At 51.7% G+C, this 288,358-nt stretch overlaps 1 protein-coding gene and 7 pseudogenes across 3 annotated transcripts; all 8 read right to left on the bottom strand.

Annotated features, from left to right (window-relative positions):
- Window positions 1–20,299: 20,299 nt before the first annotated feature.
- Window positions 20,300–125,898, bottom strand: LOC121289975 (ectonucleoside triphosphate diphosphohydrolase 4-like). 3 transcript variants are annotated; one of them, XR_005945687.1, is made up of 14 exons: window positions 120,966–121,138; window positions 120,655–120,827; window positions 112,782–112,961; window positions 91,012–91,217; window positions 83,304–83,454; window positions 81,228–81,331; window positions 75,091–75,150; window positions 70,818–70,972; window positions 61,646–61,812; window positions 55,618–55,942; window positions 50,585–50,670; window positions 35,251–35,412; window positions 33,804–34,132; window positions 20,300–20,435 (listed from the first exon to the last, which is right to left on the bottom strand). XR_005945687.1 is itself a non-coding variant. In XM_041210001.1 (13 exons), the coding sequence occupies exons 2-13, from the start codon at window positions 120,660–120,662 to the stop codon at window positions 33,925–33,927; spliced, it is 1,812 nt and encodes a 603-aa protein (XP_041065935.1). In that variant the 5' UTR covers window positions 120,663–120,827; window positions 125,832–125,898; the 3' UTR covers window positions 28,684–33,924. The 3 variants fall into 3 exon arrangements, 2 of the variants coding, with proteins under 2 accessions (XP_041065935.1, XP_041065934.1); XM_041210001.1 differs by lacking the exons at window positions 20,300–20,435; window positions 120,966–121,138 and adding an exon at window positions 125,832–125,898 and having other exon boundaries at window positions 28,684–34,132; XM_041210000.1 differs by lacking the exon at window positions 20,300–20,435 and having other exon boundaries at window positions 28,684–34,132.
- Window positions 125,899–177,693: 51,795 nt separating this feature from the next.
- On the bottom strand, window positions 177,694–177,812 carry LOC121290280 (annotated as a pseudogene).
- A 6,342-nt stretch (window positions 177,813–184,154) lies between these two features.
- Window positions 184,155–184,273, bottom strand: LOC121290241 (annotated as a pseudogene).
- A 4,410-nt stretch (window positions 184,274–188,683) lies between these two features.
- LOC121290242 lies at window positions 188,684–188,802 on the bottom strand (annotated as a pseudogene).
- Window positions 188,803–195,048: 6,246 nt separating this feature from the next.
- On the bottom strand, window positions 195,049–195,167 carry LOC121290243 (annotated as a pseudogene).
- A 13,934-nt stretch (window positions 195,168–209,101) lies between these two features.
- On the bottom strand, window positions 209,102–209,220 carry LOC121290244 (annotated as a pseudogene).
- Window positions 209,221–217,596: 8,376 nt separating this feature from the next.
- Window positions 217,597–217,715, bottom strand: LOC121290245 (annotated as a pseudogene).
- A 9,735-nt stretch (window positions 217,716–227,450) lies between these two features.
- Window positions 227,451–227,569, bottom strand: LOC121290246 (annotated as a pseudogene).
- Between the last annotated feature and the right edge of the window lie 60,789 nt (window positions 227,570–288,358).

Consider the following 288,358-nt stretch of genomic DNA (forward strand, 5'->3'; position numbering starts at 1 on the left):
TTCCAGCTTTTAAATCTTCCTCGTTACCGATAACACCCAAAGTGTTGACACAGCCTCTGCCCCACTGCGTTGTATATCCAGCAGCTAGGTTTTCCTGTTCAAGCTTTGTACATTTCTTTCTCTATAAGCTGGATTCCTCCACAGTCTCCAGGGATATGTGTACTTATTAGAATTCAATTCGATAATGGTATGTTCATGCCAATCATCCCCCCCTCCACCCCTCTAAACTCACGCTGTCTGTAGTGAGAGAAGGTAAGAGGGCTGCTGACTCTGCTGCTGTTCCCTGCTCCAAAGTTTCTACAGTGGATCAGTTTCCAACAACCAAGAGTCATTAGTACCTTCGCTTGAGTTCCTCCACTGGGTATGAAAAATATGAACTGGTAGGACTCCTCACTTGGAATCGATTACAGCGAAACAGTAGCCTTCTGCTGAGGCCTGGGACATCAGCGCAGGCCTTCACCCTGGTGGAACATACAGATTTCTAATTGTTTCATAACCAGCACCACCTCCACAATCTTTGCCAATTCTTTTATAACCCAGCCCAACCTCCAGCCTCCCCCATCATCAACTCTTCCCAATCCAGACCAAAGACTGAAGATGGGTCCAGATAATTCCACAACACTGAACAATTTCTGACTGAGCTTCAAAGTTTTTGGACGAAGATTACCGACGGTCTACTGTCAGCTAGAACATGGCCCTAGAACATCGTAAGTCAAAAGTTGTTAATTCGACCTCTCTTAAACCAAATTTCAACAAAGGCTCACTTCGGATGGTGATCGTGATCTGAGTTTTGGTAACCTGTTGGACATCAGAAGCTTGAAGTAATTCTTTCTGCATTAATGGAGAGCCTTGCGTTGAACTTTTGTTGCTTTATATGACTGTACAGACAACGGGATGATCGACCGATCTTCTGGATGTCTACGTTGATTTTGGCAAACTGTGAATGTCGAATATGCTGAAATTCCAGCTCTCCAGTTGAGAGCGATGCAAGGTTGAATTTGCTCATGTTCACCGACATCCCCTTATGACAAAATATGCTCCTGGAGGCCTGATGGAGGGATCAGCATGTTGATGTGCCAACTTCATTGTGCCAAGGGTGGGTACTAACAGAGACTTTTCCCATAACCAATTAGCTCAGGTTTGGGAGGCAAGTTTAGGCTAGAGAGTGGATGAAGGGGGAATTGGAAGCTGGGTCAACACCAACCCACTTTGTTGGATTTGATGCCCCTAACCCTGGTTTTAACCACAGCCTAAGAGCTGTTGGTCTGCCCAGGTTCTCAGTGAGCAATAATCCAGTGGTGGTATGGGGGAGGGGAGGAGATGGAGAGGGAGGACGAAAGCGACACACAATATTTTTGTTCACTTCTCATATGACCTGCCGCATTGATCAAGAAGCATGTATAGTTCATCCAGACATTCTTTGAGAGATGGTAACAGGAACCATTTGCAGACCTGAGCAGGTTGGCCATTTATTACTGAAAGCTGCTACACTGATCTTCGCTTGTTATGCAAGTGTCATATGTACATACAGAGGTCTTCTTTCTTGTCCCTGGCTAATAAGTACTGTAAACTACTTTGAATGTGCAGTAAATCTGTTGTCAAGAGTCTATATTTTAGTTGTTTGGATAAGCCTGGTCTGAATTTTCATCAGAAGGTTGAAGTTGTGTGTGTATATGTGTGCGTGTGTGTGTGTGTGTGTGTATACTACAAAACAAATCCTCATGAAAGTTTACTACACCTAGGCTTATTGAGTTGTGGCTCCCAGGTTTTTGTGCAAGCTATTGAAACATAGAGGTGACTCTAACTTTGTTAAGAAGAATTCTGAAGCCATTAGAACTCAGTTCCTGCTTTAATTTAGCAGGTCACATGCCACTGACTTTCCTTTTACTCTTCAAAAACTGTGCTGTGCATTCATTTTCAAGTTACGTACCTTCCACTCTCAGAATGTAAAAACATGGCTCCTAGCTTTTTCACCTGGGCCTTTTTATCAGATGATTTTTGTCCCCCTCCTCCCTTCAGATGCTGGTCACCGCCCCCCACCAATACCATCACCTCCACAGACCTTGACCCCAGTGTTCTTCATATGTGTGTTAAGCCACTGGGTTCTGACGAGATCTCCACTGGCTTAGGGAGTCATCGGCTGGCCTGGCTCAAGGTTAGTATTGGGCAGCAAGAACCCCTTTTTGTGAGCTGCTGTGGAGACCACTTGGAGCATGCCTAGTTGACATTCCAAGTGAGATCAGATAGCTTGGCATTGACTGCGAATGGAACCAGAAGCTCTTCTGGCCCGTGTGGTTCAATTACACACTCTTATCAACTGAGCTTTTCCATGTTATTAAGTTCCAGGATATAGACTATGGAATGCTTCTTAAGAGACAGGATATTTTATCCCTCAAAATCCATACTATGGTGGCATGTACTTTACTGTTTTCCATTGACCAGGTCAGAAGGACTCGATACTCTCCGGCTGGTCACCACATCTCCAGATCCACTCAGAACGAAACCTTTTGAGGATCAGTTCTTTCCAACTTGGTAAACACCAACCCCTGAGGCTGAACAGTCACACGCTTAGGCAATGGCCAACTCACAAGATGGCTGGCCCACCAACGACTGAGTTATCTTCAGCTCCATAAACTTGTTCAATGTTCCCTTTCTTAAAATAAATTGACGAAATACGACCTGCTATGGTACTTCATAGACTTATGGCCCATCCAGTACCAAACTCTTAACTCAGTATATTCCATTTATCACTTTCAGTGAGCAAGTCCCAAAGTGAACACGTGTGGTAATCACAAGACTTTGCACCAGAGTTTTGTTGAAACCAAACTGAGACGCGGGAAAGCCTAAGAAATTTGAAATCTTTTAGGGGTGTATGTGTATCTTCACTACCTATTTCATGTTCCAGAACATCACCTTGTCTGGTTTGCCACCCATCATGTTCTTTCTTCATGCACTGAATGCATTCTGTGTCCTAATTGCACGGTTGAATAAGGCGGTGCAAGTAGGCCAGAGGGAGAGGCCCAGATCCTGCTGCTCGCGAGATAAACATCTTCTCTCAGTCAGACTGCTCAGACCTGGTGATTCAGTAAGAGAGCTGTTTTAAATGACTGGCCTTCACAATAAGCAGCAGGTTTGTGTCTGCAAGCCGGCAATAGAAATTGGTTGGATCTAACGAAGAAACAAATGCATAGGATGAGCTGAAATTTAATTAGCAGCTCTACCCAGTAGGCCCAAAGCCTAGTTATTATTCATAGGCCTGGCTGAACCCCAAGAGTCTTTCCTGAACTAACACTGTGGAACTGGTTCAACCTTTTTTTTTTACTAAGTAGTATGACATCTGTCCTTTTTTTGTTTCAATAAGCCATGCATTGTCTACAGAAGAGAGAGGTGGGGAGATGAACAGCTGCTTTATTCTTGGGCATTCAGTCATGCCACTCAAGCTGGAGGAGGGCACCTTGGGCATGTCTCTGCCTCCAATATTTACCTGCTTTTTTGGGGAGCAACAGGACAGAGCTACCTTGCCTCCTGTCCCTGCTCTTCTCAACAGCAAAACAGATTTCAGTACCGTGGATGGGGAGAGAGCTGCTGAATCTGGATCTCACCCGCTGGAGCTCTGCTGCTCACCAAGAAGAGGTTTTCTCTGAACAAGCAAAAGAGAAACGTGACATTCTACATGCAAAGTATTTGGTCTCTACTCCGTATGTGCAAAGTTTGTCCTTTTGTAAACATGACAACCTTGCAGTTGTAAGGACTCCACAACTCTCTAAGCCTGGCTGTACTGACGCTGAGGAAGGGCAACTATAGTTGAAGATAAAAGCCCAGTTGTTTCAAGTTGCCTTGATCAATAAAGTTGATGGATCCAAATTGATGGGCAGCTTCTGATATTGGTGGTAAGATGCATTAAATTTACTGATTTGTAAAAGATGGTCACAAAGTAAGAATTCTAAGTGATGCGACATTTGTTAAGCAACCCATGTCTTGGGGAGGGTAGAATTACTGTCGAGGCAGAAACTAGACTTGGACAATATTGGGGATGGAATAAGCTTGCATGGAACCTGTCAACAAGTATGCTATGATTTTCATGAACTCCGCCCCAATGCTGATCCTATGCTGTTTCACCCTTGATATGTGTGGATATGTGGAATAATATTTGGTATCTGCAACTCTTTTTAAATGGGGACTTGCCCCAACCCTCCCATATTGTAAACAATCAAACCCTTATGGTGTAATTATTTGGAATTTGAGTGAAGGGAAATGATTAACAATGAAGATTCCCTTTCCCCACCTGTTACAGTTTCTGCCTTGGTTTAATTATTGTCCAAGTCTTTTTTTATTACCCCCCCTGATTTGTAGTTTCCACATTGTCAATACGTTTCACCTGTTGCTGTTTGGTAGATTCTTCTAACAGGTGATCTGGGAGAGTGATTGTATGGAGTTGGGACTGGGAGAGATGCAACTCCCAGGTGGTTCTGGATGGAGTTGGGGGTACACTTTCACATTCTAGACCCACTGAACACCGACCCATCAACCTGTCGGCAGCAACTGGTAGCCGATCTTTATTAAAGGTGATCCCTCCATACATGTTAAACTGGTTTCTGTGCCATTCATCTTCCCACTGAAGAAACACTTATCTTTACCTCTCTTCCTATCTTGTTTTCCTGTCTTGACTTTATCTATGGTGTGCACCTCACAATTATATACAGTTATACAGGTTGGTAAACGTTAACAATTAAAGAATAGATAGTGCTGTAAATATGTATTGTCTTTTCTTTATGCATCTTTCTCATCCATCTCCAAGGGATTTCATTGGGATATGAGCACAGATTTAATTGGTTTCTAGTTGAGGGGTGGGTTTTAATGAAGGGCTTTTACTGTAAAGCGCATTTAGTCTCTCCTCCCAGCAGTGATCATAAATCAGTCATAATTAATAAAACGGGCTAGCCGACAGTAAAACTATGGATCAAAGATGATTGGGACCCTAGGATCCCTGACCGTTAAATGTTCACCTATATTGTAAACTTTGAACTTGTTGGATTCCAATCATTTCCACGTTGAAAAAAAATTCATCTGGTGGTGTTATTTTTAAGATTTTATTTAAATGTCATAGTTCAAATCTTTTGAAGACCCAGCTACTCATTAGAGCTTATTAGGATTTTGCTATTTAAAGAACAAGTCATTATTTCTTGAAAGATGTGTAACTTTTTTTATTTTGTTTGAAACCATCAATAAAGATATTGATTTTCTTCATCTGTCACGTCGTTTTAGATTGCTTCCAACTCTGAATAATGTGGAAAAGAAAATACAGATTGTAAGATTGTTATTCAGGATGACACCCCTTCCTTTATTCTCCTTCCCCGTCCCCATCCTTTTTTCCATATTTCAGCTGTTGCCCCACGTTCCCCATTTCCACCCTTTCCTTAAGGCAGTCAGCACAGACCAGCATCTTGACCAAAAGATTATCCTTCATATGCAAGCCTACATCTTGAATGATGGTGGACATTTGCCAAGAAATAGCAATCTCCAACAAGAGCAAATCTAACTATCTTAGTCACCATTGCTGAATCCCCCACCATCATTATCTTGGGGGTTAACATTGGCCACAAACTGAACTGCACCAACCATATAAATACTGTGGCTACAAGAGCAGGTCAGAGATTGGGAATTCTGCAGATAGTAACTTACCTCCTGACTCCCCAAAGCCTGTCCACCATCTACAAGACGTAAGTCAGGAGTGTGATGGAATACTCCCCACTTGCCTGGATGAGTGCAGCTCCAACAACACTCAAGAAGCTCGGCACCATCCAAGACATAGCAGCCCGCTTGATTGGCACCCTGCCCACTAACATTCACTCCCACCACCACCAATGCACAGTAGCAGCAATGTGTACCATCTACAAGAAGCACTGTAGCGACTCATCAAGGTTCCTTCGACAGCACCTTCCAAACCCACGACCACTACCATCTAGCAGGACAAGGGCAGCAGATGCATGAGAACACCCCCAACTAGAAGTTCCCCTCCAAGTCGCTCACTCACCCTGACTCGGAAATATGTCAGCATTCTTTCACTGTCACTGGGTCAAAATCCTGGAACTCTCTCCCTAACAGCACTGTGGGTGTACCTACACCGCATGGACTGCAGTGGTTCAAGAAGGCAGCTCACCAACACCACAAGAGCAATGGTTTGCCTGGTGCAATGGATTCTGCCCACTTGTTTAGCAGAGACTCTAAGCTCCAAGAACCCATTGAAGCACATGCACTGTGGTGGTGCAGCACCTTACCCATCAGGGGCTGCCTGACTTAAAGTGGGCAATGGCTAACCAGTAGGACATGAAGGTATCTCCCACCATTGGAGATAGACCATAGCACCCATTATCTATGTGAATAAAGAAGGGCCTATCACTTGTAATTGCTGTCTCCTGTGTTGTGTTAACACTTTGCAGCAAAACTCGAGTGTCCTCTCCAATCCTGGGCAAAATTTATGGAGGTCCTGGGCTTCCCAAACATCAGGGGTCACTCTTGACCTCCCCGGTTAAGTCCAAAGGAATGCAAATCACCATGTTTGGCACCGGCTTGGTTGCCAGAAAGGTGATGAATTTAGACATCAGCCTGCCTTATAAGCGTATGAACAAGGAGCAAGAGTAGCCAAACGGTATGTTAGCCTTCATTGCGAGAGGACTTGAGTACAGGAGCGAGGATGTCTTACTGCAGCTGTACAGGGCCACACCTGGAATATCATGTGCAGTTTTGGTCTCCTTACCTAAGAAAGGATATACTTGGCATAGAGGCAGTGCAGCAAAGTTTCACCAGACTGATTACTGGGATGGTAGGATTGTCGTATGAGGAGAGATTAGGCCGACTAGGCCTGTGTTCACTGGAATTTAGAAGAATGAGAGAGGATCTCATTGAAACTTATAAAATTCTGACAGGGATGGACAGACTGGATGCAGGGATGATGTTTCCTCTGGCTGGGGGGTTTAGATCAAGGGGTCACAATCTCAGGATACAGGGTATGCCATTTAGGACTGAGATGGGGAGAAACATCTTCCTTCAGAGGGTGGTGAATCTGTGGAATTCCAAACCACAGAAGGCTTTGGAAGTCATCACTGAATATATTTAAGAAGGAAATAGATAGATTTCTGGATTCTAAAGGCCTCAAAGGGTATAAGGAGAGTGCAGGGGTATGGTTTTGAGATAGAAGATCAGCCATGATCATATTGAATGGCAGAGCAGGCTTGAAGGGCCTATTCTACTCTATTTTCTATGTTTCCTGTAAGGTAACCTCTTAAATCAATCAAATTATTTCTCATTGTTTGGGCCCGAGCACATTGTCCAAAGAATTACAGTTTTACAATAAATTCAAGCAACTGGTTTCCTGCAAACTCAACGTGATCAGACTTGGCTTCTATTGGTTGACCTTGTCCTGTCAGTTTAACCCAAATGCCTGTTTCTTTTTCTTATATAAATATACAAAATAGGAGTAGAATTAGGCCATTTGGCCCTTTCAGCCTGCTCTGCCATTCAATAAGAAATAGATCAGCCATGATGTGTTTTGAATTCCATAATCCCGTCTACCCCGATAACCTTTTGATTCCTTTGCCTAATAAGAATCTATCTACCTCCACCTTAAAAAATATTCAATGACCCCGCCTCCACCTCCTTCTAAGGCAGAGTTCCAAAGTCGCACAACCCTCTGAGTGAAAAAAATTCCCCTCATCTCTGCCCTAAAAGGGTGACCCCTAATTTTAAAACAATGCCCCCTAGTTCTGAACTCACCCACAACAGGAAACATCCTTCCCACATCCACCTTGTCAAGGCCGTTCAGGATCTTATATACTTCAATCAAATCACCCCTCACTCTTCTAAACTCCAGTGGAAACAAGCCCAGTCTGTCCAACCTTCCCTCATAAGACAACCCACTGTCTTCCCATTGTCCCCTCACATGATGCCCAGATGCACACTGAAGTGGGTTTTCTTCTGAGCAAAGTTCCAGACCTGGACATAATAACCATCTTGATACAGTAAAATCACAATAATTGGAATCCCAGGGCATCCGCCCACAAATTGGAGTTAAACTGAACTTTTGTGATAGCTAAAGAGGCCCCATTCCCACATGAATGTGTCTCTATGTAACCTGATATTCACACAAATGTGGTCAACAGATTTAAATGTTGAATGAAAATGCAGGAGACGTGTGAAAAAGTCTTTATTCAGCTTGTTCACACCTTGCGATGACCTGACCTTGCGATGACCTGACCTTGCAATGACCTGACTTTGCAAAAGGCCAGAGCTTCACATTGCAAAATGCTTCAGAAAAACTCCACAATCCTTGTCTGACTGACATGTTGCTTTTGGACATGTGAATTACAGTGTCCACCATGTTGTCAGTGCAGTCAAATGTGTTTTCATGCTGCAGTGCGAAATCCCAGGAAATCTCTACGACCCTTTTCTTACCCCACCCCCCCCACCCCCACTGCCCTCCAACGGGAAACGGCAGACAAGCGGATGTGAATTCATCAGGCTCCTCGGTTGAAGAACACATCATCTGTCAGCTCTGTCCTGCAGCATACAGCATTGTCCGCCTCCCTGTAAGTTTCCATGGTTGTCTCTGCTGGAATTTCCATGCCGGTCTCTGCAGCTTAGCGAAAAGTGCCCCGTCATTGAGCTGGTTGGCATCACCCTGCTCCCCCTCATTTTTGATGCTTTGTGCAGTCATAACCTGTTTGAACCCAGTGTGGTGGAAGCAGTTGGCAACTGTGGCTTCTGTCATCATCTTCCACACCTCCTTCATCATGAACATGGCCTCTGGAACAGTTGGATTGTATTCCTTCTTATTGATGGCCTTGATAACCTGAGACACCAGCTGCTGATGGTGGTGGGTTTTCAGGTTCAGATTCCTAACTGCCCTCTGATCCATTGGCTGGAACTTGGCTGTGGTGTTGGGAGGCAAGAACGTCAGCTTGAAGCTCTTGAGGTCAGCGATGTTGGGGGTTTGTGGGGCAGTTGTCTGTAATGATGACAATCTTCCTCTTCTTTTGTTCTGTTTTGTCCACTTTCTTGATCCACCCCTTAAAAATGCTGGCCATCATCCAGGTGGTTTTGTTAGCCTCGTACTGCGTGTTTAGTGGCTTGACATTCATGAAAAACATAGCTTCTTGGACTTTCCTATCACAAGAAGTGGCAGTTTTTTGGTGCCATCCATGTTGGCACAGAACATAACAATGATACGTTCCTTGCTCTGCTTTCCACTGTTATGTGTTTCACCTTTAAACATCAAAGACAAGAGATGGTAAAACAGTCCGGTTTCATCCATTACATTAAAAACATCTCTTGCTCCATACTCACTCAAGACGTGGGCGAGACCATTTTAGAGCCAATCATCTGTCATTGCTGTGTAACTGCTGCACCCTCACAGCTTACTGTGTGTAAGGTGATGCTGTGCCTTGTCTTGAATCGGTCCAGCTGTCCGTCATTGCATGTAGCCCAGCCCCTTTGACAGGGCGACTCCCCTTTCCTGCAGGATTGCACCGGAGATGGGCACAGTCTCTACTCGGACTGCTGTGAACCACGTTAGCAGAGCTTCTTCAATGTTAGAATAGGCAGCCGTACTCACCCTCTTCCTTGCTGGAGAGAATGCCTGCTTGCCGAACTTCCCAGACTGTTCCCTTGTGGTACGTAATGGTGGACAAACTCGATGATGGAATCTCCCACTCCTTTGCAATGCCCGCTTTGCGCTTTACGCTGTGGCTATCCACTTCCTTGCTGCTTCAGCTTCACCTTCTCTCCCATCGAAAACACCTTTAACTTTCTCACAGGTTTAGCCATCATCAGGTTTTGCACAGCCTTTCACAGGAAGATCTCGATGTCAAAGGTTGGCTTGCCCAACGATTTTATGGTCTAGCTCCATTCTGATTGGTCAGCATAGTCATGTAACAAGCTTAAACAAGTTAGTCTAATGCGGAGCTACCAGTGTGGAATTTCACTTTATCATGGGCATCGTTTCATGGGATTTGCTATTCTGCCAGCGGGAGTGGGTGACAACTTTGACATAACCTGGATCTTGCGCCAGCTGAGTTTGACTCATCGCTATTTGACTGTAATTTGATTCTTGATCCCGATGTTTCCAGTTTTGCGATACAAACAAACAGGAGATGCCCTGGGCATCCCAGATAGATAACGTGATATAGGAGCAGAAATGCTGCAAATACTCAATAGGTCAGACAGCATCTGTGGAGAGAAAGAGTTCATGTTTCAGATTGAGATAACCTTTCATCAGCACAGATAATGTGATGACTAGCTGGCTGGAAGTAAACTCCATTGTTCCAGCTAACCGCCAATGTTAATATATATTCTTATCTGATAATCACATTGAGATATGATTAGTTTTGATCGAACACAAAGCAAATTCTAACACCTCCTTCTCCTCCTCCTCCCTACCCTAATGACTGTGAAGTATTTTTGTTGACCTGACAAAGATAAACATCAGCCCAGACCAACAGTCTAGTCTCGGATCAGCCTAGTTCATGAGGCTGGGTGAGTGCGTCACATAGCGGGGACAGTGACTAGTTTTTAAATCTAGGTGTTAAATTTTTCTTTTTTGAATTATTTTTAACATGTAGAGACAAATTCTTAAAACAATGGGCTTTGAGTTTTCATCCTTTTAGGTGACCGAGCTTTGGTGACCGAGAATGAAGCCAAACTTAAAGAGCTTCCAAAGGCCCAGTTCTGTTATCTTTAGCACATTAGTCAAGTAGCAGAGTGGAGGCAGTTCAACAGTGTGACAAGGACCTGACCCAACTAGTCCAAGGGCCTTAAGTTAGTATCTTGGAAGAAATAACCACAAACCAGCCTGCCAACCTCCGCAGGTGTAAAACACTACGTGTCAGTTGATAGCACTCTTCACCTCTGAGTCAGAAGTTTGTGGGTTTGAGCACAATATCGAATTTGGCAATTTCATTGCGATACTGAGGAAATGCTGCACTGTCAGGGTATGGTCTTTCAGATAAAATGTTAAATTGAGGCAATCATCTGCCCTCTCAGGTGGACATGGCACTAAAAGATGTGCATGGCAATTTTTGATGGTGTCCTGGCCAATACTTATCCCACATCACTAAAACAGATTATCTATCTGGTCTTTATAAAACTGCAGCTTGTGGAAATTTGTTTTGCAAATAAGGCCATTGAATGTCGAGAGAAAATAGTTCAATCCTCTCTTGTTGGAGATGATCATTGCCTGGAACTTGTGTGGTGCGCGTGTTACTTGCCACTTATCAAACCAAGTCTGGATATTGTCGATGTCTTGCTGCTTATGGACACGTACTGTTTCAATTTCTGAGGGTTTGAAAATGGCACCAAACACTGTGCCATCATCATTGTATATCCCCACTTTTGACCTTAAGATGGAGGAAAGGTCATTATTGAGGCAGCTGAAGATGGTTTGGCCTAGGGCACTACCCTGAGGAACTCCCTGCAGTGATGTCCTGGAGCTGCAATGGTTGACCTCCAACAACCACAACCATTTTCCCCCAGTTCCCATTGACTCCAGTTTTGCTCGGGCACCTTGATGCCACACTCGGTCAAATGCGGCCTTGATGTCAAGGGCAGTCACTCTCACCTCACCTCTTGAGTTCAGTTCTTTTGTCCATGTTTGGACTAAGGCTGTAATGAGGTCAGGAGACGAGTGGCCCTGGCAGAATCAAGATGGAGCATCAGTGTGCAGGTTATTGCTGAGTAAGTATCACTTGATAGCACTGTTGATGACACCTTCATCACTTTGCTGATGATCAAGAGTAGACTGATGGGGCAGTAATTGGCCAGATTGGGTATGTCCTGCTTTTTGTGTACAGGACATACCTGGGCAATTTGCCACATTGCTGGATAGATGCCAATGTTGCAGCTATACTGGAGCAGCTTGGCTAGGGGTGCAGCAAGTTCTGGAGCACAAGGCTTCAATATTGCAACCAAGAGGTTGTTAGGGCCCACGGTCTTTGAGTATCCAGCCTTTTCTTGATATCACGTGGCATGATAACTGGCATCTGTGATGCAGGGGACCTCTGGAGATGGATTATCCACTTGACATTTCTGGCTGAAGATGTTTGCAAATGCTTCAGTCTTGCCTTCCCCACTGATGTGTTGAGCTTCCCTCTGTTCATTGCAGCTTGTGGGCTGGAAACACTCTCTCAAGATTCTGTTTCTAGCACAATTTGCTGCTGGAATACATATTGAATCATAGGCTTGGATCTGTTTTCCTCTGTTCACGGTACTAAGGTAAAACTCCAAATAGTCTGGGAGCATCTCATTTAAAGTTAAACTACAGTACAGATAAATTGGAATTCCAGAGGTGATGTGAGGGTGACTGCCCTTGACATCAAGGCATCATTTGATCATGTGTGGCGATAAGGAAGGTCATGTGGTGCAGTGGTACCTCTAGGCTAGAAGCTCTGGGTTCAAGTCCCATTTCTGGACTTGATGGTCATGGGAGGTGCGTTCATAACGTGACCAAATAGGTTGATTGTCAGCCATACTGCAGAAGGCAATAGCAAAACACTGCAGTACTTTATCAAGCATAAATATGGACCAATCCAAAGGACATTCATGGTTGCCAACTCCCTCCTTATGGCATAGTACCAGAGGGAGGAGACATCAAGGAGGCCTAGTAAAGTTGAGGTCAATGGGAAACGGAAGAGAACTCGCCACTAGTTGGAGTCCTATCTAGCACAAATGAAGATGGTTGTAATTGTTAGAGGCCATTTTTAAATAGGCCTCCACTGTATTTTCTATCTTTTGTGAGCCTCTCTGACATTCCTCTGTGTCATGCAGGCTGCTTTACCAGCCTCCCACTGCATGTACCAGGCTATCACTCTTTAACAGGGATTATTTATGAGGCAAACACCTAGCCTCTGACCTTTTGCATTTCAACCTTTCTTACCTATTTCTATTTTACAATATTGATTTCTAACACTCCTCTGAACTTCACCATCCCAAACCATCCTACGCACCCTCCCTCCTTGCTGCAGCTTTGGTTTGCTGAGATGAGGACACATTGTATTTTTATCTATTCAAGCCCATTCCTTTGTAACAGGCACTCCAAGCTGTGGAACTCTTCACTCTTTCAGTTTTCCCTCCTTCCAAAGATCTTCTGCCTTTCAAAACCCAAATTTAGTGTTGCCCAAGCCATCACTAATTGATTTAACTCATTCCCTCCTCCCCCACTTACACCCTCTCTCTCTCTCTCCTTTTCATCCCTAGCGCTGCGGGCTTGCACAATGATCTTCGGTTTCTGCTTGAATCATGGTTGCTTTACCAATTTATCAGGAAGACTGGTAGCGCAGTAGGTAGTGTCTCTGCCTTTGACTTGGAAGCTCCAGCCAAGGAAGATGTGTTCATAACCTGACCAAACAGGTTGTGTGTCAACCTCCAACACATGGCAGACAGTAAGAGTGGAAAAGATTCCTGAATGACCACATGAGGGAAAGAAAATTGAAGCCTCTGCCGTCATCTTTAAATGAGGTGCCCCCAGATTATTTTTTAGTTTGTCCTAGTGATGTGACCAGAAGAAAGCATTTGATCCAAGCCTGTGATACAATATTTAATTCTGTGTCTGCCTGGGGCATTGACTGTGAAATCCAATTGGGAAGTTGCAATTGTGCATTGTTTAGAACCTAACTACTGAGGGCTAGTTTTGTACGATTGCATTTGATCACTTTGAAGGAACTCTTCACCTGCAGAGCTCACCAGACCATTTTCTCTGTGGCTTGTTTCAAAGTTCGATATTTTAGCAACACATTCTGAAATTTCCAGAAAGTACTATCCACATCTCCTACTCTCCTGGCTGAATTCTCTTCACCCCTCCTGATACTGGTGCAGTGGTTAGTTCTGCTAAACTAAATGATGCAAACAATATTTGGCCAGGGGGCTAGAGTGTGAAGGAATAAGTGGGTGGTGCCAGTTTATGTGTGCTTGGATGTCATTGTTACATAGTAATTCAGGTCATTAGACTTTCTATTTCAGGGAATGAACTTTCTATCTCTCCCATTTTTTTCCATTCAGTAGCCTCTCAGACTAGCAATAGTTTCCTGCCATGGGCCCTTGGTCATTGGGACTTAGATTGAAGCATAAGAGCTTCAGAACAGATGGAAACATTCATCCCTTATTCTGGTGTGGATTTGGACCCAACTTCAATTGGTAAAAGGCCAAAACCTGTCTTATTGCACTAACCACCTTATCATTTCCCCCTCTCTTAATGTGATCATTGATGCACCAACTAACTCGCACACCTGCAAGTTGATGTGATGTGGCTTGTGAGCAGAGCTACTGCATCGGTCATGAGGTCTAGTAGAAACGTTTGAGCAAAGGTTGGCTGTTGGGAGGAAGAGTCAGAGTTCAGATAAAGCTCTAGGTAGCACCTGCTGGTCATTTCCAGAGAGGATGTGGGACAGGTTACGTGATTCTAGAGAAAACGGTACATGACACAAAGCCGCAGAATAGGGGCAGTGATGAGTGTTTAAGGAAACCGTTCCGTGAAGAACCTCTATCCGAAATTTACCTTTTAACTTTTTTCCAATTGACTCCACACTTCCTTCTCTCCTCTTCTCCCTGGAGACACTGAATCAGCCCGTAGGCAATGGCCCTGTGATCTTTTCCAAATGGCCGTCCTTGTGCATGTGACCAGACAATATTTTTTTTATTTGACCATGACAGTACGATAGTTATGTTGCTGGATTAGTAATGCAGAGGCCTGGACTAATGCTCGAGAGGGATGAGTTCAAATCCCACTCTGGCAGATGGGAAAATTAAATCAATTAATTAAATAATTCTGGAATATAAAGTTCATATCAGTAACGGTGACTGTGAAACTACTAGATTGTCGTAAAAACCCATCTGGTTCATTCGTGTCCTTTAGGGAAGGAAATCTGCTCTCTTAACCCAGTCTCACCCACATTTGACTCCAGACCCACAGCAACGCAACTGACTCTTAACTGCCCTCTGAAATGGCCTTGTTGGCCACATAGTTATCAAAGCTATGAAAAAGTCAAATAAGAATAAAGCTGGATGGATTACCAGGCCTCGACCATGGCATCAGATCCACACGTGACAAGGGTAAACCTTTCCCAGCTGACCCTGCTAAGACCCTCCTCAAAACATCAGAGGACTTGTACCAGAATTGGACAGCTACCCCACAGACAAGGCAAGCAACGTAGCCTGAAATAGTCATACAGATAATGCCCCAGATTCCACCATCATCATCCCTGGGTATGTCTTATCCCACCAGTAGGACAGACTCATGAGGGTTGGCAGCACCGTGGTATACAGTCAGGATAGATCACACTTGGAGTGCTGCATACAGTTCTACTTGTCACAACATGAAAGGATATTGAGGCATTGGAGAGGGTGCAGGAAAGATTTACAAGAATGATATCACCAGGGAAAGGATGAACAGGCTGGGTCTCTTTTCTCTTGAATGAGAGAGAGAATGTTTCCACTTATGTTGAAGAGGATTATCAACGTAAAATAGCCACCAAGAAATCAAATCCAAATTCAGAAGAAGCTTCTTTGCCAGAGAGTGGTGATAATGTGGAACTTGCTACCATAGGATGTATCAAGGCAAATAGTATGGATGCATTTAAGAGGAAGTTGGTTAAGCAGAAGAGAGAGATGGGATTAGACAGCTATGCTGATAGTTATATGAGGAAGGATGGGTGGAGGATAAATACTAGCATGGATTGGTCAGGCCGAATGGTCTATTTTCTGTGCTGCTTATTCTATATAAAAAGAAATGAGTGGAATAGAATACTCTCCACTTGCCTGCATGAGTGCAGCTCCAACAACACTCATGTAGCTCAGCCAGGACAAAGTGGTCCACTTGACTGGCAGCCCATCTACCACCTTAAACATTCACTCCCTCTACCAACCGATGCACAGTGGCAGCAGTGTGTACCATCTACAAGATGCACTGCACCAAGTCACCAAGGCTCCTTCGACAGCACCTTTCAAACCCGCAACCTTTGCCATCTAGAAGGACAAGGGCAACAGACACATGGGAACACCGTCATCAGCAAGTTTCCCTCTAAACCATGTCCCATCCTGACTTGGAAATATATCACCGTTCCTTCGCTGTCGCTGTGTCAAAATCCTGGAACTCCCTCTTTAACAGCACTGTGGGTGTACCTACACCACAGGGACTGCAGCGGTTCAACAAGACAGGTCACCACCACTATCTTCTTAAGGGAAATTGGTGAAGGACAACAAATGCTGTTCTTGTCAATGATGCTCAGACCCCTGAAAGAATTACAGATCTACGTGATCCTGGCCTTGCCTGGTTTTTGTACTTTTAGCCTGTTCTAACAAGGGGCTGGATTGTGATCGGGAGGGAGAATCTTCCCCACGGCCACCACATTCTGAGGCAATGCGTGGGAGGTACAATCCATTTTGGCATCTGTCTTTGGTCCTGAGCTGAGATCTGCTATCTCACTGCAGAGCAGGGATCAAACCCGGGTCTTTTCACAAAAGAATTATTCATTTAGTTCAGGTTTCAAATATTTGTATTGTAATCGCTCTTAAAGGCTGCATGGTGTGGTGTTGTTTATATTAATAAGATTGAAGTCTGATTGTTTGCAATCTAGTGGATAGGTTGCCGTGGAGACGTGCCCTAGGCAACATCAACAGCTGATGTGTGAGGATGTCACTAAAAGATAAAATTTGCGATGTAGTCATCATAAAATTATGAAGATTTAATCTGTATTCGAATACTAGCTAGGAAAACAATCCAATGTACTTCAGAAAAATGCCAATCCTTCATTTGCTTCTGTAACACGTTGGAAAATTGGACAATGATTCAAGTTTGAGTTTCTAATTTAAATATAAAATGGAACAACTCAGAGGTAATCTGCATCCTTAATGAAGTTGTTGAGAGGATATGTCCCACTGAGTCCTAAAGCATTATGTTTACAAAACTGACTCAATTATCTTCTAATGGCCCCTTGCGCGAGTTGATGGACCATATCCCAGTGTAAGTCAATACCTTCAGGAGAGGCGAGAAGTACATGGGATGGGGAATGGTGCCTGTGTGAGTAGTCCCACACTCCTGCTGTTTCCCTGTAGACCTGCAATGTTTTTCCCTTCAAGCCTTTACCTAATTCTAGTTTTTACTGATAAAAGCAAAATACTGTGGATGCTGGAAATCTGAAACAAAAACAGAAAATGCTGGAAAAAAGCAGCAGGTCTAACAGCATCTGTGGAGAAAAAAAACGTTAATGTTTCAGGTCCTTATGACTCTTCTTCAGAGCTAAAGAGAAGTAAAATGTAATGAAATTTATACTGTTTAAGGTGGCTGGAGCTTGTGGCACTGGATAGAAGGATGCTCTGTCCTGCTAGATGGAGGCAAAGGAGAGATTGCCAGAGATGTCATGGACAAAAGGATAAAGGGGTGTTAATGATAGTGATACTGGCTAAAGGAGGTGCTGATGGTGGCATTAAGGTTGGAGAGCAGAATGTGATAATGGGAGGATTGTTCTATCCCATTTTCAATGAATAAAAACAAATTTAAATAAAAATAGAAATAAAAATGAGTAGATAAAAAATAAAAAGTAAAAAGTGAAAAAATAAAAATTGAGATATGAGAATGGATATTGAAAAAAAGGGGGTGAGGATGGATCTGCTTTCACCACTCTTTCAGACAACGCATTCCAGATTAAAACAACTCATTATGTAAAGAGATTTCTCCTCACCTACCCCTCCCACTTGGCTTGTTTGACCATTATTTTAAATCCGTGTCATCTGGACCTTCCTGCCACTGGAAATTTTTCTTCCTATTTACTCTCGCAAAGCCCCTCATAGCTTTGGACACCTCTATTAAACCCCTCTTCAAACTTCTCTGCTCTCAGGAAGACCATCCCGGCTTCTCTAGTTGGGTCACGTAGCTATCAATCAGAATAATACTGTCTTTTCTCGAGGAGTGGAGCCAATTTATGAGCTCTGAACAAACACATGATGTGCCAATTTACATCACCTCACTACAGGGAGCACTTGAGTGCTGACCTTAAAGGGACAGGTTCTCAGCATGCACCAGGCCCCTCTCTACCCTGCGCCCAGCCCATGAGAAAATGCAACAGCCAATTCCGATCTCTCTTCGCCTCCATGTGTAGCACAATGTGAGATAAATGGGGTTCTGCAGATCACAGCCTCAGGAAATTCACCCCCTAATCCTACAACTCACCTTGGGCAATGCCATAGCAGACCCATTAGCATATTTACGAGCCCAAAATGGGGCTTAAGGTGTGAAAGCAACTGTTACCAGGTGACAAAACAAAAACAGAAACAGAAATACCTGGAAAAACTCAGCAGGTCTGGCAGCATCGGCGGAGAAGAGCACAGTTGACGTTTCGAGTCCTCATGACCGTTCTGTTGAAGGGTCATGAGGACTCAAAACGTCAACTGTGCTGTTCTCCGCCGATGCTGCCAGACCTGCTAATTTTTTCCAGGTATTTCTGTTTCTGTTTTTTTGGATTTCCAGCATCCGCAGTTCTTTGCTGTTACCAGGTGAATTTCAACTATTGGGATTCAATAGTTGTTTTGATGTAGAAGAGGTGAGAGTACATTAGCAGAAGTATGTGTTGATGTTACTTGAGAACTTTTTTTATGAAGGTATCTCAAAAAACAATAAAAGCAACCTCAGCAGGTTTGAATTGTTGGCAAGCTAAGATGTCACTGATTTATTTATGAGCAGTGTGTATCTATATATATCTATATGTCCATCTATATCTTCTTACTCCAAAGATATACTTTATTCATAATATTTGTAAATGTACATTACAGAACATCCCAAACTGGATATTACAGAAAGTGCAATAAAATCCAACTTATAGCATGTTCTACTCTGAGGTGCCTCAAAACAATTGCAATGCTCTTCATATATCTTCTAGTCCATTAAAAGGTCCTGGCCAGTCCCAAAGCAGGATGCATAAATGGACTTTTAAGTATCTTAATTGTTCCTGTCCTTTAAGATTGAACTTACTGCACTGGGGTGGGAAGCTGTATTGCCAGGAGGTGCCTCGCCTGATTTAGGATGGCATTGTCTTCGCTCCTAATGTGTCCAATTGATATTGGTGGCTGCCCTTTTCCATCAAAAAGAAGTTTGACATTATTCTTCTAAGGGTTTAGAAAGAGTAAATAAAGTGAAACTGTTTCCAATGGCTGAAGGGCCGATAACCTGGCAGCAACAGATTTAAAGTTATTTGCAAAAGAACCAGGGGTGACATGAGAAAATAGTTTTTTATGCAGCAAGTTAGGATTTGGAATGCACTGCCTGATAGGGCAGTGGATACAGATTCAATAGGAGCTTTCGAAAGAGAATTGGATAGAAAGTTGAGGAAGCAAAAATTGCACGGATAAAGGGAAAGAGCCAAATGGGACAAACTGGATTGCTCTTTGAAAGAGCCAGTGCCAAATGGCCTCATTCTGTAGTATATTAATCCATGATTCCATGATGATAATGACACCACCGCCTTCCAATTTTCTCTGTTCCTTCTCTTTCTCCTGAATAGAAAAACTGTTGCTCAGGTATTGTGACTTGGGTGCTGACTTACATTACCTTGTGAACGACAGTAATTTTTGTTCACGAGGTAATGGTGGGCAGCAGTATGTACCATCTACAAGATGCACTGCAGCAACTCACCAAGGCTCCTTCAACAGCACCTTCCAAACCCATGACCTCTACCACAAGGGCAGCAGACACACGGGAACACCACCATCTGCAAGTTCCCCTCCAGGCCACTCACCATTCTTGACTTGGAAATATATTGCCGTTCCTTCACTGTCACTGGGTCAAAGTCCTGGAACTCCCTTCCTAACAGTACGGTGGGTATACCTACATCACATGGACTGCAGAGATCCAAGGAAGCAACTCACACCACCTTTTCAAGGGCAATTAGGGATGGGCAATAAATGCTGGCCTAGCCAGCAATGCCCACATCCTGTGAAAGAATATTATAAAATGACCCCCCTTTCCCCAAGACCACTGGCACCAACTGTGCTGTGCCTCTTTCTACCCTTCCCACATCTCTTCCCCAAACTATAATTCGTTGCCACTTTTTCTTCCAAGACATCCTTCCCCTTTAATTGAAAGGTGGGGAATATTGGACTTATTTCAAGGTTGAAAACAATGTACTAATTTAATCTCTAGCTGCTTTGTGTGGGATTCTTGCCATTCTACCTAGTGTTCTTGTTGCTAGATGCTGCAGGCAATTTATAAACGACGACAGTCCTTTTAAATTCGATTTTCTACATGTACCTAAAATGAAGTTGCCCATCCTCAGCTCGACCTTGGCAGTCACAGCGACAAATTTGTTGATATCTTTGAATCCCAGTGTTCGTAATGTTGTGTACGCACGAGATGAGCTTACCCGTGTCTTCTGGCCTTCATTGGCCTCAGTGGTCCTGGGCTAGAGAGAGGGAAAATGCAGTCAGGGTTCCTGCTCTTAATAGGTATCCAGTGATTTTTGCTGAAACTGTATGGGCTGGATTTTAAGGTGTCCCCCCCCACTAGGTGTGTTTTCAGTGGGCAGGGTAGTGGGGGGGAGGGGTGGGGGGGGGGGGGGGGGGGGGGCACGTAAAATATGACAGGTGACTAGCCCACTGCCTGCCCGCCCCTCATTATACGGTAGATGGGCGGGTGCTGAAATCAGCAGCCCACCCACCATTTTATATATAAAAATATTAACAGGCAATTGAGCTTGTTGACAAGCCGATTGACCTGAATATTAAGCTGCCTGTGTTTGACCAGGTTCAGGTCCGAACCTTCCACAATTGAATGGCTCACAGCCCCCGAGCTGATGCATGAGGTAAGAACAACTTGGATGATTGATCGAGGAATCTGGCACCTTGTGAAACTGCGTCCCAGAAATAATCATCACCTCAAAGAGAGGAAGGTTCTGCTAAGACTTTCTTTATGAATTGCAGGTTAGGCCCCAGCAGGTGTAATGTGTTCAGTTTTGGGCACCAGAATTTATGCAAGATGTCAAGGCTTTGGAGAGAGTTCAGAAGAGATTTGCCAGAATGATACCACCAGGGCTGGTGCAAGGGTATTGGGTGCCCTAGGTGAACCTTCAACCTTGCTCCCCCACAACACCAACGCCCAAAAATTAATTTTCGAAAAGGAATGTTGTTACATAGTGTGAATAAAAATCTTACATTTATAATTACAGATTTATGTTACATGAAAAAGGAGAATATTATGATACCAATTGTACATTCTCATTATTCTACATTTTTCACAGGATGTGTACTGGAAGAAATGAACATTATAATGTGTAATATAGCTCGCATGATGTAATAGTATCTGTTCCTGCCGCAGTTACTAGATGATTTTTTTTCACAGTTTACACAATCAGTAATCATTGCTGTAGGGTGGGCTAGATTAAATTACATTCTTTGACATTATTTACCAGCTCACGGTTTGGAATAGTGATGTGGATGTACAAATTTGTAAAACTGTCACATAAACAGAATGAGGAATATAATATGACATTTTTGGGAAAGACTGCAATATAAATACATGGAAATCTATACGTATGTCAGTATATGTGGACGTACATCAATAGATCTAGACCTTTTAGTCCCACTGCTGAAGCCTGCTTGTATACTTAGTTCATTCAGTAATTCATTTCCTGCAACCCCTCCAAATGCTGGATACCAGGGAGAGACAGGAGATGCTGGCATTCTTCTCCTTTGAGTACAGAAGGTTAAGGGGAGATTTAATAAAAGTCTTCAAAATCATGAAGGCTTTTAACAGAGTAAGTAGAATAACTGCAATAGAATTTATACTCTGCTGCAATTCCATCTGACTTTGGGCATAACCTACGCAATACATCGTGTAGTTTTAAGCAAAAATTACATTGTGTTAATTGAATTTCTGTGACCTTTTGTCCTTGTTTAAAAATCCTAATACTGGAAGCTGGGCCCCACCCCAGGATGAATTAAAATAATTTTGGAGTTAAGCTGCTTCTTTGGGATGCAAGAACACTAATAGTAAGGCTTTAGCCTTTTTATGTAATTTCTTTTAATTTTCCAAGATTTTGATTACTTTGCCCCAATTTAGTGGCTGGAGAACGGTATTTTTCTGAGGATTTCATTGCTGAGGTTGTAGGATGTTCTAAACAATGTGTAACCCCTGCCACTGGAAGCATTATGGCATGCAGTGGAATTTACTTGGGAGAAATTGCAGAGGCATTTAAAATAGTACAGCTTTGTTTTTGTCAGTGTTCATACTTAATTACCAAATCGTACTGTTTTAGGGTAATTAAGTGACTTTTATTCATCGTCCTCTCAGCCTCCCTTCATGTCATGTACTCATTTCTGTTTGTGACCACCAGCAGGCACCCTGTCCCTGGACATCTTTGTATCACAATGCGTCTCTGTGATCTCGCCAAGTTCAGGGGCTCTTAGGACTTTGCAAACTCAAATGGCCTGTCATATTTATTTAAGCATATCAGCACCTAAAAGAATGAGTTCCATGTCCGGTTTTCCTGCTTAGTCAAACTCATCATATTTAAATATCAGACCTGCTCTGCCTTGGTGATCCTTTCTTGGTTTTTGTTAAAATGTTGTTCAAATATACTTGCTTGATGGATTATATCTGACACCCGAGATACACCAACTACACCAACAGCCTTCAACATTGAACAAGTCATGCTGTCAGAATTAAATCCAGATGTAAAATACATGCAAAAAGACTTTAGAATATCAAATAATTTATTATGGGGGATGGAGCTAGTTTCATTCCCCAGGTTTTAAGCAAATGAATCTTGGGTTTTTGAATAGGAATTGCACTTTTACAACAATGGGTGTTGAAGTTTTAATTTCCACCACAGAGACTGGAGCATAAACTCTAGGCTGAGACTCCCAGTGAGGGAATGCTATGCTGTCACAGGTGCTGCCTTTCAGATATGATGTCATACTGAGGTTCTGTCTGCTTCTTCAGTTGAATGTAAAAGATCCCATGACATTCACTGAAGAAGAGGAGGGGAGATGCCCTGGCCAATATTTTTCCCTCAACCAATACCACCAAAATAAAGTGGTCATTTATCTGATTCCTATCTCAGCACAAATTGACAGCCTTGTTTAATGAATTGCAAATGTAATTCATCGACTGTTAACTGCTCTGGGATGACATGACGGTGATGCTATATCAAAGCAATTTCTAAAATTACATACAAGATTAATAGCGAATAAAATATTTATTTTTAAGTTAGGAACAGAATGTGGAAAGATCCTCGCAGGCTCAGTTTGTAAGGAATAGGAAACATTCCAGATACAATACATGGGCCAGAATTTTCCCTTCGGTGACTTGGGGGCGGGGCCTGCTCGCCGGCGGGAAAATGATGCAGGATGACATCGAGAGGAACCCCCGACGTCATCCCGGTCCCTTTAAATTTTCAGGAAGGCGGGCGGACAGCGAAATCAGCTGTCCACCCACCGACCTGTCAATGGCTAATTGAGGCCACTGACAGGGTCATTAAGATCTCCAACCTTAAGGCTAGCGGGCAGCCCCAGCGGGCTTCTGATAATACATGAAACCTCATCCACTGGCGGGATGAGGTTTCATGTCCATTGTTAAAAACTTTAATAAAGTTTATGTCCTTTTTATTAACATGTCCCATCTCGTGTCACATTGTCACATGAGGCGGACATGTTAATAATTTTTACCTCAGTTTCGGTCTGTCTGCAAGCATGACCCAGACCTCCCTGTCACTTGCCATTTCAACACTCCACCCTGCTCTCCTGCCCACATGTCCGTCCTTGGCCTGCTGCATTGTTCCAGTGAAGCTCAACACAAACTGGAGGAACAGCACCTCATCTTTCGACTAGGCACTTTACAGCCTTCTGGACTGAATATTGAGCTCAACAATTTTAGATCATGAACTCTCTCCTCCATCCCCAACCCCTTTCCAATCCCCCTTTTTCCAATAATTTATATAGATTTTTCTTTTCCCACCTATTTCCATTATTTTTAAATGTATTTCCATCCATTGTTTTATCTCTACCTTTTAGCCTATTTCCATCCCTTCCCTTCACCCCACCCCACCCCTACTAGAGCTCTCTGTACCTTGCTCGCCCTGCTTTCTACCCTTAATGTCACCTATTAGTACATTCCTTAGATAATATCACCATTGTCAACACCTCTTTGTCCTTTTGTCTATGACATATTTTGGCTATCTCCACCTATCACTGGCCCTCTATCCAGCTCTACCTGTCCCACCCCCCTTAAACCAGCTTATATTTCACCTCTCTTCTATTTTTCCTTAGTTCTGATGAAGAGCCATGGACTCAAAACGTTAACTGTGTTCCTCTCCGCAGATGCTGTCAGAGCTGCTGAGTTTTTTCAGGTATTTTTATTTTTGTGTTGCTAATAATTTTTCTATTTTTAATGTTTTTTACACTGTCATTAATCTCCCTGAGACAGCATGCGTGAAAGAGGGCATTTTGACAGATGGGGAAGCCCTCCACCCCCTGCACAGGAAATGCATAGTGCTTCCTGTCAGGCAGGACACTGGGTGGGCCTTAATTGGCCCGCCCACTCAAAATGGCGGCAGGCCCTGTTTCAGCAGCGGAACTCGGCTGCCCACCCGCCAACTGAGGGCAAAATTCTGCCCATGGTCAAGGTTGAATTAGCTGATCTCTGCCAAGTCACCATTGGGTTATAGTTGTCCCCAATGCCTGGACTGGGGAGGGAGTTGGGGAATCAGCCTAGTTATTGCTCTTGATCACTATCATGTAATCCCCACTGGAAAGTCAATCACAAAGTATTTATAATCACAGAAGCATACCATTGGGCCCAAAAGGTCCAGGCCGGTATTTATATTCCACACCAGCCTCCTCATAGACTTCTTCTAACTCCAATCACATGGCATTCCAGTCCATTTTCCCACATGTGTTTAACTAACTTTCCTTTAAAGGCATCCATACTATTCACCATAACTACTCAATTTGGTGGTAAGTTCCACATTCTCACCAGTCTCTGCATAAATATTTTTCTCCTGAATTCCCCACTGAATTTATTATTGACTGTCTTGTATTTATTGATGTTTCGAGTCCTCATGACCCTTCGACAGAACTTGAGTTCGAGTCCAAGAAAGAGTTGAAATATAAGCTTATATTTCAACTCTTTCTTGGACTCGAACTCAAGTTCTGTCGAAGGGTCATGAGGACTCGAAACGTCAACTCTTTTCTTCTCCGCCGATGCTGCCAGACCTGCTGAGTTTTTCCAGGTAATTCTGTTTTTGTTTTTGTTTTGGATTTCCAGCATCCGCAGTTTTTTTGTTTTTATGTCTTGTATTTATTGTTGCTAGTTCTGGTTTCACTCTGCATTTGGAAACTTCTTCTCTACGTCTGCTCCATCAAGCCCTTTCACAATCTTGAGGTTACCCCTCAGTGGGAACTTTTCCAGAGAAAACTGCCCCAGCTCGTTCAATCCTTCCCAATAGGTACAGCCTTTCACTTCTGGTACCATTCTAGTAAATTTTTAATTGCATCTTCTCCAGTGTCTCAATATCCTTTAAATAATATGGAGGCTAGAACTGTGCACAGTACTCCCAGTGTGGTTCAACCCAGAGCCTATATAGGTGGAGATTAGTGAAGAACAGAAGTGAAGCCCCCTCAATGGAATATTCTGCTGATGTGCACTATCTAGGCCCATCAGTGAAGAATGGCCTCTCAGTTCCCTGCATCCTAACTTGTCCTAAGTCCCTCTTGCCTATCATCCTGGTGTTCAAGACCTACATTAGTTCCCAGCTCCCTCAGCACCTCAAATCTGGAATTCTTTTCTTGTGTTTAAACCCTTCTTAGGCCTCGCCCCATCCCCTCCTCCATTTCTATAACCTCCAGCCCTACAACTCTCTGAGAAGCCTATGGTCCAACAACTGGGCCCTCTGTTGCATTCTCAACTTTTTTCACCCATTATTGGTGGCCGTGCCTTCATTTGTTCAGGCCTTAAGTCCTGGAATTCCCTCCCTAATGCTGTCCACTTTTAAGACCCATAAATAATAAAATTCCTCTTGGACTAAGCTTTTAAACAGCCTTCCTAATATCTCCTACTTTGGCTTGGTGTTCATTTTTGTCTAATTCCACTTTGTGAAACATCTTGGGACATCTTTCTATGTTAAAGGCACTATATAAATGAAGTTGTTGATGGGGTACTAGAAAGTGGTTGTTGCTTTTGGAATTATATCCCGGAATGTAAGTACCTTCTAAAGACAGGTGTAGAAAACTGGAAGGGGAAAATAACAATCAACCCTTCATTTTTTAACGGCCACAGTCTATTCTCTGAAATTCAAGTTGCCAAATTCAATTTTTTAGTGTTGTGATTCCACTTTGATGTGTTATTTATGTTGGTTTATTGGCTAATAGAATATTTTAGTGTAATAAGGGACTTTGAATTATCTGTAGACTATACACGTTTGATAGAAATATCAACCAACAGGAGGGCTAAAAATTTGATCAGATAAAATTGCGTTTTAATGATCAGTGAGCGAACATTGCAGTTTTAGAGGAAGCTTTAAATGCAGAGCAGGCAGGATTTGCAAATGAAAAATGCATGAGATATTTGGCTTCCTTCTCTGGTGAGAATAATTCAATTCAGTGTATAACACCTAACTTAAATGGAAATTAAGTAGCTTCCGAACCAATAGCAGCAGTACTTATTTGAATCTGCTTAGTAATGACACAGTTCAGGAAGTAATATGAAATGCACAGGGAAAAATAGGCAGGCAAATTAGATTGAGCATTTGGTTTGTTACCCTTAAAGGTGTGTTGCCTTCTTTGTATGGTGTCTCGCAATGTTCTTTAACGCAGTTGTTAATGGATGATTTTTTGCACTACTTATTAATAGTCTCGGCCCCTAGAACAGGACCAAGACTCCTGCCAGTCCATCATGAGGGAGTGCTGCATTGCCAGGGATACTGCAGTGTGGTGGGATGTTAAACCAGGACTTCTTATTCCCCAGCATTATTTAAGGAAGAACGATAAATGTGGTTTAATTGTAAAGTGTTCCTTCAGATGATCGTCGATGAGGATTACAACAAGTTTAAAGGTGGTAAAGCTATTCACACTCAGATTCAATTGGAATGAGCTCATTATTTTCATGCTGTTGGATAGATTGGTTCCCTCACTGCAACTACAGCTTTCAAAACAACAGCTTGGCATCACCTAACCATCACTCATTATTAATCATTCCCCTTATTCACACCTTGCAGGTTTTGTTTCTTACAGTGATGCAAATCAACGGAAGCTATACAGCGGTATGGTCGGAGCCTGAAAGGTGATGAGCTCCTTGTAACCATGTATCCTGGTAATGAGTGAAAGGATCAAGAACGAGAGGGCACAGATTTAGAGTGATTTGCAAAAGAAGTAACTTTTTCACATTGAGTGGTTTGGGTCTGGAGTGCACTGCCTGGAAGTGTGGTGGAGGCAGGTTCAATCAAGGCATTCAAGAGGGCATTAGATGATTATTTGAATAGAAACAATGTGCAAAGGTATGGGGAAAAGGCGGGGCAATGGCACTAGGTCATAATGCTCATTTGGAGAGTTGGTGCAGACATGATGGGCCAAATGGACTCCTTCTGTTCCATTAAAATTCTACGATTCTGAATACCTCCTGACTGAAAGAATCATTTTAAGGCCAGATATGTGGCAGTCACAGTCAGTGATGATGGGGAATCTTTGCCATGGCTCAGTTGGTAATAGCCTTGTCTGTATCGTAAGGAGTGTCTGGGTCCCCGCTCCAGAGTCTTTCAGCACAAAAATCTGGGCTGGCACTCCAGTGCAGTACCGAGGCACCTTTAGAGGTGCTGCATTTCCAATTTGATATTAAACCGAAATCCCGAGGCACTACTCTGAAGGATAGTTGGGAAGTGCCCTGGCCATTAATTTTATCCCTCAATCAACATTGGTTAAAAAAAATTATCTGGCTATTTATCTCACTGCTGCTAATGGGAGCTTGCTGTGCAGAAAGTGGTTCCTACATTACAACAGTGACTACACTTCAAAAGTACTTCATTGGCTGTAAAGAACTTTTGGATATTTTGTTTTAGTTTTCTTTGAATATAAACTAAATGTGTTGCAATGTTCCCTTTTTGTATAACATAGTTTAGGTTAAAAATGGAACTCTGAAGTCGCATGCCTATTATATGGAGAGACTAGAGAACCTGGAATGTTCTGTTTAGAGCAGAGGAGCTCAGGGGGAGATTGAATAGCAGTATTCAAAATTACTAAGGGCTTTGACAGAGTAAATAAGAGAAAACTGTTTTCATTGGCCAGAGGATTGAAAACTAGGTTTAAGATAGTTAGTAAAGGAGCTAGTGGGAGAAGAGAAGAAATTTGCTTTTATGCAGTTAGTGTTATGATCCGGAATGCACACCTTGAAAGGATAGTGGAAGCTGATTTGTGGTAACTTTCAAGAGGGTATTGGATATATCCTTGAACAGGGGATATAAATGCAGGGCTATGGGGAAAGAGCAAGGGAGTGGGACTAATTGGAAACTCTTTCAAAGACACATGGGTAGAATGGGGTTGGACAGTGTTGGGTGTAGAACTCTTTCAGCTTAGGCATTTCTGTGGGGTTAATCTCTTCGTCTTGTTCTTTTTTCCAAAAGAGAACATGTTTACCGAATCAGAACCTGTTGCGATGGAATCAACAAATGTTAATCTGGAACTTTTATTTTGTCATTTTTCTTCTTCAAAATTCTATACAAATGTACATCATTAAATAGACTCTGCAGTAAATCAGGCCCGACCAAACAATCAATATGAAATGAAAAGGAATGATTTGAATATCAATGAACTGAATACAAACACTATCAGACTGTGGTTTAACAGATGGGAATTAACCAGACTGAAGACTCAACAGAGGTAGGACAATCATTCGGAAACTTTGGGCAATGAATGTTAAACACATAGCTTAAATTGCAGTTATCCAAATGATACAAAAAACACAGCGTGCACAGCTTTGACTGGAAATACTTTGTACTGCCTTGGCATTGGGTATCGATTAACGTGCAGCATGTTTACAAATGAAATGAGGTGCACTTTGAACCGAAGGTCAACCGGAAATATTTTAGGTATTCTGTGAATTTTGTTCCCTATTGGACTGCCACGACGAGGCTGTTATGAAGTGTTATAAGACTGTAGCCTTTGGTATCTTAACTGCTGCTGGGGGCAGGTCCTTAAGTCTTGGTTCTATCAACTAGGAGGACAGAAATTATCAGGCTGACACTGAGGAATGATGAGAGACTTGGGGGCAGGAATCCCAGTGCAAGAATTGAAGTTGTCAATTATGGGTGAGCAATAAATGCTGGCCTTGCCAGTGACACTCACATCCCATGAACGAATAAAAAAAAGTCAAGAAAATGCATTGTTTGCTTGATAAATATGTTACTTGACACTGCTTAGATGTAATATTAAAAACAATTCAAATTTTAAATATTTTCATTGCTCTCGGTTTGGAGTATGCACATATAATTCTTGCATAATTAAAGCACATCTGTTTGACCTCACATTGAGTCTCACTTACAAGATCGAAGGCAGCGTTGCATAATGCTGGGATACATGTAGGTGTGAGAGGCTGAGTTAGAATCTCAGTCATGTGACTGGACTCACCTGTATCCTGATATATACATTGAATGCACTGAGAAACATCAGAATTTGCAATTTGCACATATATTCAAGGGCTATTAGGTGGAGGTTTGCTCTCAGCAGGAGAGATAGTTCTAGCTTCTGTGGAGGTAGAAAATACCCAACGATGAACTGGGTTAAAAGGAGAAGCAAAGTGGTAGCCTGGCAGCATTTACAACATAGTTCACCATGGGCCATTCAGTCGGTCTTGTGCTAACTCCCACTGAGAAGCTCTTGAGTTTCAACTCCAAACTTGACCATCAACAATACTCAAAGGCTGGAACTGTTAGCTCATTCGAGGTGTTATGCAACACATTTAATGGTAGGAGAGGGATATACGCTACACAAAAGGAACATTAGACTTTGGAATCACACTTCAAGATTGCCTACTGTTGGTGAATTAAAGAGCCAACATGAGCAGTGGTCATGTCCATGGAGAAGCCTAGACCATCCAATCTATTAATGAGATGTGGTTCAGAGTGGGACTAACAGATTGAGTTCAATATTACTTTTTTAAACCCTCCCCCTCATTCCCCATTTTCTTTTCTGTCCTGCAAGCTGTGACTCTGTTGGGGCATGGATCCAACATTGCTGAATATCCTCACACAAATGGACATTCATGTGGGCAGCGGCCATTAACAGGTGCAGAACACTACAGCTGAGCAGAATCATGTCCTCCACGCTGTTTACTGCTCAGCAAGCAGGAACCGGGTCCATTTCCATTCCCCAGCCTGTACTCGGCTTTGCTTCAAGTCTAATTGTATTGCTCTCAAATGCTGCCACATCTGACACTGTAGATTGAACTTTCATGGCCTGTATGACTTAGTACTGCTCCTGGCACTCCATTTATCAACAGAACCATAAAGGAAGTCTCCAAATTGCCTGCAGTTGAAGACCAGCAGGTCTGTGGTTTTGAGATTCCAACTGGTTTCCAAAAACAAACACTACTGTACAATTTATCCCTCTAGTTTGCACAGGATGTGTCACAACGCTTTACAGCCTTTGAAGTACTTTCAAAATGTCGGGTGGAATTGTCCCAGATTTGCTCAAAGCGTTGTCACGGGCGGGAAAAAGTCACAATGGTATGTTTTTGTGCCTTATCGTCCCATTCCTGCCTCATCTTTTTTTAAAGTGATGGTGCTTGAGGGATAAATGTTGGCCAGGACTTCAGGGAGAACTCACCCACTCTTCTTCAAAAAGTGCCACTGGGATCTCTTAGGTCCACCTGAGAGTCTAGACTGGACCTCAGTTTAACATACTTTCCAAAAGATGGCAATTTTGACAGTGTAGCATTCCCTAAGTACTGCACTGCAGTGTCAGCCTGGATTATGTGCTCAAGTCACTGGACTGGGATTTGTATTCCTCAACCTTCTGACTCTTTGGCAATAGTGCAACCAACTGAGCACAGGCTGACATCCAATGTCAGCAGGTAGACCCCTGACTTAAAATCTGATGGCCTCTTGATGATTCCCTGTAAGGGAAGATGTAAAATGTGAGATATTCCGCTGTGGTGTTCCCGGAGTGCAACTGTCTGCTTGGAATTCTTCCGTGCAGTGTCCCATGTAGGGGGATCAACAGATAGAAATGGAAGAACCGTGACGGTATGTACATACAGAGTCTCTGCAAGGAGTGGCGTTGTTAATCTGAATGTTAGATTGCAGTTAGAAATGGGGAAATGATACATTGGCAACCCAGTCTGTGGAAGGAAGATAGTGAGGTCCAAGTCACATTTACTCTTCTAGAGAGAAGGGGGAGGTGGGATAAATTGGTGTTCACACAGCTAAGGATGGCTGTACTTTGGGATGGAACATTTTTCCAACAACAGTGCACATCAAACAGACCTATGCCATGTGGAGCAGGATTAGATGGAGAACAAAGAATGTGCTTCAATCCTAACATTAAAACATCACCCCTTTATTGCACCAGTACATCTTATAGCCTACACTCTAACAGTGACTACACTTCAATAGTACTTCATACTTCGGTGCAGTGGTTTGAGATGGTCTTGACCACTTGAAATATGCTAGTAATATGTTTCACCCTGTAGCTGAACTGTGAAGTTTCGTGCTGTGGAAATAACTAGTAACAGCAGGATTGCAACTGCCCCAAACTCACTTCACACAGGAGTCTTACAGAACATAGATCCTCATCCCATCTTCTTGGGCTGCATCCAGGAACATGAGTCCCCACACTAAAGGCTTAAATACAAAAATCTAATACACTAAATTCGCTACACTGTCAGAGGCGCTGACTTTCAGGTGTGATGTTGATTCGATGCCATGTCTCTCAGGCGGATATAATGGTCCTATACTGAAGAAGGGCAGGGGAGCAATCCCCACTGTGCTGGTCAATATTTGTCCCTCAATCAACATGATCAAAAACAGATTATCTGGTCAATATCACATTGCTGTTTGTTGGTCCTTGCTGAGCACAAATAGACAACTGTGTTGCCTACATTGCAGCGCTTCAAAAGGTATGTCAATGGCTGTAAAGCACAATGGGATATCCCAAGGTCACAAAAGCCGCATTAGAAATGCAAGTCTTTTTCATTCATTCAGACTCAGAGAATGTTCTGTACCATGCATGTTCACAAATTTAAAAAAAATTTAAAAAAAAAAAAAACACCAACTTTCAATCGTCACTGGGTTCGGGGTAACTTCTCAAGAAAAAAAAGTCCAATTCTTTGAAGAAAAATTACCCACAATTTAGCGGCAACAGCAATCTTAAGTGCGTAGTGTTATCTCAGATCACACACGCACCAGGGTTCAAATCAAAACAATGGAGTCCTGGATCTGCAAAGCTCTTCTCATTCCATCACAGGAAGTTTCAAAGTAACAAGAGCTTCTGTGATGTGACATCTTGAGCCTGAAGTAGGGAAATCATTTAACGATAAACAATGAACAACCATTCTGTCAGGCTGTGATAACCCCTCTGCAAGACTGTGCTTATGTGTGCCAGAATGATTTCCAAGAATGATATGGCAATAGTTTAAAAGGAATGCCCGGTGCTACATTTTTCAAATTTCAAACAGCTGGTAATAATTCATTCTGCAAATGTTTGTGACACTTGGGAGTTGTACCAAAGCAGTGAGGTCACGAGCCCAAATCCCACCCCCATCATCAGCCACCTCCTCCCAATGAGTTCCTCAATATCTCATCTGTTATCTTGGCAGTGACGGGAGCTGGCAGCTGAATCCTGGGCGTTTGAATTACGCTCCGCTCCCAAACCCAGGCGTTCTCAACTTTATTGCAGAAATGGAGCAAATGTAAGTGCCCATGAACAAGAGCAAGTTATCACAGTCTTAGCTCTGCATTCAGCCCGGGCACTGTTAATAATTGGTCCTAGTTTCTGAGGTTCCAGATTTAAATGTGAGGCGTTTTTATCAAAAGATCTATCATGGTCAACAAGAGCAGTGCATTGTGGGACTGTAGCCCAGATTCTGATTGATGCAGAGGTTTTCACCGGTACTTTGGGAATCATCTTCCACAATTCTTTAGTCCTTTAGTCCTCTTTGTGAAAATTACAAATCAGTAGCTTTATTGATTACCAATCCCAAACAATGGAAAACTTCAGTCCATTTCCCCAGCTTTATCCATGTCAAATGGCTTCCTCATTGTAGCTGCAGTGTGTTCACTCTTAGAACAGATGTGAGATAATTCTGGCAGTGTGACCTTGACCCAGTCAGTAGCACTAATCACCAAGTCAGAAGGTTAGGAGTTTAAACCCCACTCCAGAGACATGAACACATGATCTCAGCTGACACTTCAGTGCAGTATTGAAGGTGGGGTGGGGTGGGGGACAGGTCTTTAGGTTATAGTGGAAGGGAATACCAAAAGATCAGTATTTTAATGAAGATGGCCTTTCACCTCCCCTGTGGCATTATTGCAGGATATTACAGGCAAGACCAGGAATAAAGCCCCATTGATTAATACAAATCATCAGACCCTCAAATGTATAACTTAACACCCCAAATCACACAGTGCATGAAAATAAATATATATTATTGCATTTGCTACCAGCTCTGACTTCAAAAAGGAGACATCGGGTTAGAATAGGACCAAAACAGGTAAGTTATCCAATGGGAGGAGCAGACTCCAGATGAAATATAAATAACTGAGGTATCCAAAAGGCTTGTGTCCACCTACCAAAAAATACCTACGGTCCACGTGGGATTTGATCTGGAAAGTACCGAAGAGGATGGCAGACATTTTGTCAATGGATCTGTGAATCAGAGCACCATCTCTCCGCCTCTCGTTGTGTTACAAGTCAGGGTGCCTCAGTCGACAATTCGCCCTCCTCCAACCACAGTAGCTCCCACTGTGCCCTCCTGTGAATCCGCTGCAGTCGCAGGATGTACAAGGCAATGGCCAGCAAGACCACAAAGAAACAGGCAAAGAACAGGTAGTGGTTGTAGACGAAGGAGATGCGCAGCCAGCTGGAATGATTTGCTTTGCCAGATTCTCGCTGGAGATCCCTATCATTGTTCGGGTGTGGGGGGGGGGGGGGGGGCACAGAAGTGGAAGAAAATCGTAATTATTATTCCTTAGAGAATCTTGTTAAGCTTTTCAATTGTCCAGCAATACTCATTACAATAAAAGAGAGTGAAGGGAAGATGAGGAAAGAGGGAGAGAGGGAAGGGGGGAGTGGCAAGGAAGAAGGGAGAAGAACTGGGAAAGAGAGCAATAGGGTATGGGTGAGGGAAAGAGGGAGAATGAGAGAAAAGGGCATACAAATTTAGAGATTAATATTGGATAGGTTCTATGTCTGGCAGGAGCTTCACTCCACCAGTTTACTAACCAAAATTAAAATTATCCCAAGGATCCTCTGATGTATAATGGGCCTGATATTGCCACCAGCCATTCCTTACACTTGCAATTGCCACAGACTTTTTAATTGGCTTTTGCATTGTAAGTTCCGATCTGACAATTATCCATACAACACAGTGGCCTCTACAGTGCATCTGGAACCTCTGCTAACAGGGCAAGCAAACATGTAACTCCTTGATGAAGCAGACTGAAGAATTGTTAATGAGCAGTGCAGATTCTGAACCAGTCAGAAAACAAAATAAAGAGAGGGAAAGAAATATTGAATTAGAGAATGATATATAAAAGAGAGAGAATAAAAAAGTAAGTTTAAAAAAAATCTCCAACAATTATTAAAAATTTAAGGGAATGAAATTCCATGCTTGCAAAATTTAACTTTCAGCACCAGAGAGGCTGCTTGGCATTAAAAGGGTACTTACACTGGAATGGACAAGTCCTAACATTTGCTGGTGAGTTTAGTAGCAATATCTAAGGTTAAGTGCAGAAACATCACATTGTTCTATGTATTTCAATGGTGAATCTCATGCTGTTTTTTTTTAAGAAATGCAGGGTATCTCGGACAGAAACTTCCTGATTTCCACAGTTAACAGCACATGTACGGTCACCGGAAGTTGCTGTTCAATTTTCACGTGCAAAGCAATGAATGCTGTTAGCCCCAATGTTATTTCTACTGCAAAATCTGGCCCATAATGTCACAACATGCATACAATATAGCATTATCCTTCTCAAATTCAATCAGTTTTTTTATTGATGTAATGAGGCAACATACCTAAGAGGTAGAAAACGGGTTTTATAAAGAATTGCTCCCAGTGTCCATTGTACTTCCTTGTCGTAGACCAGCTGGGCTGTCTTTAGGTTGGAATAGTCGGCTGGAAAGTTAAAACCACTGTGCAATACCTCATGCATCCATGCAGACTTAAAACACTGATATCTGCAAGGTTAGAGAAGAAGGACAATGAAATGCCAAAAGAAGCCAGACACCCAGAAACAACAGTAATTTGCATTGATGCAGTGCCTTTAGTGCAGCATAACATCCCATAACTCATTAAGAAGATACATGATTGCATGCCTTGTTCACAGAAGTGTTATCAAACAGAATTTGACATGGAAAAATTGGGCACAGGTGACTAAAAGATTGGTCAAAGAGCTAGGTTTTAAGAAGCTTATTAATGGAGGTGAGAGGGGGTTATGGAGGGAATTCCTGAGCCTCAAGAAACAACAGAATAAAGGACTGAAATGCTCACAACTCTAGGTGTAACTAGCTGACAATTTTAGTTGTCTATTAATCTCCTCTCTTATAATTATTGAACTTTACAATCTATTGTAAGATTTGTTCATGAAACAACAGTGACCACACTGCACAATATGCTTCATTGGCTCTGAAGTGCTTTGGATCATCCAAAGGTTGCAGAGGGTGCAATATGAATGCAAATTCTTCCCTTAAAAAGAAGCTTGGTACCTACTACAATTTGGTTTACTTCATCTCCCCTCCATCTCTTTATAACCTTGGTTGGATCCTAACCATGGGGCCTTGATCCTTAATTTCTATTTTTAAAGATTTTTTAAACAAAAATCAGTACTCAAGATTCCTCTTGCAACTTGCTCTGTGCATACTTCAAACTATTCCACTCAATTATTAAGTGTTCTTTATTTCCTGCCATCTATCTGCTTGCATTAATAGAATAATCATGGAACAGAATGCTACAGTGCAAAAACAACCTCTGCACCAAATGTTGCTCTCCACATGAGTCATCGAGTTTAATCTTACTCTCTTGTGTAAATAGTTACTGCATAAAAGCAGAGCCTTCAGCCCATGTAGAGCCTTATCACTTGTTAAATCATTACAAGGTACTTCTACAATGTAGTGCAGTGACTTGTAATCTGGGGAGATGTGGCAGCAGTTCAGTGCGAGCAGCCATTAGATGACTCACCAATGCAGTGTGTACTGATGGAGAGCGGATGTTGGCTAGGACACTGAATGGAGTGCCTGGAGACCATCTAAGCTAAACAGGCAGACAAGACCTCAGTTTAAAGTCTCATCCAAATAATGGCTCCCGCGACATTGCAGAATTACAGCCATATCCTGGCTGAGGTCAGGAAATCAGTTTGAAGAATTTTGGATACAAAGCTTCACCTGAGGGTTAATTATCAATTCAAACCAGATTTGGTTGAAAAATACAAAGCGGTTTCATAAAAAAAAGCAGCAAATAAATAAAATCGGTCCTCTAAAACTCAAACAAAGCGCCAGTCTATTTAACAGCCACAGCATAGCCAAGACAGGAGCTGTACAAATATTCAGAAAACCACCTCCACCACCACATGGAACAAAAGGAAGGGGCCAGGACCTTCCCAGGAGACTAGTGCATGACCTTCTGCTGAGCCCACGAAAGCCTCTGTGTAGTTAGACTGTGTGCAGCTGAGGATTTTGTTATATTACAGTTGCTGCTGTCAGACTGTTTATTCTGTGCAGAATGCAATTCTCAAATGGTAGACCTGAGTTAAACTGATGACTACTCTTTGTTACAGATTCCACTCTTGATCTTAGCTGTAAATGCATTCTGGGACAGCAGGTGAGAAGCACTTCTCCTAGATGACTAACCTTTTGTATTAATAGAGAGCACAGGTGGAGGTTAGACTGCTAGCCTGATTCCTGTACCTAAAGTTCAGGTAGATTTTTCACCTGCAGTTGCTTTGTGTCAATCTGTAAACTGAAGCCTAATGCTTAAAAAAAAACAAGAGGCAGCTCTAAATTGCCAGTTCTGTCGAAGAGTCATGAGGACTCGAAACGTCAACTCTTTTCTTCTCCGCCGATGCTGCCAGACCTGCTGAGTTTTTCCAGGTAATTCTGTTTTTGTTCTAAACTGTCCCTCCCGTTTGGCATAAGTATTTATCCGTTCAAGATCAGCTAGTTAATGATGGCAGAGAGGCCAGAACTGAGAGGTAATGTCTATCAGGGAAGATTGAACAGGCTGGGGCTCTTACCTCCAGAAAAAAAGACTGAGGAGCAGCCTGATAGAGGTCTTCAAGATTATGAAAGGGTTTGATCATGTAGATGCAGAGATGATTGGGCAAGACCAGAACTAGACACCTAAATATATGATGATTCCTAATAAATCCCATAAGGAATTGAGGAGATGTTTCCTTATCGAGAAAGCAGTTAGAATGTGGAACTCGCTAACACAGGGGAAGAGTCGAGGAAAACAGCTTAAATTAATTTAAGGGGAAACTAAATAGGGAGAAAGGAAAAGAATGATACATTGATGGATTTAGATGATGAAGTTATGTGGGGCATAACCACCAGCACAGACGAGATGGGCTGAATGGCTCGATTCTGTATTGCAAGTGCTTTGTGATATAAAGCCACTGAGGTTGGAATCCAGCCCTAGGATGTAGTCTCACACAGCTTAGGCTACACATGCCACTGCATTGTTTGAGAAATTTACAATTTTTCTTTTCTTTTTAAGCACTAGCATATAGAATTGTGCAGAACAAGGTGCCACCTTAAAATTAGAACAAGGCCATTTAGTGGGTTATGTCAGGGGTACTTCCTCACACAAAGGGCAGTGGAAATCTGGAACTCTCCCCAAGAAATTGTTGAAGCGGGGGTCAATTGAAAATTTCAAAATGGAAATTGATAGGGTTGTTTGAGGCAGAGATATTAAGGGATATAGAACCAAGATATATAAATGGAGTTAAGGTATGGATTAACCAACATCTAATCGAATAGTGGAACAGCTTCAAGGGGGCTGAATAATTGAGTCCTGTTCCTGTGTTCTCTCCTGATATTGAAATTTAACTATTGTTTGAACACAATTTTCCTAGACACAGTTGCAGGACAGAGCTGCAGTTTATCTAGGGTTTGTCAGTCCCCACATTATGCTCAGAATGGATCGATTACCAGTGGTCTTGTAACTTGGCGAAATGTTAAATTTGGAAGGATATCACAGAGATAGGAGAGGAAGAGAGAGAAAGATATAGAAGGGTATGCTGATGGAGTTAGATACAGAGTGATTGGAACCTGTTGGACTGAATTGCCTGCTTCTAAATACAATGTAAATATTTTGTAATAGGAAGGGAGCAAGCCTGCTTCAGGACTCTGCCCTTATAAATCACTTGCAAGTGCGTGTCAACATTGTTATTTATGAACTTCACAATGTATAAACTCTATTGTGTAATGGACTCCACTTAGAACAAAGCCTAAATCAGCAATGCAAAAATATAACATTACAGGATTGTGTTAAAAAAGCAAATTTTTAAAAAATGCAGAGTTTTGGTGTCCTTATCTAAGGAGGGATAGACTTGCTTTGACATGGCACAATGAAGGTTCACTAGATTGTTTCCGGGGATGACAGGGTTGTCAAATAAGGGGAGATTGAGTAAGAAGAATGAGAAGTAATCTCATTGAAACATATGATAGTCTGAGAAGGGTCATGAGGACGCGAAACATCAACTCTTTTCTTCTCTGCCGATGCTGCCAGACCTGCTGAGTTTTTCCAGGTAATTCTGTTTTTGTTTTGTGATAGTCTGAGAAAGTTTGAAAGGGTAGATACTGAGAGGCTGTTTCCCCTGGCTGAGGAATCTAGACTGAGGGAACAATAGTCTCAGGATAAGGGGATGATCATTTAAGACTGAGACAAGGAGGAATTTCTTCACTATTAGCCCCAGAGGGCTGCGGATGCTCAGTCATTGAGTATATGCAAGGCTGAGATGGAACAATTTTTGGACTCTAGAAAATCAAGTGGTATGGGGATTGGGCAGGGAGGTGAAGTTGAGGTCAAGGATCAGTCATGACCTTATTCACTGGTTGAAGGAGGCTTGAGGGGCCAAATGGCCTATTCCTGCTCCAATTTCTTATATTATGCAGAAAACAGAGCCTCTCCAAGCACAAACAGGAGTAATTGTTAAATTTTGAAAGTGTTCAAATCTTTTAACATTTTAACTCAGCTTCAATATTTTGCACACAGTAAAATGATTTAAATTTATTAGAACAGTATCAACATGTTCTTGCTATCTGACCTTCATGCCACTATAAACACCTGCCTTAGTCTTGAACACTATCATTATCACTACTTTTGTCTTGTGACCATGATATCTTTGTCAAATCTCTCCTGAGCTCCCACCTATCCCTGACCTGCTCCATCCCCTCTCTTCAACGGTATAAAACCCATCAAATTTCTACATGTCTTAAGCTTAATATGCATCCTTTTACTTTTAACTGTTTTTTGGAAGAGGCAGTAAATTTAATCTGACAGTTCTAATGAATCACTGCTTGTCAAGAAGAGGGAAGGATGGAACTGCTGCCTGAAGAAGAGTTATAAGGACTCGAAACATTAGCTTTGTTTCTCTCTCCACAGATGCTGCCAGACCTGCTGAGTTTTCCAGCATTTTCTTTTCTTATTCCAAATTTCCAGCATCCGCAGTATTTTGCTTTTATCAACATGGTCTTGCTCTTGTAACTGCAGAAAGGATTTGCTGTCAAGACTTGTTGGATACTGGTTCTGGTCACAGGACTGCAGACATATTTGGGTACTACCAAATGTTGTTAAACAAATACTATTTAAGAGATGTTTTTTTTACAATAATTAAATGAGGCCTTACAACAGTGGACAACGTGAGGCAGTAGTTCCATCTTGGAGTCTTGATGACAAGCAGTGATTCATTATAACTGCCAGATTAAATTTACTGCCTCTTTCAAAAAAATTAAAAGTAAAAGGATGCATATTAAGGCCATTTCATTCAGTTTAATCAGGGTTATTTCACTAATCTGACTCCCACACAGCTCACAACTGTCACTTCAACCTGCAACCTGTAGGATTTTTGGAATCTTTATATTTCATTGGCAGAACTGATGCCCCCTGATCATTCCCACTCCTTGAACTGCTCAATTCTCTCACAGTGACAGTTTCAGGGGATGCCATCTATCCATCCAAAACCGATTCAGGGAAAGGCAGATGCACAAATGTAGGTGGGCCACGGAATTTACAAGAGGCAGTAATTCAGCCCACTGTTCTTGTGGTGCTGCTGGCTTCTCAACTAGCTCACTTACTTAAAAAGAAAGAACTTGCACTAATTCACCGCCTTTCATAACCTTAGGATGTTCCAAAGCACTTTACAGTCAAGTGTGCCTTGGAACAGCATTGGACTGTCAGCCTAAACCACTTGCTCAAGTCTCTGGAGTTGGCTCACAACTTGCTCACATCCTTTTTTTTCCTTTTCAAATACTAATGCAATTTTCTTTAAAATGTCAAATCTCTGCCTCAATAGGACCTTACAGTAAAGCATTCCATGTTCCAAAAATGTTTAACATGCAGTAAAATTCTTTTAACCTCCCCTTAATCTTCCTAATGATACTTCTCAGTTAATGAGCCTCGTTACTGATTTTCCAACCCGTCGACGGGTTTGACTGTGGGGGAGCACGCAAGGTCCCTTCACTTACCCGCCTGCCGTAGTCTCAGCCTTGGCCACCGCTCCTGGCTGGCGTTGCTGGGACCTGAGCTTCTAGGGCGGGACTTCCTCCAGACATAAGAGCGGAAGTCTTACCTTAAAGTAATTAGCACAGCTCCCAATGTTAAATTGCAGCAGGGCAGCCATCGGGATTTATGGGCAACCCAGCCCCATCCCTACACCTCGACTTTTTAGCCAGGAGTGGGGTGGTGGTGGAGCCACAGTGCCCTGTAAAATCCAACCCGGTCTTTCACCATTTACTGCCTACTTTCTCTCAAAATGTTTCATCATTTTGAAAATCCCAATTAAATTCTCCCTTACTCTCTTTCAGGAAAAAAAAGTCTCAATTTGTTTTAACTCTGCTTTCATACTGATATCTTCATGACTGATACAATTGTAGTGATCTTCATGGTACCCTTTCTGTGGCTTTAATGCTCTAATTATTGTCTAATCAATGACATGTACAAATTCAACATCACTTCCTTTTCTTCAATGTCCAATAGCTTCTTTGTATAAAACCTAGAATCTCATTTACCTTTATGATGATCTTTTCTACTTGCTTTTACAGTTCAGTTAATCTGAAGCCCTGGATGTAATCTCAAAGTTAGAATATATAACCTTTCGTGGTTCCTTTCCCTATAAACTATTTTTTTTCACTTTTCCTTGCACGGACCTGCATCTGCTGCCTGTCTAAGCATTCTACTAATGAGGCCATGTCCTTTGTAATCCCTCCCAATTTGTCATATCCTCTAAATTGGCATTGTCGGCAACTTCAGATATTATTACTCTTGTAAATTATGCCAAAATCATCAGTTTAAACAGAAAACAAAGGTGCAGCACAAATGCTTGGGGCATGCCAATACACAATTCTCAAAAACGCCAACTCCCCGCTGAGTGTGTACTCTCTGTCCCTTAGCCATCCGACTATTTTCCACTTCATACCACAAGTCTTCATTTTTGTTATGAATCTCTTCTGGGCACTTAATCAAAAACATTCTGAGTTGCTACAAATACAACATCCACTCCATTCCCTCTAATGGCGCACCGATTTTCTCAAAAAAATAATTGTTAGTCATGTACAACCTGTCCTGTACAAATCCATGCTGGCTGCTCCTGATCAGCCATGCCTCTGTAAGTGTTAATTAATGTCATTATATATTCTGGCTTCTAAAAGTCTATCTGCAATTGGGATCAGACCAACTACCCTATAATGTCCTGTATTGTCCCCTACTTGAACAGAGGTGCTGTCTTTCTAGTGCTTTGGCACAAATCTTGTTGCAAAGGTTGTTTTTACTATTTATTTTTTCACTGGATGTGCATGTAGCTAACTCGGCCAACATTTAATGCCCATCCCTAATTGCCCTTGAGAAATCTGAACACTAACTGTACATTTGGGATGATGTGAGGCTATATATAGCCTCCCTTAATATTCTGTGATGTATGCCATCTCGATTTAGTAACCAGATCTAACATTGCATCCATCCATGTGGGTTCGCAGCTTGAATTCTAATGTGTTCCTTTTGGTTGAAAATTCAATGAAACCCTTTGATTGAAGTAACAATGCCAGACCGCACTTACATTTGTAAAAGAAACTTGTATTTTAGAATGTGGGGTTTTGATGTCAGCTTTATAATTTACAAAATCACAGGAACATTATAGTGTGGAAGGAGGCCATTTGGCCCATTGAGTTAGGCCACAGCGAGAGTATTGCATGCAGTTCTGGAATCCGCATTATAGGAAGAATGTGATTGCACTAGAAAGAGTGCAAAGGAAATTTACCAGGATGTTGCCTGGGCTGGGGAGTTTTAGTTATGAGGAGAGATTGGATAGACTAGGGTGATTTTCCCTGGAGCAGAGGAGATTGGGAGGGAACATGATTGAGGTGTATAAAATTATGAGGGGCATAGATAGGGTAGACAGGAAGGAACTTTTCCCCTTGGTGGGGGGATCAATAACCAGCGGGCATAGATTTAAGGTAAGGGGCAGAAGGTTTAGAGGGGATGTGAGGAAGAATTTTTTTCACCCAGAGGGTGGTGGGAATCTGGAACTCACTGCCTGAAAGGATGGTAGAGGCAGAAATCCTCATAACATTTAAGAATTATTTGGATGTGAACTTGCGATGCCATGGCATACAAGGCCGTGGGCCTAGTGCTGGAAAAGCAGATTTGATGGGCCGAAGGGCCTTTTTCTCTGTTGTAGACTTCTATGACTCTATGAGTCTCCACTGGCTCTCTGAAAGAGTGTTCCATCTAGTCCCACTCCTCTGCCTTATCCCTGTATCCTTGCACATTCTCTCTCTTCAGTTAGCAATCTAATTCCATTTTGAATACCTCGATTGAACCTGCCTCTGCCATCACCTCAGGAAGTTCGTTCCAGATTCTGACCACCCTCTGGGTGAAAGAATTTTTCCTCACATCACACTTATTCCTTCTGCCAATTGTTTTGAATCTGTGTCTTCTAGCTCTTGACACTTTCTTGAATGGGAACGGTTTCTCACTATTTACCCTGCCCATACCCCTCAGGATCTTGAATACCTCTGTCAAGTCTCCTCTCAGCCTTCTCTTCTCCAAGGAAAATGGTCCCAATCTCTCCAATCAATCCTCATAGCTACAGTTCTTTATCCCTGGAATCATTCTTGTGAATCTCCTCTGTACTCACTCCAATGCCTCCAATTCCTTCCTCAAGTATGGCACCCAGAAATGGACACAGTACTCCAGATGAGGCCTAACTAGTGTCTTATAAAGTTCAATGTGACCTCCTTACCCTTGTACTTAATGCCTCTATTAATAAAGCCTAGGATACAATAAGCTTTATTAACTGCTCTCTCAATATGCCCTGTCATCTTCAATGACATTTGTACATATACAGAGGATCCTCTGTTGCTGCACCTCAGTTAGTGTTTCTCCCTTTATTTTATATTGTCCCCCCATATTCTTCCTGCCAAAATGAATCACCTCACATTTCTCTGTATTGAACCTTCATCTGTTTGAAGTTCAAGACTATCCTCATCACAGTTGACAACGTTTCCAATCTTCGTATCATTTGCAAATTTTGAAATTATGCCTTGAACAACACGGTCCAGGTTATTAATATATAGCAGGAAGAGCAAGGGTCCCAACATTGACCCCTGGGGAACTCCACTACAAACCTTCCTCCAATCTGAAAAACAACCAGTTATCACTACTCTGTTTCCTGTCACTCAGCCAATTTCTTATCCAAGTGCCTACTTTCCATTTTATTCCATGAGATAGAACTTTTTTCACATCTGTTGTGTGGCACTCTATTAAATGCCTTTTGAAGATCCATATGCACCACAACAACAGCGTTGCCCTTATCAACCTTCTCTGTTACTTCATCAAAATTCCAACAAGTTAGTTAAACAGGATTTTCCCTTAATGAATCCATGCTGGCTTTTTTCAATTATCCTGCACTTTTTCAAGTGACTAGTGATTTTGTCCCAAACTATAGTTTTCATAAGTTTCCCTACCACTAATGTCAAACTGACTGGTCTATAGTTGCTGGGTTTATCCTTGCATGCCTTTTTGAACAAAAGTGTAACATTTGCAATTCTCCAATCTTCTGGCACCACCCTTGTGTCTAAGGAAGACCGGAAGGTTATCATTAGTGCCTCTGCAATTTCCATTCTCACTTCCTTCAGTGCCCTTGGATGCATCTCATCCGGTCCGGGTGCCTTATCTATTTTAAGCAAAGATAGCCTTTCTAACACTTCCTTCTTCTCAATTGTAAATTCCTCGAGTGTACCAGTTACTTCATCTCTCTTCTCAGCATGGGTATGTTCCCTTGTAAAGACAGATGCAAAGTACTCGTTTAAAACCTCCTCTATTTCTCCTGCCTCCATGTTCAGGCCCCCTTTTTATCCCTAATTGGCCTTATTCTTTATTTTACTACCCTTTTATTATTTATATGCATATAGAAGACCGTGGGATTCTTTTTTTATGTTAGTTGTGAGTCTCTTTTCATGACCTCTCCTTGCTTTTCTTATTAGCTTTCTCACTTCCCCTCTGGTCCTTCTATATTCAGCCTGATTCTCCATTGTATTTTCTACCTGATCTGTCATACGTGCACTTCTTCCTTTTCATCTTCATCTCTAACCCTCTCATCATTCAGGGCACTCCTACCTTTCCCCTTTAAGGAAATATATCTTGATGTTGCCTGCAATACATTTTCTTTGAAGTTAGCCCATAGACACAGACTTTTACAGCACAGAAGGAGGCCATTCGGTCCATTGTGTCCACGCCAGCCAACAAAGATCTGACTACACTAATCCCATTTTCCAGCGCTTGGCCCATGACCCTGGAGGCTATGGCAACGCAAGTGAATATCTAAATGCTTCTTAGGTATTACGAGAGTTTCTGACTCAACCACCCTTTCAGGTAGTGAGTTCAAACTCCCACCACCCTCTGGGTGAAATAATTTCTCCCCAACTCCCCTCTTATCTTTCTACCTCTTACTTTAAATCTATGCCCCCTGGATATTGACCCCTCTACTAATGGAAAAAGTGCCTTCCTATCCACCCTATCTATGTCTCTCATAATCTTATACACCTCTATTAAGTCCCCTCTCAACCTTCGCTGCCCCAAGGAAAACAACCCCAGCCTATCCCATCTTTCCTCATATCTCAGACCCTCAGGCAGCATCCTGGTAAATCTCCTCTGCATCCTCTCCAGAGCAGTTACATCCTTCCTATAATGTGGTGACCAGAACTTCACACAGTACTCCAGTTGTGGCCTAACCAGCGTTTTATAGTTCCAGCATAACCTCCCTGGTCTTGAAATTCTATGCCTCAGCTAATAAAGGCAAGTATGCTATATGCTTTCTTAATAAGCGTATCTACCTATCCCACTACCTTCATCTGTGGACATGCACACCAAGGTCCCTCTGATCTTCAGTACTTTCCAGGGTCCTACCATTCATAGTGTAATCCCTTTCCTTGTTAGCATTCCTGAAGTGTATTACCTCACACTTTTCCGGGTTGAATTTCCATCTGCTCTGCCCACCTGACCAGTCTATTGATATCCTCCTGCAGTTTACAGCTATCCTCCTCACTATTTACCACCTTAACAATTTTCGTGTTATCTGAGAACTTCTTGATCATACCCCCTACATTTAAGTCCAAATCATTTAATGTATACCACAAACAGCAAGGACCCCAGCACCAAGCCCTGTGGAACCACTGGAAACAGAATTCTAGTCACAGAAACATCCCTCTACCATTACCCTCTGTTTCTTGCCTCTCAGCCAATTTTGGATCCAATGTGCCACTTTGCTTGGATCCCACAGGCTCTTACTTTCTTGATGAGTCTGCCATGAGGGGGCTTATCAAAAGCCTTGCTAAAGTCCATGTAGACCACATCAGATGCATTACTCCTGGCTGTTACCTCCTCAAAAAATTCGATCAAATTTGTCAAACACGACCTTCCCTTAACAAATCCATGCCGACTATCTCTGATTAATCTATGTCTCTCCAAGTGCAGATATACTCTGTCCCTCAGAATTCTTTCTAGTAACTTCCCCACCACCAAGGTTATATTGACTAGCCTGTAATTTCCTGGTCGATCCCTTCCTCCCTTTTTTAATAATGGGACAACATTAGCAGTCCTCCAGTCCTCTGGCACCTCACCTGTGGCCAGAGAGGATTTGAAAATTACTGCCATGGTCCCGATATCTCTTTTCTTGCCTCCCTCAACAGTCTGTGATATATCTCATCTGAGCTTGCGGATTTATCCACTTTTAAGGCCACTAAACCCGCTAATACTTCCTCTCTCTCTATGTTAATTTCCTCTAATATGTCACAGTCCTCCATCCTGATGTCTATACCTGTGTCGTCCTTTTCCATTGTGAAGACTGATGCAAAGTATTCATTGGGGGCTGAATCTATGTCTTCTGGGTACACACACAGATTACCACTATGGTCCCTAATTGGACCTACTCTTTCCCTAGTTATTCTCTTGCTCTTCATATATTTTTCAAAAACCCCTTCAGGTTTTCCTTTATTCTACCCACCAATGCTTTCTCATGCACTCTCAGCTTTCCTAATTTCATTTTTAAGTTCCCCCCTGTACTTTTTATACTCTGCCGGAATCTGCCATATTGAGCCCTTGGTATCTGCCATAAGCTTCTCTTTTCTTCTTAATCCTAACCTTTATGTCCCTTGACATGTGGGGTTCTCCAGACTTGGTCCCCCACTTTATCCTTACAGGATCATATTTGCCCTGTACTCTCACTATTACCTCCTTGAATGCCACTGCTGTGACACAGTTTTATCTGCAAGTAGCTGCTTCCAGTCTAATTGGGCCAAATCGTATCTCATCTTAGTAAAATTAGCCTTTCCCTAGTTTAGAACTTTTATTCCCGGCCCAAATTTATCCTTTTCCCTAACTATCCTAAATCTAACTGAGTTATGGTCACTATCTCCAAAATGCTCCCCTACTGATATGCCTTCCATCTGCTGGGCTCATTTCTGAATGGTCTAGAACTGCCCCCTCATATGTACTATGTACTGACTAAAAAAATTCTCCTGGATGCAAATTAAGAATTTTGCTCCGTCCCTACCTTACACACTAAAATTATCCCAGTTAATATTTGGATTGTTAAAATCCCCTACTATTACTGCCTTATTATTCTTACAGTTCTCTGAAATTTCATTACACATTTGATCCTCTATCTTTCCCTGACTTTTTGGGGCCTATAGTACACAGTGTGTTTGCCCCTTTTGTGTTTTTTACTTTTACCCATTTGGCCTCATTTGATGATCCTTCCAAGATATCATCCCTCCTCAGTGCTAGAATTGATTCCTTGATCAATATTGCGACCCCCACCCCTCTTCAACCCCCTTTCTATCTTGTCTGAATACCCTATAACCAGGAATGTTGAGCTGCCAATCCTGCCCTTCTTTTAGCTAAGTCTCGGTCATAGCTATGATATCATACTCCCACGTGCCTATCTGTACCCTCAGCTCAAACTCTTATTCCTCAGACTCCTTGCATTAAAATATATTCCATTTAGCCTTTTTAAACTCACTTCTTTCTTATCTAGCCTATGTTTCCTCTGCCTTCCAGACTCACTTATTAGCATTTTAACTTCTAATTCCATCTCAGCTTCTCTCCCCTTTGAACTACTTTTCAGGATCCCACCCCTCTGCCAATTTAGTTTAAATCCACCCCAACAGCATTAGCAAACCTCCCCACGAGAATGTTGGTCCTGTTCCTGTTCAGATGCAACCCGTCCAACTTTCACAGGTCCCACCTCCCCCACAAATAGTCCCAATCTAAATCCCTCCCTCCTGTACCATCTCTCCAGCCACGCATTAATCTGCTCTATCCTTCTGTTCCTATACTCACTACCATGTAGCACCAGGAGTAATCCGGAGATTACTACCTTTGAAGTCCCGCTTTTCAATTTCCTACCTAACTCCCTAAAGTCTGCTTGCAGGACCTTGTTTTTCTTTCTTCCTATGTCATTGGTCTCAATATGGATCACGACCTCTTGCTGTTCACCCTCCCCCTTTCAGAACACCTTGCAGCCGTTCCGTCACATCCTTGATCCTGACACCTGGGAGGCAACGTACCATCCTGGAGTCACGTCTATGGCCACAAGAGTGCCTGTCTACTCCCCTCACTAATGAAACCCCTACCACTATTGCTCTTCCACAATTCGTCCTTCCCCCCTGAGCAGCTGAACCACCCACAATGCCATGGCCTTGGCTCTGGTCGGCCTCCACTGAGGAACCGTCACTCTCACTGTTTTCCAAGGCTGAAAAACAGTTTGCGAGCGAGATGCACTCGAGGGATTCCCTCACTACCTGCCTGGTCCCATTCTTCTGTCTGGTGGTCACCCATTACCTCTCTGCTTGCACTTCCTTAAGCTGCGGGGTGACCACGTCCTGAAGCTGCGGGGTGACCACGTCCTGAAGCTGCGGGGTGACCACGTCCTGAAGCTGCGGGGTGACCACGTCCTGAAGCTGCGGGGTGACCACGTCCTGAAGCTGCGGGGTGACCACGTCCTGAAGCTGCGGGGTGACCACGTCCTGAAGCTGCGGGGTGACCACGTCCTGAAGCTGCGGGGTGACCACGTCCTGAAGCTGCGGGGTGACCACGTCCTGAAGCTGCGGGGTGACCACGTCCTGAAGCTGCGGTGTGACCACGTCCTGAAGCTGCGGGGTGACCACGTCCTGAAGCTGCGGGGTGACCACGTCCTGAAGCTGCGGGGTGACCACGTCCTGAAGCTGCGGGGTGACCATGTCCTGAAACGTATTATCCACGAACCTCTCAGCCTCAGGAAGGCACAGTAGTGCCCCCAGCTGCCACTCGAGCTGCAAAACCCGGAGCTTGGGTTGCTCCAGTTGGAGGCACCTCCTGCACACGTGGTCATCCACACCGCCAGGAGTGTCTAGGATTTCCCACATAGTACAGCATGTGCAAATCACGGGACTGAGGTCCCCATACATATCTTAACTAAATAGAATATGGACCCTTGGTTTTATTTTACCTTTACTCCTACTTGAGTCTTGCTGTTTTAACCTCTCTCTCCCAAAGTCTCGCTGTTTTAACTTCTCTCTCCTGAAGTTCCCACCGCTCTCCGCGCCCCTGTCAAACTGAAGTCTCTTCCGCTCTCCACGTCCTTTTCAAACTGAAGTCCCCGCCACTCTCCGTGCCCTTTGTTGCCCATTGCCCAGCCACTGTCGTTTCTGCCGACATTTGATTCCAACTCACTCGGCTCAGATACATTCTCATCCCATCGAAGTTGGCTTTCTCCCAATTAATTATCCCTGTCCTGGATTGTTCCCTGTCCTTTTCCATAACCAACCTAAACCTTATATACAATGGTCACTGTCCCCTAAATGCTCTCCTACTGATATTCGATCCATTTGGGTCAAGTCATTCCCCAGAACCAGGTCCAACAGTGCCTGACCTCTCTGGAGGTTGGACTGGAAACATATTGCTGCAGAAAATTATCTTAAGCATTCCAGGAATTCTCGGCCCTCTTGACCCTTTTCACTATTCCTATCCCAGTCTGTATTTGGATAGTTGAAGTCCCCCATTATAATTGTTCTACAAATCTTGCACTGGTCTATAATTTCTTTGTAAATTTGTTTCTCTACATCCCATTCACTAGTTGGCGGTCTACATACTACACCGATCAATGTTATTGCACCTTTTTCATTCCTTACCTCTAGCCAGAGAAATTCTGCCCTTGAACCCTCTGGAACATCCTGTCTCTCCAGTACTGTATTGCCATCTTGAATCAACACTGCCATTCCGCCACCTTTTCTGCCTCTCCTAAACACCTTGTACCCAGGAACACTCAGTCCTGCCCTTCTTTGAGCCAGATCTCTGTTATAGTAATAATATCATAATTCTATTTGCATTTATTGCCCATCCCTAACTGCCCTGTCAAGTTATGTCCTTCTCTACTCAACACTATCGCCAACCCTGAAGTATGGAATTACCTGATTGTGTTGGATGATTCACAGGACAATCCGTACACGGTGTCACATGAAATGCACTTTACGCAGCATCTCAGTTGGTATACTGGTGCGCACACACATCAATCACATCCTTGAAAGTTTACTTGGGCAGAGATTTAAGTGGTTCTGCTCAAGCTTCTGTGGCGTTAAGATAAGTCTTTGGCACACTTACTTCAATCTGTGAAGGTCAGCGTGGGATGAAAACAGATTGAGATCAAACCGTTCTTTTAACGTTGTCCATTTGGTAGCACAATAATCCTAAAAAAAATGTTGGGATGGAATAAAATTAATCTTAAAGGCATTCAGTTACCACAAAAACTTGTCTTGGAACCAACTCTCATCAGGTTTGCATAGATAATAATGCACAACTACACATTCAGTATAGTCTAGTCAATGTGTTTGCAGATGCAATGGCAAATTCTAATTGTTGCTTTACTGTTCACTGCTTTTCTCAAATGTGAAACTGGGTTCTGGTGATTTGGAACTGCAGAATTGTAAGTAACAGACTAACTGGTTCATCCTTGCCAGTTTCAGACTAATTCCCGACGTGTAGTTAAATGAATACCAAGTCACAGAAAATAAATGTCTTGCCAGTGTCACCCACATCCAGAGAAAGAAAAAAGGCAAGACCTCTGTCAGTGAGACTTGGTGAGGCTGTGTCCTATCTCCTATTTCTTGTGGTGCAAGCTTCATATTCACTCGCTGCCTTTTTCTTTGAACCTGACACTGTCTCTCTGATCGGCTGGCTTCCCGACAACTGTGCACACGCTGTCCCACTCCCATCACCGCAGGCTGGTCAGAGGTTTGGATCAAATGGAAAGGCGGTCAGGTGCAGAACAAGAAATTTGAGAAAACGCTGTCCTGAAGCAGGTGTTGAAGATTTTCTGCAGTTACCATCTATGTCCTTGGTCATCTTGAGTTTGACTGAAGTTTCTTACTTTCCCATTACTCCATGGTGCCTTTGTAAATCCTTCCAGAATACATTGCAATTCTATCATGTGTGGGAGAGACATCAGAAACTACTGGTGAAATCAGGGGAAAATCACCTGACTAAATTTATAAGATAATTTTAAAAAACAGTCAACTTTCCTTTCACACCTTATTGCTATTGCTATGTATGAGACAATGAAGATCCTATTCAGAAACCAACTAAGAGCAGCTAAAACTTTGAACTTGGGTTGCTGCAGTTACCTGTGATGCCAATGCGAGTATATGTGGAAGATGGATGATGTTGAAAGACTATGCAGTTTTAGACTAGACAATCACTGTGAAGTAGTGAACATCAAGGCAAATGGCACAGAGAACCCCAACACTAGCCAGGGAAGATATACTCAAACTGCTTTAGTCGGACCACTTCTCATGTACTGTGTCCAGTTCTAATCACCAAGATGCAAGATAGGCACTCAAGCCTTGAGGATAATCCATTAAAGACCTCTAGCGTCAGGAGATGTTGGCATCAAGAGGAAATGGGGCTTTCGGATTGAGAAAGAGGTGACTGTGAAGTCATCCTGGAGAGGTATAGAAGATGGTAAACTACCTATTCATTGGGAGAACTCTGGGTGTCTCCCAAAGTGCTGGCCAACATTAATCCCTTGGCCAACCACATCAAAAACAGATAGTCTGGTCATTCATTCATTTACTTTCTGTGTGATCATTCCATGTGCATCTTTTGCATCAGAAGGTATTCCAATGGTTAGAAAGTACATTGGGATATCACGAGAACTATTTAAATCATTTGTCCTTTAAATGGTGTAGCAAAGGTAGATCTGGAATATTGCCTCAAGCTAAACTGATGATAGCAATAAAAGGTGGCAATGATTTAAATTTATGAAAGGAAAATTTAGTACTGATATCACAGAAAAAGGGAACAGATTTCTAGATAGTGCCATACAGACAATAATGCTTGATACTGGATACCATGATGGCAGTGGGAGGGAAGAGACTGAGGGGAGTGAAGAAAAATAAATTGCAACATCGTTCTGGATAGATGAGTGAAAATGCCTCAAGCAACCTCTCCTATCTATGAAATATCACCCATTTCTGTTCAAGAGAATTAGTTAGGAATGTAGAGCTCTCCACACAAGGAGTGGTTGAGATGAACAGCATTGGTGCGATAAAGGGAAACCTAGTTAAGCACATTAGGGAAAAAAGAATATAAGGCTATGCTGATACAGTTCGATGAAGAGGGTGGGAGGATGCTCATATGGAGCATATACACTTGCATGGATCAATTGGGCTGAATGGATGATCCATCTCAGCCTCCTTTCGAGGTTCCCAGCATCACAGGTTCCAGTCTTCAGCCAATTCAATTCACTCCATTTAATATCAAGAAATGGCTGAAGGCATTGGATACTGTAAGGCAATGGGCCCCGAAAAATTTCAGGCAATAGTACTTAAGATTTATGCTCCAGAACTAGCTGCAATCCTAGCCAAGCTGTTCCAGTGCAGTTACAACACTGGCATCCAACTGGCAATGTGAAAAATTGCCCATTTATAACCTGTCCACAAGAAGTAGGGCAAATCCAATGCCATCGATTACTGCCCCATCACTATTGATCACCAGCAAAGTGATGGAAGGTGTCATTGCCAGTGCTACCATGTGGCACTTACTCAGCAATAACCGGCTCACTGACGCTCAGTTTGGGTTCCACCAGGACCACTCAACTCCTGACCTCTTTACAGAATTTGTCCAAATATGGACAAAAGTGCTGAACTCCAAAGGTGAAGTGAGAGTGACTGCCCTTGGCATCAAGACAGCATTTGACAAAGTGTGGCATCAAGAAGCCTTAGCATAACTGGAGTCAATGGGAATCGGGGGAAAACTCTCCACTGGTTGGAGTCATACCTAGCACAAAGGAAGATGTTGTGGTTGTTGTAAGCCAATCATCTCAGTCCCCCTACAGCACTGCAGGAGTTCCTCAGGGTAGTGTCCTAGGGCCAATCATCTTTAGCTACTTTACCAATGACTTTCTCTCCCATGAAAGATCAGGAGTGGGATTTTCGCTAATCATTGCACAATGTTCAGCACCATTTGTGACTCCTCAGATACTGAAGCTGTCCGTGTCCTTATGCAGCAAGACCTGAACAATATTCAGACTTGGGCAGATAAGTGGCAAATAATATTCACACCACACGAATGCCAGGCAATGACGATAGTCATAGTCATAGAGTTATACAGCACAGAAACAGAGCTTTGCTCCCAGCATGTCCGTGTCAGTCATCAAGCACCTATCTATTCTAATCCCATTTTCCAGCACTTGGTCCGTAGCCCTGTATGCTATGGTGTTTCAAGTGCTCATCTAAACACTTCTTACATACTGTGAGGGTTCCTGCATGTACCACCCCCTCAGGCAGTATGTTCCAGATTCCAACCACCCTCTGGGTGAAAACATTTTTCCTCTAAACCCCCTGCCCCTTACCTTAAATCTATACCCCTGGTTATTGACACCTCCGCTAAGGGGAAAAGCTTCTTCCTATCTACTCTATCTAGACCCCTCATAATTTTATATACCTCTATCAGTCCCCCCTCAGCCTTCTCTGCTCTAAGGAAAACAGCCTATCCTATCCAGTCTCCCTTCATAGCTGAAACGCTCCAGCCCAGGCAACATCCTGGTGAATCTCCTCTGCACCCTCTCCAGTGCAATCACATCCTTCTTATAGTGTGGCGACCAGAACTGTACACAGTACTCCAGCTGTGGCCTAACTAACATTTTATACAGCTCCAACATAACCTCCCTGCTCTTATATTCTATGCCTTGGCTAATAAAAGCAAATATCCCATATGCCTTCTTAAATACCTTATCTACCTGTGCTGCTTCCTTCAAGGATCTATGGACATGTACGCCAAGGTCCCTCAGATCCTCTGTACTTCCTAGGGTCCTACCATTCATTATGTATTCCCTTGCTGCGTTAGTCCTCCCAAAATGCATCACCTCACACTTCTCAAGATTAAATTCCATTTGCCACTGCTCCACCCATCTTATCAGCCCATCTATATCACCTTGTAATCTAAGGCGTTCCTCCTCACTATTTACGACACCACCAATTTTTGTGTCATCTGCGAACTTACTGATCATACTTCCTCTATTCATGTCTAAATCATTAATGTACACTACAAACAGCAAGGGTCCCAGCACTGATCCCTGCGATACGCCACTCATTACAGGCTTCCAATTGCAAAAACAACCTTTGACCATCACCCTCTGCTTTCCTGCCACTAAGCCAATTTTGGATCCAATTTGCCAAATTGCCCTGGATCCCATGGGCTCTTACCTTCTTGACCATTCTCCCGTGCGGGACCTTGTCAAAAGCTTTATTAAAGTCCATGTAGACTACATCAATTGCACCACCCTAATCTATACAATTAGTCACCTCCTCGAAAAATTCCATCAAATCTCCAACCGGAAGGAATCTAACCATCTCCATCAATGGCATTGTCGTCAACATCCTGAGGGTTAGCATTGACCAGAAACTGAACTGGGCCAGCCATACAAATACTCTAGCTACAAGAGCAGATCAGAGGCTGGGAACTATGAGATGAGTAACTCACCTTCTGACTTTCAAAAGACTGTCCACAAGTCAGGAGTGTAATGGAATACTCTCCACTTGCCTGGATGAGTGCAGCTCCAACAACACTCAAAAAGCTGGACACCATTCAGGACAAAGCAGACCACTTGATGGGCACCCCATCCACCACCTTAAACATTCACTCCCTCCACCGCCGATGAACAGTGGCAGCAGTGTGTACCATTGACAGGATGCAATGCAGTAACTCAACAACGTTCCTTCAACCACACATTCCAAACTCGCAGCCTCTACGATCTAGAAGGACAAGGGAAACAGACACATGGGAACACCACCATCTAGAAGTTCTCGTCCAAGCCACGCACTATTCTGACTTGGAACTATATCACCGTTCCTTCACTATCACTAGGTCAAAATCCTGGAACTCCCTTCCTAACAGCACTATTGGTGTACCTACACCACATGGACTGCAGCAGTTCAAGAAGGCAGCTCACCACCACCTTCTTAAGGGCAATTAGGGATGGGAAATAAACGCTGGCCTAGTTAGCAACATCCACATCCCATGAAAGAATAAAAAATAATGACCTCTGTGCTGTACATTCTATATGTTAACATTCTATATGTTGGATTTGATAAAAATGATTCTTATAAGCATGCAAGAGAGGCACTAGACTTCCATACCTGGGCTGCTTTTGTGTACTTAACACCAACATATTGACCTCCCATGCGCAACACGTCTTCAGTACAGTAATAAAACTCAGAGAATCCGTAGAATTCACTATTATAGAAGTCAATGGGTGACTGATAAACCCCATTGAGCGATGTGTTGGCCCCATTCCCTTTGTTTAGGAATGGTTTTATTTGCTTGCAACACTCGTCAAAGTTCCCTGTTCCTTTCAAGAGCAACGTCTGTTCATCCTTCTGAATGGTGTCGGTTGTTTCAACAGACAAGCAGGGATCGAGGTAGGGACTCTCCTCATTCACACCCATATGCTGGCCAAGTAATCTGCAATAAAAAGTAACTTCTTTATATTCCAAAATATATCTCCAGCGAATTAAACAGTCTTTCCTTTCTCTATCATTTGTTCCATTTGGACGCTGGGCGGAATTGTCCTGGATTCGCACTGAGTTCAGTAGAGGGTGAGAAAAACGACATCTTACCCGCCGGCCGCAATGCTGGCTTTTCACACTGCATTGTCCCAAACCCGCCACATTAATTATGAATTCCCAGGATACATGTTGTTTCCAATTCACCTGCCACCTCACCTCTTCATCATGCTAGGCACCACATTTAAAGTTCAGCTCTGCTCAGTCCTTCCAGCCCAGAACAGCAGCAAAGAACACACGGCTCCGAAAGGCAAGAAGACTACAGCCCTTGAGTGCCTTCTGGACATTGTGGAGGCTCGCTATGATGTCCTCTATCCCGCTCTGGCCGCAGGAGAGGCAGCTACATTACCACTCCGGCTTGGTAGGCGATGGCGGTGGTGATCGGTGCCAATGCTGCACAGAAGGGATTGGTCATCCAATGCAGCTAGAGGATGAATGATCTAATCCGTGCAGCCAGGGTAAGGCAACCATCCCATCACTCTAAACTCTCACGCTCAAGCCCATCACACATTGGGCGGAATTTTCTGACATGCTGGCGGTGGGTGTGATAGGTGGTGTGCGTGGAAAATATGGCGGGACCCGTTTCACGAGGGCGTGAAGGCAGGTCGCGATCTTCCGCTCAGCCCGCCAATGATGGGCTGCGTTTCCTGCCATTGGTCAGCGGGGAGCTAATTGTAATACATTAGCATATAATTAGAAGGCCATTCTGCCAAGACTCTCGGAACCCTGCCATAACATCTGCCCACGTCGGCGGGAAACCACACCGATGTGGTTCACAACCGCACGCAGGCGACGCGCATTTGGCAGCATCCACTTTGGGGGCTTGCCTGTTGACCAGGGGGAGTGGGTGGCCCGGGGGCAAGTGCTGGCCAGCCTCGGAGTTGACTGCTGAGGGTGGGGGGGGGGGGGGGGGGGGGGGGGGTGTCAAGTTCTGCCCTGATGCTGCATCCCGCGCACAGGCAATCTAGGAGGGGGGGGGGGGCAGGGTAAGTGAGGGGAGTGCCCACGCATTCGGGACACCTGTATAGACTGACCATGCCGCTGCAACTGAGGCAGATCAGGCGCAGCCAAATGATATGACTGGGGTCAGGCTCCTAGCCTGCTCGCCCATGCATTCAACACAGAGGCACCAAAGGGCCACAAGGCACTCCATACCTTACCCCACTTCCCCACCACAAACTTTGAGTCTGCCACCAATTTATTGGGCCGTGGAGCAGTTGGACTGCACATGTTGTACAATCTCCTCACCAACGCTGTCCATGTAGCATTGCTGGAGGCACTCATAGCCCTTTGCAATCTCAGCATCCAGTGTCCCCCACGTCGCAGGTTGACAGGGCAGCCATGCAGCGCACTCATTTCTAGCCATCCAGGGATTGGGACAGCCAGGATGCAAGGGCCACTGGATTTGTCCGGATCTCAGGACTCCCACAGTTGCAGGGTGCGACTGACTGCACTCATGTGGTGCTTAGGTCTCCATCGCTACACTCAGTGGACTTCATCAACCGCAAGGGCTTCCACTCACTGAATGTGCAGCTGGTATGCAACCACCAGAAACGTATCCTGCAGGTATGTGCACTGTTTCCAGGGAGTGTGAGGCTGGACCACCACTGTGGTCTGAAAGTTGTGGAGCACAGGGAAGAGGCCTTGGGCTGAGGCAGCTGCTTTTTATCTTGTGCAGAAAGGTTTCACATGTGAGTGACAAGGACACTATTCATCAGAACATGGAGCCACAGGCAGGGTGACATTCTTAGGAGTTTATTGACAAAGGTGAACTGTATGTACAAAATCATCAACACCTGTGTCCAGGCTGTGCAACTACTCTTACTTAACTTTCCTAACCCTGCCACTACGTCTGGGTGCTCCCCGGGCATCCACAGCAGAGGTGCAGACAGCCTGCTGACTGTGATGCCCGGTCTGTGATGACTTTGGCAGCGTCCTCTGGAGGGCCAAGACTTGGAGGGCTGCTTTCGGGGTCCTGCTGTGTGGCAGTGGCACCCTCCTCGGCCTGTGAAGCTGGATCTGCGGAAGTCACAGGAAGAGGGGATTCAGATGGGCCTGTCACTTCTACAGTCACCTGGGTGGATGGCCCCGGAGGTTGCACCTGCTGATCCTCCTCCCTGTGGGTGCTGGGGGGCCCTTGGCTGACTCTGTGAGCGGAAGGCGTAGCTGGAATGAGATCGAGCTGCCCAGCACCCCTCTTGCGTTCACATTGTTGGAGGCCAACTATAGATCAGCGATGGAGTTAAGCCCGTGCAGCAGTGCAAGAGTGACATTCTGGACCAAGGTCTCCATGGCGACCGTCATCCTGCCAGTGTTGACCTTGGTGCGTTGGCAATGCCGGCACTATCACCTCAGCCTGAAGACGGACGGACTCCTCCATTGTGCCCTGCAATCTGAGAAGTCCTGTTGTTCCCTAGCTTGCCTTTGCAGCTCCAGCAACTGTGACATGACCAAGTCCAGAGGCTCATCATCTGACTCAGCAACGTTCTGGCCTCCAGCAATCCTCCAAGTGCTGGGGACCTGGGAAGTCCCTGCCTCTGCCTGCTGTGGATCAGAAAGCGCGATGTGCTCACCAGATTGTGATCCCAAGGCTACTCTAAAGCTAGGTCCCACTGAGGTGTGTGTCTCTGCACTGGTGCAGGGTGTGGGTGAGCGCTGTGATGGGACTTCAGGGAGAAGACCTTCAGATTTCTCTTCAGAGATTTCTTCGAAGCTTGATTGGAGGCCCTGGGTCATGGACTCTGTTGACTGTTTGGCAGATGTTGCCTGCGAAAGCAAGTGGAGATAATTAGTGCATGGTAGTGGCCTGTGAAACAGGACACATCACTCACGGCATGGTTGTCTGATGGATGTTGCACTGCTGGATCCTCACTTGGTAGAGCAGCGCCGACCTCCCCGTCAGCACTGGACTGGTCTAGGTCACCGCCCACCAGCTGGATGGCTCTGTTTTGAAATTCTGTGAGAACTTTGATCTCTGGCATCCATCCACCTGTCTCAGGCCTTTCCCCCCACTGTTGGGAGCTAGTTTGTCCTGCATGGATACAGATGGGGAGAGTGTATCCTGCCAGGCCAGATGATAACTATGCCTGGCCTGTGTGGGTGGTGAATGGTCCCATGGATGGGATGAGGACAATGACAGTGTGTGTGAGAGAGTGAATGGTGATGTCCCTTGCACTGGCAGTGAGTGAGGGCCCTGTGGATGTGTGATGGGTTTGAGAGTGTGAGATTTGGGAGTGATGAAAAGAGCCTGGCAGAAAGGAGGAGATCATTCATCCTTTTGCGGCACTGGGTCGCTGTCCTCCTCCGCAGGGTGTTTGCACTGACCACCACTGCCATCACCTCCCAAGCCGGGTTGGTGACATTGCTGCCCACCCAGCGGCCAGAGCAAATCCTGTCGGGCCTCCATGGCATCCAGCAGTCGCTCAAGGGACCCGTCATTGAAGCGGGGGGGTTGCAGTCTTCTTTCCTTTGCTGGCCTTGTTTCCTGGACAGCGGCGGTGAGCTGGTGGCGATGAGTGTTTTGCTGGCAGCTGCCTTTTAAAGATGGTAGCCAGCGTGATGCAACAGTGAGGTGATAGCGAGCGGACGAATGAGAGCCCACCATGGAAACGGCGTGTTTCCCGAGGATGCATAAATAATGAGGTGGGCTGGGGAAGATACGGCGTGAAAACCCGTCATTTTCGTCAGGCGGTTAGGACTCCATTTTACCCACCCGCTACCGCACTTAGTGCAATTCTGGGAAAATTCCGCCCATTCACTGGCATCTCACTCACTGCCAGCTCAAGGGACATCACCACTCATTCTCACACTCATACCCTCACATGTCCATCTGGCCTCATTTCCGCTGGAGGCTGCCCCCTCAGCCCTCACCATCTTGAGGCCACTTGCACCGATCAACATGCGCTCCCACACAAACCCTGGAATACCCCCCTTCCCCAGTACAGCCACCTGGTCCTTTTCCTGAGGCCACTTCTCCCCCTCCCACAAGCAAACCCTTGGCCTGCAGCTGTGGAAAAGCCGGCCACATGTGGCTGATCTGGTAGGTAGAGACCTGCCCGTGAAACCCCCCTAAAAGTGATATGGTGCCGTCGGTGAAGCCTGGCATTGATGACTGCGAATGCTGACCAAAGCAAGGTAGGCAAACAAGCCTTGAAGTCGCACATGAAAAGTGCAGTCTGGGAAGTGCATACCTTATATAAGCTGTCGTGAAACACAGGCAGATGATCCAGCTCAGGGGGAGGGTGTCTGTGTGTGTGTGTGCGCTGGGGGTGGTGGCAGCGGTGAACAATTCTGCAAGGCTGGCCTAATAAATGATATGCAAATGTATTACAATGAGTTTCCCAACGTCTGATGGCGAGAAACGCAACTGGTTTCTCGCCGTCATGAAACCGATCTCGCCATATTGTCCGTTCACGCCAACAAACATGGATGAAGCCAGCAGACATGGAAAATCCCGGCCACTATCTCAAAAATATTACCCATCTAAATTCCGAAGTCACATTTATATACTGCTGTTTTGTTTTTGACTCGATTTTTGAAATCAGTTTTATATGTACTTAAGATTGTCTTGATGACATGTAGGTAACCAGTAGGTGTTTAAGGTGGTGGATGGGGTGTCAGTCAAGTGGGCTGTTTTGTCCTGAATGGTGTCCAGCTTCTTGAGCACAAGCTGCCTAAACTCTAATTACAGTACAGCTTTGCAATGAATTGCAGGTATCCAGTATTACATGCACACACCCAGGCGCTCGCAGCACACACGTGGATCTCAGCCTGTAAATCGGCCCAAATATCCATTGTTAATCTATATATAAACCCTCTGAGCCACTCGATGAATTCCCAGCCAGTAACCTGTTTCCTGTTATTCTACACATCATTTGCAGAGAAGAGAGTGAGAATTACTAACTTAGTGCACAATGTGGTGCCAATTTCAAAATATATAGTTTTACGATAAATAGTTGTACCGAAATAACAGAATTTTGCTGCTATTTTGGGGAAGTAGAAATCAAATTTAAATAATATCCGTTAACACAGTACAGGGTTATCCTAGGCATCTGTAAGTCAAAGCATATTCTCACATACAAATAGTGTCTTAGGACATCTTAAGTGTATGAAAGAAGCTGCCTAAATACAAAGGTTCTTTCTTTCCCCTTTAGTGATGTAAGGCAAAAATATCATTCTGCTTTTCAAGGGGGGTTTTTAACTGGTTGCTATGAAATCTGCCCATTCCCCCTACATTTTGTCCTCTTCCTCGATTTGTGCACCTTCATGATTGCTGATTGCCCTCTGCTACAACAGCCATCACGTGAGAGCAAGAAGAGCAGTTTAACTGCAAAGGACAGAGCCTGATCTCACCCATTGGCTATGCTCAGGCACTTAAAACAAGGAATGCTGGATAGGAGTCAGGAGCATGAACCCGATGGGATTCTCCACTTCCTAATTTGGGGCACTGAAACCATTCATAACATGCCAACCATTTCTCAGTTGATGTCAGATAACCCAGGCCTTCATCATCTGCATGTTGAGCCATTGCCATTCTCAGTAAGCTTGCTGTCCAATTTTGGGCTTCTGACAGTAAACTACAGTCCTACAACATGTAACGTACCTATTTGTAGTAGTGGTATTATTAAAAATTAGATCTTCATAGCGTTGCCTTGCATAATTCCCACCGAATCCCAGGAAGGTAGTTACATAGACCCTGTATACATGCTCAGTGTGATGCAAGTCACAGCCAAGGTTGAATTCAGCCAATAAACCTTTAGCAGCTTCTTCCTGCAATGATAAACCTGCAGCTTAGTCAGAATGAAATTTTTTACAAGTTAAATGAATGCATTGTTTCTCTATGCATCGTTCACAATCTCTTGAATACTTGTTCTCCTCCCTAAGTTATCAAAATAAACCCTCAAAAATAATCCCCTATCATTCTTTACAAAAAAGAAAATACCAAAAGAAATGAAAAACAAATAAATCCCATTTTATGTTTTGGATGAACTGTATTCTCAGAGGTGAAATCCATCAGTGCTGGGAATGGAATGATTTTTTCAATCCTTCCATCTAGCGTCAGCATCGATCACTGCCCAACTGAAGTTCAGAGTAAAGGTTGCCCCACATTGTGATGGGATCCTTACTCTTTTTAAAAGGGTCTCAAAGCTGATACTCTTTCTTTAAAAATTATGTTCAGTTTCTATAATATTAAAAATTCTACTCATAATTGTTGCCAACATTTCTGTGATAAATTTCCTGAAAAGTACCTATGTAAACTTGTTATGCATTGTGGTGCCTCCATTTTACATCTGCTAATCAGCTGTCTTCAGTCTGTACTGAGGACTCCTATGCTATTACCACTTCCACTGGTTGCATCCTTAGCTGCCACACATTTTGCTATTTAATTATAATATTACAACATTGACACTTCATTAGATGTAAAAGCACTTTGGTCCTTGGGTCATGAAAAGCACTATATAAATGCGAGCTCCATCAATCAAAACAAAATCAAAGAATGACAGAAGAATAAGGACAGAATGTATAACTTTAAAGCGAGGCTCGAGTTATGTCTCCATGCCCTAGGACATCTTTTAATCCTGTTTCATCTGGAGATTGCACTTGGTCTTGACTCCCTGTATGTAATGCCATAGGAATTTGACCACTTTTATATAAAGTGTCAGCTATGTGACCATATAACCTACATTACCAATGCTTCCCTCCCATGTTGTTCCCTTGTCAGTTAGAGCTTTGTGTTTTATACATTCAGCCAACAACTAAGTCTGACCCTGGTCAGAACCTTGAATTGGAATATTGCTATCTACAGACAGATAGTTCAAAACAACAGTGAAGGACCATGAGCTGCAACAGCTCAAGCAGCAGTTGTTATCACATCTGGCAAAAATCGAGAGCCATTACAAACAACATCCCTTTCACCCAACAGACTGCAAATTATGTTCTGCTGTAACTTGCCAAGAACAAATACGTACACAGCAACCCTTATAATTAAAGGGAAACTTAGTTCAAAGTGGCTGATTCTTCGTCAGACAGTTGCAAGGGAGAGGAATGAAGTTGTTGGCTAGGGAACTTGGTTGCAGCAGGAATTGAAGACAATGGCTTCAGTCTTCCAACATATTTAGGTGGAGGAAATTTCTGCTTGCCCACTACTGAATATCAGATAAGCAGTCTGACAATTTGGAAACAGTGTAAACATCAAAGGAAGTGGGGATGAGATAGAGCTGGGAGACATCTGCATACACTGCTTTTTTTGGATGATGTTGCCAAGGGACAGCTTGCAAATAGGAAATAAGGAGCCAAGGAGAGACCCTTGCGGGACACCAAAGGTAACGGTACGGGAGCAGGAAGAAAAGCCATTGTAGGTGATTCTCTGACCATGATTAGATAAATAAGAAAAGAAAAAGGCAATTACAGCCCAAATTAACTGGGCAGGAGGAGGCAAGGAGTGGATGAGAGACGGGAAGAGGAGGAGTGGGTGAGGAGGAGGAAAAGAGAGGTGAATGAGGAAGAGGAACAGGAGTAGAGGGGTGGGTGAGGAATGGAAGGAGGACGGGTGGGTGAGGAGGAGGAGGAAGAGGAGGAGACGGGTGGGTGAGCAGGAGAGGGAAAGATGAGGAGGAGAGGGATAGGTGAGGAACAGGAGGAGGAAGAGAGGGGTGGATGAGGAAGAGAAGCAGGAGGAGAGGGGTGAGTGAGGAGGAGGAGGGGTGGGTGAGTAATGGGATGAGCAGGGATCAGTGAGATGGAAGAGAGGGATGGGTGAGGAAGAGGAGGAGGGGAGAGTAGAAGGGTGGGTAAAGAAAAGGACGAAGAGATGAGTGGGTGAGGAGCAGGAGGAGAGGGATTTTTATATTCTTCCATGAGATATGGGTGTCGCTGGCAGGGCCCAGCATTTATTTCCCATCCCTAATTGCCCTTGAGAAGGTGGTGGCGAGTTGTCTTCTTGAACTGCTGCAGTCCATGTGGTGTCGGTACACCCATAATGCTTTTAGGGAGGGAGTTCAGGGATTTTGAATGGCAATATATTTCCAAGTCAGGATGGTGCTTGGCGGGGAACTTGCAGGTGGTGGTGTTTCCATGCATCTGCTGTCCTTGTCCTTCTAGGTGGTAGAGGATGCAGGTTTAGAAGGTGCTGTCAAAGGAGCCTTTGTGAGTTGCCGTGCAATGCATCTTGTAGATGGTACACATTGCTGCCACTGTGCATTTGTGGTGGAGGGAGTCGATGTTGAAAGTGGTAGAGGGGACTCTTTGTCCTGGATGGAGTCAAGCTTCTCGAGTGTTGTTGGAGCTGCACTCTTCCAGGCAAGTGGACAGTATTCCATCACCTTTCTGGCTTGTGGCTTGTAAATAGTGGACAGGTTTTGGGGAGTCAGGAGGTGAATTACTCTCTGCAGAATTCCCAGCCTCAGACCTGCACTTGTAGTCAGGGTATTTATATGGCTGGTCCAGTTCAGTTTCTGGTCAATGGTAACCCCCAGGATGTTGATAGTGTGAGATTCAGTGATGGTAATGCCACTGAATGTCAAGGGGAGACAGATTATCTCTTGTTGGAGATGGTATTGCCTGGCACTTGTGTGGTGTGAATGTTATTTGCCACTTAAGAGCCAAAGCCTGAATTTTGTTCAAGTCTTGCTGCATATGGACATGGACTGCTTCAGTAACTGAGGAGTTGTGAATAATGAACATTGTGAAATCTTCAAAGAACATCCCCACTTCTGACCTTATGATGGAAGGAAGGTCATTGATGAAGCAGCTGAAGATGGTTGGACCGAGGACACTACCTTGAGGAGCTCCTGCAATGATGTCCTGGACCTGAGATGATTGATCTCCAACAAACACAACCATCTTCCTTTGTGCTTGGTATGACTCCAACCAGTGAGGAGCTTTCCCCCTGATTTGCATTGACTCCAGTATTGCTAGGATTCCTAGATACCACACTCAGTCATATGCTGATGTCAAGGGCAGTCACTCTTACCTCACGGCTTCAGCTCTTTTGTCCATGTTCAGACTAAGGCTGTCATGAGGTCAGGAGCTGAGTGACCTGGCAGAACCCAAACTGAGCGTCAACTGAGGAGAGGCGTGGGTGAAGAACAGGAGGAGGAGAGGGGTGGTGAGGAATGAGTGGAAAAGAGGGGTAGGTTAGGATCAGGAGGAGTTGAGGAGTGGGTGAGTATTGGGAGGAGGAGAGAGATGGATGAGGAACGGGAGGAGAGGGTTGGTTGAGGAGGAGGAGAAGAGTGGATAAGGAATGGGAGGAGAAGAGAGGTGAGTGAGTGTTATGATCCCAGCTGATATTAATACTGGACAAGTCAGATCCCAGAATAAAACCTGGCTTGATGGATCCTAACTCATTTTTGGAAAGTAGAAAAAAGTTACTAGACAAATTCACAAGAGTCTGCTGTTGAACTTTTAATACAAAAAATAAAATATTTACTAAACGAGAAAAAATGAATGGGAGGAGGAGTGACTGAGGTACAGGAGGACAAGGGGTAGATGAGGAACAGGAGGAGGAGAGGGGTTCTCGAAGAGCAGGAAGAGAACAAGAATAAATCTGTCCCTCACCTGACATCAATACAAGGGTCACTGCATAGTGGCCACGTGTGGGTGCCTTGCTTTGTTTTCCTCCTCATAATTCAGGGAAGCTGGTGTGAATTGCTATGAACTGCACTCCATCTTCAAGTACTTACCTCATGCCATGCTCAGTGTAGCAGTGTAGTGCTGTTAATATTTATTGTTGGATGATATAAACTCTCCATTGCTGATTGGCCATCTGTTATACGCCCCACTTGAATTTTGTTTCTACTGATCTCATTGGAATCCACTCCATTAATTGTCTGACTGGATTTTAATCTTCACTACCTCCACTATTGAAACTACTTGTTTCCAGGAGTAACACATGCCGGGGGATTTGGCCTCATTGATGGCAACAATCGGAACTGGAGGGAAATCCTCTCACACCCACGTGGGACTGCGTGACTTGTGACTCAGGGGCTGCCAGCGCGGGGACCATTTCGAGTGAATTCTACCTGTGGTATTATGTGGGGCACAAGGGCAAGTTTGGCCACGAGTTTCTGGAGCTTGAGTTCAGGCCAGATGGTAAGAGTTGACCGGAATGTCTGGAGCTCACAGTGTGGCTGTGATTCTGGAGCCTGGGGAGGATACGAGGTAGAAGAGGGAAGGCTGGGCCCAGGGACAAGGGCCTCATGCTGCTGCTGCTGAATGTCTCTGAGTCAATGTTCAGAAGCAGCAACAGCTGTAACCCTCCTGCACAGCTCCCTGACTGTTAAAAAATACAGACCTTACAACTCCCTGCACACAGCTTTCTTATAAGCAGGCAATTCAGGGACTTTGAAGCTCAAGGTTCCTGGGATCTAAAGCAGCATCAATATCCCCAAACACCCTGCTTCGTTTGCCTATTGAACATTAATTCCTTGGCTGTGATGGCCTGAGGATGTGAAACACCTTAAAGTGTTTGTATTCCCTGCTGACAGCTTTACATGGAATTTACAGCACAGAAACAGACCATTTGGCCCACCTCATCTATGTTGGTGCTTATATTCCACACAAAGCTCCTCCTACCCTTCGTGATCACACTATCAGGGTAACCTTCAACTTCTTTCTTCCTCCTGTGTTTATCAAGTTCCTTGAATGTATCCACACTAAAATCATTGAATGGTTACAGCACAGGAGTGAATATTCACTGAATATGAATATTCAGCACAAAAACAAAAATATCTGGAAAAACTCAACAGGTCTGACAGCATCGGCGGAGAGGAATACAGTTGACGTTTCGAGTCCATATGACCCTTCATCAGAACTAAGGAAATAGAGAAATGAGGTGAAATATAAGCTGGTAGATGGGGGTGGGACAGGTAGACCTGGATAGGGGGCCAGGGATAGGTGGAGGCAAAGAAGAGATTGCCAAAGATGCCATAGACAAAAGGACAAAGGGGTGTTGACGGTGGTGATATTATCTAAGGAATGTGCTAATGGGGACATTAAGGGTATCAAGCAGGACAAGTTAGTGGCAGATGGCCCTAGTGGGGGTGGGGTGGGAGGAAGGGACCAAAATGGGCTAAAAGGTGGAGATAAAACAATAACCCGAAGATGTGGATGACCGCAAGCATGACCCAGACCTCCCTGCCGCTTGCCATTTCAAAACACCACCCTGCTCTCATGCCCACATGTCCGTCCTTGGCCTGCTGTAATGTTCCAGTGAAGCTCAACGCAAACTGGAGGAACAGCTCCTCATCTTCCGACTAGGCACTTTACAACCTTCCGGACTTAATATCGAGTTCAACAATTTCAGATCATGAACTCTCTCCTCCATCCCCACTCCCTTTCTCCAATAATTTATAATTTAAAAAAATATATAGTTTTCTTTTCCCACCTATTTTAACATGTATTTTGACTTATTGTTTTATCTCCACCTTTTAGCCCATTTCGATCCCTTCCCCCCACCCCACTCGGGCTACCTGTCACTAGCTTGTCCTGCTTGCTACCCTTAATGTCTCCATTAGCACATTCCTTAGGTATTATCACCACTGTCAACACCCCTTTGTCCTTTGGTCTATGACACCTTCGGCAATCTCTTCTTTGCCTCCACCTATCACTGGCCCCTTATCCAGCTCTACCTGTCCAACCCCTTTCTACCAGCTTATATTTCACCTCATTTCTCTATTTCCTTAGTTCTGATGAAGGGTCATACGGACTCGAAACGTCAACTGTATTCCTCTCCACAGATGCTGTTAGGCCTGCTGAGTTTTTCCAGGTGTTTTTGTTCTAGATTTCCAGCATCCGCAGTATTTTGCTTTTATCTTATGAATGTTCAGCACATTGTCTCTGTGTCAGTTCTCGGCAACAGCAACTCAGCTAGTCCCACCCCTCCACCTTTTCCCTGTAGCCCTGTAAATCTTTTCTCTTCAGATAATTATCCAGTTCCCTTCTGAAAGCCTCAATTGAATCTGTCTCCACTACACGCCCAGGCAGTGCATTCCAGATTCAAACTACTTGTTGCATAAAGAAGTTATTCCTCATGTCACCCCTGGTTCTTTTGTTAATCACCTCAGGGTTCTTGACTTTCTGCTGATGGGAAGTTTCTCCCCATTTACTCTATCCAGATCCCTCATGATTTTGAACACGTGTAACAAATCTCCTCTTAACCTTCTGTTCCCCAAGGTGAACAGCCCCAGCTTCTGCCAATCTATCCACAGAACTAAAGTCTCTGATCCGCGGAACCATTTTCGTAAATCGTTCCTGCATCCTTTCAAAAACCTTCACATTGAGGCTAAACCAATGTTTTATGAAGGTTCATAACTCACTTGCTTTTGCACTCTATGCCCCTATTTATAAAACCCAGGATTCAGAATAATTTATTAACTGCTTTCTCAACCTGCCCTGCTACCTTCAATGATTTATACACCCAGGTCCCTCTGCTCTGGCATTCCCTTTAGACTTGTACCCTTTACTTTATGTCACCTCTCTTCCTGTTTTTCTGACCAAAATGTATCACTTCACACTTCCCTCCATTAAATTTCATCTGCCACATGTCTGCCATTCCACCAACCTGTCTATATCCTCTGGAAGTCTATCACTATCCACCTCATATTTCAGAATACTTCCATTACCGAGGCTAGCTTTCACTTCCAGATTTATTAACTGAATTCAACTTCCACCAGCTGCCATGGTGAGATTTGAACCTATGTCCCCAGAGTATTAACCTGGGTCTCTGGATTACTAGTCCAGTGACATTACCACTATGTCACCATCCCCCCTGTCTTTAGCTGATTGCTGAATATTTCTGCAATAAATCAAGAGAAATCTGCATTGTTTGCCCCTTGCCAGTAAGTCGTTGGTGAATACCATGACAAGTCTCGAAGAGGGAGGTGAACCACACTGCTTAAATTAGGGGTGGATCTATTGGTGAGAGCCTGCCACAACAGCAGCAATTGAAAATTCAGTATTACTTTGGCGCAGAAAATTTAAATGACAGATTTGGATCCTATTGAGCCCCAAGCCAGGAAGAGCAGTAAGCCAATTGCATTAGTGGGCATCTAACTGGTTGCCAGTGTGTTTTATTTAACAGTTAGGGATCATTTACTTTTTAAAAAAAAACACTATCTGAAGTAGACTAGAGTGCTTTACACTGAACACAGTTGCTTGCTAAGGTATTGTTTCCCCATATTACGTCTTTTCTAATCAAAGAGCAACTTTTAAAAAATTTATTCTTTCACGAGATGTGCCACTGCTGGCTAGGCCAGCATTTGTTGCCCATTCCTAATTGCCCTCAAGGTGGTGGTGCACCACCTTCTTGCTATAGGGAGCAGTTACATTCACTATAAAGTACATTTTCATGTTTGATATGATTATTTAAAAACGAGAATTCCCCACACTGCAATCTGTAGATACTGCAATTAGAAGCTGCAAATGAGACCTCATAATAATAACAACTTTTGCTCATATAAGCATTGTTTAAGGTAATTAAACATGACAATACACTTCACAGGAGTGTTATCAGACAAAAAATTGACACTGAGACACATAAGGAGATATCAGGACAGGTGCCCAAACTCTTGGTCATTAAGGTAGGATTTAAGGGGCATTTCAAGGGACGTCAGGTAGCGAGTCTAGGAAGGGAATTCCAGAGCATAGGCCATAGAAAACTAGAGGCTCAGTCGCCAATTGAGGAAGGGGGCAAGAAAATTGAGGATGCATATAATGCCCGAGTTAGAGGAACGTAAGGTTTTCATAAGGTTGTAGAACTGGAGTTGGTTACAGGAAGGGGTGAGGCAATGGAGGGATTTGAACGAGGAAGAGATAAAAGCAAAACACTGCAAATGCTGGAAATCTGAAATAAAAACAGAAAGCGCTGGTCTGGCAACATCTGTGAAGAGCAAAACAGAGTTAATGAGTCGAATGTGACTTCTTCAGAACTGAAGGAGGATAGAAGTATGATAGGTTTTATGCTGTCGAAAGCAGGGGGCAGTGGGGAGGGGTAGGAAGAACAAAAGGGAAGGTCTGGGATAAGGTAGAGGAGGGGAGAGATTAAATGACAAAGATGTCATGAAACAAAGGGCAAAGGGAGCAGTAATAGTTGCAGTAAAGAAACAAAGCATTGGTTCAGAGTGAGGGTAAATGCCCAACTAATGAACAGCTCTGTCCAAAAACAAAAACATGGAAAACAAAATTCGGCACATGGCAAAAAAAAAATCATCAAAATGGGGGACAGAGTTCATAGCTAGAAATTGTTGAACTCAATGTTGAGTCCAGGAAGTTGTAAAGTACCTAATCGGAAGATGAGAAAGAGATAACTTAACTGACATCAATGAAACACAGGAGAGAAATGGCTATTGGTGGAAGTGGTAAATTTCTATCAATCTCCCTGCCAATGGTACTAACTCACAAAAAGACAGTTCAACATCTGGCAGTCACCTTCTTGGACCTCCCAACATGGCTATTCTTCAGGTGTGAACCCATGGCTATCCAACTGCATGGGAAAATCACAACTGAGCTCAATTCTGTCCTTACTGATGCCTACTGCTTAAATGCTTTCCAATGAGAATCTGTGGACAAGAGTTTAAATTGGGCTGTGAAAAAATATTGATTTTGGTTTATTTCCATGGATTAGAAAGTAGTTTCATGCATCAGTGAGTGAGGAGGCCAAGAAGGAGAGCCAGGGTGTCGCTGTAGTTCATTCCCTGCAACTATTGAGATAATCTGAAAGGAGCCATCCTGAGTAAGTACCTTTAATAATAATAAAAATAAAATTAGATACTGACCTGCTCTGGAGAGAGAAAAGTTACAGGGGTTATCACCTCATAAGCAATTTGAACAGAAGCTCCACCCATGTCCAGTATGCCAACCGTCCGCTTGCGAATCACAGGGCCTTGGTTGGGATTGCTGGACACAGTTACGGCAACACGCGTATCAGCATCTAAAAATAGGTAAGAACGAGAAAATAAAGAGGCCGTGATCAGATCAGCGATCTGTTAAAATCTGATAAACTTTTCAGTCCAGCATGAATGCAACTTAAAAAGGAAAAAATTTGTTCTTGGGACGTGGGTGTCACTGGCAAGGGCAGCATTTATTGCCCATTCCTAACTGCCCTTGAGAAGGTGGTGGTGAGCTGCCTTCTTGAGCCGCTACAGTCCATGTGATGTAGGTACACCCACAGTGCTGTTAGGGAGGGAGTTCCAGGATATTGACCCAGTGTCAGTGGAGGAACGGCGATATATTTCAAAGTCAGAATGGTGAGTGACCTGGAGGGGAACTTGCAGATGGTGGTGGGGCTTCCATTTGTCTGTTGCCTTTGCCCTTCTAGGTGGTAGAGGTTGTGGGGTTGGAAGGTGTTGTTGAAGGAGCCTTGGCAAGTTTTTTTTTTATACATTAGCAGGATGTGGGCTTCGCTGGCCGAGCCAGCATTTATTGCCCATCCCTAGTTGCCCTTGAGAAGGTGGTGGTGAGCTGCCTTCTTGAACCGCTGCAGTCCATGTGGTGTAGGTATACCTACAATGCTGTTAGGAAGGGAGTTCCAGCACTTTGACCCAGTAACAGTGAAGGATACATATTTCCAAGTCAGGATGGTGAATGACTTGGAGGGGGACTTCCAGGTGGTGCTGTTCCCATCTATTTGCTACCTTTGTCCTTCTAGATGATAGTGGTTGTGAGGTTGGAAGGTGCTGTTGAAGGAGCCTTGGTGAATTCCTGTAGTGCATCTTGTAGAAGGTACATAGTGCTGCAACTGTGCATCAGTGGTGGAGGGAGTGAATATTTGTGGATGTGGTGCCAGTCAAGCAGGCTGCTTTGTCCTGGATGGTGTCAAGCTTCTTGAGTGCTGTGGGAGCTGCACTCATCCAGGCAAGTGGGGAGCCATCACACTCCTGACTTGTCCCTTGTAGATGGTGGACAGACATTGGGAAGTCGGAGGTGAGTTACTCATTGCACAATTCCTAACCTATGGCCTGCTCTTGTAGCTACAGTATTTCTATGGCTAGTCCAGTTCAGTTTTTGGTCAATGGTAACCCCCCCAGGATGTTGATAGTGGGGGTTTCAGCGATGGCAATGCCATTGAACATCCAGGGGCAATGGCTGGATTCCCTCTTGTTGGAGATGGTCATCGCCTGACACTTGTGTGGCACGAATGTTACTTGCCACTTGTCAGCTCAAGCCTGGATATTGTCCAGGTCTCGCTACACTTGGACATGGGCTGCTTCAGTATCTGAGGAGTCATGAATGGTGCTGAACGTTGTGCAATCATCAGCGAACATCCCCACTTCTGACATTATGATGGAAGGAAGGCATTGATGAAGCAGCTGAAGATGATTAGGCCGAGGACACGACCCTGAGCAACTCCTGATGTCCTGGAGCTGAGATGACTGACCTCCAACAACCACAGCCATCTTCCTTTGTGCTGGGTGTGACTCCAACCAGCAGAGAGTTTTCTCCCTGATTCCCACCGACTCCAGTTTTGCTAGGGCTCCTTGATGCCACACTGGGAACACCGTGCATCTTGTAGACGGTACACGCTGCTGCCACTGTGCATCAGTGGTGGAGGGAGTAAATGTTTAAGGTGGTGGATGGGATGCCAATCGAGGGGGGCTGCTTTGTCCTGGATGGTGTTGAGCTTATTGAGTGTTGTTGAAGCTGCACTCATCCAGGCAACTGGAGATTATTCCATCACACTCCTAACTTGTGCCTTGTAGATGGTGGGCAGGCTTTGGGGAGTCAGGAGGTGTGTTACCCGCTGCAGGATTCCTAGCATCTGACCTGCTCTTGTAGCTATAGTAGTTATGTGGCTAGTCCAGTTCAGTTTGTGGTCAATGGTTTTTAGTATCTAACCGGTTTTGCTGATGGATGTAATTTATCCAGTAATTTAAGGTAATAAGGCGAACAGGTGTTGGGTATTGTTTAGTGAATCAGACTCAGGTGCTTATATAAAGAAGAGTCAGCCAGCATTAGGTGGTTAGTGTTAGAAAGGAAAAGTAAGCTCTATGGCAAGCAATAAATAGCCTCCACCAAAGCATCTTAGTCTCAATGTCTTCTTCACAACCAGGCTTGGGAATTGTACTGACATTTGGTAGCTGAGAATGAGTGCCTGAAAGTGAAGACTGGAGACTAAGATTTACTTCCAGACAGAAGGCTAGTATTGGAGTTCATTTTTTTTGAAAGAAGACTGTAATTGGAGACTCTTTGAAGAAAGATGACTGAAATCAGGTATAGGGTGGCAGGATATAATTTTCCATTACTGTTTTGTGAACCTTATGATCAATGGAAAAATGTATGGACGTGGATTATGACTGTACCGAAATGAAAACAAGACTTGGAACTCGGCGCTCAGGTACTAGACAATGAATAAGGTTTGGGCATTCTCTTGAGATTCATGGATAAAATTTACTTGCAAATGACTTGAGTGCCTATGAGGTGTGTTTGGACATTTGGCAGACCAAATTGGGAATTCCACTGGCAATGGTAACCCCAGGATGTTGATAGGGGCCATAAATAAATAAGGCCATTTGAGCCATCATTTTGCTGCTTCCAACAACCACCAATCCGCACCATCAATGATTCTCCCCTACTGAGCTGGGTTGAGGTGGGAAGCCGGGGTGTGGTGTGGGGAAGTGAAAACGCTCACAATAAAGTTCTCCATGTCGTCTGCGGCAAGTCAAAGAAAAATGCCAGGGTGTCGATCTACGTTTTGTTTGTTATTCAGCTCCGACAGCTGTGAGAGTTTCCTGTGACCCAGGACAATGGAAACCATAATGGTTATCTAAATCTGCCCTTGGAACGTTCAGTTCCTTTCTTAATCAGATATTTCTCAAGTTATTTTAAAGCCAGAATGCAACAAACTTAATGTTGCTCAAATTAACTTGAAATTCAGACTGTGCGCTGACTGAAGGCAGCTGCCATGTCGAGCATGGTTAGGGTTAGGACTTCAATCCAACCCAGACTAATGGAATGAAGCTGTCCTCTCTCACCAGAAAGGGCTCTGAAGGCTAAATTATGAGGAGGGGTTACATAAAATAGGCCTGAATTCCCTGGATTATAGAAGGTTAAGTAATTTGAGGATTTTTTTAGGATTTTGAAAGGCACTTATAGGGTTGGATAAAGAAAAACATTTTCTCCTGCTAATGGCAGAACAAGGAAACACGACCTTAAAATCAGGCACACCAACAAGGAGAGAAGTTAGCAAACACATCTTCTTACACTAGGTGGTAGAAGTGTAGAACAACCTCTTCCACAAACAGCAGTAGATGCTAGCTTGGTTTAGAACTTTAAATTTGAAATCCATTGATTTTTTTTCTACTTTGAGGGCTTTAATGGATTGAGAGCCAAAATGGGTAAATGCAGTTAGAATAAGGATCAGCCATGAACGATCTCATTGAAGGACCAAAGGCTAGAGGGGCTAAATCGCTAACTGCTCTCCGATGTTCTTGGATCTAGGCTTTGTTCATCCTTTTTGAGTGCGGAGTCCTAACAGGCTGGTCACAGTTACTTGTCTTTTAAAGATCTGAAGGATTTTATGTACTTTTCAAAACAGACACGTGTGAAATTAGGGGATTCTGAAAGGATGTTGGTGGTTGTGCAAACATTTCCTGCAAAAATAACTTTTTGGAGACTAAAATAAAGCAGTAAACATGAAACAGAAACTGGCCGAGCCAGAATGAGGAAGAAAAACAACTTGCTTTTAGGTAACACTTAGAGGAAAAACAAGCCAAAATACTTCATAGGGGAAGAAGAGGACAAATGGCAGAAAGTAGGAGAGAAGTCCTAGCATGTAGCACAGTTGAAGAAGTAGGTTTCAAAATGGTTTTAGAAAACAGTAAAGAAAATAACCAAACAGAGGTTTGGGAAGAAAACTCCAGAGGAAAAGGGGAATGAAGCTGAAATCTGCTGCTAGCGAAGCAAAGAGGAGGTACGGCAGAGAGATGGGTGACTGGTGTCAAGAATGGTGTTGGATGCAGACTAGAATAGATATCAGGGGTCAGGGTCGGGTTAGGGAGGTCTCCACCAACCCCATGGAGGAATTTGAAACTTATTAACAGGTGGACTTACCATCTTCAATATGGTCAAATCGTCCAAGAACAAAGTTGATTCCAATCCAGGCATAGACTCCTGTCAATATAATTCTACAAGTCAGCAACAAAATTAAATCAGTAAAATAATACATCAGAGTGCTTCAGAATACAACACTTAAGATTGGAGAAACAAGGGTTGTTCTCCTTGGAGTGAAGGAGATGGAGGGGGCATGGGGGGTAGATTTGATCAAGGTGTATAAGATTATGACAGGTTTAGATAAGGTAGACAAACAAATGCTGTTCCCATTAGCTGATGGTACAAGGACTAGGGGGACACAGATTTAAGGTTTTGGGCAAGAGATGCAGGAGGAATGTGAGGAAGACCTTTATGCAGAGAGTGGTAATGACCTTGCACACACTGCCCATGAGGACGGTGGAAGCAGAGACAATCATTGATCCCAATAGGAAATTGGATAGGCACATAAAGGAAACAAACTCGCAGGGTTGCAGTTTAGAGTAGGAGGACTGGGACTAACTGGATTGCTCCACAGAGAGCCAGTATAGACTTGATGGACTGAATGGCCTCCTTCTGAGACACAAATAACTCTATGACCTCAGTAATATAAAAGAGGATTGCAAGAGTTTTTTTTAGATATATAAAGGGTAAGAGAGAGGCAAAAGTGGACATTGGGCCGCTGGAAAATGATGCTGGAGAAGTAATAATGGGGAACAAAGAAATGGCGGAGGAACTGAATAGGTACTTTGTGTCAGTCTTCACTGAGGAAGACATGAGTAACATCCCCAAAATTCAAGAGAGTTGGGGGGCAGAGGTGAGTATGGTGGCCATTACCAAGGAGAAGGTGCTAGGAAAACTGAAAGGTCTGAAGGTGGATAAATCACCTGGACCAGATGGATTACACCTCAGAGTTCTGAACGAGATAGCTGAAGAGATAGTGGAGGCATTAGTGGTGATCTTTCAGGAATCACTGGAGTCAGGGAGGGTCCCAGAAGACTGGAAAATCGCTATTATAACCCCCCTGTTTAAGAAGGGAGTGAGCCAAAAGACGGGAAATTACAGGCCGATTAGCCTGACCTCAGTCATTGATAAGATTTTAGAATCCATTATTAAGGATGAGATTTCAGAATATTTGGAAGTGCATGGTAAAATAGGGCAAAGTCAGCACAGTTTCATCAAGGGGAGGTCATGCCTGACAAATCTGTTAGAACTCTTTGAGGAGGTAATGAGCAGGTTAGACAAAGGAGAGCCAATGGATGCTGTCTACTTGGACTTCCAGAAGGCCTTTGACAAGGTGCCGCACAGGAGGCTGCTCAGTAAGATAAGAGCCCATGGTGTTAGAGGCAAGGTACTAGCATGGATAGAAGATTAGCTGTCTGGCAGGAGGCAGAGAGTGGGGATAAGGGGGTCCTTCTCAGGATGGCGGCTGGTGACTGGTGGAGTTCCGTAGGGGTCAGTGTTGGGACCACAACTTTTCACTTTATACATTAATGATCTAGACGAAGGAACTGAGGGCATTCTGGCTAAGTTTGCAGATGATACAAAGATAGGTGGAGGGACAGGTAGTATTGAGGAGACAGGGAGGCTGCAGAGGGATTTAGACAGTTTAGGAGAATGGGCAAAGAAGTGGCAGATGGAATACAACGTGGGGAAGTGTGAGGTCATGTACTTTGATAGGAAGAATAGAGGCATTGACTATTTTCTAAATGGGGAGAGAATTCAGAAATCTGGAGTGCAAAAGGACTTAGGCATCCTAGTCCAGGATTCTCAAGGTTAACTTGCAGGTTGAGTTGGTAGTTAGGGAGGCAAATGCAATGTTGATATTTATTTCGAGAGGACTAGAATATAAAAGCAGGGATGTGCTGCAGAGGCTTTATAAGGTTCTGGTCAGACCATATTTAGAATATTGTGAGCAATTTTGGGCCCCGTATCTCAGGAAGGATGTGCTGGCCCAGGAGAGGGTCCAGAGGAGGTTCACGAGAGCGATCCCAGGAATGAAAGGCTTAACATATGAGGAACGTTTGAGGACTCTGAGTCTATACTCGATGGAGTTTAGAAGGATGAAAGGGGATCTGATTGAAACTTACAGAATACTGAAAGGCCTGGATAGAGTGGACGTAGGGAAAATGTTTCCATTAGTAGGAGAGACTAGGACCTGAGGGCACAGCCTCAGAGTAAAAGAAAGACCTTTTAGGTCAGAGATGAGGAGAAACTTCTTTAGCCAGAGATTGGTGAATCTATGGAATTCATTGCCACAGAAGGCTGTGGAGGCCAGGTCATTGTATGTATTTAAGACCGAGATAGATAGGTTCTTGATTGGTAAGGGGATCAAAGGTTACGGGGAAAACGCGGGAGAATGGGGTTGAGAAACTTATCAGCCATGATTGAATGGTGGAGCAGACTTGGTGGGCCAAATGGCCTAATTTCTGCTCCTATGTCTTATGGTCACTAGTCTCTCACACTGCACTGGATCCACAACTTGAGCCTTTTTTGAGAGAGGGAGGGAAAAATTAATTGCAGTAGAATTCCTTCCTTTTGTCATGTCTTAATTATCCCATGGTGTACACATCATGGACTCCGATAAGAAGGCTGAAAGGTGACTGTAAACAACAGAATGCTAATGTAAAGCTTTGCGTGGCTGACAGAAACCATTTGAACAACCCGCAAACATTTGCTGTTGAAGATATTAACAATGTAGGAAAGTTATCAGTGGACGGTTCAGGCCTATGAGATTGTACTCCAGCAAAGGGTTAGGACATTGGCAAGAGAAGGCAGCGAGGGAATTAGATCGGCAAAATAAAATGCAGCGTAGATTAAGCTGTTTAACAACTGTGCACTGCAGACGCAATGGTCCAAACGGTCTCCTGCACTGTAATGATTGTGGTTTGCAATAGCCTTGATTGCTACAGTTTAGCTGGGTCATGTGGTATTTGCAAAGAAAATAGTGAGCTTACACCTCCAGTCCCCTACAAGTCAAAAATCTCCACTTTATAGGAACATATACTAATGGTAGAACTTAACACACATGAAGAGACATTTTCAGTGATTCAGCCTGAGTAGTGAGACAACCTTAGCAATTACGATGAAAAGTCTGTTTCACTATAGGTTACAATGTTTATGTTTAACCATTGACTGCTTCCGTACGCATGGCCTGATATTCTGTCAGTTTCTACAAGACAAGTATCAGAACAGAAATCCAAAAGGTAATGGGAGGAACTTAAAGTATTGAGAAAAAACACTTTTAATTTAAAGAAAAAGTTTAATTTGGCCTATTCTGACTGTACTTTTCAACAGGAACACTGCACAATTTGAAGATGAGATGCTATCAAGTTTGTCTACAAGGGTGGTTAAATTACTGAGATGAGCAATCATTGCTCAATGATTACTGGAACCACATTTGGAAGGGGTGTGGGTTATTTAATAAAAAAAATGATTATATCTTTAAGGGGAAAAACAAAAGGAAAATCTGAAAGCTAATGGAATCCAAGATACCCTAATATAAAATAAAAACACAAAATACTGGAAAAACTAAGCAGGTCTGGCAGCATCTGTCGTGAGAGAAACAGAGTTAACGTTTTGAGTCCATATGATTCTTCAGAGCTCTGAAGAATGGTAATACGGATTCGAAGCATAAACTCTGTTTTTCTCTCTCCAAAGGTGCTGCCAGACCTGCTGAGTTCTTCCAGCATTTTCTGTGTTTTTATTTCAGATTTCCAGCATCTGCAGTATTCTGCTTTTACCCTAATATAGAGCACATTTTCACACATTTACCCAGCTTCAGAAGTAAACAGTGCTGGTGACCCAGATATCAACTGTATTAATGCTGAACTGTAATAGCACTCACATTCGTCGGGGTTATTTGGATCAGCACAGTGACAGGACCCATGTAGCTGCTGATTGTGATTCTCAGCTCACCAAAATATACGATTAACTTGCTAGGTATCACAAAATCACTGATTCAAATATTTTTGAAAAAAGAACATTACAATATGGGTGTTTTGCTGCAGCAAAGCTTAAGGGCTTTTACAACCACGTAAGGAAACTAAGCAAGCTGGATTGCTGCCAGACCATACTGACTGCTGCAAGCTTAAGTTTTGCAGAGTATTTCGGTTCATTGCCCCTATTCTCTCCCCAGCCATCCTGCTACTGTTGGTCCAAATGATTATTTCCTACGTAGGAACATGGATGAGTATTCGACTGGAGAAAGAAAGAACAAACTTGCACACCTACAGTGCCTTTCATGACCTCAGGACATTCCAAAGCGCTTTATGGCCAAAAAAAGTACTTTTTGAAGTGTAGTCACTTGTAATGTAGGAAATGCAGCAGCCAATATATGCACAGCAAGATTCCACAAACAGCAATGATGATCAGGTAACCTTTGTCTTAGAGGCCTTGGTGTCGGGCTAAATGTTGACCAAGATACTGGGGATTCTTCTCTGCCATGGGATTTTTTTTATGTACACTTGAGAGAACAGACAGGGCCTTGTTTTACCGTCTCAACTGATAGAGTAGCACTGGGAGTGTCAGCCCAGATTTTGTGTTCAAGACTCTGGAGTGGAGCTTGAACCCAGAACCTTCTGGCTGAGGGGTGAGAAAGCCACTGAGAGCCATGGCTGACACAAAGCTCAAGACTGAGCCCAATCTCATCCTCAGCTGATATCCAAATCTGCACTTTCATGGAGCAACCACCAGAAAAATAATCATGGGTAACAGGAATTGAGGGGCCTAGTGGCCTACTCTTGCTCATAATTTGTATGTTCTCAACAGCTCCCTATAGTGTGTCAACTGGATCACCTAACTACGTACAGATTGGGAGTCTCACTTGGGGCCCGTTTGTCTGCAGTGATTTGAGACTATGCCAGTGGTGCATGTGGCCTCTCTGCCTTTAGCGGGGTATTTGTAATTTTTAGCAAGAATTCAAAGCTTGCCTTGAGCTACCACTTCTTCATATTTCACTACGTGTTAATAGTCTTACCTACAGACCTGTGAACCGACACGTACGCTACTACAGTGTTGTGGTTCTGTACTCTAAAAATATAACAAGCATAAAATTTGCATTTTAAATTACAAAACATACATGAATTCAACCAGAGAACCTTGCAAACTGGTTAATTTACAACAACTAATTTAACAAATCAAAATCAAAACAAGCCTGGAACTCTAATTTCATGCCTGACTACTTTTGACCTTTGCTACTGAGCCACGTGAAATATTTACAAGGGTTCAATTATTCATGATTCAGATGCAGAATATCTGCAAATTTCCTGATCCTTCAGTGTGTCCAATGTGAAGTGTAACTATCACAGCGACTCTATGTGGGAAAAGCATTAAATTCAGTCATGTCAGAATTAAATGCACTTTATAAAGTAGTCCAGGATTAGATTCGAGTCAATGCCCTAGGAACTGGAGTAGGTCATTCAGTGCCTTGAGCCTGTTCCACCATTCAACTAGAATGTGGTAGATCTGTAATCTTGATTCCTTAACCCTCAACATGCTGATCTAACGAAACACAACCATCTGAGTTCTGAAAGTTTCAACTGAACCTCCAATAGCTTATCCGAGGGAAAGGGAATTGCAGGTTTCCATCGACAGGAATATCTGCAAAAGGTAAAAAAGAACTGCTGATATATCTAGAACTTCTCTCTACTGATGCTTACTCTACGTTTGGTATTTCCAGCATTTTCTTTTATTGTTTCAGATTTCCAACATTACTAGTTCTTTTTGACCTTTTGTTTATATTTCTGACACTGGGCACCTGAGATGTATTTGGTTTGTTTTTGATTGCACTGGTATCCAGACACAACTGGAAAGCCGACACCCTGTTTATATTCCCCACACAGAAATCCATAGAAGTAGCTTCAATTCCTCCAGGACAGAGTGTACACGTTCTCTCTCTAAATAATCCACTTGCCTAAGGCCAAAGAAATTAGAAACAGGTTAGCAAGACCCAGGGATCATGCGTTAACTGGCTAAAACAGTGCAGAGCATTGGTGAGTAATTTGGTGCTTACCCAATGAGGGTGGCCCTACATGCCACTTGTCCAATGAAGACCACCATCTTTTGTTTGGTGTTGGTAGTGGGGGATTGGAATATAAAATGTTGCTGACAAGAAGCCAATTTTAAGTTGCAATGCTGATTAGATGAACCACAATACACACCTTCTTGTTTACCGGAAATCACCTCTGCGTGGGATTCAGAAAACAGGAAGTCAAATTCGACTGGCACATCAGTGTAAAGGTCCTCAAGAATGGCACCCTGTTGGCTGGAGAGGTGCAACACATTTAAATTCAGATAACTTTCCTCATAACATTATTTTATTTTTAGGATTAATTAATTAAGTGCTTATAGGCCTGAATAGCTACAATCCTTCTAGTGTACTCCCACTGGAACTTCAGTAGCAGTGGCCTTGATATTCTCAGTCCAAGCCTTCAGACAGGCTTTCCAATTGGGGGGGCAGCAACTTGCTCTAGCAGGAGGCTCCACTTACCCTAGCAGCAGACTCAAAGCAGGCATACCCCATCAATGAATGAAAGGCAGATGTGGGACCCATTTGAGGGCAATGTTGTGATTTTACAGGTAAATGTTTTAAAACATTTTAAAAGATAGGGGAAGGGGGACTTGGGTTGAGGTAAAAAAAATCAATTTGCACCCCCCACACCCCACTTTCTCTTAAACTGGGCATTCTGGCCTTGTTGATACAGGCGGAGCTCCAGATTCCACATCCCTGTCTCTCCCCCACCCCACCAACACCCCTTCCGTGCATAGACACCCATTATTGGACAGCAAGGTGGAGAATCTCCCTCTGACAATGGAAAATCTCCAGCAGAGGTCCTCAGCGAACACAGATTGGTACTTGTGATGAGCTGTACCCGATCATGGATTTGCAGAGCCTGTGTTACGTTCTTAACTACATGTTGTGTTTGATTCCACATCTGAAGATTGAAAGGCAGCTAGCACCAAAAAAAAGCTGAACCACTGATCACAAATATATATCTGGAAGACAGCACAGCAGAGGGAAGGGTTTTTATTTAAACAGGAGTGCGGGTCTAGGGGAAGGGTGCGGTGGGGGGGGGGGGGTGGCGGGGGAGAAAGATTTTTCTTGCTCAAATATGCTTTGTCAGCTCATATTGTAGTCTCACAATCCAGATATCTCCAATGTGGCCCTCAGCCCAGTCTGCAGTTAAGGGTTGTCTGTGTTTGCATTGGGGCTGTCCCACAATCAAAATTACCAAAAAAGGTCCAACAGGGACCAGACTTAAAGGATCTTCAAGTCAGTGACTAAAATTGATGTTTTAAACAAAATGTCAAAGGAATCCCTGGTAAAGACATTTAGTCTCTTCTATAGTACAGGGAAGTATTTCAAACAAAAATCTAAAACCCCTGGCCTTCTCTTCCTCTTTAAGACTGAATTTAGAGCCGACTTGAGGGCATAGTTGGAAAACCTAGTGAAAATGTTCCGTATATACTAGGGAGTTCTGTACACACCAGGGAGTTCCCTGGTTCAGTCCCTGGTCTTTGAAAAATAAATATGCTGAGTTAGCTGATCTCAGTCAAGGGGGCAGTAGTGGACTGTGGCCCCTAACAGAGATGGGTGTACAGAGGTAATGTCATTGGGCTAGTAATCTAGAGTGTCCTGGGAACACAGATTCAACTCCCACCACAGTAACCAGTGGAATTTAAATTTAAATCTAGTCTCAGTATCTATCATCAATTGTTGTAAAAAAAAACAATGCCCTTTAGGGAAGGAAATCTTCCATCCTTTCTTGGTCTGGCCTGCATGTGACTCCAGACCCTCCTCCCAGCAATGTGATTCTTAACTGCCCTCTGAAATGGCCTAGCAAGCCACTCAGTTCAAGGGCAATTAGGGATGGGCAACAAATGTTGGCCTTGCCAGTGATGCCCACATTCCACTAGGTGAGGAATAATTCCAGCTCCAGATTACCAGACAGAGATTAATACTGAGCTACTGTGCATGTATGACTATGACACTGACCGCCTTGCAGACACTCACTGGAATGTGACCTTGGAGGAAAGTTACACCTGTCGACCTCCATACTAACAAGCATCACCTTCACGAGAAGAGGGATTTTTTTAATGCAGATAAGCCTAACAATGGTCTCATTACAAGCAAAGCACATCTTATGAACAGTAATTTCAAAGTATTTTTAAACATAGTCAATAATTTAATTTACTGAGAAGTGCCAGTGAAATTCTTCTGGCTGCAATTGCAATACCTTTCTGGTAGCAGTCTCATTCCAGCAGTGCACAGGATGTACAACGGTGTCTCTTTGTGCTTTGCAACAGGAACATGTCCAGCGGCAAACCTCAGCAGAGGACGGAGATAATCCGTGGCTTTCTCTGGAGAGGAGGCCAGTGTCGAGATGCCTGGAACAGCAGTGCAATGAACGCTTATTAAAATATTAAGTTTTGTGACAACACTTGTGAGATCTCAATCGTGCAAGGCAAGCACACACTCATTGATGTTCAATGTCTTTGTCACAGTTTCACAGGAAAGGTGAAGTTCTCCAGTGTTACCCAATGCAGCTTATCCACATGCTACCTCCTGCTGGTCCACAATCGCTGTTCCAGCCTTCAACACACCTTATTCTGAATCTCTGGAACCTCCCCGCCCAAACCACTTTTCACCTCTCTGTTTTCTTTAAAACCTTGTAATCTTTTCAACTGTGCTTTTAGTCACCCCTTGCCATTACACCTGAAAGTCCATTTCTCCTCTGTGAACAGTCTTGACAGGTTTCTCTACAATGAAGGCCATATAGATGTAGGTTACAGGTATGCAATATTCTTGAGTTGCTTCTGATTTGTTCCCTTCATTGCTGTCAAATTTCTTGTAGTAAACCATAATATTCTCAGTGTGCAATACAATAAGCAAAACAAATATTCAGGAATAAGAAGACCCTTTGATTGGGACAAGTTTATTATAATGAGCACAGGTCCATGCAGACCCAGTTCGACTTATGTTCTGTGCTGAATTAGTTGATCCCAACTGGTGTGACACAAAGGTTTAGCAGTTAGCCTCAGTGCCTGAGTTTTGGAGGAAATGACCAATCTAGATCACTATACCAGCAGCCCTGCTGATTTCTGAAGAGGCTGTTGCCAGCAAAAGATTTCTTTCTCCCTCAGGTCCTAACTGCTCATTTCCAGTTGTTTTAATTTTACACCAGGATTACACTCATTGCACTCCAGTTATTTAAAAAAAAACCAGCCTCACACATAGTCAATAGCTGCTGTTTATAACAATCTCAGTTAATGCATTGATATAATGAACCTGATATACGTAAAAGCAAAAAAACTGCGGATGCTGGAAATCCAAAACAAAAACAAAAATACCTGGAAAAACTCAGCAGGTCTGGCAGCATCTGTGGAGAGGGACACAGTTAATGTTTCGAGTCCATATGACTCTTCAACAGAACTAAGGAAAAATAGAAAAGAGGTGAAATATAAGCTGGTTTAAGAGGTGGGAGGTGGAGGTGGGGGTGGGGGTGGGGGTGGGGGTGGGGGGGGGGGGGGGGGGGGGGGTGGGGACAAGTAGAGCTGGATAGAGGGCCAGTGAAAGGTGGAGATAACCAAAAGATGTCATAGATAAAAGGACAAAGAGGTGTTGAAGGTGGTGATATTATCTAAGGAATGGGCTAATAGGTAACATTAAGGGTAGAAAGTAGGAGGAGCAAGGTACAGATGGTCCTGGTGAGGGTGGGGTGGGGGGGAAGGGATCAAAATATGTTCACAGGGCCCTCAACCGTGTCCGGCCCATCTCTTGCGCAACCGTCCTCACACCTTCCTCTCCCTCCCAGAAACATGATAGGGTCCCCCTTGTCCTCACTTATCAGCCCACCAGCCTCCGCATTCAAAGGATCATTTTCCACCAACTCCAGCATGATGCCACCACCAAACACATCTTCCCTTCACCCACCCTGATGGCATTCCGCAGGGATTGTACCCTCCGGGACACCCTGGTCCACTCCTCCATCACCCCCTACACCTCAACCCCCTCCCACAGCACCTTCCCATGCAACTGCAGATGTCGCAACACCTGCCCCTTCCCCTATCATCACGGTCCAAGGGCCCAAACACTCCTTTCAAGTGAAGCAGCATTTCACTTGCACTTTCCTCAATTTAGTCTATTGCATTCGCTGCTCCCAAATGAGGTTTCCTCTACATTGGAGAGACCAAACGCAGACTGGGTGACCGCTTTGCAGAACACCTTCAGTCTGTCCGCAAGCATGACCCAGACATTCCTGTTGCTTGCCATTTCAACACTCCACCCTGCTCCTATGCTACATGTCCGTCCTTGGCCTGCTGCATTGTTCCAGTGAAGCTCAACGCAAACTGGAGGAACAGCACCTCATCTTCCGACTAGGCACTTTACAGTCTTCCGGACTGAATGTTAAGTTCAACAATTTTAGATCATGAACTCTCTCCTCCATGCCCACCCACTTTCCGATCCCCCTTTTTTCCAATAATTTATATAGATTTTTCTTTTCCCACCTATTTCCATTATTTTTAAATGTATTTCCATCCATTGTTTTATCTCTACCTTTTAGCCTTTTTCGATCCCTTCCCCTCACCCCACCCCCACTTGGGCTATCTGTACCTTGCTCGTCCTGCTTTCTATCATTGTCACCTATTAGCACATTCCTTAGATAATACCACCACCTTCAACACCTCTTTGTCCTTTTGTCTATGACATCTTTTGGCTATCTCCACCTATCACTGGCCCTCTATCCAGCTCTACTTGTCCCCCCCCCCACTCCACTTTAAACCAGCTTATATTTCACCTCTTTTAAATTTTTCTTTAGTTCTGTTGAACAGTCATAAGGACTCGAAACGTTAACTGTGTTCCTCTCCGCAGATGCTGTCAGACCTGCTGAGTTTTTCCAGGTATTTCTGATATATGTAAATATAGACTTTTGAACTGATTTCATTGCCAGTGTCCATAATATGTGTGACCACAAGCAGCATTGTGTGTGAGGATATGCAATGCATATACCATATATTATAGACAGGATGTCCCTTCACCTACTGATTCACCTTAAAAAGTAAAATAGTTGAGTTAAAATAAAAACTATGCTCTGGATTTTTTTCCAAATTATATTTTTAAGGATAAGCCTGGACTCAGTGGTGGCGTGGAGTCTTATGGTCATGTATCAAGTTCCATATCAGAGGCTTGAGCACATCTTTCCAGGCTGGTGCATCAGTGCAGTGCTAACTGAGTGCTGCACTGTTGGAGGTGCCATTTTTGAGGTGACGTTAAACTGAAGCTTCGTCTGCCATCTCAGGTAAACCGGAAAGATTCCAGGACATTATTTTGAAGATGAGCAGGAGGGTTCTCCCTGGTGTCCTGACCAATATTTATCCCTCAACTAACATCACTAAAACATATTGTTTGGTTATTTCTCTCACTGCAGTTTGTGGGAGCTTGCTGTGTGTAAATTAGCTGCCACATTTCTTCACATTGCATCATTGACTCCACTGTAAAAGTATTGCATTGATTATAAAACACTTTGGCATGTCCTGAAAGGAAGAAGGACTGATTCCTACAGCAAACTTCATGAACTCAGGATGTTCCAAAGTGCTTTACAGCCAATGAAGTTTTGTTTTTGAGGTGTAGTCACTGTTGCAATGTAGGAAATGTGGCAGCCAATTTGCACACAGCAAGCTCCCACAAACCATAATGTGATACTGACCATATGAACGTAGGACTTAGGAGCAGGGGCAGGTCATTTGGCCCTTCGAGCCTGCTCTACCATTTGGCCTCTTATTCTTAAACTGTGTCCCCTACTTCTCATCTCCCCCACAAGAGAAAATATCCTCCCGGTGTGCACTCTATCCAATTCCCTCAGGATCATATTTGTTTCAATAAGATCACCTCTCAGTCTTCTAAACTCCAATGGGTGTAGGCCCATCCTGTACAACCTTTCCTCATAAGCTAAGGTCCTCATTCCAGAATGAGCCAACCAGACAATCTGTTTTTAGCAATGTTGATTGAGGGATAAATATTGTCCAGGAAACCAGGGATAACTCCCCACTATTCCCCTTCGAAATAGTGGCTGTGGGATATTTTGCATCCACCTGAGAAGAGGACAGTCTCAGTTTAACTTCCAATCGAAATGATATCCTGAGTTTGTGAAAGGAGCTATTCTCCCAAGTTAGCTCATTGGAGAAAGGAGCCACCTGTCACAATATGAAGTCACAGTTTCTCAAATCAATGCTGAGTTAGCTACTGTCAGCTGTTGCTGTGGTTTGAGAGGGAGGAGGGGTTGATTTCAAGAGGCATCCACGGCTGTCCTCAGGAATTCTTCAATCTCACGAACTCCTTTCAAATCTCTTCTCTCACTCCCTCGCCCATCCAAGCCCTCCGGCTTGGTGTCATTCTTTCTGCCCTCGTTGGGCTGAGCTGTCTTTCTGCACATGAGTAGTGCTGTAGAGATACAAAATGTTGTGGTTTGATCCCCAGTCCAGGGAGGGGAAATGTTTTGAAAAGAGAATCAAGGCCCCCTGCTATTGAATGACAACCAGTGCCCCTGCTCGGAACTGAGCGTGTTAATGAAAGCAGGGATACCCTCCAGGGAAGAAGAACCACCATCAAATTTGAATTTATATATGAATGCATGACCCTGAAAAGTTAATTTATTATTAGCTCCAGCAGACTTGAAACAGGCAGCATAAGACCAGGTTAAGCGTGATTGATGGACCTGGTAGAATCAGACACGGCTGCATTGTATTACACAAATCCTACAATGTATGCATTTCAGCTTCACAACCAGAGGGAGGCAGCAGAGCTCTACAGATAAAGTTAGTGCAGGTCAGTGACAGTACCCTTGAAATCAAGTGCGTAATGAAAAAGAAACTAACATTTAAACGGTGCCTCATCACATATCTTGGCCAATTCACTTGATGAATTATTCAGTCGGTGAAATGTACACAGATAGGCTGCATTCAGCCTCATTCCAACAGCTTGCCACGGGATGAAGAACCAATTTATTTCTCTTCTTTTTCTGGGTGGTGATGTCTGAGAGAGTGTCGCTGATGAGGATACTGGGAGAACTCCCTGGACTGCAAATCGTGCCATTGCCTCTTTAAAGTCCAGCAGAACCATCAAAAGAGCTAAACTTTAAAGAGTCATTTGAAAGACAGCATCTCAAAGCGGCAGCAGTGGAGTGCCAGCCTAGATTTTGTGAAGCGTCCGGGACTTAAACCCACAAATCATTGATTCTGAGACAAGAGTGCCACCCACTGAGCCAGGACTAACACGTAACTCACAAAGTCATTTCCATTTTATTACCTAAAAGCATCAGCTGTTAAAGGTTTCTGCTCAGTTCATTTGGTAGCGCTCTTGCTGCCCAGTCAGAAGATTGTGGTTTCGAGCCACGGACGAGGAGTTTGAGCTCATAATTTATGCCAGCACTACAGTGCAGTGCTGCAGTAGAAAGGCACTGTTCATAGTTGGTCTGCAAATGTTAAACAGATTTGCCTATTTGAGGATGTTAAGGCACACAACTCATAGAAATCAGATATGCTCCTACACACTTCTTCACACAAAGGTTAGTAGGAATCTGGAATTGTCCCCTCACCCCAAGAGACTACAGATGCTAAGTGACAACTGGAGCTTTCAAAACTGGGACTGATATGATTTTTGATGGGTAAGGGTTTTGAAGGATATGGGGCAAAGGCAGGTAAATGAAGCTGAGGTAAAGGCCAATTGTGACCTCATTGAATGGCAGAGCAGAGTTGAGGCATTGAATGACCTACTCCTATTCCTACATTGCCAGCATAGACATGACTGACCAAATGGTCCGCTTCTGTGCTTGTAACCATTCAATATTTCTATGTTCTAGCCACCATTGATCTCTCAACCATTATGCATTTCAGTGTTGCCTGTGGGGTCTTGCTGTGCATTTGACAGGGATCTTGCTGTGCATTTGACCAGGGAACAATCACATTAACGCACATATATTGTGAGGTCTTAGCCCCTTTACATAGTAAGAAGCCGATGGATAAATTCAAGACTTTTCCTTGGCAGAACATAGGAGCTGTAGGTTTTATCCTTGCTACTTCAGGACCATGCAGTCCAATGGACACAGGCCAAAAGATTTGCAATCAGTCAGAAATAAAAAAGTTGTGTTCATATCACAAACATTTACAGGCTCAGTTCTGGCTATCAGAATAACTGCACGGGGATCTTGTTGATCCCTGACCTTGGAGGAAATGGTTCTTCAAGAAGCCAAGATGAATGGGCAAAGCCCAAACTGCAGGACACCACCAAGAGTGGCGACTGGATGACGCCAAGTTTCAATTTTAAATACCTATAGAATACAGGCAGCGGTAAGGAGTCCCATATTTTTGCCATCCAAGGAAAGAATTAAGAGTCGATGCAGTGCAATGGTTGATTGTTTCAGAAATGTGAGGGTGCAAGAAAAGCAAGTGGAATCTGAAGAAACAAAAGAAGCAATGGTCATAGCAAAACTGAAAAAAAGGTGATATAAGGGTTGTGTCAGAGGACTGGAGAATTATGCCTGGTACACCCGTGTTCAAAAAAGGTGTAAAGATAAGCCCTGCAATGACAGGCCAATCAGTTTAACCTCGGTGGTGGGGAAGCTTCCAGAAACAATAATTCAGGATAAAGTTAATGTGGGCAAATGTGGATTAATTAAAGAAATCCAGCATGGATTTGTTGAGGGCAAATCGTGTTTAACTAACTTGCTTGGAGTGTTTTGATGAGGTGACAGAGGGGGTTGATGAGGGAAATGTTGCTGATGTGGTGCACATGGACTTCCAAAAGGCATTTGATAAAGTACTGCACAATAGACTGGTGAGCAAGGTTGGAGCTCATCGAATAAAAGGGACAGCAGCAACAAAACTGACAGAAAACAGAGAGTAGTGGTTAATGAATGTTTTTTGGACTGGAGGAAGGTTTATAGTGGTGTTCCCCAGGGGTCCCTGTTCTGCTTGATATATAAAAATGACCTTAACTTTGTATAGGGCAGTTTTAAAATTTGCAGATGGCTCAAAATTTGGAAGTATTATGAACTGTGAGCAGGATAGTGTTAAACTTCAAGAGGACTTGGACAGGTTGGAATGGGCAAAAAAATTTTTTATTCGTTCACAGGATTTGGACATCACTGGCTATGACAGCATTTATTGTCCATCCCTAATTGCGCTTGGGAAGGTGGTGGTGAGCTGCCTTCTTGAACCGCTGCAGTCCCTGTGGTGTAGGTACACCCACAGTGCTGTTAGGGAGAGAGTTCCAGGGTTTTGAAACAGCGACAGTGAAGGAATGTCGATGTAGTTCCAAGTCAGGATGGGGTGTGTGACTTGGAAGGGACCAGAAAGTTCTTATGAAAGGTTATCTCGACCTGAAACGTTAACTTTGTTTCTTTCCACAGACGCTGTCTGACCTCCTGAGTGTTTCCAACATATGTTTTAGTTCAACATTCCACTGTCTTTGCAGATTGTTGCTCTCTGCTGGCTCGACACATCGAGTGTCAAGTCAAATATGACTTCTTAGTCTCTTCCAGTTTAATACTTTAATTTAGTTTAACAGCCTGAATGAAGAACAATACCCCTGATAATGCAGTGTTCCCTTAGTGCTGCCTGACAGCGTCTACATAGATTGTGTCCAAGTCTCTGACATGGGACCTGAACCCACAATCTTCTGACTCACAAGGTTAACAAACGGAATCAAGCTGCCATACAGAACATGATGAATGTTTGTAAAAGAAATGGACGCTGGAAGCCAGTTGTGTGTATATCAGAAAGTGCTGGAATGAAATGAATAACTTCTTAGCTGTCCAGAGAACTCCTTCACCATGGAAATACTCCATTTGACTCTTAAACTACTGTCGTGACATACATGCTAAGTTTGATCATTGACACTAACAAAGCCTCTTCCTGTTCTGTGCGGTACCCTTGCCCTATGATTACCTGGTTTGATTTTCTTAACCACTGGCTTCCTGTTTTTGTCCTTCATCTGCCTGATATCGAGCAGGTCGTGAGGGTTCCCATTGTGCCGTGGCCAAAAGTACACAAACACTCTGGATCCACTACTTCCACAGTCTATCACCACGCCATAGTTTAACTCCTCATCATTGGTATCTGTTGCTTCCATGTCTTCAATTCTGGCCAAATACCTACAAAAAGAGAGAGACTTTTTTTAAAAAAACACACAACTTATTAACTTAAACGTGCAAGACGTCCCAGTGACAGCAGTATACTATATGGATAAGTTCACGTGGTTTCATCATTATTTGTCAGTCACACACCAAAGCAAATAGCATGTTTCCTCATCAATAAAATGAATCAATTTGATATATTGCTACCAGTTCAGTACAGGTTGCAGGTTCGCAATATTTCCCTTGGCAGAAGGGGACACCTGGATAAAAGCTGAGGACAAGTCCAACATTGTTAACTGGCTCTTGCAAACTGACGGAGCACTGACAGTAACAGAGGCCTGGAAGCAGGCAATCTGACTTGCTTCTCAAGCAATGCTCACAAGGCCCAGAAAGACCTGTACATAAACACAAACAGGGAGAGAGGAGGATAGAGCTTCATTTATGACGATGCAAATTTGTCCAAACATTTCTTTTTAAAGTTACAATTATTTTTGCCTAGGTCATGCTGAAATTTTATCTCAGAGTTCCTTCCCTGCATAATTTTGGTGGAAATTCTGTTCGTTCATTTTGGCACCACACAACAAAAGGAGATTTACTGGGTAAAGCATCAACAAATTCTACTGCTCTCACTACTTGCGAAACCACAGCCTTGCAATCTCTTTTCCAATCAGCACTCCAGGGCAAAGCCTGCACTTGACTGATAGAGGTGACTTCAAAAACACGACTTCCTGCATTAATATAGCACCTGTAATCTAATACCGCAAAAAATGCTGCAAAGCATTTCAGAATATGTGAAAGAAAGGTGGGTGAGGGGGACAGACCCAAGCAGGAACACAAAGGAATTAGGGTGCTAGTTGAAAAGGTGCCTGTCATCCTGTTATTGTTGTCTCTGGTCTGGTGTGTGGTGGTTGTGGTCATGGACTTATTGATGAGAATGGAGGCAATACTGTTAACAAACTCTTTTATTTAACATTATGCTATTTAGAAGGTAGTCTCTACACGAAGCTCTGTAATCATGTGATCTTACATCACTGATGATATAGACTATATATTTACATGATTAACATTAACCCTTTATACTACATTCATGAGGTTTTTAAATGTTGTGGGGGAGACGTTGAAAGTCATAAGGGTTCAGGGAGAAAGTTCTACACTGCCTAACCATGCAAAAAGAGAAAGACCTGCATTCGTGACTACCAGACATCTCAAAGAGCTTTACAGCCAATGAAGTACTTTTGAAGTGTTGTCGCTCTTGTAGGAAACGTGGCAGCCAATTTACAAATAGCAATATAATAATTACCAGCTAATCTGTTTCTGTGATGTTAATTGAGGGATAAATATTGGCCATGACAGCAGGAGTAACTCGCTGGATCTTCTTTGAAACAGTACCATGGGATCTTGAGGAGGCAGGTGGGGCCTCAGTTTACCATCTCATCTGAAAGATGGCATTTCTGTCAGTGTGACACTCTGTCAGTACTGCTCTGAAGTGTCAGCCTTGAATTTTGTGCTTAAACCCTGGAGTGGGACTTGAACCTGGAACCTTGTGATGTGAGAGGTGAGAGCACTACCAACTGAGTCACAGCTGACCTAACTACAAGATGCCACAGTACAAATTCCAAACAATAGAAGGATTGCAGATACCTTGTAACCTCAATTTGCTCCACTTACAATTATTTCGCAAGATGTTTCACCAGTGTCAGGGTTTAGTTTTCACATAAACCAGCTAAAATGCAACTTAAGTGATTAAAATGGCCTTATCCAGCAGGATTAGTTGTTATATGGATCGACAGTCCTAGGCAGGGTTTACCTTCCATGGAGATTGGTTATTTAGTTTCAGGTTGGGAGACAGCACAGGTGAGGATGACAGCCTGCTCCCTCAACCTTCTGCTCCGCCTGCCCAACACCACTGCCCCCTACCCCATCTCACCATTATTTAAAAGTTCACAATGGAAAAACATGGGTTTATTTTGTCTGTATTAATAACTTAATTTAATTTAATATATTTAGAGCAATCAAGACTCTAAACGCTCACCGGCAGCCTAAGTATAAAAAGGACAAGATCCAACTTCCAGTAACCTTGAGAATGAGGGCGGAGAGTTCATGGGAACGATGTGGTTAAGAAGCTTCAGAAATAACATAACTAAAAATGAAACAGGTACCTAAGGCAGTCTCAAGATAAAGGGCAGCACTGGGAAACACTGCCAGGACTGGTCTGGATTTCTGGTGAAAGCACCAAACCCTTGAAAAAGATTTGTATGGCTGCGGAGAAAGAGCAGGGGAGTGGAACTAATTGGATAGCGCTTTCAAAGAGCCAATTCAATCTGACAAGCTAACCAAACTTCCTCAGTAAAGCTTGGCTATTGGCAGTCATCCAGAGGTTGCTGTAACTTGTGGCCGAAGCACTAGCAGCCAGTTAATGCCAAACTGTTGTAGGCTACCGTATTCCACAAGTGAAGGTGGCCAAAATCAGAATTCTGAATTTGTATATCCTTGTTGATGTTTACATCAGGACTCAGGACTCAACGTCCTTTATCCCCATTCTACATTGTTAGGACTTCATCCTCCTCTTAAGGCTTCCCTTGACCTCCCTTTTTATAACACTTTCTCCTTGTCCATTAGGTTCCGACCCACTCGTCAGCCAATAGCGTGATCTGCTGTTTGGGCTTCCATCAGCACAGATGTGTGCCCAGAAATCAGGAGATGTACGAGTTAGTGCCCTAGACAACTTGTGATCCTTTATCCTCCCTCTGTAACCCCTGTCCTCTTACTGCTGTGGGAGTGAACACAATATGTATCCACTGAGGATACAATCCATGTTTGAAAACAATGTCTCTCTTACTAGTGGCACAGTTGGGTAAACTTGCTGCATTTTATGGTACTGTGTACAGAAAGAAAATCCTAATTCAATCTGTGCTCTGGCAGGCAGGGGTAAAATAATGAGTGGCCAGTATTCATGTCTCTGATTGATCTTAACCAAGTCCCTCTTGTTATACCAACTATCAATGGAGGTCGGAGTCAAAGCTAACTGGAACAGTCTCTGTTATCAATGAACGCATCAACACTTATTGTTTAGGCTTGTGTGAGGAATGGCCAACACTGACCATCCAATCAGACTCCACATAAGTTGTTACCCTTAAACAAAGGGTAAAAGATGAGGAAAAAATACATTGCAGAATACTAAACATACAAAGAAACAAAGAGCTATTGCTGATATCATTTGTCAATAAGAATGGTGCAACAGATCAACAGCCAAACCTTAACTTCGCCTCTGTCGCATCTGTTCTGGTGATGCTACCTTCAAAAACAGTTCCTCTGACATGTCCTCCTTCTTCCTTAACCGAGGTTTTCCACCCACAGTCATTGACAGGGCCCTCAACCGTGTCCGGCCCATCTCCCGTGCATCCGCCCTCACGCCTTCTCCTCCCTCCCAGAAACATGATAGATTCCCCCTTGTCCTCACTTATCACCCCACCAGCCTCCGCATTCAAAGGATCATCCTCCGCCATTTCCGCCAACTCCAGCATGATGCCACCACCAAACACATCTTCCCTTCATCCCCCCTGTCGGCATTTCGTAGGGATCGTTCCCTCTGGGACACCATGGTCCACTCCTCCATCACCCCCTAATCCTCAACCCCCACCCATGGCACCTCCCCATGCATACACAAAAGATGCAACACCTGCCCCTTTACTTCCTCTCTCCTCACCGTCCAGGGCCCAAACACTCCTTTCAAGTGAAGCAGCCTTTCACTTGCATTTCCCCCAACTTAGTCTACTGCATTCGTTGCTCCCAATGCGGTCTCCTCTACATTGGAGAGACCAAACGCAAACTGGGCGACCGCTTTGCAGAACACCTGCGGTCTGTCCGCAAGAATGACCCAAACCTCCCTGTTGCTTGCCATTTTAATACTCCACCCTGCTCTCTTGCCCACATGTCTGACCTTGGTTTGCTGCATGGTTCCAGTGAAGCTCAACGCAAACTGGAGGAACAGCACCTCATCTTCTGACTAGGCACCTTACAGCCTTCCAGACTGAATATTGAATTCAACAACTTTAGATCTTGAACTCCCTCCTCCATCCCCACCCCCCTTCCGTTTCTTTCCCCTCCCTTTTGTTTTTTCCAATAATTTATATAGATTTTTCTTTTCCCACCTATTTCCATTATTTTTAAATCTATACCTTTTATGCCCTGTTAGTCTTATTCCACCCCACTCCCACTAGAGCTGTACCTTGTGTGTCCTGCCATCCATTCTTAATTAGCACATTTGTTTAGATAATATCACCACTTTCAACAACTCTTTGTTCTTTTGTCTGTGACATCTTTTGATTATCTGCTCCTTTCACTGCTTGCTTGTCCGTACAACCACACAACCCCCCACCCCACTTCTCTCTCTCCACAATCACGCCCCCCCCCACCTTAAACCAGCTTATATTTCACCCCTCTCCTAATTTTACTCAGTTCTGTTGAAGGGTCATGAGGACTCGAAACGTCAACTTTTTTCTTCTCCTCTGATGCTGCCAGACCTGCTGAGTTTTTCCAGGTAATTCTGCTTTTGTTTTGGATTTCCAGCATCCGCAGTTTTTTGTTTTTAAACATTAATTCTAGTGTGGCAAATTGCCTTTAAAATTAAGAGATAACACCGGCTAGGTGGCATATTAATAGGAGCACACTCAATCAGAACTAGATGCCAGCTCTCGAATGGGCTAAAGTTAACAGCAGGAAATAAAACGTCGGCATGCAAGCCTCTGTTCCAATACATAGTGGATCCTGTGGGAAACTGCACAGTGCTGAGTGAGAATAAGGTCAGGCTTACAGTGATCACAGAATCTTTTGTGCAGAAGGAGGCCGTTTGGCCCATCGAGTCTGCACTGACTCCCTGAAAGAGCGTTCTACCTAGTCCCACTCCCCTGCCTTATCCCTGTAACCTTGCACATTCTCTCTTTTCAGATAGCAATCCAATTCCATTGTGAATACCTCGAGAAAACCTGCCTCCACCAACCTCCCAGGGAGATTGTTCCAGACTCCAACCACCCTCTAGGTGAAAAATATTTCCCTCACATCACTTTTACTCCTTTTGCCAATTATTTTGCATCGGTGCCCTCTAATTCTTGATATCCTCTTGAGGGGGAACAGTTTCTCACTATTTACCCTGTCCACACCCCTCAGGATCTTGAGGACCTCTCAGTCTTCTTTTCTCCAAGGAAAACGGTCCCAACCTCTCCAATCTATCCTCTTAGCTATAGTTACTACATTTCTTTATCCCTGGAATCATTCTTGTGAACCTCCTCTGCACTCTCGCCAATGCCTTCTCATCCTTCCTCAAGAATGGCACCCAGAACTGGATGCAGTACTCCAGATGAGGCCTAACTAGTGTCTTATACAAGTCCAACATGGCCTCCTTGCTCTTGTATTCAATGCCCCTATTAATAAAGCCTAAGATACTATAAGCTTTATTAACTGCTCTCTCAACATGCCCTGCCATCTTCAATGACTTATGTACATAAACACAGAGGTCCCTCTGTTCCTGCACCTCAATTAAGTTTTTCCCTTTATTTTTTACTGTCCCTCCATATTTGTTCTACCAACATGAATCACTTCACAACTCTCTGCATTGAACTTCATTTGCCACTTGTTTGCCTAATCCACTAACATGTCCTTTTGAAGTTCAAGGCTATCCTCATTACAGTTGACAGTGTTTCCAAACTTCGTCTCATCTGCAAATTTTGAAATCATGCCTTGAACACCACAGTCTAGGTCATTAATATATATCAGGAAGAGCAATGGTCCCAACACTGACCCCTGGGGAACTCCACTAAAAACCTTCCTCCAATTTGAAAAACAACCATTTATCACTACTCTGTTTCCTGTTGCTCAGCCAATTTCTGATCCAAGTGCCTACTTTCCCGTTTATTCCACGAGCTAGAATTTTGCTCAAGTCTGCTGTGTGGCACTATATCAATGCCTTTTGAAAATCCATATGTACCACATCAACAGCATTGCACTTACCAACCTTCTCTGTTACCTCCTCCTCAAATAACTCCAGCATGTTAGTTAACCATGATTTTTCCTTAATGAATCCATGCTGGCTTACCTTAATTCTCCTGAACTTATCTAAATAATTAGCTAGCATATGAAGAGTACTCACTTGTGTGAGTTGTCAGAGGACTTGCAGTCAGCCTGCAGACACCTGTAGATGGTATCCTTAGGAGAGTTGTAGTGAAATTGGGATTTGTTGGGTCGGGGGTGGCAGAATGGTGAGAATGAGGTGCAGAAGGATCAGATACCTGGAAAATTTGAAAACTGACAGCTTAAAGAACAACGTGCCAAGGATTTTAAGCTCTTGTACTGGAAGTACAGCTCCTCTTGAGGAACATGTTGGCGCACAGATTTTGATAAAGCAGTAAATATAGGAGCCTCTATTGAAACTCCCATCATGATAACAGCATCTGAAGGGCTTGTATTAACTAGAAGAAAATTGATATTGAATATTGCTTATGGCGTAATAAGTTTAAATCTCCAAAGATTGCCAGCTTTCACATTAGTAAAGTGGTGTCAAAAGGTGACTAGGCCCTCTGCCATAGAACTAAATTACTGCATTACCTGTATTAAATTTCAACCAAAGACAATCTTGCCCTTCCAAGTTGTTGGTTCAACATCACGTCAATTAGTATCTGCTGCCGACAGACTGCAAAATGAGTGGGAATTACTTCCGATTGCTCCCTTTAGATCATTAGAAATCGAGTGTGTGTTCACTGGTAACACTGTTTATGCCCAACATAATTTGTGTCTGTAAGCAAAAAATTTCACTTTGCTGTTGCTACATGAGAAATTCTATACTCCTTGGTCATAAGATGTTGTGCAGTGTTGAAGTAAATCATATTAAGTGCATGGAGATTGACCTTATCTGCACATTTTCCTTCAATTTGGCCAAATTATTGCACATGAGAACTGAAGGAGAGCTTCACTACAAAGTGCGTAGCTCATCATCCTTAAGGAGCAAAGTACTGTTAAGTATGGTGTGCATTAGCAAGCAACCAACAATAATCAATTCAACTGGTCATTTGGCTTCCGGATTCAAATTGTTGAAGGAGCAATATGGGATGAAATAAGACAATCCTGGTAGCAAAGCAAAATCTCTTCAAAAATGCAGAGACTGGTAAGAGATACCTTTTTGTTCTTAATTCCATCAAAATGTTAAATTGTAAATATAGTTTGTTGGATTTTCCTTCCAAGACTGCATTATCAACATTTTCCTTTCTTGCCCCTTCCATGCTCAAAATACACTCTCTTGCTCTAATTTACAATTAAGAATCTTCAGTCACCTCAGTCTTAAGTCAAACCTACCTGACTCAGATCTTCATGCACCCAGGCTTGGTGGCCATCTAATCTCAATCTCATTTTCTCTCTCACTCTTTACAACCTTGATGTTTGTTCTCCATTAAGAGCCCACACCCCAAGGCTGCACAACTGAAAATAAATCATGGAGCAAGTGGTCTTAAGAAGTTGGTGATTACATCTGTCCATTGCAGTTGGTCAAAATTCTTACTCTGACTGCAGCCTGTCTAACCTTGAATACTTTGAACACTTGCCTATGACTGGGTCTATTTCCAATCATGACACAATCAAAACCTCACAGACTTACTAGTGTACATGAGCAAGCTCAGCAAGAATGACTAATGAAAACGACTTAACATAAAATTGTACACAGTTAGCAAATTATGAGTAGAAGTATGAATTGGACATTCAACAAATGACACTTCCAAGAAATGAATGCTAAGCTTTGAGGAGATTATTAAATTTTAAAAATCAAACAAAAAGATTTGAAAATTGTCAGGTTTGCAACTATTGGCTCAGTGACAAATTTCATGCAGCACAGATGTACAATAAAAGCAGCTAAAGATTTAGTAAAAGTCTATTTTAAGATGGCTGCAGTACTGCAGAGCTGCATGAAAAAGAAATCACTATGTCAACCCCTGTGTAAAAGTATTTGCATACGTCACAGTTTCAATTGCAAAATGTTCAGAAGAAAACACTTTAGCAGAAGAATCCACTGCCAGGAATCTAATGTGGCTCGTGCAGACGGTGAACATGGCACCATCTGAGCCGATGGCACTAAAAGATAAGAGAAACCCTCCCTCAAATTAGCCACAGTGCTGCTTCTATTCCAGGCTTAATACAGTCTTAAACAAACAAAAACAAAAATACCTGGAAAAACTCAACAGGTCTGGCAGCATCTGCAGAGAGGAGCACAGTTAACGTTTCCAGTCCATATGACCCTTCAACAGAACTAAGTAAAAATAGAAAAGAGGTGAAATATAAGCTCTTTTCTATTTTTACTTAGTTCTGTTGAAGGGTCATTCAGACTCGAAATGTTAACTGTGTTCCTCTCTGCAGATGCCGCCAGACCTGCTGAGTTTTTCCAGGTGTTTTTGTTTTGGATTTCCAGCATCCGCAGTTTTTTGCTTTTATCTTAATACAGTCTTAGCTGGAAATATGCACCAACACGCAGCTAATTGCTTTGTGTATTGCAAGACACATTTCATACAGCTGACCAATTCTACTGGTGGGAAAAGTCAGGTCAACCACCAGAATCCAATGCTTTCACAGGCAGTGAAATACTTTTGTGACTCATGTTGCCCCTATTTTCCATCATTTTTGAACGTCACAGAACTGGTCATCAGTACAAAAATACTTGGTATTTCAAACATACAATTTGTGACTCGCTTTTGTTGATCAATAGCCTAGTACACACTCAGCTGGAAAATGTAACCGAGAATGGCAAAATATTAATCTTTCTTCAACAGACTTCCAAGATGGTGTGCCTCCTTGTTGGTTCAGTTTATAAGCTTGTTGTGTAGTGTGGAACGATTGTAGAGGGGATGGGGAGGAGAGGAGAGGGGAGGGGTCCCAGGTTTGTTCCTCCAGTTCATGCAGGAGAGTTAGCTGATCTCAACCAGGCTAGAGAAAAGGACTCACTTTTCCCCAGCACTACAGGGTCAGGGAGAATTGAGGTGAAAAAAAGTTACTAATGGGGACAAATAATATTCAGTAAATGAGGCATCACAGTCCACAATGGAATGTTCTGTTGAAGTGGGATTGATACATGCTGGGGAGGGGGAGGGGCGGGGAGAATGTTCTATAACGTGCAGCATTTGGGGGAGGGAGGGTGAAAGAGCTTAAAATAGAAAAACGAAGGATAAAGAAAAAACAGGGGATTTTTATTGAAACAGCTGGACATCAATCATTGCTGGAAACATGCACTTGAGACCGAATTGGTACTTTCCTACGCTGATACCCTGGGTACAGGGTTGCCTTCAATAGGAGGAAGCCATTTCCATCAAAACACAGCAAGAAGGTCACTGTCAGATGGAGCAATAAATTGAGATTTTACATAAACTGTCACAACTGGGAAAGACGATGAACGGCAAAGCACAATGTGCGCCGATGGGTCTAGATTAAGCGAGGAAACGTTCTCTGGGACACAAATTTCAGATGTCCAAAAATAAGCCATAGTTTTTGCAAGAGCAGAGGAGCTAATAATACTTAATCCTTAATCTTGCAAAGCCTCTCTGTACTTACCTCTCAACCATCAGGAGAACCTAAAACGACACAGTATGCAATTCTCTGAAGAGGTCAGGGATGACTTCCTTCATACTTCGAGGGTAGGAATAAGTGGGAATGGTTTTAACGCCAGCTTATAATTTCAGCTTGGTATCACTCCATCATATAGTGTATCCACTGCATCAGTGTGAACAAGTTGGAGATATTCATTTCTAAGAAGGCAGTTGCATAAAATACAAGCTGATGTACTGGATTAATGAGAAACAGGTAAAAGCAAAATACTACAGATGCTGGAAACCTGAAATAAAAACAGAAAATGCTGGAAAAACTCAGCAGGTCTGGCAGCATCTGTGGAGGTGGGAGCTAAGGAGAAATTTGACAAAGATGTCATGGACGCAGGACAAGGGAGTGTTAATGGTAGTGTTAAAGACTAAAGGAGGTGCTGGTAGTGGCATAAAGGTAAGAATATTTTAATAGCAGAACAAGGGTCAGTGAAGTAACAGGTGGCCATGTGTGGGTTTGTGTGGGTTGATGGTGGGGGTTGGGGAGAAGGATAGAAAAATACATTAAAAAAAAATAAGTCAATTAAAAATTTAAAAAGTGGATAAAAATGGAGGAGAGGGTTCATGGTCTGAAGTTGCTGAACTCGATGTTAAGTCTGGAAGGCTGTAAAGTGCCTAATTGGAAGATGAGGTGTTGTTCCTTCAGTTTGCATAGGGCTTCTCTGGAACATTGCAGCAGGTCAAGGACGGACATGTGGGCATAAAGCAAGATGGTGTGTTGAAATGGTAAGTGACAGAGGGGTCTGGGTCATGGTTACAGACTCAGCGAAGGTGTTCCACTCCATCTTTTGCTCCACCCTCTCTTAAACAGTAGAAAATCCATCACATTTCTACTTCTCTTTAGCTCTGAAGAGTCATACAGACCTGAAACATTAACTCTGTTTCTCTCTCCACAGATGCTACCAGAGCTTCTGAGATTTTCCAGCATTTTCTGATTTTATTTATTATTAATGAGAAACAGGGTTGAGTTTATGGAGATTTTTAGCGTAACAATTTTTTCCATATGGGAAATTAGGTGAAAGCCTGTTTTAATCCACAAACATGCAAGATTCTGAAGGGTTTTGACAGGGTAGACACAGAGGTTACCTCTTCTGGCTGGAGAATCTAGAACATGGGGACATAGCCACAAGATAAGGGGTTGATCATTTAGAGCTGATACGAGGAGACATTTCTTCACTCAGAAGGTTGTGAATCGTTGAAACTGTTTACCCGAGAGGATTGTGGATGCTCTATCATTGAGTATATTTAAGGTTGAGATCAATAGTTTTTTTTTATCTCTCAGGGAATCAAGAGATATGGCGAGTGGGAAGGAAAGTGAATTTGAGGTGGATCAGCCATTATCATATTGAATAGCAGAGCAGACTCAAGGGGCCGAATGGTCTGCTATTTCTTCTGTTCTTATCTAAACACCGTGCAAATTGTGCATTCGGCTCACACAAGGTGGATTACTGCAAAGCTTCCTAAAATGTGCGCCAAAGTTTTAAATCAATTAAAGCCTACCTCAAAGAATGTTACCAAAAGTAAACAGCCAACAAAGGCCTAACTGTTTTAATCCTTTCTCAAAACAGAATGACATAGGTGACAGCATAAAAGAAGGTAAAGTATTGATATTAAGGAGTATTTTTCATCGATGGGTCAAAATCCTGGAACACTCTACCCTACATCACCGTGGGGACTGCAGTGGCTGGAGAAGGAAGTTTAACAGAAGGGCAATTAGGGAGGGGCATTAAATGCTGGTCTTGCCAGAGATCCCCACATTTCAAGAATAAACAGGAAAAAGGAATCCACAATCAACTTTATGTTCGTGAATGAAGCAGCAAAGTTATAAAACTCATCCTCGCGCTGTAGTATCCATCATTGCTTCTGTTCTTCTGTGACAACAGAAGTGGAGACCAGTGGTCCCCTAAAGGCTCAGATGTAAAGCTTTTGCCTGTCAGCTGTACACTTCAGTGAGGCCCGGGGATCAACTGCTCCCTGAGGAACTGCACTGCAACAACATAGTCAAATAGCTTCAGGAGAAGAGTGAAGGGAGAAACATTATAGAGCAAAAACAGTGATCAAAAATTCTGAAACTTCGGTTATTTTGAAGAGTAAGGCTTGGGTGGTAGTCATTTTTCACATGTCAAGATCCCACCAGCAACAATGAGATGAATGACCAGTTTCTCTGTTTTTGGTGCTGTTGGTTGAGGGATAAATGTTGGCCAGTACAACCAGGAGAATTTCCTAATTGCCTTCACATAGTGCCATGGAATCTTTAACATCCAACCTGAAAGACTAAAACAAGTAGACAGGACTTTGGTTTAATGTATGATGCAGGCGATGGCACCTCTGACAATACAGCACCTCCTCAGTGCTGCATCAGAAAGTCAACCTAGATCCACTCCTGGATAAGGACAAGGTCAGGCTCAGGTGGTTCACTAAGTATGTCAATACTGCCTAGATTCGCAAATGAAGAACATTGGGCGAGATGCCAGAAAGTTTCTGGCCATGTAGAATTTTAATGAATACAAATCTTCGTCCTCAGGAAGACAATTGTGAGGTTTCTGATCAATAAAAATTTCTTCTGGATTAACTTGAGACAAAAATGATCACCTCAGAACGTCTCCTAAATTCTTCCTTGTGCATAAAGCCTGTGAGAACAGACCACATCAGAGAAATATCCTAATTGGATTGATAGGTGGACTGGCTGGCCTTCCTCCTACCCTATTTTTAAACAAAATTAGCCTTCAGAGGTTTTATTTCTATTTTACTCCTTCCCCAAGGTTAAGCTCAATCATATTTTCCAGTCAATGTAAAGCTGACAATTTTGATGGCCTTCAGCTCCTGCCCTGCCCCCACAATTGATGACCCAAAGAAATGTGCATTGCAAGCACAATACAGCATATCATCCAAACCCTTTACTGCTTTTCACGAGGAGCTGAATTAAATAGAATTTGCAGCACTGAAACAGACGATTCAGTTTAACTGGTCCAAGCCGCTGTTTATACTCCACATGAGCCTCCTCCCACGCCTATTTACCTAACCTCAGCAACATAACCTTATTTTCCTTTCTCGTTTATTGTTTATCTAGCTTCTTCTTAAATGCATACAATCAAAATAGATCACATTTGATACCAATTGGGTCTAATAGTTTCTAGGGTTTATAGAATTTGGGCCAGATTACAAGTAAAATAAAGGCTGTGTGTCATGATGTTTAGGAATTTTTGGGATGGGGGATGGGGGGTGGGGGGGGAGAAAGAATGCACTTTGTTCCTGGAACAGTCTATGCTCCAACTCTGTCACAATGGCCCCACAAAAATTTGTCCTCCTCAAAATAGATTCCAACATTAATTTTGATGCCCAACATGTCACTACATTTTAGTCTCTAATATTTTCATAGTTTTCAACAACTATGTGCAATTTATACAATGCCTTTAACATACTAAAACAATTATCAAACAAAATTGACACAGAGCCACATAAGGACATATTAGTGTCCGTGACCAATAGCTTATAGAATCATAGAAAATTTACAGCTTGGTCAGAGAGGTAGCTTTTAAGAAGCATCTTAAAGGGAAAGAGAGAGGTAAAGAGGTGGGGACACTTAGGGAGGTAACTACAGAGCTTAGGGCTTAAGCAGCAGAAGGTACAGACACCAATGACGGATTGGTGTAATTAAAATTGGGAAAATGCACAAGAGCCAGAACTGAAGATAAACAGAGATCTCAGAGGATTGTAAATAGGGTTGCCAACTGCGATTGAATATGTTCCTGGAAGTTTTGTCACATGACTCGCCCCCACGCTCCAGCCATTAGTTGGACAACACAACCATCCTTGTGATGTACTGCTTTCCTACGTCAATGGAAAGCAAAAAGTCTCATTATCCAACTGGATAATGATTGACTGTCAGCCAAACAGTCTTTTTCCCATTTTCAATATTTTTATATCTAGTAAAGAGAAACGTTCAAAGAAAATTACAAAAAAAACCCCCAATTTTTTTCATCTCCCAATGACTTTTCTCGAGGATTGCACACAGTAGTGTCCTGGAGATTGATCTTTAATTCCTGGAGACTTCAGGCCAATCCAGGAGGGTTGGCAACCCGAGTTGTAACGTTGCAGGAGGATACAGAGATTAGGGAGAAGTGAGGCCATGGAGAGATTTGAAAACAAGGGCAAGGATTTTAAAACTGAAGCATTGCCAGACTGACAGCTAATGAAGATCAGTAAGCTTAGAGAGTGAACAGGATTTGGTACAAGTAAGGACATGGGCTGCAGAATTTTGGATCAGGTCAGGTTTATGGCTCATCAGAACTCAGATATAGATAGAACCTGTCCTTCAACTGAAAATACTAGAGAAAATAAATATTCAGTCACACCTGAGCAAGCTGCTAAATGACTGAATGGCAGCTTGCCATGCCTGATTTGTGCAGTTCAATTATCCAAATCATATTATTCTGTTTCAAAGGCCAGGATTTTGTGTTTCACTGGGGTTCCCACCCCAGGTGAAAAAGTCGATGGAGAGCCCACCTTAGCTCCAGCGAATTGCCCCACACCTATTTAATGCTCGGAGGCATACTAATTGGCTTGGGCGAGACTTCCGCCCCAATCTGGGAAATCCCATCTCAGAGAGATGCCGGCCAATCACACAGCCAACTGCTCTTGGTCCCAGCAGTGTCACCTAGATCAGTGACCACTACTGGGACTGTAGCCAGTCCCCAACGGTGATATCACTGGAGCCAGAATAGGAGGTAAGACATGCAAAAGAGGGAGAAAGGAGTCAAGGGTGATGCTGATAGATTTAGATGAGGAAATGACTGGTTGAGTCCCGTTCAGGTTTTCAAAAAATCCCTTTTTTCACATCATTAAGTCTGTTAATTATCTCCCTGTCACAGGGTTGTCCTCTTTTCTCTCTCCTCCATTTTATTTTGTTCCGTCCTTATACGGGACTCAACATCTTCCAGTTAGGAAGGCAGAAATGTGAACCTCTCTCTAAATGCTGACTGACCTGTGTATTTGCAGCATTTCCTGTTTATAATACCACAGTGTAAAGATCAAATGACAGGGATTATCATCTACTAAATGGTCTTGTGCCTGAAATCGGAACCACGTTTTAGGGTATTCAGTGGGGCCAAGTCAGGGTGAACAGGCTGGGGGGAGGGAATTCCCTCCCCACCGCTACCCGCCAACTTCCCCCCGATTAAATGGTCCCCGCAATCAAATACACCACATGGAGGGCACAAAATTTCAACCGTTAACTCTGTTTCATTTTCCACAGAGAATGCCAGACTAGCTGAATATTTCCAGCATTTCTGTTTTTATTCCAGATTTCCAGACCTGCTTGAGATTCAAGCAAACTGGTTCTGATTTTAGGCACAAGACCATCTAATAGATGATAATCCCTGTCATTGGGTCTTTACACTGTGGTATTATAAGCAGGAAATGCTGCAAACACACAGGTCAGCATTTAGAGAGAGGGGAGAGAGGTTCACACTTCAGGTACAGAGCCTTCACCATAACTGGAAGATTTTGAGTCCCTCATCAGGATAGAACAAAACAAAGTGGAGGGGAGAGAAGAGAGGACAACCCTGTGAGAGGGAGATAATTAATAGGCTTAATTACCTGAAAGTAGGGATTTTTTTAAAAACTGAAAATGAGATGGGCAATATACAAAAAGCTCAACAAGGCAACAAAAAGGCATTTAGGGCTATCTGTAAGTTTTACATGGAATATATAGCACATAAATAGACTATCTGACCGAGCCAGTCCATTCCTCATCTAAATCTATCAGCATTAACCTCGACTCCTTTCTCCCTCTTTTGCATGGCTAGCATCCCCTTAACCATATCTATACCATTCACTTAAACCACTCCCTGTTACAGCGAGTTCCGCATTTTCACCACTCCTTTGGTAATGAAGCTTCTTCTGAATTCCCTACTGGATTTCTTGGTGACTGTCTTATATTAATGGCCTCTAGTTACACTTTTACCCACAAGAGAGAACATTTTTTCCTTATTCACTCCATCAGAACCTTACATAATTTTGAAGACCTCTATTAGGTCACTCCTCAGCCTTCGTTTTTCAAGAGAAAAGAAACCAACCTGTTCATCTTTGCCTAATATTTATATCCACACATTTCTGCTATTATCCTTGTAAATCAGCGAGTGGACAGCTGAACTGTACAAGGCAAAAGAATCGCAGGTTCAATTCTCGGTCTGTGGCATTAGCTGATCACAACAGGGATGGAGGTAATAGGCACAACAATTGGCCTCAACCCTGCAGGGTTAAAAAGGCTACTCACTCCCACTCTGAATTTCTATCTAGTGTATATGTGATCGCACATCTTTGTATGGAAACTGGGCGAGGATAAGATTGGGCTTCACTACGATGTGACCTCTGTTTGAAAGACCTCCCAACACTCAGTCCACACAATATTTAGGGACACTTGAGGTGAAGTAGTGGAAGTCAACCTGCATCCCGAGAACTAAGCCTCAGAAAGAATCAACTCCTCAGGGAGCAAATTGGGAGAGAAAGGGGGATGAAGGGAACTTAAAAATATTCAGTAGTGCGAGCATTTTTAAAAAAAATGATAATCATATTACCAATGACAAAAGGACATACACAATTTACAAATGATACAATGGCCTCAGTTATAAACAGGTCTGGAGATGGAGTCAGATCTGGACAGGGACCTTTTATATATCAGGCGCATTCTTGCCTCACATATGAAGCAGTAATACATACAGCAGTTACTGCTAATCATGCCAAAAGGAAACTAAGCTTGTAAAAGATTTGAAAAAATTTAGACACAGAAAGTTGAAATATGGCTTTGGCTCGCCCAATTATGGGGAGTGTTACAGGAAAAGGGAATAATACCAGCGACTTTTGATAGGGATCGCTGATTGAATCTTCTTTGATCGGATGGTTGATCCTTGTGGTGAATAATAAATAAGCTTGATTGAGTTCCTGCAAAGTGGGAAACTATGATGGGAACAGAAGGCTAACAATGACTGCAAGGCATGGCAGAAGCCTGTCTCTGAGCTGTAGATAGAGCAGGATAGTTACAAATCTTCTATGACAGGTTATGGGCAGAGAGCCTGAGTTATGGCAGTGATATTTAACTCCCACTATACAATGCAAAAAAAAAACCTTCTTTCCTATTCAATACAATACATAGATTCAAATCAATCCAAATTCCTGCTGTAATGACTTTTGTCACACTTCTTGTGTCAATTTCTTTCTCCTTTCTCAATATAAATTACGATGCCCACATTTATAATGGAAAACAATGTAAAGTCATCAGTCCCAATACACAATCTGGCCATCAGATCCCTACAATTCTCTTAAAAGTGCTCTCTAAAATTTATTTCATTCACAACTTTTTTCCTCAGAAATTGAAATTTCTAATGTCCAAAATAAAAGTTTAACCAAAATAAATATACTTTTTTTAAATTCAAAAGACGGTGATTTATCCATTGAATTGTCTTTTCTGTCTTCATTAAAATTAGGATTAAGGCCTTAGACTTTGCAGAAAGCCTGAGGTTGTAGTGGGTATTTTTGTCCAGAGCTGTGGCACTGTGGGTCTGTGCATATGTAGTATAACCCATTTCTCAAGCTGCTGTTCAGTCAGCCATGCTAATTATTTTTTCTTTAGTATCCAGCAGTTTCTGTTCAAAGGTTTTTCAAAATGATTTGGAGCAGTTAATGACAACTATCAAAAGCTTAATTGAGGTCTTTCTTAAAGTGTGTTGCACACGGGTTAGACAGTAAATGGCTGAGATAGAAATAGAAAGTCTTTCTTTATATCATGTTACTTCAATTTTCAAAAAGAAAGTTGAATTCTACAGGCAGTTAATTTGCTCACCTGTTTTCAGGGTGACAAATAAGGTCAAAGTCAAGGATTAAACCTGGTGACAGAGGGGATAGAGTGAGAGGAAGACAGAGAGAAGAAACAAAGAGAGAAAGGCAAACAGGCGTTTCTTTCCTAATTCTAATTTTTTAAAAATTGAATTTTGAAAGCAAATAAAGTGTCAAAGAGAAACAGAAGATACTGTTGAAAGGTGGAAGGAAAAAGCTCAAGGGTGAAAAGGCCTCTGGTTTCACACCATTTGCAATTTGGGGTAACAAGTTCGAGTGGAGGAGGTAGATGCAGCATTATGAGTATCGTATGTGGTAGCAAGGGGAGAAGGTGGGGGTATAGGTGGCAATTCAAAAAGTGAAGATATTGGATAGTGATGGAAGTGAAAGTGTGCTGAGAAAGAGTATGGACACAACAGAAGAAAGCTCAAGTAATCTGTGGTTGTGGGGAGATAGAAAGAGTCCAACTGGGGCCACATTTCCCCTTACAGAACCTACCCCAAATACAGCCAGAAATTGTTGGTGGCTCCTTTCCCCATCCCACGCCATGCTCATACCACCTCCCAAGCAAACAGAAAGAACAGAGAGAGTAGCAAAATAAAGAATTAAGGATGAAAGTAAAAGAGACAGGTCCAGATACAGAGAGAAATGGTAATACAAAGACAGTGGAGACTAGGAACAGAGAGACAATATGTTTATAGTATGCAGTGTCATGGGATAATGACAAGTAAAGTTCAAAATCTAATGTCTGTACACACCACATGATAACCTTTTTAATTATAAATTTCTATGTCCATATTTATAATGGAAACTGCCTATGATGCAGATGTTGTAATTGTAATGATGGTAAATATGTCAGCGTTCACTGTTATTACTCTAAAACTGAAAGCAACTTCTGGAGTGCAGATATGTGCAGTTAAACACGGAAATCTAGAAATTGTTGTCAGTGACTCTGTTTCTCCAGAGGACATGTTGTTAATGATCCCACAGACTACAATCAGTTAGAAATCACTATTCTTTTACACTATTAGTCTCATTGTAAAATAACACTGAAAAGGTTACACCTTGCTGAAAGAGATGCAACTGAATTTTAAGCAGCATACAAAGTTCACAATTACAGCTGAAAAACACACTAACCTGGGAAATTTAATTTTACATTTTTAGAATGTCAAATGATTCCATTATGATAAAAAAATCCAATTTTTTTCATGTTCATGACATTTCAGCTTCTACCTTAATCCTCAATGTCCGATTAGTTATTTTGCTTTGTCAGTGCATTTTACATCCTAATTTGCTGTCTGTGAGAATGCTTCAATACAATTAGTTGATTTCCCTTTTTGATGATATCATTGTTTCTGGATGCCTAGAGACCCCCTGGCTTGGTGCCAGGTTCAAACAAACTTCGGGAAAGTGGAAATCCATGTTGTAGAGGTCACCAGCAAGTGCCATCACTTTGCTGCCTACCATAAAATCTGGACCATAAACTGGACATGCTGTAATTACACCCTCCCCCAGTCGAAATGCTGCCCAATTACTATTGACAAGAGGGTACAATTACAGCATGACAACCATACAAAGGCAATTTCCATTTCAAATGTGGACACAACATTTTATAATAGAAAAATAAGGACAGGATGTGTGAGTGAATTACATCCATATGCTCTCTAACCCAGCCTCACCTGAAAACTACACATTGTCTTGAATCCTTATGCACACCCTATCAACTAATATTCTTTATATCTGTATTGATATAAATGCTACTTAACCCATTATTCACATCTCTCTATGAAAGTAGTTAGTTTTTATCTATACTCTTAACCTCCTCCATTTCTTCTTTCTACTTTGGTCTATCCTGTAAAAAAGACTCTGTTATTTGACTGTGCCAGTCTGATGAAGGTTACTTTCCCTTCCAATGACTGGCTGATCTGTTGTGCAGTTCCAGCTACGTTTTGTATAGTTAAGTATTTCAGCAATCACAATTGTTTATCATTATAGTAGGTAGTTATCAAATCAAAATCTATAGTGTGCACTAAACACCCTGTGTCATGTTGTCAGAACTCAGAATCACAGAATCAGAATCACAGAATCACACAGTGCAGAAGAGGCCCTTCGGCCCATCGAGTCTGCATCGACACCTGAGAAACATCTGACCTACCTACCTAATCCTATTTACCAGCACTTGGCCCATAGCCTTGAATGTTATGATGTGCCAAGTGCTCATCCAGATACTTTTTAAAGGATGTGAGGCAACCCGCCTCCACCACCCTCCCAGGCAGTGCATTCCAGACCGTCACCACCCTCTGGGTAAAAAAGTTTTTCCTCACATCTCCCCTAAACCTCCTGCCCCTTGAACTTATGTCCCCTTGTGACTGACCCATCAACCAAGGGGAACAGCTGCTCCCTATCCACCCTGTCCATGTCCCTCATAATCTTGTACACCTCGATCAGATTGCCCCTCAGTCTTTTCTGCTCCAACGAAAACAACCCAAGTCTATCCAACCTCTCTTCATAACTTAAATGTTTCATCCCAGGCAACATCCTGGTTAATCTCCTCTGCACCCCCTCCAGTGCAATCACATCCTTCCTATAATGTGGCAACCAGAACTGCACACAGTACTCCAGCTGTGGCCTCACTAAGGTTCTATACAACTCCAACATGACCTCCCTACTTTTGTAATCTATGTCTCGATTGATAAAGGCTAGTGTCCCATATGCCTTTTTCACCACCCCATTAACATGCCCTTCTGCCTTCAGAGATCTATGGACACACACGCCAAGGTCCCTTTGTTCCTCAGAACTTCCTAGTGTCATGCCGTTCATTGAATATTTCCTTGTCAAGTTACTCCTTTCAAAGTGTATCACCTCACACTTTTCAGGGTTAAATTCCATCTGTCACTTATCTGCCCATTTGAAAAAAACACCATGAGGGAACAACTGCTCTTGAGCCAATACACTTCATCATTATATAATTCAGCTTTTTAGATTGATCCCATTACTTGCTACAGATCTGTAGTTATCAGTACAGCTCTCTGGTGTTTGAGAACTTAAAATGCTCAAACGATCCATATCAGTAAGGTCCAATCAGTAAACTGTACAGCTGCCTATTTCTCACAAGGCCAATGTTATGTTTTACTAAAATAAGAGTAATAGCATTGCTTTGGCACTGTTAACAAGTTTTGCCCATGCAAACACACAAAAAGAAGGGGGGCGCGGATAAAGACCAATGGGCTCACATCGATCGGCTCCTGGGATGAGAGGGCTGTTTTAAAATGAGAGGCTGAGTAAATTTGGCCTACATTCTCTGGAGTTTAGAAGAATGAGAGGTGATCTTATTGAAACATACAAGATTTGAAGGGGCAAGACAGAGTAGACACAAGGAGGTTGCTTTCTCTGACTGGGGAATTTAGAACAAGGGGGGGCCACAGTCTCAGGATGAGAGGTCGATCATTTAGGACTGAGGTGAGGAGAATAGAGGATTATACATCTTGAATTCTCTGTCCCAGAGGGTTTGGATGTTCCATCATTGAATAAATACAAAGTTGAGGTGGATGGATTTTTGGTCTTTTAGCTAATAATCAAGAGGTATGGTGGTAGGCGGGAAAGTGGAGTTTTTAAAAATTCTTTCATAGAATGTGGGCATCCTTGGCTAGGCCAGCATTTATTGCCCTTGAGATGGTGGTGGTGAGTTGCCTTCATGAACTACTACGGTCTATCGGGTCAGTTGAGGCAGAAGATGAGTTATGATCACATTGAATGGCAGAGAAGGCTTGAGAGGACAAATGTCCTACTCCTGGCCTGTATTTCACATATTCTTATTGTCCCTAGACAGCGTAATCTTATGTGCAGCACCCCCAACCTTTACAAATACTAACTCCTGAGGCAGGCAAATGAAGTCCAAACATTCAATAGGCCAGAAGGTGTTGCTGGCAATGAAAGCAGGCACAAGATTTAGCACACATATACAACATTTCATCACTGATCATCTTAAGAGAACCATTCACAAATAGGTTAAAGCCTCTGCTAAATAAAATTGGGTAGGGGAGTGTCAAACAAAGGTGTTAAGTATTTTCCTGCTATAGTCAAGGGTAATTTCTAGCCTTATAGTCTTACTATAGTTTCTACTTACTTTTCCAGCTCCTTGTCCCTAAATGGTGGCCTCCAATGCTGGTATTCCATAAAAATAAGAAGGAACAGTAGACAGAATGTGAAGAGGATGCCTACAAACACCACTTTCTGCCGGGCTGTGGTGTTTATGGGGGACAGACTGAAGTGCCACGATGCAGGAAACAAACAGGAAAAACAAACTCTGAAAGAAAATTAAAAGATAACATTTTAATCATTTAAAAAGGAAGCAAGAAATATAATGGTAACTATTGTATGCCATGGAAAAATGAAAAAGAAAAGACGTGGATTTATGTGGCATCTTTCACAACCTCAAGACTTGCAACCAATTAAGTACCTTTGAAGTTGTAATGTAGGGAGCATAGGACCATAAGACATAGGAGCAGAAGTAGGCCATTCGACCCATCAAGTCTGCTCCTCCGTTCAATGAGATCATGGCTGATCTGCTAATCCTCAACTCTGTTTTCCTGCCTTTCCTCCCTTGATTCCCTTACTGATTAAAATCAACTTTTTCAATTTATATCAATGACTTAGGTGAGGGAGTGAAGGCATGATAGCTAAATTTACAGATGAGACAAAGATAGGTAGGAAAGTATGTTATGAAGAGGACATAAGGAGGTTGTAGATGGATATATATAAGTTGAGTGAGTGGGCAAAAATCTGGCAGATGGAGCATAATGTGGGAAAATGTGAAGTTATTAATTTTGGCAGGAAGAATAAAAAAGCAGAGTATTACTTAAATGGGGAATGGCTGCAGAATTCCAAACTGCAGAGAGATCTAGGTGTTCTAGTGCACGAGTCAAAAAAAGTTAGTATGCAGGTACAGCATGTAATTAAGGAGGCTAATGGAATGCTATCCTTTATCATGAGAGAAATTGAACATTAAAGTAAGCTGTTATGCTTCAGTTATACAGGGCATTGGTGAGACCACATCTCAAATATTGCATGCAGTTTTTGTCTCCTTATTTAAGGAAGGATGTAAATGCATTGGAGGCGGTTCAGAGGAGGTTTACTAGATTGATATCTGGAATGAGCAGATTGTCTTTTGAGCATAGGTTGGACAGGCTAGGCTTATTTCCAGTGGAATTTAGGAGAGTGAGGGGTGACTAGATTGAAACATATAAGATCATGAGCGATGTTGACAAGGAGGACGTGGATGGAATGTTTGTTTTTGTTGGTGAGTTCAGAATTAGGGGCACTGTTAATTATGGTTTGCCCTTTTAGGACAGAGCTGAGGAGATTTTTTTTCTTTCAGAGGGTCATGCAACTTTGGAAGTCTCTGCCTCAGAAGGTAGTGGGGGCAGGGTCATTGAATACTCTTAAGGCAAAGGTAGATAGATTATTGTTAGGCAAGGTAATTAAAAGTTATCAGGAGTAGATGGGAATGTGGAATTCAAAACAAACAGATCAGCCATGATTGTTATGACACAGCAGTTGGTAAAGGCTGTTTAAATCCCAGAGGGAAACTTGAACAACTGTCATAACCTATATTTTCAATTGGTACATTTGAGATGCAGCTCTGAATTCAGGAGTAAAACCGCCAAACCTCAAGAGGGTTTTCTATAAAACTAAATTAAACATTTATTAAGTTAACAAATTAAACACATATATGTCTACAAATTACTACCATAATAATTTTTAAACAAATCCCCAAATTAATCACTCACAGGTAAATCTTCACCAAGGCAACCATAACTCAATAGACTTTAAACAGGCACCAGGCAAAACACATTTGACCTTACGAATTTAAAATGAGGTCCCTTGCAATTTGGTTCCTTTGCAGACAGTTGTTGGCTTACAGGCTAGTTAGATCTTAGATGCCTCTGACACACACACACACAAACTCCTCTCGGTTTATACCTCATTCCACTAATTTTATTAGTAATATAAACACATTGCTTGGTGTCTTCTAGCTAGGTGCAAGATTTTACCCATTCTTCTGAACGGTTTATTCAACAAATGCAAATATACTCTTTACCTTCTACCTTACATTTGTCTAATTAACATCTCAAACTATTATACATCAAAGCACCCAGACTAGCTGGCTTTAATCCAATTAAGCCACACACACAGACATACGCATTGGCACGCACAGGCCCTACTGCAAGTCCAATTTAAAAATAATTTCCAATAACATTATACACATTATTATCGTTTCATGACATCCCCTCCCTATTGAAAAATGAACCATCATAATTTTAAAAGATGGCTTCATTTTTTTTTTTAATAACCCATCTCACACTATCTCCTATACTTATTACACTAGTACTTTACCAGATGCATGCACATGCATTCACACAAGTCCTTGGTATCAGCAGAAATCATTCCAGTTCAGTATCTAGGTTTTTAAAAAATGTCCAATCTTCCCTTTAAGCTTCAAACTCTTGATAACGCATCTGCAAACATATTTTCTCTACCAGCAACATAGCCAATTTGTGCACAGCAAGCTCCCACAAACAACAATGAAATAAATGACCTGATCATCTGTTTTAGATGTTAGTTGAGGGATAAATACTGGTCAGGACACTGGGAGCTGGATTTTTTACCCATCCCCAGCACCGGCAGTTTTGAAGGTGAGCAGGCGACATAAAATTCAGCGGATGGCCTTTCCGTTACCTACTCATCTGCCCAGGCCTGTCAAATTTTATGGGGTTTGGGCAAGTGTCATACAGCTACCTACTCTTGGGACTACTGAGGCCCTTAAGTGGCTAATTAATGGCCATTTAAACACTTCAATCTGCCCACACTGGTATTTTACCCGCGGTGGGGTGGAGGCCCATGCCAAACAGGAAACCTGGCAGCTTTGACTGCACAGGCTGGTGTTGGGCAACGGTGCGGGAGGAACCTTCGTTGGGGGCCCCCTTAGCCCATCGGAGGTACCACCCCACCCGAGGTCACCCCTCCCCTTAACCCTCCCCCCGGCCTCTTGAACCCTGCACCCACACCCCCTGCTCACCCCACTGGTCCTCATTCACCTCCCTTCCTGTGACCCCCAACCCTGGACTTATTTGTCTGGGTTCCTCAGCACTGGGGGTTGCCTGTAGACACAGCAGTGGCAACTGGTAACACCGCCCGAGAAAGGGCCGGAAGCCTTGCCTTCAAGCAATTAACACTGCTCCCAGCATTAAATTGTTGCAGGGCAGCCATCGGCATCATAGATGAGTTCCTTACCCATGACTTTTTAACCAGGGGTGGGTAGGGAACACAGCATCCCATAAAATCCAGCCCCGAGAAACTCCCCTGCTCTTCTTTGAAATAGTGCCATAGGGTCTTTAACATATACTTGAGAAGGCAGATGGGGACCTCAGTTTAAGATCTCATTGAAAGACTGCACTTCTAACAGTGCAATGCTTCCTCTGTACTGTGCTGAAGTGCCAGCCCAGATAATCTAGAATGGGACTTGAACCCATGGTCTTCTGATTCAGAGGGAATGTGCTATGCACTGGGCTACAGCATTAGTAAACCATGGCTGTCATTTGCCACGATAATTTTTCTTGGGTACATTCTTAATATTGAATACTACAGAATTTTATCATATTTATTAATGGAAGGCACTCATGGTAGGTTGCAAGCATGTCAGCTCAATGCGTACCTCACAATTTGGAGCACGCAAGAGTGTCAAGACTCTGCTTCTTAAGCAGTCAACAGCCTATGGGAAACTGCAACGTCTGTGCTGCAGGGAATGTGGGAATATCATCCCTGGAACCCATCTGGTCAGGGTTGAGTAAAGTTGGCAGTACTGTTAGATTGATAGCCTGACGTTTTGCTAGATTATGTTGGAGGGAAATTCCACCATGCTTGACCTTTTTTACCTGTGGTTAGTCACCTCCTTCAGGAGCTTGTCCTACACTCACTTGCTCCTTGTTGCCCATTATTCTCACTCCTATCTCCCTTCAACTGCCATTCCAATTCTAAGATGCCCTGGGCCCCAGCTGAGACCCTCTATTATTCTTTTCAGCTTTAGTGCAAATCGCTTTTTTTTTCTTGTCCTGACTTGCAGTGCCATAAATCCCCAGAAATCCAAGTTGCGCTTACATCTCTGCAAAACACAGGCACAAGAGAAGCAGCAGCCAAGACCAGAAGATAGTCTTTTTTTAGCCAGGCTGCTGGAGGATGCATAGCATGGCAAGTCAGAATAAGGGGAAAAAAATCGATAGAGGAAGAAGAGAAATTCCAGATGCTGAAAAAAAAACAGTTCACTCGTAATAATTTGCTCCTTTGAATTTTCATTCATTGCATTTTCAGTTGGCAGTTTACGCAGAGTTTCAGTAGACATGATCTCAGTTACCCATGCTTCTGTTACAAATACAAAGTTTATAGGATTGTTTTGGGATTGTGTCTTTAATTTAGGGTAAAATGGAAGAATGAAGGGGTCATGCGACCTTCTCTGAACCCTGGACTCAGTTGTTTAGTGGGGTGAAGGTACATGATATTCACACCTGTAACAATGACCTGAGCAGCTGTGCTGATAGCGGATAGACTGTTAGTCTCCAAGTACCAGGGACATGCTAGGATTGACAGGTTGTGTAAATGGTTATACTTCAAACTGACTATTTAATTCCAAGATAGAATGAAGTTGGGGTCTAGAGGATAGCTAATTAGCATTTCTACCTGGATATAAGGCCCATGTGATTCACAATGACATGGAGATGGGGTTTGAGAGGGGAAGAGTCCTTGAGAAGCCATTGTAGGATTAGAACAAAGAACAAAGATAAGTACAGCACAGGAACAGTCCCTTCGGCCCTCCAAGGCTGCGCCGATCATATTGCCCATCAACTAAAACATTTTGCACTTCCAGGGTCCGTATCCCTCTATTCCCATCCTATTCATGTATTTGTCAAGCTGCCTCTTAAACACCACGATCGTACCTGCTTCCACCACCTCCTCTGACAGTGAATTCCACACACTCACTACCCTCTGTGTAAAAAAACTTGCCCCGCACATCATCTTTATAGTTTTCTCCTCTCACCTTAAATCTATGTCCCCTAGTAATTGACTCTTCCACCCTGGGAAAAAGCTTCGGACTATCTACTCTGTCCATGTCACTCATAATTTTGTAAACTTCTATCAAGTCGCCCCTCAATCTCCATCGCTCTAGTGAGAACAATCCGAGTTTCTCCAACTTCTCCTCTTGGCTAATAACCACCAGACCAGGCAGCATCCTGGTAAACCTCCTCTGCACCCTCTCCAACGCCTCCATATCCTTCTGGTAATGTGGTGACCAGAATTGCACGCAATATTCCAAGTGTGGCCTAACCAAGGTTCTAGACAGCTGCAGCATGACTTCCCAGCTTTTATACTCAATACCCCTGCCAATGAAGGCAAGCATGCCATAATGCCTTCCTGACTACCTTATCCACCTGCGTTGCCACTTTCAGTGACCTGTGGACTTGTACACCCAGATACCTCTGCCCTTCGATGCACTTAAGGGTTCTGCCATTTACTGTGTAATTAGGTTGCAGGTTTTCCTAAAAATATCACTGAATCTCACAGATAGGGTCCGTTTGCAAGAATCTAAGAGAGAAAGAGAAAGCAGAGAGATAGAGGCAGCTAGTCTCTATTGTTCACCACAGGATGCAGGTGGGTGCTCACACACAGATTGAAGAGGCCAGATTTGTGAAGGTTTAAACAAAGTTAGATGATTTGCCTAGCTTTGGGTAGAGTGAAGGATTCCAATTTGTCCCTTACCATGAAAGTCAGATTGGGGAATAGAAATTATCCAGCTGGGAAAGGGAAAAGGAGTTGAGAGTAGCTTTAAACTGGTTCCTGGAGAATGAAGCATCCACTTAAGGGACAGAGTAAAGTGTAACTGTGGCAGACGGATTTTCAGTCATTGTAAAAGTTAAATGCAGGATCTTTCCTGTAGTGTAGAGTATAGGTTACCTACTGAAATAGTGTTTAGTCAATGTTGCTGATAGCTTGTTTATATGTTACAGTAAAAGTCTTAAAACTTGAGATCTTGACATTTCAGTCATTCGCTGGAAGTTTGAATTTGTTTTCAAAAGTTATTGGTCTCTACAGGGATCGTAACACTTTCAACATTCATTGAGTTAGGTCAAGAGAGCATTGGTAAATTCTGCTCTTTACTCAAAATAACCCCTGGTATTTATGACATCTTAACTGTTTCATAATTGCAATCCAAATACAGCAATGCCAAAAAAGGTCAAATAATTGCTGTCTGTGGGATCTTGCTGACAAAAATATGGCTGCCACATTTGCCTACAGAAGTGGTTGACTCTAAACTGTGCTCTGGAGAAGCTTAGAAAGCCAATTAACTGTATCAAACTGTATTAAGCATTGCTTCCCAAACTTTTTTCCATTGTGACCCCATTTTATTGCTTCGGAATTCATGTGAGCCTGGGGTGAAAATTACGAGAGTTGTTGAGTGGAGCAGATGCACAGCAGGCTTATACTTTATTCTGCATACAGTTATACTTTACTCTGGGTCCCTTAAGTGGGCACTTCATTCTCCAGGAACCAGTTCAAAGCTATTCTCAACACCTTTTCCTTTTCCAGCCAGATAATTTATACTCCCCAAACTGGCTTTCACAGTAAGGGACGAATTGGAGTCCTTCCCTCTACCCAAAAGCTAGGCATGTCATCCAGCCTTGTTGATCGGGGGGAGAGGAGTTGAGCATGCCCCCCTCATCTTCCTTTGCCTCCCCCATCTGCCCCTCCTTCACTTCCCCCAGCTCTTTCACACCCATCTCCCCCTTCTTCACTTATCCCATCACCACACCCCCATCTCCCTCATGGTGAAAGTTGATGAAGAGGCAGGGTTTCTCAAAAAAAGCAAACACATGCCTGTTCATTGCCTTTTTTTGCAGCAGCAATCAGGCCTCAGAGTGCAGTCCATTAGGCCACAACCACCATCAAAACCTGCAAGGATTTAAAGGGGCCTCCCGGCTCTCAGAAATCAGTCCAAGATTCACGGCAGCCATTACTGCCTCACAGCACGCGACCCCACTGGGGATCCCGACCCATAGTTTAGGAAGCCCTGGCGTAGAGAAATTAATTGGGGATGGGCAATAAATATCGGCTTGCAATGATGCCCAAGGGTGAATAATTTGTTGTACACAAAGCACTTGGGAGTTGTTTCTTAGACAATAGGACACTATGTAAATTTGAGTTCTTGCATTTCTTTTAAAAATTGAAGCAAGGTGCTTTGGTCAGCACAGTAGTTGTGTGCTGAAAACATTCAGGAAAGCCCTGCATTGTACAGCGAGTTCTCAACGATGCTAAAATAAGCAGGCAATTGTGGTTGGCACAGTGCCGTCCCATTATCCCATGGAACTTCCTGAGAGCATGGGAAATTCAAATTTAAAAAGCCACAGAGCCACATAGAGTAAAACAAAATTTAGTCTTATGACCCAAATTAATTAAATATAATTGGGTTTGTTAGGATCCTGTATAGAGATGCCAGCAGGCATTTGGGGCGGACCTGTGAGAGACTGTAATTGAGAGGTTCCACTGTTGTTAGCTGGCCATGGGGTGTACCGTATTGGTAAGCTGTAGTATTCATCACTATGCTGCTTGGTCCATTGCACCTGTGAGAATTTAAACTATCTACCCATTTTCATTATCTTTCGAGATGGTCCTGAACCCCACTCTTCACTATGTCAGATAATCAAAATTCTAGTAGATTACTGATCCTGCACTGGCACCATCAATTAGAGAATATTGCTCTTTGAATCACAAATAGTTTCATCATTCTCAGACTTGCACAAGGCCATGATGTAAAATAAGCCTCTTTGGACTGAGGAAAAAAGGCAGAGTAATCCTTAATTGTCAAACCTAATTTGTTAACTCATTAAGAAAAATGTAATACAAAAATATTTAGCATGTCATAAGACTTTTAAAGGAGTTAAACAGCTCACCTAGCCATATGGTAAAGGCACAGCGTGTAGGAGGAAAGGACCTTGACCACACAGCTTCTATATTCAGTTTCTTTCTGGTGAATGTCACCTCAACATCTCGAGTTGATAGGTACACGCTGCTGACAGCGTGGCTCAGACCTGCCTCCTTTTGATATGCACAGCTCAAAGGTTAACTGAAAAACACATTGAGAGAGAGAGAGGGAGACCGAGGGAAAGTTAGAACATACAGCAGATAATGAGCAATAAAACACATCAATGAAGATTTAAGCACTGAAAAGATTCACGCAATTTCTCCATTTATTTTCTCCTACCCGCAATTCTGCAAGCCTGGTGCAGGCAATCGGAGTGACCCATCACTAAGCCGTTGACGTTTACAAGGTTCCACTTGCCATTTTCTGCAGCAGGAGGATGGCTGAGCTGTGGCACTTTCTGCACCATTGCAGTACCTCACCTAATTCAACCCTTTTAGTAAATTAGACTGGAGGATTTGGGGTGGCTGCTTTATGGGAAAAAAAAAATTCTCGCTCCATTTTCGATTCTTTTTCTTCAATCTGTCTGTGAACTTTATGTTCAGTACCAATACATCGATCACTAAAAAGTGTGCCACAGGTTAGCAAGGATATATATAAAAAAAGCAAACCAAGCAAAGGTGGGTTTTATTTCTAGAGGGATAGAATTGAAAAGGAAGGGTGGGCAAGTTATGGTAAACCTGTATCAAAGCTTGGTTGGATCAGATTTAGAGTACTGCATGCAGTTCTGTAAGACGTAGGAGCAGAAGTAGGCCATTCAGCCCATCGAGTTTGCTCTGCCATTCAATGAGATCATTGCTGCTCAGCTAATCCTCAACTTCACTTACCTGCCTTTTCCCCATAACCCTTGATTCCCTTACTGATTAAAAATCTGTCTATCTCATCCTTGAATATATTTAACAACCCAGCCTCTACAGCCCTTTCTGGTAAAGAATTCCACAGGTTAACAACCCTCTGAAAGAAGGAATTCCTCCTTATCTCTGTCTTAAATAGTCTGGTCGTCATATTATAGAAAAGGATATAGAAGCACTAGAGAGTGTGCATAAAGATTTACAAGGATGATATCAGAAATGCATGTGTATAAATATCAGTGAAGGATTGACAGGCTGAGTCACTTCTTTCCTGAAAAAAGGCTGAGGGGTGATCTAATAGAGGTCTTTAAAATATGAAAGGTTTTGATAGAATGGATACGGAGAAAATGATTTGAGGAAGAGCATAACTAGAGGCCATCAATAAAAGATAGTCACCAAGAAATTCAACAGGGGATTCAGAAGAAGCTTTCCCAAAGAATGGTGAGAACATGGAACTCACTACCACACGAAGTGATTGAAGTGATTAGTATTGAGGCATTTAAGGGAAAATTAGACAAGCATATGAGGGAGAAGGGAATAGATTGTTAGGATGGTAGATTTAGATGAACAAAGATGAGAGGAGGCTTGATTGGAGCATAAATACCAACGTGGACTGGTTGGGTCAAATGGCCTGTTTCTGTGCTGTATATCCTATGTAGTATAAAGGACATTGGTGCTGTGGAATGCAAGTCTTTCCATTTTAAACCACTCAGTAGAAGCCTCAAACATAGTGATAAGTAAAATTGCCTCTACTGTAGTTCATCATTGTGCCTCAGTCTCAAATGTCCCTCTACAGAATGGCCTTTGGCTGCACCCGCACTCAAGACAGGCAGGAAGGGCTCGTAGGCCTGCCTGAAGTACTGACACACCAGCCTCCTGCTGAGTTTCCACCTCCAGGCACTTGAACTACCACTCCCTCTCCACCCGACTGCATTGGAAAACTGGAGGCCAACTTAAAAATCCTGGCCGACCTCCTTTACCTACTGCTAACAAGCCTAATAGGCTGCCTACCTAGGCGGAGCCCTGACAGGTCCTGAATCAACCTCTACCAGAATGGCCGACGGTGGGAAACTGGAATGCTGGGCAGCACTATGTTTGGACCTTGTCTGCCTCCGTATCAGACGCTGGTGGGGTCCAAAAATCCTGCCCTGGTCTCTTGAGGTGAGTAAACCACTGCACCACACAGGTCCTCATTGGGTTTCCTTCACTGGGCAGTAGATGCAACAGCAGATGCCAAAATTCATTACAGGCCCTTGCAACTGATGTGCACAATATTGTGACATGATCACCGCAGGCTTATTGAACTAGAGTCAGCAGTTCTAATCAGGAAATAAAACCCAGTGTACAGTACACACTGCATTATCAATAGATTGGACTGCAAAGGTTAATGAAAACTGCATCATTCATAACCTCCTTTACACTGTCCTAATCTAATCTCAAGCATGAACCACAACTTGACAACTCTGACATCAAATTTGAACATGACTACTATACATTCTGAAATGGGGGGCTGGGGTTAAAGTGACACAGAAACTACCAGTACTGATTCAAACCAGGTTTGATAACCACTGAATAAAAAAATCATTATTTACATTTAAATACATCATGTGGGTTGTTTGGATATAATTGAAAAAGAATTTGAATATTGCTGAAAAGAGAGGCATGTTGCTGAAGCTTTTCATCCTGCATTCATCAGGAAGGATTTTCTCCTGCAGTGTAAATTGTTGTGATCATTTGAAATTTGGCATTCTTGTGTTTGTCCTGATGAGTGCAAGATGAAAAGCTTCAGCATGAAAAGAATCATGCTAAGCTGCTCCCCAATCTTCTCTCTCCTGCAACTTTGGTTACATCTTTCCTTGCCATTCATTCCTCATCTCTACATACCCCCCCCTTCTCTCCCTTGTTGCTTTCTACATCCTTCCATTGTTTCCTGACTTGATTCCACCCTCCAATCCAACCCCTTCCCACTACCCAACCCGTCCAATCTTCCCTCAGCCAATTCCCCTTGCCTTTCTCCTCTCTATCATCTCTCCCTCATCACTTTAAAGCCCATGCACATCTCATGCATATCTCTCCCTTATCCCGTCATCACCCCCCGACTGCCTCCCCGTGACATCTCCTCCCCTGACCATCGCCCCTGCAGTGTTCCTTTACCCCTACATCACTAGCCACACCCACATGATCACCCTCTCTCCTTCCCCCATTGGTTACCACCCCAGTGACCATCTCCCCCACTGCCCCCCATCACCTACCACTGACCCTCAGCCCCTCCCCAATCACCCACCACTGACCCTCAGCCCCTCCACCTATCACCCACCACTGACCCTCTCCCCTACTGACCATCAGCCCCTCCCCAATCACCCAGCACTGACCCTCAGCCCCTCCCCCAATCACCCACCACTGACCCTCAGTCCCTCCACCAATCACCTCACCACTGAACCTCAGCCCCTCCACCAATCACCCACCACTTACCCTCTCCCCCAATGACCCTCAGCCCCTCCCCCAATCACCCACCACTGACCCTCAGCCCCTCCACCAATCACCCACCACTGACCCTCTCCCCTACTGACCATCAGCCCCTCCCCAATCACCCACCACTGACCCTCAGCCCCTCCCCAATCACCCACCACTGACCCTCAGTCCCTCCCCCAATCACCCACCACTTACCCTCAGCCCCTCCCCCAATCACTCACCAAAGACCCTCAGCCCCTCCCCCAATCACTCACCACTGACCCTCAGCCCCTCCACCAATCACCTACCACTGACCCTCTCCCCTACTGACCCTCAGCCCCTCCCCCAATCACCCACCACTGACCTTCTCCCCCACTGACCATGAGCCCCTCCCCAATCACCCACCACTGACCCTCAGCCCCTCCACCAATCACCCACCACTTACCCTCTCCCCCAATCACCCACCACTGACCCTCTCCCCTACTGACCATGAGCCCCTCCCCAATCACCCACCACTGACCCTCAGCCCCTCCACCAATCACCCACCACTGACCCTCAGTCCCTCCCCCAATCACCCACCACTTACCCTCAGTCCCTCCCCCAATCACCCACCACTTACCTTCAGCCTCTCCCCCAATCACCCACCACTGACCTTCTCCCCCACTGACCATGAGCCCCTCCTCAATCACCCACCACTGACCCTCAGCCCCTCCACCAATCACCCACCACTGACCCTCAGTCCCTCCCCCAATCACCCACCACTGACCCTCAGCCCCTCCACCAATCACCCACCACTGACCCTCAGTCCCTCCCCCAATCACCCACCACAGACCCTCTCCCCTACTGACCATGAGCCCCTCCCCAATCACCCACCACTGACCCTCAGCCCCTCCACCAATCACCCACCACTTACCCTCTCCCCCAATCACCCACCACTGACCCTCTCCCCTACTGACCATGAGCCCCTCCCCAATCACCCACCACTGACCCTCAGCCCCTCCACCAATCACCCACCACTGACCCTCAGTCCCTCCCCCAATCGCCCACCACTGACCCTCAGTCCCTCCCCCAATCACCCACCACTGACCCTCAGCCCCTCCACCAATCACCCACCAATGACCCTCAGCCCCTCCACCAATCACCCACCACTGACCCTCAGTCCCTCCCCAATCACCCACCACTGACCCTCAGTCCCTCCCCCAATCACCCACCACTGACCCTCAGTCCCTCCCCCAATCACCCACCACTGACCCTCAGTCCCTCCACCAATCACCCACCACTGACCCTCAGTCCCTCCCCCAATCACCCACCACTGACCCTCAGTCCCTCCACCAATCACCCACCACTGACCCTCAGCCCCTCCACCAATCACCCACCACTTACCCTCAGTCCCTCCCCCAATCACCCACCACAGACCCTCTCCCCTACTGACCCTCAGTCCCTCCCCCAATCACCCACCACTGACCCTCAGTCCCTCCCCCAATCACCCACCACAGACCCTCAGTCCCTCCCCCAATCACCCACCACAGACCCTCTCCCCTACTGACCCTCAGCCCCTCCACCAATCACCCACCACTGACCCTCAGCCCCTCCACCAATCACCCACCACTTACCCTCAGTCCCTCCCCCAATCACCCACCACAGACCCTCTCCCCTACTGACCCTCAGTCCCTCCCCCAATCACTCACCACTGACCTTCTTCCCCAGTGACCATTCCTCCCATGACACCCCCTCCTCTAACCTCCCTTCCCCATTAATCACCCCATCACCATCCTTATGATCCCCTCCCCCTGACCCTCTCTCTCGCGCCCCGATTCACCCCTCCCCAACCCCTGGGGTCACTAACCGGGAGTCACGCTCCATCCACCAATCAGCATGGAGAGCCCCAGGAACCGGGGGGAGGTGGGGGGGGGGGGGGGGGGGGGGGGGGGGGGGGCAGCCCGCGGGCCGCCGGTGACGTCACTGGGCCTCCGCCAATCCCCGGCGGTGACTCGGCTCCCTCCGCCCGTTGCCAAGGCACCGGCTCGCGCTCCGGCCAAACCGCTGCCCAGAAACCACGGCCGGAAAACGGCAGCCACGTAACCAGGGTGACAGCTCCACCCGGCGGGGGGTGACGCAAAACGTCGTGCACTAACCATGGATCTGCTTTCCGGCAGGAGGGTTGCTGTGGGCTGCTGTAGTTCAGAGGCAGGGCTGAGGAGAGGGAGGAGCTATAGCTCCTGTCAATCAAATGTAATGATCAAATGATGGTTTGGCTGCATGTTTTGGTGCATCTGAGGTGCGGCTGTTTTTTTGTGATGGTTTTTACAACCTGCCCCACGCAATTGGAACTGTTGAGCCACAGATTACATTGATGTAGCGCCTTTAGCATAGTGAAAGAACCCAAGACATGAGTGGCCACGAAGCAGGTGTGAAGACAAGTGAGCGAGGCGACCCAAAACCTGGTCACAGAGGTGGATTTGAAGGAGCGTCTCAAAAGGAGGAAGGGCACAAGGTTTAGGGAGGGAATTCCAGAGCCGAAGGCGCAAGAACATAATAAGCCATAAGAGCAGGCGTCGACCTTAGGGCCCGTGGAGCCTGCTCCGCCATTCAGGACGATCACGGCTGATTTTGGGCTTAAGCTCCATTTTTCCACCTCCCCCCCCCCCCCCCCCCCCCCATGTCCCTTGATTCCCTGAGAAACCAAAAATCCGTCTATCCCAGCCTTAAATGTATTCATTGGTGGAACATCCACAGCCCTCTGGGGTAGGGAATTCCAAAGGTTCACAACCTGTTGGTTGAAGAAATTGCCCCTCATCTCAGACCTAAATGATCGGCCCTTTATCCTGAGACTGTACCCGCCCCCCTCCACGTTTTTTGATTCTCCGGCCCAGTGGAAACCATCTAACGTTGTCCACCCTATCAAGCTTCTTCAAATCTTGTATATTTCAATGAGGTCGTTTCTCATTGTTCTAAAACTCCATAGAATATAGACCCAGTTTGCTCAGTTTATCATCGTAGGACAACCGTCTCGTCTCAGGCACAACCATCAATGGTTGGATTCATCATCGGAGGTCCCTCGGATTCGAGTTTGATTGCCATCAGGTGAGACTTCGTTGACCGAGGAGCCGAATTCTGTATCCACATGTTCTTCCGCAGTGGGGGCACGTTGTTGCTCAGGGAACTGGGAATCGCAGCCCCGAGTTGGCTTTCTCCTTCCATTTGCTGCTGTTCCGCCTCGCTGTCGAGTCACTGTGCCTCAAAGTGGCTTGTGCCATGATGGACCAGGTAGTGCCATGCTAAGCAATCGGCAGCATTCTCCTCCCAGTTAATGCCTCTGTGCTTTAGAGTGACCTTGAGCCTATCCTTATCCCTTTTCCTTTGGCTGCCCTTTGAGCGTTAGCCAATGGAGAGCATTTACAGCGAGAGAGTGTGAGAGAAACAGCATGGTCATTTACAGTGAGAATGTGAAAGAAACAGCGGGGCCATTTACAGTGAGAGAGTGTAAGAGAAACAGCGGGGCCATTTACAGTGAGACAGAGAGAGAAAAACAGCGGGGCCATTTACAGCAAGAGAGAGAGAAACAGCGGGGCCATTTACAGCAAGAGAGAGAGAAACAGCGGAGCCATTTACAGCGAGCGAGTGTGAGAGAAACAGCGGGGCCATTTACAGCGAGAGAGAGAGAGAAAAACAGCGGGGCCATTTACAGTGAGAGAGAGAGAAACAACGGGGCCATTTACAGTGAGAGAGTGTGAGAGAAACAGCATGGTCATTTACAGTGAGAGAGTGTGAGAGAAACAGCGTGGCCTTTTACAGCAAGAGAGTGTGAGAGAAACGGCGTGGTCATTTACAGTGAGAGAGTGTAAGAGAAACAGCGTGGTCATTTACAGCGAGAGAGTGTGAGAAAAACAGCAGAGCCATTTACAGGATGAGAGTGTGAGAGAAACAACGTGGTTGTTTACAGTGAGAGAGTATGAGAGAAGCAGCGTGGTCATTTACAGGGACTGAGTACGAGAGGTGTGGGGCTTTTAGGTGAGAGAAACAGTGTGGTCATTTACAGCGAGAGAGTGTGAGAAGAGTGAGGCCTTTAACAGTGAGAGAAGAATGTGAGACCATTAAAGAGCGCGAGAGGGAAATGAGTGCAGAGAGCAGCTGATTGGTGAATAGGGTTAGTGAGTATTTCTAATCTTTAAAGTAAAGTAAGGTCTTTAGTTTGTGTTTAGATCACTAGTCTTTTTTTTCTCTTTTTCTTAAAGATGGCTTGTTAAGTATAAGATCGACACTGGTGTGTATAAAAAATAATTATAATAAAGTGTAAAGGGCGGGGATACTAGAGTAATTAATTAATAAATTGAATAAAATACGATCGCGATGGCAGGATGGGTGATGTGTTGTTGCTGCAGCATGTGGGAGCTGCTGGACTCCAAGGTGATCCAGAGCGAACACATCTGTACCAAGTGTTTGCAGGTCAAGGAACTTCAGATTCAAGTTAAGGAGCTGGAATCTGAGCTGCAGACATTGCGCCACATCAGGGAGGAGGAAAGTTACCTGGACACTTTGCTCCAGGAGACGGTCACACTCCTCAGAATAGGTAATTCACATTTGGTCTGTGATCAGGGACAGGAGGGTGAAGCAGGTTTGGGGACCTAGGAGGTAACGGTCAAGGAGCCTCGGCCCCTGCAACTGCCCAAAAGTTACAAGGTTCTTGCAAGCTGTGTGGACGAGAGTGGGGACTGCAGGGACAATGAGCTAACTGACCACGGCACCGTAGTACAGAGAGCCATTTAAGTTGGGGGAGGAAATGGGAACATAGTAGTGGTAGGGGACAGTATAATTAGGGGGATAGATACTGTTCTCTGCACCCGTGAGTGTGAGTCCCGAAGGCTGTGTTGCCTCCCCGGTGCCAGGGTTAAGGACATCTCCTCAGGGCTGGAGAGAAAATTGGATTGGGAGGGGAGGGATCCAGTTATTGTCGTCCATGTTGCTACCAACGACATTGATTGGACTAGAAAGGAGGTTCTGCTGAAAGAATTTGAACAGTTAGGAGCTATATTAAAAAGCAGAACCTCCAAAGTAATAATCTCAGGATTGCTACCTGAGCCACAGGCAAACTGGCATAGGGTAAATAAAGTCAAGGAGTTAAATACGTGGCTCAGAGATTGGTGTGAGAAGAAAAAAGCAAAAAACTGCGGATGCTGGAAATCCAAAACAAAAACAAAAATACTTGGAAAAACTCAGCAAGTCTGGCAGCATCTGTGGAGAGGAGCACAGTTAATGTTTCAAGTCCGATTGACTCTTCAACAGAACTAAATAAAAATAGAAGAGAGGTGAAATATAAGCTGCTTTAAGGGTGGGGTGGGACAAGTAGAGCCAGTGATAGGTGGAGATAACCAAAAGATGTCACAGACAAAAGGATAAAAAGGTGTTGAAGGTGGTGATATTATCTAAAGAATGTGCTAATTAAGGGTAGAAAGCAGGGCAAGCAAAGTACAGATAGCCCTAGTGGGGGTGGGGTGGGGTGAAGGAATTGTAAAAGGCTAAAAGGTAGAGATGAAATAATGGATGGAAATACATTTAAAAATAATGGAAATAGGTGGGAAAAGAAAAATCTATATAAATTATTGGAAAAAAAGGGGGGGATTGGAAAGGGGGTGGGAATGGAGGAGAGAGTTCATGATCTAAAATTGTTGAACTTAATATTCAGTCCGGAAGGCTGTAAAGCGCCTAGTCGGAAGATGAGGTGCTGTTCCTCCAGTTTGCGTTGAGCTTCACTGGAACAATGCAGCAGGCCAAGGACGGACATGTGGGCATGAGAGCAGGGTGGAGTGTTAAAATGGCAAGCGACAGGGAGGTCTGAGTAATGCTTGCGGACAGACTGAAGTTGTTCTGCAAAGTGGTCACACAGTCTGTTTGGTCTCTCCAATGTAGAGGAAACCGCATTGGGAGCAACGAATGCAGTAGACTAAATTGAGGGAAGTGCAAGTGAAATGCTGCTTCACTTGAAAGGAGTGTTTGGGCCCTTGGACAGTGATGAGAGGGGAAGTGAAGGGGCAGGTGTTGCACCTTCTGCGATTGCATGGTAAGGTGCCGTGGGAGGGGGTTGAGGTGTAGGGGGTAATGGAGGAGTGGATCAGGGTGTCCTGGAGGGAATGATCCCTGTGGAATGCCGCCGGGGGGGGTGAAGGGAAGATGTGTTTGGTGGTGGCATCATGCTGGAGTTGATGGAAATGGCGGAGGATGATCCTTTGAATGCGGAGGCTGGTGGGGTAATAAGTGAGGACAAGGGGGACCCTATCATGTTTCTGGGAGGGAGATGAAGGTGTGAGGGTGGATGTGTGGGAGATGGGCCGGACACGGTCAAGGCCCCTGTCAACCACCATGGGTGGAAAACCTCGGTTAAGGAAGAAGTAAGACATGTCAGAGGAACTGTTTTTGAAAGTGGCATCATCAGAACAGATGCGACGGAGGCGAAGGAACTGAGAGAATGGGATGGAGTCCTTACAGGAAGCGGGGTGTGAGGAGCTTTGGTCGAGGTGGCTGTGGGGGTCGGTAGGCTTGTAATGAATATTGATGGACAGTCTATCACCAGAAATTGAGACAGAGAGGTCAAGGAGGGGAAGAGAAGTGACAGAGATGGACCATGTGAAAATGATGTAGGGGTGGAAATTGGAAGCAAAATTAATAAATTTTTCCAGGTCCAGATGAGAGCATGAAGCAGCACCGAACTAATCATTGATGTACCGGAGAAAGAGTTGTGGGAGGTTGTGCGACAGTTCCCTGTCGCTTGTCATTTCAACACTCCACCCTGCTCTCACGCCCACATGTCCGTCCTTGGCCTGCTGCATTGTTCCAGTGAAGCTCAACGCAAACTGGAGGAACAGCACCTCATCTTCCGACTAGGCACTTTATAGCCTTCCGGACTGAATATTGAGTTCAACCATTTTAGCTCATGAACTCTCTCCTCCATCCCCACCTCCTTTCCAAACCCCCCCTTTTTTCCCAATAATTTATATAGATTTTTCTTTTCCCACCTATTTCCATTATTTTTAAATGTATTTCCATCCATTATTTTATCTCTACCTTTTAGCCTTTTACAATTCCTTCACCCCACCCCACCCCCACTAGGGCTATCTGTACCTTGCTTGTCCTGCTTTCTACCCTTAATTAGCACATTCCTTAGATAATATCACCACCTTCAACACCTTTTTGTCCTTTTGTCTGTGACATCTTTTGGTTATCTCCACCTATCACTGGCTCTACTTGTCCCACCCTACCTTAAACCAGCTTATATTTCACCTCTCTTCTATTTTTATTTAGTTCTGTTGAAGGGTCACTTGGACTCGAAAGGTTAACTGTGTTCCTCTCCGCAGATGCTGCCAGACTTGGTGTGGGAGGAATGGGTTTCAGTTCTTGGGGCTTTGGCACCAGTACTAGGGTAGAAGGGAGCTGTTCCAGTGGGACTAATGCTTCACTTGAACCATGCTGAGACCAGTGTCCTGGCGAACCAAATAACTAGGGCTGTAGAGAGGGCTTTAAACTAAATAGAAGGGACGAAGGTTCTGGAAAGGGGATATGTAGGCCTACAAAGCAAACCAACTTAGCAGCCTTGCAGGGCAGCTTTTTAGGTAATGATACTCAGAGTGTGACAGGAAGGGACAGAATGTACAAACATAAAAAAAAGCAGCAAGTAGTGTCAAAAGGGGAAAAAATGGTAAAAATGCAAAATTAATAGCACTTTACCTAAATGCACATAGTAGTTGGAACAAAATAAATGAATTAACGGCACAAATAGAGGTTAATGGGTATGATCTTATGGCTATTACGGAGACGTGGTTACAAGGAGATCAAAGCTGGAAACTAAATATTCAGGGGTATGTGACTTTTCTGAAGGACAGGCAAGAAGGAAAGAGTGATGGGGTAGCTTTCTTAGTACCAGATGAAATAAGTATGATAGCAAGAAAGAATCTTGGATTGGAAGATGTAGAATCCATATGGGTGGAGGTAAGAAATAACAGGAAAAGAAGACACTGGTGGGAATTGTCTGTAGGCCCTCTGACAGTAGCTATACTGTAGGACAGAGAATAAATCAGGAGATAATGAGGGCATGTAAAAAGGCAGTACATTAATCGTGGGTGACTTTAATCTTCATGTAGATTGGGAAAATCAAATTGGCAGAGCTAGACATGAGCAAGAATTCGTTGAGTGTATTCAGGTCAGTTTCTTAGAACAATATGTTGTGAATCCAACCAGGGATCAGGCTATTTTGGATCTGGTAATGTGTTATGAGGCAGGTTTAATAAATGATCTCAGAGTAAAGGATCCCCAAGGAAACAGTGACCATAATATGGTAGAATTTAGCATTCAGTTTGAGAGTGAGAAACATGGGTTGGAAACAACTATGCTAAACTTAAGTAAGGATAATTACAATGGAATGAGGGCAGAGTTGGCTGGAGTGGACTGGGAAAGGAGTTTAGCAGAAAAGACGGTCGATGAACAATGGCAGATGTTTAAGAAAATAGTTCATGACTTTCAACAAAGATATATCCCAGTGAGGAAGAAGGATTCTAGGAAGGGGATAAACCAACCATGGTTAACCAAGGAAGTTAAGGACAGCATTAAATTGAAAGAAAAAACATATAATGTGTCAAAGATTAGTGGTAAGCCAGAGGATTGGGAAAGTTTTAAAAACCAACAAAGGATGATCAAAAAAAATAAAGAGGGAGAAAATAAACTTTGAGGGTAAACTAGCAAGTAATATAAAAATGGACAGTAAGAGCTTCTTTAAATATATAAAAGGGAAGAGAGAGGCCAAAGTGAACATAAGACCCTTACAGAATGAGGCTGGGGAAATAATAATGGAGAACCAGGAAATAGCAGAGGAGTTGAATAAATGCTTTGCTTCAGTCTTCACAGTAGAAGATACTAAAAGCATTCCAAAAGTACTAAATAATCAAGGGGGAATGAAATAAAAGAGAGGGGAATGAAATAAATACAATAACTATCACTAGAGAAAATGGCCTAGGGAAACTAATGGAGCTAAAGGCCTATAAGTTCCCTTGACCTGATGGGTTGCATCCTAGGATATTAAAGGAAGTAGTTACAGAGATAGTGGATACACTGGTAGTAATCTTCCAAGAATCCTTAGATTCTGGAAAAGTCTCAGAGGATTGGAGAACAGCTAATGTAACACCCTTATTCAAGAAGGGAGGGAGACAAAAAACAGGTACCTGTAGGCCAGTTAGCTTAACATCTGTCATTGGGAAAATGTTGGAGTCTATTATAAAGGATGTAATAACAGAGCATTTAGCAATACATAATATAATCAAGAAGAGTCAGCCTGGCTTCATGAAGGGGAAATCATGCCTAACAAATTTGTTAGAATTCTTTGAGTGAACCAATTCTTTAAGTGGAACCAGTCGACATAATATATTTGGATTTCCAAAAGGCGTTTGATAAGGTACCATGCATAAGGCTACTTAATAAGATAAGAGCCCATGGTGTTGGTGTAGTATATTAGCATGGATAGAGGATTGGCTAACTAATAGAAGACAGAGAGTTGGGATAAGGGGGGCATTTTTGGGATGGCAACCTGTAACTAGTGGAGTTTCACAGGGATCAGTGCTGGGGCCTTAATTATTTACAATATATATTAATGAATTAGATGAGGGAAGTGAATGTACTATTGCCAAATTGGTGGAAGACACAAAAATAGGTGGGAAGGCAAGTGGTGAAGATGACACAAAGAGTCTACTGAGGGATATAGACAGGTTAAGTGAGTGGGCAAAAACTTGGCAGATGGAATATAACGTGCGAAAATGTGAGGTTATGCACTTTGGCAGGAAGAATAGAGGAGCTGAATATTATTTGAATAGAGGAAGACTGCAGAAGGCTGCAGTACAGAGGGATTTGGGAGTCCTTGTGCATGAATCCCAAAAAGTTAATATACAAGTTCAACAGGTAACAGGGAAGGCAAATGGAATGTTTGCCTTTATTTCAAAGGGAATTGAATATAAAAATAAGGAAGTCTTGCTAAATCTATACAAGGCACTAGTTAGACCATGACTAGAATACTGTGAACAATTTTGGTCCCCTTATCTAAGGAAAGATATACTGGCATTAGAGGCAGTCCAGAGAAGGTTCACCAGGTTGATCCTGGGTATGGAGAAATTTTCTTATGAGGGGAGGTTGAGTAGATTGGTAATGACCACGTTGTGGGAGCTTGCTGTGCGCAAATTGGCTGCTGTGTTCCTACATTACAGCAATGACTGCATTTAAAAAATACTTAATTGGCTGTAAAGCACCCTTGACACATGGTAGTCGTGAAAGACGCAATATAGATGCAATTTTTTTCATCTCAGTCCTAAATAGCCGACTGTGGCCCCTAGTTCTAGCCTCTCCTACCAGGGTAAACATTCTCCCAGCACCTAGCCTGTCATGCCCTTTAAGGGATTTATATGTTACAACGAGCTCCCTTTTCATTTTTCTAAATTCTACGAAATATAGGCTTAGTGTATCCCTCTTATCCCTGGAATCAATCTAATGAACCTTCATGTATGAGTCTAAAGAGTGAGTGCAGTTCGCTATAAGGAACCACATGTTTCGTCAGTGTAATAGGAAATAAGGTGACCTCTACATTTATTGGTGAATAGCAGCCCCTTTGTATATACCATATATTGTGATTAGCAAACTCTGAAGGTTTGAGAGTGAATAGCAGCCCCTTGTGCATATTATAGGGAATAGCAGCTCTTATATAATTATAGTGAGCAGGAAGGAGCACTGTGTATTATGAATAGCTGTCCCTTTATACATAATACTGAATGGTAGCTCTGTACTGCTTATGTAGAATTAAGAAATGTTGCAGCACAGAAATAGGCCATTTGGCCCCATCCAGTCTGTTACTGTTTTGTCAAATGATCCACCTAATCTAATCTTATTCTCTTGCTTGCAACTATACATTTGATTGTTCCATACTTTCAGGCAACTAATACTAAGATTTTGAAAGTATTTGTGATCTCTGATTTAACAGTGGTAGCAGAGGATTCCACATTCTAACCCCGTTATATGCAAGGACAATTTTCAACCGACATGTCAAATTGCTTTGTGATATTCTTAAGATTGGTATCCTTTTATTCCCAGATCACCAACCAGTGTAAGCAATCTATCTCTAATTATCTGATCACCTTTTCTAATCTTGAAGACCTTCATCAGTTTAATTCTTCATCCCCAGCTTTAACGAAAATGCTCTAAATTCTCAAGCCTCTCTGTACAGCTGAAAAGGACATCACCGCTCCAGGATGTCACTGCAGGAGTTCCTTAGGGTACTGTCCTCGGCTCAACCATCTTCAGCTTCTTCACCAATGACCTTCCTTCCATCGTAAGGCCAGAAGCGGGGATATTCGCTGGTGATTGCACAATGTTCAACACCATTTGCGACTCCTCAGATACTGAAGCAGTCCATGTCCAAATGCAGCAGAGACCTGGACAATATCCAGGCTTCGGCTGACAAGTGCCAAGTAACATTCGCGCTACACAAGTGCCATCTCCGACAAGAGAGAAACCAACCATCGCATCTTGATGTTCAATGGCATTACCATCACTGAAACCCCCACTATCCTGGGGATTACCATTGACCAGAAACTGAACTGGACTAGCAATATAAATACTGTGTGGCTACAAGAGCAGGTCAGAGGCTAGGAATCGTGTGATGAGTAACTCACCTCCTGACTTCCCAAACCCTGTCCAACATCTGCAAGGCACAAGTCAGGAGTGTGATGGAATACTCCCCACTTGCCTCGATGAGTGCAGCTCCCACAACACTCAAGAAGCTTGACACCGTCCAAGACAAAGCAGCCTGCTGGATTGGCACCACATCCACAAACATTCACTCCCTCCACCACTGACGCACAGTAGCAGCATTGTGTACCATTTACAAGATACACTGCAGGAATTCACCAAGGCTCCTTTGAGAACACCTTCCAAACCCATGACCACTACCATCTAGAAGGACAAAGGCAGCAGATAGATGGGAACGCCACCACGTGGAAGTTCCCTTCCAAGTCACTCACCATCCTGACTTGGAAATATATCGCCGTTCCTTCACTGTCACTGGGGCAAAATCCTGGAACTCCCTCCCTAACAGCACTGTGGGTGTTCCTACACCACATTGACTGCAGCGGTTCAAGTAGGCAGCTCACCACCACCTTCTCAAGGGCAACTAGGGATGGGCAATGAATGCTGACCCAGCCAGCAAAGCCCACATCCCGTGAATGAGTTTTAAAAAAACCTCTCATCCCCAGTAATATCAAATGATTGTACGCTGCAAAATTTTAGTGTCTTTTAGGGAAGGAAACCTGCTGTGCTTACCAGCATGGTTGGCTCTTAACGGGCCTCTGAATTCGTCAGCTGTATCAAGCTAGGGATGGACAATAAATGTCGGCCTAGCCACTGAAGTACGCATCTGAAGAATTTTTTTATAATTAATTTTCTCATGGGATCTTGGCATCAATTGCAAGGCCAGCATTTGTTTCCCATCTCTAATTGCCCTTGAACTGAGTGGCTTGCTAGGTCATTTCAGAGGGCTGTTTAGAATCCGCCACATTTCTGTGGGTCTGGGGTCACATGTAGGTCAGACCGGGTAAGGATGGCAGATTTCCCTCCCTAAAGGGCATTAGAATTAATTTATTAAAAAATCTTCTCATTATTTTTATTTTCCTCCAGTAGCTCAAACCTGCGCACAAAATTTCAACCACATCCTAAGCCTTTGCACACACTTATCATTAACTTCTTGATTTTGTTTTCTGCTCCCACAAATGCAAAATCAGGGATTTTTTAAAATGTCTTTATCTAATTATACTGCCATCTTCCATGAGCTTCTGCACATCAAAGCATCTCTGCTCTCCTAATATTTTTAGAATTTATCATTCTTTCTTATTTAGTTGTGTTCATTTACACTTTGAATTCTATCTGCCCAGCTGCATTGCCCTGCAGTTTTTCACAATTCAGTTATATAAAGTGATAAAAATCAAGAGACACATATCTCCTAATGTGTAGTAGACTTTTGTGTTTGTTATGGTGGATATCATCCATAATATCTATTATCAACAATAGCAGACTCTGAGTGTATTGTGGATATTAGTGGGCCCTCTCTCTATTATAAAGAGCATCAGGTCTCTAACTGCAATGGGAAATAAGACAGAGGGCCAGATTTTCCTCGAGGAGGCAGGAAAGTTGAATTTGGAAACTTCCTGACCTGACCGACCTGTCTCCTTTAAAAGCTTCCCTGCCTGCTATTTTTTCATTCCAAGGAAGCAGAGCCGAGGCAACAATGGAGGCAGGTGGATGGCCAGGCCAGCTGACTAGAATTTCCACCTCCGTTTATGTCAGCCCTGTTTCAATGATGAATGTAAGGCCCTCAAACCTTCACCCCCCCCACCAAGCCCCACCCGTCTCACATGCCTCCTCCAAGCCCCGATACTTCCTTGCCACCTCCACGCCCCCCATTTATCCACCATATCCTCTAATATCCACTATGGGCAGACCTCAGGATATCTTTGAAATGGATGTTAAAAAAGTAAACTTCTAACAATCTAATAGAGCTGTCATATTCAAAGACACTGAAAAAAATTTCATCCATAGAACCCATTCAAAAACGTAAATCCCCACAAGTAATCAATCTTATAAAAACAAACACTTATCCACTTACAACATCAAAGCCAGAAGATCCTTTAGTAACCTCTTAAAATTGTCATTCAAAAGGGAGAGAATTTCAGAGTGTGGGGCTGAGGTGGTTGTAGGCATGGCTGCCCAGGGGTGAGATGAAGATGGGCATAAGCACAAGATAAAAATGGAAAATGCTGGAAACACTCAGCAGACCAAGCAGCATCTGTGGAGCGAAGGATAGAGTTAATGCTTCAGGTTGATAACTTTTCATCAGAAGGCAAGAGAAGACACCATGCGAGGCTAGTTTCAGAGGAGCAGTGAGTGGGAGAGAGGCTGTAATGATGGAAGAGATGAGGAGAATCTTTAGCGCAAGGATATGAATTTTAGAAGGCATCAAGAGCCAAAATGTGCTGGTGAGGAATGGGTGGGGGGTGGTGCGATGGGCAAGTGAGATAGAATACAGGCAGCAGAGATTAATATGATGATGGGACTGATTTAGACAGTAGCTGCTCATTGTGGCTGACATAAATATTCCAGAAATGTTGTAAAACCTCCTCCGTTTTTGGATGAAAGATTCAATCTGTCAGACTGCACTGGTCATTCCAGCTCTTCTCTAGATGAGATTGTCAGCTAATCAGGCAGGAAATGTCAGTGCACCAACTTCAGAGATAAACTGCAGACAGGGCTCCCATGCCAAAAGGTCCATTAGGGCCTGGGACAGTGAATCTATCCAGGATCCCTACTTTAACATGATCAAGCTTTTTCTCTTGTCTGTGTGGGTTTGGACACTGACATGAGCACATCTGTGAGCGTATCGCATTAAAAGCGTGGAGGAGGGATGGGAATCCCGAACTGACCAATATTAGAAAGCTTTACTTAATAAGAGGCTGAGATCCCTGGTTGAGGAATAAAGATAACATCCAGTGTAATAAAGGAAGAACTTGCATTTATATATAACCTTTCACATCCAAAAGCACTTTTCAGCTAATGAAGTACTTTTGAAGTGTAGTTACTGTTGTAATATAGGAAACATCGGAGCTAATTAACGCACAGCCAGGTGATAATGACCAGATAAGCTGTTTCACTGATGTTGATTGAGGGGTGAATAGTGGTCAGGACACCAGTGAGAACTCCCCTGCTCTTCTTTGACATAGTGCTGTAGGACCTTTTATATTTACCAAAGTGGGGACACAGGACCTTGATTTTACCTCTCATCTGAAAGGTGGCAACACAGACCTCTAGAGAACAGAATAGCTACAGTTCTCTTGTAACTGTGCCACGTATTTTTTGTTTGTTCTTCCATGTGGATGTCGCTGACAAGGCCAATGTGTGTTGCCCATTCCTATTTGCTCATGAACTGAGTGGCTTGTTAGGCCATTTCCAAGAACAGTTAAAAGCCAACCACATTGCTGTGGGGTCTGGAGTCACACACAGGCCAGATCAGGTAAGGATGGCAGATTTCCTTCCTTAAAGGGCATTAGTGAACCAGATGGGCTTATACAACAATCCGTGATAGTTTCGTAGTTCACCCTGACTGGGGCTAGCTTTCAGTTCCAGATTTTTTAAATTGAGTTTAAATCCCATCAGCTGCTGTGGTGGGATTTGAACCCATGTCCCCAGAGCTTTTGTTTAGGTCACTATTACCAGTGATATTACCACTACACCATCATCTCCCATTGTTGATAGGTTGGGATCCAGCTGGGAAAAAGTGGAATAGTGAAGTTGAGAAGGCTAAGAGGCGGCCAATCAGCGTCAAGGAGACTATGATACTGATATCTCACTGCATCAACAGTCAGCCTGGTCATAATGATGAAGAGCCTGCAGTCCGACTGACCACGAAGGGATGCTTAAGCAGAGTGCGAATGTGCAGTCTCAGTAATTAGAGCAACTGGTAGCTTAAACCCAGTGGCAGATTTGTAGACACAAATGCTCATTGGTAGATGATGCTGTCAGTTCCAGAGCTATTTGCCTGTTCATGTCCAGGGACGAAACTGATGGAGAGAGAATTGTGTGTTCCTAAACAAAAACAGAATTACCTGGAAAAACTCAGCAGGTCTGGCAGCATCGGTGGAGAAGAAGAGTTGACGTTTCGAGTCCTCATGACTCTTCAACAAAACTGGGGGTGAATCCAAATTGTGTGTTCCTGTTGGCTGGACTCCGCTAATGTAAAAACACCATCAGACACCAACAACAGAGACAGCAGTTAGTGTATTTTTCTGTCCCCTTTGCTAATTTCTGTCTCTTCCTATGGTTGACTGTGGCAGTGGTTCTCAAATGTTTTGGGTTGAAATGGATTAGTAATCATGATCACTTCCCCATCTAAATTATAATACTATATAATAATCATAATATGAAAGTGCTCATGTAGAGTGTTCAATAATGCTTTTAAGAAAACAGGTATTTTTGCTGACAGATATTTACTTACGGATTGTTAACGGATACAACGATTTCTATGCCGCTCTCAGTGTTCCTCCATATTTTAATTCACTCAATTCATTTTATTGACCATATGGAAATTTGTTTCGGGTACATTCGTCATTCATTAAAATAGTATTTATAATTGAATAATAACAATAGAAGAAAAAAAAATTACCCAGTCACAAAAATCTAACTTTAATTAAATATATACTTAAAACTATTCCAATGCATTAAAATAATCAGTCAGAAAGTCCCATCCTGAATGCATATCATTATCCGTACACTGAACTCCTGTTAACAGTTCTTATTGAGATGAGCACAAATGAGTTCAGGAACTGATTTGTCCTGCGCCTGAGGGATTGTAGCCTTTTTCCTGAACACATCCAACAGTAATACTTAGACAGAGAATGATTCTCATTGTTCATGACACTCTAGCTTGTATGCACTTCCTTCTGAGATGAGACAGCCAGCCCACTCTGCATTGCACATGTGGCGGCTGTACTCAGATCCCACCTCTTGGCTTCCACCGGACCCATATCTGGCCACCCACTTTGTCCATCAGTAAGGTCGGCCCTGCTCGTTGAGCACATGCACTTTACTTCACAGTACCCTGGAAAGTGTCTATGGATCCCCATGGGTCCATGGACCCCAATTTGAGAAACATTTGCCTACTGCATTGTCCCTTACTGTCTGCATGGGTATTTTCTGTCTGCTCTATATCTGTCTCTTTATAAAATTCCTCGTTAATGGTATACATGGACCTTTACACAACTCTATGGTAACAGTTACACTACAACACTTTCTCCAAATCAGACGAAGGGTCCAAAATAACTTCCAGTAATAATAAAAACAGTGATGAGATAGATCCTGCAATTTCTTTTCCTGGTTTCCAGGAAGGTAAAATCAAAATGGGGCAGATTTTTAACTTGGTGCCCAGGTTTAAAACTGGTAAAGAGGATCGACTGGTCGTTTATAGAAATCTCCAATTTTATTCTCATTAATTTCATCAGCCAGTTTTCATATTATGTGGTCAATCCACAACAAGACTTACACACAAATAATTAGAGGATTTGATAGGCAAAATAGAGAGAAACTATTTCCTCTAGTAGTGGGAGCTCAGATCAAGGGGTAATAACCATAAAATGAGAGCTAGGTTATTCAGGGGTGAGGTCAGGAAGCACTTCTTCCTGCGGAGGGTTGTAAGATCTGGAACTCTCTTCCCTGAAAAGTTGAGGCTTGAGGGAGGTGGGGTGGGGTGGTGGATGTGGCAGGGTATCAGTTGAAAATTTCAATAATGTGATCTTTGTTAAGCAGGGTATTAAGGGTTACAGACCATGACAGGCAGATAGACTTAAAGTACAGATCAGCCATGATCTAATTGAAAGCAAAACAGTTTCGATGGGATGAATGGCCTCCTTTCTGTTACTCCGTTCAAATGCACTCAATTGCGCTATGATGAATGGGCCATCTGACAATGTTAATACAACATTTCATTTTTTTGATTCTGGCAGGATTGCTGTGTATTTACTCCCTCCTAGAATAAAATGCACATCAGATAATTAAACCATGACATTAAATCTAATTTATGTGCATGTCAGAGAGAGATCTGGCTCTTGGTTTCAGTAAGTGCCAAGATTCCAACAATCATACGGGCAGTCTTAAAATCCTAGGTGCAGGTGCTTGACAATGTGTCGAGTAACGGGCTTATCAAATCGTTTCTAAGTGCAATTAAGTTGATACGCATCTTTATGTGACCCCTGAACAGCACCTTTAATGGCAAGACTACTTTATTTAAATAAAAGTGCTTTATAATTCTCTCATGTGTTTCAAACTTGGTTTGTTTTTTTCTTTGATTACCTGGAATATAAAAGAAAGAAGCTTTCAAAGACATTACAGTTGTCCTGTCTGTCAACTTCAAAGGCCCAACTCATTGCTAGATGTCTGAATGGACATGTAATAGCTGAAAAAATAATACATTCAAGATTGGACTTAGGTTTATAAATAACATAGCTAACAGCAGTAATATAACACATCATGAAGCTTTCTGGCACCAAATAGTATTTTTATATCTCTATGCTAGTTTTTTCCCCATATGTCCTGTTTTCCAGGGATCATAAAACACATCTAGAAAATGACATCCCATTGCAGTTCAAAGACACCCCACAGGAGGATAGAAGTATGAGTTAATTATTGTATATTTGCAACCAACAAAAGTGTGCAAAATACACCAAACATACAAGAAAGAAGGTGCAGCCTTGCTGGGTCAAGTGGCCTTTTCAGAGTCACAGAGGAGGCCATTTGGCCCATAGTGCTATGTCAGCTCTTTGAAAGGGCTATCTAATTAGTCCTACCCCCATGCACTCTCTACTCAGCCCTGAAAATATTTCCTTTACAACTATTTATCCAATTCTTTTTTGAAAATTACCAGTAAATCTAGTTCCACCACCCTTTCAAACAGCATTTTCCAGATTCTCAACAACTCATTGCATCGTTAGGCAGAGGTGGTGGCATAGTGATATTGTCACTGGACTAGTGTTCCAGAGATCCAGGGTAATGCTCTGGGGACTGGGGTTCAAATCCCACTACAGCAGATGGTGAGGTTTGAATTCAGTAAAAATCTGGAATTAAAAGTCTAATGATGACCCTGAAACCATTGCCAATTATTGTAAAAAGCCCATCTGGTTCACTAATGCCCTTTAGGGAAGGAAATCTGCTGTCCTTGTCTGGTCTACATGTGACTCCAGACCCACAACAATGTGGTTGATTCTTAACTGCCCCCTGAACATGGGTAATTAGGGCTGGGCAATAAATGCTGGCCTAGCCAGTGATGTCCACATCCTGTGAACGAATAGAGTTTTTTTAGCCAATAATTTAAAGTAGTGTCTTCTGGTTACTGACCCTCCTGCCACTTTCTCCATAGAGCTGAAACCTCCAGTAACATTCCAGTAAACCTCTCCTTTTCTCATTCCTGCCAAACTCTTTTATTTCTCGTTATTTATTCTCAAGACAATTCTTGCATCCATGGCAAGCCTGGTATTTATCATCCGTCTCTACAGGAAAAATTTAGGTGGCAAGTGCTAACCTCTGGCTTGATATTCTGGTAGCACTCTCAGGCTACACAATGCTGTACTAGGAATACTCGTTTGCTTAAACCCAACCTAATATTTGAAACATTTGGCCTCTGCCTGTGCACTCCACCCTGCTCTGTTTTAACAAGGATAAAGGAAGGTGGTCCAAGGACAGCATCCTCTTCTAAGTCAACTAGCTGAACATTGAGGTGCTAATCACTCAAAACTAGCTCTGCTGGGTGGGACATGTCATTCATATGCCTGACACCAGACTGTTGAAGTAACTGTTCTGCTTGGAACTCGGTCACAGCAGGACACTCCCAGGAGTATAGCAGAAAGGCCTTAGGGATGTTTTCCGGGTGCCCCTGAAGAGGTTAACCATACCTGTCAATTCATGGGAGACCCTTGCTTGTGACTGACCAAAATGGAGAAGGCTCATCTAGTCAGACACCGACACATCGAGAGACTTTGTCAGGAATGTGCAGAGGCGAAGACGAGGCATCAGAGGAGGAGCACAAACCTCCAAACAACCCATCTACCCAACTCTTCAAGCACCAGCTGCCCCATGTGGGCAGAGTGCAGGTCGTGCAGTGAGCTTATCAGCCATCTCAGAAGCCAGCAGACCGGAGTGGAAGTAAGTCAGCCACCATCCCAAGGGACTGCCGAAGCAAGAATGTGAAAGGAGACTTCCAAAGCCTGGTTTAGGATCCACACCTTAACTGAGCAGCCATCTGTCGTCTCATAAATGCTGACTGATCTGCTGTACATTTTACCAATTTGATTTCACATTTCCAGCACTCACAGGTTTATTTAATCCTCTCTGAGATTGTCCATTCTTCTATCGCTGCTGTTTCATTCTCAGGTGGTAGCAGATTCATGCAGTCTCATTAATCAGTGGCCCTATTGTCACTTCTCTTTTCCTGAAGACACCTACCCATGGTCCGACAGCCTTTCAGTACCTCACTCTGAGCGGCCATCCCTCATGTGGTAACCTGGACAGTGCGTGCCGGCAGACTATTTAATTATAAACAAAAATAATTTGCATTTATATAGTGCCTTGGGATGTCACAAAGTGCTTTACAGTCAATGAAGTATTTTTGATGTGCAGTCACTTTTAATGTAGGAGATGCAGCAGTCAATTTCTGCACAGCAAGCTTCCACAAGCAGCAAGGTGATAATGACCAGATAATCCATTTTTAGTGATGTGCTTTGAGGGATTGGCCAGGACGCAGAGGAGAAACGCTCCTCCTCTCATTCGAAATAGTGCACTGGGATCTTCCCTGAGAGCTGATGGGGCCTCTGTTTAACGTATCATCTGAAAGATGGCACCTTCAACAATGCCAGCCTAGAGTTTATGTGCTCAAGTGTCTGGAGTGGGGCTTGAACCCACAACTTTGGTAGGATTATCATATCCAGGTCTCATCCTATTGCCATCCAATGCATCCCTTCCAGCAGAAGTCACTGGATAGCGATCAGGAATGGGAACTCTGACAGTTTATGCTCTCACCACATGCTAACCCTGAGATCCTGAGGAAGTATATCACCGATCCTTCACTATCGCTGGATCAAAATCCTGGAACTCCCTTACAGCGCTGTGGGTGTATTACGCCACATGGACTTCAGCACTTCAAGGAGGCAGCTCACTCCCACCTTCTCAAGGGCAATAAATATTGGCCTAGCCAGTGATGCCCGCATCCCATGAATGAATTTTAAAAATGGCTGATTGTAGCCCCCAGGTCTTGTTCAGCTCTCTGGAAATGGACTTTATTTTTTCTTGGGATGTTGGCGTCACTGGCAAGGTCAGTGTTTATTGCCCTTCTCTAATTGCCCTTGATCTGAATGGCTTGGTAATCCACTTCAGAGGGCAGTTAAGAGTCAACCACATTGCTGTGGTTCTGAAGTTACATGTAGGCCAGACTAGGTAAGGATAGCCAATTTCCTTCCCTCAAGGACCTTAGTGAATCAGTGAATGACACTGATAGCTCAGTGTTTATAATCTCAGTGCTTATAAAGGTTATGTGTTGCACATTTCTCTGTAAATGAATCATCGTCCACTAGTACAATCTGTCCAAAACATCTGCTTACTGCTTAAACCACACTGTGCTTAGCTTGTAGCTTTTTGTGGCAGGAGGAGGAGACCTTCCCATGGCGCATAATATATTTCTCCAAACTTTCAATAATGCTTATACCAATCTGTAGAATCATCTGGTGATGACTATAGACACTGCTCAGTACTATACCGGGCTCTGCCTATTTCTCATTGTATAAATATTCCCATTGAAGGGGATGGTGTTTATTTCCTATCCTTATTTTAGGAGATATATTGGTTCAAGGAACTCGAGTATAAAGAGGTAGAAGTAATCTTACAGCTGCACAAAGCCCCCCCCACTCCTCATACCTGAGGTAACTGAGTTTAGTTTTTGGCCGTCTTCAGATCAACCATGTTCTTATTGAATGGCAGAACAGGCTCGAGGGGGTGAGTGGCCTCCTCCTACTCTTATTTCTTTCTTCACTGCAGCCCAGGAAGGGTATATTGGCCTTGGAGGAGGTGCAGGTTCACCAGAATTATACCAGGGCTAAAAGGGTTAAATTATGAGGAAAGGCTGTAATACCTGGTGTGTATTCCCTTGAGACTAAGTTAGTAATGATGACTAATGGAGTGAATAGGGTAGATAGAGAAACTATTTGGTTTGCAGAAGTCCAGAACAAGGGGGCATAACTTAAATTAGAACTGGGATGATGTCAAGAAGCAGTCCATCACACAAAGGTTAATGCAAATCTTGACCTCTCCCCCCTCCAAAAAGCTGCTGAGACTAGCATATCACTTGAAAATGCCAAAACTGAGCTAGGTAGCTTTTTGTCAGACAAGATAATAAGGGTTATGTAACTAAGGCAGTTTGAGGGGGTTCAAATACAGATGAGCCATGATCTAACTGAAAGGTGCAACATGCTTGAGGGGCTGAATGGTCTCCTCCTGTTCCTGTGTCCCTAATTTGAGACTGTTTCAGATTGTGTCAATATTTTCAGGCCGGCTTTAATGCACAGGAAGCACCCTCGTGGGTGCTCCGTTTTGAGGCCCTTATTGGAATAAACCTTTGAGTCATTTTTTTTGGATTACCTAATCCCAAAGTTACTCAGAAGCCGAAAATAGATTCAATAAAAAGTAACCAATAAGATCATAACCTGCAGTTATTTGACTCATATGTTCACATGTGAAGCTGGTATCTGCATTCCTCAAGGGACAACTAAGAAATACCTCAATTTACTCTTCTGATCCACAGCCAGATAGCAATAAAATACAACATAGCTTAGTGCAAACAGGCGCGACTAAACAATGGTCTGGAGAATCTCAAGCATTGCTGGAGATCGGAGGAGTTTCTGTTTCAAATCATCCCAGTTGTTTTGGGAGAGATCAGGATAGGCCAAGCAACCTCATCTGTCAGTTCATCTACTCTTCCAGCTTAACACCATCAAACCTGATCTCAGTTGTAATATGTGGGGCTGAAATGATTGGGTCTCCTCCAAAAGGGGTTTTGGAATGAGGAGAGCTGGCTTCCAGCTTGTTATCTGTTCATCTGGAGCCACTTTAAAGAGAGAGTGCCGTCAAACAGATCTCACTTAAAGACGGGTTCTCACTAACAGCACCTCATTTAAAGAGAGAGTCTCACAGCGGGACCCCATTTTAGAGTGCAGACACTATCTGAGTGTCGGATAAACCAAATCCCTGTCAGGTAGATGTTAAAGCTCTCACTGCACTATTTTGAAGAAGAGCAGCGGAATTCTCCCTGGTCTGCTGGCCAACCTACCATCGCTAAACATATTATCTGGCCGTTATCACAATGCTACTTCTGTGATCTTCCTATGCCTAACTTGGCTGTCATGTTTGCTACATCACAACAGTGACTACACTTCACAAGTTCTGCATGGGCATGAAAGGCATGATAGAAATGCAAGTCTTTTTTTTTAAAGATAAAATACCACCATTAGAATGCATCCTACATGCCTGACAAAATGTTCACCGGAGTGACCTGACCTGCTGAGTACCTCCAGCATTTTCTGTTTTTATTTGTAGGTTGTGTTGCTGAGACCAGTGGATGATCAGGCACCAGATTGATCGGTAGGGATATGATAATGAAAATAATAGCACATGCTGTCAATTCATACACTAATGCATGGTTTGGGAGTCATACAAGCCCTCTTCACAAGCGGGGACAGCAGTTGGATATTAAACTCGTTCAAAACGAGTAAGTCAAATGAACGATCTTTAAACAAAAAAAAACGGTTAATGCAAGAGCAAAATGCTGCAGATGCTGGAAATCTGTGATAAATGCTGGAAACACGCAGTAGGTCAGTCAGCATCTGTGGGGGGGGAGAAACAGTTCATGTTTTAGGTCCTTGAGTTCTGATGAAAGGTCACATCTGAAATGTTAATTCTGTTTCTCTCTCCACAGGTGCTGCCAGACCTGGTGCTTACACTTTTATCCATTTATATAACAGAGGCTTCAGGTTCGAGGAGTAAAACTGGAGTTAACCAAGCTCCTTTATAACAACAACCACTTGCACTTTTATAGCACCATTAACGTAATAAAACTTCTTAAGGTGCTTCAACAGAGCAATTGTCAAATAAAATTTGACACTGAGCCACATAAGGAGATATTAGGCTCGGTAGAGGTAGGCTTTAAAGAAGGAGAGAGATAGATAGAAAGGCAGAGAGGTTTAGGGAGGGAATTCCAGAACCTTGGGCCTCAGTAGCTGAAGGCATGGCCACCAATGGTGGAGCATTGGAAATTGGGGATGGACAAGAGACAAGAGGAATGTAGATAATTTGATGGATTGTAGGGCTGGAGGAGGTGAGTAAATAAACTGGGTTGGAAATAACGTAAAATTTAAAAGGCGTATTTTGACATTAGTCACAAATTGACACAATGAATAGGTTTAATAGTCCTCAAAATAGACAATTAAAAAATACTAAAAAAGGTGAAAAGATGCTGGACAATATAAAAATGATCACCTCTCTGCTTTTGACTAGCAGTTGCAAGGATGGCAGCTAATGTTAACCTAACCTAACCTGGTCTGGCAGGAAACTGACGTTCCACTGACTAAATTCAGCAGGAGGGGAAATAGGTTGGCCATTCAATCCCTAGTTTCCCAAAAGGGTGGGTTAAGTTAAATAAACCCAGAGGATTTTAAATGTGCATGGTAAATGCTGTTCATACCAGCAGTGGCCACCAGAGGGTGGTATCATACTGCTAATCAGTGGCATTCTCTTCCTCCTCATTGCACAATGATATCATTAAACAGAAAGTTGAATGGGTTGCATGGTTTATAGCCTGGCTGCTTCTTGAGAAACAGCGCAATTGAAACCTTAGAATCCAGCAATATCCACATCACCATCGCGAGATTTATGACTTTTTACAAGCTATCCTCAGTAACTTCTCCTTGTATAAGAAAGAACTGTAGTGGAAGTTCAAAATACAGTTTAAAATATGTCTAACATTTCAGAAGGAGGCAGCCAATAGTTTCAGAAGTGAAAATCTTGTAGAAAGAGTAGGGTGTAACAGAGAGAGTGTTATAACTGAGAGCCTTACAGTGAGGATAGGGTGTAACAGAGAGAGTGTTATAACTGAGAGCCTTACAGTGAGGATAGGGTGTAACAGAGAGAGTGTTATAACTGAGAGCCTTACAGTGAGGATAGGGTGTAACAGAGAGAGTGTTATAACTGAGAGCCTTACAGTGAGGATAGGGTGTAACAGAGAGAGTGTTATAACTGAGAGCCTTACAGTGAGGATAGGGTGTAACAGAGAGAGTGTTATAACTGAGAGCCTTACAGTGAGGATAGGGTGTAACAGAGAGAGTGTTATAACTGAGAGCCTTACAGTGAGGATAGGGTGTAATAGAGTGAGTGTTATAACTGAGAGCCTTACAGTGAGGATAGGGTGTAACAGAGAGAGTGTTATAACTGAGAGCCTTACAGTGAGGATAGGGTGCAACAGAGAGAGTGTTATAACTGAGAGCCTTACAGTGAGGATAGGATGTAACAGAGAGAGTGTTATAACTAAGAGCCTTACAGTGAGGAAAGGGTGTAACAGAGAGAGTGTTATAACTGAGAGCCTTACAGTGAGGATAGGGTGTCACAGAGAGAGTGTTATAACTAAGAGCCTTACAGTGAGGATAGGGTGTAACAGAGAGAGTACTATAACTGAGAGCCTTACAGTGAGGATAGGGTGTAACAGAGAGAGTGTTATAACTGAGAGCCTTACAGTGAGGATAGGGTGTAACAGAGAGAGTGTTATAACTAAGAGCCTTACAGTGAGGATAGGGTGTAACAGAGAGAGTATTATAACTGAGAGCCTTACAGTGAGGATAGGGTGTAACAGAGAGAGTGTTATAACTGAGAGCCTTACAGTGAGGATAGGGTGTAACAGAGAGAGTGTTATAACTGAGAGCCTCACAGTGAGGATAGGGTGTAACAGAGAGAGTATTATAACTGAGAGCCTTACAGTGAGGATAGGGTGTAACAGAGAGAGTGTTATAACTGAGAGCCTTACAGTGAGGATAGGGTGTAACAGAGAGAGTGTTATAACTGAGAGCCTTACAGTGAGGATAGGGTGTAACAGAGAGAGTGTTATAACTGAGAGCCTTACAGTGAGGATAGGGTGTAACAGAGAGAGTGTTATAACTGAGAGCCTTACAGTGAGGATAGGGTGTAACAGAGAGAGTGTTATAACTGAGAGCCTTACAGTGAGGATAGGGTGTAACAGAGAGAGTGTTATAACTGAGAGCCTTACAGTGAGGATAGGGTGTAACAGAGAGAGTGTTATAACTGAGAGCCTTACAGTGAGGATAGGGTGTAACAGAGAGAGTGTTATAACTGAGAGCCTTACAGTGAGGATAGGGTGTAACAGAGAGAGTGTTATAACTGAGAGCCTTACAGTGAGGATAGGGTGTAACAGAGAGAGTGTTATAACTGAGAGCCTTACAGTGAGGATAGGGTGTAACAGAGAGAGTGTTATAACTGAGAGCCTTACAGTGAGGATAGGGTGTAACAGAGAGAGTGTTATAACTGAGAGCCTTACAGTGAGGATAGGGTGTAACAGAGAGAGTGTTATAACTGAGAGCCTTACAGTGAGGATAGGGTGTAACAGAGAGAGTGTTATAACTGAGAGCCTTACAGTGAGGATAGGGTGTAACAGAGAGAGTACTATAACTAAGAGCCTTACAGTGAGGATAGGGTGTAACAGAGAGAGTGTTATAACTGAGAGCCTTACAGTGAGGATAGGGTGTAACAGAGAGAGTGTTATAACTAAGAGCCTTACAATGAGGATAGGGTGTAACAGAGAGAGTGTTATAACTGAGAGCCTTACAGTGAGGATAGGGTGTAACAGAGGGAGTGTTATAACTGAGAGCCTTACATTGAGGATAGGGTGTAACAGAGAGAGTGTTATAACTGAGAGCCTTACAGTGAGGATAGGGTGTAACAGAGAGAGTGTTATAACTGAGAGCCTTACAGTGAGGATAGGGTGTAACAGAGAGAGTGTTATAACTGAGAGCCTTACAATGAGGATAGGGTGTAACAGAGAGAGTGTTATAACTGAGAGCCTTACAGTGAGGATAGGGTGTAACAGAGAGAGTGTTATAACTGAGAGCCTTACAATGAGGATAGGGTGTAACAGAGAGAGTACTATAACTGAGAGCCTTACAGTGAGGATAGGGTGTAACAGAGAGAGTACTATAACTAAGAGCCTTACAGTGAGGATAGGGTGTAACAGAGAGAGTGTTATAACTGAGAGCCTTACAATGAGGATAGAGAGAGTGATTACAAGTGATTACCTGAGGTGGACTTTGCCATATATTTCAATGTCATGTCAAAGGGACAGTGAGTCATCTCTGCCTAGGTAATGCTTTACCATGCAGCTTGTAGGACAGAGGTCTAATTAAATGATTCTTTATCCGATTAGAATCATGCCCTGAGTAAGGCCCCACATTTGGTCTTGTCCTGGTTGGCTGGAAACCAGCTTTCTGGTTTTATATCCAGCTGTGATTAACAGCTGGATCTGCTTATGAAAGATACTTCATTTTAATATTCCCTTGTGTCCCTTTGAATTTTAAAGTGGAGAATGTTCATGAGTTTGCTTGTGTCTGGCATCTTGAGAGAATCCATGATGAACATATAAACCAGGCTGACACTTCCAGTGCCATACTGAGGGAGTGCTGCACTGCTGGAGGTGCTGTTTTATGGGTGAGATATTAAACTGAGGCCTGCCTGCACTCTCAGGTGGATGTGGAATATCCCACAGCATTATTTCAAAGAAGAGCAGGGGAGTAAGAGCAGGGCCAATATTTATCCCGCAATCAACATCATTCAAAAAACTAAGTAGTCATTATCACATTGTTGTTTGTGGGAGCTTGCTGTGCGCAAATTGGCTGCTGCGTTTGCTACTTTACAACAGTGACTATATTTCAAAAGCACTTAATTAGCTGCAAAGCCTTTTCTGACATCTTGAAGCTGTGGGTGGCCGTTTTCTGGGGCACTGGATGTGTCATCAAGAACTTTTTGCAAAGGAAAAGGGGGAAGAAAATCAGTCCGAAGGCCCTTGAGAGGACTAGTGTCAAGGAATGGATTCCCAGTTGGACACAACACCTCTAGCACAGGATGAGAGGGAAAAAAATGGCCAGATTACTCAGAGGGTGGTGAGGGCTGTGGAAGCTCAATCATTGAACATGTTCAAGAGAGAAATTGACAGATTTCTGGATCCTAACGACATCAAGGGATATGGGGATACTGGTGAAAAGTGGCACTGAGGTAGAAGATCGGAAATGATGTGTTTGAATGATAGAGCAGGCTCAATGGCCTACTGCTCCTATTTTCCTATCAATGTAGGAGCAAGAGAAGGCCAGTCAGCCCCTCGAGCCTGTTCCACATTCGATTAGATCATGGTTTGCCTTCATCTCAACTCCGTTGGCTTCACACCCCTTAATATCTTTGCCTAACAATAATCCTATCAACCTCAGGTCTGAGATTTTCAAGTGGCCTCCTCAGCCTCAGCAGCTCTTTGGGGGGAATGAATTCCAGATTTTCACGACCCTTTTTGTGAAGAAGTGCTTCCCCCTCATTACCTCTGAACAACCTAGCTCTAATTTTAAGGTTATGCTGCCTTGAGCGCTCCTCCATGTGTAGACATGGCCTCCAACAACCTTAACCCCAGCATCACCTGGTCCGTTTAAAATAAAATAAATGAGCAGCCAAAAAGAAAAAATGACCTTTAATTATTCACAACAATATAAAACCTCAGAATAAAAGAACTTTCTGGCACAAAATTCGAATAATTTTCTGCCCATCTTCTTGATGTTTTGAACTGAGGTCTCAGTCTGGAGAATTTTCTAGAAGCGTTCTGGCTCAGGCCACCTGCGAAGGATGAGCTAACAGCCCGGCAGAGACTGGCATTGTTAATACAGAATTGTGTCAGGAAAGCTTATCCCGCCAACAGAGCGATGAGAAAGACTTCACCAAGATCCGGGGAGTCAGAGGCTAGTTTGGCACCTTGGAAACACAAGCTGCTTCCTTTAGTTCTCACCTCAGGTCCACGTACTGATCCCTTAAACTTAGCCCTTCTGTCTCCACTCCCAACGCTTTTCTCCTCTACCCCGGCACCACCTTCTTTCAGTCCAACAAATGAGCTCACCCAGCCTCTCCCGCTGGGCTGCGTAGTGCTTTTCTAGGTGGGAATGAGTATGAATCCTTTCTGTTTGTTCGCACTAGTAGATTACAATTGCAGTTTTAGGGAGACACCGGCTAGGGGAGCATGCCAGCCATCAAGCATTGGACAACTCCTGGTGCACACCTGAACCTACTTATAGGACGGCAGAGCTGAAGCAGGTTAACCCCTTCAGTGCTGGAGACCCGTACCTTTCAGCAAAGTGGCTGTTGGCTGGTATGAGCCTAGACTGCTGCAGCGAGAAGGTTTTTTTTGTAATGCAACGGTGGAGAATATTAGTGTTTGGGAAACTGGGTGATGTAATGCGCTAGACTCTGGGCGTTTTCATTCTTGGAGCTCAGCTGGTGATATAAGCCAGGATATTGGAAGCAAGGGCCCTACATGAAATATGTTTGGATATTCTCAGTCTAAAAACAAACATAGAATTTAGAGAACAACACAGGCTGTTACTCATTCAGAGAAAAAGCAAAGAACAATGCCTCTTGTTACAGAAACAACCCAGAGACAAGACACGTCTGTTACAGACTTGTGAATATAAATATCTGGAGAACCTCAGTGGATGTGAGGCAAGACAATTGGAGTCAAATGGCTCGCTCTGTACAGAGAGGCGAAGAAGAAAGGGGTTCCTTTAGGTGTTATGGGGCACAGATTCGAACTAACCATTGGTAACAACAACCTGCATTTATAAAGCATCCCAAGGTGCTTCACCGGAGTGATATCAATCAAAATTTTAAGCTGAGTCACGTGAGATATTAGGGCAGGTGACCAGAAGCTTGGTCAAAGAGGGGCATTTTGGAAAGCACCTCAAAGGCAAAAAGAAGGAAGAAAGAGGAGAGAGAGGCAGAGAGGGAATTCCAGAGCTTAGGGTCTTGGCAGCTGAACCAAGGTTGATGTGATTAAATCAGGGATGTGTGAGAGGGGCCATAATTGGAGGAGCATCGTAGTAGGCTGGAGGAGATTACAGAAGAGGTTACAGAGATAGGGATGAGTTGGGGTATGAGGAGAAGGAGGTCATGGAGGAGTTTGAAAACCAGGATGAAAATTTTCAAACCAAGTCTTTTCCTGATCGGGTGCCAATGTAGGTCAGGAAGCACAGGAGGTACAAAAAGAAAGACTTGCATTTATATAGCGTTTTTCATGACCATTGGACATATCGAAGCACTTTACAGTCAATGAAGTATATTTTGAAGTGTAGTCACTGTTGTAATGTACGAAATGTGGCAGCCAATTTGCACACAGCAAACCCCACAATAGCGATAATGACCAGATAACCGGCTATTGTGACGTTCATTGAGGGATAAATATTGATCAGGACACTGGGAATAACTCTCCTACTCTTCTTTGAGAGAACGGCATGAGATCTTTCACTTCCATCCAAGCAGGTAGATGAGGCCTTGGTTTAATGAATCATCCAAAAGATGGCATCGCTGGCAGTGTAGCCCTTCCACAGTACTGCACTGGAGTGTCAGTTTTAACTTTAGTGCTCAAACCCCTGGGGTGGGACTTGAACCCAGAACCTTATTCCACAGACGCCTGAGTGCTACCAACTGAGCCACAGCTATGCAATGAAGTGGGTATTAAGGGATCTGGAGAACAAGTGTGCAATTGGGATAAAACCAGAAAATGCTGGAAATATTCAGCAGATCTGGCAGCACCTATGAAGAGAGAAACAGAATTAATGTTTTGAGCCAAATATGACTCTTCTTTGGAAGTCTGCAATTGGAATTGTCTAACAAAATGGCAGAGGAGATTCAGTGGACTAAGTGACCTGCTCCTGTTGCTATGAGTAACAAAAAAGGTTTTGCTGAGCTACTTGGCTGTGCAGTCGGGGGGGCCTTTGAAAGCAGGTGCTCGTTGACGTATAAAGTTCTTCCCCAGGGGATTATACAATGTGGAATGTCTCTGCAGATCACTATGTTCTCAGTCACTCTGCCTTACTGAGGGAGATGAAGCAAACTCTGGGGAAATCTAGGAACAAGGCCAGACATGGACAAGGCACAGCAGGATTGTGAGGCCAGTTTTGCCAAACATTGGAAGTCTGGATGTGATGTACCTTATTTTGTGGAATACAAGTACTGTTTTGAAGGCCTGAGTGTATTTTAAGAGTTGGATTGGGAAACGTTACTTAAAGGGATGATGGTGGATAGGCAATGGCAAACATTCAAAAAGCGCATGAGTGAACTGCAACAATTGTTTATTCCTGTCTGGCACAAAAGTAAAACAGGAAAGTTGGCCAAACCATGGCTTACAAGGGAAATTAGAGATAGTATTAGATCCAAGGAAGAGGCATACAAATTGGCCAGAAAAAACAACAGACTGAGGATTGGGAGCACTTTAGAATTCAGCAAAGGAGGACTAAGGGATTGATTAAGAAGGGGAAAATATAGTACAAAAGTAAGCTTGCGGGGAACATAAAAACTGACTGTAAAAGTTTCTATAGGTGTGTGAAGAGAAAAAGATTGGTGAAGACAAATGTAGGTCCCTTACAGTCAGAAACGGGACTTTATAATGGGGAACAAAGAAATAGGCTGACCAACTAAATACATACTTTGGTTCTGTCTTCACAAAGGAGGGCACAAATAACATACCAGAAATGTTGGGGAACACAGGGTTTAGTGAGAGGGAGGAACTGAAAGAAATCAGTATTAGTAGGAAAATGGTGTTGGAGAAATTGATGGGATTGTAGGCCGATAAATCCCCAGGGCCAGATAATCTACATCCCAGAGTACTTAAGGAAGTGGCCCTAGAAATAGTGAATGCATTAGTGGTCATCTTCTGAGATTCTATATACTCTGGAACTGTTCCTACAGATTGGAGGGTAGCTAATGTAACCCCACTATTTAAAAAGGGAGGCAGAGAGAAAACAGGGAATTATAGACCAGTCAGCCTGACGTCGGTAGTGGGGAAAATTCTAGAGTCCTTTATAAAAGATTTAATAGCTAAGCACTTGGAAAACAGTGGCAGAATCGGACAGAGTCAGCATGGATTTACGAAAGGGAAATCATGCTTGATAACTCTACTGGAATTTTTCGAGGATGTAACTAGTAGAGTTGATGAGGGGGAGCCAGTGGATGTGGTTTAGTTGGACCTTCAGAAGGCTTTCGACAAAGTCCCACATAAAAAATTAGTATGTAAAATTAAAGCGCATGGGATTGAGGGTAGTGTATTGAGATGGATAGAAAACTGGTTGGCAGACAGGAAACAAAGAGTAGGAATAAACAAGTATTTTTCCGAATGGCAGACAGTGACTAGTGGGTACTGCAGGGATCGGTGCTGGGACCCCAGCTATTCACAATATATTTTAATGATTTAGATGAGGCAACTAAATGTAATATCTACAAATTTGCAGATGACACAAAGCTGGGTAGGAGGGTGAGCTGTGAGGAGGATGCAGGGATGCTTCAGTGTGATTTGGACAAGCTGAGTGAGTGGTCAAATGCATGGCAGATGCAGTATAATGTGGATAAATGTGAGGTTATCCACTTTGGTAGCAAAAACAGAAAGGCAGATTATTATCTGAATGGCTATAAATTGAGAGAGGGGAATGTGCAACGAGACCTGGGTGTCCTTATACTCCAGTCACTGAAGGTAAGCATGCAGGTGCAGCAGGTGGTAAAGAAGGCAAATGGTATGTTGGCCTTCATAGCGAGAGGATTCGAGTACAGGAGCAGGGATGTCTTGCTGCAATTGTACAGGGCCTTGGTGAGACCACACCTGGAATATTGTGTGCAGTTTTGGTCTCCTTATCTGAGGAAGGATGTTCTTGCTATAGAGGGAGTGCAGCGAAGGTTTACCAGACTGATTCCTGGGATGGCGGGACTGACATATGAGGAGAGATTGAGTTGGTTAGGATTATATTCGCTGGAGTTCAGAAGAATGAGGGGGGATCTCAGAGACACCTATAAAATTCTAATGGGACTAGACAGGGTAGATACAGGAAGGATGTTCCTGATGGAGGGGGGTGGGGGGGGGGGGGGTGGTCGAGAACCAAGTGTCACAGCCTGAGGATTCAGGGTAGACCATTTAGGACTGAGATAAGAAATTTCTTCACCCAGAGAGTGGTGAGCCTGTGGAATTCACTATCACAGAAAGTAGTTGAGGCCAAAACGTTGTATGTTTTCAAGAAGGAGTTAGATATAGCCCTTGGGGTGAAAGGGATCAAAGGATATGGGGAGAAAGCTATTGAGTTGGCTGATCAGCCATCATCATCATGAATAGTGGAGCAGGCTCCAAGGGCCAAATGGCCTACTCCTGCTCCTAGTTTCTATGTTTCTATGTTAATGTTATAAAACTCCACCTCTCTAACACCATAGCCCGACTGGTAGGGTGGCCACTGCCGGAGGCCAAGAATACTAGACACCATTACTGACAGCAATGCGGCGCAGGGGAAAAGATGTCACTGCGCACAGAGATGACATCATCACAAACTTCCCATCCACAACTTAGATGCTTCCAAAATCTAATGACACATGAGGCAAAGTCCTTGTTTATGTCTGTTTCTATAGCTAGTTTTTCTTGGAACAGGGTGCCGGAGGCTATAGCTTGAGGGACGCCACTCCCTACCAAGTATGGCTGACCACCAGAGACTTCCCACTCTTACTGCCTAGGTTTATTGGAAGGATTTGCAGGTTGATAATCAACCTGTTTGGCCACATTTACTCTGTATCTAACCCTGTGCTGTACCTGTCCTGGGAGTGTTTGATGGGGACAGTGTAAAGGGGGCTTTACTCTGTATCTAACCCCGTGCTGTACCTGTCCTGGGAGTGTTTGATGGGGACAGTGTAGAGGGGGCTTTACTCTGTATCTAACCCCATGCTGTACCTGTCCTGGGAGCGTTTAATGAGTACAGTGGAGAGGGGGCTTTAATCTGTACCTAAACTTGTGCTGTACCTGCCCTGTAAGTGTTTAATGGAACAGTGTAGAAGGTGTTTTACTCTGTATCTAACCCCGTGCTGTACCTGTCCTGGGAGTGTTTGTTGGGGACAGTGTAGAGGGAGCTTTACTCTGTATCTACCCCCGTGCTGTACCTGTTCTCCGAGTGTTTGATGGGACAGTGTAGAAGGAGTTTTACTCTGTAGCTAACCCCGTGCTGTACCTGTCCTGGGAGTGTTTGATAGGGATAGTGTAGAGGGAGCTTTACTCTGATTCTAACCCTATGCTGTATCTGTCCTGGGAGTGTTTGATGGGACAGTGTGGAGGGAGCTTTACTCTGTATCTAATCAGGTACGAAGAGTAATAGAGCTATAATTTAGCAAATCTCATCCTCTGTCCATTATTAAGCCTCAGATGTCTCACCTCAGGTCTTTAAGAAGGGCTCACAGTCGACATGAGATAATCTGAAAGATCCCTGAATGGTTAAAGTGTTGTCCTTGACCTCTCCCTGAAACCCAATCTACTTCTCAATCCAATCTGTCATTTCCCATGGTGCTGATGGACTCAACAGCAAAGGAGACCAGAGAGTCACAGGAGGAAAGCCACAGACAAACCATGTGGAAATGAAATGATGTGGCTTCCCTTCCACACTTGATAAATCAACTTCATGGGACAGTTACACAGTGAAGGTCTGACCTTTTCACCCGGTAGTGAGCTTTTCCAATTAGACCCACAGTTGTTTAACCTGTAATCAACCGGCTATGGAGTACTTTAATTACCTCATGGCTCAAATTCTCTAAAGGCTTCCTAACCAGTCACCTTCCTCGACACCTCATTCAGGAAACCACGAGCCACACCCTCACAGCATCTACCACTTTGACCATTTTGAATTGCCCAATCTTCTGTCTGTGAGGAACGAAAGAAAAGTGTTTGTTTTTCTATTGCTGGATTCATTCATATTTATTTTGCAAATTCAAACTGGGTGTATCTTTGAACCAGTGCAGCAATGCACCTACTGGCTCCCTAAGTATACATTATAGGATAAACTAAAGCCCACTTGTTAGTTGGCAAAGGATGGCTTCAACCCTTCCCTATCTCTGTAATCTCCACCAGCCCTACAATCCTCTGAGATCAATCAATCCCTGCGCTCCAATCCTGGCCTCTTGTTATACTGCAGGCTGCCTGCTGAGGGCGCCATTGTAGCTGCTTGAGCCTAAAACAGTTTGTGTATAAAAGCAGACAACACAATGTTGGATTAAATATACACCCTGAATCCAAATGGTCTGCTTCTGTGTCACAGGGTGAAGGACTCGAACTCTGCTATAGGCAAGCCGTGGTGAGCACAGGCTGGAACATGATCTCGAAATATTAGGTTGATTCATGTCTGGACCATTGGTTTAACACTTCAAAAGTATTTAATTGGCTGTAAAGCACTTTGGCGCCTCCTGAGATTGGAACATAAGAGCAGGAATCGGCCATTTAGCCTCTAGAGCCTGCTCTGCCATTTAACTATATCATGACTGACCTTCTACCTCAATGCCATCTTCCCGCACTATCCCCATATGCCTTGATGCCTTTAGTATCTAGGAATCTAACAACCTCTGCTTTGAACATACTCAGTGACTGAGCCTACACATCCCACTGGGGTAGAGAATTCCAAAGATTCACCACCCTCTGAGTGAAGAAATTCCTCCTCATCTCAGTCCTAAATGACCTACCCCTCATTCTGAGACTGTGTCCCTTGGTTCTAGACACCCCAGCCAGGGGAAAGATCCTTCTGCATCTACCCTGTTGAGCCAGAGAACTGTAGAACTATAGAAAAGTTTCAGCACAGAAGGAGGCCATTCGGCCCATCTTGTTCACGCCAGCTCGAGGACACCCAGGTGCCCTTTCTAATCCCCACCTTCCTGCACCCGGCCCATAGCCCTGCAGCTTACAGCACTTAAGGTGCAGATCCAGGTACTTTTTAAAAGAGTTTAGAGTTTCTGCCTCTACCACCAACTCGGGCAGCGAATTCCAGACACCCACTACCCTCTGCGTGAAAAAGTTCTTCCTCATGTCCCCCCTACACCTTCTGCCACTTATCTTGAATCTATGTCCCCTGGTTCTAGAATTCTCCATCAAGGGAAACAATTTTATCCTGTCCACTCTATTTATTCACCTCATAATTTTGTACACCTCAATCAAGTCACCTCTCAGCCTTCTTTGTTCTAAGGAAAATAACCCCAACCTATCCAATTTCTTCTCAAGTTACACTTTTCTAACCCTGGCAACATTCTTGTAAACCTCCTCTGCACTCTCTCCAGAGCTATTACGTTCTTCCTGTAATGTGGTGACCAGAACTGCACACAATACTCCAGTTGTGACCTCACCAGTGTTTTATACAATTCCAACAATATATCCTTAATTTTATATTCTATACCTCTGTCAATGAAGGAAAGCATTCCATATGCCTTCTTTACAACCTTGTCTACTTGAACTGCTGCCTTCAGGGACCTGTGTACTTGTACGCCAAGATCTCTCACTTCATCTACCCCTCTTAATATATTCCCATTTATTGCATAACACCTGTAACTGTTTGACCTCCCTAAATGTATGACCTCATACTTCTGTATGTTAAAATCCATCTGTCACTTTACCGCCCACTCCACCAACCCATCTATATAATTTTGGAGATTATGACTATCCTCTACATTATCCACTACTCGGCCAATCTTTGTGTCATCTGCAAATTTCCCAATCATGCCCTGCACGTTCATGTCCAAATCGTTAATATATAACACAAACAGCAAGGGTCCCACCACCGAGCCTTGTGGAACACCACTTGAGACAACTTTCCATTCGCAAAGGCATCCATCGACCATTACCCTTTGTTTCCTGTTCCAAAGCCAACCTTTTATCCGGTTTGCTACATTACCCTGAATCCGATGGGCTTTTACTTTCCTGACCAATCTGCCATGTGGGACTTTGTCAAATGCCTTGCTAAAATCCATGTACACAACATCCACTGCACTACCTTCATCAACCCTTCTTGTCACTTCCACAAAGAATTTTGTACACTTCAATGAGATCACCTCTCTTCTAAACTCTAGAGCATACAGGCCCTATGTCCTCAATCTTGTCTCATAGGACAAGCCCACCATCCCCGGGATGAGTCTGGTGAACCTTCATTGCACTCCCTCTATGTCCAGATCATGATTGGTACTACATAAATGCAAGATCTTTAGAAACTATTATAAAAAACAAGTGTATGAATAGCAACTGATAGCCCACAGTTGCATTCATAATGTTAGCAATGACTCCCATTGCCCGTTACCCTCCTGAGCCTACCCTTGGCATCAGGATCTGCCTCCTTTTCAGGGGTGATATTCTGCCTCTCTGTCAGAAAGGTTGGGTTTGAGCTCCACTCCAGCCTCCGAATACTGGATTTACATGTACCGGGGTGCTTGTGCCCAATGGTTTTAAGTGGCCCCTTCCCCAACATATCTGGTCCATCTATGGGAAGGTGTCAGATGTGAGTATGCTCATCCCTGAGCCAGAAGGTTGTGGTTTTTAACTCTCAACCCAAAAACCTGAGTGCACTATTTAGGCTGACACTCCAGTACAGTACTGAAGGAATGCCGCTCGATTGGAGGTGTTGTCTTTCGAATGAGACATTAAACCAAGATCCCATCTCCCCTCTTGGGAGAACATAAACAGGACCATTTTAAAGAAGAGCAGGGGAGTTCTCCCTGGTGTCTCAGCCAACATTTATCCCTCAACCATCATCACTAATCGACAACAACAATTTGTAATTATATAGCACCTTGAAATACTAAAATGCTCCAAGATGCTTCACAGGAGCATGATCAAACGAACCATGGGATGTCTAAAGGTTGGTGGGAGCGTGGAATCTGGAGACTTGCCTTCAGTAGAATCCATTGTGCACCCAGCTTGTTGAAAGCAGTCTGCAGGGTTGCCCCTATCTCAGTGACGATCTTAGCAACAACTTTCAATTGACGTCAAAACTGTCCACAGGAGCATTGTGGAAGTGAGGTGGATTTCAGATCCTGGGCAGGAATTGGGAGAATAGTTTGGGAAAATGATAAGTAAGTGATTTTAAATAAGTGTTTGACAATGCGACCTTTACCATACCTGGATGAGACCAAATTATAATGTCTGTGCCCACTTGACTCATTTTAGGGGAGCTGGTGGCATAGTGATATTAACACTGGACTGGTAATCCAGAATCCCGGGCTAATGTTTTGGGGACCCGGGTTTGAATCCCACAATAGCAGACGGTAGAATTTGAATTCAATATATCTGGAATTAAAAGTCTAATGGTGACCATGAAACCATTGTTGATTGTCAAAAAAAACCCATCTGGTTCACTAATGTCCTTTAGGGAAGGAAATCTGCTGTCCTTACCTGGTCTGGCCTACATGTGACTTCAGACTCAAGAAATGTGGTTGACTTTCAAATGCCATCTGAACAAGGGCAATTAGGGATGCGCAATAAATGCTGGCCTAGCCAGTGATGCCCACATTCCACAAACAAATAAAAAAGTGTTTTCTCCATTCTGAAGTCTAAAAGCTCATTCATTTCAATGAGAGATACATTCTCCATTCACTGATGTGCCAACCTGTACAAGCACACCTCCACATTCTGGTGAGAATCCTATTGATGCACTGGTACTGAAACCAGTAAAACAAAAATGTGCCAAGGGAACCCTCCCACCTGAAACCTGAATGAAGACCCTACGGGAACATTTTTCACCCAGCAACGAATGTCTCAGAAGAACCTGTTGATGGGGTGAGATGAAGTAGAGTGGGAGGAGGCTGGTGTGGAATGTACTTGGGTCAAATGGCTGTAAACTCTATGCATTTCTATGACTAATTTATTGGCATATTTTATTTTTTGCCAGTGGACTGCTTATGTTGAGTTTGGTGTTCCTAAGAAAATGTGGCTTGGAATCCTCTGTGAAGCTCTGCCAATTGCTCAGTTAATGGAAGCACAGGCCACCATGGGAATGGCTTGTACAGGAAGTTCAAGACATGATCCTTGGCCAGTGTGGATCTTGACTGAGCTGCTTCATTGCTGTCTGGGCTAGGGAGGGTGGGTGGGTTGGAGTAAAACATCTAGGGTTTCCCAACCCTGATTGGCATCCATTGATTGTTGCTGTAAAGTAAATGTGTGCAAATGTAAGTTGAAAACAGCATTGGACCATGCTCTGATATCTCCTCTATTTGCCCCAACCCTGCCCCCAACCACCCACCATGAAGATGGTCAAAGACAAATGGGTGATCATCAGTGCCTTTGTAATTGTGTCCCTGTGTGCATCAGGATCCTTGTTGGGGTGGGGGGTGGATGTGCAGGGCAGAGGGAGGTACAACCCTTATTTTCTGCAATGATTAAATCTTTGGGCAAACTTGTCTGAGCAGCTGACAGAGAAACGTACACTGATTGTTCATTGTGTGCGGGTAAACTGGTCGAATGCTCAGAAGGAATTTAATTGTTGCACTCATACACCCCACTCCCCCACCAAAGGCAGGAAACCGGTCAGCCTGAAATCATTCTGACCCACTTTCCAACCACTGCTTTGCCCGACAAACCCACCTCAATGACCACTTAACTGAAAGTAAAATCCAGACAGCAGTGTGTAATACTGGCATTTCCAGCAGTGTTAGTCACAGGAGCACAAAGGGACAATTTGGCTACTGGAGATTTAGATGAAAAGGATCATTCCGGCCTGCCTGGGCTGGAAAGGATTAAGCAAATGAACCGTGGAAATATTAATCTTCAACCTTGTATGTAAACATTGAATGGAACACTTCTGATGGGTTTATTACAGATTAAAGGGGACAAGTTTCTGTGTGCTTTCCAGTTAACAGGATTGAATACAGGAAGTATAGATGGGAAACTGCGATTAGTGCCTGTGACCGGTAAAAGAAGATTGCCAAATATCCTTGTACGAGATCTTGATTGAGATCTCATTTAGAAAACTCTGTCCAATCTGATCCCTTCACTGATACTGAAATTTTGGAAAATGTTCAGAGGATTGATTCCCAGTTTAAAACATCTTAGCTGTTAGTAGGAAACAAGCCGGTTGGTGAAGCAGAAACCAAGCCAGAGTTTTCCTTTATTGAGAGAGTTTATTGACTTGTTCAGTCTCATAGCTCTCCTCCCACACAACTCAGTGCCCCAACTATCCCTTATTTATATATGCTCAAAGACAATTAATACCCATCATCTGTTTCTCTTAACCTTAACAATGTAACTGACATTAACAAAGCTTAACAATGCAATTGATAAGACTTTGACATTACCCAGCTGGGTTTAAGGTACTAAAAGTACACTGATTGTTCATTGTGTGCGGGTAAACTGGTCTATATACTTTAGAGAAGCGTAGACTAGGTTGGGGAGGGCTATGTGTCATGAGTATAAATTATGCAAGGAAAGAAATAGGCTGGATGTTAAAGCAACCCTTCTTATTCCAGAGAATAATAGACTCATGGAGGAGGCTGTTGGCTCGAGCAGTGAATGTTGATATACTGTGTACCTTAGAGAGAGAGCTGACCAGAGTGGAGATCACAAAAAAGGGATAGGTCACAATTAGTACAAGTCACAGTCAATGTGGTATTCCAGACTAGTCTCGCATGGGCAAATGGGAGAGGAATTCTTTAGATTTATTTTATTTTGGGATTTTGATCAGGATTTTTAGCATCGGTCAGCAGTCTGCATAGCACTTAGTCCAAAAGGAACCTCTCAGCCAGTTCTATAAGACATCACAATTCCTATCAGGCAGGTTAGTAGACTAGCTAGTCTTTTCTTGCTACATTTTTGTGTGTTATTGTAAACCTATTATAGCTGACCCACCTCTTTTTAGTTATTTGCTAAATGAATCGAGAGAATTCTGTTGTTGATAATGAAGTGGCTTGAGCAATGTAAAAATGTAATCAGTATGTTTGAGTGCACCTCCCTGTTCAAACAGGCCATAGCTTGTAATTGATAAGTAACTGAAATTTGTAAGCCACTTTGATGGGGACCATTGCCTGTAAAGGATTGGTAAGATATGCCAAGAAATCTAATAGCAAGCAAATGTTGCACCAGAAGATAGAGAGAAGAGGCTCTCTACCAGAGTGGACAAAGATGATTGGATACATAAAACAAATCAACTTAAACAAGTATGGATGGAGATGACTGAATGCCTGGAGTCAGATGATTGGGTGATCAATACTTTGGGACATAAAAAAAGGATTGTGAACAGCCAGATGCAGAAGTAGAGAGGACTTGTGTGGGTGGATGTGAGTGCTGGCTGGAGCCTAACACTTGTCTAGCTAAAAGAATGGGAGCCTACCAGAAGATTGCATGCTATTCTGCCCAGTGACTGAGCGGGACTGTAAACAGCTGCCATGATCATGGTGTTGATCTCAATTGTGTATCTAATAAAGGTCTTTCATCACAAATTGGTAACGGGTCGAATCCTTAAGCAAAAATCTTACATTATATGTAAATTAAGCCTGATAGGTTCCACATCATTTTTCTCCCCCTCTAACCTGTTCAGAGGGCTCTTTCCTGGGTGAATGGATGCCTGGTGGGTAACTGAGTATTAGAGATCAGTAGGAACAGGCTTCCAACCAGGCTGAACTATCAGATCTCCCCCAAGGTAGTTGGCTTTTCAACAGGCATCAGAATCTCTGGACCAGTGAGGGGTGGGGTAAAGAACAGGCCAGATCCCCGCTCTTTATCACTGTCCTGTGGGTTTCATCTAAAGCTGGGGTCTTGCTCATGTTGCTTCTCCCAAACAGCCTGCCAACTCATGGAAAATCGGTAGCTTGGTAAAGCAATTGGACAACAGCCTGCACCTGTAGATTAGAGGGTGAAATTAGCCTTCGCCGATTACTGGGAACGTGTTCCTCGTGAATCAGCGGCTGGTTTTTACAATGATGTCAATCAGATGCAATGCAAATGGGGGTTTCTGATTCTTGCCAAGCTTGTTTTGCCAGGAAGGGATTTGAAAGGAATTCTAAAAATTGAAATGTTGCTTTACTGGAAACCAATCACTGAGCACAGGGTTGATGAGTGAACGTGACTTGGTGCGAGTAAGGACATGTGCATCCGTTTTGGACGGCTTCAAGTTTACAGAAGGTAGAACCTTGCAAGAACGGCCAGGGGTATGTTGGAATAGCCAAGCCTCGAGGCTACCAAAGGTTGGATGAGGGTTTTAGCAGTAGATGAGCTGAGACAGGGATGGAGTCAGGTGATATTACAGAGGTGGAAACATTACTGAGGCATGTCTGAATAGCTGGAGATTGGCAGTATAAATCTGAACACGGTTTTGCAGCACCTGTAACCTTGTTTTTTGCCCATAGAGTACAATCCTATTTTACTCAAAGGAGTCATCAAACGTGGCTAAGGCTTTGCTGTTTCAATACAGGCATTTGTTTTATAATCTTTTCTACAATGCCTTTCTTCTGCACATTCAGTTGGCGCAGTGGCTTTTAACCCATGGTATCTGAATCCGGATTGAGATGAATGTCTTCCTCTGCCGACTGCCTTCCGAGAGCGTTGTGTGAAATGAGTTCGCCAGTCTCAGAACAGTTCCTGTTGGGAAAGGGTCCACGGGACCGAGGGCTTCATATTTGGAGAGATTATGGGTCGGTTGATATGGATGATGTCGTCGTGTTGCAGTAGGAGGCGTTTTTCTGAGGTTAGGACCCAGGCACATTGTTATGTCAGGATGGAGGGAGCTTGACTCTAACGGTACCCAGCTTGCGTCTGCCTGAGTTTGGCACTGGGAAGCCGGGGAAGTCACTCATTTCCCAGCATGAACACCTCTCATCCCCATGAGCAGAACATTGAGATGCCAAAGAAACCAAATCACCACAAAAAAAAAAGCAGCCGTTTAAAAGGGCACTTTTAACAGAAACAATCCATTAAAAGAAAGTTGAAATGAAGGAAATCTAGACCGGTAAAAAGCAAATTGATGATTCCGGGAGAAATCAGGCAGTGTTCATTCAGTCTACTGTGAAATGAAGCAGAAATAATTGGGGGATCTTATTCTAACACTCAGATCAAGATGATACTACTTAGTGTAATATTTGGATGAGAGATCCATTTGGGGTGAAAAGGAAATGAAGTGTTTGCTGCAATAATATAATTAAATCAAAATTATTGTGTGGAGTTTAAAGTCAACACTGTCATCAAATCTCCAACATATTTTTTTCTCACTACCTTATATTTACTTCTATTGACCGACTACTTTCAGCTCTTCGTTCCAAGTAAGGTTGCTCATTCTTTTTCCGTCACTTATCTCACTAGTTCCACTTTTGGAGTGCCCGGCTCCTTGCTCAGACACTGGTCAGAGTGAGTCTCACGGTTCAGTGTCGTTCATTCTGGCACGTACCCACTTGTGGAGAGTTTTGCAAGCGCTGCTGCCAGGCTCACTTATATGGGCTTCTCAATCACAGCATTAGGAGGCCTCCCATCTCCATGGACATGCAAGGGGGAGGGAGGGAGAGAGCAAGAAAGAGAGAGTGAACTAACACTCTCTTGTCCCATTGCTCCTGTTGAAGATTGTTATAGAAAGAAAACCGTGCCACTAGTTCACCCTTCTCTGCCACCACCCCCACCCCCAAACCCGGATTATCTCATCTTTCCAGCTGGCATTGAGCCTAACATGTCCTGGAAAAAAATAGTTGAAGGGTTTAAGAACTGAAAGACCTTTTCAGTTTTCCAAATACTGTTGATCTTTCTTTACTTCTTGTAGCAAACGGTAAAGCTGATGGTCTGCAAATCTATCAAGGTAAATGTGAAAGCGGAGCACGCTGATGCTGCAGCAGGATGAGGGTGCAGAGTGCCAGCGGTGGAGCAGGCTGAGGGTGGAGCAGAATGAGGGTGGAGCAGGCTGAGGGTGGAGCACAATGAGGGTGGAGCAGGCTGAGGGTAGAGCAAGCTGACGGAACAGCACGCTGACGGAGCAGCACGCTGACGGTGGAGCAAGCTGACGGTGGAGCACGCTGACGGAGCAGCAAGCTGATGGTGGAGCACGCTGATGGTGGAGCACGCTGACGGAGAAGCACGCTGACGGTGGAGCACGTTGAAGGACAGCACGCTGACGGAGCAGCAAGCTGACGGTGGAGCACATTGAAGGAGCAGCACGCTGACGGTGGAGCACGCTGACGGTGGAGCACGCTGACAGAGCAGCACGCTGACGGTGGAGCACGCTGACGGAGCAGCACGCTGACGGTGGAACACGCTGACAGTGGGACACGCTGACGGAGCAGCACACTGACGGTGGAACACGCTGACGGTGGAGCATGCTGAAGGTGGAGCACGTTGACAGAACAGCACACTGACGGTGGAAAACGCTGACGGTGGAACACGCTGATGGTGGAGCACGCTGATGGAACAGCACACTGACGGAGCAGCACGCTGACGATGGAGCACGTTGACAGAGCAGCACACTGACGGTGGAACACGCTGACGGTGGAACGTGCTGATGGTGGAGCACGCTGACGGTCTAGCACGCTGATGGAGCAGCACGCTGACGGTGGAGCACGCTGACGGAGCAGCACGCTGGCAGTGGAGCACGCTGATGGTGGAGCACGCTGACGGAGCAGCACGCTGACGGTGGAGAACGCTGACGGAGCAGCACACTGATGGAGCAGCACGCTGGCGGTGGAGCACGCTGATGGTGGAGCACGCTGTTGGAGCAGCACCCTGACGGTGGAACATGCTGACGGTGGAGCACGCTGACAGTGGATGCACACTGACAGTGTAGCACGCTGACGGTGGAACATGCTGACGGTGGAGCACGCTGACGGTGGAGCACGCTGACGGAGCAGCACGCTGACGGTGGAGCACGCTGATGGAGCAGAACGCTGCCGGTGCAGCAGGCTGACGGTGGAGCACGCTGACGGTGGAGCACGCTGACGGAGCAGCACGCTGACGGTGGAGCACGCTGATGGAGCAGAACGCTGCCGGTGCAGCAGGCTGACGGTGGAGCACGCTGATGGTGGAACACACTGACAATGGAGCACACTGACGGAGCAGCACGCTGACGGTGGAGCACGCTGACGGAGCAGAACCCTGCCGGAGCAGCAGGCTGACGGTGGAGCACGCTGATGGTGGAACACACTGACAATGGAGCACACTGACGGAGCAGCACGCTGATGGTGGAGCACGCTGACGGTGGAGCACGCTGACGGAGCAGCTCGCTGACGGTGGAGCACGCTGACGGTGGAGCACGCTGACGTAGCAGAACACTGACGGAGCAGCACGATGAGGGTGGAGCACGCTGACGGTGGAACATGCAGACAGTGGAGCACACTGACGGAACAGCACGCTGACGGTGGAGCATGCTGACGCTGGAGTACGTTGACGGTGGAGCACGCTGACGGTGCAGCACGCTGACGGTGGAGCATGCTGACGGTGGAACACGCTGACGGTGGAACACGCTGACGGAGCAGCACGCTGACGGAGCAGCACACTGATGGAGCAGCACGCTGGCGGTGGAGCACGCTGATGGTGGAGCACGCTGACGGAGCAGCACCCTGACGGTGGAACATGCTGACGGTGGAGCACGCTGACAGTGGATGCACACTGACAGTGTAGCACGCTGACGGTGGAACATGCTGACGGTGGAGCACGCTGACGGAGGAGCACGCTGACGGAGCAGCACGCTGACGGTGGAGCACGCTGACGGAGCAGAACGCTGCCGGAGCAGCAGGCTGACGGTGGAGCACGCTGATGGTGGAACACACTGACAATGGAGCACACTGACGGAGCAGCACGCTGACGGTGGAGCACGTTGACGGTGGAGCACGTTGATGGAGCAGCCGCTGACGGTGGAGCACGCTGACGGTGGAGCACGCTGACAGTGCAGCACGATGACGGAGCAGCACGCTGACGGTGGAGCACACTGACGGTGGAGCATGCCAAAAGTGGAGCACGCTGACGGTGTAGCAAACAGACGGTGGAGCACGCTGACAGTGGAGCACACTGACGATGGAGCATACTGATGGAGCAGCACGCTGACGGAGAGACACGCTGATGGTGGAGCACGCTGACGGTGGAGCACACTGACGGTGGAGCACGCTGACGGTGCAAAACGCTGTTGGAGCAGCACGCTGACGGTGGAAAACACCGAAGGATCAGCACGCTAACAGTGGAGCACGCTGACGGTGGAAAACACTGACAGTGGAGCATGCTGATGGTGGAAAACGCTGACGGAGCAGCACGCTGACGGTGGAAAACGCTGACGGTAGAGCACGCTGACGGTGGAGCACGCTGACAATGGAGCATGCTGACGGAGCAGCATGCTGATGGTCGAGCACGCTGATGGTGCAGCACGCTGACGGTGGAGCACGCTGATGGTGGAGCACGTTAACGGTGCAGCACGCTGAGAGTGGAGCACGCTGACATTGGAGCAAGCTGACGGAGCAGCACGCTGACGGAGCAGCACGCTGACGGTGGAGCACGTTGACAGTGGAACGCGCTAACGGTGAAGCATGTTGACGGAGCAGCACGCTGACGGTGGAGCACACTGACGGTGGAGCACGCAGACAGCGGAACACGCTGACGGTACAGCACGTTGAGGGAGCAGCACGCTGAGGGTGGAGCATGCTGAAGGTGGAGCAGGCTGACGGTGGAACACGCTGACGGTGGAACACGCTGACGGTGTAGCACGCTGACGGTGGAGCAAGTTGACGGAACAGCACGCTGCTGGTGGAGCACACTGACAGTGGAGCACGCTGACGGAGCAGCACAGTGACGGTGGAGCACGCTGATGGAGCGGCACACTGACGGTGGGGCACACTGACGGTGGAGCACGCTGACGCTGGAGCACGCTGACGGAGTAGGATGCTGACGGTGCATCACGTTGACGGAGCAGCACGCTGACAGTGGAGCACGCTGACGGTGGAGCACGCTGACGGTAGAGCACGTTGACGGAGCAGCACGCTGATGGTGGAGCACGCTGACGGTGCAGCACGCTGATGGTGGAGCACGTTGATGGAGCAGCACGCTGACAGTGCAGCATGCTGACGGTGGAACACGCTGACAGTGGAGCACGCTGACGGTGGAGCATGCTGACGGTAGAGCACGTTGACGGAGCAGCACGCTGACGGTGGAGCACGCTGACGGTGCAGCACGCTGACGGTGGAGCACGCTGACGGTGAAGCACGTTGACGGAGCAGCACGCTGACAGTGCAGCACGCTGACGGTGCAGCACGCTAACGGTGGAGCACGCTGACGGTGCAGCACGTTGACGGAAAGGCACGCTGACGGTGCAGCACGCTGACGGTGGAGCACGCTGATGGTGGAGCACGCTGACGGTAGAGCACGTTGACGGAGCAGCACGCTGACGGTGGAGCACGCTGACGGTGCAGCACGCTGACGGTGGAGCACGCTGACGGTGGAGCACGTTGACGGAGCAGCACGCTGACAGTGCAGCACGCTGACGGTGGAGCACGCTGACTGTGGAACACGCTGACTGTGGAGCACACTGACGGAGAGGCATGCTGATGGTGGAGCACGCTGACGGTAGAGCACGTTGACGGTGGAGCATGCTGACGGTGCAGCACGCTGATGGTGGACCACGCTGACGGAGCAGCACGCTGACAGCGGAGAACGCTGACAGATCAGCACGCTGACTGTGGAGCACACTGACGGAGAGACACGCTGACGGTGGAGCACGCTGATGGAGCAGCATGCTGACGGTGGAGCACGTTGACAGAGCAGCACGCTGACGGTGGAACACGCTGACGGTGGAACACGCTGATGGTGGAGCACGCTGACGGTCCAGCACGCTGACGGTGCAGCACGCTGACGGTGGAGCACGCTGATGGAGCAGCATGCTGACGGTGGAGCACGCTGACGGTGGAGCACGCTGACGGAGCAGCACGCTGGCAGTGGAGCACGCTGACGGTGGAGCACGCTGAAAGTGGAACACGCTGACGGTGAAGCACGCTGACGGAGCAGCACGCTGACGTTGGGGAATGCTGACGGAGCAGCACGCTGACGGTGGAGCATGCTGACGGTGGAGCACGCTGACGGTGGAGCACGCTGACGGTGGAGCACATTGACGGAGCAGCACGCTGACGGTGGAGCACGCTGGCAGTGGAGCTCGCTGACGGAGCAGCACCCTGACTGTGGAGCACGCTGACAGTGGAGCACGCTGAAGGATCAGCACGCTGACGGTGGAGCAAGCTGACGGAGCAGCACGCTGACGGTGGAGCATGCTGACGGTGGAGCACGCTGGCGGTGGAGCACGCTGACGGTGGAGCACATTGACGGAGCAGCACGCTGAAGGTGGAGCACGCTGATGGTGGAGCACGCTTACGGAGCAGCACGCTTACGGTGCAGCACGCTGATGGTGGAGCATGCTGACGGTGGAGCACGCTGACGGTGGAGCAAGTTGACGGAACAGCACGCTGCTGGTGGAGCACACTGACAGTGGAGCACGCTGACGGAGCAGCACGGTGACGGTGGAGCACGCTGATGGAGCGGCACACTGACGGTGGGGCACACTGACGGTGGAGCACGCTGACGCTGGAGCACGCTGACGGAGTAGGACGCTGACGGTGCATCACGTTGACGGAGCAGCACGCTGACGGTGGAGCACGCTGACGGTGGAGCACGCTGACGGTAGAGCACGTTGACGGAGCAGCACGCTGATGGTGGAGCACGCTGACGGTGCAGCACGCTGATGGTGGAGCACGTTGATGGAGCAGCACGCTGACAGTGCAGCATGCTGACGGTGGAACACGCTGACAGTGGAGCACGGTGACGGTGGAGCACGCTGACAGTAGAGCACGTTGACGGAGCAGCATGCTGACGGTGGAGCACGCTGACGGTGCAGCACGCTGACGGTGGAGCACGCTGACGGTGAAGCACGTTGACGGAGCAGCACGCTGACGGTGCAGCACGCTGACGGTGAGCACGCTGACGGTGCAGCACGCTAACGGTGGAGCACGCTGACGGTGGAGCACGTTGACGGAGCAGCATGCTGACGGTGCAGCACGCTGACGGTGGAGCACGCTGATGGTGGAGCACGCTGACGGTAGAGCACGTTGACAGAGCAGCACGCTGATGGTGGAGCACGCTGACGGTGCAGCACGCTGACGGTGGAGCACGCTGACGGTGGAGCACGTTGACGGAGCAGCACGCTGACAGTGCAGCACGCTGATGGTGGAGCACGCTGACTGTGGAACATGCTGACTGTGGAGCACACTGACGGAGAGGCACGCTGATGGTGGAGCACGCTGACGGTAGAGCACGTTGACGGTGGAGCATGCTGACGGTGCAGCACGCTGATGGTGGACCACGCTGACGGAGCAGCACGCTGACAGCGGAGAACGCTGACGGATCAGCACGCTGACTGTGGAGCACACTGACGGAGAGACACGCTGACGGTGGAGCACGCTGACGGTAGAGCACGTTGATGGTGGAGCATGCTGATGGTGGAGCACGCTGGCAGTGGAGCTCGCTGAAGGTGGAGCACGCTGACGGAGCAGAACGCTGCCGGTGCAGCACGCTGACGGTGGAGCACGCTGACTGTGGAACATGCTGACTGTGGAGCACACTGACGGAGAGGCACGCTGACGGTGGAGCACGCTAACAGTAGAGCACGTTGACGGTGGAGCATGCTGACGGTGGAGCACGCTGACGGAGCAGCACGCTGGCAGTGGAGCACGCTGACGGTGGAGCACGCTGAAAGTGGAACACGCTGACGGTGGAGCACGCTGACGGAGCAGCACGCTGACGGTGGGGAATGCTGACGGAGCAGCACACTGACGGTGGAGCATGGTGATGAAGCAGCACCCTGGCAGTGGAGCAGGCGGAAGGAGCAGCACGCTGATGGTGCAGCACGCTGACGGTCGAGCACGCTGACGGTGGAGCACGCTGATGGAGCAGCATGCTGACGGTGGGGCACGTTGACAGAGCAGCACGCTGACGGTGGAACACGCTGACAGTGGAACACGCTGATGGTGGAGCACGCTGACGGTCCAGCACGCTGACGGTGCAGCACGCTGACGGTGGAGCACGCTGACGGTGGAGCACATTGACGGAGCAGCACGCTGACGGTGGAGCACGCTGGCGGTGGAGCTCGCTGACGGAGCAGCACGCTGACTGTGGAGCATGCTGACAGTGGAGCACGCTGAAGGATCAGCACGCTGACGGTGGAGCAAGCTGACGGAGCAGCACGCTGACGGTGGAGCATGCTGACGGTGGAGCACGCTGGCGGTGGAGCACGCTGACGGTGGAGCACAATGACGGAGCAGCACGCTGAAGGTGGAGCACGCTGATGGTGGAGCACGCTTACGGAGCAGCACGCTTACGGTGCAGCACGCTGATGGTGGAGCATGCTGACGGTGGAGCACGCTGACGGTGGAGCACGATGACGGAGCAGCACGCTTACGGTGCAGCACACTGATGGTGGAGCATGCTGACGGTGGAGCACGCTGACGGAGCAGCACGCTGATGGTGGAGCACGCTGACAGTGGAGCACACTGACGGTGGAGCACGCAGACAGCGGAACACGCTGACGGTACAGCACGTTGAGGGAGCAGCACGCTGAGGGTGGAGCACGCTGACGGTGGAGCAGGCTGACGGTGGAACACGCTGACGGTGGAACACGCTGACGGTGGAGCACGCTGACGGTGGAGCAAGTTGACGGAACAGCACGCTGCTGGTGGAGCACACTGACAGTGGAGCACGCTGACGGAGCAGCACGGTGACGGTGGAGCACGCTGATGGAGCGGCACACTGACGGTGGGGCACACTGATGGTGGAGCACGCTGACGCTGGAGCACGCTGACGGAGTAGGACGCTGACGGTGCATCACGTTGACGGAGCAGCACGCTGACGGTGGAGCACGCTGACGGTGGAGCACGCTGACGGTAGAGCACGTTGACGGAGCAGCACGCTGATGGTGGAGCACGCTGACGGTGCAGCACGCTGATGGTGGAGCACGTTGATGGAGCAGCACGCTGACAGTGCAGCATGCTGACGGTGGAACACGCTGACAGTGGAGCACGGTGACGGTGGAGCACGCTGACGGTAGAGCACGTTGACGGAGCAGCACGCTGACGGTGGAGCACGCTGACGGTGCAGCACGCTGACGGTGGAGCACACTGACGGTGGAGCACATTGACGGAGCAGCACCCTGAAGGTGGAGCACGCTGATGGTGGAGCACGCTGACGGAGCAGCACGCTTACGGTGCAGCACGCTGATGGTGGAGCATGCTGACGGTGGAGAACGCTGACGGTGGGGCACGCTGACGGAGCAGCACGCTTACGGTGCAGCACACTGATGGTGGAGCATGCTGACGGTGGAGCACGCTGACGGTGGAGCACACTGACGGAGCAGCATGCTGATGGTGGACCACGCTGACGGTGGAGCATGCAGACAGTGCAGCATGCTGACAGTGCAACATGCTGACGGTGGAGCACGCTGACGGTAGAGCACGTTGATGGTGGAGCATGCTGATGGTGGAGCACGCTGGCAGTGGAGCTCGCTGAAGGTGGAGCACGCTGACGGAGCAGAACGCTGCCGGTGCAGCACGCTGACGGTGGAGCACGCTGACTGTGGAACATGCTGACTGTGGAGCACACTGACGGAGAGGCACGCTGACGGTGGAGCACGCTAACAGTAGAGCACGTTGACGGTGGAGCATGCTGACGGTGGAGCACGCTGACGGAGCAGCACGCTGGCAGTGGAGCACGCTGACGGTGGAGCACGCTGAAAGTGGAACACGCTGACGGTGGAGCACGCTGACGGAGCAGCACGCTGACGGTGGGGAATGCTGACGGAGCAGCACACTGACGGTGGAGCATGGTGATGAAGCAGCACCCTGGCAGTGGAGCAGGCGGAAGGAGCAGCACGCTGATGGTGGAGCACGCTGATGGAGCAGCATGCTGACGGTGGGGCACGTTGACAGAGCAGCACGCTGACGGTGGAACACGCTGACAGTGGAACACGCTGATGGTGGAGCACGCTGACGGTCCAGCACGCTGACGGTGCAGCACGCTGACGGTGGAGCACGCTGACGGTGGAGCACATTGACGGAGCAGCACGCTGACGGTGGAGCACGCTGGCGGTGGAGCTCGCTGACGGAGCAGCACGCTGACTGTGGAGCACGCTGACAGTGGAGCACGCTGAAGGATCAGCACGCTGACGGTGGAGCAAGCTGACGGAGCAGCACGCTGACGGTGGAGCATGCTGACGGTGGAGCACGCTGGCGGTGGAGCACGCTGACGGTGGAGCACAATGACGGAGCAGCACGCTGAAGGTGGAGCACGCTGATGGTGGAGCACGCTTACGGAGCAGCACGCTTACGGTGCAGCACGCTGATGGTGGAGCATGCTGACGGTGGAGCACGCTGACGGTGGAGCACGATGACGGAGCAGCACGCTTACGGTGCAGCACACTGATGGTGGAGCGTGCTGACGGTGGAGCACGCTGACGGTGAAGCACGTTGACGGAGCAGCACGCTGACAGTGCAGCACGCTGACGGTGAGCACGCTAACGGTGCAGCACGCTAACGGTGGAGCACGCTGACGGTGGAGCACGTTGACGGAGCAGCACGCTGACGGTGCAGCACGCTGACGGTGGAGCACGCTGATGGTGGAGCACGCTGACGGTAGAGCACGTTGACGGAGCAACACGCTGACGGTGGAGCACGCTGACGGTGCAGCACGCTGACGGTGGAGCACGCTGACGGTGGAGCACGTTGACGGAGCAGCACGCTGACAGTGCAGCACGCTGACAGTGGAGCACGCTGACTGTGGAACACGCTGACTGTGGAGCACACTGACAGAGAGGCACGCTGATGGTGGAGCACGCTGACGGTAGAGCACGTTGACGGTGGAGCACGCTGGCGGTGGAGCTTGCTGACGGAGCAGCACGCTGATGGTGGAGCACGCTGACGGTGGATCACGCTGAAGGATCAGCACGCTGACTGTGGAGCAAGCTGACGGAGCAGCACGCTGACGGTGGAGCATGCTGACGGTGGAGCACGCTGACGGTGGAGCACACTGACGGTGGAGCACACTGACGGAGCAGCATGCTGATGGTGGACCACGCTGACGGTGGAGCATGCAGACAGTGCAGCATGCTGACAGTGCAACATGCTGACGGTGGAGCACACTGACGGAGCAGCACGCTGATGGTGGAGCACGCTGACGGTGGAGCACGTTGACGGTGCAGCACGCTGACGGTGGAGAACGCTGATGGTGGAGCACGCTGACGGTGGAACACGCTGACGGTGCAGCACGCTGACGGTGGAGCACGCTGACGGTGGAACACGCTGACAGTGGGACACGCTGACGGAGCAGCACACTGACGGTGGAGCACGCTGACGGTGGAGCACGTTGACGGAACAGCACGCTGACGGTGGAGCATGGTGACGAAGCAGCACCCTGGCAGTGGAGCAGGCGGAAGGAGCAGCACGCTGATGGTGCAGCACGCTGGCGGTGGAGCACGCTGACGGGGGAGCAAGCTGACACAGCAGCACCCTGATGGTGGAACACGCTGACGGTGGAGCACGCTGATGGTGGAACATGTTGACGGTGGAGCACGCTGACGGTGGAGCACGCTGACGGAGCAGAACGCTACCGGAGCAGCACTCTGACGGTGGAGCACGCTGACGGAGCAGCACGCTGACGGTCGAGCACGCTGACGGTGGAGCACGCTGATGGAGCAGCATGCTGACGGTGGAGCACGTTGACAGAGCAGCACGCTGACGGTGGAACACGCTGACGGTGGAACACGCTGATGGTGGAGCACGCTGACGGTCCAGCATGCTGATGGTGCAGCACGCTGACGGTGGAGCACGCTGATACTCTTTTGAGTAAACCTGTTTCCATCTGTTTCAGATGAAGTTACATTGTTTCATAGTTTGCCATTGTGAGATTTGAACTCTTGATACTCTTTTGAGTAAACCTGTTTCCATCTGTTTCAGATGAAGTTACATTGTTTCATAGTTTGCCATTGTGAGATTTGAACTCTTAAAGCCTACTGCACCTGGTATTCCCAGGCAGTCTCCCATCCAAGTACTAACCGGGACTGAGTCTGCTTAGCTTCCGAGATCAGACGAGATCAGGCGTTTTCAGACTAGTATGGCCGATGGAGCAGCATGCTGACGGTGGAGCACGCTGACGGTGGAGCACGCTGACGGAGCAGCACGCTGGCAGTGGAACACGCTGACTGTGGAGCACACTGACGGAGAGGCACGCTGACGGTAGAGCACGTTGACGGTGGAGCATGCTGATGGTGCAGCACGCTGATGGTGGACCACGCTGACGGAGCAGCACGCTGACGGTGGAGCACGCTGACGGTAGAGCATGCTGACGGTGGAAAACGCTGACGGTGGAGCACGCTGAAGGTGGAGCACGTTGATGGTGGAGGACGTTGACGGAGCAGCACGCTGCTGGTGGAGCACACTGACAGTGGAGCACGCTGACGGAGCAGCACGGTGACGGTGGAGCACGCTGATGGAGCGGCACACTGACGGTGGGGCACACTGACGGTGGAGCACGCTGACGCTGGAGCACGCTGACAGAGTAGGACGCTGACGGTGCATCACGTTGACGGAGCAGCACGCTGACGGTGGAGCACGCTGACGGTGGAGCACGCTGACGGTAGAGCACGTTGACGGAGCAGCACGCTGATGGTGGAGCACGCTGACGGTGCAGCACGCTGATGGTGGAGCACGTTGATGGAGCAGCACGCTGACAGTGCAGCATGCTGACGGTGGAACACGCTGACAGTGGAGCACGCTGACGGTGGAGCACGCTGACGGTAGAGCACGTTGACGGAGCAGCACGCTGACGGTGGAGCACGCTGACGGTGCAGCACGCTGACGGTGGAGCACGCTGACGGTGAAGCACGTTGACGGAGCAGCACGCTGACAGTGCAGCACGCTGACGGTGAGCACGCTAACGGTGCAGCACGCTAACGGTGGAGCACGCTGACGGTGGAGCACGTTGACGGAGCAGCACGCTGACGGTGCAGCACGCTGACGGTGAGCACGCTGATGGTGGAGCACGCTGACGGTAGAGCACGTTGACGGTGCAGCATGCTGACGGTGGAGCACGCTGATGGTGCAGCACGCTGACGGTGGAGCACGCTGACGGTGGAGCACGTTGACGGAGCAGCACGCTGACGGTGGAGCACGCTGGCGGTGGAGCTCGCTGACGGAGCAGCACGCTGATGGTGGAGCACGCTGACGGTGGAGCACGCTGAAGGATCAGCACGCTGACGGTGGAGCAAGCTGACGGAGCAGCACGCTGACGGTGGAGCATGCTGACGGTGGAGCACGCTGACGGTGGAGCACGCTGACGGTGGAGCACATTGACGGAGCAGCACCCTGAAGGTGGAGCACGCTGATGGTGGAGCATGCTGACGGTGGAGCACGCTGACGGTGGAGCACACTGACGGAGCAGCATGCTGATGGTGGAGCACGCTGACGGTGGAGCACGCAGACAGTGCAGCACGCTGACAGTGCAACATGCTGACGGTGGAGCACACTGACGGAGCAGCACGCTGATGGTGGAGCACGCTGACGGTGGAGCACGTTGACAGTGCAGCACGCTGACGGTGGAGCACGCTGACGGTGGAACACGCTGACAGTGGGACACGCTGACGGAGCAGCACACTGACGGTGGAGCACGCTGACGGTGGAGCACGTTGACGGAACAGCACGCTGACGGAGCAGCATGCTGACGGTGGAGCATGCTGACGGTGGAGCACGCTGACGGAGCAGCACGCTGATGGTGGAGCACGCTGACGGTGGAACACGCTGACGGTGCAGCACGCTGACGGTGGAGCACGCTGACGGTGGAACACGCTGACAGTGGGACACGCTGACGGAGCAGCACACTGACGGTGGAGCACGCTGACGGTGGAGCACGTTGACGGAACAGCACGCTGACGGAGCAGCATGCTGACGGTGGAGCATGCTGACGGTGGAGCACGCTGACGGAGCAGCACGCTGACGGTGCAGCACGTTGACAGAGCAGCACGCTGACGGTGGAACACGCTGACGGTGGAACACGCTGATGGTGGAGCACACTGACGGTCCAGCACGCTGACGGTGCAGCACGCTGACGGTGGAGCACGCTGATGGAGCAGCATGCTGACGGTGGAGCACGCTGACGGTGGAGCATGCTGACGGAGCAGCACGCTGGCAGTGGAGCACGCTGACGGTGGAGCACGCTGAAAGTGGAACACGCTGACGGTGGAGCACGCTGACGGAGCAGCACGCTGACGGTGGGGAATGCTGACAGAGCAGCACCCTGACGGTGGAGCATGGTGATGAAGCAGCACCCTGGCAGTGGAGCAGGCGGAAGGAGCAGCACGCTGATGGTGCAGCACGCTGGCGGTGGAGCACGCTGACGGGGGAGCAAGCTGACAGAGCAGCACCCTGATGGTGGAACACGCTGACGGTGGAGCACGCTGACAGTAGAGCACGCTGACAGTGTAGCACGCTGATGGTGGAACATGTTGACGGTGGAGCACGCTGACGGTGGAGCACACTGACGGAGCAGAACGCTACCGGAGCAGCACGCTGACGGTGGAGCACGCTGATGGTGGAACACGCTGACGGTGGAGCACGCTGACGGTGGGGCACGCTGACGGAGCAGCACGCTTACAGTGCAGCACACTGACGGTGGAGCACGCTGACGGTGGAGCACGCTGACGGAGCAGCACGCTGGCAGTGGAACACGCTGACTGTGGAGCACACTGACGGAGAGGCACGCTGACGGTGGAGCACGCTGACGGTGGAACACGCTGACGGAGCAGAACGCTACCGGAGCAGCACGCTGACGGTGGAGCACGCTGACGGTGGAACACGCTGACAGTGGAGCACACTGACGGAACAGCACGCTGACGGTCGAGCACGCTGACGGTGGAGCACCCTGATGGAGCAGCATGCTGACGGTGGAGCACGTTGACAGAGCAGCACGCTGATGGTGGAGCACGCTGACGGTCCAGCACGCTGATGGTGCAGCACGCTGACGGTGGAGCACGCTGATGGAGCAGCACGCTGACGGAGCAGCACGCTGACGGTGGGGAACGCTGACGGAGCAGCACGCTGACGGTGGAGCATGGTGACGAAGCAGCACCCTGGCAGTGGAGCAGGCGGAAGGAGCAGCACGCTGATGGTGCAGCACGCTGGCGGTGGAGCACGCTGACGGGGGAGCAAGCTGACACAGCAGCACCCTGATGGTGGAACACGCTGACGGTGGAGCACGCTGACAGTGGATCACGCTGACAGTGGGACACGCTGACGGAGCAGCACACTGACGGTGGAGCACGCTGACGGTGGAGCACGTTGACGGAACAGCACGCTGACGGAGCAGCATGCTGACGGTGGAGCATGCTGACGGTGGAGCACGCTGACGGAGCAGCACGCTGACGGTGCAGCACGTTGACAGAGCAGCACGCTGACGGTGGAACACGCTGACGGTGGAACACGCTGATGGTGGAGCACACTGACGGTCCAGCACGCTGACGGTGCAGCACGCTGACGGTGGAGCACGCTGATGGAGCAGCATGCTGACGGTGGAGCACGCTGACGGTGGAGCATGCTGACGGAGCAGCACGCTGGCAGTGGAGCACGCTGACGGTGGAGCACGCTGAAAGTGGAACACGCTGACGGTGGAGCACGCTGACGGAGCAGCACGCTGACGGTGGGGAATGCTGACGGAGCAGCACCCTGACGGTGGAGCATGGTGATGAAGCAGCACCCTGGCAGTGGAGCAGGCGGAAGGAGCAGCACGCTGATGGTGCAGCACGCTGGCGGTGGAGCACGCTGACGGGGGAGCAAGCTGACAGAGCAGCACCCTGATGGTGGAACACGCTGACGGTGGAGCATGCTGACAGTGGAGCACGCTGACAGTGTAGCACGCTGATGGTGGAACATGTTGACGGTGGAGCACGCTGACGGTGGAGCACACTGACGGAGCAGAACGCTACCGGAGCAGCACGCTGACGGTGGAGCATGCTGATGGTGGAACACGCTGACGGTGGAGCACGCTGACGGTGGGGCACGCTGACGGAGCAGCACGCTTACAGTGCAGCACACTGACGGTGGAGCACGCTGACGGTGGAGCACGCTGACGGAGCAGCACGCTGGCAGTGGAACACGCTGACTGTGGAGCACACTGACGGAGAGGCACGCTGACGGTGGAGCACGCTGACGGTGGAACACGCTGACGGAGCAGAACGCTACCGGAGCAGCACGCTGACGGTGGAGCACGCTGACGGTGGAACACGCTGACAGTGGAGCACACTGACGGAACAGCACGCTGACGGTCGAGCACGCTGACGGTGGAGCACCCTGATGGAGCAGCATGCTGACGGTGGAGCACGTTGACAGAGCAGCACGCTGATGGTGGAGCACGCTGACGGTCCAGCACGCTGATGGTGCAGCACGCTGACGGTGGAGCACGCTGATGGAGCAGCACGCTGATGGAGCAGCACGCTGACGGTGGGGAACGCTGACGGAGCAGCACGCTGACGGTGGAGCATGGTGACGAAGCAGCACCCTGGCAGTGGAGCAGGCGGAAGGAGCAGCACGCTGATGGTGCAGCACGCTGGCGGTGGAGCACGCTGACGGGGGAGCAAGCTGACACAGCAGCACCCTGATGGTGGAACACGCTGACGGTGGAGCACGCTGACAGTGGAGCACGCTGACGGTGGAGCACGCTGATGGTGGAACATTTTGACGGTGGAGCACGCTGACGGTGGAGCACGCTGACGGAGCAGAACGCTACCGGAGCAGCACGCTGACGGTGGAACACGCTGACGTAGCAGAACGCTGATGGAGCAACACGCTGAGGGTGGAGCACACTGACGGTGGAACACGCTGACGCTGGAGTACGTTGACGGTGGAGCACGCTGACGGTGGAACACATTGACGGTGGACCACGTTGAAGGAGCAGCACGCTGACGGTGGAACATGCTGATGGTGGAGCACGCTAATGGTGCAGCACACTGATGGTTGAGCACGCTGACGGTGCATTACGCTGACGGTGGAGCACGCTGACGGTGGAACACGCTGACGGAGCAGCACGCTGACGGTGGAGCACGCTGACGGTGCAGCCCGCTGACTGACCAGCACGCTGACGGTGCAGCACGCTGACAGTGGAGCATGCTGACGTTGCAGCACGCTGACGTTGGAGCACGCTGACGGTGGAGTACGCTGACGGAGAGGCACGCTGACAGTGAAGCACGTTGACGGAGCAGCACGCTGATGGGGGAAAACGCTGACGGTGGAGCACGTTGACGGAGCAGCACGCTTACGGTGCAGCACACTGATGGTGGAGCATGCTGACGGTGGAGCACGCTGACGGTGGAGCACACTGACGGAGCAGCATGCTGATGGTGGACCACGCTGACGGTGGAGCATGCAGACAGTGCAGCATGCTGACAGTGCAACATGCTGACGGTGGAGCACACTGACGGAGCAGCACGCTGATGGTGGAGCACGCTGACGGTGGAGCACGTTGACGGTGCAGCACGCTGACGGTGGAGAACGCTGATGGTGGAGCACGCTGACGGTGGAACACGCTGACGGTGCAGCACGCTGACGGTGGAGCACGCTGACGGTGGAACACGCTGACAGTGGGACACGCTGACGGAGCAGCACACTGACGGTGGAGCACGCTGACGGTGGAGCACGTTGACGGAACAGCACGCTGACGGTGGAGCATGGTGACGAAGCAGCACCCTGGCAGTGGAGCAGGCGGAAGGAGCAGCACGCTGATGGTGCAGCACGCTGGCGGTGGAGCACGCTGACGGGGGAGCAAGCTGACACAGCAGCACCCTGATGGTGGAACACGCTGACGGTGGAGCACGCTGATGGTGGAACATGTTGACGGTGGAGCACGCTGACGGTGGAGCACGCTGACGGAGCAGAACGCTACCGGAGCAGCACTCTGACGGTGGAGCACGCTGACGGTGGAACACGCTGACAGTGGAGCACACTGACGGAGCAGCACGCTGACGGTCGAGCACGCTGACGGTGGAGAACGCTGATGGAGCAGCATGCTGACGGTGGAGCACGTTGACAGAGCAGCACGCTGACGGTGGAACACGCTGACGGTGGAACACGCTGATGGTGGAGCACGCTGACGGTCCAGCACGCTGATGGAGCAGCATGCTGACGGTGGAGCACGTTGACAGAGCAGCACGCTGACGGTGGAACACGCTGACGGTGGAACACGCTGATGGTGGAGCACGCTGACGGTCCAGCATGCTGATGGTGCAGCACGCTGACGGTGGAGCACGCTGATACTCTTTTGAGTAAACCTGTTTCCATCTGTTTCAGATGAAGTTACATTGTTTCATAGTTTGCCATTGTGAGATTTGAACTCTTGATACTCTTTTGAGTAAACCTGTTTCCATCTGTTTCAGATGAAGTTACATTGTTTCATAGTTTGCCATTGTGAGATTTGAACTCTTAAAGCCTACTGCACCTGGTATTCCCAGGCAGTCTCCCATCCAAGTACTAACCGGGACTGAGTCTGCTTAGCTTCCGAGATCAGACGAGATCAGGCGTTTTCAGACTAGTATGGCCGATGGAGCAGCATGCTGACGGTGGAGCACGCTGATGGTGGAGCACGCTGACGGAGCAGCACGCTGGCAGTGGAACACGCTGACTGTGGAGCACACTGACGGAGAGGCACGCTGACGGTAGAGCACGTTGACGGTGGAGCATGCTGATGGTGCAGCACGCTGATGGTGGACCACGCTGACGGAGCAGCACGCTGACGGTGGAGCACGCTGACGGTAGAGCATGCTGACGGTGGAAAACGCTGACGGTGGAGCACGCTGAAGGTGGAGCACGTTGATGGTGGAGGACGTTGACGGAGCAGCACGCTGCTGGTGGAGCACACTGACAGTGGAGCACGCTGACGGAGCAGCACGGTGACGGTGGAGCACGCTGATGGAGCGGCACACTGACGGTGGGGCACACTGACGGTGGAGCACGCTGACGCTGGAGCACGCTGACAGAGTAGGACGCTGACGGTGCATCACGTTGACGGAGCAGCACGCTGACGGTGGAGCACGCTGACGGTGGAGCACGCTGACGGTAGAGCACGTTGACGGAGCAGCACGCTGATGGTGGAGCACGCTGACGGTGCAGCACGCTGATGGTGGAGCACGTTGATGGAGCAGCACGCTGACAGTGCAGCATGCTGACGGTGGAACACGCTGACAGTGGAGCACGCTGACGGTGGAGCACGCTGACGGTAGAGCACGTTGACGGAGCAGCACGCTGACGGTGGAGCACGCTGACGGTGCAGCACGCTGACGGTGGAGCACGCTGACGGTGAAGCACGTTGACGGAGCAGCACGCTGACAGTGCAGCACGCTGACGGTGAGCACGCTAACGGTGCAGCACGCTAACGGTGGAGCACGCTGACGGTGGAGCACGTTGACGGAGCAGCACGCTGACGGTGCAGCACGCTGACGGTGGAGCACGCTGATGGTGGAGCACGCTGACGGTAGAGCACGTTGACGGAGCAACACGCTGACGGTGGAGCACGCTGACGGTGCAGCACGCTGACGGTGGAGCACGCTGATGGTGGAGCACGTTGACGGAGCAGCACGCTGACGTTGACAGAGTAGGACGCTGACGGTGCATCACGTTGACGGAGCAGCACGCTGACGGTGGAGCACGCTGACGGTGGAGCACGCTGACGGTAGAGCACGTTGACGGAGCAGCACGCTGATGGTGGAGCACGCTGACGGTGCAGCACGCTGATGGTGGAGCACGTTGATGGAGCAGCACGCTGACAGTGCAGCATGCTGACGGTGGAACACGCTGACAGTGGAGCACGCTGACGGTGGAGCACGCTGACGGTGAAGCACGTTGACGGAGCAGCACGCTGACAGTGCAGCACGCTGACGGTGAGCACGCTAACGGTGCAGCACGCTAACGGTGGAGCACGCTGACGGTGGAGCACGTTGACGGAGCAGCACGCTGACGGTGCAGCACGCTGACAGTGAGCACGCTGATGGTGGAGCACGCTGACGGTAGAGCACGTTGACGGTGCAGCACGCTGACGGTGGAGCACGCTGACGGTGCAGCACGCTGACGGTGGAGCACGCTGACGGTGGAGCACGTTGACGGAGCAGCACGCTGACAGTGCAGCACGCTGACGGTGGAGCACGCTGACTGTGGAACACGCTGACTGTGGAGCACACTGACAGAGAGGCACGCTGATGGTGGAGCACGCTGACGGTGCAGCACGCTGACGGTGGAGCACGCTGACGGTGGAGCACGCTGACGGAGCAGCACGCTGACGGTGGAGCACGCTGACGGAGCAGCACGCTGACGGTGGAACACGCTGACGGTGGAGCACGTTGACGGTGACGCATGCTGACACTGGAGCACGCTGCCAGTGGAGCACGCTGCCGGTGGAGCACGCTGACGGTTGAGCACGCTGACGGAGCAGCACACTGACGGTGGAGCACGCTGACGGTGGAGCACGCTGACAGTGGAGCATGCTGACGTTGCAGCGCGCTGTCGTTGGAGCACGCTGACGGTGGAGCACACTGACGGAGCAGCACGCTGATGGTGGAGCACGCTGACAGTGGAGCACACTGACGGTGGAGGACGCAGACAGCGGAACACGCTGACGGTACAGCACGTTGAGGGAGCAGCACGCTGAGGGTGGAGCACGCTGACGGTGGAGCAGGCTGACGGTGGAACACGCTGACGGTGGAACACGCTGACGGTGGAGCACGCTGACGGTGGAGCAAGTTGATGGAACAGCACGCTGCTGGTGGAGCACACTGACAGTGGAGCACGCTGACGGAGCAGCACGGTGACGGTGGAGCACGCTGATGGAGCGGCACACTGACGGTGGGGCACACTGACGGTGGAGCACGCTGACGCTGGAGCACGCTGACGGAGTAGGACGCTGACGGTGCATCACGTTGACGGAGCAGCACGCTGACGGTGGAGCACGCTGACGGTGGAGCACGCTGACGGTAGAGCACGTTGACGGAGCAGCACGCTGATGGTGGAGCACGCTGACGGTGCAGCACGCTGATGGTGGAGCACGTTGATGGAGCAGCACGCTGACAGTGCAGCATGCTGACGGTGGAACACGCTGACAGTGGAGCACGCTGACGGTGGAGCACGCTGACGGTAGAGCACGTTGACGGAGCAGCACGCTGACGGTGGAGCACGCTGACGGTGCAGCACGCTGACGGTGGAGCACGCTGACGGTGAAGCACGTTGACGGAGCAGCACGCTGACAGTGCAGCATGCTGACGGTGAGCACGCTAACGGTGCAGCACGCTAACGGTGGAGCACGCTGACGGTGGAGCACGTTGACGGAGCAGCACGCTGACGGTGCAGCACGCTGACGGTGGAGCACGCTGATGGTGGAGCACGCTGACGGTAGAGCACGTTGACGGAGCAACACGCTGACGGTGGAGCACGCTGACGGTGCAGCACGCTGACGGTGGAGCACGCTGACGGTGGATCACGATGACGGAGCAGCACGCTGACAGTGCAGCACGCTGACAGTGGAGCACGCTGACTGTGGAACACGCTGACTGTGGAGCACACTGACAGAGAGGCACGCTGATGGTGGAGCACGCTGACGGTAGAGCACGTTGACGGTGGAGCACGCTGGCGGTGGAGCTCGCTGACGGAGCAGCACGCTGATGGTGGAGCACGCTGACGGTGGAGCACACTGAAGGATCAGCACGCTGACGGTGGAGCAAGCTGACGGAGCAGCACGCTGACGGTGGAGCATGCTGACGGTGGAGCACGCTGACGGTGGAGCACACTGACGGTGGAGCACATTGACGGAGCAGCACCCTGAAGGTGGAGCACGCTGATGGTGGAGCACGCTGACGGAGCAGCACGCTTACGGTGCAGCACGCTGATGGTGGAGCATGCTGACGGTGGAGCACGCTGACGGTGGGGCACGCTGACGGAGCAGCACGCTTACGGTGCAGCACACTGATGGTGGAGCATGCTGACGGTGGAGCACGCTGACGGTGGAGCACACTGACGGAGCAGCATGCTGATGGTGGACCACGCTGACGGTGGAGCATGCAGACAGTGCAGCATGCTGACAGTGCAACATGCTGACGGTGGAGCACACTGACGGAGCAGCACGCTGATGGTGGAGCACGCTGACGGTGGAGCACGTTGACGGTGCAGCACGCTGACGGTGGAGAACGCTGATGGTGGAGCACGCTGACGGTGGAACACGCTGACGGTGCAGCACGCTGACGGTGGAGCACGCTGACGGTGGAACACGCTGACAGTGGGACACGCTGACGGAGCAGCACACTGACGGTGGAGCACGCTGACGGTGGAGCACGTTGACGGAACAGCACGCTGACGGTGGAGCATGGTGACGAAGCAGCACCCTGGCAGTGGAGCAGGCGGAAGGAGCAGCACGCTGATGGTGCAGCACGCTGGCGGTGGAGCACGCTGACGGGGGAGCAAGCTGACACAGCAGCACCCTGATGGTGGAACACGCTGACGGTGGAGCACGCTGATGGTGGAACATGTTGACGGTGGAGCACGCTGACGGTGGAGCACGCTGACGGAGCAGAACGCTACCGGAGCAGCACTCTGACGGTGGAGCACGCTGACGGAGCAGCACGCTGACGGTCGAGCACGCTGACGGTGGAGCACGCTGATGGAGCAGCATGCTGACGGTGGAGCACGTTGACAGAGCAGCACGCTGACGGTGGAACACGCTGACGGTGGAACACGCTGATGGTGGAGCACGCTGACGGTCCAGCATGCTGATGGTGCAGCACGCTGACGGTGGAGCACGCTGATACTCTTTTGAGTAAACCTGTTTCCATCTGTTTCAGATGAAGTTACATTGTTTCATAGTTTGCCATTGTGAGATTTGAACTCTTGATACTCTTTTGAGTAAACCTGTTTCCATCTGTTTCAGATGAAGTTACATTGTTTCATAGTTTGCCATTGTGAGATTTGAACTCTTAAAGCCTACTGCACCTGGTATTCCCAGGCAGTCTCCCATCCAAGTACTAACCGGGACTGAGTCTGCTTAGCTTCCGAGATCAGACGAGATCAGGCGTTTTCAGACTAGTATGGCCGATGGAGCAGCATGCTGACGGTGGAGCACGCTGACGGTGGAGCACGCTGACGGAGCAGCACGCTGGCAGTGGAACACGCTGACTGTGGAGCACACTGACGGAGAGGCACGCTGACGGTAGAGCACGTTGACGGTGGAGCATGCTGATGGTGCAGCACGCTGATGGTGGACCACGCTGACGGAGCAGCACGCTGACGGTGGAGCACGCTGACGGTAGAGCATGCTGACGGTGGAAAACGCTGACGGTGGAGCACGCTGAAGGTGGAGCACGTTGATGGTGGAGGACGTTGACGGAGCAGCACGCTGCTGGTGGAGCACACTGACAGTGGAGCACGCTGACGGAGCAGCACGGTGACGGTGGAGCACGCTGATGGAGCGGCACACTGACGGTGGGGCACACTGACGGTGGAGCACGCTGACGCTGGAGCACGCTGACAGAGTAGGACGCTGACGGTGCATCACGTTGACGGAGCAGCACGCTGACGGTGGAGCACGCTGACGGTGGAGCACGCTGACGGTAGAGCACGTTGACGGAGCAGCACGCTGATGGTGGAGCACGCTGACGGTGCAGCACGCTGATGGTGGAGCACGTTGATGGAGCAGCACGCTGACAGTGCAGCATGCTGACGGTGGAACACGCTGACAGTGGAGCACGCTGACGGTGGAGCACGCTGACGGTAGAGCACGTTGACGGAGCAGCACGCTGACGGTGGAGCACGCTGACGGTGCAGCACGCTGACGGTGGAGCACGCTGACGGTGAAGCACGTTGACGGAGCAGCACGCTGACAGTGCAGCACGCTGACGGTGAGCACGCTAACGGTGCAGCACGCTAACGGTGGAGCACGCTGACGGTGGAGCACGTTGACGGAGCAGCACGCTGACGGTGCAGCACGCTGACGGTGAGCACGCTGATGGTGGAGCACGCTGACGGTAGAGCACGTTGACGGTGCAGCATGCTGACGGTGGAGCACGCTGATGGTGCAGCACGCTGACGGTGGAGCACGCTGACGGTGGAGCACGTTGACGGAGCAGCACGCTGACGGTGGAGCACGCTGGCGGTGGAGCTCGCTGACGGATCAGCACGCTGATGGTGGAGCACGCTGACGGTGGAGCACGCTGAAGGATCAGCACGCTGACGGTGGAGCAAGCTGACGGAGCAGCACGCTGACGGTGGAGCATGCTGACGGTGGAGCACGCTGACGGTGGAGCACGCTGACGGTGGAGCACAATGACGGAGCAGCACCCTGAAGGTGGAGCACGCTGATGGTGGAGCATGCTGACGGTGGAGCACGCTGACGGTGGAGCACACTGACGGAGCAGCATGCTGATGGTGGAGCACGCTGACGGTGGAGCACGCAGACAGTGCAGCACGCTGACAGTGGAGCACGCTGACGGTGGAACACGCTGACAGTGGGACACGCTGACGGAGCAGCACACTGACGGTGGAGCACGCTGACGGTGGAGCACGTTGACGGAACAGCACGCTGACGGAGCAGCATGCTGACGGTGGAGCATGCTGACGGTGGAGCACGCTGACGGAGCAGCACGCTGATGGTGGAGCACGCTGACGGTGGAACACGCTGACGGTGCAGCACGCTGACGGTGGAGCACGCTGACGGTGGAACACGCTGACAGTGGGACACGCTGACGGAGCAGCACACTGACGGTGGAGCACGCTGACGGTGGAGCACGTTGACGGAACAGCACGCTGACGGAGCAGCATGCTGACGGTGGAGCATGCTGACGGTGGAGCACGCTGACGGAGCAGCACGCTGACGGTGCAGCACGTTGACAGAGCAGCACGCTGACGGTGGAACACGCTGACGGTGGAACACGCTGATGGTGGAGCACACTGACGGTCCAGCACGCTGACGGTGCAGCACGCTGACGGTGGAGCACGCTGATGGAGCAGCATGCTGACGGTGGAGCACGCTGACGGTGGAGCATGCTGACGGAGCAGCACGCTGGCAGTGGAGCACGCTGACGGTGGAGCACGCTGAAAGTGGAACACGCTGACGGTGGAGCACGCTGACGGAGCAGCACGCTGACGGTGGGGAATGCTGACAGAGCAGCACCCTGACGGTGGAGCATGGTGATGAAGCAGCACCCTGGCAGTGGAGCAGGCGGAAGGAGCAGCACGCTGATGGTGCAGCACGCTGGCGGTGGAGCACGCTGACGGGGGAGCAAGCTGACAGAGCAGCACCCTGATGGTGGAACACGCTGACGGTGGAGCACGCTGACAGTAGAGCACGCTGACAGTGTAGCACGCTGATGGTGGAACATGTTGACGGTGGAGCACGCTGACGGTGGAGCACACTGACGGAGCAGAACGCTACCGGAGCAGCACGCTGACGGTGGAGCACGCTGATGGTGGAACACGCTGACGGTGGAGCACGCTGACGGTGGGGCACGCTGACGGAGCAGCACGCTTACAGTGCAGCACACTGACGGTGGAGCACGCTGACGGTGGAGCACGCTGACGGAGCAGCACGCTGGCAGTGGAACACGCTGACTGTGGAGCACACTGACGGAGAGGCACGCTGACGGTGGAGCACGCTGACGGTGGAACACGCTGACGGAGCAGAACGCTACCGGAGCAGCACGCTGACGGTGGAGCACGCTGACGGTGGAACACGCTGACAGTGGAGCACACTGACGGAACAGCACGCTGACGGTCGAGCACGCTGACGGTGGAGCACCCTGATGGAGCAGCATGCTGACGGTGGAGCACGTTGACAGAGCAGCACGCTGATGGTGGAGCACGCTGACGGTCCAGCACGCTGATGGTGCAGCACGCTGACGGTGGAGCACGCTGATGGAGCAGCACGCTGACGGAGCAGCACGCTGACGGTGGGGAACGCTGACGGAGCAGCACGCTGACGGTGGAGCATGGTGACGAAGCAGCACCCTGGCAGTGGAGCAGGCGGAAGGAGCAGCACGCTGATGGTGCAGCACGCTGGCGGTGGAGCACGCTGACGGGGGAGCAAGCTGACACAGCAGCACCCTGATGGTGGAACACGCTGACGGTGGAGCACGCTGACAGTGGAACACGCTGACAGTGGGACACGCTGACGGAGCAGCACACTGACGGTGGAGCACGCTGACGGTGGAGCACGTTGACGGAACAGCACGCTGACGGAGCAGCATGCTGACGGTGGAGCATGCTGACGGTGGAGCACGCTGACGGAGCAGCACGCTGACGGTGCAGCACGTTGACAGAGCAGCACGCTGACGGTGGAACACGCTGACGGTGGAACACGCTGATGGTGGAGCACACTGACGGTCCAGCACGCTGACGGTGCAGCACGCTGACGGTGGAGCACGCTGATGGAGCAGCATGCTGACGGTGGAGCACGCTGACGGTGGAGCATGCTGACGGAGCAGCACGCTGGCAGTGGAGCACGCTGACGGTGGAGCACGCTGAAAGTGGAACACGCTGACGGTGGAGCACGCTGACGGAGCAGCACGCTGACGGTGGGGAATGCTGACGGAGCAGCACCCTGACGGTGGAGCATGGTGATGAAGCAGCACCCTGGCAGTGGAGCAGGCGGAAGGAGCAGCACGCTGATGGTGCAGCACGCTGGCGGTGGAGCACGCTGACGGGGGAGCAAGCTGACAGAGCAGCACCCTGATGGTGGAACACGCTGACGGTGGAGCATGCTGACAGTGGAGCACGCTGACAGTGTAGCACGCTGATGGTGGAACATGTTGACGGTGGAGCACGCTGACGGTGGAGCACACTGACGGAGCAGAACGCTACCGGAGCAGCACGCTGACGGTGGAGCATGCTGATGGTGGAACACGCTGACGGTGGAGCACGCTGACGGTGGGGCACGCTGACGGAGCAGCACGCTTACAGTGCAGCACACTGACGGTGGAGCACGCTGACGGTGGAGCACGCTGACGGAGCAGCACGCTGGCAGTGGAACACGCTGACTGTGGAGCACACTGACGGAGAGGCACGCTGACGGTGGAGCACGCTGACGGTGGAACACGCTGACGGAGCAGAACGCTACCGGAGCAGCACGCTGACGGTGGAGCACGCTGACGGTGGAACACGCTGACAGTGGAGCACACTGACGGAACAGCACGCTGACGGTCGAGCACGCTGACGGTGGAGCACCCTGATGGAGCAGCATGCTGACGGTGGAGCACGTTGACAGAGCAGCACGCTGATGGTGGAGCACGCTGACGGTCCAGCACGCTGATGGTGCAGCACGCTGACGGTGGAGCACGCTGATGGAGCAGCACGCTGATGGAGCAGCACGCTGACGGTGGGGAACGCTGACGGAGCAGCACGCTGACGGTGGAGCATGGTGACGAAGCAGCACCCTGGCAGTGGAGCAGGCGGAAGGAGCAGCACGCTGATGGTGCAGCACGCTGGCGGTGGAGCACGCTGACGGGGGAGCAAGCTGACACAGCAGCACCCTGATGGTGGAACACGCTGACGGTGGAGCACGCTGACAGTGGAGCACGCTGACGGTGGAGCACGCTGATGGTGGAACATTTTGACGGTGGAGCACGCTGACGGTGGAGCACGCTGACGGAGCAGAACGCTACCGGAGCAGCACGCTGACGGTGGAACACGCTGACGTAGCAGAACGCTGATGGAGCAACACGCTGAGGGTGGAGCACACTGACGGTGGAACACGCTGACGCTGGAGTACGTTGACGGTGGAGCACGCTGACGGTGGAACACATTGACGGTGGACCACGTTGAAGGAGCAGCACGCTGACGGTGGAACATGCTGATGGTGGAGCACGCTAATGGTGCAGCACACTGATGGTTGAGCACGCTGACGGTGCATTACGCTGACGGTGGAGCACGCTGACGGTGGAACACGCTGACGGAGCAGCACGCTGACGGTGGAGCACGCTGACGGTGCAGCCCGCTGACTGACCAGCACGCTGACGGTGCAGCACGCTGACAGTGGAGCATGCTGACGTTGCAGCACGCTGACGTTGGAGCACGCTGACGGTGGAGTACGCTGACGGAGAGGCACGCTGACAGTGAAGCACGTTGACGGAGCAGCACGCTGATGGGGGAAAACGCTGACGGTGGAGCACGTTGACGGAGCAGCACGCTTACGGTGCAGCACACTGATGGTGGAGCATGCTGACGGTGGAGCACGCTGACGGTGGAGCACACTGACGGAGCAGCATGCTGATGGTGGACCACGCTGACGGTGGAGCATGCAGACAGTGCAGCATGCTGACAGTGCAACATGCTGACGGTGGAGCACACTGACGGAGAAGCACGCTGATGGTGGAGCACGCTGACGGTGGAGCACGTTGACGGTGCAGCACGCTGACGGTGGAGAACGCTGATGGTGGAGCACGCTGACGGTGGAACACGCTGACGGTGCAGCACGCTGACGGTGGAGCACGCTGACGGTGGAACACGCTGACAGTGGGACACGCTGACGGAGCAGCACACTGACGGTGGAGCACGCTGACGGTGGAGCACGTTGACGGAACAGCACGCTGACGGTGGAGCATGGTGACGAAGCAGCACCCTGGCAGTGGAGCAGGCGGAAGGAGCAGCACGCTGATGGTGCAGCACGCTGGCGGTGGAGCACGCTGACGGGGGAGCAAGCTGACACAGCAGCACCCTGATGGTGGAACACGCTGACGGTGGAGCACGCTGATGGTGGAACATGTTGACGGTGGAGCACGCTGACGGTGGAGCACGCTGACGGAGCAGAACGCTACCGGAGCAGCACTCTGACGGTGGAGCACGCTGACGGTGGAACACGCTGACAGTGGAGCACACTGACGGAGCAGCACGCTGACGGTCGAGCACGCTGACGGTGGAGAACGCTGATGGAGCAGCATGCTGACGGTGGAGCACGTTGACAGAGCAGCACGCTGACGGTGGAACACGCTGACGGTGGAACACGCTGATGGTGGAGCACGCTGACGGTCCAGCACGCTGATGGAGCAGCATGCTGACGGTGGAGCACGTTGACAGAGCAGCACGCTGACGGTGGAACACGCTGACGGTGGAACACGCTGATGGTGGAGCACGCTGACGGTCCAGCATGCTGATGGTGCAGCACGCTGACGGTGGAGCACGCTGATACTCTTTTGAGTAAACCTGTTTCCATCTGTTTCAGATGAAGTTACATTGTTTCATAGTTTGCCATTGTGAGATTTGAACTCTTGATACTCTTTTGAGTAAACCTGTTTCCATCTGTTTCAGATGAAGTTACATTGTTTCATAGTTTGCCATTGTGAGATTTGAACTCTTAAAGCCTACTGCACCTGGTATTCCCAGGCAGTCTCCCATCCAAGTACTAACCGGGACTGAGTCTGCTTAGCTTCCGAGATCAGACGAGATCAGGCGTTTTCAGACTAGTATGGCCGATGGAGCAGCATGCTGACGGTGGAGCACGCTGATGGTGGAGCACGCTGACGGAGCAGCACGCTGGCAGTGGAACACGCTGACTGTGGAGCACACTGACGGAGAGGCACGCTGACGGTAGAGCACGTTGACGGTGGAGCATGCTGATGGTGCAGCACGCTGATGGTGGACCACGCTGACGGAGCAGCACGCTGACGGTGGAGCACGCTGACGGTAGAGCATGCTGACGGTGGAAAACGCTGACGGTGGAGCACGCTGAAGGTGGAGCACGTTGATGGTGGAGGACGTTGACGGAGCAGCACGCTGCTGGTGGAGCACACTGACAGTGGAGCACGCTGACGGAGCAGCACGGTGACGGTGGAGCACGCTGATGGAGCGGCACACTGACGGTGGGGCACACTGACGGTGGAGCACGCTGACGCTGGAGCACGCTGACAGAGTAGGACGCTGACGGTGCATCACGTTGACGGAGCAGCACGCTGACGGTGGAGCACGCTGACGGTGGAGCACGCTGACGGTAGAGCACGTTGACGGAGCAGCACGCTGATGGTGGAGCACGCTGACGGTGCAGCACGCTGATGGTGGAGCACGTTGATGGAGCAGCACGCTGACAGTGCAGCATGCTGACGGTGGAACACGCTGACAGTGGAGCACGCTGACGGTGGAGCACGCTGACGGTAGAGCACGTTGACGGAGCAGCACGCTGACGGTGGAGCACGCTGACGGTGCAGCACGCTGACGGTGGAGCACGCTGACGGTGAAGCACGTTGACGGAGCAGCACGCTGACAGTGCAGCACGCTGACGGTGAGCACGCTAACGGTGCAGCACGCTAACGGTGGAGCACGCTGACGGTGGAGCACGTTGACGGAGCAGCACGCTGACGGTGCAGCACGCTGACGGTGGAGCACGCTGATGGTGGAGCACGCTGACGGTAGAGCACGTTGACGGAGCAACACGCTGACGGTGGAGCACGCTGACGGTGCAGCACGCTGACGGTGGAGCACGCTGATGGTGGAGCACGTTGACGGAGCAGCACGCTGACGTTGACAGAGTAGGACGCTGACGGTGCATCACGTTGACGGAGCAGCACGCTGACGGTGGAGCACGCTGACGGTGGAGCATGCTGACGGTAGAGCACGTTGACGGAGCAGCACGCTGATGGTGGAGCACGCTGACGGTGCAGCACGCTGATGGTGGAGCACGTTGATGGAGCAGCACGCTGACAGTGCAGCATGCTGACGGTGGAACACGCTGACAGTGGAGCACGCTGACGGTGGAGCACGCTGACGGTGAAGCACGTTGACGGAGCAGCACGCTGACAGTGCAGCACGCTGACGGTGAGCACGCTAACGGTGCAGCACGCTAACGGTGGAGCACGCTGACGGTGGAGCACGTTGACGGAGCAGCACGCTGACGGTGCAGCACGCTGACAGTGAGCACGCTGATGGTGGAGCACGCTGACGGTAGAGCACGTTGACGGTGCAGCACGCTGACGGTGGAGCACGCTGACGGTGCAGCACGCTGACGGTGGAGCACGCTGACGGTGGAGCACGTTGACGGAGCAGCACGCTGACAGTGCAGCACGCTGACGGTGGAGCACGCTGACTGTGGAACACGCTGACTGTGGAGCACACTGACAGAGAGGCACGCTGATGGTGGAGCACGCTGACGGTGCAGCACGCTGACGGTGGAGCACGCTGACGGTGGAGCACGCTGACGGAGCAGCACGCTGACGGTGGAGCACGCTGACGGAGCAGCACGCTGACGGTGGAACACGCTGACGGTGGAGCACGTTGACGGTGACGCATGCTGACACTGGAGCACGCTGCCAGTGGAGCACGCTGCCGGTGGAGCACGCTGACGGTTGAGCACGCTGACGGAGCAGCACACTGACGGTGGAGCACGCTGACGGTGGAGCACGCTGACAGTGGAGCATGCTGACGTTGCAGCGCGCTGTCGTTGGAGCACGCTGACGGTGGAGCACACTGACGGAGCAGCACGCTGATGGTGGAGCACGCTGACAGTGGAGCACACTGACGGTGGAGGACGCAGACAGCGGAACACGCTGACGGTACAGCACGTTGAGGGAGCAGCACGCTGAGGGTGGAGCACGCTGACGGTGGAGCAGGCTGACGGTGGAACACGCTGACGGTGGAACACGCTGACGGTGGAGCACGCTGACGGTGGAGCAAGTTGATGGAACAGCACGCTGCTGGTGGAGCACACTGACAGTGGAGCACGCTGACGGAGCAGCACGGTGACGGTGGAGCACGCTGATGGAGCGGCACACTGACGGTGGGGCACACTGACGGTGGAGCACGCTGACGCTGGAGCACGCTGACGGAGTAGGACGCTGACGGTGCATCACGTTGACGGAGCAGCACGCTGACGGTGGAGCACGCTGACGGTGGAGCACGCTGACGGTAGAGCACGTTGACGGAGCAGCACGCTGATGGTGGAGCACGCTGACGGTGCAGCACGCTGATGGTGGAGCACGTTGATGGAGCAGCACGCTGACAGTGCAGCATGCTGACGGTGGAACACGCTGACAGTGGAGCACGCTGACGGTGGAGCACGCTGACGGTAGAGCACGTTGACGGAGCAGCACGCTGACGGTGGAGCACGCTGACGGTGCAGCACGCTGACGGTGGAGCACGCTGACGGTGAAGCACGTTGACGGAGCAGCACGCTGACAGTGCAGCATGCTGACGGTGAGCACGCTAACGGTGCAGCACGCTAACGGTGGAGCACGCTGACGGTGGAGCACGTTGACGGAGCAGCACGCTGACGGTGCAGCACGCTGACGGTGGAGCACGCTGATGGTGGAGCACGCTGACGGTAGAGCACGTTGACGGAGCAACACGCTGACGGTGGAGCACGCTGACGGTGCAGCACGCTGACGGTGGAGCACGCTGACGGTGGATCACGATGACGGAGCAGCACGCTGACAGTGCAGCACGCTGACAGTGGAGCACGCTGACTGTGGAACACGCTGACTGTGGAGCACACTGACAGAGAGGCACGCTGATGGTGGAGCACGCTGACGGTAGAGCACGTTGACGGAGGAGCACGCTGGCGGTGGAGCTCGCTGACGGAGCAGCACGCTGATGGTGGAGCACGCTGACGGTGGAGCACACTGAAGGATCAGCACGCTGACGGTGGAGCAAGCTGACGGAGCAGCACGCTGACGGTGGAGCATGCTGACGGTGGAGCACGCTGACGGTGGAGCACACTGACGGTGGAGCACGTTGACGGAGCAGCACGCTGACGTTGACAGAGTAGGACGCTGACGGTGCATCACGTTGACGGAGCAGCACGCTGACGGTGGAGCACGCTGACGGTGGAGCACGCTGACGGTAGAGCACGTTGACGGAGCAGCACGCTGATGGTGGAGCACGCTGACGGTGCAGCACGCTGATGGTGGAGCACGTTGATGGAGCAGCACGCTGACAGTGCAGCATGCTGACGGTGGAACACGCTGACTGTGGAGCACGCTGACGGTGGAGCACGCTGACGGTAGAGCACGTTGACGGAGCAGCACGCTGACGGTGGAGCACGCTGACGGTGCAGCACGCTGACGGTGGAGCACGCTGACGGTGAAGCACGTTGACGGAGCAGCACGCTGACAGTGCAGCACGCTGACGGTGAGCACGCTAACGGTGCAGCACGCTAACGGTGGAGCACGCTGACGGTGGAGCACGTTGACGGAGCAGCACGCTGACGGTGCAGCACGCTGACGGTGAGCACGCTGATGGTGGAGCACGCTGACGGTAGAGCATGTTGACGGTGCAGCACGCTGACGGTGGAGCACGCTGACGGTGCAGCACGCTGACGGTGGAGCACGCTGACGGTGGAGCACGTTGACGGAGCAGCACGCTGACAGTGCAGCACGCTGACGGTGGAGCACGCTGACTGTGGAACACGCTGACTGTGGAGCACACTGACAGAGAGGCACGCTGATGGTGGAGCACGCTGACGGTAGAGCACGTTGACGGTGGAGCACGCTGGCGGTGGAGCTCGCTGACGGAGCAGCACGCTGATGGTGGAGCACGCTGACGGTGGAGCACGCTGAAGGATCAGCACGCTGACGGTGGAGCAAGCTGACGGAGCAGCACGCTGACGGTGGAGCATGCTGACGGTGGAGCACGCTGACGGTGGAGCACATTGACGGAGCAGCACCCTGAAGGTGGAGCACGCTGATGGTGGAGAACGCTGACGGAGCAGCACGCTTACGGTGCAGCACGCTGATGGTGGAGCATGCTGACGGTGGAGTACGCTGACGGTGGGGCACGCTGACGGAGCAGCACGCTTACGGTGCAGCACACTGATGGTGGAGCATGCTGACGGTGGAGCACGCTGACAGTGGAGCACACTGACGGAGCAGCATGCTGATGTTGGAGCACGCTGACGGTGGAGCACGCAGACAGTGCAGCACGCTGACAGTGCAACATGCTGACGGTGGAGCACACTGACGGAGCAGCACGCTGATGGTGGAGCACGCTGACGGTGGAGCACGTTGACAGTGCAGCACGCTGACGGTGGAGCACGCTGACGGTGGAACACGCTGACAGTGGGACACGCTGACGGAGCAGCACACTGACGGTGGAGCACGCTGACGGTGGAGCACGTTGACGGAACAGCACGCTGACGGAGCAGCATGCTGACGGTGGAGCATGCTGACGGTGGAGCACGCTGACGGAGCAGCACGCTGATGGTGGAGCACGCTGACGGTGGAACACGCTGACGGTGCAGCACGCTGACGGTGGAGCACGCTGACGGTGGAACACGCTGACAGTGGGACACGCTGACGGAGCAGCACACTGACGGTGGAGCACGCTGACGGTGGAGCACGTTGACGGAACAGCACGCTGACGGAGCAGCATGCTGACGGTGGAGCATGCTGACGGTGGAGCACGCTGACGGAGCAGCACGCTGACGGTGCAGCACGTTGACAGAGCAGCACGCTGACGGTGGAACACGCTGACGGTGGAACACGCTGATGGTGGAGCACACTGACGGTCCAGCACGCTGACAGTGCAGCACGCTGACGGTGGAGCACGCTGATGGAGCAGCATGCTGACGGTGGAGCACGCTGACGGTGGAGCATGCTGACGGAGCAGCACGCTGGCAGTGGAGCACGCTGACGGTGGAGCACGCTGAAAGTGGAACACGCTGACGGTGGAGCACGCTGACGGAGCAGCACGCTGACGGTGGGGAATGCTGACGGAGCAGCACCCTGACGGTGGAGCATGGTGATGAAGCAGCACCCTGGCAGTGGAGCAGGCGGAAGGAGCAGCACGCTGATGGTGCAGCACGCTGGCGGTGGAGCACGCTGACGGGGGAGCAAGCTGACAGAGCAGCACCCTGATGGTGGAACACGCTGACGGTGGAGCACGCTGACAGTGGAGCACGCTGACAGTGTAGCACGCTGATGGTGGAACATGTTGACGGTGGAGCACGCTGACGGTGGAGCACACTGACGGAGCAGAACGCTACCGGAGCAGCACGCTGACGGTGGAGCACGCTGATGGTGGAACACGCTGACGGTGGAGCACGCTGACGGTGGGGCACGCTGACGGAGCAGCACGCTTACGGTGCAGCACACTGACGGTGGAGCACGCTGACGGTGGAGCACGCTGACGGAGCAGCACGCTGGCAGTGGAACACGCTGACTGTGGAGCACACTGACGGAGAGGCACGCTGACGGTGGAGCACGCTGACGGTGGAACACGCTGACGGAGCAGAACGCTACCGGAGCAGCACGCTGACGGTGGAGCACGCTGACGGTGGAACACGCTGACAGTGGAGCACACTGACGGAACAGCACGCTGACGGTCGAGCACGCTGACGGTGGAGCACCCTGATGGAGCAGCATGCTGACGGTGGAGCACGTTGACAGAGCAGCACGCTGATGGTGGAGCACGCTGACGGTCCAGCACGCTGATGGTGCAGCACCCTGACGGTGGAGCACGCTGATGGAGCAGCACGCTGACGGAGCAGCACGCTGACGGTGGGGAACGCTGACGGAGCAGCACGCTGACGGTGGAGCATGTTGACGAAGCAGCATCCTGGCAGTGGAGCAGGCGGAAGGAGCAGCACGCTGATGGTGCAGCACGCTGGCGGTGGAGCACGCTGACGGGGGAGCAAGCTGACACAGCAGCACCCTGATGGTGGAACACGCTGACGGTGGAGCACGCTGATGGTGGAACATTTTGACGGTGGAGCACGCTGACGGTGGAGCACGCTGACGGAGCAGAACGCTACCGGAGCAGCACGCTGACGGTGGAACACGCTGACGTAGCAGAACGCTGATGGAGCAACACGCTGAGGGTGGAGCACACTGACGGTGGAACACGCTGACGCTGGAGTACGTTGACGGTGGAGCACGCTGACGGTGGAGCACGCTAATGGTGCAGCACACTGATGGTTGAGCACGCTGACGGTGCATTACGCTGACGGTGGAGCACGCTGACGGTGGAACACGCTGACGGAGCAGCACGCTGACGGTGGAGCACGCTGACGGTGCAGCCCGCTGACTGACCAGCACGCTGACGGTGCAGCACGCTGACAGTGGAGCATGCTGACGTTGCAGCACGCTGACGTTGGAGCATGCTGACGGTGGAGTACGCTGACGGAGAGGCACGCTGACAGTGAAGCACGTTGACGGAGCAGCACGCTGATGGGGGAAAACGCTGACGGTGGAGCACGTTGACGGAGCAGCACGCTGACGGTGGAACACGCTGACGGAGCAGCACGCTGATGGTGGAGCACGCTGATGGAGCAGCACGATGACGGTGGAGCACGCTGGCAGTGGAGCACGCTCACGGAGCAGCACGCTGACGGTGGAGCAGGCTGATGGTGGAACACGCTGACGGTGGAGCACGCTGACGGTGGAGCATGCTGACAGTGGAGCACGCTGCCAGTGGAGCACGCTGACGGTGGAGCACGCTGACGGTGGAGCACGCTGACGGAGCAGCACGCTGACGGTGGAACACGCTGACGGTGGAGCACGTTGACGGTGACGCATGCTGACACTGGAGCACGCTGCCAGTGGAGCACGCTGCCGGTGGAGCACGCTGACGGTTGAGCACGCTGACGGAGCAGCACACTGACGGTGGAGCACGCTGACGGTGGAGCACGCTGACAGTGGAGCATGCTGACGTTGCAGCACGCTGACGTTGGAGCACGCTGACGGTGGAGCACGCTGACGGAGAAGCACGCTGACAGTGAAGCACGTTGACGGAGCAGCACGCTGATGGGGGAAAACGCTGACGGTGGAGCACGTTGACGGAGCAGCACGCTGACGGTGGAGTACGCTGACAGTGGAGCACACTGACGGAGCAGCACGCTGACGGTCGAGCACGCTGACGCTGGAGCACTTTGACTGTGGAGCACGCTGACGGTGGAGCACGCTGACGGTGGAGCACGCTGACGGAGCAGCACGCTGACGGTGGGGAACGCTGACGGAGCAGCACACTGACGGTGGAGCATGGTGACGAAGCAGCACCCTGGCAGTGGAGCAGGCGGAAGGAGCAGCGCGCTGATGGTGCAGCACGCTGGCGGTGGAGCACGCTGACGGGGGAGCAAGCTGACAGAGCAGCACCCTGATGGTGGAACACGCTGACGGTGGAGCACGCTGACAGTGGAGCACGCTGACAGTGTAGCACGCTGATGGTGGAACATGTTGACGGTGGAGCACGCTGACGGTGGAGCACGCTGACGGAGCAGAACGCTACCGGAGCAGCACGCTGATGGTGGAGCACGCTGACGGTGGAACACGCTGACAGTGGAGCAAACTGACGGAGCAGCACGCTGACGGTCGAGCACGCTGACGGTAGAGCACGCTGATGGAGCAGCATGCTGACGGTGGAGCACGTTGACAGAGCAGCACGCTGACGGTGGAACACGCTGACGGTGGAAAACGCTGATGGTGGAGCACGCTGACGGTCCAGCACGCTGACGGTGCAGCACGCTGACGGTGGAGCACGCTGATGGAGCAGCATGCTGACGGTGGAGCACGCTGACGGAGCAGCACGCTGGCAGTGGAGCACGCTGACGGTGGAGCACGCTGAAAGTGGAACACGCTGATGGTGGAGCACGCTGACGGAGCAGCACGCTGACGGTGGGGAACGCTGACGGAGCAGCACGCTGATGGTGGAGCATGGTGACGAAGCAGCACGCTGGCAGTGGAGCAGGCGGAAGGAGCAGCACGCTGATGGTGCAGCACGCTGGCGGTGGAGCACGCTGACGGGGGAGCAAGCTGACACAGCAGCACCCTGATGTTGGAACACGCTGACGGTGGAACACGCTGATGGTGGAGCACGCTGACGGTCCAGCACGCTGACGGTGCAGCACGCTGACGGTGGAGCACGCTGATGGAGCAGCATGCTGACGGTGGAGCACGCTGACGGAGCAGCACGCTGGCAGTGGAGCACGCTGACGGTGGAGCACGCTGAAAGTGGAACATGCTGACGGTGGAGCACGCTAACGGTCGAACACGCTGACCGTAGCAGAACGCTGATGGAGCAACACGCTGAGGGTGGAGCACACTGACGGTGGAACATGCTGACGCTGGAGTACGTTGACGGTGGAGCACGCTGAAGGTGGAGCACATTGACGGTGGACCACGTTGAAGGAGCAGCACGCTGACGGTGGAACACGCTGATGGTGGAGCACGCTAATGGTGCAGCACACTGACGGTGGAGCACGCTGACGGTGGAGCACGCTGATGGAGCAGCACGCTTACGGTGGAGCACGCTGACGGTGCAGCCCGCTGACTGACCAGCACGCTGACGGTGCAGCACGCTGACAGTGGAGCATGCTGACGTTGCAGCACGCTGACGTTGGAGCACGCTGACGGTGGAGCACTCTGACGGAGAAGCACGCTGACAGTGAAGCACGTTGACGGAGCAGCACGCTGATGGGGGAAAACGCTGACGGTGGAGCACGTTGACGGAGCAGCACGCTGACGGTGGAGTACGCTGACGCTGGAGCACTTTGACTGTGAAGCACGCTGACGGTGGAGCACGCTGACGATGGAGCACGCTGACGGAGCAGCACGCTGACGGTGGGGAACGCTGACGGAGCAGAACGCTACCGGAGCAGCACGCTGACGGTGGAGCACGCTGACGGTGGAACACGCTGACAGTGGAGCACACTGACGGAGCAGCACGCTGACGGTCGAGCACGCTGACGGTAGAGCACGCTGATGGAGCAGCATGCTGACGGTGGAGCACGTTGACAGAGCAGCACGCTGACGGTGGAACACGCTGACGGTGGAACACGCTGATGGTGGAGCACGCTGACGGTCCAGCACGCTGACGGTGCAGCACGCTGACGGTGGAGCACGCTGATGGAGCAGCATGCTGACGGTGGAGCACGCTGACGGAGCAGCACGCTGGCAGTGGAACACGCTGACGGTGGAGCACGCTGACGGAGCAGCACGCTGACGGTGGGGAACGCTGACGGAGCAGCACGCTGATGGTGGAGCATGGTGACGAAGCAGCACGCTGGCAGTGGAGCAGGCGGAAGGAGCAGCACGCTGATGGTGCAGCACGCTGGCGGTGGAGCACGCTGACGGGGGAGCAAGCTGACACAGCAGCACCCTGATGGTGGAACACGCTGACGGTGGAACACGCTGATGGTGGAGCATGCTGACGGTCCAGCACGCTGACGGTGCAGCACGCTGACGGTGGAGCACGCTGATGGAGCAGCATGCTGACGGTGGAGCACGCTGACGGAGCAGCACGCTGGCAGTGGAGCACGCTGATGGTGGAGCACGCTGAAAGTGGAACACGCTGACGGTGGAGCACGCTGACGGAGCAGCACGCTGACGGTGGGGAACGCTGACGGAGCAGCACGCTGATGGTGGAGCATGGTGACGAAGCAGCACCCTGGCAGTGGAGCAGGCGGAAGGAGCAGCACGCTGATGGTGCAGCACGCTGGCGGTGGAGCACGCTGACGGGGGAGCAAGCTGACACAGCAGCACCCTGATGGTGGAACACGCTGACGGTGGAGCACGCTGACAGTGGAGCACGCTGACAGTGTAGCACGCTGATGGTGGAAAATGTTGACGGTGGAGCACGCTGACGTTGGAGCACGCTGACGGAGCAGAACGCTACCGGAGCAGCACGCTGACGGTAGAGCACGCTGACGGTGGAACACGCTGACAGTGGAGCACACTGACGGAGCAGCACGCTGACCGTCGAGCACGCTGACGCTGGAGCACGTTGACTGTGGAGCACGCTGACGGTGGAGCACGCTGACGGTGGAGCATGCTGAAGGTGGAGCACGCTGACGGTGGAGCACGCTGACGGAGCAGCACGCTGACGGTGGAGCACGCCGACGGTGGAACACGCTGACGTAGCAGAATGCTGATGGAGCAACACGCTGAGGGTGGAGCACACTGACGGTGGAACACGCTGACGCTGGAGTACGTTGACGGTGGAGCACGCTGACGGTGGAGCACATTGACGGTGGACCACGTTGAAGGAGCAGCACGCTGACGGTGGAACACGCTGATGGTGGAGCACGCTAATGGTGCAGCACTCTGATGGTTGAGCACGCTGACGGTGCATTACGCTGACGGTGGAGCACGCTGACGGTGGAACACGCTGACGGAGCAGCACGCTGACGGTGGAGCACGCTGACGGTGCAGCCCGCTGACTGACCAGCACGCTGACGGTGCAGCACGCTTACAGTGGAGCATGCTGACGTTGCAGCACGCTGACGTTGGAGCACGCTGACGGTGGAGTACGCTGACGGAGAAGCACGCTCACAGTGAAGCACGTTGACGGAGCAGCACGCTGATGGGGGAAAACGCTGACGGTGGAGCACGTTGACGGAGCAGCACGCTGACGGTGGAACACGCTGACGGAGCAGCACGCTGATGGTGGAGCACGCTGACGGAGCAGCACGCTGACGGTGGAACACGCTGGCGGTGGAGCACACTGACGGAGCAGCACGCTGATGGTGGAGCACGCTGATGGAGCAGCATGATGACGGTGGAGCACGCTGGCAGTGGAGCACGCTCACGGAGAAGCACGCTGACGATGGAGCAGGCTGATGGTGGAACACGCTGACGGTGGAACACCCTGACGGTGGAGCAAGTTGACGGAACAGCACGCTGATGGTGGAACACGCTGACGGTGGAGCACGCTGACGGTGGAGCATGCTGACAGTGGAGCACGCTGCCAGTGGAGCACGCTGACGGTGGAGCACGCTGACGGTGGAGCACGCTGACGGAGCAGCACGCTGACGGTGGAGCACGCTGACGGAGCAGCACGCTGACGGTGGAACACGCTGACGGTGGAGCACGTTGACGGTGACGCATGCTGACACTGGAGCACGCTGCCAGTGGAGCACGCTGCCGGTGGAGCACGCTGACGGTTGAGCACGCTGACGGAGCAGCACACTGACGGTGGAGCACGCTGACGGTGGAGCACGCTGACAGTGGAGCATGCTGACGTTGCAGCGCGCTGTCGTTGGAGCACGCTGACGGTGGAGCACACTGACGGAGCAGCACGCTGATGGTGGAGCACGCTGACAGTGGAGCACACTGACGGTGGAGGACGCAGACAGCGGAACACGCTGACGGTACAGCACGTTGAGGGAGCAGCACGCTGAGGGTGGAGCACGCTGACGGTGGAGCAGGCTGACGGTGGAACACGCTGACGGTGGAACACGCTGACGGTGGAGCACGCTGACGGTGGAGCAAGTTGACGGAACAGCACGCTGCTGGTGGAGCACACTGACAGTGGAGCACGCTGACGGAGCAGCACGGTGACGGTGGAGCACGCTGATGGAGCGGCACACTGACGGTGGGGCACACTGACGGTGGAGCACGCTGACGCTGGAGCACGCTGACGGAGTAGGACGCTGACGGTGCATCACGTTGACGGAGCAGCACGCTGACGGTGGAGCACGCTGACGGTGGAGCACGCTGACGGTAGAGCACGTTGACGGAGCAGCACGCTGATGGTGGAGCACGCTGACGGTGCAGCACGCTGATGGTGGAGCACGTTGATGGAGCAGCACGCTGACAGTGCAGCATGCTGACGGTGGAACACGCTGACAGTGGAGCACGCTGACGGTGGAGCACGCTGACGGTAGAGCACGTTGACGGAGCAGCACGCTGACGGTGGAGCACGCTGACGGTGCAGCACGCTGACGGTGGAGCACGCTGACGGTGAAGCACGTTGACGGAGCAGCACGCTGACAGTGCAGCACGCTGACGGTGAGCACGCTAACGGTGCAGCACGCTAACGGTGGAGCACGCTGACGGTGGAGCACGTTGACGGAGCAGCACGCTGACGGTGCAGCACGCTGACGGTGGAGCACGCTGATGGTGGAGCACGCTGACGGTAGAGCACGTTGACGGAGCAACACGCTGACGGTGGAGCACGCTGACGGTGCAGCACGCTGACGGTGGAGCACGCTGACGGTGGATCACGATGACGGAGCAGCACGCTGACAGTGCAGCACGCTGACAGTGGAGCACGCTGACTGTGGAACACGCTGACTGTGGAGCACACTGACAGAGAGGCACGCTGATGGTGGAGCACGCTGACGGTAGAGCACGTTGACGGTGGAGCACGCTGGCGGTGGAGCTCGCTGACGGAGCAGCACGCTGATGGTGGAGCACGCTGACGGTGGAGCACGCTGAAGGATCAGCACGCTGACGGTGGAGCAAGCTGACGGAGCAGCACGCTGACGGTGGAGCATGCTGACGGTGGAGCACGCTGACGGTGGAGCACACTGACGGTGGAGCACATTGACGGAGCAGCACCCTGAAGGTGGAGCACGCTGATGGTGGAGCACGCTGACGGAGCAGCACGCTTACGGTGCAGCACGCTGATGGTGGAGCATGCTGACGGTGGAGCACGCTGACGGTGGGGCACGCTGACGGAGCAGCACGCTTACGGTGCAGCACACTGATGGTGGAGCATGCTGACGGTGGAGCACGCTGACGGTGGAGCACACTGACGGAGCAGCATGCTGATGGTGGACCACGCTGACGGTGGAGCATGCAGACAGTGCAGCATGCTGACAGTGCAACATGCTGACGGTGGAGCACACTGACGGAGCAGCACGCTGATGGTGGAGCACGCTGACGGTGGAGCACGTTGACGGTGCAGCACGCTGACGGTGGAGAACGCTGATGGTGGAGCACGCTGACGGTGGAACACGCTGACGGTGCAGCACGCTGACGGTGGAGCACGCTGACGGTGGAACACGCTGACAGTGGGACACGCTGACGGAGCAGCACACTGACGGTGGAGCACGCTGACGGTGGAGCACGTTGACGGAACAGCACGCTGACGGTGGAGCATGGTGACGAAGCAGCACCCTGGCAGTGGAGCAGGCGGAAGGAGCAGCACGCTGATGGTGCAGCACGCTGGCGGTGGAGCACGCTGACGGGGGAGCAAGCTGACACAGCAGCACCCTGATGGTGGAACACGCTGACGGTGGAGCACGCTGATGGTGGAACATGTTGACGGTGGAGCACGCTGACGGTGGAGCACGCTGACGGAGCAGAACGCTACCGGAGCAGCACTCTGACGGTGGAGCACGCTGACGGAGCAGCACGCTGACGGTCGAGCACGCTGACGGTGGAGCACGCTGATGGAGCAGCATGCTGACGGTGGAGCACGTTGACAGAGCAGCACGCTGACGGTGGAACACGCTGACGGTGGAACACGCTGATGGTGGAGCACGCTGACGGTCCAGCATGCTGATGGTGCAGCACGCTGACGGTGGAGCACGCTGATACTCTTTTGAGTAAACCTGTTTCCATCTGTTTCAGATGAAGTTACATTGTTTCATAGTTTGCCATTGTGAGATTTGAACTCTTGATACTCTTTTGAGTAAACCTGTTTCCATCTGTTTCAGATGAAGTTACATTGTTTCATAGTTTGCCATTGTGAGATTTGAACTCTTAAAGCCTACTGCACCTGGTATTCCCAGGCAGTCTCCCATCCAAGTACTAACCGGGACTGAGTCTGCTTAGCTTCCGAGATCAGACGAGATCAGGCGTTTTCAGACTAGTATGGCCGATGGAGCAGCATGCTGACGGTGGAGCACGCTGACGGAGCAGCACGCTGGCAGTGGAACACGCTGACTGTGGAGCACACTGACGGAGAGGCACGCTGACGGTGGAGCACGCTGACGGTGGAACACGCTGACGGAGCAGAACGCTACCGGAGCAGCACGCTGACGGTGGAGCACGCTGACGGTGGAACACGCTGACAGTGGAGCACACTGACGGAACAGCACGCTGACGGTCGAGCACGCTGACGGTGGAGCACCCTGATGGAGCAGCATGCTGACGGTGGAGCACGTTGACAGAGCAGCACGCTGATGGTGGAGCACGCTGACGGTCCAGCACGCTGATGGTGCAGCACGCTGACGGTGGAGCACGCTGATGGAGCAGCACGCTGACGGAGCAGCACGCTGACGGTGGGGAACGCTGACGGAGCAGCACGCTGACGGTGGAGCATGTTGACGAAGCAGCATCCTGGCAGTGGAGCAGGCGGAAGGAGCAGCACGCTGATGGTGCAGCACGCTGGCGGTGGAGCACGCTGACGGGGGAGCAAGCTGACACAGCAGCACCCTGATGGTGGAACACGCTGACGGTGGAGCACGCTGATGGTGGAACATTTTGACGGTGGAGCACGCTGACGGTGGAGCACGCTGACGGAGCAGAACGCTACCGGAGCAGCACGCTGACGGTGGAACACGCTGACGTAGCAGAACGCTGATGGAGCAACACGCTGAGGGTGGAGCACACTGACGGTGGAACACGCTGACGCTGGAGTACGTTGACGGTGGAGCACGCTGACGGTGGAACACATTGACGGTGGACCACGTTGAAGGAGCAGCACGCTGACGGTGGAACACGCTGATGGTGGAGCACGCTAATGGTGCAGCACACTGATGGTTGAGCACGCTGACGGTGCATTACGCTGACGGTGGAGCACGCTGACGGTGGAACACGCTGACAGTGGGACACGCTGACGGAGCAGCACACTGACGGTGGAGCACGCTGACGGTGGAGCACGTTGACGGAACAGCACGCTGACGGAGCAGCATGCTGACTGTGGAGCATGCTGACGGTGGAGCACGCTGACGGAGCAGCACGCTGACGGTGCAGCACGTTGACAGAGCAGCACACTGACGGTGGAACACGCTGACGGTGGAACACGCTGATGGTGGAGCACACTGACGGTCCAGCACGCTGACGGTGCAGCACGCTGACGGTGGAGCACGCTGATGGAGCAGCATGCTGACGGTGGAGCACGCTGACGGTGGAGCATGCTGACGGAGCAGCACGCTGGCAGTGGAGCACGCTGACGGTGGAGCACGCTGAAAGTGGAACACGCTGACGGTGGAGCACGCTGACGGAGCAGCACGCTGACGGTGGGGAATGCTGACGGAGCAGCACCCTGACGGTGGAGCATGGTGATGAAGCAGCACCCTGGCAGTGGAGCAGGCGGAAGGAGCAGCACGCTGATGGTGCAGCACGCTGGCGGTGGAGCACGCTGACGGGGGAGCAAGCTGACAGAGCAGCACCCTGATGGTGGAACACGCTGACGGTGGAGCACGCTGACAGTGGAGCACGCTGACAGTGTAGCACGCTGATGGTGGAACATGTTGACGGTGGAGCACGCTGACGGTGGAGCACGCTGACGGTGGAGCACGCTGACGGAGAAGCACGCTGACAGTGAAGCACGTTGACGGAGCAGCACGCTGATGGGGGAAAACGCTGACGGTGGAGCACGTTGACGGAGCAGCACGCTGACGGTGGAGTACGCTGACAGTGGAGCACACTGACGGAGCAGCACGCTGACGGTCGAGCACGCTGACGCTGGAGCACTTTGACTGTGGAGCACGCTGACGGTGGAGCACGCTGACGGTGGAGCACGCTGACGGAGCAGCACGCTGACGGTGGGGAACGCTGACGGAGCAGCACACTGACGGTGGAGCATGGTGACGAAGCAGCACCCTGGCAGTGGAGCAGGCGGAAGGAGCAGCGCGCTGATGGTGCAGCACGCTGGCGGTGGAGCACGCTGACGGGGGAGCAAGCTGACAGAGCAGCACCCTGATGGTGGAACACGCTGACGGTGGAGCACGCTGACAGTGGAGCACGCTGACAGTGTAGCACGCTGATGGTGGAACATGTTGACGGTGGAGCACGCTGACGGTGGAGCACGCTGACGGAGCAGAACGCTACCGGAGCAGCACGCTGATGGTGGAGCACGCTGACGGTGGAACACGCTGACAGTGGAGCAAACTGACGGAGCAGCACGCTGACGGTCGAGCACGCTGACGGTAGAGCACGCTGATGGAGCAGCATGCTGACGGTGGAGCACGTTGACAGAGCAGCACGCTGACGGTGGAACACGCTGACGGTGGAAAACGCTGATGGTGGAGCACGCTGACGGTCCAGCACGCTGACGGTGCAGCACGCTGACGGTGGAGCACGCTGATGGAGCAGCATGCTGACGGTGGAGCACGCTGACGGAGCAGCACGCTGGCAGTGGAGCACGCTGACGGTGGAGCACGCTGAAAGTGGAACACGCTGATGGTGGAGCACGCTGACGGAGCAGCACGCTGACGGTGGGGAACGCTGACGGAGCAGCACGCTGATGGTGGAGCATGGTGACGAAGCAGCACGCTGGCAGTGGAGCAGGCGGAAGGAGCAGCACGCTGATGGTGCAGCACGCTGGCGGTGGAGCACGCTGACGGGGGAGCAAGCTGACACAGCAGCACCCTGATGTTGGAACACGCTGACGGTGGAACACGCTGATGGTGGAGCACGCTGACGGTCCAGCACGCTGACGGTGCAGCACGCTGACGGTGGAGCACGCTGATGGAGCAGCATGCTGACGGTGGAGCACGCTGACGGAGCAGCACGCTGGCAGTGGAGCACGCTGACGGTGGAGCACGCTGAAAGTGGAACATGCTGACGGTGGAGCACGCTAACGGTCGAACACGCTGACCGTAGCAGAACGCTGATGGAGCAACACGCTGAGGGTGGAGCACACTGACGGTGGAACATGCTGACGCTGGAGTACGTTGACGGTGGAGCACGCTGAAGGTGGAGCACATTGACGGTGGACCACGTTGAAGGAGCAGCACGCTGACGGTGGAACACGCTGATGGTGGAGCACGCTAATGGTGCAGCACACTGACGGTGGAGCACGCTGACGGTGGAGCACGCTGATGGAGCAGCACGCTTACGGTGGAGCACGCTGACGGTGCAGCCCGCTGACTGACCAGCACGCTGACGGTGCAGCACGCTGACAGTGGAGCATGCTGACGTTGCAGCACGCTGACGTTGGAGCACGCTGACGGTGGAGCACTCTGACGGAGAAGCACGCTGACAGTGAAGCACGTTGACGGAGCAGCACGCTGATGGGGGAAAACGCTGACGGTGGAGCACGTTGACGGAGCAGCACGCTGACGGTGGAGTACGCTGACGCTGGAGCACTTTGACTGTGAAGCACGCTGACGGTGGAGCACGCTGACGATGGAGCACGCTGACGGAGCAGCACGCTGACGGTGGGGAACGCTGACGGAGCAGAACGCTACCGGAGCAGCACGCTGACGGTGGAGCACGCTGACGGTGGAACACGCTGACAGTGGAGCACACTGACGGAGCAGCACGCTGACGGTCGAGCACGCTGACGGTAGAGCACGCTGATGGAGCAGCATGCTGACGGTGGAGCACGTTGACAGAGCAGCACGCTGACGGTGGAACACGCTGACGGTGGAACACGCTGATGGTGGAGCACGCTGACGGTCCAGCACGCTGACGGTGCAGCACGCTGACGGTGGAGCACGCTGATGGAGCAGCATGCTGACGGTGGAGCACGCTGACGGAGCAGCACGCTGGCAGTGGAACACGCTGACGGTGGAGCACGCTGACGGAGCAGCACGCTGACGGTGGGGAACGCTGACGGAGCAGCACGCTGATGGTGGAGCATGGTGACGAAGCAGCACGCTGGCAGTGGAGCAGGCGGAAGGAGCAGCACGCTGATGGTGCAGCACGCTGGCGGTGGAGCACGCTGACGGGGGAGCAAGCTGACACAGCAGCACCCTGATGGTGGAACACGCTGACGGTGGAACACGCTGATGGTGGAGCATGCTGACGGTCCAGCACGCTGACGGTGCAGCACGCTGACGGTGGAGCACGCTGATGGAGCAGCATGCTGACGGTGGAGCACGCTGACGGAGCAGCACGCTGGCAGTGGAGCACGCTGATGGTGGAGCACGCTGAAAGTGGAACACGCTGACGGTGGAGCACGCTGACGGAGCAGCACGCTGACGGTGGGGAACGCTGACGGAGCAGCACGCTGATGGTGGAGCATGGTGACGAAGCAGCACCCTGGCAGTGGAGCAGGCGGAAGGAGCAGCACGCTGATGGTGCAGCACGCTGGCGGTGGAGCACGCTGACGGGGGAGCAAGCTGACACAGCAGCACCCTGATGGTGGAACACGCTGACGGTGGAGCACGCTGACAGTGGAGCACGCTGACAGTGTAGCACGCTGATGGTGGAAAATGTTGACGGTGGAGCACGCTGACGTTGGAGCACGCTGACGGAGCAGAACGCTACCGGAGCAGCACGCTGACGGTAGAGCACGCTGACGGTGGAACACGCTGACAGTGGAGCACACTGACGGAGCAGCACGCTGACCGTCGAGCACGCTGACGCTGGAGCACGTTGACTGTGGAGCACGCTGACGGTGGAGCACGCTGACGGTGGAGCATGCTGAAGGTGGAGCACGCTGACGGTGGAGCACGCTGACGGAGCAGCACGCTGACGGTGGAGCACGCCGACGGTGGAACACGCTGACGTAGCAGAATGCTGATGGAGCAACACGCTGAGGGTGGAGCACACTGACGGTGGAACACGCTGACGCTGGAGTACGTTGACGGTGGAGCACGCTGACGGTGGAGCACATTGACGGTGGACCACGTTGAAGGAGCAGCACGCTGACGGTGGAACACGCTGATGGTGGAGCACGCTAATGGTGCAGCACTCTGATGGTTGAGCACGCTGACGGTGCATTACGCTGACGGTGGAGCACGCTGACGGTGGAACACGCTGACGGAGCAGCACGCTGACGGTGGAGCACGCTGACGGTGCAGCCCGCTGACTGACCAGCACGCTGACGGTGCAGCACGCTTACAGTGGAGCATGCTGACGTTGCAGCACGCTGACGTTGGAGCACGCTGACGGTGGAGTACGCTGACGGAGAAGCACGCTCACAGTGAAGCACGTTGACGGAGCAGCACGCTGATGGGGGAAAACGCTGACGGTGGAGCACGTTGACGGAGCAGCACGCTGACGGTGGAACACGCTGACGGAGCAGCACGCTGATGGTGGAGCACGCTGACGGAGCAGCACGCTGACGGTGGAACACGCTGGCGGTGGAGCACACTGACGGAGCAGCACGCTGATGGTGGAGCACGCTGATGGAGCAGCATGATGACGGTGGAGCACGCTGGCAGTGGAGCACGCTCACGGAGAAGCACGCTGACGATGGAGCAGGCTGATGGTGGAACACGCTGACGGTGGAACACCCTGACGGTGGAGCAAGTTGACGGAACAGCACGCTGATGGTGGAACACGCTGACGGTGGAGCACGCTGACGGTGGAGCATGCTGACAGTGGAGCACGCTGCCAGTGGAGCACGCTGACGGTGGAGCACGCTGACGGTGGAGCACGCTGACGGAGCAGCACGCTGACGGTGGAGCACGCTGACGGAGCAGCACGCTGACGGTGGAACACGCTGACGGTGGAGCACGTTGACGGTGACGCATGCTGACACTGGAGCACGCTGCCAGTGGAGCACGCTGCCGGTGGAGCACGCTGACGGTTGAGCACGCTGACGGAGCAGCACACTGACGGTGGAGCACGCTGACGGTGGAGCACGCTGACAGTGGAGCATGCTGACGTTGCAGCGCGCTGTCGTTGGAGCACGCTGACGGTGGAGCACACTGACGGAGCAGCACGCTGATGGTGGAGCACGCTGACAGTGGAGCACACTGACGGTGGAGGACGCAGACAGCGGAACACGCTGACGGTACAGCACGTTGAGGGAGCAGCACGCTGAGGGTGGAGCACGCTGACGGTGGAGCAGGCTGACGGTGGAACACGCTGACGGTGGAACACGCTGACGGTGGAGCACGCTGACGGTGGAGCAAGTTGACGGAACAGCACGCTGCTGGTGGAGCACACTGACAGTGGAGCACGCTGACGGAGCAGCACGGTGACGGTGGAGCACGCTGATGGAGCGGCACACTGACGGTGGGGCACACTGACGGTGGAGCACGCTGACGCTGGAGCACGCTGACGGAGTAGGACGCTGACGGTGCATCACGTTGACGGAGCAGCACGCTGACGGTGGAGCACGCTGACGGTGGAGCACGCTGACGGTAGAGCACGTTGACGGAGCAGCACGCTGATGGTGGAGCACGCTGACGGTGCAGCACGCTGATGGTGGAGCACGTTGATGGAGCAGCACGCTGACAGTGCAGCATGCTGACGGTGGAACACGCTGACAGTGGAGCACGCTGACGGTGGAGCACGCTGACGGTAGAGCACGTTGACGGAGCAGCACGCTGACGGTGGAGCACGCTGACGGTGCAGCACGCTGACGGTGGAGCACGCTGACGGTGAAGCACGTTGACGGAGCAGCACGCTGACAGTGCAGCACGCTGACGGTGAGCACGCTAACGGTGCAGCACGCTAACGGTGGAGCACGCTGACGGTGGAGCACGTTGACGGAGCAGCACGCTGACGGTGCAGCACGCTGACGGTGGAGCACGCTGATGGTGGAGCACGCTGACGGTAGAGCACGTTGACGGAGCAACACGCTGACGGTGGAGCACGCTGACGGTGCAGCACGCTGACGGTGGAGCACGCTGACGGTGGATCACGATGACGGAGCAGCACGCTGACAGTGCAGCACGCTGACAGTGGAGCACGCTGACTGTGGAACACGCTGACTGTGGAGCACACTGACAGAGAGGCACGCTGATGGTGGAGCACGCTGACGGTAGAGCACGTTGACGGTGGAGCACGCTGGCGGTGGAGCTCGCTGACGGAGCAGCACGCTGATGGTGGAGCACGCTGACGGTGGAGCACGCTGAAGGATCAGCACGCTGACGGTGGAGCAAGCTGACGGAGCAGCACGCTGACGGTGGAGCATGCTGACGGTGGAGCACGCTGACGGTGGAGCACACTGACGGTGGAGCACATTGACGGAGCAGCACCCTGAAGGTGGAGCACGCTGATGGTGGAGCACGCTGACGGAGCAGCACGCTTACGGTGCAGCACGCTGATGGTGGAGCATGCTGACGGTGGAGCACGCTGACGGTGGGGCACGCTGACGGAGCAGCACGCTTACGGTGCAGCACACTGATGGTGGAGCATGCTGACGGTGGAGCACGCTGACGGTGGAGCACACTGACGGAGCAGCATGCTGATGGTGGACCACGCTGACGGTGGAGCATGCAGACAGTGCAGCATGCTGACAGTGCAACATGCTGACGGTGGAGCACACTGACGGAGCAGCACGCTGATGGTGGAGCACGCTGACGGTGGAGCACGTTGACGGTGCAGCACGCTGACGGTGGAGAACGCTGATGGTGGAGCACGCTGACGGTGGAACACGCTGACGGTGCAGCACGCTGACGGTGGAGCACGCTGACGGTGGAACACGCTGACAGTGGGACACGCTGACGGAGCAGCACACTGACGGTGGAGCACGCTGACGGTGGAGCACGTTGACGGAACAGCACGCTGACGGTGGAGCATGGTGACGAAGCAGCACCCTGGCAGTGGAGCAGGCGGAAGGAGCAGCACGCTGATGGTGCAGCACGCTGGCGGTGGAGCACGCTGACGGGGGAGCAAGCTGACACAGCAGCACCCTGATGGTGGAACACGCTGACGGTGGAGCACGCTGATGGTGGAACATGTTGACGGTGGAGCACGCTGACGGTGGAGCACGCTGACGGAGCAGAACGCTACCGGAGCAGCACTCTGACGGTGGAGCACGCTGACGGAGCAGCACGCTGACGGTCGAGCACGCTGACGGTGGAGCACGCTGATGGAGCAGCATGCTGACGGTGGAGCACGTTGACAGAGCAGCACGCTGACGGTGGAACACGCTGACGGTGGAACACGCTGATGGTGGAGCACGCTGACGGTCCAGCATGCTGATGGTGCAGCACGCTGACGGTGGAGCACGCTGATACTCTTTTGAGTAAACCTGTTTCCATCTGTTTCAGATGAAGTTACATTGTTTCATAGTTTGCCATTGTGAGATTTGAACTCTTGATACTCTTTTGAGTAAACCTGTTTCCATCTGTTTCAGATGAAGTTACATTGTTTCATAGTTTGCCATTGTGAGATTTGAACTCTTAAAGCCTACTGCACCTGGTATTCCCAGGCAGTCTCCCATCCAAGTACTAACCGGGACTGAGTCTGCTTAGCTTCCGAGATCAGACGAGATCAGGCGTTTTCAGACTAGTATGGCCGATGGAGCAGCATGCTGACGGTGGAGCACGCTGACGGAGCAGCACGCTGGCAGTGGAACACGCTGACTGTGGAGCACACTGACGGAGAGGCACGCTGACGGTGGAGCACGCTGACGGTGGAACACGCTGACGGAGCAGAACGCTACCGGAGCAGCACGCTGACGGTGGAGCACGCTGACGGTGGAACACGCTGACAGTGGAGCACACTGACGGAACAGCACGCTGACGGTCGAGCACGCTGACGGTGGAGCACCCTGATGGAGCAGCATGCTGACGGTGGAGCACGTTGACAGAGCAGCACGCTGATGGTGGAGCACGCTGACGGTCCAGCACGCTGATGGTGCAGCACGCTGACGGTGGAGCACGCTGATGGAGCAGCACGCTGACGGAGCAGCACGCTGACGGTGGGGAACGCTGACGGAGCAGCACGCTGACGGTGGAGCATGTTGACGAAGCAGCATCCTGGCAGTGGAGCAGGCGGAAGGAGCAGCACGCTGATGGTGCAGCACGCTGGCGGTGGAGCACGCTGACGGGGGAGCAAGCTGACACAGCAGCACCCTGATGGTGGAACACGCTGACGGTGGAGCACGCTGATGGTGGAACATTTTGACGGTGGAGCACGCTGACGGTGGAGCACGCTGACGGAGCAGAACGCTACCGGAGCAGCACGCTGACGGTGGAACACGCTGACGTAGCAGAACGCTGATGGAGCAACACGCTGAGGGTGGAGCACACTGACGGTGGAACACGCTGACGCTGGAGTACGTTGACGGTGGAGCACGCTGACGGTGGAACACATTGACGGTGGACCACGTTGAAGGAGCAGCACGCTGACGGTGGAACACGCTGATGGTGGAGCACGCTAATGGTGCAGCACACTGATGGTTGAGCACGCTGACGGTGCATTACGCTGACGGTGGAGCACGCTGACGGTGGAACACGCTGACAGTGGGACACGCTGACGGAGCAGCACACTGACGGTGGAGCACGCTGACGGTGGAGCACGTTGACGGAACAGCACGCTGACGGAGCAGCATGCTGACTGTGGAGCATGCTGACGGTGGAGCACGCTGACGGAGCAGCACGCTGACGGTGCAGCACGTTGACAGAGCAGCACGCTGACGGTGGAACACGCTGACGGTGGAACACGCTGATGGTGGAGCACACTGACGGTCCAGCACGCTGACGGTGCAGCACGCTGACGGTGGAGCACGCTGATGGAGCAGCATGCTGACGGTGGAGCACGCTGACGGTGGAGCATGCTGACGGAGCAGCACGCTGGCAGTGGAGCACGCTGACGGTGGAGCACGCTGAAAGTGGAACACGCTGACGGTGGAGCACGCTGACGGAGCAGCACGCTGACGGTGGGGAATGCTGACGGAGCAGCACCCTGACGGTGGAGCATGGTGATGAAGCAGCACCCTGGCAGTGGAGCAGGCGGAAGGAGCAGCACGCTGATGGTGCAGCACGCTGGCGGTGGAGCACGCTGACGGGGGAGCAAGCTGACAGAGCAGCACCCTGATGGTGGAACACGCTGACGGTGGAGCACGCTGACAGTGGAGCACGCTGACAGTGTAGCACGCTGATGGTGGAACATGTTGACGGTGGAGCACGCTGACGGTGGAGCACACTGACGGAGCAGAACGCTACCGGAGCAGCACGCTGACGGTGGAGCACGCTGATGGTGGAACACCCTGACGGTGGAGCACGCTGACGGTGGGGCACGCTGACGGAGCAGCACGCTTACGGTGCAGCACACTGACGGTGGAGCACGCTGACGGTGGAGCACGCTGACGGAGCAGCACGCTGGCAGTGGAACACGCTGACTGTGGAGCACACTGACGGAGAGGCACGCTGACGGTGGAGCACGCTGACGGTGGAACACGCTGACGGAGCAGAACGCTACCGGAGCAGCACGCTGACGGTGGAGCACGCTGACGGTGGAACACGCTGACAGTGGAGCACACTGACGGAACAGCACGCTGACGGTCGAGCACGCTGACGGTGGAGCACCCTGATGGAGCAGCATGCTGACGGTGGAGCACGTTGACAGAGCAGCACGCTGATGGTGGAGCACGCTGACGGTCCAGCACGCTGATGGTGCAGCACGCTGACGGTGGAGCACGCTGATGGAGCAGCACGCTGACGGAGCAGCACGCTGACGGTGGGGAACGCTGACGGAGCAGCACGCTGACGGTGGAGCATGTTGACGAAGCAGCATCCTGGCAGTGGAGCAGGCGGAAGGAGCAGCACGCTGATGGTGCAGCACGCTGGCGGTGGAGCACGCTGACGGGGGAGCAAGCTGACACAGCAGCACCCTGATGGTGGAACACGCTGACGGTGGAGCACGCTGATGGTGGAACATTTTGACGGTGGAGCACGCTGACGGTGGAGCACGCTGACGGAGCAGAACGCTACCGGAGCAGCACGCTGACGGTGGAACACGCTGACGTAGCAGAACGCTGATGGAGCAACACGCTGAGGGTGGAGCACACTGACGGTGGAACACGCTGACGCTGGAGTACGTTGACGGTGGAGCACGCTGACGGTGGAACACATTGACGGTGGACCACGTTGAAGGAGCAGCACGCTGACGGTGGAACACGCTGATGGTGGAGCACGCTAATGGTGCAGCACACTGATGGTTGAGCACGCTGACGGTGCATTACGCTGACGGTGGAGCACGCTGACGGTGGAACACGCTGACGGAGCAGCACGCTGACGGTGGAGCACGCTGACGGTGCAGCCCGCTGACTGACCAGCACGCTGACGGTGCAGCACGCTGACAGTGGAGCATGCTGACGTTGCAGCACGCTGACGTTGGAGCATGCTGACGGTGGAGTACGCTGACGGAGAGGCACGCTGACAGTGAAGCACGTTGACGGAGCAGCACGCTGATGGGGGAAAACGCTGACGGTGGAGCACGTTGACGGAGCAGCACGCTGACGGTGGAACACGCTGACGGAGCAGCACGCTGATGGTGGAGCACGCTGATGGAGCAGCACGATGACGGTGGAGCACGCTGGCAGTGGAGCACGCTCACGGAGCAGCACGCTGACGGTGGAGCAGGCTGATGGTGGAACACGCTGACGGTGGAGCACGCTGACGGTGGAGCATGCTGACAGTGGAGCACGCTGCCAGTGGAGCACGCTGACGGTGGAGCACGCTGACGGTGGAGCACGCTGACGGAGCAGCACGCTGACGGTGGAACACGCTGACGGTGGAGCACGTTGACGGTGACGCATGCTGACACTGGAGCACGCTGCCAGTGGAGCACGCTGCCGGTGGAGCACGCTGACGGTTGAGCACGCTGACGGAGCAGCACACTGACGGTGGAGCACGCTGACGGTGGAGCACGCTGACAGTGGAGCATGCTGACGTTGCAGCACGCTGACGTTGGAGCACGCTGACGGTGGAGCACGCTGACGGAGAAGCACGCTGACAGTGAAGCACGTTGACGGAGCAGCACGCTGATGGGGGAAAACGCTGACGGTGGAGCACGTTGACGGAGCAGCACGCTGACGGTGGAGTACGCTGACAGTGGAGCACACTGACGGAGCAGCACGCTGACGGTCGAGCACGCTGACGCTGGAGCACTTTGACTGTGGAGCACGCTGACGGTGGAGCACGCTGACGGTGGAGCACGCTGACGGAGCAGCACGCTGACGGTGGGGAACGCTGACGGAGCAGCACACTGACGGTGGAGCATGGTGACGAAGCAGCACCCTGGCAGTGGAGCAGGCGGAAGGAGCAGCGCGCTGATGGTGCAGCACGCTGGCGGTGGAGCACGCTGACGGGGGAGCAAGCTGACAGAGCAGCACCCTGATGGTGGAACACGCTGACGGTGGAGCACGCTGACAGTGGAGCACGCTGACAGTGTAGCACGCTGATGGTGGAACATGTTGACGGTGGAGCACGCTGACGGTGGAGCACGCTGACGGAGCAGAACGCTACCGGAGCAGCACGCTGATGGTGGAGCACGCTGACGGTGGAACACGCTGACAGTGGAGCAAACTGACGGAGCAGCACGCTGACGGTCGAGCACGCTGACGGTAGAGCACGCTGATGGAGCAGCATGCTGACGGTGGAGCACGTTGACAGAGCAGCACGCTGACGGTGGAACACGCTGACGGTGGAAAACGCTGATGGTGGAGCACGCTGACGGTCCAGCACGCTGACGGTGCAGCACGCTGACGGTGGAGCACGCTGATGGAGCAGCATGCTGACGGTGGAGCACGCTGACGGAGCAGCACGCTGGCAGTGGAGCACGCTGACGGTGGAGCACGCTGAAAGTGGAACACGCTGATGGTGGAGCACGCTGACGGAGCAGCACGCTGACGGTGGGGAACGCTGACGGAGCAGCACGCTGATGGTGGAGCATGGTGACGAAGCAGCACGCTGGCAGTGGAGCAGGCGGAAGGAGCAGCACGCTGATGGTGCAGCACGCTGGCGGTGGAGCACGCTGACGGGGGAGCAAGCTGACACAGCAGCACCCTGATGTTGGAACACGCTGACGGTGGAACACGCTGATGGTGGAGCACGCTGACGGTCCAGCACGCTGACGGTGCAGCACGCTGACGGTGGAGCACGCTGATGGAGCAGCATGCTGACGGTGGAGCACGCTGACGGAGCAGCACGCTGGCAGTGGAGCACGCTGACGGTGGAGCACGCTGAAAGTGGAACATGCTGACGGTGGAGCACGCTAACGGTCGAACACGCTGACCGTAGCAGAACGCTGATGGAGCAACACGCTGAGGGTGGAGCACACTGACGGTGGAACATGCTGACGCTGGAGTACGTTGACGGTGGAGCACGCTGAAGGTGGAGCACATTGACGGTGGACCACGTTGAAGGAGCAGCACGCTGACGGTGGAACACGCTGATGGTGGAGCACGCTAATGGTGCAGCACACTGACGGTGGAGCACGCTGACGGTGGAGCACGCTGATGGAGCAGCACGCTTACGGTGGAGCACGCTGACGGTGCAGCCCGCTGACTGACCAGCACGCTGACGGTGCAGCACGCTGACAGTGGAGCATGCTGACGTTGCAGCACGCTGACGTTGGAGCACGCTGACGGTGGAGCACTCTGACGGAGAAGCACGCTGACAGTGAAGCACGTTGACGGAGCAGCACGCTGATGGGGGAAAACGCTGACGGTGGAGCACGTTGACGGAGCAGCACGCTGACGGTGGAGTACGCTGACGCTGGAGCACTTTGACTGTGAAGCACGCTGACGGTGGAGCACGCTGACGATGGAGCACGCTGACGGAGCAGCACGCTGACGGTGGGGAACGCTGACGGAGCAGAACGCTACCGGAGCAGCACGCTGACGGTGGAGCACGCTGACGGTGGAACACGCTGACAGTGGAGCACACTGACGGAGCAGCACGCTGACGGTCGAGCACGCTGACGGTAGAGCACGCTGATGGAGCAGCATGCTGACGGTGGAGCACGTTGACAGAGCAGCACGCTGACGGTGGAACACGCTGACGGTGGAACACGCTGATGGTGGAGCACGCTGACGGTCCAGCACGCTGACGGTGCAGCACGCTGACGGTGGAGCACGCTGATGGAGCAGCATGCTGACGGTGGAGCACGCTGACGGAGCAGCACGCTGGCAGTGGAACACGCTGACGGTGGAGCACGCTGACGGAGCAGCACGCTGACGGTGGGGAACGCTGACGGAGCAGCACGCTGATGGTGGAGCATGGTGACGAAGCAGCACGCTGGCAGTGGAGCAGGCGGAAGGAGCAGCACGCTGATGGTGCAGCACGCTGGCGGTGGAGCACGCTGACGGGGGAGCAAGCTGACACAGCAGCACCCTGATGGTGGAACACGCTGACGGTGGAACACGCTGATGGTGGAGCATGCTGACGGTCCAGCACGCTGACGGTGCAGCACGCTGACGGTGGAGCACGCTGATGGAGCAGCATGCTGACGGTGGAGCACGCTGACGGAGCAGCACGCTGGCAGTGGAGCACGCTGATGGTGGAGCACGCTGAAAGTGGAACACGCTGACGGTGGAGCACGCTGACGGAGCAGCACGCTGACGGTGGGGAACGCTGACGGAGCAGCACGCTGATGGTGGAGCATGGTGACGAAGCAGCACCCTGGCAGTGGAGCAGGCGGAAGGAGCAGCACGCTGATGGTGCAGCACGCTGGCGGTGGAGCACGCTGACGGGGGAGCAAGCTGACACAGCAGCACCCTGATGGTGGAACACGCTGACGGTGGAGCACGCTGACAGTGGAGCACGCTGACAGTGTAGCACGCTGATGGTGGAAAATGTTGACGGTGGAGCACGCTGACGTTGGAGCACGCTGACGGAGCAGAACGCTACCGGAGCAGCACGCTGACGGTAGAGCACGCTGACGGTGGAACACGCTGACAGTGGAGCACACTGACGGAGCAGCACGCTGACCGTCGAGCACGCTGACGCTGGAGCACGTTGACTGTGGAGCACGCTGACGGTGGAGCACGCTGACGGTGGAGCATGCTGAAGGTGGAGCACGCTGACGGTGGAGCACGCTGACGGAGCAGCACGCTGACGGTGGAGCACGCCGACGGTGGAACACGCTGACGTAGCAGAATGCTGATGGAGCAACACGCTGAGGGTGGAGCACACTGACGGTGGAACACGCTGACGCTGGAGTACGTTGACGGTGGAGCACGCTGACGGTGGAGCACATTGACGGTGGACCACGTTGAAGGAGCAGCACGCTGACGGTGGAACACGCTGATGGTGGAGCACGCTAATGGTGCAGCACACTGATGGTTGAGCACGCTGACGGTGCATTACGCTGACGGTGGAGCACGCTGACGGTGGAACACGCTGACGGAGCAGCACGCTGACGGTGGAGCACGCTGACGGTGCAGCCCGCTGACTGACCAGCACGCTGACGGTGCAGCACGCTTACAGTGGAGCATGCTGACGTTGCAGCACGCTGACGTTGGAGCACGCTGACGGTGGAGTACGCTGACGGAGAAGCACGCTCACAGTGAAGCACGTTGACGGAGCAGCACGCTGATGGGGGAAAACGCTGACGGTGGAGCACGTTGACGGAGCAGCACGCTGACGGTGGAACACGCTGACGGAGCAGCACGCTGACGGTGGAACACGCTTGCGGTGGAGCACACTGACGGAGCAGCACGCTGATGGTGGAGCACGCTGATGGAGCAGCATGATGACGGTGGAGCACGCTGGCAGTGGAGCACGCTCACGGAGAAGCACGCTGACGATGGAGCAGGCTGATGGTGGAACACGCTGACGGTGGAACACCCTGACGGTGGAGCAAGTTGACGGAACAGCACGCTGATGGTGGAACACGCTGACGGTGGAGCACGCTGACGGTGGAGCATGCTGACAGTGGAGCACGCTGCCAGTGGAGCACGCTGACGGTGGAGCACGCTGACGGTGGAGCACGCTGACGGAGCAGCACGCTGACGGTGGAGCACGCTGACGGAGCAGCACGCTGACGGTGGAACACGCTGACGGTGGAGCACGTTGACGGTGACGCATGCTGACACTGGAGCACGCTGCCAGTGGAGCACGCTGCCGGTGGAGCACGCTGACGGTTGAGCACGCTGACGGAGCAGCACACTGACGGTGGAGCACGCTGACGGTGGAGCACGCTGACAGTGGAGCATGCTGACGTTGCAGCGCGCTGTCGTTGGAGCACGCTGATGGTGGAGCACACTGACGGAGCAGCACGCTGATGGTGGAGCACGCTGACAGTGGAGCACACTGACGGTGGAGGACGCAGACAGCGGAACACGCTGACGGTACAGCACGTTGAGGGAGCAGCACGCTGAGGGTGGAGCACGCTGACGGTGGAGCAGGCTGACGGTGGAACACGCTGACGGTGGAACACGCTGACGGTGGAGCACGCTGACGGTGGAGCAAGTTGACGGAACAGCACGCTGCTGGTGGAGCACACTGACAGTGGAGCACGCTGACGGAGCAGCACGGTGACGGTGGAGCACGCTGATGGAGCGGCACACTGACGGTGGGGCACACTGACGGTGGAGCACGCTGACGCTGGAGCACGCTGACGGAGTAGGACGCTGACGGTGCATCACGTTGACGGAGCAGCACGCTGACGGTGGAGCACGCTGACGGTAGAGCACGTTGACGGAGCAGCACGCTGATGGTGGAGCACGCTGACGGTGCAGCACGCTGATGGTGGAGCACGTTGATGGAGCAGCACGCTGACAGTGCAGCATGCTGACGGTGGAACACGCTGACAGTGGAGCACGCTGACGGTGGAGCACGCTGACGGTAGAGCACGTTGACGGAGCAGCACGCTGACGGTGGAGCACGCTGACGGTGCAGCACGCTGACGGTGGAGCACGCTGACGGTGAAGCACGTTGACGGAGCAGCACGCTGACAGTGCAGCACGCTGACGGTGAGCACGCTAACGGTGCAGCACGCTAACGGTGGAGCACGCTGACGGTGGAGCACGTTGACGGAGCAGCACGCTGACGGTGCAGCACGCTGACGGTGGAGCACGCTGATGGTGGAGCACGCTGACGGTAGAGCACGTTGACGGAGCAACACGCTGACGGTGGAGCACGCTGACGGTGCAGCACGCTGACGGTGGAGCACGCTGACGGTGGATCACGATGACGGAGCAGCACGCTTACGGTGCAGCACGCTGATGGTGGAGCATGCTGACGGTGGAGCACGCTGACGGTGGGGCACGCTGACGGGCAGCACGCTTACGGTGCAGCACACTGATGGTGGAGCATGCTGACGGTGGAGCACGCTGACGGTGGAGCACACTGACGGAGCAGCATGCTGATGGTGGACCACGCTGACGGTGGAGCATGCAGACAGTGCAGCATGCTGACAGTGCAACATGCTGACGGTGGAGCACACTGACGGAGCAGCACGCTGATGGTGGAGCACGCTGACGGTGGAGCACGTTGACGGTGCAGCACGCTGACGGTGGAGAACGCTGATGGTGGAGCACGCTGACGGTGGAACACGCTGACGGTGCAGCACGCTGACGGTGGAGCACGCTGACGGTGGAACACGCTGACAGTGGGACACGCTGACGGAGCAGCACACTGACGGTGGAGCACGCTGACGGTGGAGCACGTTGACGGAACAGCACGCTGACGGTGGAGCATGGTGACGAAGCAGCACCCTGGCAGTGGAGCAGGCGGAAGGAGCAGCACGCTGATGGTGCAGCACGCTGGCGGTGGAGCACGCTGACGGGGGAGCAAGCTGACACAGCAGCACCCTGATGGTGGAACACGCTGACGGTGGAGCACGCTGATGGTGGAACATGTTGACGGTGGAGCACGCTGACGGTGGAGCACGCTGACGGAGCAGAACGCTACCGGAGCAGCACTCTGACGGTGGAGCACGCTGACGGAGCAGCACGCTGACGGTCGAGCACGCTGACGGTGGAGCACGCTGATGGAGCAGCATGCTGACGGTGGAGCACGTTGACAGAGCAGCACGCTGACGGTGGAACACGCTGACGGTGGAACACGCTGATGGTGGAGCACGCTGACGGTCCAGCATGCTGATGGTGCAGCACGCTGACGGTGGAGCACGCTGATACTCTTTTGAGTAAACCTGTTTCCATCTGTTTCAGATGAAGTTACATTGTTTCATAGTTTGCCATTGTGAGATTTGAACTCTTGATACTCTTTTGAGTAAACCTGTTTCCATCTGTTTCAGATGAAGTTACATTGTTTCATAGTTTGCCATTGTGAGATTTGAACTCTTAAAGCCTACTGCACCTGGTATTCCCAGGCAGTCTCCCATCCAAGTACTAACCGGGACTGAGTCTGCTTAGCTTCCGAGATCAGACGAGATCAGGCGTTTTCAGACTAGTATGGCCGATGGAGCAGCATGCTGACGGTGGAGCACGCTGACGGTGGAGCACGCTGACGGAGCAGCACGCTGGCAGTGGAACACGCTGACTGTGGAGCACACTGACGGAGAGGCACGCTGACGGTAGAGCACGTTGACGGTGGAGCATGCTGATGGTGCAGCACGCTGATGGTGGACCACGCTGACGGAGCAGCACGCTGACGGTGGAGCACGCTGACGGTAGAGCATGCTGACGGTGGAAAACGCTGACGGTGGAGCACGCTGAAGGTGGAGCACGTTGATGGTGGAGGACGTTGACGGAGCAGCACGCTGCTGGTGGAGCACACTGACAGTGGAGCACGCTGACGGAGCAGCACGGTGACGGTGGAGCACGCTGATGGAGCGGCACACTGACGGTGGGGCACACTGACGGTGGAGCACGCTGACGCTGGAGCACGCTGACAGAGTAGGACGCTGACGGTGCATCACGTTGACGGAGCAGCACGCTGACGGTGGAGCACGCTGACGGTGGAGCACGCTGACGGTAGAGCACGTTGACGGAGCAGCACGCTGATGGTGGAGCACGCTGACGGTGCAGCACGCTGATGGTGGAGCACGTTGATGGAGCAGCACGCTGACAGTGCAGCATGCTGACGGTGGAACACGCTGACAGTGGAGCACGCTGACGGTGGAGCACGCTGACGGTAGAGCACGTTGACGGAGCAGCACGCTGACGGTGGAGCACGCTGACGGTGCAGCACGCTGACGGTGGAGCACGCTGACGGTGAAGCACGTTGACGGAGCAGCACGCTGACAGTGCAGCACGCTGACGGTGAGCACGCTAACGGTGCAGAACGCTAACGGTGGAGCACGCTGACGGTGGAGCACGTTGACGGAGCAGCATGCTGACGGTGCAGCACGCTGACGGTGGAGCACGCTGATGGTGGAGCACGCTGACGGTAGAGCACGTTGACGGAGCAACACGCTGACGGTGGAGCACGCTGACGGTGCAGCACGCTGACGGTGGAGCACGCTGACGGTGGAGCACGTTGACGGAGCAGCACGCTGACGTTGACAGAGTAGGACGCTGACGGTGCATCACGTTGACGGAGCAGCACGCTGACGGTGGAGCACGCTGACGGTGGAGCACGCTGACGGTAGAGCACGTTGACGGAGCAGCACGCTGATGGTGGAGCACGCTGACGGTGCAGCACGCTGATGGTGGAGCACGTTGATGGAGCAGCACGCTGACAGTGCAGCATGCTGACGGTGGAACACGCTGACAGTGGAGCACGCTGACGGTGGAGCACGCTGACGGTAGAGCACGTTGACGGAGCAGCACGCTGACGGTGGAGCACGCTGACGGTGCAGCACGCTGACGGTGGAGCACGCTGACGGTGAAGCACGTTGACGGAGCAGCACGCTGACAGTGCAGCACGCTGACGGTGAGCACGCTAACGGTGCAGCACGTTAACGGTGGAGCACGCTGACGGTGGAGCACGTTGACGGAGCAGCACGCTGACGGTGCAGCACGCTGACGGTGAGCACGCTGATGGTGGAGCACGCTGACGGTAGAGCACGTTGACGGTGCAGCACGCTGACGGTGGAGCACGCTGACGGTGCAGCACGCTGACGGTGGAGCACGCTGACGGTGGAGCACGTTGACGGAGCAGCACGCTGACAGTGCAGCACGCTGACGGTGGAGCACGCTGACTGTGGAACACGCTGACTGTGGAGCACACTGACAGAGAGGCACGCTGATGGTGGAGCACGCTGACGGTAGAGCACGTTGACGGTGGAGCACGCTGGCGGTGGAGCTCGCTGACGGAGCAGCACGCTGATGGTGGAGCACGCTGACGGTGGAGCACGATGAAGGATCAGCACGCTGACGGTGGAGCAAGCTGACGGAGCAGCACGCTGACGGTGGAGCATGCTGACGGTGGAGCACGCTGACGGTGGAGCACATTGACGGAGCAGCACCCTGAAGGTGGAGCACGCTGATGGTGGAGAACGCTGACGGAGCAGCACGCTTACGGTGCAGCACGCTGATGGTGGAGCATGCTGACGGTGGAGTACGCTGACGGTGGGGCACGCTGACGGAGCAGCACGCTTACGGTGCAGCACACTGATGGTGGAGCATGCTGACGGTGGAGCACGCTGACGGTGGAGCACACTGACGGAGCAGCATGCTGATGGTGGAGCACGCTGACGGTGGAGCACGCAGACAGTGCAGCACGCTGACAGTGCAACATGCTGACGGTGGAGCACACTGACGGAGCAGCACGCTGATGGTGGAGCACGCTGACGGTGGAGCACGTTGACAGTGCAGCACGCTGACGGTGGAGCACGCTGACGGTGGAACACGCTGACAGTGGGACACGCTGATGGAGCAGCACACTGACGGTGGAGCACGCTGACGGTGGAGCACGTTGACGGAACAGCACGCTGACGGAGCAGCATGCTGACGGTGGAGCATGCTGACGGTGGAGCACGCTGACGGAGCAGCACGCTGATGGTGGAGCACGCTGACGGTGGAACACGCTGACGGTGCAGCACGCTGACGGTGGAGCACGCTGACGGTGGAACACGCTGACAGTGGGACACGCTGACGGAGCAGCACACTGACGGTGGAGCACGCTGACGGTGGAGCACGTTGACGGAACAGCACGCTGACGGAGCAGCATGCTGACGGTGGAGCATGCTGACGGTGGAGCACGCTGACGGAGCAGCACGCTGACGGTGGAACACGCTGACAGTGGGACACGCTGACGGAGCAGCACACTGACGGTGGAGCACGCTGACGGTGGAGCACGTTGACGGAACAGCACGCTGACGGAGCAGCATGCTGACGGTGGAGCATGCTGACGGTGGAGCACGCTGACGGAGCAGCACGCTGATGGTGGAGCACGCTGACGGTGGAACACGCTGACGGTGGAACACGCTGATGGTGGAGCACACTGACGGTCCAGCACGCTGACGGTGCAGCACGCTGACGGTGGAGCACGCTGATGGAGCAGCATGCTGACGGTGGAGCACGCTGACGGTGGAGCATGCTGACGGAGCAGCACGCTGGCAGTGGAGCACGCTGACGGTGGAGCACGCTGAAAGTGGAACACGCTGACGGTGGAGCACGCTGACGGAGCAGCACGCTGACGGTGGGGAATGCTGACGGAGCAGCACCCTGACGGTGGAGCATGGTGATGAAGCAGCACCCTGGCAGTGGAGCAGGCGGAAGGAGCAGCACGCTGATGGTGCAGCACGCTGGCGGTGGAGCACGCTGACGGGGGAGCAAGCTGACAGAGCAGCACCCTGATGGTGGAACACGCTGACGGTGGAGCACGCTGACAGTGGAGCACGCTGACAGTGTAGCACGCTGATGGTGGAACATGTTGACGGTGGAGCACGCTGACGGTGGAGCACACTGACGGAGCAGAACGCTACCGGAGCAGCACGCTGACGGTGGAGCACGCTGATGGTGGGGCACGCTGACGGAGCAGCACGCTTACGGTGCAGCACACTGACGGTGGAGCACGCTGACGGTGGAGCACGCTGACGGAGCAGCACGCTGGCGGTGGACCACGCTGACTGTGGAGCACACTGACGGAGAGGCACGCTGACGGTGGAGCACGCTGACGGTGGAACACGCTGACGGAGCAGAACGCTACCGGAGCAGCACGCTGACGGTGGAGCACGCTGACGGTGGAACACGCTGACAGTGGAGCACACTGACGGAACAGCACGCTGACGGTCGAGCACGCTGACGGTGGAGCACCCTGATGGAGCAGCATGCTGACGGTGGAGCACGTTGACAGAGCAGCACGCTGATGGTGGAGCACGCTGACGGTCCAGCACGCTGATGGTGCAGCACGCTGACGGTGGAGCACGCTGATGGAGCAGCACGCTGACGGAGCAGCACGCTGACGGTGGGGAACGCTGACGGAGCAGCACGCTGACGGTGGAGCATGGTGACGAAGCAGCACCCTGGCAGTGGAGCAGGCGGAAGGAGCAGCACGCTGATGGTGCAGCACGCTGGCGGTGAAGCACGCTGACGGGGGAGCAAGCTGACACAGCAGCACCCTGATGGTGGAACACGCTGACGGTGGAGCACGCTGATGGTGGAACATTTTGACGGTGGAGCACGCTGACGGTGGAGCACGCTGACGGAGCAGAACGCTACCGGAGCAGCACGCTGACGGTGGAACACGCTGACGTAGCAGAACGCTGATGGAGCAACACGCTGAGGGTGGAGCACACTGACGGTGGAACACGCTGACGCTGGAGTACGTTGACGGTGGAGCACGCTGACGGTGGAACACATTGACGGTGGACCACGTTGAAGGAGCAGCACGCTGACGGTGGAACACGCTGATGGTGGAGCACGCTAATGGTGCAGCACACTGATGGTTGAGCACGCTGACGGTGCATTACGCTGACGGTGGAGCACGCTGACGGTGGAACACGCTGACGGAGCAGCACGCTGACGGTGGAGCACGCTGACGGTGCAGCCCGCTGACTGACCAGCACGCTGACGGTGCAGCACGCTGACAGTGGAGCATGCTGACGTTGCAGCACGCTGACGTTGGAGCACGCTGACGGTGGAGTACGCTGACGGAGAGGCACGCTGACAGTGAAGCACGTTGACGGAGCAGCACGCTGATGGGGGAAAACGCTGACGGTGGAGCACGTTGACGGAGCAGCACGCTGACGGTGGAACACGCTGACGGAGCAGCACGCTGATGGTGGAGCACGCTGATGGAGCAGCACGATGACGGTGGAGCACGCTGGCAGTGGAGCACGCTCACGGAGCAGCACGCTGACGGTGGAGCAGGCTGATGGTGGAACACGCTGACGGTGGAGCACGCTGACGGTGGAGCATGCTGACAGTGGAGCACGCTGCCAGTGGAGCACGCTGACGGTGGAGCACGCTGACGGTGGAGCACGCTGACGGAGCAGCACGCTGACGGTGGAACACGCTGACGGTGGAGCACGTTGACGGTGACGCATGCTGACACTGGAGCACGCTGCCAGTGGAGCACGCTGCCGGTGGAGCACGCTGACGGTTGAGCACGCTGACGGAGCAGCACACTGACGGTGGAGCACGCTGACGGTGGAGCACGCTGACAGTGGAGCATGCTGACGTTGCAGCACGCTGACGTTGGAGCACGCTGACGGTGGAGCACGCTGACGGAGAAGCACGCTGACAGTGAAGCACGTTGACGGAGCAGCACGCTGATGGGGGAAAACGCTGACGGTGGAGCACGTTGACGGAGCAGCACGCTGACGGTGGAGTACGCTGACAGTGGAGCACACTGACGGAGCAGCACGCTGACGGTCGAGCACGCTGACGCTGGAGCACTTTGACTGTGGAGCACGCTGACGGTGGGGAACGCTGACGGAGCAGCACACTGACGGTGGAGCATGGTGACGAAGCAGCACCCTGGCAGTGGAGCAGGCGGAAGGAGCAGCGCGCTGATGGTGCAGCACGCTGGCGGTGGAGCACGCTGATGGGGGAGCAAGCTGACAGAGCAGCACCCTGATGGTGGAACACGCTGACGGTGGAGCACGCTGACAGTGGAGCACGCTGACAGTGTAGCACGCTGATGGTGGAACATGTTGACGGTGGAGCACGCTGACGGTGGAGCACGCTGACGGAGCAGAACGCTACCGGAGCAGCACGCTGACGGTGGAGCACGCTGACGGTGGAACACGCTGACAGTGGAGCAAACTGACGGAGCAGCACGCTGACGGTCGAGCACGCTGACGGTAGAGCACGCTGATGGAGCAGCATGCTGACGGTGGAGCACGTTGACAGAGCAGCACGCTGACGGTGGAACACGCTGACGGTGGAAAACGCTGATGGTGGAGCACGCTGACGGTCCAGCACGCTGACGGTGCAGCACGCTGACGGTGGAGCACGCTGATGGAGCAGCATGCTGACGGTGGAGCACGCTGACGGAGCAGCACGCTGGCAGTGGAGCACGCTGACGGTGGAGCACGCTGAAAGTGGAACACGCTGATGGTGGAGCACGCTGACGGAGCAGCACGCTGACGGTGGGGAACGCTGACGGAGCAGCACGCTGATGGTGGAGCATGGTGACGAAGCAGCACGCTGTCAGTGGAGCAGGCGGAAGGAGCAGCACGCTGATGGTGCAGCACGCTGGCGGTGGAGCACGCTGACGGGGGAGCAAGCTGACACAGCAGCACCCTGATGTTGGAACACGCTGACGGTGGAACACGCTGATGGTGGAGCACGCTGACGGTCCAGCACGCTGACGGTGCAGCACGCTGACGGTGGAGCACGCTGATGGAGCAGCATGCTGACGGTGGAGCACGCTGACGGAGCAGCACGCTGGCAGTGGAGCACGCTGACGGAGGAGCACGCTGAAAGTGGAACATGCTGACGGTGGAGCACGCTAACGGTCGAACACGCTGACCGTAGCAGAACGCTGATGGAGCAACACGCTGAGGGTGGAGCACACTGACGGTGGAACATGCTGACGCTGGAGTACGTTGACGGTGGAGCACGCTGAAGGTGGAGCACATTGACGGTGGACCACGTTGAAGGAGCAGCACGCTGACGGTGGAACACGCTGATGGTGGAGCACGCTAATGGTGCAGCACACTGATGGTGGAGCACGCTGACGGTGCATTACGCTGACGGTGGAGCACGCTGACGGTGGAACACGCTGATGGAGCAGCACGCTTACGGTGGAGCACGCTGACGGTGCAGCCCGCTGACTGACCAGCACGCTGACGGTGCAGCACGCTGACAGTGGAGCATGCTGACGTTGCAGCACGCTGACGTTGGAGCACGCTGACGGTGGAGCACGCTGACGGAGAAGCACGCTGACAGTGAAGCACGTTGACGGAGCAGCACGCTGATGGGGGAAAACGCTGACGGTGGAGCACGTTGACGGAGCAGCACGCTGACGGTGGAGTACGCTGACGCTGGAGCACTTTGACTGTGAAGCACGCTGACGGTGGAGCACGCTGACGATGGAGCACGCTGACGGAGCAGCACGCTGACGGTGGGGAACGCTGACGGAGCAGAACGCTACCGGAGCAGCACGCTGACGGTGGAGCACGCTGGCGGTGCAACACGCTGACAGTGGAGCACACTGACGGAGCAGCACGCTGACGGTCGAGCACGCTGACGGTAGAGCACGCTGATGGAGCAGCATGCTGACGGTGGAGCACGTTGACAGAGCAGCACGCTGACGGTGGAACACGCTGACGGTGGAACACGCTGATGGTGGAGCACGCTGACGGTCCAGCACGCTGACGGTGCAGCACGCTGACGGTGGAGCACGCTGATGGAGCAGCATGCTGACGGTGGAGCACGCTGACGGAGCAGCACGCTGTCAGTGGAGCACGCTGACGGTGGAGCACGCTGAAAGTGGAACACGCTGACGGTGGAGCACGCTGACGGAGCAGCACACTGACGGTGGGGAACGCTGACGGAGCAGCACGCTGATGGTGGAGCATGGTGACGAAGCAACACGCTGGCAGTGGAGCAGGCGGAAGGAGCAGCACGCTGATGGTGCAGCACGCTGGCGGTGGAGCACGCTGACGGGGGAGCAAGCTGACACAGCAGCACCCTGATGGTGGAACACGCTGACGGTGGAACACGCTGATGGTGGAGCATGCTGACGGTCCAGCACGCTGACGGTGCAGCACGCTGACGGTGGAGCACGCTGATGGAGCAGCATGCTGACGGTGGAGCACGCTGATGGAGCAGCACGCTGGCAGTGGAACACGCTGACGGTGGAGCACGCTGAAAGTGGAACACGCTGACGGTGGAGCACGCTGACGGAGCAGCACGCTGACGGTGGGGAACGCTGATGGAGCAGCACGCTGATGGTGGAGCATGGTGACGAAGCAGCACCCTGGCAGTGGAGCAGGCGGAAGGAGCAGCACGCTGATGGTGCAGCACGCTGGCGGTGGAGCACGCTGACGGGGGAGCAAGCTGACACAGCAGCACCCTGATGGTGGATCACGCTGACGGTGGAGCACGCTGACAGTGGAGCACGCTGACAGTGTAGCACGCTGATGGTGGAAAATGTTGACGGTGGAGCACGCTGACGTTGGAGCACGCTGACGGAGCAGAACGCTACCGGAGCAGCACGCTGTCGGTGGAGCACGCTGACGGTGGAACACGCTGACAGTGGAGCACACTGACGGAGCAGCACGCTGACCATCGAGCACGCTGACGCTGGAGCACGTTGACTGTGGAGCACGCTGACGGCGGAGCACGCTGACGGTGGAGCATGCTGAAGGTGGAGCACGCTGACGGTGGAGCACGCTGACGGAGCAGCACGCTGACGGTGGAGCACGCCGACGGTGGAACACGCTGACGTAGCAGAACGCTGATGGAGCAACACGCTGAGGGTGGAGCACACTGACGGTGGAACACGCTGACGCTGGAGTACGTTGACGGTGGAGCACGCTGACGGTGGAGCACATTGACGGTGGACCACGTTGAAGGAGCAGCACGCTGACGGTGGAACACGCTGATGGTGGAGCACGCTAATGGTGCAGCACACTGATGGTTGAGCACGCTGACGGTGCATTACGCTGACGGTGGAGCACGCTGACGGTGGAACACGCTGACGGAGCAGCACGCTGACGGTGGAGCACGCTGACGGTGCAGCCCGCTGACTGACCAGCACGCTGACGGTGCAGCACGCTTACAGTGGAGCATGCTGACGTTGCAGCACGCTGACGTTGGAGCACGCTGACGGTGGAGTACGCTGACGGAGAAGCACGCTCACAGTGAAGCACGTTGATGGAGCAGCACGCTGATGGGGGAAAACGCTGACGGTGGAGCACGTTGACGGAGCAGCACGCTGACGGTGGAACACGCTGACGGAGCAGCACGCTGATGGTGGAGCACGCTGACGGAGCAGCACGCTGACGGTGGAACACGCTGGCGGTGGAGCACACTGACGGAGCAGCACGCTGATGGTGGAGCACGCTGATGGAGCAGCACGATGACGTTGGAGCACGCTGGCAGTGGAGCACGCTCACGGAGAAGCACGCTGACGATGGAGCAGGCTGATGGTGGAACACGCTGACGGTGGAACACCCTGACGGTGGAGCAAGTTGACGGAACAGCACGCTGATGGTGGAACACGCTGACGGTGGAGCACGCTGACGGTGGAGCATGCTGACAGTGGAGCACGCTGCCAGTGGAGCACGCTGACGGTGGAGCACGCTGACGGTGGAGCACGCTGACGGAGCAGCACGCTGACGGTGGAACACGCTGACGGTGGAGCACGTTGACGGTGACGCATGCTAACACTGGAGCACGCTGCCAGTGTTGCACGCTGCCGGTGGAGCACGCTGACGGTTGAGCACGCTGACGGAGCAGCACACTGACGGTGGAGCACGCTGACGGTGTAGCACGCTGACAGTGGAGCATGCTGACGTTGTAGCGCGCTGTCGTTGGAGCACGCTGACGGTGGAGCACGCTGACGGAGAAGCACGCTGACAGTGAAGCACGTTGACGGAGCAGCACGCTGATGGGGGAAAACGCTGACGGTGGAGCACGTTGACGGAGCAGCACGCTGACGGTGGAGTACGCTGACAGTGGAGCACACTGACGGAGCAGCACGCTGACGGTCGAGCACGCTGACGCTGGAGCACTTTGACTGTGGAGCACGCTGACGGTGGAGCACGCTGACGGTGGAGCACGCTGACGGAGCAGCACGCTGACGGTGGGGAACGCTGACGGAGCAGCACACTGACGGTGGAGCATGGTGACGAAGCAGCACCCTGGCAGTGGAGCAGGCGGAAGGAGCAGCACGCTGATGGTGCAGCACGCTGGCGGTGGAGCACGCTGACGGGGGGGAAAGCTGACACAGCAGCACGCTGATGGTGGAACACGCTGACGGTGGAGCACGCTGACAGTGGAGCACGCTGACAGTGTAGCACGCTGATGGTGGAAAATGTTGACGGTGGAGCACGCTGACGGTGGAGCACGCTGACGGAGCAGAACGCTACCGGAGCAGCACGCTGACGGTGGAGCACGCTGACGATGGAACACGCTGACAGTGGAGCACACTGACGGAGCAGCACGCTGACGGTCGAGCACGCTGACGGTAGAGCACGCTGATGGAGCAGCATGCTGACGGTGGAGCACGTTGACAGAGCAGCACGCTGACGGTGGAACACGCTGACGGTGGAACACGCTGACGATGGAACACGCTGACAGTGGAGCACACTGACGGAGCAGCACGCTGACGGTCCAGCACGCTGACGGTGCAGCACGCTGACGGTGGAGCACGCTGACGGAGCAGCACGCTGGCAGTGGAGCACGCTGAGGGTGGAGCACGCTGAAAGTGGAACACGCTGACGGTGGAGCACGCTGACGGAGCAGCACGCTGACGGTGGGGAACGCTGACGGAGCAGCACGCTGATGGTGGAGCATGGTGACGAAGCAGCACCCTGGCAGTGGAGCAGGCGGAAGGAGCAGCACGCTGATGGTGCAGCACGCTGGCGGTGGAGCACGCTGACGGGGGAGCAAGCTGACACAGCAGCACCCTGATGGTGGAACACGCTGACGGTGGAGCACGCTGACAGTGGAGCACGCTGACAGTGTAGCACGCTGATGGTGGAAAATGTTGACGGTGGAGCACGCTGACGGTGGAGCACGCTGACGGAGCAGAACGCTACCGGAACAGCACGCTGACGGTGGAGCACGCTGACGGTGGAACACACTGACAGTGGAGCACACTGACGGAGCAGCACGCTGACCGTCGAGCACGCTGACGCTGGAGCACGTTGACTGTGGAGCACGCTGACGGTGGAGCACGCTGACGGTGGAGCATGCTGATGGTGGAGCACGCTGACGGTGGAACACGCTGACGGAGCAGCACGCTGACGGTGGAGCACGCTGACGGTGGAACACGCTGACGTAGCAGAACGCTGATGGAGCAACACGCTGAGGGTGGAGCACACTGACGGTGGAACAAGCTGACGCTGGAGTACATTGACGGTGGAGCACGCTGACGGTGGAGCACATTGACGGTGGACCACGTTGAAGGAGCAGCACGCTGACGGTGGAACACGCTGATGGTGGAGCACGCTAATGGTGCAGCACACTGATGGTTGAGCACGCTGACAGTGCATTACGCTGACGGTGGAGCACGTTGACAGTGGAACACGCTGACGGAGCAGCACGCTGACGGTGGAGCACGCTGACGGTGCAGCCCGCTGACTGACCAGCACGCTGACGGTGAAGCACGCTGACAGTGGAGCATGCTGACGTTGCAGCACGCTGACGTTGGAGCACGCTGACGGTTGAGTACGCTGACGGAGAAGCACGCTGACAGTGAAGCACGTTGACGGAGCAGCACGCTGATGGGGGAAAACGCTGACGGTGGAGCACGTTGACGGAGCAGCACTCTGACGGTGGAACACGCTGACAGAGCAGCACGCTGAAGGTGGAGCACGCTGACGGAGCAGCACGCTGACGGTGGAACACGCTGGCGGTGGAGCACACTGACGGAGCAGCACGCTGATGGTGGAGCACACTGATGGAGCAGCACGATGACGGGGGAGCACGCTGGCAGTGGAGCACGCTCACGGAGCAGCACGCTGACGGTGGAGCAGGCTGATGGTGGAACACGCTGACGGTGGAACACCCTGACGGTGGAGCATGTTGACGGAACAGCACGCTGATGGTGGAACACGCTGATGGTGGAGCACGCTGACGGTCCAGCACGCTGACGGTGCAGCACGCTGACAGTGGAGCACGCTGACGGTGGAGCAAGCTGACGGAGAAGCACGCTGACAGTGAAGCACGTTGATGGAGCAGCACGCTGATGGGGGAAAACGCTGACGGTGGAGCACGTTGACGGAGCAGCACGCTGACGGTGGAGTACGCTGACAGTGGAGCACACTGACGGAGCAGCACGCTGACGGTCGAGCCCGCTGACGCTGGAGCACTTTGACTGTGGAGCACGCTGACGGTGGAGCACGCTGACGGAGCAGCACGCTGACGGTGGGGAACGCTGACGGAGCAGCACACTGACGGTGGAGCATGGTGACGAAGCAGCACCCTGGCAGTGGAGCAGGCGGAAGGAGCAGCGCGCTGATGGTGCAGCACGCTGGCGGTGGAGCACGCTGACGGGGGAGCAAGCTGACAGAGCAGCACCCTGATGGTGGAACACGCTGACGGTGGAGCACGCTGACAGTGGAGCACGCTGACAGTGTAGCACGCTGATGGTGGAACATGTTGACGGTGGAGCACGCTGACGGTGGAGCACGCTGACGGAGCAGAACGCTACCGGAGCAGCACGCTGACGGTGGAGCACGCTGACGGTGGAACACGCTGACAGTGGAGCACACTGACGGAGCAGCACGCTGACGGTCGAGCACGCTGACGGTAGAGCACGCTGATGGAGCAGCATGCTGACGGTGAAGCACGTTGACAGAGCAGCACGCTGACGGTGGAACACGCTGACGGTGGAACACGCTGATGGTGGAGCACGCTGACGGTCCAGCACGCTGACGGTGCGGCACACTGACGGTGGAGCACGCTGATGGAGCAGCATGCTGATGGTGGAGCACGCTGACGGTCCAGCACGCTGACGGTGCAGCACGCTGACGGTGGAGCACGCTGATGGAGCAGCATGCTGACGGTGGAGCACGCTGACGGAGCAGCACACTGGCAGTGGAGCACGCCGACGGTGGAGCACGCTGAAAGTGGAACACGCTGACGGTGGAGCACGCTGACGGAGCAGCACGCTGACAGTGGAGCATGCTGACGTTGCAGCACGCTGACGTTGGAGCACGCTGACGGTGGAGTACGCTCTCGGAGAAGCACGCTGACAGTGAAGCACGTTGACGGAGCAGCAAGCTGATGGGGGAAAACGCTGACGGTGGAGCAAGTTGACGGAGCAGCACGCTGACGGAGCAGCACGCTGGCAGTGGAGCACGCTGACGGTGGAGCACGCTGAAAGTGGAACACGCTGACGGTGGAGCACTCTGACGGAGCAGCACGCTGACGTTGGGGAACGCTGACGGAGCAGCACGCTGACGGTGGAGCATGGTGACGAAGCAGCACGCTGGCAGTGGAGCAGGCGGAAGGAGCAGCACGCTGATGGTGCAGCACGCTGGCGGTGGAGCACGCTGACGGGGGAGCAAGCTGACACAGCAGCACCCTGATGGTGGAACACGCTGACGGTGGAGCACGCTGACAGTGTAGCACGCTGATGGTGGAACATGTTGACGGTGGAGCACGCTGACGGTGGAGCACGCTGACGGAGCAGAACGCTACCGGAGCAGCACGCTGACGGTGGAGCACGCTGACGGTGGAACACGCTGACAGTGGAGCACACTGACGGAGCAGCACGCTGACGGTCGAGCACGCTGACGCTGGAGCACGTTGACTGTGGAGCACGCTGACGGTGGAGCACGCTGACGGTGGAGCATGCTGATGGTGGAGCACGCTGACGGTGGAGCACGCTGAAGGAACAGCACGCTGACGGTGGAGCACGCTAACGGTCGAACACGCTGACCGTAGCAGAACGCTGATGGAGCAACACGCTGAGGGTGGAGCACACTGACGGTGGAACATGCTGACGCTGGAGTACGTTGACGGTGGAGCACGCTGAAGGTGGAGCACATTGACGGTGGACCACGTTGAAGGAGCAGCACGCTGACGGTGGAACACGCTGATGGAGCAGCATGCTGATGGTGGAGCACGCTGACGGTCCAGCACGCTGACGGTGCAGCACGCTGACGGTGGAGCACGCTGATGGAGCAGCATGCTGACGGTGGAGCACGCTGACGGAGCAGCACACTGGCAGTGGAGCACGCTGACGGTGGAGCACTCTGAAAGTGGAACACGCTGACGGTGGAGCACGCTGACGGAGCAGCACGCTGACAGTGGAGCATGCTGACGTTGCAGCACGCTGACGTTGGAGCACGCTGACGGTGGAGTACGCTCTCGGAGAAGCACGCTGACAGTGAAGCACGTTGACGGAGCAGCAAGCTGATGGGGGAAAACGCTGACGGTGGAGCAAGTTGACGGAGCAGCACGCTGACGGAGCAGCACGCTGGCAGTGGAGCACGCTGACGGTGGAGCACGCTGAAAGTGGAACACGCTGACGGTGGAGCACGCTGACGGAGCAGCACGCTGACGGTGGGGAACGCTGACGGAGCAGCACGCTGACGGTGGAGCATGGTGACGAAGCAGCACCCTGGCAGTGGAGCAGGCGGAAGGAGCAGCACGCTGATGGTGCAGCACGCTGGCGGTGGAGCACGCTGACGGGGGAGCAAGCTGACACAGCAGCACCCTGATGGTGGAACACGCTGACGGTGGAGCACGCTGACAGTGTAGCACGCTGATGGTGGAACATGTTGACGGTGGAGCACGCTGACGGTGGAGCACGCTGACGGAGCAGAACGCTACCGGAGCAGCACGCTGACGGTGGAGCACGCTGACGGTGGAACACGCTGACAGTGGAGCACACTGACGGAGCAGCACGCTGACGGTCGAGCACGCTGACGCTGGAGCACGTTGACTGTGGAGCACGCTGACGGTGGAGCACGCTGACGGTGGAGCATGCTGATGGTGGAGCACGCTGACGGTGGAGCACGCTGAAGGAACAGCACGCTGACGGTGGAGCACGCTAACGGTCGAACACGCTGACCGTAGCAGAACGCTGATGGAGCAACACGCTGAGGGTGGAGCACACTGACGGTGGAACATGCTGACGCTGGAGTACGTTGACGGTGGTGCACGCTGAAGGTGGAGCACATTGACGGTGGACCACGTTGATGGAGCAGCACGCTGACGGTGGAACACGCTGATGGTGGAGCACGCTAATGGTGCAGCACACTGATGGTGGAGCACGCTGACGGTGCATTACGCTGACGATGGAGCACGCTGACGGTGGAACACGCTGATGGAGCAGCACGCTTACGGTGGAGCACGCTGACGGTGCAGCCCGCTGACTGACCAGCACGCTGACGGTGCAGCACGCTGACAGTGGAGCATGCTGACGTTGCAGCACGCTGACGTTGGAGCACGCTGACGGTGGAGCACGCTGACGGAGAAGCACGCTGACAGTGAAGCACGTTGACGGAGCAGCACGCTGATGGGGGAAAACGCTGACGGTGGAGCACGTTGACGGAGCAGCACGCTGACGGTGGAGTACGCTGACGCTGGAGCACTTTGACTGTGGAGCACGCTGACGGTGGAGCACGCTGACGATGGAGCACACTGACGGAGCAGCACGCTGACGGTGGGGAACGCTGACGGAGCAGCACACTGACGGTGGAGCATGGTGACGAAGCAGCACCCTGGCAGTGGAGCAGGCGGAAGGAGCAGTGCGCAGATGGTGCAGCACGCTGGCGGTGGAGCACGCTGACGGGGGAGCAAGCTGACAGAGCAGCACCCTGATGGTGGAACACGCTGACGGTGGAGCATGCTGACAGTGGAGCACGCTGACAGTGTAGCACGCTGATGGTGGAACATGTTGATGGTGGAGCACGCTGACGGTGGAGCACGCTGACGGAGCAGAACGCCAACGGAGCAGCACGCTGACGGTGGAGCACGCTGACGGTGGGACACGCTGACAGTGGAGCACACAGACGGAGCAGCACGCTGACAGTCGAGCACGCTGACGGTGGAGCACGCTGATGGAGCAGCATGCTGACGGTGGAGCACATTGACAGAGCAGCACGCTGACGGTGGAACACGCTGATGGTGGAGCACGCTGACGGTCCAGCACGCTGACGGTGCAGCACGCTGACGGTGGAGCACGCTGATGGAGCAGCATGCTGACGGTGGAGCATGCTGACGGAGCAGCACGCTGGCAGTGGAGCACGCTGACGGTGGAGCATGCTGAAAGTGGAACACGCTGACGCTGGAGCACGCTGACGGAGCAGCACGCTGACAGTGGAGCATGCTGACGTTGCAGCACGCTGACGTTGGAGCACGCTGACAGTGGAGCACGCTGACAGTGTAGCACGCTGATGGTGGAACATGTTGACGGTGGAGCACGCTGACGGTGGAGGACGCTGACGGAGCAGAACGCTGACGTTGGAGCACGCTGACAGTGGAGCACGCTGACAGTGTAGCACGCTGACGGTGGAGCACGCTGACGGTGGAACACGCTGACAGTGGAGCACACTGACGGAGCAGCACGCTGACGGTCGAGCACGCTGACGGTAGAGCACGCTGATGGAGCAGCATGCTGACGGTGGAGCACGTTGACAGAGCAGCACGCTGACGGTGGGGAACGCTGACGGAGCAGCACGCTGATGGTGGAGCATGGTGACGAAGCAGCACCCTGGCAGTGGAGCAGGCGGAAGGAGCAGCACGCTGATGGTGCAGCACTCTGGCGGTGGAGCAGGCTGACGGGGGAGCAAGCTGACACAGCAGCACCCTGATGGTGGAACACGCTGACGGTGGAGCACGCTGACAGTGGAGCACGCTGACAGTGTAGCACGCTGATGGTGGAAAATGTTGACGGTGGAGCACGCTGACGGTGGAGCACGCTGACGGAGCAGAACGCTACCGGAGCAGCACGCTGACGGTGGTGCACGCTGACGGTGGAACACACTGACAGTGGAGCACACTGACGGAGCAGCACGCTGACCGTCGAGCACGCTGACGCTGGAGCACGTTGACTGTGGAGCACGCTGACGGTGGAGCACGCTGACGGTGGAGCATGCTGATGGTGGAGCACGCTGACGGTGGAGCACGCTGACGGTGGAACACGCTGACGGTGGAACACGCTGACGTAGCAGAACGCTGATGGAGCAACACGATGACGGTGGGGAACGCTGACGGAGCAGCACACTGACGGTGGAGCATGGTGACGAAGCAGCACTCTGGCAGTGGAGCAGGCGGAAGGAGCAGCGCGCTGATGGTGCAGCACGCTGGCGGTGGAGCACGCTGACGGTGGAGCAAGCTGTCAGAGCAGCACCCTGATGGTGGAACACGCTGACGGTGGAGCACGCTGACAGTGGAGCACGCTGACAGTGTAGCACGCTGATGGTGGAACATGTTGACGGTGGAGCACGCTGACGGTGGAGCACGCTGACGGAGCAGAACGCTACCGGAGCAGCACGCTGACGGTGGAGCACGCTGACGGTGGAACACGCTGACAGTGGAGCACACTGACGGAGCAGCACGCTGACGGTCGAGCACGCTGACGGTAGAGCACGCTGATGGAGCAGCATGCTGACTGTGGAGCACGTTGACAGAGCAGCACGCTGACGGTGGAACACGCTGACGGTGGAACTCGCTGATGGTGGAGCACGCTGACGGTCCAGCACGCTGGCAGTGGAGCATGATGACGGTGGAGCACGCTGAAAGTGGAACACGCTGACGGTGGAGCACGCTGACGGAGCAGCACGCTGACAGTGGAGCATGCTGACGTTGCAGCACGCTGACGTTGGAGCACGCTGACGGTGGAGCACGCTGACGGAGCAGCACGCTGACGGTGGAGCACGCTAACGGTGGAACACGCTGACCGTAGCAGAACGCTGATGGAGCAACACGCTGAGGGTGGAGCACACTGACGGTGGAACATGCTGATGCTGGAGTACGTTGACGGTGGAGCACGCTGACGGTGGAGCACATTGACGGTGGACCACGTTGAAGGAGCAGCACGCTGACGGTGCAACACGCTTATGGTGGAGCACGCTAATGGTGCAGCACACTGATGGTGGAGCACGCTGACGGTGCATTACGCTGACGGTGGAGCACGCTGACGGTGGAACACGCTGATGGAGCAGCACGCTTACGGTGGAGCACGCTGTTGGTGCAGCCCGCTGACTGACCAGCACGCTGACGGTGCAGCACGCTGACAGTGGAGCATGCTGACGTTGCAGCACGCTGACGTTGGAGCACGCAGACGGTGGAGCACGCTGACGGAGAAGCACGCTGACAGTGAAGCACGTTGACGGAGCAGCACGCTGATGGGGGAAAACGCTGACGGTGGAGCACGTTGACGGAGCAGCACGCTGACGGTGGAGTACGCTGACAGTGGAGCACACTGACGGAGCAGCACGCTGACGGTCGAGCACGCTGACGCTGGAGCACTTTGACTGTGGAGCACGCTGACGGTGGAGCACGCTGACGGAGCAGCACGCTGACGGTGGGGAACGCTGACGGAGCAGCACACTGACGGTGGAGCATGGTGACGAAGCAGCACCCTGGCATTGGAGCAGGCGGAAGGAGCAGCGCGCTGATGGTGCAGCATGCTGGCGGTGGAGCACGCTGACGGGGGAGCAAGCTGACAGAGCAGCACCCTGATGGTGGAACACGCTGACGGTGGAGCACGCTGACAGTGGAGCACGCTGACAGTAGAACACGCTGATGGTGGAGCACGCTGACGGTCCAGCACGCTGACGGTGCAGCACGCTGACGGTGGAGCACGCTGATGGAGCAGCATGCTGACGGTGGAGCACGCTGACGGAGCAGCACGATGGCAGTGGAGCACGCTGACGGTGGAACACGCTGACGTAGCAGAATGCTGATGGAGCAACACGCTGAGGGTGGAGCACACTGACGGTGGAACACGCTGACGCTGGAGTACGTTGATGGTGGAGCACGCTGACGGTGGAGCACATTGACGGTGGACCACGTTGAAGGAGCAGCACGCTGACAGTGGAACACGCTGATGGTGGAGCACGCTAATGGTGCAGCACACTGATGGTTGAGCACGCTGACGGTGCATTACGCTGACGGTGGAGCACGCTGATGGTGGAACACGCTGACGGAGCAGCACGCTGACAGTGGAGCATGCTGACGTTGCAGCACGCTGACGTTGGAGCACGCTGACGGTGGAGTACGCTGACGGAGAAGCACGCTGACAGTGAAGCACGCTGACGGAGCAGCACGCTGATGGTGGAGCACGCTGACGGAGCAGCACGCTGACGGTGGAACACGCTGGCGGTGGAGCACACTGACGGAGCAGCACGCTGATGGTGGAGCACGCTGATGGAGCAGCACGATGACGGTGGAGAACGCTGGCAGTGGAGCACGCTCACGGAGCAGCACGCTGATGGTGGAGCAGGCTGATGGTGGAACACGCTGACGGTGGAACACCCTGACGGTGGAGCAAGTTGACGGAACAGCACGCTGATGGTGGAACACGCTGACGGTGGAGCACGCTGACGGTGGAGCATGCTGACAGTGGAGCACGCTGCCAGTGGAGCACGCTGACGGTGGAGCACGCTGACGGTGGAGCACGCTGACGGAGCAGCACGCTGACGGCTTAACACGCTGACGGTGGAGCACGTTGACGGTGACGCATGCTGACACTGGAGCACGCTGCCAGTGGAGCACGCTGCCGGTGGAGCACGCTGACGGTTGAGCACGCTGACGGAGCAGCACACTGACGGTGGAGCACGCTGACGGTGGAGCACGCTGACAGTGGAGCATGCTGACGTTGCAGCATGCTGACGTTGGAGCACGCTGACGGTGGAGCACGCTGACGGAGAAGCACGCTGACAGTGAAGCACGTTGACGGAGCAGCACGCTGATGGGGGAAAACGCTGACGGTGGAGCACGTTGACGGAGCAGCACGCTGACGGTGGAGCACGCTGACAGTGGAGCACACTGACGGAGCAGCACGCTGCCGGTGGAGCACGCTGACGCTGGAGCACTTTGACTGTGGAGCACGCTGACGAAGCAGCACCCTGGCAGTGGAGCAGGCGGAAGGAGCAGCATGCTGATGGTGCAGCACGCTGGCGGTGGAGCACGCTGACGGGGGAGCAAGCTGACAGAGCAGCACCCTGATGGTGGAACACGCTGACGGTGGAGCACGCTGACAGTGGAGCACGCTGACAGTGTAGCACGCTGATGGTGGAACATGTTGACGGTGGAGCACGCTGACGGTGGAGCACGCTGACGGAGCAGAACGCTACCGGAGCAGCACGCTGACGGTGGAGCACGCTGACGGTGGAACACGCTGACAGTGGAGCACACTGACGGAGCAGCACGCTGACGGTCGAGCACGCTGACGGTAGAGCACGCTGATGGAGCAGCATGCTGACGGTGGAGCACGTTGACAGAGCAGCACGCTGACGGTGGAACACGCTGACGGTGGAACACGCTGATGGTGGAGCACGCTGACGGTCCAGCACGCTGACGGTGCAGCACGCTGACGGTGGAGCACGCTGATGGAGCAGCATGCTGACGGTGGAGCACGCTGACGGAGCAGCACGCTGGCAGTGGAGCACGCTGAGGGTGGAGTACGCTGACGGAGAAGCACGCTGACAGTGAAGCACGTTGACGGAGCAGCACGCTGATGGGGGAAAACGCTGACGGTGGAGCACGTTGACGGAGCAGCACGCTGACGGAGCAGCACGCTGGCAGTGGAGCACGCCGACGGTGGTGCACGCTGAAAGTGGAACACGCTGAAGGTGGAGCACGCTGACGGAGCAGCACGCTGACGGTGGGGAACGCTGACGGAGCAGCACGCTGACGGTGGAGCATGGTGACGAAGCAGCACCCTGGCAGTGGAGCAGGCGGAAGGAGCAGCACGCTGATGGTGCAGCACGCTGGCGGTGGAGCACGCTGACGGGGGAGCAAGCTGACACAGCAGCACCCTGATGGTGGAACACGCTGACGGTGGAGCACGCTGACAGTGGAGCACGCTGACAGTGTAGCACGCTGATGGTGGAACAAGTTGACGGTGGAGCACACTGACGGAGCAGCACGCTGATGGTGGAGCACGCTGACGGAGCAGCACGATGACGGTGGAGCAGGCTGATGGTGGAACACGCTGACGGTGGTACACCCTGACGGTGGAGCAAGTTGACGGAACAGCACGCTGATGGTGGAGCACGCTGACAGTGGAGCACGCTGACGGAACAGCACGGTGATGGTGGGGCACTCTGACGGTGGAGCCCGCTGACGCTGGAGCACGCTGACGGAGCAGCACGCTGACGGTGCATCACGTTGACGGATCAGCATGCTGACGGTGGAGCACGCTGACGGAGCAGAATGCTACCGGAGCAGCACGCTGACGGTGGAGCACGCTGACGGTGGAACACGCTGACAGTGGAGCACACTGACGGAGCAGCACGCTGACGGTCGAGCACGCTGACGCTGGAGCACGTTGACTGTGGAGCACGCTGACGGTGGAGCACGCTGACGGTGGAGCATGCTGATGGTGGAGCACGCTGATGGTGGAGCACGCTGATGGAGCAGCACGATGACGGTGGAGCACGCTGGCAGTGGAGCACGCTCACGGAGCAGCACGCTGATGGTGGAGCAGGCTGATGGTGGAACACGCTGACGGTGGAACACCCTGACGGTGGAGCAAGTTGACGGAACAGCATGCTGATGGTGGAACACGCTGACGGTGGAGCACGCTGACGGTGGAGCATGCTGACAGTGGAGCACGCTGCCAGTGGAGCACGCTGACGGTGGAGCACGCTGACGGTGGAGCACGCTGACGGAGCAGCACGCTGACGGCGGAACACGCTGACGGTGGAGCACGTTGACGGTGACGCATGCTGACACTGGAGCACGCTGCCAGTGGAGCACGCTGCCGGTGGAGCACGCTGACGGTTGAGCACGCTGACGGAGCAGCACACTGACGGTGGAGCACGCTGACGGTGGAGCATGCTGACAGTGGAGCATGCTGACGTTGCAGCATGCTGACGTTGGAGCACGCTGACGGTGGAGCACGCTGACGGAGAAGCACGCTGACAGTGAAGCACGTTGACGGAGCAGCACGCTGATGGGGGAAAACGCTGACGGTGGAGCACGTTGACGGAGCAGCACGCTGACGGTGGAGTACGCTGACAGTGGAGCACACTGACGGAGCAGCACGCTGCCGGTGGAGCACGCTGACGCTGGAGCACACTGACTGTGGAGCACGCTGACGAAGCAGCACCCTGGCAGTGGAGCAGGCGGAAGGAGCAGCACGCTGATGGTGCAGCACGCTGGTGGTGGAGCACGCTGACGAGGGAGCAAGCTGACAGAGCAGCACCCTGATGGTGGAACACGCTGACGGTGGAGCACGCTGACAGTGGAGCACGCTGACAGTGTAGCACGCTGATGGTGGAACATGTTGACGGTGGAGCACGCTGACGGTGGAGCACGCTGACGGAGCAGAACGCTACCGGAGCAGCACGCTGACGGTGGAGCACGCTGACGGTGGAACACGCTGACAGTGGAGCACACTGACGGAGCAGCACGCTGACGGTCGAGCACGCTGACGGTAGAGCACGCTGATGGAGCAGCATGCTGACGGTGGAGCACGTTGACAGAGCAGCACGCTGACGGTGGAACACGCTGACGGTGGAACATGCTGATGGTGGAGCACGCTGACGGTCCAGCACGCTGACGGTGCAGCACGCTGACGGTGGAGCACGCTGATGGAGCAGCATGCTGACGGTGGAGCACGCTGACGGAGCAGCACGCTGGCAGTGGAGCACGCTGAGGGTGGAGTACGCTGACGGAGAAGCACGCTGACAGTGAAGCACGTTGACGGAGCAGCACGCTGATGGGGGAAAACGCTGACGGTGGAGCACGTTGACGGAGCAGCACGCTGACGGAGCAGCACGCTGGCAGTGGAGCACGCCGACGGTGGAGCACGCTGAAAGTGGAACACGCTGACGGTGGAGCACGCTGACGGAGCAGCACGCTGACGGTGGGGAACGCTGACGGAGCAGCACGCTGACGGTGGAGCATGGTGACGAAGCAGCACCCTGGCAGTGGAGCAGGCGGAAGGAGCAGCACGCTGATGGTGCAGCACGCTGGCGGTGGAGCACGCTGACGGGGGAGCAAGCTGACACAGCAGCACCCTGATGGTGGAACACGCTGACGGTGGAGCACGCTGACAGTGGAGCACGCTGACAGTGTAGCACGCTGATGGTGGAACATGTTGACGGTGGAGCACACTGACGGAGCAGCACGCTGATGGTGGAGCACGCTGACGGAGCAGCACGATGACGGTGGAGCAGGCTGATGGTGGAACACGCTGACGGTGGTACACCCTGACGGTGGAGCAAGTTGACGGAACAGCACGCTGATGGTGGAGCACGCTGACAGTGGAGCACGCTGACGGAACAGCACGGTGACGGTGGGGCACTCTGACGGTGGAGCCCGCTGACGCTGGAGCACGCTGACGGAGCAGCACGCTGACGGTGCATCACGTTGACGGAGCAGCACGCTGACGGTGGAGCACGCTGACGGAGCAGAATGCTACCGGAGCAGCACGCTGACGGTGGAGCACGCTGACGGTGGAACACGCTGACAGTGGAGCACACTGACGGAGCAGCACGCTGACGGTCGAGCACGCTGACGGCTGGAGCACGCTGATGGAGCAGCATGCTGATGGTGGAGCACGTTGACAGAGCAGCACGCTGACGGTGGAACACGCTGACGGTGGAACACGCTGATGGTGGAGTACGCTGACGGTGCCAGCACGCTGACGGTGCAGCACGCTGACGGAGCAGAACGCTACCGGAGCTCCACGCTGACGGTGGAGCACACTGACGGTGGAACACGCTGACGCTGGAGTATGTTGACGGTGGAGCACGCTGACGGTGGAGCACATTGACGGTGGACCACGTTGAAGGAGCAGCACGCTGACGGTGGAACACGCTGATGGTGGAGCAGGCTAATGCTGCAGCACACTGATGGTTGAGCACGCTGACGGTGCATTACGCTGACGGTGGAGCACGCTGACGGTGGAACACGCTGATGGAGCAGCACGCTTACGGTGGAGCACGCTGACGGTGCAGCCCGCTGACTGACCAGCACGCTGACGGTGCAGCACGCTGACAGTGGAGCATGCTGACGTTGCAGCACGCTGACGTTGGAGCACGCTGACGGTGGAGCACGCTGACAGAGAAGCACGCTGACAGTGAAGCACGTTGACGGAGCAGCACGCTGATGGGGGAAAACGCTGACGGTGGAGCACGTTGACGGAGCAGCACGCTGACGGTGGAGTACGCTGACAGTGGAGCACACTGACGGAGCAGCACGCTGACGGTCGAGCACGCTGACGCTGGAGCACTTTGACTGTGGAGCACGCTGACGGTGGAGCACGCTGACGGTGGAGCACGCTGACGGAGCAGCACGCTGACGGTGGGGAACGCTGACGGAGCAGCACACTGACGGTGGAGCATGGTGACGAAGCAGCACCCTGGCAGTGGAGCAGGCGGAAGGAGCAGCGCGCTGATGGTGCAGCACGCTGGCGGTGGAGCACGCTGACGGGGGAGCAAGCTGACAGAGCAGCACCCTGATGGTGGAACACGCTGACGGTGGAGCACGCTGACAGTGGAGCACGCTGACAGTGTAGCACGCTGATGGTGGAACATGTTGACGGTGGAGCACGCTGACGGGGGAGCAAGCTGGCAGAGCAGCACCCTGATGGTGGAACACGCTGACGGTGGAGCACGCTGACAGTGGAGCACGCTGACAGTGTAGCACGCTGATGGTGGAACATGTTGACGGTGGAGCACGCTGACGGTGGAGCACGCTGACGGAGCAGAACGCTACCGGAGCACCACGCTGACGGTGGAGCACACTGACGGTGGAACACGCTGACAGTGGAGCACACTGACGGAGCAGCACGCTGACGGTCGAGCACGCTGACGGTGGAGCATGCTGATGGAGCAGCATGCTGACGGTGGAGCACGTTGACGGTGGAACACGCTGATGGTGGAGTACGCTGACGGTCCAGCACGCTGACGGTGCAGCACGCTGACGGAGCAGAACGCTACCGGAGCTCCACGCTGACGGTGGAGCACACTGACGGTGGAACACGCTGCCGCTGGAGTACGTTGACGGTGGAGCATGCTGACGGTGGAGCACATTGACGGTGGACCACGTTGAAGGAGCAGCACGCTGACGGTGGAACACGCTGATGGTGGAGCAGGCTAATGCTGCAGCACACTGATGGTGGAGCACGCTGACGGTGCATTACGCTGACGGTGGAGCACGCTGACGGTGGAACACGCTGATGGAGCAGCACGCTTACGGTGGAGCACGCTGACGGTGCAGCCCGCTGACTGACCAGCACGCTGACGGTGCAGCACGCTGACAGTGGAGCATGCTGACGTTGGAGCACGCTGATGGTGGAGCACGCTGACAGTGGAGCACGCTGACGGAACAGCACGGTGACGGTGGGGCACTCTGACAGTGGAGCTCGCTGACGCTGGAGCACGCTGACAGAGCAGCACGCTGACGGTGCATCACGTTGACGGAGCAGCACGCTGACGGTGGAGCACGCTGACGGAGCAGAACGCTACCGGAGCAGCACGCTGACGGTGGAGCACGCTGACGGTGGAACACGCTGACAGTGGAGCACACTGACGGAGCAGCACGCTGACGGTCGAGCACGCTGACGGTAGAGCACGCTGATGGAGCAGCATGCTGATGGTGGAGCACACTGACGGTGGAGCACGCTGACGGTGGAGCACGCTGACGGAGCAGCACGCTGATGGTGGAGCACGCTGACGGAGCAGCACGCTGACGGAGCAGCACGCTGAAGGTGGAAAACGCTGACGGTGGAGGACTTTGACGGTGCAGCACGCTGACGGTGGAACACGCTGACGGAGCAGCACGCTGATGGTGGAGCACGCTGACGGTGGAGCACGCTGACGGTGGAGCACGCTGACGGTGGAGCACGCTGACGGTGGAGCACATTGACGGAGCAGCACGCTGACGGTGGCGCTCCCTGATGGTGGAGCACGCTGAAGGATCAGCACGCTGACGGTGGAGCAAGCTGACGGAGCAGCACGCTGACGGTGGAGCACGCAGACGGTGGAGCACGCTGACGGAGCAGCACCCTGATGGTGGAACACGCTGACGGTGGAGCACGCTGACAGTGGAGCACGCTGACAGTGTAGCACGCTGATGGTGGAACATGTTGACAGTGGAGCACGCTGACGGTGGAGCACGCTGACGGAGCAGAACGCTACCGGAGCACCACGCTGACGGTGGAGCACACTGACGGTGGAACACGCTGACAGTGGAGCACACTGACGGAGCAGCACGCTGACGGTCGAGCACGCTGACGGTGGAGCACGCTGATGGAGCAGCATGCTGATGGTGGAGCACGTTGACAGAGCAGCACGCTGACGGTGGAACACGCTGACGGTGGAACACGCTGATGGTGGAGTACGCTGACGGTCCAGCACGCTGACGGTGCAGCACGCTGACGGAGCAGAACGCTACCGGAGCTCCACGCTGACGGTGGAGCACACTGACGGTGGAACACGCTGACGCTGGAGTATGTTGACGGTGGAGCACGCTGACGGTGGAGCACATTGACGGTGGACCACGTTGAAGGAGCAGCACGCTGACGGTGGAACACGCTGATGGTGGAGCAGGCTAATGCTGCAGCACACTGATGGTGGAGCACGCTGACGGTGCATTACGCTGACGGTGGAGCACGCTGACGGTGGAACACGCTGACGGAGCAGCACGCTTACGGTGGAGCACGCTGACGGTGCAGCACGCTGACTGACGAGCACGCTGACGGTGCAGCACGCTGACAGTGGAGCATGCTGACGTTGCAGCACGCTGACGTTGGAGCACGCTGACGGTGGAGCACGCTGACGGAGAAGCACGCTGACAGTGAAGCACGTTGACGGAGCAGCACGCTGATGGGGGAAAACGCTGACGGTGGAGCACGTTGACGGAGCAGCACGCTGACGGTGGAACACGCTGACGGAGCAGCACGCTGATGGTGGAGCACGCTGACGGAGCAGCACGCTGACGGTGGAACACGCTGGCGGTGGAGCACACTGACGGAGCAGCACGCTGATGGTGGAGCACGCTGACGGAGCAGCACGATGACGGTGGAGCAGGCTGATGGTGGAACACGCTGACGGTGGTACACCCTGACGGTGGAGCAAGTTGACGGAACAGCACGCTGATGGTGGAGCACGCTGACAGTGGAGCACGCTGACGGAACAGCACGGTGACGGTGGGGCACTCTGACAGTGGAGCTCGCTGATGCTGGAGCACGCTGACGGAGCAGCACGCTGACGGTGCATCACGTTGACGGAGCAGCACGCTGACGGTGGAGCACGCTGACGGAGCAGAACGCTACCGGAGCAGCACGCTGACGGTGGAGCACGCTGACGGTGGAACACGCTGACAGTGGAGCACACTGACGGAGCAGCACGCTGACGGTCGAGCACGCTGACGGTAGAGCACGCTGATGGAGCAGCATGCTGACGGTGGAGCACACTGACGGTGGAGCACGCTGACGGTGGAGCACGCTGAAGGAGCAGCATGCTGATGGTGGAGCACGCTGACGGAGCAGCACGCTGACGGAGCAGTACGCTGAAGGCGGAAAACGCTGACGGTGGAGGACTTTGACGGTGCAGCACGCTGACGGTGGAACACGCTGACGGAGCAGCACGCTGATGGTGGAGCACGCTGACGGTGGAGCACGCTGACGGTGGAGCACGTTGACGGAGCAGCACGCTGACGGTGGAGCTCGCTGATGGTGGAGCACGCTGAAGGATCAGCACGCTGACGGTGGAGCAAGCTGACGGAGCAGCACGCTGACGGTGGAGCACGCAGACGGTGGAGCACGCTGACGGAGCAGCACGCTTACGGTGCAGCACACTGATGGTGGAGCATGCTGACGGTGGAGCACGCTGACGGTGGAGCACACTGACGGAGCAGCATGCTGACGGTGGAGCACGCTGACGGTGGAGCACGCAGACAGTGCAGCACGCTGACAGTGCAACATGCTGATGGTGGAGCACACTGACGGTGGAGCACGCTGACGGTGGAGCACGCTGACGGAGCAGCACGCTTACGGTGCAGCACACTGATGGTGGAGCATGCTGACGGTGGAGCACGCTGACGGTGGAGCACACTGACGGAGCAGCATGCTGACGGTGGAGCACGCTGACGGTGGAGCACACAGACAGTGCAACACGCTGACAGTGCAACATGCTGATGGTGGAGCACACTGACGGAGCAGCACGCTGATGGTGGAGCACGCTGACGGAGCAGCACGCTGACGGTGGAACACGCTGGCGGTGGAGCACACTGACGGAGCTGCACGCTGATGGTGGAGCACGCTGATGGAGCAGCACGATGACGGTGGAGCACGCTGGCAGTGGAGCACGCTCACGGAGCAGCACGCTGACAGTGGAGCACGCTGCCAGTGGAGCACGCTGACGGTGGAGCACGCTGACGGAGCAGCACGCTGACGGTGGAACACGCTGACGGTGGAGCACGTTGACGGTGACGCATGCTGACATGGAGTACGCTGCCAGTGGAGCACGCTGCCGGTGGAGCACGCTGACGGTTGAGCACGCTGACGGAGCAGCACACTGACGGTGGAGCACGCTGACGGTGGAGCACGCTGACAGTGGAGCATGCTGACGTTGCAGCACGCTGACGTTGGAGCACGCTGACGGTGGAGCACACTGACGGAGAAGCACGCTGACAGTGAAGCACATTGACGGAGCAGCACGGTGATGGGGGAAAACGCTGACGGTGGAGCACGTTGACGGAGCAGCACGCTGACGGTGGAGCACGCTGATGGAGCAGCACGCTGACGGTGGAACACTCTGACGGAGCAGCATGCTGACGGTGGATAACGCTGACGGAGCAGCATGCTGATGGTGGAACACGTTGACAGAACAGCACGTTGACAGTGGAGAACGCTGAAAGTGGAACACGCTGACGGTGGAGCACGCTGACGGAGCAGCACGCTGACGGTGGGGAACGCTGACGGAGCAGCACACTGACGGTGGAGCATGGTGACGAAGCAGCACCCTGGCAGTGGAGCAGGCGGAAGGAGCAGCACGCTGATGGTGCAGCACGCTGGCGGTGGAGCACGCTGACGGGGGAGCAAGCTGACAGAGCAGCACCCTGATGGTGGAACACGCTGACGGTGGAGCACGCTGACAGTGGAGCACGCTGACAGTGTAGCACGCTGATGGTGGAACATGTTGACGGTGGAGCACGCTGACGGTGGAGCACGCTGACGGAGCAGAACGCTACCGGAGCAGCACGCTGACGGTGGAGCACACTGACGGTGGAACACGCTGACAGTGGAGCACACTGACGGAGCAGCACGCTGACGGTCGAGCACGCTGACGGTGGAGCACGCTGATGGAGCAGCATGCTGACGGTGGAGCACGATGACAGAGCAGCACGCTGACGGTGGAACACGCTGACGGTGGAACACGCTGATGGTGGAGTACGCTGACGGTCCAGCACGCTGACGGTGCAGCACGCTGACGGTGGAGCACACTGATGGAGCAGCATGCTGACGTTGGAGCACGCTGACGGTGGAGCACGCTGACGGAGCAGCACGCTGGCAGTGGAGCACGCTGACGGTGGAGCACGCTGAAAGTGGAACACGATGACGGTGGAGCACGCTGACGGAGCAGCACGCTGACGGTGGGGAACGCTGACGGAGCAGCACGCTGACGGTGGAGCATGGTGACGAAGCTGCACCCTGGCAGTGGAGCAGGCGGAAGGAGCAGCACGCTGATGGTGCAGCACGCTGGCGGTGGAGCACGCTGACGGGGGAGCAAGCTGACACAGCAGCACCCTGATGGTGGAACACGCTGACGTTGGAGCATGCTGACAGTGGAGCACGCTGACAGTGTAGCACGCTGATGGTGGAACATGTTGACGGTGGAGCACGCTGACGGTGGAGCATGCTGACGGAGCAGAACGCTACCGGAGCAGCACGCTGACGGTGGAGCACGCTGACGGTGGAGCACGCTGACAGTGGAGCACACTGACGGAGCAGCACGCTGATGGTTGAGCACGCTGACGCTGGAGCACGTTGACTGTGGAGCACGCTGACGGTGGAGCACACTGACGGTGGAGCATGTTGATGGTGGAGCACGCTGACGGTGGAACACGCTGACGTAGCAGAACGCTGATGAAGAAACACGCTGAGGGTGGAGCACACTGACGGTGGAACAGGCTGACGCCGGAGTACGTTGACGGTGGAGCACGCTGACGGTGGAGCACATTGACTGTGCACCACGTTGAAGGAGCAGCACGCTGACGGTGGAACACACTGATGGTGGAGCACGCTGACGGTGCATTACGCCGACGGTGGAGCACGCTGACGGTGAACACGCTGATGGAGCAGCACGCTGACGGTGGAGCACGCTGACGGTGCAGCCCGCTGACTGACCAGCACGCTGACGGAGCAGCACGCTGATGGTGGAGCACGCTGACGGTGGAGCACGCTGACGGTGGAGCACGCTGACGGTGGAGCACGCTGACGGTGGAGCACATTGACGGAGCAGCACGCTGACGGTGGCGCTCCCTGATGGTGGAGCACGCTGAAGGATCAGCACGCTGACGGTGGAGCAAGCTGACGGAGCAGCACGCTGACGGTGGAGCACGCAGACGGTGGAGCACGCTGACGGAGCAGCACCCTGATGGTGGAACACGCTGACGGTGGAGCACGCTGACAGTGGAGCACGCTGACAGTGTAGCACGCTGATGGTGGAACATGTTGACAGTGGAGCACGCTGACGGTGGAGCACGCTGACGGAGCAGAACGCTACCGGAGCACCACGCTGACGGTGGAGCACACTGACGGTGGAACACGCTGACAGTGGAGCACACTGACAGAGCAGCACGCTGACGGTCGAGCACGCTGACGGTGGAGCACGCTGATGGAGCAGCATGCTGATGGTGGAGCACGTTGACAGAGCAGCACGCTGACGGTGGAACACGCTGACGGTGGAACACGCTGATGGTGGAGTACGCTGACGGTCCAGCACGCTGACGGTGCAGCACGCTGACGGAGCAGAACGCTACCGGAGCTCCACGCTGACGGTGGAGCACACTGACGGTGGAACACGCTGACGCTGGAGTATGTTGACGGTGGAGCACGCTGACGGTGGAGCACATTGACGGTGGACCACGTTGAAGGAGCAGCACGCTGACGGTGGAACACGCTGATGGTGGAGCAGGCTAATGCTGCAGCACACTGATGGTGGAGCACGCTGACGGTGCATTACGCTGACGGTGGAGCACGCTGACGGTGGAACACGCTGATGGAGCAGCACGCTTACGGTGGAGCACGCTGACGGTGCAGCCCGCTGACTGACCAGCACGCTGACGGTGCAGCACGCTGACAGTGGAGCATGCTGACGTTGCAGCACGCTGACGTTGGAGCACGCTGACGGTGGAGCACGCTGACGGAGAAGCACGCTGACAGTGAAGCACGTTGACGGAGCAGCACGCTGATGGGGGAAAACGCTGACGGTGGAGCACGTTGACGGAGCAGCACGCTGACGGTGGAACACGCTGACGGAGCAGCACGCTGATGGTGGAGCACGCTGACGGAGCAGCACGCTGACGGTGGAACACGCTGGCGGTGGAGCACACTGACGGAGCAGCACGCTGATGGTGGAGCACGCTGACGGAGCAGCACGATGACGGTGGAGCAGGCTGATGGTGGAACACGCTGACGGTGGTACACCCTGACGGTGGAGCAAGTTGACGGAACAGCACGCTGATGGTGGAGCACGCTGACAGTGGAGCACGCTGACGGAACAGCACGGTGACGGTGGGGCACTCTGACAGTGGAGCTCGCTGATGCTGGAGCACGCTGACGGAGCAGCACGCTGACGGTGCATCACGTTGATGGAGCAGCACGCTGACGGTGGAGCACGCTGACGGAGCAGAACGCTACCGGAGCAGCACGCTGACGGTGGAGCACGCTGACGGTGGAACACGCTGACAGTGGAGCACACTGACGGAGCAGCACGCTGACGGTCGAGCACGCTGACGGTAGAGCACGCTGATGGAGCAGCATGCTGACGGTGGAGCACACTGACGGTGGAGCACGCTGACGGTGGAGCACGCTGAAGGAGCAGCATGCTGATGGTGGAGCACGCTGACGGAGCAGCACGCTGACGGAGCAGTACGCTGAAGGTGGAAAACGCTGACGGTGGAGGACTTTGACGGTGCAGCACGCTGACGGTGGAACACGCTGACGGAGCAGCACGCTGATGGTGGAGCACGCTGACGGTGGAGCACGCTGACGGTGGAGCACGTTGACGGAGCAGCACGCTGACGGTGGAGCTCGCTGATGGTGGAGCACGCTGAAGGATCAGCACGCTGACGGTGGAGCAAGCTGACGGAGCAGCACGCTGACGGTGGAGCACGCAGACGGTGGAGCACGCTGACGGAGCAGCACGCTTACGGTGCAGCACACTGATGGTGGAGCATGCTGACGGTGGAGCACGCTGACGGTGGAGCACACTGACGGAGCAGCATGCTGACGGTGGAGCACGCTGACGGTGGAGCACGCAGACAGTGCAGCACGCTGACAGTGCAACATGCTGATGGTGGAGCACACTGACGGTGGAGCACGCTGACGGTGGAGCACGCTGACGGAGCAGCACGCTTACGGTGCAGCACACTGATGGTGGAGCATGCTGACGGTGGAGCACGCTGACGGTGGAGCACACTGACGGAGCAGCAGGCTGACGGTGGAGCACGCTGACGGTGGAGCACACAGACAGTGCAACACGCTGACAGTGCAACATGCTGATGGTGGAGCACACTGACGGAGCAGCACGCTGATGGTGGAGCACGCTGACGGAGCAGCACGCTGACGGTGGAACACGCTGGCGGTGGAGCACACTGACGGAGCTGCACGCTGATGGTGGAGCACGCTGATGGAGCAGCACGATGACGGTGGAGCACGCTGGCAGTGGAGCACGCTCACGGAGCAGCACGCTGACAGTGGAGCACGCTGCCAGTGGAGCACGCTGACGGTGGAGCACGCTGACGGAGCAGCACGCTGACGTTGGAACACGCTGACGGTGGAGCACGTTGACGGTGACGCATGCTGACATGGAGTACGCTGCCAGTGGAGCACGCTGCCGGTGGAGCACGCTGACGGTTGAGCACGCTGACGGAGCAGCACACTGACGGTGGAGCACGCTGACGGTGGAGCACGCTGACAGTGGAGCATGCTGACGTTGCAGCACGCTGACGTTGGAGCACGCTGACGGTGGAGCACACTGACGGAGAAGCACGCTGACAGTGAAGCACATTGACGGAGCAGCACGGTGATGGGGGAAAACGCTGACGGTGGAGCACGTTGACGGAGCAGCACGCTGACGGTGGAGCACGCTGATGGAGCAGCACGCTGACGGTGGAACACTCTGACGGAGCAGCATGCTGACGGTGGATAACGCTGACGGAGCAGCATGCTGATGGTGGAACACGTTGACAGAACAGCACGTTGACAGTGGAGAACGCTGAAAGTGGAACACGCTGACGGTGGAGCACGCTGACGGAGCAGCACGCTGACGGTGGGGAACGCTGACGGAGCAGCACACTGACGGTGGAGCATGGTGACGAAGCAGCACCCTGGCAGTGGAGCAGGCGGAAGGAGCAGCACGCTGATGGTGCAGCACGCTGGCGGTGGAGCACGCTGACGGGGGAGCAAGCTGACAGAGCAGCACCCTGATGGTGGAACACGCTGACGGTGGAGCACGCTGACAGTGGAGCACGCTGACAGTGTAGCACGCTGATGGTGGAACATGTTGACGGTGGAGCACGCTGACGGTGGAGCACGCTGACGGAGCAGAACGCTACCGGAGCAGCACGCTGACGGTGGAGCACACTGACGGTGGAACACGCTGACAGTGGAGCACACTGACGGAGCAGCACGCTGACGGTCGAGCACGCTGACGGTGGAGCACGCTGATGGAGCAGCATGCTGACGGTGGAGCACGTTGACAGAGCAGCACGCTGACGGTGGAACACGCTGACGGTGGAACACGCTGAGGGTGGAGTACGCTGACGGTCCAGCACGCTGACGGTGCAGCACGCTGACGGTGGAGCACACTGATGGAGCAGCATGCTGACGTTGGAGCACGCTGACGGTGGAGCACGCTGACGGAGCAGCACGCTGGCAGTGGAGCACGCTGACGGTGGAGCACGCTGAAAGTGGAACACGATGACGGTGGAGCACGCTGACGGAGCAGCACGCTGACGGTGGGGAACGCTGACGGAGCAGCACACTGACGGTGGAGCATGGTGACGAAGCTGCACCCTGGCAGTGGAGCAGGCGGAAGGAGCAGCACGCTGATGGTGCAGCACGCTGGCGGTGGAGCACGCTGACGGGGGAGCAAGCTGACACAGCAGCACCCTGATGGTGGAACACGCTGACGTTGGAGCATGCTGACAGTGGAGCACGCTGACAGTGTAGCACGCTGATGGTGGAACATGTTGACGGTGGAGCACGCTGACGGTGGAGCATGCTGACGGAGCAGAACGCTACCGGAGCAGCACGCTGACGGTGGAGCACGCTGACGGTGGAGCACGCTGACAGTGGAGCACACTGACGGAGCAGCACGCTGATGGTTGAGCACGCTGACGCTGGAGCACGTTGACTGTGGAGCACGCTGACGGTGGAGCACACTGACGGTGGAGCATGTTGATGGTGGAGCACGCTGACGGTGGAACACGCTGACGTAGCAGAACGCTGATGAAGAAACACGCTGAGGGTGGAGCACACTGACGGTGGAACAGGCTGACGCCGGAGTACGTTGACGGTGGAGCACGCTGACGGTGGAGCACATTGACTGTGCACCACGTTGAAGGAGCAGCACGCTGACGGTGGAACACACTGATGGTGGAGCACGCTGACGGTGCATTACGCCGACGGTGGAGCACGCTGACGGTGAACACGCTGATGGAGCAGCACGCTGACGGTGGAGCACGCTGACGGTGCAGCCCGCTGACTGACCAGCACGCTGACGGTGCAGCACGCTGACAGCGGAGCATGCTGACGTTGCAGCACGCTGACGTTGGAGCACGCTGACGGTGGAGCACGCTGACGGAGAAGCACGCTGACAGTGAAGCACGTTGACGGAGCAGCACGCTGATGGGGGAAAACGCTGACGGTGGAGCACGTTGACGGAGCAGCACGCTGACGGTGGAACACGTTGACGGAGCAGCACGCTGACGGTTTAACACGCTGACGGTGGAGCACGTTGACGGTGACGCATGCTGACATTGGAGCATGCTGCCAGTGGAGCACGCTGCCGGTGGAGCACGCTGACGGTTGAGCACGCTGAAGGAGCAGCACACTGACGGTGGAGCACGCTGACGGTGGAGCACGCTGACGGTGGAGCATGCTGACGTTGCAGCACGCTGACGTTGGAGCTCTGACGGTGGAGCACGCTGACGGAGAAGCACGCTGACAGTGAAGCACGTTGACGGAGCAGCACGCTGATGGGGGAAAACGCTGACGGTGGAGGACGTTGACGGAGCAGCACGCTGACGGTGGAGCACGCTGATGGAGCAGCACGCTGACGGTGCAGCACGCTGAAGGTGGAAAACTCTGACGGTGGAGGACTTTGACGGTGCAGCACGCTGACGGTGGAACACGCTGACGGAGCAGCACGCTGATGGTGGAGCACGCTGACGGTGGAGCACGCTGACGGTGGAGCACATTGACGGAGCAGCACGCTGACGGTGGAGCTCGCTGATGGTGGAGCACGCTGAAGGATCAGCACGCTGACGGTGGAGCAAGCTGACGGAGCAGCACGCTGACGGTGGAGCACGCAGACGGTGGAGCACGCTGACGGAGCAGCACGCTTACGGTGCAGCACACTGATGGTGGAGCATGCTGACGGTGGAGCACGCTGACGGTGGAGCACACTGACGGAGCAGCATGCTGACGGTGGAGCACGCTGACGGTGGAGCACGCAGACAGTGCAGCACGCTGACAGTGCAACATGCTGATGGTGGAGCACACTGACGGTGGAGCACGCTGACGGTGGAGCACGCTGACGGAGCAGCACGCTTACGGTGCAGCACACTGATGGTGGAGCATGCTGACGGTGGAGCACGCTGACGGTGGAGCACACTGACGGAGCAGCATGCTGACGGTGGAGCATGCTGACGGTGGAGCACACAGACAGTGCAGCACGCTGACAGTGCAACATGCTGATGGTGGAGCACACTGACGGAGCAGCACGCTGATGGTGGAGCACGCTGACGGAGCAGCACGCTGACGGTGGAACACGCTGGCGGTGGAGCACACTGACGGAGCTGCACGCTGATGGTGGAGCACGCTGATGGAGCAGCACGATGACGGTGGAGCACGCTGGCAGTGGAGCACGCTCACGGAGCAGCACGCTGACAGTGGAGCACGCTGCCAGTGGAGCACGCTGACGGTGGAGCACACTGACGGAGCAGCACGCTGACGGTGGAACACGCTGACGGTGGAGCACGTTGACGGTGACGCATGCTGACATGGAGTACGCTGCCAGTGGAGCACGCTGCCGGTGGAGCACGCTGACGGTTGAGCACGCTGACGGAGCAGCACACTGACGGTGGAGCACGCTGACGGTGGAGCACGCTGACAGTGGAGCATGCTGACGTTGCAGCACGCTGACGTTGGAGCACGCTGACGGTGGAGCACACTGACGGAGAAGCACGCTGACAGTGAAGCACATTGACGGAGCAGCACGGTGATGGGGGAAAACGCTGACGGTGGAGCACGTTGACGGAGCAGCACGCTGACGGTGGAACACTCTGACGGAGCAGCATGCTGACGGTGGATAACGCTGACGGAGCAGCACGCTGACGGTGGAACACGCTGACAGAACAGCACGTTGACAGTGGAGAACGCTGAAAGTGGAACACGCTGACGGTGGAGCACGCTGACGGAGCAGCACGCTGACGGTGGGGAACGCTGACGGAGCAGCACACTGACGGTGGAGCATGGTGACGAAGCAGCACCCTGGCAGTGGAGCAGGCGGAAGGAGCAGCACGCTGATGGTGCAGCACGCTGGCGGTGGAGCACGCTGACGGGGGAGCAAGCTGACAGAGCAGCACCCTGATGGTGGAACACGCTGACGGTGGAGCACGCTGACAGTGGAGCACGCTGATGGTGGAACATGTTGACGGTGGAGCACGCTGACGGTGGAGCACGCTGACGGAGCAGAACGTTACCGGAGCACCACGCTGACGGTGGAGCACACTGACGGTGGAACACGCTGACAGTGGAGCATACTGACGGAGCAGCACGCTGACAGTCGAGCACGCTGACGGTGGAGTACGCTGATGGAGCAGCATGCTGACGGTGGAGCACGTTGACAGAGCAGCACGCTGACGGTGGAACACGCTGATGGTGGAACACGCTGATGGTGGAGCACGCTGACGGTCCAGCACGCTGACGGTGCAGCACGCTGACGGTGGAGCACGCTGATGGAGCAGCATGCTGACGGTGGAGCACGCTGACGGTGGAGCACGCAGACAGTGCAGCACGCTGACAGTGCAACATGCTGATGGTGGAGCACACTGACGGAGCAGCACGCTGATGGTGGAGCACGCTGACGGAGCAGCACGCTGACGGTGGAACACGCTGGCGGTGGGGCACATTGACGGAGCAGCACGCTGATGGTGGAGCACGCTGATGGAGCAGCACGATGACGGTGGAGCACGCTGGCAGTGGAGCACGCTCACGGAGCAGCACACTGACAGTGGATCACGCTGCCAGTGGAGCACGCTGACGGTGGAGCACGCTGACGGTGGAGCACGTTGACGGTGACGCATGCTGACATGGAGTACGCTGCCAGTGGAGCACGCTGCCGGTGGAGCACGCTGACGGTTGAGCACGCTGACGGAGCAGCACACTGACGGTGGAGCACGCTGACGGTGGAGCACGCTGACAGTGGAGCATGCTGACGTTGCAGCACGCTGACGTTGGAGCACGCTGACGGTGGAGCACACTGACGGAGAAGCACGCTGACAGTGAAGCACGTTGACGGAGCAGCACGGTGATGGGGGAAAACGCTGACGGTGGAGCACGTTGACGGAGCAGCACGCTGACGGTGGAACACTCTGACGGAGCAGCATGCTGACGGTGGATAACGCTGACGGAGCAGCACGCTGACGGTGGAACACGCTGACAGAACAGCACGTTGACAGTGGAGAACGCTGAAAGTGGAACACGCTGACAGTGGAGCACGCTGACGGAGCAGCACGCTGACGGTGGGGAACGCTGACGGAGCAGCACACTGACGGTGGAGCATGGTGACAAAGCAGCACCCTGGCAGTGGTGCAGGCGGAAGGAGCAGCACGCTGATGGTGCAGCACGCTTGCGGTGGAGCACGCTGACGGGGGAACAAGCTGACAGAGCAGCACCCTGATGGTGGAACATGCTGACGGTGGAGCACGCTGACAGTGGAGCACGCTGATGGTGGAACATGTTGACGGTGGAGCACGCTGACAGTGGAGCACGCTGACGGAGCAGAACGCTACCGGAGCACCACGCTGACGGTGGAGCACACTGACGGTGGAACACGCTGACAGTGGAGCACACTGACGGAGCAGCACGCTGACGGTGGAGCACGCTGACGGTGCAGCCCGCTGACTGACCAGCACGCTGACGGTGCAGCACGCTGACAGTGGAGCATGCTGACGTTGCAGCACGCTGACGTTGGAGCACGCTGACGGTGGAGCACGCTGACGGAGAAGCACGCTGACAGTGAAGCACGTTGACGGAGCAGCACGCTGATGGGGGAAAACGCTGACGGTGGAGCACGTTGACGGAGCAGCACGCTGACGGTGGAACACGCTGACAGAGCAGCACGCTGATGGTGGAGCACGCTGACGGAGCAGCACGCTGACGGTGGAACACGCTGGCGGTGGAGCACACTGACGGAGCAGCACGCTGATGGTGGAGCACGCTGATGGAGCAGCACGATGACGGTGGAGCACGCTGGCAGTGGAGCATGCTCACGGAGCAGCACGCTGACGGTGGAGCAAGCTGATGGTGGAACACGCTGACGATGGAACACCCTGACGGTGGAGCAAGTTGATGGAACAGCACGCTGATGGTGGAACACGCTGACGGTGGAGCACGCTGATGGTGGAGCATGCTGACCGTGGAGCACGCTGCCAGTGGAGCACGCTGACGGTGGAGCACGCTGACGGTGGAGCACGCTGACGGAGCAGCACGCTGACGGTGGAACACGCTGACGGTGGAGCACGTTGACGGTGACGCATGCTGACATTGGAGCACGCTGCCAGTGGAGCACGCTGCCGGTGGAGCACGCTGACGGTTGAGCACGCTGACGGAGCAGCACACTGACGGTGGAGCACGCTGACGGTGGAGCACGCTGACAGTGGAGCATGCTGACGTTGCAGCACGCTGACGTTGGAGCACGCTGACGGTGGAGCACGCTGACGGAGAAGCACGCTGACAGTGAAGCACGTTGACGGAGCAGCACGCTGATGGGGGAAAACGCTGACGGTGGAGCAGGTTGACGGAGCAGCACGCTGACGGTGGAGCACGCTGATGGAGCAGCACGCTGACGGTGCAGCACGCTGCCGGTGGAGCACGCTGACGGTGGAGTACGCTGACGGTGGAGCACGCTGACGGTGGAGCACGCTGACGGAGCAGCACGCTGACGGTGGAAAACGCTGACGGTGGAGGACTTTGACGGAGCAGCACGCTGACGGTGGAACACGCTGACGGAGCAGCATGCTGACGGTGGAGAACGATGATGGTGGAGCACGCTGACGGTGGAACACGCTGACGGAGCAGCATGCTGGCGATGGAGCACGCTGACGGTGGAGCACGCTGACGGAGAAGCACGCTGACGGTGGAGCACGTTGAAGGAGCAGCACGCTGACGGAGCAGCACGCTGACGGTGGAGCACGTTGAAGCAGCAGCACGCTGACAGTGGAGCACGCTGACGGTGGAGCACGCTGACGGAGCAGCACGCTGACGGTGGAGCACGCTGACGGAGCAGCACGCTGACGGTGGAACACGCTGACAGTGGGACACGCTGACGGAGCAGCACACTGACGGTGGAACACGCTGACGGTGGAGCATGCTGAAGGTGGAGCACGTTGACAGAGCAGCACACTGACGGTGGAAAACGCTGACGGTGGAACACGCTGATGGTGGAGTACGCTGATGGAACAGCACGCTGCCGGAGCAGCACGCTGACGATGGAGCACGTTGACAGAGCAGCACGCTGACGGTGGAACACGCTGACGGTGGAGCACGTTGACGGTGACGCATGCTGACATTGGAGCATGCTGCCAGTGGAGCACGCTGCCGGTGGAGCACGCTGACGGTTGAGCACGCTGAAGGAGCAGCACACTGACGGTGGAGCACGCTGACGGTGGAGCACGCTGACGGTGGAGCATGCTGACGTTGCAGCACGCTGACGTTGGAGCTCTGACGGTGGAGCACGCTGACGGAGAAGCACGCTGACAGTGAAGCACGTTGACGGAGCAGCACGCTGATGGGGGAAAACGCTGACGGTGGAGGACGTTGACGGAGCAGCACGCTGACGGTGGAGCACGCTGATGGAGCAGCACGCTGACGGTGCAGCACGCCGAAGGTGGAAAACTCTGACGGTGGAGGACTTTGACGGTGCAGCACGCTGACGGTGGAACACGCTGACGGAGCAGCACGCTGATGGTGGAGCACGCTGACGGTGGAGCACGCTGACGGTGGAGCACATTGACGGAACAGCACGCTGACGGTGGAGCTCGCTGATGGTGGAGCACGCTGAAGGATCAGCACGCTGACGGTGGAGCAAGCTGACGGAGCAGCACGCTGACGGTGGAGCACGCAGACGGTGGAGCACGCTGACGGAGCAGCACGCTTACGGTGCAGCACACTGATGGTGGAGCATGCTGACGGTGGAGCACGCTGACGGTGGAGCACACTGACGGAGCAGCATGCTGACGGTGGAGCACGCTGACGGTGGAGCACGCAGACAGTGCAGCACGCTGACAGTGCAACATGCTGATGGTGGAGCACACTGACGGTGGAGCACGCTGACGGTGGAGCACGCTGACGGAGCAGCACGCTTACGGTGCAGCACACTGATGGTGGAGCATGCTGACGGTGGAGCACGCTGACGGTGGAGCACACTGACGGAGCAGCATGCTGACAGTGGAGCATGCTGACGGTGGAGCACACAGACAGTGCAGCACGCTGACAGTGCAACATGCTGATGGTGGAGCACACTGACGGAGCAGCACGCTGATGGTGGAGCACGCTGACGGAGCAGCACGCTGACGGTGGAACACGCTGGCGGTGGAGCACACTGATGGAGCTGCACGCTGATGGTGGAGCACGCTGATGGAGCAGCACGATGACGGTGGAGCACGCTGGCAGTGGAGCACGCTCACGGAGCAGCACGCTGACAGTGGAGCACGCTGCCAGTGGAGCACGCTGACGGTGGAGCACACTGACGGAGCAGCACGCTGACGGTGGAACACGCTGACGGTGGAGCACGTTGACGGTGACGCATGCTGACATGGAGTACGCTGCCAGTGGAGCACGCTGCCGGTGGAGCACGCTGACGGTTGAGCACGCTGACGGAGCAGCACACTGACGGTGGAGCACGCTGACGGTGGAGCACGCTGACAGTGGAGCATGCTGACGTTGCAGCACGCTGACGTTGGAGCACGCTGACGGTGGAGCACACTGACGGAGAAGCACGCTGACAGTGAAGCACATTGACGGAGCAGCACGGTGATGGGGGAAAACACTGACGGTGGAGCACGTTGACGGAGCAGCACGCTGACGGTGGAACACTCTGACGGAGCAGCATGCTGACGGTGGATAACGCTGACGGAGCAGCACGCTGACGGTGGAACACGCTGACAGAACAGCACGTTGACAGTGGAGAACGCTGAAAGTGGAACACGCTGACGGTGGAGCACGCTGACGGAGCAGCACGCTGACGGTGGGGAACGCTGACGGAGCAGCACACTGACGGTGGAGCATGGTGACGAAGCAGCACCCTGGCAGTGGAGCAGGCGGAAGGAGCAGCACGCTGATGGTGCAGCACGCTGGCGGTGGAGCACGCTGACGGGGGAGCAAGATGACAGAGCAGCACCCTGATGGTGGAACACGCTGACGGTGGAGCACGCTGACAGTGGAGCACGCTGATGGTGGAACATGTTGACGGTGGAGCACGCTGACGGTGGAGCACGCTGACGGAGCAGAACGTTACCGGAGCACCACGCTGACGGTGGAGCACACTGACGGTGGAACACGCTGACAGTGGAGCATACTGACGGAGCAGCACGCTGACAGTCGAGCACGCTGACGGTGGAGTACGCTGATGGAGCAGCATGCTGACGGTGGAGCACGTTGACAGAGCAGCACGCTGACGGTGGAACACGCTGATGGTGGAACACGCTGATGGTGGAGCACGCTGACGGTCCAGCACGCTGACGGTGCAGCACGCTGACGGTGGAGCACGCTGATGGAGCAGCACGCTGATGGAGCAGCACGATGACGGTGGAGCACGCTGGCAGTGGAGCACGCTCACGGAGCAGCACGCTGACAGTGGAGCACGCTGCCAGTGGAGCACGCTGACGGTGGAGCACACTGACGGAGCAGCACGCTGACGGTGGAACACGCTGACGGTGGAGCACGTTGACGGTGACGCATGCTGACATGGAGTACGCTGCCAGTGGAGCACGCTGCCGGTGGAGCACGCTGACGGTTGAGCACGCTGACGGAGCAGCACACTGACGGTGGAGCACGCTGACGGTGGAGCACGCTGACAGTGGAGCATGCTGACGTTGCAGCACGCTGACGTTGGAGCACGCTGACGGTGGAGCACACTGACGGAGAAGCACGCTGACAGTGAAGCACATTGACGGAGCAGCACGGTGATGGGGGAAAACGCTGACGGTGGAGCACGTTGACGGAGCAGCACGCTGACGGTGGAACACTCTGACGGAGCAGCATGCTGACGGTGGATAACGCTGACGGAGCAGCACGCTGACGGTGGAACACGCTGACAGAACAGCACGTTGACAGTGGAGAACGCTGAAAGTGGAACACGCTGACGGTGGAGCACGCTGACGGAGCAGCACGCTGACGGTGGGGAACGCTGACGGAGCAGCACACTGACGGTGGAGCATGGTGACGAAGCAGCACCCTGGCAGTGGAGCAGGCGGAAGGAGCAGCACGCTGATGGTGCAGCACGCTGGCGGTGGAGCACGCTGACGGGGGAGCAAGCTGACAGAGCAGCACCCTGATGGTGGAACACGCTGACGGTGGAGCACGCTGACAGTGGAGCACGCTGATGGTGGAACATGTTGACGGTGGAGCACGCTGACGGTGGAGCACGCTGACGGAGCAGAACGTTACCGGAGCACCACGCTGACGGTGGAGCACACTGACGGTGGAACACGCTGACAGTGGAGCATACTGACGGAGCAGCACGCTGACAGTCGAGCACGCTGACGGTGGAGTACGCTGATGGAGCAGCATGCTGACGGTGGAGCACGTTGACAGAGCAGCACGCTGACGGTGGAACACGCTGATGGTGGAACACGCTGATGGTGGAGCACGCTGACGGTCCAGCACGCTGACGGTGCAGCACGCTGACGGTGGAGCACGCTGATGGAGCAGCATGCTGACGGTGGAGCACGCTGACGGTGGAGCACGCAGACAGTGCAGCACGCTGACAGTGCAACATGCTGATGGTGGAGCACACTGACGGAGCAGCACGCTGATGGTGGAGCACGCTGACGGAGCAGCACGCTGACGGTGGAACACGCTGGCGGTGGGGCACATTGACGGAGCAGCACGCTGATGGTGGAGCACGCTGATGGAGCAGCACGATGACGGTGGAGCACGCTGGCAGTGGAGCACGCTCACGGAGCAGCACACTGACAGTGGAGCACGCTGCCAGTGGAGCACGCTGACGGTGGAGCACGCTGACGGTGGAGCACGTTGACGGTGACGCATGCTGACATGGAGTACGCTGCCAGTGGAGCACGCTGCCGGTGGAGCACGCTGACGGTTGAGCACGCTGACGGAGCAGCACACTGACGGTGGAGCACGCTGACGGTGGAGCACGCTGACAGTGGAGCATGCTGACGTTGCAGCACGCTGACGTTGGAGCACGCTGACGGTGGAGCACACTGACGGAGAAGCACGCTGACAGTGAAGCACGTTGACGGAGCAGCACGGTGATGGGGGAAAACGCTGACGGTGGAGCACGTTGACGGAGCAGCACGCTGACGGTGGAACACTCTGACGGAGCAGCATGCTGACGGTGGATAACGCTGACGGAGCAGCACGCTGACGGTGGAACACGCTGACAGAACAGCACGTTGACAGTGGAGAACGCTGAAAGTGGAACACGCTGACGGTGGAGCACGCTGACGGAGCAGCACGCTGACGGTGGGGAACGCTGACGGAGCAGCACACTGACGGTGGAGCATGGTGACAAAGCAGCACCCTGGCAGTGGAGCAGGCGGAAGGAGCAGCACGCTGATGGTGCAGCACGCTGGCGGTGGAGCACGCTGACGGGGGAGCAAGCTGACAGAGCAGCACCCTGATGGTGGAACATGCTGACGGTGGAGCACGCTGACAGTGGAGCACGCTGATGGTGGAACATGTTGACGGTGGAGCACGCTGACGGTGGAGCACGCTGACGGAGCAGAACGCTACCGGAGCACCACGCTGACGGTGGAGCACACTGACGGTGGAACACGCTGACAGTGGAGCACACTGACGGAGCAGCACGCTGACGGTGGAGCACGCTGACGGTGCAGCCCGCTGACTGACCAGCATGCTGACGGTGCAGCACGCTGACAGTGGAGCATGCTGACGTTGCAGCACGCTGACGTTGGAGCACGCTGACGGTGGAGCACGCTGACGGAGAAGCACGCTGACAGTGAAGCACGTTGACGGAGCAGCACGCTGATGGGGGAAAACGCTGACGGTGGAGCACGTTGACGGAGCAGCACGCTGACGGTGGAACACGCTGACAGAGCAGCACGCTGATGGTGGAGCACGCTGACGGAGCAGCACGCTGACGGTGGAACACGCTGGCGGTGGAGCACACTGACGGAGCAGCACGCTGATGGTGGAGCACGCTGATGGAGCAGCACGCTGACGGTGCAGCACGCTGCCGGTGGAGCACGCTGACGGTGGAGTACGCTGACGGTGGAGCACGCTGACGGTGGAGCACGCTGACGGAGCAGCACGCTGACGGTGGAAAACGCTGACGGTGGAGGACATTGACGGAGCAGCACGCTGACGGTGGAACACGCTGACGGAGCAGCATGCTGACGGTGGAGAACGATGATGGTGGAGCACGCTGACGGTGGAACACGCTGACGGAGCAGCATGCTGGCGATGGAGCACGCTGACGGTGGAGCACGCTGACGGAGAAGCACGCTGACGGTGGAGCACGTTGAAGGAGCAGCACGCTGACGGAGCAGCACGCTGACGGTGGAGCACGTTGAAGCAGCAGCACGCTGACAGTGGAGCACGCTGACGGTGGAGCACGCTGACGGAGCAGCACGCTGACGGTGGAGCACGCTGACGGAGCAGCACGCTGACGGTGGAACACGCTGACAGTGGGACACGCTGACGGAGCAGCACACAGACAGTGCAACACGCTGACAGTGCAACATGCTGATGGTGGAGCACACTGACGGAGCAGCACGCTGATGGTGGAGCACGCTGACGGAGCAGCACGCTGACGGTGGAACACGCTGGCGGTGGAGCACACTGACGGAGCTGCACGCTGATGGTGGAGCACGCTGATGGAGCAGCACGATGACGGTGGAGCACGCTGGCAGTGGAGCACGCTCACGGAGCAGCACGCTGACAGTGGAGCACGCTGCCAGTGGAGCACGCTGATGGTGGAGCACGCTGACGGAGCAGCACGCTGACGGTGGAACACGCTGACGGTGGAGCACGTTGACGGTGACGCATGCTGACATGGAGTACGCTGCCAGTGGAGCACGCTGCCGGTGGAGCACGCTGACGGTTGAGCACGCTGACGGAGCAGCACACTGACGGTGGAGCACGCTGACGGTGGAGCACGCTGACAGTGGAGCATGCTGACGTTGCAGCACGCTGACGTTGGAGCACGCTGACGGTGGAGCACACTGACGGAGAAGCACGCTGACAGTGAAGCACATTGACGGAGCAGCACGGTGATGGGGGAAAACGCTGACGGTGGAGCACGTTGACGGAGCAGCACGCTGACGGTGGAGCACGCTGATGGAGCAGCACGCTGACGGTGGAACACTCTGACGGAGCAGCATGCTGACGGTGGATAACGCTGACGGAGCAGCATGCTGATGGTGGAACACGTTGACAGAACAGCACGTTGACAGTGGAGAACGCTGAAAGTGGAACACGCTGACGGTGGAGCACGCTGACGGAGCAGCACGCTGACGGTGGGGAACGCTGACGGAGCAGCACACTGACGGTGGAGCATGGTGACGAAGCAGCACCCTGGCAGTGGAGCAGGCGGAAGGAGCAGCACGCTGATGGTGCAGCACGCTGGCGGTGGAGCACGCTGACGGGGGAGCAAGCTGACAGAGCAGCACCCTGATGGTGGAACACGCTGACGGTGGAGCACGCTGACAGTGGAGCACGCTGACGGTGTAGCACGCTGATGGTGGAACATGTTGACGGTGGAGCACGCTGACGGTGGAGCACGCTGACGGAGCAGAACGCTACCGGAGCAGCACGCTGACGGTGGAGCACACTGACGGTGGAACACGCTGACAGTGGAGCACACTGACGGAGCAGCACGCTGACGGTCGAGCACGCTGACGGTGGAGCACGCTGATGGAGCAGCATGCTGACGGTGGAGCACGTTGACAGAGCAGCACGCTAACGGTGGAACACGCTGACGGTGGAACACGCTGATGGTGGAGTACGCTGACGGTCCAGCACGCTGACGGTGCAGCACGCTGACGGTGGAGCACACTGATGGAGCAGCATGCTGACGTTGGAGCACGCTGACGGTGGAGCACGCTGACGGAGCAGCACGCTGGCAGTGGAGCACGCTGACGGTGGAGCACGCTGAAAGTGGAACACGATGACGGTGGAGCACGCTGACGGAGCAGCACGCTGACGGTGGGGAACGCTGACGGAGCAGCACACTGACGGTGGAGCATGGTGACGAAGCTGCACCCTGGCAGTGGAGCAGGCGGAAGGAGCAGCACGCTGATGGTGCAGCACGCTGGCGGTGGAGCACGCTGACGGGGGAGCAAGCTGACACAGCAGCACCCTGATGGTGGAACACGCTGACGTTGGAGCATGCTGACAGTGGAGCACGCTGACAGTGTAGCACGCTGATGGTGGAACATGTTGACGGTGGAGCACGCTGACGGTGGAGCATGCTGACGGAGCAGAACGCTACCGGAGCAGCACGCTGACGGTGGAGCACGCTGACGGTGGAGCACGCTGACAGTGGAGCACACTGACGGAGCAGCACGCTGATGGTTGAGCACGCTGACGCTGGAGCACGTTGACTGTGGAGCACGCTGACGGTGGAGCACACTGACGGTGGAGCATGTTGATGGTGGAGCACGCTGACGGTGGAACACGCTGACGTAGCAGAACGCTGATGAAGAAACACGCTGAGGGTGGAGCACACTGACGGTGGAACAGGCTGACGCCGGAGTACGTTGACGGTGGAGCACGCTGACGGTGGAGCACATTGACTGTGCACCACGTTGAAGGAGCAGCACGCTGACGGTGGAACACACTGATGGTGGAGCACGCTGACGGTGCATTACGCCGACGGTGGAGCACGCTGACGGTGAACACGCTGATGGAGCAGCACGCTGACGGTGGAGCACGCTGACGGTGCAGCCCGCTGACTGACCAGCACGCTGACGGTGCAGCACGCTGACAGCGGAGCATGCTGACGTTGCAGCACGCTGACGTTGGAGCACGCTGACGGTGGAGCACGCTGACGGAGAAGCACGCTGACAGTGAAGCACGTTGACGGAGCAGCACGCTGATGGGGGAAAACGCTGACGGTGGAGCACGTTGACGGAGCAGCACGCTGACGGTGGAACACGTTGACGGAGCAGCACGCTGACGGTTTAACACGCTGACGGTGGAGCACGTTGACGGTGACGCATGCTGACATTGGAGCATGCTGCCAGTGGAGCACGCTGCCGGTGGAGCACGCTGACGGTTGAGCACGCTGAAGGAGCAGCACACTGACGGTGGAGCACGCTGACGGTGGAGCACGCTGACGGTGGAGCATGCTGACGTTGCAGCACGCTGACGTTGGAGCTCTGACGGTGGAGCACGCTGACGGAGAAGCACGCTGACAGTGAAGCACGTTGACGGAGCAGCACGCTGATGGGGGAAAACGCTGACGGTGGAGGACGTTGACGGAGCAGCACGCTGACGGTGGAGCACGCTGATGGAGCAGCACGCTGACGGTGCAGCACGCTGAAGGTGGAAAACTCTGACGGTGGAGGACTTTGACGGTGCAGCACGCTGACGGTGGAACACGCTGACGGAGCAGCACGCTGATGGTGGAGCACGCTGACGGTGGAGCACGCTGACGGTGGAGCACATTGACGGAGCAGCACGCTGACGGTGGAGCTCGCTGATGGTGGAGCACGCTGAAGGATCAGCACGCTGACGGTGGAGCAAGCTGACGGAGCAGCACGCTGACGGTGGAGCACGCAGACGGTGGAGCACGCTGACGGAGCAGCACGCTTACGGTGCAGCACACTGATGGTGGAGCATGCTGACGGTGGAGCACGCTGACGGTGGAGCACACTGACGGAGCAGCATGCTGACGGTGGAGCACGCTGACGGTGGAGCACGCAGACAGTGCAGCACGCTGACAGTGCAACATGCTGATGGTGGAGCACACTGACGGTGGAGCACGCTGACGGTGGAGCACGCTGACGGAGCAGCACGCTTACGGTGCAGCACACTGATGGTGGAGCATGCTGACGGTGGAGCACGCTGACGGTGGAGCACACTGACGGAGCAGCATGCTGACGGTGGAGCATGCTGACGGTGGAGCACACAGACAGTGCAGCACGCTGACAGTGCAACATGCTGATGGTGGAGCACACTGACGGAGCAGCACGCTGATGGTGGAGCACGCTGACGGAGCAGCACGCTGACGGTGGAACACGCTGGCGGTGGAGCACACTGACGGAGCTGCACGCTGATGGTGGAGCACGCTGATGGAGCAGCACGATGACGGTGGAGCACGCTGGCAGTGGAGCACGCTCACGGAGCAGCACGCTGACAGTGGAGCACGCTGCCAGTGGAGCACGCTGACGGTGGAGCACACTGACGGAGCAGCACGCTGACGGTGGAACACGCTGACGGTGGAGCACGTTGACGGTGACGCATGCTGACATGGAGTACGCTGCCAGTGGAGCACGCTGCCGGTGGAGCACGCTGACGGTTGAGCACGCTGACGGAGCAGCACACTGACGGTGGAGCACGCTGACGGTGGAGCACGCTGACAGTGGAGCATGCTGACGTTGCAGCACGCTGACGTTGGAGCACGCTGACGGTGGAGCACACTGACGGAGAAGCACGCTGACAGTGAAGCACATTGACGGAGCAGCACGGTGATGGGGGAAAACGCTGACGGTGGAGCACGTTGACGGAGCAGCACGCTGACGGTGGAACACTCTGACGGAGCAGCATGCTGACGGTGGATAACGCTGACGGAGCAGCACGCTGACGGTGGAACACGCTGACAGAACAGCACGTTGACAGTGGAGAACGCTGAAAGTGGAACACGCTGACGGTGGAGCACGCTGACGGAGCAGCACGCTGACGGTGGGGAACGCTGACGGAGCAGCACACTGACGGTGGAGCATGGTGACGAAGCAGCACCCTGGCAGTGGAGCAGGCGGAAGGAGCAGCACGCTGATGGTGCAGCACGCTGGCGGTGGAGCACGCTGACGGGGGAGCAAGCTGACAGAGCAGCACCCTGATGGTGGAACACGCTGACGGTGGAGCACGCTGACAGTGGAGCACGCTGATGGTGGAACATGTTGACGGTGGAGCACGCTGACGGTGGAGCACGCTGACGGAGCAGAACGTTACCGGAGCACCACGCTGACGGTGGAGCACACTGACGGTGGAACACGCTGACAGTGGAGCATACTGACGGAGCAGCACGCTGACAGTCGAGCACGCTGACGGTGGAGTACGCTGATGGAGCAGCATGCTGACGGTGGAGCACGTTGACAGAGCAGCACGCTGACGGTGGAACACGCTGATGGTGGAACACGCTGATGGTGGAGCACGCTGACGGTCCAGCACGCTGACGGTGCAGCACGCTGACGGTGGAGCACGCTGATGGAGCAGCATGCTGACGGTGGAGCACGCTGACGGTGGAGCACGCAGACAGTGCAGCACGCTGACAGTGCAACATGCTGATGGTGGAGCACACTGACGGAGCAGCACGCTGATGGTGGAGCACGCTGACGGAGCAGCACGCTGACGGTGGAACACGCTGGCGGTGGGGCACATTGACGGAGCAGCACGCTGATGGTGGAGCACGCTGATGGAGCAGCACGATGACGGTGGAGCACGCTGGCAGTGGAGCACGCTCACGGAGCAGCACACTGACAGTGGATCACGCTGCCAGTGGAGCACGCTGACGGTGGAGCACGCTGACGGTGGAGCACGTTGACGGTGACGCATGCTGACATGGAGTACGCTGCCAGTGGAGCACGCTGCCGGTGGAGCACGCTGACGGTTGAGCACGCTGACGGAGCAGCACACTGACGGTGGAGCACGCTGACGGTGGAGCACGCTGACAGTGGAGCATGCTGACGTAGCAGCACGCTGACGTTGGAGCACGCTGACGGTGGAGCACACTGACGGAGAAGCACGCTGACAGTGAAGCACGTTGACGGAGCAGCACGGTGATGGGGGAAAACGCTGACGGTGGAGCACGTTGACGGAGCAGCACGCTGACGGTGGAACACTCTGACGGAGCAGCATGCTGACGGTGGATAACGCTGACGGAGCAGCACGCTGACGGTGGAACACGCTGACAGAACAGCACGTTGACAGTGGAGAACGCTGAAAGTGGAACACGCTGACAGTGGAGCACGCTGACGGAGCAGCACGCTGACGGTGGGGAACGCTGACGGAGCAGCACACTGACGGTGGAGCATGGTGACAAAGCAGCACCCTGGCAGTGGTGCAGGCGGAAGGAGCAGCACGCTGATGGTGCAGCACGCTTGCGGTGGAGCACGCTGACGGGGGAGCAAGCTGACAGAGCAGCACCCTGATGGTGGAACATGCTGACGGTGGAGCACGCTGACAGTGGAGCACGCTGATGGTGGAACATGTTGACGGTGGAGCACGCTGACAGTGGAGCACGCTGACGGAGCAGAACGCTACCGGAGCACCACGCTGACGGTGGAGCACACTGACGGTGGAACACGCTGACAGTGGAGCACACTGACGGAGCAGCACGCTGACGGTGGAGCACGCTGACGGTGCAGCCCGCTGACTGACCAGCACGCTGACGGTGCAGCACGCTGACAGTGGAGCATGCTGACGTTGCAGCACGCTGACGTTGGAGCACGCTGACGGTGGAGCACGCTGACGGAGAAGCACGCTGACAGTGAAGCACGTTGACGGAGCAGCACGCTGATGGGGGAAAACGCTGACGGTGGAGCACGTTGACGGAGCAGCACGCTGACGGTGGAACACGCTGACAGAGCAGCACGCTGATGGTGGAGCACGCTGACGGAGCAGCACGCTGACGGTGGAACACGCTGGCGGTGGAGCACACTGACGGAGCAGCACGCTGATGGTGGAGCACGCTGATGGAGCAGCACGATGACGGTGGAGCACGCTGGCAGTGGAGCATGCTCACGGAGCAGCACGCTGACGGTGGAGCAAGCTGATGGTGGAACACGCTGACGATGGAACACCCTGACGGTGGAGCAAGTTGATGGAACAGCACGCTGATGGTGGAACACGCTGACGGTGGAGCACGCTGATGGTGGAGCATGCTGACCGTGGAGCACGCTGCCAGTGGAGCACGCTGACGGTGGAGCACGCTGACGGTGGAGCACGCTGACGGAGCAGCACGCTGACGGTGGAACACGCTGACGGTGGAGCACGTTGACGGTGACGCATGCTGACATTGGAGCACGCTGCCAGTGGAGCACGCTGCCGGTGGAGCACGCTGACGGTTGAGCACGCTGACGGAGCAGCACACTGACGGTGGAGCACGCTGACGGTGGAGCACGCTGACAGTGGAGCATGCTGACGTTGCAGCACGCTGACGTTGGAGCACGCTGACGGTGGAGCACGCTGACGGAGAAGCACGCTGACAGTGAAGCACGTTGACGGAGCAGCACGCTGATGGGGGAAAACGCTGACGGTGGAGCAGGTTGACGGAGCAGCACGCTGACGGTGGAGCACGCTGATGGAGCAGCACGCTGACGGTGCAGCACGCTGCCGGTGGAGCACGCTGACGGTGGAGTACGCTGACGGTGGAGCACGCTGACGGTGGAGCACGCTGACGGAGCAGCACGCTGACGGTGGAAAACGCTGACGGTGGAGGACTTTGACGGAGCAGCACGCTGACGGTGGAACACGCTGACGGAGCAGCATGCTGACGGTGGAGAACGATGATGGTGGAGCACGCTGACGGTGGAACACGCTGACGGAGCAGCATGCTGGCGATGGAGCACGCTGACGGTGGAGCACGCTGACGGAGAAGCACGCTGACGGTGGAGCACGTTGAAGGAGCAGCACGCTGACGGAGCAGCACGCTGACGGTGGAGCACGTTGAAGCAGCAGCACGCTGACAGTGGAGCACGCTGACGGTGGAGCACGCTGACGGAGCAGCACGCTGACGGTGGAGCACGCTGACGGAGCAGCACGCTGACGGTGGAACACGCTGACAGTGGGACACGCTGACGGAGCAGCACACTGACGGTGGAACACGCTGACGGTGGAGCATGCTGAAGGTGGAGCACGTTGACAGAGCAGCACACTGACGGTGGAAAACGCTGACGGTGGAACACGCTGATGGTGGAGTACGCTGATGGAACAGCACGCTGCCGGAGCAGCACGCTGACGATGGAGCACGTTGACAGAGCAGCACGCTGACGGTGGAACACGCTGACGGTGGAGCACGTTGACGGTGACGCATGCTGACATTGGAGCATGCTGCCAGTGGAGCACGCTGCCGGTGGAGCACGCTGACGGTTGAGCACGCTGAAGGAGCAGCACACTGACGGTGGAGCACGCTGACGGTGGAGCACGCTGACGGTGGAGCATGCTGACGTTGCAGCACGCTGACGTTGGAGCTCTGACGGTGGAGCACGCTGACGGAGAAGCACGCTGACAGTGAAGCACGTTGACGGAGCAGCACGCTGATGGGGGAAAACGCTGACGGTGGAGGACGTTGACGGAGCAGCACGCTGACGGTGGAGCACGCTGATGGAGCAGCACGCTGACGGTGCAGCACGCCGAAGGTGGAAAACTCTGACGGTGGAGGACTTTGACGGTGCAGCACGCTGACGGTGGAACACGCTGACGGAGCAGCACGCTGATGGTGGAGCACGCTGACGGTGGAGCACGCTGACGGTGGAGCACATTGACGGAACAGCACGCTGACGGTGGAGCTCGCTGATGGTGGAGCACGCTGAAGGATCAGCACGCTGACGGTGGAGCAAGCTGACGGAGCAGCACGCTGACGGTGGAGCACGCAGACGGTGGAGCACGCTGACGGAGCAGCACGCTTACGGTGCAGCACACTGATGGTGGAGCATGCTGACGGTGGAGCACGCTGACGGTGGAGCACACTGACGGAGCAGCATGCTGACGGTGGAGCACGCTGACGGTGGAGCACGCAGACAGTGCAGCACGCTGACAGTGCAACATGCTGATGGTGGAGCACACTGACGGTGGAGCACGCTGACGGTGGAGCACGCTGACGGAGCAGCACGCTTACGGTGCAGCACACTGATGGTGGAGCATGCTGACGGTGGAGCACGCTGACGGTGGAGCACACTGACGGAGCAGCATGCTGACAGTGGAGCATGCTGACGGTGGAGCACACAGACAGTGCAGCACGCTGACAGTGCAACATGCTGATGGTGGAGCACACTGACGGAGCAGCACGCTGATGGTGGAGCACGCTGACGGAGCAGCACGCTGACGGTGGAACACGCTGGCGGTGGAGCACACTGATGGAGCTGCACGCTGATGGTGGAGCACGCTGATGGAGCAGCACGATGACGGTGGAGCACGCTGGCAGTGGAGCACGCTCACGGAGCAGCACGCTGACAGTGGAGCACGCTGCCAGTGGAGCACGCTGACGGTGGAGCACACTGACGGAGCAGCACGCTGACGGTGGAACACGCTGACGGTGGAGCACGTTGACGGTGACGCATGCTGACATGGAGTACGCTGCCAGTGGAGCACGCTGCCGGTGGAGCACGCTGACGGTTGAGCACGCTGACGGAGCAGCACACTGACGGTGGAGCACGCTGACGGTGGAGCACGCTGACAGTGGAGCATGCTGACGTTGCAGCACGCTGACGTTGGAGCACGCTGACGGTGGAGCACACTGACGGAGAAGCACGCTGACAGTGAAGCACATTGACGGAGCAGCACGGTGATGGGGGAAAACACTGACGGTGGAGCACGTTGACGGAGCAGCACGCTGACGGTGGAACACTCTGACGGAGCAGCATGCTGACGGTGGATAACGCTGACGGAGCAGCACGCTGACGGTGGAACACGCTGACAGAACAGCACGTTGACAGTGGAGAACGCTGAAAGTGGAACACGCTGACGGTGGAGCACGCTGACGGAGCAGCACGCTGACGGTGGGGAACGCTGACGGAGCAGCACACTGACGGTGGAGCATGGTGACGAAGCAGCACCCTGGCAGTGGAGCAGGCGGAAGGAGCAGCACGCTGATGGTGCAGCACGCTGGCGGTGGAGCACGCTGACGGGGGAGCAAGCTGACAGAGCAGCACCCTGAAGGTGGAACACGCTGACGGTGGAGCACGCTGACAGTGGAGCACGCTGATGGTGGAACATGTTGACGGTGGAGCACGCTGACGGTGGAGCACGCTGACGGAGCAGAACGTTACCGGAGCACCACGCTGACGGTGGAGCACACTGACGGTGGAACACGCTGACAGTGGAGCATACTGACGGAGCAGCACGCTGACAGTCGAGCACGCTGACGGTGGAGTACGCTGATGGAGCAGCATGCTGACGGTGGAGCACGTTGACAGAGCAGCACGCTGACGGTGGAACACGCTGATGGTGGAACACGCTGATGGTGGAGCACGCTGACGGTCCAGCACGCTGACGGTGCAGCACGCTGACGGTGGAGCACGCTGATGGAGCAGCACGCTGATGGAGCAGCACGATGACGGTGGAGCACGCTGGCAGTGGAGCACGCTCACGGAGCAGCACGCTGACAGTGGAGCACGCTGCCAGTGGAGCACGCTGACGGTGGAGCACACTGACGGAGCAGCACGCTGACGGTGGAACACGCTGACGGTGGAGCACGTTGACGGTGACGCATGCTGACATGGAGTACGCTGCCAGTGGAGCACGCTGCCGGTGGAGCACGCTGACGGTTGAGCACGCTGACGGAGCAGCACACTGACGGTGGAGCACGCTGACGGTGGAGCACGCTGACAGTGGAGCATGCTGACGTTGCAGCACGCTGACGTTGGAGCACGCTGACGGTGGAGCACACTGACGGAGAAGCACGCTGACAGTGAAGCACATTGACGGAGCAGCACGGTGATGGGGGAAAACGCTGACGGTGGAGCACGTTGACGGAGCAGCACGCTGACGGTGGAACACTCTGACGGAGCAGCATGCTGACGGTGGATAACGCTGACGGAGCAGCACGCTGACGGTGGAACACGCTGACAGAACAGCACGTTGACAGTGGAGAACGCTGAAAGTGGAACACGCTGACGGTGGAGCACGCTGACGGAGCAGCACGCTGACGGTGGGGAACGCTGACGGAGCAGCACACTGACGGTGGAGCATGGTGACGAAGCAGCACCCTGGCAGTGGAGCAGGCGGAAGGAGCAGCACGCTGATGGTGCAGCACGCTGGCGGTGGAGCACGCTGACGGGGGAGCAAGCTGACAGAGCAGCACCCTGATGGTGGAACACGCTGACGGTGGAGCACGCTGACAGTGGAGCACGCTGATGGTGGAACATGTTGACGGTGGAGCACGCTGACGGTGGAGCACGCTGACGGAGCAGAACGTTACCGGAGCACCACGCTGACGGTGGAGCACACTGACGGTGGAACACGCTGACAGTGGAGCATACTGACGGAGCAGCACGCTGACAGTCGAGCACGCTGACGGTGGAGTACGCTGATGGAGCAGCATGCTGACGGTGGAGCACGTTGACAGAGCAGCACGCTGACGGTGGAACACGCTGATGGTGGAACACGCTGATGGTGGAGCACGCTGACGGTCCAGCACGCTGACGGTGCAGCACGCTGACGGTGGAGCACGCTGATGGAGCAGCATGCTGACGGTGGAGCACGCTGACGGTGGAGCACGCAGACAGTGCAGCACGCTGACAGTGCAACATGCTGATGGTGGAGCACACTGACGGAGCAGCACGCTGATGGTGGAGCACGCTGACGGAGCAGCACGCTGACGGTGGAACACGCTGGCGGTGGGGCACATTGACGGAGCAGCACGCTGATGGTGGAGCACGCTGATGGAGCAGCACGATGACGGTGGAGCACGCTGGCAGTGGAGCACGCTCACGGAGCAGCACACTGACAGTGGAGCACGCTGCCAGTGGAGCACGCTGACGGTGGAGCACGCTGACGGTGGAGCACGTTGACGGTGACGCATGCTGACATGGAGTACGCTGCCAGTGGAGCACGCTGCCGGTGGAGCACGCTGACGGTTGAGCACGCTGACGGAGCAGCACACTGACGGTGGAGCACGCTGACGGTGGAGCACGCTGACAGTGGAGCATGCTGACGTTGCAGCACGCTGACGTTGGAGCACGCTGACGGTGGAGCACACTGACGGAGAAGCACGCTGACAGTGAAGCACGTTGACGGAGCAGCACGGTGATGGGGGAAAACGCTGACGGTGGAGCACGTTGACGGAGCAGCACGCTGACGGTGGAACACTCTGACGGAGCAGCATGCTGACGGTGGATAACGCTGACGGAGCAGCACGCTGACGGTGGAACACGCTGACAGAACAGCACGTTGACAGTGGAGAACGCTGAAAGTGGAACACGCTGACGGTGGAGCACGCTGACGGAGCAGCACGCTGACGGTGGGGAACGCTGACGGAGCAGCACACTGACGGTGGAGCATGGTGACAAAGCAGCACCCTGGCAGTGGAGCAGGCGGAAGGAGCAGCACGCTGATGGTGCAGCACGCTGGCGGTGGAGCACGCTGACGGGGGAGCAAGCTGACAGAGCAGCACCCTGATGGTGGAACATGCTGACGGTGGAGCACGCTGACAGTGGAGCACGCTGATGGTGGAACATGTTGACGGTGGAGCACGCTGACGGTGGAGCACGCTGACGGAGCAGAACGCTACCGGAGCACCACGCTGACGGTGGAGCACACTGACGGTGGAACACGCTGACAGTGGAGCACACTGACGGAGCAGCACGCTGACGGTGGAGCACGCTGACGGTGCAGCCCGCTGACTGACCAGCATGCTGACGGTGCAGCACGCTGACAGTGGAGCATGCTGACGTTGCAGCACGCTGACGTTGGAGCACGCTGACGGTGGAGCACGCTGACGGAGAAGCACGCTGACAGTGAAGCACGTTGACGGAGCAGCACGCTGATGGGGGAAAACGCTGACGGTGGAGCACGTTGACGGAGCAGCACGCTGACGGTGGAACACGCTGACAGAGCAGCACGCTGATGGTGGAGCACGCTGACGGAGCAGCACGCTGACGGTGGAACACGCTGGCGGTGGAGCACACTGACGGAGCAGCACGCTGATGGTGGAGCACGCTGATGGAGCAGCACGCTGACGGTGCAGCACGCTGCCGGTGGAGCACGCTGACGGTGGAGTACGCTGACGGTGGAGCACGCTGACGGTGGAGCATGCTGACGGAGCAGCACGCTGATGGTGGAAAACGCTGACGGTGGAGGACATTGACGGAGCAGCACGCTGACGGTGGAACACGCTGACGGAGCAGCATGCTGACGGTGGAGAACGATGATGGTGGAGCACGCTGACGGTGGAACACGCTGACGGAGCAGCATGCTGGCGATGGAGCACGCTGACGGTGGAGCACGCTGACGGAGAAGCACGCTGACGGTGGAGCACGTTGAAGGAGCAGCACGCTGACGGAGCAGCACGCTGACGGTGGAGCACGTTGAAGCAGCAGCACGCTGACAGTGGAGCACGCTGACGGTGGAGCACGCTGACGGAGCAGCACGCTGACGGTGGAGCACGCTGACGGAGCAGCACGCTGACGGTGGAACACGCTGACAGTGGGACACGCTGACGGAGCAGCACACTGACGGTGGAACACGCTGACGGTGGAGCATGCTGAAGGTGGAGCACGTTGACAGAGCAGCACACTGACGGTGGAAAACGCTGACGGTGGAACACGCTGATGGTGGAGTACGCTGATGGAACAGCACGCTGCCGGAGCAGCACGCTGACGATGGAGCACGTTGACAGAGCAGCACGCTGACGGTGGAACACGCTGACGGTGGAACGTGCTGATGGTGGAGCACGCTGACGGTCTAGCACGCTGATGGAGCAGCACGCTGACGGTGGAGCACGCTGACGGAGCAGCACGCTGGCAGTGGAGCACGCTGATGGTGGAGCACGCTGAAAGTGGAACACGCTGACGGTGGAACACGCTGACGGTGGAACACACTGACGGAGCAGCACGCTGACGGTGGAGAACGCTGACGGAGCAGCACACTGATGGAGCAGCACGCTGGCGGTGGAGCATGCTTATGTTGGAGCACGCTGACAGTGGATGCACACTGACAGTGTAGCACGCTGATGGTGGAACATGCTGACGTTGGAGCACGCTGACGGTGGAGCACGCTGACGGAGCAGCACGCTGACGGTGGAGCACGCTGATGGAGCAGAACGCTGCCGGTGCAGCAGGCTGACGGTGGAGCACGCTGATGGTGGAACACACTGACAATGGAGCACACTGACGGAGCAGCACGCTGACGGTGGAGCACGCTGACGGAGCAGAACCCTGCCGGAGTAGCAGGCTGACGGTGGAGCACGCTGATGGTGGAACACACTGACAATGGAGCACACTGACGGAGCAGCACGCTGATGGTGGAGCACGCTGATGGTGGAGCACGATGACGGAGCAGCTCGCTGACGGTGGAGCACGCTGACGGTGGAGCACGCTGACGTAGCAGAACACTGACGGAGCAGCACGATGAGGGTGGAGCACGCTGACGGTGGAAAATGCAGACAGTGGAGCACACTGATGGAACAGCACGCTGACGGTGGAGCACGCTGACGCTGGAGTACGTTGACGGTGGAGCACGCTGACGGTGCAGCACGCTGACGGTAGAGCAGGCTGACGGTGGAACACGCTGACGGTGGAACACGCTGACGGAGCAGCACGCTGACGGTGGAGAACGCTGACGGAGCAGCACACTGATGGAGCAGCACGCTGGCGGTGGAGCACGCTGATGGTGGAGCACGCTGACGGAGCAGCACCCTGACGGTGGAACATGCTGACGGTGGAGCACGCTGACAGTGGATGCACACTGACAGTGTAGCACGCTGACGGTGGAACATGCTGACGGTGGAGCACGCTGACGGTGGAGCACGCTGACGGAGCAGCACGCTGACGGTGGAGCACGCTGACGGTGCAGCATGATGACGGAGCAGCACGCTGACGGTGGAGCACACTGACGGAGCAGCACGCTGACGGTGGAGCACGCTGACGGTGGAGCACGTTGATGGAGCAGCACGCTTACGGTGCAGCACGCTGACGGTGGAGCATGCTGACGGTGGAGAACTTTGACGGAGCAGCACGCTGACGGTGGAACACGCTGACGGTGGAGCACGCCAAAAGTGGAGCACGCTGACGGTGTAGCAAACAGACGGTGGAGCACGCTGACAGTGGAGCACGCTGACGATGGAGCACACTGATGGAGCAACACGCTGACGGAGAGACACGCTGATGGTGGAGCACGCTGACGGTGGAGCACACTGACGGTGGAGCATGCTGACGGTGGAGCACGCTGACGGTGCAAAACGCTGTTGGAGCAGCACGCTGACGGTGAAAAACGCTGAAGGATCAGCACGCTAACAGTGGAGCACGCTGACGGTGGAAAACACTGACAGTGGAGCACACTGATGGTGGAAAACGCTGACGGAGCAGCACGCTGACGGTGGAAAACGCTGACGGTAGAGCACGCTGACGGTGGAGCACGCTGACAATGGAGCACGCTGACGGAGCAGCATGCTGATGGTCGAGCACGCTGATGGTGCAGCACGCTGACGGTGGAGCACGCTGATGGTGGAGCACGTTAACGGTGCAGCACGCTGAGAGTGGAGAACGCTGACATTGGAGCAAGCTGACGGAGCAGCACGCTGACGGAGCAGCACGCTGACGGTGGAGCACGTTGACAGTGGAACGCGCTAACGGTGCAGCATGTTGACGGAGCAGCACGCTGACGGTGGAGCACACTGACGGTGGAGCACGCAGACAGCGGAACACGCTGACGGTACAGCACGTTGAGGGAGCAGCACGCTGAGGGTGGAGCACGCTGACGGTGGAGCAGGCTGACGGTGGAACACGCTTTCGGTGGAACACGCTGACGGTGGAGCACGCTGACGGTGGAGCAAGTTGATGGAACAGCACGCTGCTGGTGGAGCACACTGACAGTGGAGCACGCTGACGGAGCAGCACGGTGACGGTGGAGCACGCTGATGGAGCGGCACACTGACAGTGGGGCACACTGACGGTGGAGCACGCTGACGCTGGAGCACGCTGACGGAGTAGCACGCTGACGGTGCATCACGTTGACGGAGCAGCACGCTGACGGTGGAGCACGCTGACGGTGGAGCACGCTGACGGAGC

This window comes from Carcharodon carcharias, chromosome 17 (genome assembly GCF_017639515.1).
Source record: "Carcharodon carcharias isolate sCarCar2 chromosome 17, sCarCar2.pri, whole genome shotgun sequence".
Classification (NCBI taxonomy): Eukaryota; Metazoa; Chordata; class Chondrichthyes; order Lamniformes; family Lamnidae; genus Carcharodon; species Carcharodon carcharias.

What these genes read in the sequence shown, in the direction of transcription:
- LOC121289975 (XM_041210001.1), bottom strand. An exon ending in AATACCACTACTACAAATAG is followed by an intron (nt 55,943 to 61,645) that starts GTACGTTACATG and finishes TTTTTATTGCAG; the next exon opens with ATTACTTGGCCAGCATATGG. An exon ending in GCTGACCTTCACAGATTGAA is followed by an intron (nt 35,413 to 50,584) that starts GTAAGTGTGCCA and finishes CTAACCTTGCAG; the next exon opens with ATATCAGTGTTTTAAGTCTG.